The sequence below is a fragment of the Prinia subflava genome, chromosome 2 (assembly GCF_021018805.1).
Source record: "Prinia subflava isolate CZ2003 ecotype Zambia chromosome 2, Cam_Psub_1.2, whole genome shotgun sequence".
NCBI classification, from domain to species: Eukaryota; Metazoa; Chordata; class Aves; order Passeriformes; family Cisticolidae; genus Prinia; species Prinia subflava.
In genome coordinates, this window is record NC_086248.1 from 46,644,114 (window position 1) to 46,932,471 (window position 288,358).

The 288,358-nt window shown below is 39.9% G+C and overlaps 3 protein-coding genes and 2 long non-coding RNA genes across 6 annotated transcripts; 2 read left to right on the plus strand and 3 right to left on the minus strand.

The window, feature by feature from the left end:
• Window positions 1–9,080: 9,080 nt before the first annotated feature.
• Window positions 9,081–39,384, minus strand: TUBE1 (tubulin epsilon 1). 2 transcript variants are annotated; one of them, XM_063389833.1, is made up of 14 exons: window positions 39,250–39,384; window positions 34,680–35,457; window positions 34,533–34,606; window positions 32,699–32,751; window positions 30,486–30,543; window positions 29,805–29,920; window positions 28,664–28,785; window positions 27,175–27,362; window positions 26,198–26,373; window positions 25,311–25,451; window positions 23,648–23,788; window positions 22,599–22,773; window positions 21,369–21,483; window positions 9,081–10,174 (listed from the first exon to the last, which is right to left on the minus strand). In XM_063389833.1, exons 2-14 carry the CDS (start codon window positions 34,702–34,704, stop codon window positions 10,101–10,103), a joined length of 1,458 nt encoding a protein of 485 aa, XP_063245903.1. In that variant the 5' UTR covers window positions 34,705–35,457; window positions 39,250–39,384; the 3' UTR covers window positions 9,081–10,100. The 2 variants fall into 2 exon arrangements, with proteins under 2 accessions (XP_063245903.1, XP_063245902.1); XM_063389832.1 differs by lacking the exon at window positions 9,081–10,174 and adding an exon at window positions 12,434–13,297.
• CCN6 (cellular communication network factor 6) lies at window positions 14,309–21,317 on the plus strand. Its single transcript, XM_063391792.1, has 5 exons — window positions 14,309–14,381; window positions 15,429–15,746; window positions 16,099–16,341; window positions 18,792–18,985; window positions 19,390–21,317. The coding sequence occupies exons 1-5, from the start codon at window positions 14,309–14,311 to the stop codon at window positions 19,669–19,671; spliced, it is 1,110 nt and encodes a 369-aa protein (XP_063247862.1). The 3' UTR covers window positions 19,672–21,317.
• Window positions 38,130–137,463, minus strand: LAMA4 (laminin subunit alpha 4). Its single transcript, XM_063389831.1, has 38 exons — window positions 136,741–137,463; window positions 114,982–115,083; window positions 105,353–105,477; window positions 101,318–101,398; window positions 96,350–96,564; window positions 92,041–92,136; window positions 90,064–90,215; window positions 89,804–89,914; window positions 87,123–87,234; window positions 85,043–85,210; window positions 84,089–84,282; window positions 82,111–82,227; window positions 80,398–80,546; window positions 78,275–78,416; window positions 77,155–77,251; window positions 76,263–76,379; window positions 75,438–75,623; window positions 70,420–70,559; window positions 69,038–69,211; window positions 67,898–68,040; window positions 67,398–67,560; window positions 65,186–65,319; window positions 64,072–64,243; window positions 61,904–62,035; window positions 60,748–60,890; window positions 57,237–57,372; window positions 55,962–56,099; window positions 54,323–54,456; window positions 52,920–53,084; window positions 52,073–52,226; window positions 51,190–51,380; window positions 49,485–49,674; window positions 48,491–48,646; window positions 47,503–47,662; window positions 46,364–46,494; window positions 43,500–43,593; window positions 42,424–42,543; window positions 38,130–40,988 (listed from the first exon to the last, which is right to left on the minus strand). Exons 1-38 carry the CDS (start codon window positions 136,939–136,941, stop codon window positions 40,843–40,845), a joined length of 5,481 nt encoding a protein of 1,826 aa, XP_063245901.1. The 5' UTR covers window positions 136,942–137,463; the 3' UTR covers window positions 38,130–40,842.
• LOC134546752 (uncharacterized) lies at window positions 126,100–226,259 on the plus strand. The gene is made up of 3 exons (XR_010079254.1): window positions 126,100–126,256; window positions 143,793–143,892; window positions 218,055–226,259. It is a non-coding gene; the product is annotated as an uncharacterized LOC134546752 (long non-coding RNA).
• LOC134546750 (uncharacterized) lies at window positions 142,474–162,129 on the minus strand. The gene is made up of 3 exons (XR_010079253.1): window positions 160,050–162,129; window positions 148,420–159,157; window positions 142,474–143,175 (listed from the first exon to the last, which is right to left on the minus strand). It is a non-coding gene; the product is annotated as an uncharacterized LOC134546750 (long non-coding RNA).
• Window positions 226,260–288,358: the final 62,099 nt, after the last annotated feature.

The following is a 288,358-nucleotide window of genomic DNA, read 5'->3' on the forward strand; positions in this document are numbered from 1 at the left end:
AGAAATATAGGATCTGCTGGACTTGCTGCTGGATGTGGGGCAATTACTCTCTCCTATCCCCCACCAGATATCCTACTTTCTGCAGAAATAAGGATTTCTTCGTATTGACATATAAGACCTTGGCAGGACACAAGGCAGACTGTGAAACATTCAGTCTTTTCCCACTACAAAATTCAGCCCAAACTCCCCTCCTGCCTCTCTGTAAAGGAGAAAAAGGATTGGGAGACAGTGTGTGTTGCCACCCACACTTAGACAAAACACACAGCCTCAGGATCAAGGGTTTTTAGTCTCCTGCCAGCCTCACCAAGGGAGCTGTCTTCAAGAGCCTGGGCAAAACCAGGAGCGAGTACAACTGACAGTCAAATCAAAGCCCTGTTCTCCAAGGGGCCATGGCCAGTGGAGAGACACCCCTGAACAGCCTCCCTTGCATCTGCTGGGCATGCAGGTACTTATGTTGGGCTGGTTCATTGCTTCTCCTTCTTTTCTTTTATTAACCCTGCATTTCCTCCCTCAACTTCAAGAAAGACTGCCTTACCTAATCAACAGTAAGTCTGAAAAACCCCAACCCAAGAAGCAGTGACCAGCTCCTCTTTAAGCACTGTCTCTGGCCAAGGCCACCCTGTGCTGAGGGTGTCAGGGGTTGACAATGGGGACAGAGGCACTCAGGCCATCCCATGGGGTACTTCTGCTTTGGGCTGCTGGGTAGCAGCTAGTCTTGGCTGGAGGTGGCAGCTGAGTTTGTAGAAAACCTGTATAAGCTTTTGTCCTGTCATGGTTTTTCCAATATGTGTTGCTCTGTGACCCTGACTGTGAACAGGATCATTTCACTAGAGAGCTTCTAAATTACTGACAGTCCTAAGTAAAAGGAGGGGTAATAAAAACCAAGGCAAAGTAGAGATGACCCAGATATGTTTCTATTCCTCCTTCCTTCTCTCCCACCCTTTATAAGGAAAGAGATCGCTTCTTAGAGGAAAAAACACAGCACCTGGAAAAAAGCTGCAGCTTAGTTATCCCCTTACTTTGTTATGTTGCTGATGTGCATGGTTCATGCTGGGAACAAGGAGTCATTTATGAGAATTGGTGGCTGAAGGAGCCTGGACCAAAGGGAGCCCCTCACCCAGTGTTGTTCCCTGGAACTTGCACTAGCAGGAGCCCCATCAGAGACTGGGTGTGAGCCAGAGTACAAAAAGAAGATAAAAAGGCTGATGGAGAAAAGAAGAAGGCAAATATAGAAGAAGATACAACTAGTCCTGTAGCCTGCACAAGAGAAGATGAACGCGGTATTTCCTTACAGCCTACAAAAATGTTTGGGATACATTCAGAGAAGACTTAAAGTGTCATTATTTACAATGAGCAAGATAGTCAAGTGGTTGAACTTCAGATCCAGGCAGGCTGGGGATATGCACTAGACTTGTTTACACAGGAGAAGGGGTTCCTCAAATCCAGACTGGACAGTCTGCAGACAGAAATGTTATAGCTCAACAGGAAGCTTCTGCACTCAGTTTGGGAGTTCTCTGGCTCAAAAAAGAGCTCTGTGTTGGGTGAGATTGAATATAAAGATGTAGGGATCTCAGAGATTTTAAATTATGGGTCAAGTGACAGGAGATTCCCTTTGTTACCTCCCTGTGTTCATCATTGTACAGCTGGACACATAATGTCAGCAACTTGATGGAGCTGAAGATGTTTGTATGCCTCAGGCCTTTGTGGGACTCCGTTAGTCTGAGCACTGAAGAACTCCTGGATTTCTCTTTCAAAGGGTGAGAAGTTACCCACCCTAAATGGCTTTTGGCACTGCTGAATGCCTCAGCTTTGATTTCATCCAATCAAGACTGAATTGATCTGCTACTCCTCATAGTTTTCTCCAATTTTCTGTGCTCATCAGATCAGGCTCCAGCCCTATAAATACTTAGGCACAAACCTTTATGCACATCAAATAGTCCCTCTGTGTCACTGCACGGTCAGATGAAAGCACATCTGAAGTCTTTGAAGAACTGAGGCCTGGGGTCCTGGAGGGAAGGCACTCTCAGCTTGTAATACCAGTTAAATATTAGGCCCTCCTGTGGCATGATGAAAATACTAACAACTGGTATTCAGTATTATTTTATGCGTTTTGTGCAATTTTTCTAAACGTTTTATAGCAGCACTGATATCCAGGAGAACAGCAAAAGCTGTTTACTTTCTGAGTGCACTGATTTATCCTGTCAGAAGGAAGGCAAGGAAGGAGAATAAAGGCAGGTATTTTCAATAGCAGTAATCACTACGAGGACAGATCTGCAGAAAGCAAAGGGAGAACTGAGGCACTGCTGTGCTGAGGGCTGCTTCAGCTACCAACACATCTGTCTAGCAACACATCTGTCTTCTCATTACTGGGCACTTGCTCAGATTTCAGGGCAGGCTTACACGGGTTTCTCATCCTATCAGGCCTCTCATGACACTGGTCTCCCCCTTTTCTAAGGGGAGTACTGGTTTTAGGTCTCAGGTTGTTTTAAGAGAGAGGGACAAACCAGGTTTTCTTTAAAACCAGTGTGTTTAAAGAGGTATCCATTGAATGCTCTGAACATTTTTTCACCCTTGAAACGGCAAGCAAAGATATTCTGCTGGGCCAGATTTCCATGCTGCCATGGCAACTCTGTTTGCAGGACCCCAGCTAGACATTTTAAAGATGTACTTGGTGTTTTCAAGCGACCTACAAAGGGTTCACAGTCACATAGACACAGTCTCAGTGTGCAGTCAAAGACAAAAGTTGGCAACTGCCAGATGACTATAAAACTGATTGAATAAAGTGATTTTTAATGATAGTAATTTCCTGATTTAATGCATAATAGGCAACTGCACTCTGGATCCTGTTAGCAGAGGGTACATGTCAAAATGACCAGGTACATTATAGACCCAGGGGCTGTCTCTCCACTATAATAAAACAGAGCAGAGATCATTCCCGGCCCTGGGGGCTGCAGGCACAGCACTGCTCATATCTGTACTAGTAAATTCACTTCCCTCCACACTGGATCAGTGTCTCTGCCCTAACTACTGCACAAGGTGCCAGATCCATGCTGAGTCCTGACTGTGTCTGGGAGAGCATCAGCAGCTGGAGGCCCAGCATCACTGAGGAAAGGTTGAGCTTGGTTCACTGCTTTGAAGATGCCTGAAGAATATGTGGGCTGTGCCTGGAGCTGAGGTGTTACAATTCATCCATGAGCTGCTTAATTTAGCTGGTGTGACCACCCTGCCTGAACTGGTGTGTCTTTTTGTCCTCCCCTCCAGCCTCCTCTCCGTCTGGGTGAAGTTCAGGCTGCCCACACATGTGTATGAGCAACACGGATGCTAAGTGAGACTTTGCCGAGATTTCAGTTGACAGCTGAGCTTTCCCCTTCTGTACCACTGCAATTGCATCCTCTGGGCTGTGTCTGTGAGAGTGCATTTGCCCACGGCAAAGGTCTGGGTTCTGCAGTTCGCTCAGTGTCACCTTCTCGCTGCCGTCACAACGCAGCCTGGCTGTCGCTCATCCATGCGTGTGCACCCCGGGCTGCCTCCCAGCACACTGCGACCTTGCCTTCAATTGGATACATGACTCAGGGAAGCATTTTTGCCTCTGTTCTCCATTATGTTTGTCAGCTGGGGCAGGACCAAGTGCTCTGAAAGGTTTTGAGTAAGTCTGAGTCCATCGTGGGGAAGAACTTCTGGAGGGTGGGAAAACCTCACAGGTGCAGATGAGAGATGAGCTTTTTCCTGTTGTTTCTGTGTCAGTATAGAAACCCCACAGCATTATTTGCAGTCATTTCCTTTATCTGCCATTTTCAGAGAGGAAATTTGCCTGTGTTTTGACACAGCAGTAAGAGTTACTGTGTGAAACTGAACAAGACTATTGGAAGAACAATGCAAGCTCCCCACCACGAATACAGCAACTGCTGTAAATATCCTACTTCCAAACAGCATACTTCAGGGACCATCTGCCAACGTCCACAGTTGCAACAGCATCTCAAATAAGCAGTTTCTAAATACCACCTTTCATAGCTTCATAAGAAAAAAAATCCAGTTGCCAGTTTATCTAACCTTACCTGGATCTCTCAACAAAAAACACTTGGGGCTTCTTTTCTGTTGAATGTAGCTCAAGTATATGGAAACAGAAGCCAGATTGCTCATTTCTTCTGTTCAGAGAGAATGAATAATGTGAGCATATTCAACATCTTCAGAGGCTTGAATCAGAACTGTGATAATGAATGAATCCTCCATGCTCAGAGGTTCTCTAGTGAGTCTCTTTTAATTTTTTTGTTGAAGCCTTCTTCATATTGAAAGGAAGACACTGGTAGAGGATTCTGTGCTGGGCAGAGCTTCCATATCAGTCCTTGCAGTTGCCTGATTTCTCCTGTGACTCCACCTTGGGCACTGCAAAAGGGGCATCTCCTCTCTTTGTCCCTCATATGATGAAGGGAACCAAAAGCACTTTTCAAAGTCTTCTGGATCACAGGCTGGTCCTGAATGCCTATGCCATGTGTATGGCTCTGCTGTGGTGTCAGCCTCAGAAACTTAGAGGGAAGGCCAGAAAGGACTGTGGGGGTCATCTGAGCATGTCTTAGCATCAAGTTTTACACTGTACACTGTACCTGGTCACCTAAGCTTTGGGAACTATTATTTCATTCAAGTAGTTGTGCTAGAGAGATGCCTCGGCAGAAAACACACACTTGTCTCATCAGATGTCACCCCAAGATCCCAGCATGGTCACCAGAGGCAGAAAGGTACAGAGGTACTAAACAGATGCAATTCATTTCAGCCTGAAGATCAAGTGTCCATTTGAAGAAATTAACTGCACCATGAAAGTACCTGTGGTTCTCCAAACCAGAAAAGGTTCCTAGTTGATGTGTACCTGTCCCCATTGGTGAATGCCTGGGGGAATCTCACCTAAACCAAAGAGAACTGCCACATCTCTCCATATGTTGTGTTATAGTTCATACAAGAATTTGTCTGGTTTGATGTTCCCATTGTTGTGTCTTCCTATCCCTCGCTTTCTTTGATTAAAGGGTCTTTTGGCACCTTGGTAGTTTTCCCTTAGAGAGTCTCCATGAAGCATAGATAAACACACATGAGTTGTTAGTCTTATGAGAAAAAAACCCAAGCTTTTTCCCTTCAAATGAACCTTTTCCTTTTCATGCATGAAGATGACCACAGAAGCAGGATGTTGCCATCACGGGTTCACAGTTTTGGCGAGACAGGCTCTGAGGCAGGAGTCCAACCTTGGGATGTCTGGATGGGGTCCCGGATGAACCGGATTTACCAGGAAATGTCAGGGTTTCTGCTTGTTTCTGAACTCATTTAGGAGAGCAAATATGTATTTGACTGAAATAAAAATCCAAGCCACTGCTGCACTTTCTCCCCCGATATTAAACAAGCATTTAATTTAAAAAAAATCTGACAGATGGCAGGGCTGTACCTAATGCAAGACTGAGCATTTCTCCAGTGAATTTAAGGTGGTCTGAAAGAGATTTAAAAAGGCAAGGGGTGGAGGGATAGATGCATTATTGAGGACATAGAAAAGAAAACTCTAGTATCTTTCTTGCTTTAAATTATATTGGGAAGGTTTTTTCCTTTTTCCTAATTAGCTTTGCAGTGCAGAGCCATGCCTGGTTTATTCAGAAGACTCCTGGGTGTCCATCCAGGTACTCCAGGGTATCTTTCCTCTGGTAACTGGTCAGCAGGAAAGGCAGGGTGAGGTATTAGGCGCTGTGCCCGCACCCCTCAGACATAGCGGAGGTCTCCTAGGCAGGAGACCAGGGCAGTGATGAGGGGACACCAGCCTCATGAATGATCTGGCTCCAGCAGCACCAAACCTTCTGTTTCTCTCTCCTGTTTAGATTTCCCTGGTTTTGCTTTCTGCCACTGCATTGTCCCACTTGGAGTCAGCACCATGTCTCCCACCACATGGGGAGCCAGAATTTTAATGAGGCAAAAAACCATAAGGTGACATCTCTGAGGTGCAACTTCTGCAGAATAAATATGGAGAGTTTTTTAGCTATCAGTAGGTCATGACTCATTTATAGAAAATGCAAATGAAATAATCCTTTAGGCAAAGCAGCACTGAAAACCTTGTATCCCAGACACATTATTCATTTGTTTGAACTGTCGTGTGGGCTTTTCTGGATTGGGGATGCCTGATTCAGGTGCAGTCATTCACCAGTCATTCTGCCTTTAACCCTGCCTTCCCCTTCCACCCACATGGCAAATGAGATTTGCACAAGTCACCTGCTGATTCCTTCCTGCCATCACTTATATTTCATCCTGGTGGTTGGCATTATTTGGACCGAAACATTGGGATAAAATAAACAGACACATTTGTACAACAGAGGTGTTTTTTTGCATTTCCTCTGATGATCTACAAGGAATTCTGCAGTAGGCATGCAAAAGGAAGGATAACTGTACAACTGAATTGTTGAGGGGGTCAACTCAAAACAGCTTAGCTACATTTTCCTGCGAGCTGGCTAAGCTTGCAATCCCTCTGTAGATTTTGAGTTGATGTGGGGTTTTGATTGGATGTTTGTAGATTTTGATGCTTTTTCTCTAAAGGAAAATGAAAAGAAACCAAGTGTGCATGCTTAAACTGAGTTTCCCATAGGTTTTGCACTTTCATACAAATACGCTGAGGTGAAATTTTAAAGTAGAAAAATAAAGAAATTTCACACTATTCTCCATATTCTTGTCATAAAGAGGTATGTTTTTGTTTTCTTCTTGGATAGTTCATTGCTTTGTAGACTCTGAAAGACATAGTTTGAAGGCTGGGACATCATCATGTCCCCTCATCTCTTTCGCCCTTTCCAAAATCTTCCCATTCAAGCATCTGAACAAGGGCTGTTACCATCTTTGTGAACCCTGGACCTTGCTGTGCCCACTTAGCATTTGCTCTTTGGACTTTCCACCACTAGTTCCCCAGCTTCTGCTCATTTTAATGTACTCATCCAATGAAGGAATAAATCCTTCCAGCCCTGAAACTTGGAGCAGCTTCCTTGTACACAGGAGGAGGGATGTGGTGGTGACCTTCTTCATTCACAAGGAGAAAGAAGTGGAGATGATGCCACCAGGAGGAAGGAGAGGAGCAGTCATAGCCTTTCTTCCCCTCTCTAAGCTGTTTCACTTCCTGAACTCTTGGCATGAAAAATGGGTACCAAATCTGGCCAGTGCCCTACAATTACTGTGTGTCTCTGGGTCTGTAGAGAGCATCATATACTTTTCCTGTAGACCAAAGAGATGAGTTTGTCCTTCAGTGCCAAAACAAATCCAGAGATAGCAATGTGAATGCACCAATATTTCTGTGGGATCTTTTTTTGTTGTTGTTGTTAATAAAGTATGTACTAAGAATAAAATAAAATAAAATTAAAAAAATATTCCCAACTGGAGGCTTGGGAAGAAACACAACTCTTTTTTTGTGTCTCTCCCATGCCTTACCCTCAAGGAAGGTTTGGGCAGGACATTGGCCAGGACCTTATTTTCATTTCCATCAGGAATGTTTTTTAGCTGGCACATAAACTACATGTGTAAATAGTTCAGGAGTTTGGGAAGCTGCTTTACTATTTCCTCCTATAACTAACAATGGAAACCCTTTGAGAACTGTACAAGCCTCGGCAGATATTCACATGTCTCCTGCCATGCAGGGCTAGCTGCCCTGCTCAAATATTTATCCTGACAGCGCTTCTCCCTGAGGAGCAGCTGTCTGCCTGCTCTGCAAAGCAGCCCAGCTGCAGGGGAGAAAGGTATGGGAGGCTGGAGCTGCCAGCATTGGGGTGCCCACAGAGCTGGGCTGTGAGGAGAAAAGCTGATTTGCAAATACGGTTTGGGCTGATCTGAGTTTATTCTGTCACAGTGAATTCAGCATCAAACTGAACAAAGCAGAGCCACTGCAGTGTGTGCAGTGCAATTGGCAGAATCGGCCAATTCCAGCGTGTAATAGGTTAGCTTGGTGCAGTTGTGCTTCTCTGCCTTGCTTGGTGGGCCCCCAATTTGTCTTCATTTTTATTCCTGTCTCTACCTTCACTTTGGCCTGCTTTTTGCAGCCTGTGCCTTTCTGGATTGATTGCACAGAGCCTGCCTCACTGAGCCAGGCAGAGCACAGACTGATCCCGTTCAGTGTGTACAGATACTTTTAAGTGACCTGTTAACCAGAAACATGAAAACTCAGGCTGTCTTTGATGAAAAATATTCAACTTAAAAAATCCTGAGAATTTCTAGTTTCACATTGTTGATAGTCATAGAAAGATGGACCATTTCAGAGATGTGAGCTGTGGAATACAAGCACTTTATGGCATCTTTTCTGTGTTTAAGGCCTGTTAGAAGGAATCAGTTTTGAAAATGGGACCTAGTCTTAAACCTACATGTAAATATCTTCATGTATGAGGTTGCCTGTTATGGCTCAGAGGAGCTTTATGAATTAGTTTGGAAGCAGACCACAAGCTCAAACAGAAACAGTGGCATACTGTGGGGAACATGGTATAGCTGCCCTTGTACAAAACATTTCTACCCCTCCAACAGCGACCTTGGTGTTCCATGTGCTATTGCTGGAATGGGTATGCAGGACAAGATGAATTTCTGTCCCATTGGGAGTACCCCCATCACCTTGGGAGAAATTCCTTTGTCAGCTTGTTGATAATGTGCTGTTGTTGGTGGTGCTCCAGAAGGAGGTATGGAACATTTCTGAGTGCAACTTTTGTCTGAAACTCAATTTGAAGAGAAGCAAAAATAGCCCAAATTTACAAAAGCTGAGCAGCTGACCAGCAGAGAAGAAGGGAACCTCACAACAGTGCACCAGTGGTGGGCAGGTGATTCCTCTGCAATGACCACCACAGCTCCTGGCCTCAGGCCTCCAGCGGGGAACCTCACCATACATTTGAGCATGACTAATCCCAGGACCTGGTGCATGCCATGCTGCCTGGCAACAAACCCTGCCACTCCCAGCAGGGATATGTCTGTGCCTCGGGGTGCCCAAGTTGCCAGCAATAGCAAGCAGCGAAATCCTTGCGAAATCCATCAGTGTTTTTGGAGCACTGCTGTTTTGAAGAAGGCGGCTTCCTTCCAAAGCCCAAGTGAGGAAACAGCATGTGAGACAGGGTGAGCCAAGGGCAATATGTTGTCATATAATGTTCCTATTCCTTTTTACCCATCTGTTTTTTTATTTGGATGAAGAGACACAAACAGTAGGTTTGACCAAAACAGAGCAGTCTCTTTGTAACATCCATGCCCAAAGAATATCAAAACAGGACAACATGCAAAAACCTTCCAGCCAAAAGACGAGCCCCCAGCTCTGGTGCGTGTCTGGAACTAACACCCAATTATTAAGAATGACCAAACCCAACCCTGGCTTTGATGGATTTTATTGCAGTAACTCCACCAAGCCCAGTAGGGAATATTGAAAATCCTGGCCCACAACAAGTATCAATAAAAAATACCTCCGGCATTTGTCTAAGACCTTGAATGCAGTTAGAATGCATGGTTATATCAGTTTATGAGTTTATAACTCATACTTTTCCATATTTTAAGACAATGGATTTACATGGCATATTTCACAGACAGGAAGATTATTTTTTGCACCAAAGAGATGCATGCAGTATGTAGAGATCACTAAACACACAACTAAATTACATTTCCGTTCAGGGTGGTATTAGAAAGGCACCAGAGAGCAGAGCAGGTTTAGTTCAGGAAATGAATGATGCTTTATGTAATCAAATCTGCAAAGGAGATTTGGCAAGGAGGATACATACAGACAAACTATTGCTGAGTCTGGACATGGCATTAAAAACATTAGTTTTTAAGTTGTGGGGGATCACTGAAGACCTGCAGGAGAGGAAAAGGGCACAGATCACCTCAATTTATTTAAATCAGAGCCAATACTAGCAGAGACACAGACTCCAATACTCAGTAGTCAAAGCACTGGTGCACTGTTTATGCACAGGAGTCAGTGCTGCTGTGTTTGTGGTCTTATGGCTACTTATAGATGCAGGGATCAGTACTGCAGGTACTGCGAGGTCCAGACAGCCTCATTTAAGTGCATTTGTTAGGGAAAGGCAGTGAAGGCATGTTGTTATTTTGGAGAGCTGAGTCCTACTACAGAAGGAGTGGTGCTCCTAGCAGCAGGCTGTTCTCAGGCGGAAGAGGTATGCTGATTGACTTGCACACATGTGAACATTCATCCAGCCACCTAAAATGACATTTTAATGCGTTATATCACAAGAACGTTTTCCCTGGGGAGGAACGTTCCTCTCACTTCTTCCAAACCCAGCCTTTTCCATCAATCAGCTTAATTACACTCTAACCACAGTTTTGAAGTCTCACTCTCTAAATGATACCATGTTCACCAGGTGATTCCAGCAAAATACACCATATAAAAACCAATGGGTAATCCTACAGAAATGTCTCTCCTGTTTCCCAAGACTGGGCACTATTATTCTCATCAGACCAGTCTTTGCCAGCTCACATGGAGCACTCCCAGTCCTCCACTGGTCACATGCTTTATCTCTGCAATGCAAAGAGAAAAGACACATTTCGAATGCTGTGGGCTCCCCTTGCAGTACTAGAAGAAGAATGGATGTACTAGTCCTCTGGTCTTCCTCACTTCTTACAGGCTGGGGAGTGAAAGGGGTTGTCTTTGGGGCTCCAAGAGAAAACTGAACCTGGAATCTCCTCAGGCAGCCAGCATTGCTCATCATTATCCCTCTGAAAGGCTGCCAGGAGGGGTTTAGCAGCCTCCACCCTTGGAGGTTTTCCAGATCCTAATAGAGCCTTGAGTACCCCAGTCTGACCTCAGAATGAAACCTGCTTGGGCTGGGGTTGGACTAGAGACCCCCTGAGCCCTCTTCCAGCCTCAACTATCTTCTGGTTCCATGAAAGAAGCTATGTTTTTATAGTATGCAGAAGATACTTTTGAGAAATCTATGTGCTATGTTCATAAGCTTTCATGGGGAAACACAAGGATGGCCTGAGTGTGCACTGCCACGCACCAGAGTAACATCATGATCTGCTGCATCTACTTGTCACTCAGGTACTGCCTGGACTTTATCTTGAGTTAGGTGACAAAGTGATTGTGCCAAAGAAGAGCAGATTTTAATGTTTTACAGCCAAGTGCTCAAGAGTTCGGAGGGGCAGGTCAGGGTGAATTTGTAACCACAGAGGGCATGTAGTGTCCCAAGTCAAGATTGATTGGGCTGGATTTGGTTCCCTACTCCCACTACTGCCTCTGTCCACACATGGCTGCTGTGGGAGTGTGGTCTTTGGCGGCCTCCCCTAGTAACTCTAGGGCTTCAGGAGGTGCCTGAGCAATGACAAATGTGAAGGAGAAACATTTACCAGGACACCACCACCACCACTGCTGCAGATGGAGCTTTTATCTTATCCTGGAGACCCTCACTTGTAAGCCTAAAAATCAAACACATCACCTGGATAGCATTAAGGGGGAGGGAATTTGAAGATTTGAACAATCTGGTGCTTAAATGTGGTGACACAGCAAAAAGACAAGGTGCATACTTCAGGGAAAAGTACATTATAGTTTGGCTTCTCCATTAGGATTCCATGGAAAGAAACAGTGAAGAATACGTAGCAGCATTTTAACCCTTTGTAGCATCTCCTTCCCTCTTTAGAGAGCATGTGCTGACTGTGAACTTTTATGCAATGATTTGCTAGGCACATTACATTAGAAATTTTGAAGAACTCTGCTTTCTCCATCTCAAAAAATACGTGTTTGGGGCTCTGCCCTTCAGATTTCAGAAATTCCTGCAATATAGATTTAAAGACAAGTTAAAAATAACACTGCATTTCCAGCAGCAATATTTTAGGAATCAGATGTCACCCTACCTGACCTCAATTAAGTCTGGCTGAATCAGCTGGATGAGATCAAGCAGGGTGTGAAAAATCTGTATTCTAGCAGTGGGCAGAGAAAAGAAGACCAGTTGGAAATTTCAGTGTGAAGCTGGTTCAGTATGAAGAGGTGAATTTCAAGTGTGAATGCGTGTATGTGTTCGTGCATGTGCTGGGGAAAGTAGGGTTGGCAAGGGAGACAGAGGAGAGCTTTGTGTTCAGTGCTTCCTCTGACACAGCTCAGCCTGTTCCCTATCTCCCAGTTTCACTTCTGAATGTGCAGGAACATGCGGTGGCTCCTTGTTCCCACTATCTTCATCATCCCTTATACTCAACAGGTAAGTTCATTAAAAAGAAGAAAGAGATTTTCCCCTTCCTCACCTTGTCCCGGTTAAAAATTTTTATTTGCTTTATGATGAATAAATTTCAGAGAAGTGAATTCGTCATAAAGAGTAAGGAGTCATTCCCTACTCCTGAGTAAATTTCTTTTGCAGCTTATTTACTGCATCAGTCATGTTTTTGATAATTTTTTTTCTCTCTGTACATTAATATGATTTGGTGGGAAGAAAAAAGTGTTAGGGAAGTTTAAATTGTCACTGACCTTGCCTTTTCTTTTTTTTTTTTTTTTTTTTTCTTTTTTTTTTTTCTTTTTTTTTCTTTTTTTAAATTTTTATTTATTTTTTTTAAATATAAGCACAAATGGCTATCTGATGCAGTAAGAAAGTAAACATCTTATCCATGCTCATATTCCTTATATATATAGAAACATGTGTTTGCAAATATGTATATACACACTGCAGTCTGACTTAAGGCTAGTTTTACAAGTGAGAAAGGCACCAGGGCTATGTTATACTTTGTCTTTTATGAGACAATTTTAAGTGGTAGCTTTTTCTAAAGATATTTGTGTCAAAGGCCAATTACATTATTTATTCACCTTATTTTGAAAATCCACTTTATGTGTATACAGTGTATTTTTCCTTTACAATCAAAACAAATGTCAACAGAATTTTGAAATGGCTGTCTCCCTCTGCTTTCTGCATATTTAAAGCCAGAATAAGATAATCAAACAACAGTGAAAATATATTGCCTATTTTACTATTTGCTTATTTATGCCATGCTGATCTTGTTCAATCTTTAAAACATAGGAAAGCAAACAACACATGAAGGGTTCTTACACAATGGCCTCATTTTCTGATCTGCCGTAGGATCAGGAAAAGTATGCAAGGGGCTTGTGTGATGTGAATAGCTTTGGTATAGAAACTTGGGAAAGCACAAATTATAAAAATATTTGACCTGTAAACTGTACAAGCAAACTTTACATTTGCATTGTAACTTAGCAGATATGTGAAGATTTTTTTATGTAAACTGAAGTTCTCAGTAATTCCACAGTTAAAACTATCAGATGTTTGCTTGATGTTTTCCTTATTTCGTAAAAACTTCTTCGTCTCACACCTTTCACTGACATCTTTCCCTAAAAGAAGGAGAGAAAACTCCGCTAAGTAGAAGGCCTTAGGTTTAAAGCATGTTTCAATTTGTAATACAAATTAAACATATTGGTTGAAGCACATAAGATAATTTCCTGCTACACACATTCATTTTGAAACATGATATCTGATTCAAGCCACATAACCTCATATTGCTGGCATATGGCCAAATTCTTGATGATGATGATAATAATAATAATACTCTGCTTCTAAAGAGAGAAGAAGCAAGGAACTGTTTCCTAAAGCAGCCATGTTGTCTTAAACATTTCTAAATGTATAGGAACACCTGCTTGTCTTGTTTCCAGAACAATCCTTTAAGAACCTTTATATTTCAATGCACACATTCATCAAATTAACGTTATGGTTTATAGGAAAGGCTTTGCTGCCTTAAGAAGTATACTTGAGTGAGTTGTTTCTGTATTATTGCTGCATTTGGGTAAAAAGGATTAGAAGAGATCCTTTAACAAATGACACATTTATGAAACTATCTTCTTCATACTGCATAGAATACCACATGACACTGTTTAACATCCTCTTACTATATGAATTGCTTATGTAAATTAATATGTAGCTTAAAAATCATTCAGCCCAAAGAACTTGAAAGCTACTACTTTGGAGCTTCATTAGTAGCTGCAGATTAAGAAATCATAAGTATAGTTGTAAATGACCATGAAAAATGGAAATTAGGGGAAGAAAAAAGGGCTTTTAAGAGGTCATTTACTACCACACTCAATTAAGCCAGCTCAATCATGCTGCAAGAGCTTTCCTGGGCTATGACATAAGAAATGCTGAATTCTGCAGATACTTCTAGTTTGAAAACTGAGCAGCAAGGAATCTCAGCTGAATGTCCCCTTTCCCTCAGCATCTCTGCTGGAGGTGATTTCTACACCAGTAAATCTTGCAGTTTGGAGGAACAGACAGAAACTGATAGGCTGGGCTTTGCATGCCCAGAAAAATAAAATTAGGATATATATTTCAGATTTTTTTCTGCAAGCTTAATGGTGATCCTGGCAACTGATGAGAGGCTGGGTCTTCCTTCCCTTTTGCTCTTTGGGCAGTCAGAGCTGTGTGGTGAGAGTGGCTCCCAGGCCCTATGCTGTATAGTATAGCCAAGTGCTGTGCATGCCCCGCCTAACTACAGAACCAGTCATCCATGGAGAATAACTATACCATGATCTGCATTTCTGCTGAAATCAGCAGCATGAAAAAGATTTAATGTTAAGATCTAAACTGCTAAGTTTTAGTTATAGTTCTTAAAAAATGCAGATAGACTACAGCTATCTCAAATAGATCCTTTCGCACTCTGCTAACTTAGTCTGCCCCCATGCTTCAGAAAACTAAGCCCATCAAGAATTAATTTGGTCTTCCTTTACTTAAAAAAAAGAGAGAGAGAAAAAGAAAGAAAAACACATGAATTCTGAGACAGAATGTGTAAACCAGTAAATCCTGGCTAGATCTTGATTTCCTACTGCTGATACAAATCTCTTTAATGAGATGTGTCTTTGCTCTGTAAGCCCTGGATTCAATGGAGGCTTAGTCATGCAAATAAATGCACTCTTAGAAAGTGACCTATTAAACTCATTACAGCTACTAGCCTCCCTTATTAGGATTATTTTTTTGTGTCTAGCACAAGAGCATTTGTAAATATTATAATGCTCCTTCCCAAGCAAAATCTACTTCTCTACTCAAATTTTGGAGCAAAAGTAGCATTCAGAAGAGGTTCCCCAATTTAAAAGGGTCTTGCCATCAGAATTGGAACACAGGAGGACTGTGGCTGGCTATAAAACAATGTGAGGAATCAAAAGCAAATTAATTAGATAGAAGGTTTCTAGGAAGGAATACTTACAATAAAACCATCTATTTTAAAACACTGTTTTAAACTTCTGTTCAGTTTTGTTCTATAGAAGGTAAAGGAAACACCAGTGTTTTGTACAAGCAGTAGGCCAGGCTCACTGGTGGACCATCTCAGTGTATAACACTGACGAAAAAGGTCCTCTCCCTTCTACTTAATCCTCACAGCCTCTCTCACTTTTTGATCTTGTGAAATGAGAGATGTTGTGTATCTTCACGCAACTTGTCAGGTTTTTTCCATCCTGACTTAATTGTATGCTATCCCAGCTACCCATAATGCATTCAAGTGCTCAAAACAGCCCACTGTGTGTAAGTTTTTCCACAGCCCACCAGAGCAGCGTGGAGATAAACCTTCAGAAACTGAAGTCCAGCGCAAGGAGGTTTGCCGCTGGCCGTGCCGATGCCCGCCGGTGCCAGCCTGCAGCCCCGGGGTCAGCCTGGTGAAGGATGGCTGTGGCTGCTGTAAGGCCTGTGCCAAGCAGGCAGGAGAGCCCTGCAATGAAGCAGATGTCTGTGATCCCCACAAAGGGCTCTACTGCGACTACTCGGAAGATGAGCCTAGGTATGAAACAGGCGTGTGTGCATGTAAGTTGGTCTTTCATATCCCTTCTTGAAATCCAAGAGGGTGGGGACCATCAGGTGAATGGTTTTGGAGGAAAACTGCTTGCAGGTGCTGCTCAGCTCTGTACTAAAGAATTTACCCTAATTTAGTCCTCCAACTGCTCAGTCAGAGAATCTGAGAGTAGGGCTTGGACTGTATTTAAATTTACCTGCATTAGTGAAACCAGTTCACTGCACACAAGCCTGTTATTATCAGACATGTGGATGTCTGATTTACAAAGCTGTGGATATCATATAGACTAACAACATTTTAGCACTCTGTTTAGCAAGACCCATGTGCTCCTCCGTGTTAGTAACCTCTGTTCATCATTTTCAGATCTGGTAGCTGTAGGATGTGAGCTCAATGGAGTTTATTATGCCAACGGGCAGACCTTTCAGCCTAACCGGCTTTATAAGTGCCTGTGTGTCAGTGGTACAATCGGATGTACCCCTGTATTCACACCAAGATTAGCAGGCAGCCCCTGCGCCAGGGTCCCAGGCAGAAAGAAGCCAGGACAATCCATCTGTGGCCTGGAACAACACAAGCAACTTCAATCAAACAACTACAGACTGATGTCAGGTGAGCCTGGCTACACAGGTAAACTTCTCTGTACATGAGCCTTTCTGCATTTAGTGTCCCTGGCTCCAGCAGCCAGGCAGGCAGCACACTGGAACTTGCCCAGCTCTTGCTCAAGGCTTTTGCCAGGGTGACTGTTGTGTCCCACTTACCCCTCTTACTCTCAGGTCACAGACTCATTTCTCTAAACCAAATGAAAGTGAAAAGCAAAAAGGCTTTTGGCTTCTGTCACCAGGGAATTGGCCAAAGCATCTTTCTGCAGAGGTTTGTTACTCATCAGATCAGCCCAATTAGGGATGCTGCTGGACAGCCATTTTGCAGCCTGGGAACTGCCCCACTTTTTCCTGCTTTGTGGTGTTAGGCAGCCTTGCTTTTCACATACATACTTTAACAAGAATGCAGGTCTCTTCTTTCAATAGAAAGCAGAAAATTATAAAAACAGCCATAGTGGCTTTCCTGCATTCACAAATATTAGGTCACTGCAAGAACAATACTGGTCCCCAGTTTCTTTATTCAGTCTGATCAAAAGCATTCATAAGCTTGTCTATGCAACTCTGCCAGGGTCAGTGGATATACCCTTTAACTTCATCCTTGCTCTGCTGCTAACACTAGTTGTCCTTTTCACTCTAAGGAAGCACCATTGCCAGAAGCAGCTATGCCAGCCCTTCCCTGGCCACAACTGCTACACTTGTGCTGCTTCCCTGTGTATGTGTAACTTCTCATGGTGAAAGTCATCTTTGTTACAGCTAAGGCAGGCACCAGAAAGCAGAGTCATTTATTTGGTGGTAGACTGAATCATCATCGTGGATCAATAAAATAAAACTAAAAGGATTGCAATGCTTATCAGAAAAACTTTATCAGAGGCTGATGAGTAGCTGCACATCAATCAGTCTGCAGGTAAACAGACCTGTTTACACAATCTGAAGTCCAGTTTGGACAACTTCTCACATGTAAGCAGTGAGATGGTCATGCAAGTAAGCCAAATAAACAAAAGTTCATCTTTACTTCAAAATTATGATACAATACCTATATCTAGCATCAAAGCCTTTTAACAGAAATACACTTAAAACTGTTGTACAAACATGTACTTGGCAAAGCAACTGACTTCAAGTGAAGGGAGACTAAACTTCTAGGGCACAGTGCTAATCTGATTGAAGAGGGACCATAATGCATTGAAAACAATGGCAACCAAACCAAACCCTGTGAGTCTCTGAAATACATCTCAGCACAAACCAAATTAATGTATTTCAGATATCTGGGGAACAGCATTAAGCTATTTACCTTGTAGTCCTTCAGCAGATCCAAAAGCTGAAGTCCAGCCTTCAGTAACTCCTTCACTGCAACACGCCATCACTTACTCTGGAATTTGGATCAGCTGCACAGCACAGCCTCGAGAGCAGACACCAGCTGGCAAAGCACACTTTCTATTGGGTTCAGTTCAGGGATCCAACGCCCTGTCCCTGTGCTGGCTGTACATGCCATAGAATGCTGTTCTTTGGGAATCTTCTGAAAGAAACACCTTGACATTTTTTTCCAAGTAAAGTCTTCCCTCTCCCATTTCCCAGTCCAGCAGCAGTAACTAGTCAACTCGTCCATGAATTCCATGGATGGCTCAATGGGCGAATATGTATTTTGAAAAGTCTCTTTTCTGTTAGAGTGGATAGTAAGTCTAAGTTTCATTTTACTTCTCTTGCTTTGTTTTCTGGCTTTCCATTTCAAAGGAAATTTGATTTATCTAATTCAGCTACACAGAGATGTAACTAGGTCATACTTTAAAAAATGCACCAAGTATAAACAACCATTTAACTTCCTTTTATTTGTTGCAGATCTGTGACAGGCTTTTAAACTTGCTTCAATGAGATCTTTAAATTGCTGTCTACTTTCCAAATAGACAGCAGTTCTGGTAATTCCAGGTAATTCTGCCTGTACTCTTACATAAATGCACAGATTCCATATAGTTTTCTTGTAGAACTTTTCCACTTCCATTTTGTTTCTTTTTTTGTTTTAAGTATATGCCACCAAATCCAGCTCTCAAGCTTTTTTTTTTAATCTAAAAGTGATTTGATAAGTTTATTCCTCAATACAAAACCTAGTCTTATCAATATCTACAAAGACACAAATATTAATGTTCTCAGCAGCCTTTACAAACTACACTTGGCCTGAAACAAAACAAAAATCTGGACATTTCATAAAAATTCCACAATTAACTCTTTTCACACATTTCCATCACATGAAACTGGAAGGTCATGTAATACATGCAATTTCATAGTCCTTACTAGGATCTGTATCAGCAAAGTATAACTGCAGCTCAGCTGAATTCTGTATAAATGTTATTTATGTCTCATTTTTAGGTTTACCTACAGAAGTACCTTCATGAACAGAAATCAAATTTTTATTCTTGTATTTTCAATTCATCCTTTTGGGGCTGCCTCAATAAAATATTACTGTCTTAGTTTACAGAGGCTTACCACTAGTTTTGAAGAAAAAGTGCCTCATACAAGCAACTCCCTGGACACCCTGTTCCAGGACCTGTGGCATGGGCATATCCAGCAGAGTGACCAACGACAACAGAAAATGTGAAATGAAAAAAGAAAACAGATTATGTTTCATCCAGCCTTGTCTGACCAATATGCTGAAGAAAATAAAGGTATTTTCTAGCATAAAATTAATTCCTAATAGAGAATTAAAATATTGGAACTAATAGAAAAATAGATGTATTAGCAAGTACTAATAAAACATTTACTTCTTTCTTTTCTACGGGTTTTAAAATAACTCTTCTATGTTTTCCACCATCAATGTTCACGTTTCAATAGAAGACTACAGATGTGCTATTTCAAACAAAAGAATGTAATGTCCTGAAATATAAGCACTGCTAATGCTGTCCTGATGCGTAGTCACACCAAAAATATTTTCTATTTGCTGACTGACAAAGGAAAAATCAGGCAGCTTTCAGATTGAGTAACTTTCAAGATACTTCTAAGTATATGTTACCACTTTTTCTTATATGATCTGCTTTTAATGTTCAGGGTTTTCTTTGTTTTAATATTAAAGATTCCAAAGGGAAAAACATGTCAACCAACTTTCCAGCTTCCAACAGAAGAGAAGCTAGTTTTTTCCGGATGCTCAACTACTCAAAGATACAAACTAACTTTCTGTGGAGTGTGCTTGGACAAGAGGTGCTGCATTCCTAATAAGTCCAAAATGATCACTGTTCAGTTTGAGTGTCCCAATGAAGGCTCCTTCACGTGGAAGATGATGTGGATAACATCGTGTGTGTGTCAGAGGCTTTGCAGTGCTCCAGGAGATATATTTTCCCAACTCAAACTCCTATGACAAATTACACCATGGACTATAACACACAGACAGCACATTCACACCCTGCAGAGTCAGCATAACCTCCTGCCACAGCAGTGTTTATAATGAAATAGTACACACGTGAATATTTACTCATTTATTAAACAGCACCTGTAAAACGCCAGCAGGCATCTTTTTAAATGTAACTGCTTTTACATGGGGAGATACATTCTTGAGAAGGGTGTATCTAACACCAGCAGTGCTCAAACAAGAACTTTCAGTAACTAAGAAAGGCACAGCAAGAGAGCTTCATACCCTACTCTAACAAGTTTTTGCCCACAAAGACAAATAGATGCTCTAATGTATTAGGAAAAAAATTGCCCTGTAATACTTCATCTATCATTCTTCCTTCTTAAATTAACCTTTACTGCTATACATCTGCAATAGTAGAACACATCAATGCTGTTTTGAAACAGAAGTCGTCACCTTTAAACTCAGACTGCTTTTTGCAACAGATGGTCTTTCTCTAGTATTATGGATATAAACACTGGATGTGCAAAGGAACAAATAAGTGGATAACTGCAAATAATAGATGCAAGACTTCAGAAAATTGCTATTTTTAGAACATTTTCTTAAAAATGCTCTCAATAAATGTTATCACAATACTTTATTGAATACTTCTGGACTTATACATTCATAATTGTGCTTACTTACATATCCACTCCAACTGTGCTAGAAGGACTTCAAGTTTCAAGAAATCATTGTATCAATCCATTCTGATCTGTAACAGTTCACTGGCAAGCAACTGGAAACAGCTATACATTCTATTTTTTAAAAGTTCTTATTGTAATATAAAAAAGCTACTTACTCTGATAATTATAAATATTAAAACATCTATTTTATTTGCATTCTTTCACGGCTATATGTGTTTTTCTCCAAATGGTCATTATAACTTCATCATAAGTGCATGTTTTGCTCAGAGGTATTCTGTATTATCTCATTATCAAGTGCAACTCAGCATTCATAAATATGAATCATTAAAATATTATTTAATATTCCAAGTATAATACTTGAAACAAATTTTTTTTGTAATTTTCTGTTATTGCCAATTTTGGTATCAACTGAGAATGCTCTAATATTCTAAGTACAACACAGAAGCAGAAAAACTAAAATGAGAAACACAGCTTAAAGCATTCTGAAATGTCTACTGCAGAGTGTAAGAAAGCAGTTGCATTAGAGACTTGCTTTCATCTTTGAAAAGGGGCTTTACATGGGCTTTTCTTCTCTTCACAGTCACTTGCTAAAAACTAAATCTAGCAACAGTGATCCTTCTTTGAAGCAAGACCTACCTTTAGTTTACTGTAAGTTGAAAGTCTGAGAAGGGAGTTACATTTTTGGCTGCTACATAAAACCTTTCCTCCTTTTCTTCACAGCATATGGTCTGTCAATTTACCCCACAGTTAGGATTATCATCCTTACTGATACCAGCCACAATTAGGTGCCACCAAATCTTTCTTACAGGCATGGCTCACCACTTAAAGACAACTCTTGAGGTAAGGAATTTGTTGTGCTGGTCCCACTTTGGAATTACAATAGCCAGGCATGCTGCAAGTCATTCTGGTTAACTGAAGTGGCTGGATACTTAGGGAAAGCGCTTTTTTGTTGCTGTTTTTAAAATCAGACCTTCCTTCTTTAAACAGCTATCTTCAGTCTTGAAGGATCTATTCTAGGCCCACCTTTAGTAGCATCCAGTTCATTGTACTCTTCTATTAGGTCAGACAAAGAGGATATAGCTTCTGAAAAACAGCTTTGCTCCATCCCATCTATTTGCAAATAATGGTGAAGGTGAGCCTAAGAGAATAAAAAAAAAGTCAGTGTTATCCTTTTCTTGGTATTTGATTGCTTTGGCTCAGTAAATCCCATTTAGCCTGTACTGACGGAGGGAGTGCAAGCACTGTCGAAACGGCAGTTAAGAGGCTCATATCATGACATGCCTTGTTTAAACACTTGGCTACTTTGGTATCAATCCCCTAGAGAATCACAGTCGATATTATTGACTATTACAATACTGAATTATGTATGAATACTGTACATTATAATACTGAATATTATTCTTAAACACCCACTTTTCCTATCGTCTTCTTGGGTACACCTGAGCTGCTGCGGATTGGGTTTATGTGGCAGGGTTTGGGCAGCAGGGGGAGAGCAGGGCTGCAGGGGTGGCTTTTGTGAGAAGATAACAGGAGCTGCCCCCATGCTGAACAGAATCATCCCAGCCAGCTCCATATGGACCTGCTCCTGGCCATAGCTGAGCCCATCAGTGATGCTGGTAATGCCTCTGTGACAACGTATTTATCGAGGGGTAAAAATGCTGCACAACAGCTGGGAGAGAGAAGACTCAAGCAAATGTGAGAGAAACAGCACTGCAGACACTGAGATCAGCCAAGAAGGAACAGAAGTGGAATTCTGAGGCTGGGAAAAAGGTAGTGGAGTGCAAGTGAAGGTATTTTCAGTTTTGTTTTTATTTTTTGCCATCCTACTCTGCTACTATTGTCAATAAATTAAATTAATTTTCCGAACGTCAAGTCTGTTTAGCCCATGACAATAACTGGTGGGTGTTTTCCCTGTCTTTATCCTAACCCCCAAGTTTTTCACTGTACTTTTCTCCTGTCCTGCTGAGGAAACAAAGTGAGAGAAAGTTCAGTGGACTCCAAGGTTTAGATTAGATATTAGGAAGAAATTCTTCATGGTGCACTGGAACAGGTTGCCCAGGGAACCTGTGGATGCTCCATCCTTGGAACTGTTCTTGGCCAGGTTGAATGGGGCTTTGAGTCACCTGGTGACGCAAATAAAACCCTTGGGCTGTTAATTATAAACAGCCCCTTCACAACACTAAGATCTGCGTTTCAATAATGCAGGATGCTAATGATTAGTGACTATGGATGTTATAATGATGAGAGTTGCACCTTTTTCTTGTAGAGCTTCATAAATCTGTCTTTGAGTTCAATAAAAGTTGGTTTTACACAGGTGTTGTTTGCTAAAGCCAGAAGGGAATGGGAATGGCCCACAGGAGGTACTGAACACAAACCAGTTTTCCAGCCCTCTTGATTCCAGGAGACAAAGTGCAGAGATGGCTTCAACCTGTGGTATAAAAATTTAGTTACCCAAGGAATATAAAGAACATAAAGGCTAACTAGTAATAGTTTCAACTAACAGTCTGAAAAGGTTAACATTTAAGCACTCAGGATTAAGGAGGACAGTTATCACTGTGAATAAGACACTTTAGACTTCAGACTAAACCAGTGTGTTTCTACGTTAAATTTAAATTGCAAACATCACTTCTGTTTAGCTAATTTAATGCATGAGAATTTGAAAAGGGAAGTGACAAGTATCTGTTTCTATAAAAGGGACTGGAAGCACTCTGAGATTTAGTAAAGGAGCAGGTTAATACTGTGTGGGGGCAATCAGTCTACCTGTAGTTTTGAAGTAAGTAAAATACTTTAGATTCCCAGAAATTTTCCCCATGCATGTCTGCCTAAAAATTCCATTTTGCCTGCCTTTCCTGTTACATCTATGTAGCTCAATAGTGTCCAAGGTAGAAAATGGGTGCTAACAACACAGAGTTGTTAAAATAATGATGATTTCCTACCTACATGAAAGCAACCATGGAAAGAGAAGGGCCTTCTGTTCAGCAAAAGCAAACTTCTACTACAGACCTCATTACTACAACATCCTTTGCTGCTGGAAGACTCCTGGAAGGCTGAGCTTTGCTCTTTTTTGCAATTTGGAGAATGACAGGAGTAGCACCTCCTTTTATTTGGAAATCCAGGAATAATATGACTTATTTTCACTCATTACATAAGTCAATTACGTTTCCTTCCCTTCTAAAATTAAGAAAAGGAGGTTGGCGTAAACTGATTTGCTATTGAAACCATTCAAATGAAAAACTGGAATGCTGTGGACAAATACCAGTTTCTGTACAAATCCCATGACTGCTCTGTGTGGTATTACAAACCTTTCAATATTTCTGCGCAGGTCTGAAACCTGCACATTTCCTCGAACGAGAAGGGCACAGGCGAGGTACAGGCTGTGCTTTGGATCTGCTTGAATGAGCTGATGATCTCTGCTAAACGCATCTGAGAACATCTGATCCAACCTGCGTGAAAAGAAAGCAGTTATCTACTCATACTGAAGTAGGATACAAAAGTTCTTCAGAATGCTCACCTTCAGAGTTTAAAAGTTCCGAAAATTCTGGATAAAGGTACATTTACCAGGACCATAAATGATAGGAAAGATTCAAACCTTTGTATGTACATATGTTGGCATTAGAAGTTTTTAAAAACACACTAGATCTATTTTTAAGTCACCCTGAAGTTACAAGCCACTGTTGAGTCAGAGAAGTTGCCTTTAAAAAGGAAATTTGAGGCCAATGGTTAAAAAGTCTTAAAATTATGTGAAAGGATTTAACGACTTGGGGTTCTGGTTATGTGGCAATTTGAGTGGACTATCTCACTGGGAAGGAACTGATAAGGAATATCAAAGTGCTGCTGACCCTTACAGAACTGATTATCTGCCTATTACACTTCATTATTTAAAAGGATCAATGAGTCATAGAACTGTATTAATTTTGATTAATGATTTGGGAAAAGTCAGGCTATACATACTTGTCTAGTCTACTTATTCTAATTTTATCACACATGACTTCTTTAAAAGATGACACCGCAGATCATACAGTATTTCTCTCTTCACTTCCTTAACCAAGTTTGTGACTGTACTGTGAGATACCAAAGATGGTATTTTGTGGACCCGCAACATCTAAGCTACTCTTTCCATTTGTTCCAAATGTTGTATATTTATAATCTTTATTTGTTTTTTCTTATATCACCTCTGCCACAATCTGCCTATTACAAAAAAATAAAGAAGACAAAAATATTACTGTTCCCACTTCATTCTGAAACATTTTTGACTGACCATCTCCTCACAGTCTGCTACCTTCCCCTCAGCCCTCTACTGTCTCCTCAAGGTATGTTTTCAACAGATCTGACTGTCACAACTTGCTACTGCAAAATAAGTGTGGTCTGCCCTCTTCTCCACTTTGAATACCTCCATCACTTACCCTTAGCTGTCTCTATCACTATTTGGGCCTCTTGCTGACTGAACATAATCCACTAAACCCAGGAAAATCTATTTTAACTGGTAATTTTTCTGCTATGTCAGAGGGATAAATATCTCACAAAATTTGACATGTCAGCTTATCATTACAATAAGATATTAAATAGGCTCACTGCACTCACTGCATCTCCAGACTGAAGAAAGATGCTGTTATTTCCCTGAAGAGCCTAGTTAATCCTTTGTTTGTCTTTAAAGTATTTTGTCAGTCAAGTCCAAACTGTTATGCAGAAGAACTTGTGGTGTGGGTTCTAAGTAATACATTTTCCCTATAAAAACACTTCCAGCAGAGATTAAAAGGATGTCAAGTTTACTGGCTCAACCATTACAGAGAAAAGGGACAACAGATGTTCCATAAATCAGCAGGATGTATTTGAAAATGTGGCAGACATACAAGTTTTAGAACTTCCACCCTTAGTTTTGCTACAGAATGGAATTTTTAAATGAAAACTATGGAAAAATCAGAAATTAAGCTTTAAATGTGAAACTCCAATAATATTTTTTCTTACCTTCTAGAAGGAACATTAACATCTGCCAGTGTATACAGAGGAGTTAAGCTTGAAACCAAATAATGAAGTCGAGGAAATGGAACCAAGTTCATGCTGATTTCATTAAGATCCATGTTCAGGGAACCTTCAAATCTAGCAGAGCTGAAAAATTAACAGACTGTTATGAAACTGCTACAAACTAAGTAAATCACTTCTATAAGGTAAACTTCCATTAAATCTATTTTTCAGCTGTTCTGTAAAATAAAATTGTAAAACAACACAGCATTCAAGCAAGCGTTCAAGTATAATTAGAAAACTTTCATATCTGGCAGTAACAGTGCTGTCTTTTTTACTTCCTAATCAAGAACACTAAGTTACCAAGAATGATTCCTTTTTTCCCCAATTGTAGCCTTTAGCACTAATTTATTATCATTAATAATGCTTAATACCACTTAATACTTGATACCAGCTGGCATTATTACCACTTTTACTAAACATAATATTGAAACACGTGACTTTGCATTCCTGACAAGCTGTTGAAAAGAAAAACAGGCCAATACTCCAGAAATATATTTCTTGCAGCAATAGACAGTTTATGAGTAAAAATGATCTGACAATATTCGTAAAATAATGCAACTGGCCTAGAAGGGCAAGCCTGTGTGCTCCATTAGGCACTAGTGGAAGACAATATCCTTCTGCCTATAAACTTAATTCAGTTTTAAGACGATCATGGCTAAAGCAACACCCCTACAATCTGAATACTTCCAAATACTTTAGCATTTAGTAACCAATTCCTAAAAAGAGAATACTTATCAGTATTACTCAAGTTGATGCAGGCCTGCATATTTACAGCACACACCACCTCCAGCAATCCTACTTTATTCCAGAGGAATAACCTGTAACTTTACCTTGTCAGGTTCAGGAGCAAGTTGGCTACGATGTTATTCATGGCGTCAAATGGCTTCTCTTGTAGTGTTTTTGCACTGCCTGCACTGGATGTTACCAAGCTGTTTTGTTTCACAGTTGATCCTAACTTCCCAGAATTGATCATCTGATGAATTTTATTAACTATCTCAAATAGAGACTTTGAGAGAGAGGAAAAAAAGCACAGAAGTAGTTTTGAGTACAGAAATTCAGTACTGCACTTCTCCATTTCTAATGATCTTGAAAGCTCAGACATTGTACTGTTAGCTTAAAGATTATACCTTTGATACATCTAAGTCCAACTTTTGAGCAATTCCAGTTGACTGAAGTGTTTCTAAAAGTCTGTGCTTCACATATCACAAATATATGCACAGCTTGACTCAGAAGTTTGAATTTTATTCAACTATTCAACATCCTTATGAAAATTTAAAATGCTGTTTTAGAACATAACACCTGTGAAGCAAAAAATATAGTGTCTAACTAAATTTCAATTTCTCTTGCTTTTTTCATAAGCAAATAGCAAGACAGTCACTGAAGCTAGATTCAAATGAGTCTAGCACTGTGCAAGCTCAGGTGTATCTATGATTCCCATACCACTAATCAGCACAGTCAAGTTTGTTGGAATCTGGAGATGCAAGACCCCACTAACACTATGTACAAATTGATTGCTAAAAGAATAGACGACGCTCTACTCCTCAGTAAATAGAAGCTTTTCATTGTTTATCTTGAAATAGACATGAAAAAAATTCACTCTACTTTGAAGGAGCAGAGCAACTTTTTAGTGATACTCATGCTCATTTCAAAAGCCTGCAAGTGACCTAGAAATTCAATTATTACTTGAAAAAGTGGAATTATGCTTTTGGAGATTTGGTATGCAAATCAGTAGTGAAAAGGAAGAGACATTTCTTTTCGTCTCTCCCTAAAGACAAAAAAAATGCAGAAATAGAATGTTGTTTCTTACTTCATTCTCTATTGGTAGTACACAGTCTGCATGTTCATTGAGCTCCTTCATAGCCAGAACACTGTTATATGGAGAAGTAATAACATCATCTTCACCAGAGGGATAAACTGAAGTAACAAATCTATATACTTCTGGGAATTCCTCCTCAAGCAAATTTAGTACAAATGTTCCAAGACCAGATCCTGTCCCTAATTATGAATGAAGACAGAATGAGAGAAGACAGATTCCCACATTATCTTAGGCTCTAAGACTCATGTAGGAGACATACAACTTTTCAATTATATATGTTGATGAATATTTTCTGAAGCATTTGGCTGACAGTAGAGGCTACTCAAATGTAATTAAGGCAGGAAGGTTTTTCCCAGACAGGAAAATAATTAAGTAATAAAATTATTTCCCACAGTATGTCAGTCAGGTTGAAGTACACATTCTCAAAAATTTCTGCAAACCATAAAGTCCTATTACATAACATTTTTCTGGCCTAGTATTTCTACTTCTTATTTTCAATTCTTTAATTTGAATTATGTAACACAACATTCATGCTTAAAAGCATTGAAATGTCCCAAACAATGCTATTTTCCTTTTAGGGTTTCTTAATGAAATTTTCTCATTCTTCAGTAAAAGCAGAACTGCCCCTTCCCCCCAGCACACAGGCTTTTTTCCTCATTAACACTAAGCACACAGCCCTGAGCTCAAAACTGAGAACTGAACCGTGGTCTTTTTCTGAATATTCAGCTACATGCACAGTGGCAGACAATTTATCTTTGAACTAGACAACAGTTTTCACAATAACAGAAACAGTACCTGCAGGGCCTCTGCAATTAAGCAAATGGCCACTAAAAAGGCCTTTGACAAAATCCTTGCTTCATATTTAGAGCTATTTTCTGTGTCTTTTTCCACATCACAATCAGTTGTAATACATGCTTCTCTCAGGTTTCTGGGGTGGCAAGCCTTAATGGCAATGCAATAATGATAAAATTGTGACTGCAAAGGATTCTCCCTTTTGGCTTATTAACAAAGTAACTAGATCGGATTGAAGAGAATAATATGGAAGGAAAACAGAAAAACAAAGTTTTTCCAAAGTTAAGCAACATTAGAAGTCTCCTTCAAAGCCTTTTAGAAAACTCTTTCCCCACAATTAAAACCAGCTTGATTATGACAATGCTGTCAGTGTTCAGAGGTCACGACCCTTCTTCTGATCAGTAATACCTCAGTGTTTGTCTTTGGTATCTGTCTTGATTTATTCACTGCCTCATCTTTAGAATTTTAGCTGCATTTTTGTTCTGGGTAGCACATTAGATCTCCTCAGTGCTCCAACAAAATGAGTGATAAATAATTACAGGTCCACTTAATTGTACTATGTTAATTTTTTAAATCTGCATTCTGAACGATGTAGATTATTATATTGATTTTTCTTTTCAAGATTCACATATTTTCTTTTTTTCATCTGTGGCTACTGCAATCATACTCCCCATAAAAGCTTACTTACCACCTCCCATGGAATGAATTATAAAGAAACACTGTAGACAGTCACAATGTTCAGCAGTTTTTCTCAGCTTTTCCACTATGTTTTCCCGGTACTGACAGCCGTATATCTTATGACCTACAGCCCTGAGGATATGAAAAGTGCTTTAAAACCACCTCCAAAAATAAAACTTTAGATTTTTAATTTTAACCCCTTCTTATGTGACATTTTAGAGTTCAGAGTCCAAAGCAGGGTGCAACATCTCATCTATGAGAGTTTCTAAGCTGTGACTACATACAAGCATATGGGAGTCAGGACATGGTTTTATCTTGGAGAATGTAAACAGCCCTAAGTTCACAACTTTGGAGTATGCACTTACTATTCTGTACTGAAAAGGAAATAAACTCCCACACTGGATGATTCAATTGTAGTTAATCAAAGCTACAGTCCTTAACAATAAAGATATCCCTATGTAATAAGTGCACAGATCATCTTTTGAGTACTATGCAAGTCAGTTGCTACTAGTAACAAAAAAACCACAAACAGTTCATTTTCAACACACTTGTCTGCTAGACAGTGAAGTTGGTAGATGGTAAAGACTGCCTTATTCCCCATATTGCACTCTCTTTTCTACATTTGCTGGTGATTTGCTTTCCAGTCTGTAGTGCACTGAATATTATTAGAGCACCGTAAGGTCCCTGAAAATTTGGAATTCATTATGTTAATCAATCTTTTTCTGAATTTCTCTTTTGGTAATGTAGTTTATATGCACAAAGCCAGACTCTGTGGTGTTTAGAAATCAGAAGTGCATTTGTTCATATATCTCATTTCCACAGTAGCTGCACAGTCTCAAACTAGATTATGGCTTTGACTAAAGCAATGAAAGCAGCTGAATGCCAAAGAAACAAAAATAAAAAGCATGTTCTTTTGTAAAGAAAATAAAAAAAGAACGAGGAAAAAAAGAGACAAAATGATATATCAGCAGAATTATTCTTCTGTAAGAGCCTTTTCAAAGCCCTCCTCCAGGCAACAGTGACTCCAAGTTTGCTGGTAAAATGCTGCAGCTCTCCAGGTGCAGAACGATGCAGAAAGCTACGGTTATCATTTCCCCTTTCAAATGCCATCTAATTAGCTGCTAAGAAATGTGTTCTAAAGAGGTTCTCACCAGTTGTTTCCTGAACCAGAAACATCTGTGATAAGCTGCTTGCTGTCAAACACATCCCTCAATGGTCCCTGTAGAATTTCATTTACCACACCCTCCTCCATGTCAATCAACAGTGCCTTTGAGAATGGAAAGAATTTAAATTCAGTCAGTAAGCAAACCACCCTTGAAATAATCACACAAAGAAATATGAAACTATTTACAATACAAAAGGAATTCTGTTTCCACTCTGCTCCAGAGAAACCTTTCCCCCCCAGTTGTTAACTAGAAGACCAACTAGATTCACCTTAGCTGATTTGCTAGAAGTTCTTCAATAGCACTACATTTCAGATGATGAAATTTTGTTAATATTTCATAATGTTTTGCCCCACTACTTAGTAATAACAAAATTGAAATATTTTTATGTTTCAAGTTTCCTTGCTTCTAAATCATTTGAAGTGGCTTAAAGAAACCCAATCCTTAGTTAATAATATCTGCAATCATTTTATTAAAATCCCAATATAAATCACTCAACAAGAACAGCAGCAAACTGCATTACTGCTTTAATAAAAGTTAATATTAGAATTTTTACTATTCAAAGCAGTATTTAAACCTGCATGCAGTTTTAAGAACTTCATGAGAATTCCCACACAGTTGGACATAAATATTCAATGTAAAAAGAGTGACCTTTATAGACTGCCTTACTCGTGCTTTTAAAGAGCAGATTTTTCCTTTGTAAATATCAGGACCATTATCACCTCTTCTGAAAAAAAAAACCAAAAAACAAAACAGAACAGAAAAATCTAAGATCAGGTTCGTAGCATAAAATATATGTTACAATAAAATTTTATCCCTGATATTTTGTATCTGGAGGACTATGACAATGCAAACAAACAGAAACACCCTGAACATGATGCTAAGACCTCATAATTCCTGAAAGTAATACAATTACAGGACATGATCTCAATCAGAATTATCCCAAACATTACTTCAAGAAGCTGAAAGATAAGTATAAAAGTGTACACTTAGATACAGCCTCTGTAGCAGTTCTACAAGCACTGCCAAAACTGGAAAGGATTACCTTTTATCAGCACGTGACATGCGTATCCATATCAAACAATGGAAAAAAGCTCCCCATGAGCTTTTCAGTGGGGGTGTAGAACACTGTGCTTGTGCTCGAGGTGTGAAAGCTCTGTAACTGCACCAGCACAGTGCTGTGCTTGACTTATTCTGCTTATTACGAATTACCAGTTCAGAAATCCTGCTGGGCTGACTTAGCTAAATCTTTCTTCTTTCCCAGGACTGGTTGCATTGAGCCAACATAGCACACTACACATTATCTTACAATCACATCTTTTCCCACTCAAATGATGAGATACTATGGTCTGGCCAAACTATATTCAGCACAAGGGAAAAAAAAAAAGGCAGGGATACTGGAAGACTGATCTTATTTTCTCTTCCATTATTTACCTAATCTGGGAGCTGGCCAAGCCTAAATTTAAAGTATGTCTTAGACCATTCTACATTCAACCACCATTATATTCACAAAACATCAGCTAAAATTCACTACAGCACCAATGTTCTGAGCCTACCAAGTCCCATCAGGAACAAGGGGAAAAGAGTACAGGGCTGCATTGGATTACACAATAATTTTCCTACTTCTCACTCAAAGATGGTCTCTAGACACTTCTCATTAGGTGAGCAGCTCACAGCAGTCTCCAATACTCATGTGATTCCTCTAGCCTACACAATATCTGCAGGAATACACTACAGCATTAGGAAATCCACCAAGAGAATTTCTCTTCAGGGACTAACAAAATTCAAAGAGAAAATAAAACCAACTCCAAAACAACATTTCTTTTTCTGACTGCTGGCTTTGTGGTCTTTCATGCCAGATCATTCCTTCAATCGCTTCTATTGCTGAAAAAAAATCCCAACATTCCTATAACCATGGGATAGTTTGGGTTGGAAGGGACCTCGAAGATCATCCAGTTCCAACTCCCCTGCTGTGGGCAGGGACACCTTCTACTAGACCAGGTTGCTCTGAAAGAAAACAGATGTTTCTATTGCAGCCAACCTGTCAATTACAAATGTGGTGGTTTCATCTGGCACGTACAGAAACAGACATTTTTTATAATCAAATTTTCTTGATTTAAAAAAAAAAAGAAAAAGTATGCTCAGAAATACCCATATGGAATGACAATAATAAACTTCAATACATTTACAATGTTCTTTCAAAGGTAAAATTTGAGACAAGGCAATTTGGATTTCAGTGCTGTTCTAGTAAAAATCACATTGCTGTACTGCAAACTTTTCATATAATGGAAGGAAACAGACGTCGGTCATTTTTTTTTTTTTAATTAAAATGCAACAGGCTATCCCAAGTACACATTTTCTTCTTGCAAACTGCAAGGATCTTTATAACTGGATAGATAAGAGATGACTGAATGGTTTTAAGGTATGAATTGGTTAACTTATAAAAAACAATTACAGACACTACTCTAGGTAACAACATAGTCAGATAAATAAGACTTAAAAATTTTTGTGTTTTTTCTGAGTATCTTATATACAATTCCTCTTACAACTCTTCAAGAAATATGGCTCAGTTGGTATTCAGAGGGCACATAATCTGTCTGATTGTTATCTGCAGTGGCAAAAGCTGTCAGATCCTGACTGTCCACATTTGGTACAAAAGGAAAGGAAAACAAACCCACAAAGTTTCAACACATTTAACTACTGAAATATATATAGATAAAATGGAAATGCAAAGATAAGGTTTTGAGGAGAATACAAAAAAGTCAAATCTTTTTCTAGCACAAGCTAAATAAGACTTAAAGAAAACTATAACTTAGGTTAAAAGAAGATCATATGAGTGCTGATCTACCATGTAAACTCGTATCTGCTTGATAAAAACTTACCTTGTATCCACGTTCCTAAAGAAACTGCTTAAGGCTTCATCATAAATTCCCTTCTAAAAGGAAATAACACAAAATGATGTGTAATGTCAAAAATTCTCAGTGCTTTTTCACGGAATAATTTAAGTTGGAAGGGACCTCTAAAGGACACCTGTCAAACCCCACCACTTGAAACCAAGTGAGCATCTCTCTTGAATCCAGCTAGTTGTAGTCAGCTCTAAAAAGAACATTTCATTGAAACATCAGCTTGTTATTAAAAAATGAGAGGAGAATGTAACTAGGAAATTAATTTTTCAGCACAAGATTAAGCAACTGTAGTAGTTTACTGAAGATCCAAATGCAGTTAATAAATTGAAGAGCAGCTTTTCAGCTGACTCAGTTCATCAGTGATACAACTCTCAGTTCGTCATGGGTTCCATGCCTGTGATACCAATGCCCATGGAGTTCTGCAGAAAGGACAGCACAGTCACACTGATTCTTGAACTCCCTGCCACAGGATACCCCAACATAAAGCTGGAGAGATCTGACAAGTTTAAATACCCTAAGTGCTTAGAGTCACAGCAAGAAAAGTGTGTTTTTGTTCAGGGTACTCAGCACAATTCTATGCCCTCATGTTACTATTTTGGTCAGTAAAACTGTATAGCAAGTCATGGCACGAGCTAACATGGACAACAATGGTTTGTTTTGTCCTTTGGGGGTGTCCTCTTTTGCTTTACTGCCAGTGGCAAAGTGCCAGAACTAAACAGCCCTTACCGTGTTGTTAACTGCCTCAGACCTGCCTGGCTGCAGGGAGACACACTGAGCTTTTCAGAGTGGAAATGCTGGAGAAAGCTGACCAGAATTAGTGATCACAGAATATTCTGAGTTGGAGGGGACCCAGAAGGAACACAAGAGTCTAACTCTTAGCCCTTCAAAGGATACTCCAAGAGTCACACCATGTGCCTGAGAAGGTTGTCCAAATGCTTCTTGAGCTCTTACAGCTCAAGTAAGCTCTTGGTGCTGGGGTGTCTGCTCCAATGCCCAACCACTCTCTGGGTGAAGAACCTTTTTCTAATACATAACTTAAATGTTCCTTGACACAACTTCAGGCCATTTGTTCCGGTCCTGTCACTCGTCACGACAGACAGAGAAGACATCAGTGTCTGTCCCTCCTCTTCCCCTTATGAGAATGTTGCAGACTGCAAATGAGAACCTCAGCCTCTTCTGCAGGCTGAACAGACCAAGTGACCTCAGCTACTCCTCATATGGCTTCATCTCAAGACCCTTCACTATCCTCGTGGCTCTACTTTGGACTTTCTCTAACAGCTTAATGTGGTTTTTTTTACATTGTGGCACCCAAAACTGCCCCAGCATTAGAGGTGAGGTCGCCCCAGTGCAGAGCAGGACAATCCCTCCCTCGCCCGGCTGTGATGCTGTGCCTGGTGCACCCCAGGACACGCTTGGCCCTCCTGGCTGCCAGGGCACTGCTGCCTCATGTTCCATTTGCCACTGACCAGGACTCCCAGGTCCCTTTCTGCAGCGCTGCTTTCCAGCCTCTCATTCCCCAAGCTGTCTGTGCATCCAGAGTTGCCCCATCCCAGGTGCAGGATGCGCCAATCCCCGTTTAACTTCACACGGCTGGTGACTGTCCACCCTCCGATTTAACAAGGTCTCTTGACAGTTAACCTTAGTTTTGTTTTCATGATTAGTTAAACGCACAAGAACCCGGCGGTGGCTGTGCTGACAGTGAAGCGCCCTTACTTTAACCAAACAAACACAGCGCTCTGCAGTCGCAGCGCCGAACGCGGAAGGCAGCGAGGGCGGCTGGCCCGGGCCGGCGGGGCAGCGGCGCCCTTACCTTGTTGACGGCGGCGTGCTCCCGCAGCGCCAGGTCCCAGAAACGGCATCCCACCTGGTTCCCGCACTGTCCCACTGCCAAGGGAAGAGACACGGCTCAGGCACGGGGAGGGGGCGGCGGGAGGTCTGGGCGCCACGACCGCCTTACCCTGCACCACCACCGACTGGGTCATGGCACACCCGGCCGCGCAATCCTGTTTCGAAGCCGGCGCCCGGAAGCCGCGCCCCCTCAGTTCCTGCGGTGGAACGTCCCAACCGTTGCCTCAGCTGCGGGCGCTCGCCGGTGCCCGCCGCGAGTGGAAGGTGCCATTAGGGAGCGGGGGGGAGACGGCGGAGAGCACGGGGGAGTAGTGAGGATTTCAGAAACGCCGTGGGTCTTAAGGCAACCTGAAAGGGGCTGCGGCCCAGATACAGGAGGCCTGACAAAGACCTAAAATAAAGTCTCTGTACGGGGGAACAGAAGTATTTCCGTACACTACAGTTCATTATCCTTTATGCCTAAAAATGGTGCGATAAAGAGGCACTTTATTTTCCCCAAATACGTAATTCAGGGAGATGGTGTGAATCTTTCGAAACGGTATGGAAATACAAATTAAAAATTAAATGAAAACCGGCCATTTGGAAATGCTGTAAGGTACCCTCCCACCAGGCTTGCACATTAAGCTCAGTTCCATATTGTGGGTATAATTGTCCGCAGTGGTAAAATGAGGAGTGCAGAGATGCTGTTGTCTCAGCGTGGTGGGACTGCTCTGCCACACAGCTCAGCTGGAAAACCGCAGAATCGTTTGCGTTGGAAAAGACCTTCAAGACCATCAAGTCCAACTGATAATCCAGCACTGCCAGGTCCAGGACTAAAACAGAAAAGAATGTGGGACAGGCAAAGCTTGCAGAAAGCTGTCTTGTGACACAGATGACATTTCTGCTTCCTGTGGGAGGAAAAAAGCATTTCCATGCAACTCAGTCCATTAGGTTTTATGACTAAAACCTTCCAACAAAATACTCTTTTTCCAAATTGATTATTTGTGATGTTGGTGAAAAAAAAAAATTAAATAAAATTTTTAACCCTTTATTTGCTTTATTTGCTCCTAGACATGACCTGGTATCCTGAAGAGATTAATTGTAGGTCTACAGGAAAATAAAAGTAAATTAAAATGATTATTTAAAAAAAAACTTTTCTGGAAAAATTATGTAGGTATTACAGCAAATAAAATATTGTACAACACCATATAAGAATGCATTATAGAAAGCAATAGAATACTTTACAAGAAAGAGATACACAGCCTAATTTTGCAAAACTTAATTGAAATCATACTATTAAGAAAAAAGTACTGAGTGTCCCAAGCTTAGTCCAGTGTCATATATGAAATGTGTGAAAAGGACCAATGACTTTAGTGTTATAGCCATGTTTAGCACGAATAGAGTAATACTGCCTCAAGCACGTCTTTTCTGTAAACTGATCACCAGTGTAAAACTATGTGAATATTAGTGAGGAAAGTAGGTAGTAATTTCTCTCTGCACAGACTATAGATGTAACCTATAACTTAATTTTTTTCCCAGTGTTTTTTTGAAGTGGTCCAAACTTGCAGGCTGTGCTCTGTTCTTGCTATTAGATGTCAAACTGCTTCTATACTTCTTGCCTACTGTCATGTCCTTAAAGTCTTTTCTTCACGTCTTCTCAGCCTTAATTAAGGTTAAAAGCAATACAACATTGCTTATAAGCATTCTAATGCTTATTTTAAATTCTACAGAATCTCTTAATATTACTCTGTCTTTCTTTCTTCTTGTGTGAAGCTCCACTTTCTACTTGCTTTTTAAGTTAGTTAGTTTTTAAGTTAAGGTAGTTTTTGAGTTCTATGTCCCACGAAGATTCGGCTTAGTGAGATTCACTCTATTGAACATGGTGTTGCAACAAGACACTGAGCTTTGGCTTGCAGTGTTCTTTAAGTGTCTGTGAAGGCAAATGTAAAGTGATTATTCTCTCTGAGCTTGGGAACACTGTGAATTGGAGATGCAGCTGAGGTTCACACTCATATGGGGATATTTTTTACCTGCCAAAGGAGGTCCAAGGGCAGGAATTTGATGTGCAGTAGCCAGTTTGGCTTGATGAAAATGCTCAGACGTTTAATGAAACAGCTCAACTCTGTGAAAGACCTGATTATACTCTTGACTTTCTGTTTTGTTGTAGATGAAGCTCCAGATCATCTACATAGTATAGAATGCATGAATCATACAGGTCCCATTGGAGACACTTTTGTCTATGTTAATAATTTAATTGACAGACTTATGGTAATATGTGCTTTTTACCCTTAATTTCTCAGTAACATTTTGCTGATGTGTTATAAGGGAATGGTATTCCATAGTTTTGGAACACAAATTGAATAAGTTTATAAATAACCTATTATGTTATTTAGTGGAAATGAATTGCCATGGACCACAGTGAATCTGTGAATAACCCTTAAATCCCACACTGTAACAAGAGCCAGAAGTACATCACAAGTTAAATATGTGTGCTATGCTTTCAGCATCTTTTTAATAACAGTCATTTGACTATTTAGGCCATGTAGTGCTGTAGGGAGAATACCCTGGAATTTGAACTAATGTTATCCTTTGATTTATATCAGGTGTTAGTTCACATATGAAGGTTTGTTTGTTTCTAATTTTTTTTCTACTTTTTGTTTGTTCAAGGTTTTTTTTAATTTAGAATTGTTGTATTTTGGTAAATTACTGTCAGGCTTGTAACACTTCATCTTTCATTTTTCTGGTCAGGCTGTTGTCCATACTCTGGATTCTTGAGGAGAAGGGTGCTCTCTACACATCTCGAGATGTAAGAGATAGAGGGGGCAGAGATCCCATTTAAATCCTTTATTTTGAAGCAATTTCCTGGGCATTTGATCTTGAAATTGGTTTCTTTCTTACATAGTCATGCAAATGTCCAATTTCAGAATATTTTGAGATACAGTAACAGCGTAGTTGCAGCCCTGATTTAGATAATGGCTATAACAACACTTATTAAAACCTTGAAGGTGGCAGAGAAAAGTTATAGTCTCCTTGGGGTCAGTGCTCATTTTTTGTAGGCTTTCTGCAGAATTTAGATAGTTATATTCATGTTAAAAATGGAAATGGACAATCTGACAATGTCGCTCAGAACTTGAAAGCTTTTCCCATATCTTTGTAGATGAAGGGTTTTGTACTTTAAAGCTATAATTTTTAAGATAGATACAGAAGACAAATTGAATTCTGGGAAGATTTCTGCTTAGGCAGTTGCCTTCTCTTAAAACTCTTCAGCAGCCCTGAAATAAGTGCAGAGGTATGTGCAATAATACATCACATACTGGCTTTCTTTGGTGCATATGAAAAGGTAATTTTAAGGTCTACATGGATGTTGGGGGCAGGGAAATTTTCATTTTTTTCTGCTCTCTCCTGAGTCTGTAAGTATCCTATGGTTTATACTCTTTTTTCTTTGGAAACCTTGTTCTGCAGAGGGAAAACCCACGTCTCTGAAGCCTAGAAGGAAAAATTGAGGAAGACACCCTCCAAAATAGTGCTGTGTTTGATTAGCTGGTGATATAGTAAAGAGAAGTAAATTGAATAGTAGCAGTTTATGAATTTTAATAGTTTTTTATTCACATACTGTTTTAGTATATTTTTAGTTTTCCATATATAAAGTATGCAAAAGACTGATTAAATCAGAAAAGTCATTCTTAAATGTAAATCCACAGAACGAAACCAAATCACATTGCAGCAAATATGGCTAAGAGAAATAGTGTTTATTCACAGAGCTTGGATGTGGATATGAGAAAATATGCTTTGGTTTGAAGTAGGTGTGAGACAGAAAACATTTTGAGTATGTGTGTACCAGTTAACATACAATGTTCACTTAATACCAGCATTCACTAAACTCTGATGCTCTTAGGGGCACAAACATTTGCTATTCCTGGCTATCTCTGCTGAGCAGCTGCAGGCAACTCAAAAGGAATGTCAATAATCCTTGTAACCAACCTATCTAAGCAGGGAATCTGCTGTTCTTTTTTCTCCAGCAGTAGGGTCCTGGAAACCAGGGCCTGAGGAAGCTTAGCTCAGGTTGTGGTGTCATGAGCTTTTTTGAGCCCATCTAGTAACTCAGTGGCACTGGGAGGAAAGAGACTTCCTTTTTTACCCCTGCTGCCAGCTGCACTGCCCTGACACCATCCATGGCCTCTGTAACCACTGGAACCCAGCTCACTGATCTGAGGACATGAGCCCTCAACACCAACAAAAAAAAAAAAATCCCAAAGCAAAAGTCCTAGATTTTCTAAACCTAAAGTTCCATTTATGGTTATTAGTTGGGAGCAGGAAAAAGCTGAGCAAGCATACTGTTTTTGGTGGTTGAGACAAAGATGGCATTTGGAGGCAATTGGATTTAGGGATCCATGCCTGATCCAGAGAGACTGCAGGGGGATGCTCTTACTGCTTGGTTCTCAAGTATGAACAGTGGGCTTTGGAGTGATGAAAAGAAGGGTCTATATGCCACTCCTGTGTGAAAGGGGCATCTGTAAACTTAGAGTTGGAAAGGGAATCAGTCCTTGGAGCATATTGCCTGAGAGCTGCAGGGAAGAGAAAAGGGGACGTGTTCAGGAGAAGGCAAGCAGAATAGGAATAGGGTTGAAAGAATGAGCAGAGCTGACAGGGCTGGTGAAAGGAGAGGCAGTGGCTACTGGAGCCACTCTGTGTTAACTTACCACCCAACACTGGACTCTAGAGACAAGTGGAGAGTCCGTGATGGGGTCCCAGCTGCTGGAGAGTTCCTGTGCCTGTGTATCCAAAGGCTGAAATTCTTTATCCAGAGTAAGCCAAGTCTGCTGCAGTGTGTCAAAACCCTTTTTTCACTCTACTGAGAGTAGTAGGGAAGCTGCTTATTAGTTCTTACATATGTTTCTTATTCTGGTGGTTCTTCCATCTGTCCATGCTTTCAAGATCTTTGGATTCCGGTTTTCATTTGTGTGTTTTCCAGATGAATTCTTATTAATTTTTAGTCTCTAGGGTGTTGTCCTTTATTTTCACATTTCATAATTTCCTGCTTTGCAGCTGGTCATGTTTTGAGTTGGTTCCAACAATAATTTGCTCATCAACCATAAAACTTTCTATAACACTACTTTATTCTTTAAAGAAAAGAAAGCTAAATGGCTTTGATTCCTTGTAGATGATGACTGAAGGGACTAAGTTTTCCAAGTGACTTGTGTCTGTGTGGTGTGCATGCCTACTGTGAGTTGAATCCTACCATTAACTTCCATCTACCTTCTATGGTTATAACATAGCTCAGATTTGCAGCCCTTTGCCTTCTGTTTAACACACCTTCCCATTTCACTCTTGTCTCCTCTGTAGCACCATATCTTCCAAAGGAACATGTTCCTTGTTTGAGAATTACTGCTGTAAGCTTAAGTCCTGCAGGAGTGTCACTGGAAAGTGATGTTTTTGTATGATCAGGGAGTCACCTGAAACTGTGACTGTGATTCTGCTTTCTACAGTTAACGTTTACTTGTGTAACATTAGTGCAAATGAGATCACAATGAGATTGTGAATTTAGTGCTGTGTTTGTATGTAAGTGCATTTAAAAATACAGAGAAAAAACTTGAAATTTGGAATTGTCTCTAAGGCAAGCATTACTCTAAAATTACCTAGTTTAGGTAAATGAGCATATATATAAAGCATCTGTCTTAAAAGATACACATTCTCCCTTCTTATTGTGCTAGAACATGTCCATGAAGTCTAGCAGTGGAATAAAATTTTAAATTTTTCATTGTTGGTAAGCTTACATAATTAGTATACTCTCTTGCCCCTGTTGTATTTGAGGAATATATAAACGAGTTGAATGGAAAATTAAAAATATATAGTAACATATTTGAACAGTATTTGTAATGTAAATCTATTACTTAACTTTACTCTTTAATGTGCATTAGCAGACCTTTTTCTGTGAAACAAAGGGTGAGTAAGATATGGAATGAAATTGTGTAGAGGATCTATTTTGAAAGTAACATATTTAATATAATTTTCATTTCTTTCATAGTCTCATAGTTTTCATGTAACAGACTGGCCACACATACACTATAAGAAATGGTAAAGCTCACTCTTGTGGTATATTAAGAGAAGTGCAGAAGCAACAGCTTTTATTCGTCAGTGATTTTAGTTTGTGTGTAAATATTAGAAGTGACCCCTCCCCTTCCTGCTTTCTGTAGATGTAACTGTGATGTTTTCATTCTTCTTGTCTTGCTGTTTCTTTTGTTCTATTTTTTTCTGTGGTCTAAGGAACATTTCAGAATTGATGCAGTGCACTATCAGGCTGCTGGACAGGTATTAATGCTTACAGCACCACTAACCAAAGCTGCTTTACTAAAACTCACTGGTTTTTCATCAATCATGAAGTTACGAATGCAGCCAATGAAGGAATTGCGTGTAGTCAGGCTTGATGTTAGCAGAGACTCTGGAAGGAAATTCAAAAGAATACATAAATAAAAATTTAGAGCTCATGATGGGCAAAATAATCAGTTTGGTGGCAGAATCTTTTAACTTTACTACTAAGTGCAGCTCTTCTGAATCTTCTCTTAAAACATTTGGCCTACTGCCAGTGTCTAGAGGCCATTTAAGTATGGTTAATTATCTACAGTTATGTAAAACTCTTGATACTATATTATCAATAGGGACACAATTCTGCATTTTTGACAACTACATTTTCTTTTAAGTAACAAGAGTTGATGAGTCCCAGTGTCTTCTTTTGTAATTTAACATCACGTATTGTCGTCTGTGTCTGATTTGTTAGTTTGCATTCAGCTGGCTGTATCTGCATGGCATTATTTAGTATTGTATCTCATTTGTTGTTGTGAAGTTCTGTGTAAGTTTCCTGTGCCAGGCTGATAATAGCATTCTAGAGCCAATGTATGGCATTGCTTTAGTATTCTATAATTAATGTAGAAATAGAAGTCTCTGTTATGAGGCAGAACAGCATTTGCAATTACCCCGTTATATTACCTCTCTGGGAAGATTTCTGTCCTAATAAATTCCAGTTTGGATTTAAAGAGTGAGCAGGCATCTGTGCATAGATTTCATTATTCCCTTTTGGCTCATTTTACCTCTTGGTGGCGTGGGATGGATGTGAGCACCGCACACTCAAGCCACTAATCCAAGATAAGCATTGTAATGAATTTTGTAGTTAGAGCTGTTAGTGATTGACATGCAAGGCTCAGCAAAATAATGCTACTTGTTTTCAATGAGAAATATACTGGAGTTGAGTTAAAAATTGAATCACGTAGTGTTGATTACAGTTTGAATATGAACCCCAACAGAGTAGCTCTGTCTGTTGAATAAGGGAAGGAAATGTGGTAGTCTTGGCCCATGCTACACAGATGGCCTGTGAGTCAGAAATACAGAGGAGTAGAAATCTGTCTAACAGAAACCTCCAGTAAGTAAAAGAATCTCCATGTTTTATCTTGTGTTCAAAGATGCCATTGCTTGAAGAAGAGGAAAGAAACCTACTAGCAACTAAACCTTGAGACTCCATTTACAGTGACAGTGAGTTTCCAATCCCATAAATAAATAAATCACTTCTTGAAAAAACAGTAAGCCCACATGGGAAGGAAAAAAGAACAAGAAAGAAATTTTGTTTGTAGTTGGCTGACTTCTCTACTGAATCTATACTTTACCCTCCAGTAGCTGTGAATGTTTTAATTTCAGTGAAGCAGCACATCTTTTTCTTTGAGAACTTGAGACAGAACATTTACGGTCAGCTCTTGAGCCTTTGAATTTTACCAGGTTGTTCACATATTTTGTTTTTTTTGAGATGAAAACTTAGTCTTTATGCTTTCTCTGGAAACAGGGCTGAAATCTGAGAACCATGTACCACAAAGATATCATAAATGTACCTGGTACACCTCCAATAAACACTGGCTCCCTGTGGTCAATTGCCTTTGGATTTAGCGGCCCAACCACATGGTTGACTTCAGAGTCTACGTCCAGCTGCACCACATTTGCGTCTCTAATGACTGAAAGGAGAAGGAACAGGGATCAGCACAAGTTTTTATGACAGGAATTATCTGTTTGGTGTGAGTAGTTGATTTCATGTTTGCTAGAATGGGTGTGAACCGTCAGTGACAGTTTGTGAGCAGATTCTGGCCCTGCAATGGAAGATACAGTGGGAGCAAGGGTGCTTTTGAGTGGGGCTCTTGATCACTAGTGGCAGTGTTCAGGGTCCAGGTTATGAGCATACAATAGCTTGTGGCTTAGAAAAGCTGCCCTATCACTCCCAATTGGGGATGTATTAGAATACAGTGAGGCTTCTCCCTTTCTTGTTCCTGGATTTCCTTCAGAGGGAAACCAGGATGCTTGGGGAAAAACTCAGATGTCTTCTGCAGTGATAGTGGAAGACATCCTAAGTCAGCCTCTAGACAGTAAGATGAGGGGGTTCAAAGTACCCTGGGTTTAGAAGTACTTTTTGACTTTCAAAACCAGGAAAGAAGGATGACTGGCACAGAGGGAAAATCCCAGCTGTAGAGATCTCTCTGTTGTGAGCAAAAAGTTCTCCACATCTGTCTTGTTATTTGATTTTTATGGGCAGCATATACTTGTGACTACTTCATTCTATCAACTTAGTTAAACCTCTAAATGGGAAAGGAGGAATATAATCTGGTACATGAATTAGGAAAGGTAGCCAGCATTTCAGCTAGGCTGCTTTTGGTTCTTTGAACAAGGAGCTTCCATCTTTGTTTGTTCTTCCCGTCTTTGTCGGAACCTGTGCTTGTCCTCCCAGAAAGCTCTACAGTTCTGTGTCTCAGGGATGAATAAGACTCTGTCTTTCACACAAACTTGGATCTTGGCAGGTGAAAAAGTAGAACTGAAAATACTTCTGCACTGCCAGTGCTTTGTCCCATGGAGATGGATATTTAGGGAGCAAGAGATGGGCTCTGTTACCTTAACTAGGGGATGATCACCTTTTACTGACCTGCAATTCGATGCCACCTGCCATCGCAGAGACTCTGTTTCAGTGTGACTGAAGTTGAAAAATCCTTGATTCCATTATTCAGTTTCACAGTAACCTGAGGGAAAATAATGCAATTATCATTGTAAACCCCCTTCTTTTCTCTATTTACCTTCTGTTGTAATAATGTATTTTTTACTCAAAACATGTCAAGTATCCAAGAGAAAGGAGAACATGACTTCATTAAATTTTTCAAAATAAAATAAAATACCTTTTTAATCCAAATGTAGTTTTTTGGTTGTGTTTTTGTGGTGGTTTTGTTTGGGTTTTTTTCTCAGATTTAGTAGTTCTGACATTCCTAATTATCTCAAGGAAGTATTCAAAAATTTAAAAATAAGAGCTAATTTCACTAATTTACTAGTATCTCTACTCTATCATTTCCTGTGTGGTAAATTAGTGTTTAGAGGCATCAGATGATGTTTTTGGCATCTTGCTAGCCACTTAATAAGGAAAACAGTCATGAAAAATCGAAGTATAAAGAAGCAGAAAAGATATGAGAAAGAAATACATGGCAAATTTAAGAATGACTTTAAAGTTACTTGTTCAAGCTCACCAATATGTCTCTGGCAGAGCTAGAAAGTGAAACTAATTCTGAATTTTCCACCTCTGCTGTAGTTAATGGATTAATATCTTTTTATGAATATTAATTAATATCTTTTTGCATGGAAATGTTCCAGCATCAGCAAAACAGTGTTGTGCCCCTGTTGTGGGACATGAGACTCCTGGTAGTGATTGCCAGAGAACTCCACACTGAGTCCCACCACTCAGACTTTTCAAATGTTGAAGTAGTCCCTGATTATGCTGACACAATGTTGACTGGAAAACACAGAATCATAGAATGGTTTGGATTGGACCTTAAAAATCATCTTGTTCCAATCCCCCTGCTGTGGACAGGAACACTTTTCATGAGATCAGGTTGCTCAGAATCACATCCAACATGGCCTTCAACATTTAATGGATGGGGCATCCACAGTATTTCTGGGCAACCTGTTCCAGTGCCTCACCACCCTCACAGTAAAGAATTTCCTCCTAATAGCTAATCTAAGTCTACTCTCAGTTTGAAGCCAAGCCTCTTTGTCCTGTCACTACATGCCCTTGTAAATAGTCTCTCACAGGGAAACAACTTATATTTAATTCTAGAGAGTCTCTGTTTTGATACCGTTGTAACAAAGAGATTTTTTTTTTTCCAGAAGGGCACCAACCAACACAATTAAAATGATCCTCATGTTCTCTTTTATTCACCTTTGGACAAAATGTATAGATTAAAGCAAATAAAGAATCATGGGAGAAAGTGACTCCTTAATAAATCACCCAGACAAGCTGTACTGATAGAGAGGCGTACATTTAAAAAATGAATTAAAGTTGCTGATCTCATTTGTCCAGCAAAACGGTTTTCACGAAACAGGCCTTTTGCAATGCATTTTAAGAGAGCACATAGTTAATGCTAAAGAAACACAGGGAGAAGAAGGCACTGAACTGCTTCAGTGACAAGCAGGTAAGAGCTGGTTTTCCCGGGTAAATTTTGTTTATGAATTACATATGCATTATACAGGAAGTGAGGTGTGAAGCAGTAAGTGAAGCAGCACCTTTTGTTAGACCAGTTGGTACAACTGGGAAAGCCAGACAAATTACTGGACATGCACAAAGACCTTTGGGTATAACTTTACATAAGAAGTGCTATACTTGACTGGTTCTGTACAAACACAGCTTTTAAGTGTGGTGTGATACACATCAGTGCAATGTACTTAAGGATTTATCTGTTAGGTCACCAAGGACTAGATACAGGGATAAGAATGGGCTTCTTCTTACCTAATGAGCTGCCAAAAGTTAGGTGTCTAACTGAAGCACCTGTTTTCTCTATAGCAAATATAGAAAAAATAAGTTCTCTGAATAAAATAATTATTCTCTGAATAATTAATCACCTAATTAGACACCTGCTTTAGGATAGGATGAATCATGATGTTAAACTGTTTACTCAGTCACCCTGCTGTAGCTGCCTGCTCTTGCAGAAGAGGAGAGAGTGTTTCCTCAGGTATTGCATTTCTAACTGAGGTACAGCCAGCCTCACTTAAATACCTTTTCACTTTGATTGACAGGTGCATTGCACTGATTGAAGAATATCCACACTGCTAAGTCTCTTGACTGTGCCCTGAGATTCTCCTCTGCAGGAAAGACCAAAAAACTGCCATGATTTCCTATGTTCTACATCTTTCCTTGTGTTGTTCACTTAAGACTGAAATTTGTTACTGTATGTGTGCAGTGTATAGCATAAAGAAGTTCAGATTTTATCAATGAACACAGTAAAAAATATAACAGTAGCAAAAACTATATAGTGAGGTAATTTCAATCCTCTCTCCTTCATTTGACATCCAGAGCCTGTAGAAACCAGGCCAACAGACAATCAGAACTTTTCCTTTCCTTCACTCTTTCCATCACATATGTATTTGATAAAGAAGAGACTGAGTGTAACTCAGACTTATATTTAAGAAAAAAAAGTAAAAAATTATTGATAGTTATCTTACTTGTAACTGTGATACATTTTTAATGTGTGGGTGAAAAAGCAGTGCCAAAGAGTCAGTGCTTTTTTTTCTTTTCAGCTGATAACAAAATATTTATGGCTTGTATTAGTGAAGTGATCTGCTCTTGTCTCCAGTGTTATTTTTAGTATTTTAAAATAAATATTTGGTTTGGCTAAGCTGTTATATTTAGGGGAGAAGTAAGAATTCGTTAATGGCAAATTTGTAAGACAAAATCTGCCTGTAGCAAAGGCCAAGTAGGTGGAAGAGAAACCAGTCAAGGCAGTAGAGGAGCTGTGACCTTCTTTATACCTGTCCATTTCTCATGTGCATATTCAGGTACTCTCCATTCACGCTATGACCATGCAGTAGGATTCCTGAGCTGCTTCGGGGACGTATTTCAAAAACAACTTCAAATTTCAGGCCTAAACTGAAGGATTCATCTGTGAAGTAAAAAGAATAACATTCTTTTTGTACTGAGTTAGTGATGAAATTGGACATTTATTCAAAGTCAAAGTAGATCATCAAACTCAGGGTGGATTTTATTTGTCCTTAAAGCGGTTGAAATGTGAGATAGCATGGTGTGCTGTCAGTGACTCACTTCAACTTCTGTTTTGATTGTGTTTGCTTGGAGTACTAATAAAGGTTAGTTTACTTTTCTCATAATTTAAAAAATGTATTTTTTTTAGGAATATTTCTTAGCAATGAAATGGACAGGAGAAAGTAAATGATCTGTATTTTTTGGCAGTTTCTTACTGTGCAGTTTCCTAGACACTCAGCTGTCATTACTGGGTGAGTGTTGAGTGAGTGGGAGTTCACTGGGGCTTTGATGATTCAGTAGGAGAAACTCCCTTTTTCAAACTGGTGACAGGCCAGGGAGCAAATTAGAAACACTTTTTTGATTCTTCTCGGTGCTGCCAGTGAATAGGGTTGTGCAGTTTCCTTTCTTGTTCAGATCAGAGCCTATGTGACCGAAACACTCTCATAAAACTCTTCCTGGAACACAGCAGGCCTAAATGACAGAAAAGATGTGTTCTGTCATGCTGTTTTGTATCAAGACATGCTGAAAGCCTTTCTGCAGGATTTTTTAATTACACGTTGTTTTGTTAATTAAAAAAAAATAAGGGATGACCATTTGATGCTGTACTTGGTCTTGGCCACACTGACTTCCATGATATTTTTCAGCATATTATGGTCTGTCCCCTTATTAAAATTATTGTTATTATTTGAAATACCTACATACAGATGTGTTTATGTAACAACTTGTAAGTTTCACGGCGACATTGTGACCTGTCAATATTGTCTGCTTACCACTACGGTGATCTGTTTCTGATAATCCTTACAGCTCACAGCCTTGGAAATTACCACACCCTTTAGTAAAAAATGCCATTCTGAAGCACAGTGAATACTACAGTCCTATTCTGGGATACATTTGTTTAGGAGTATATTACCAAGGACGACATATCCTCCTTCTGATGAGAAGTATGTTCCTGCTTCTGATGGCCCTTCAAAGCAAGGTGTTACACTGAAAGTCTGCGAAGCTGAGGTAAGTGATCTTCCATTGAGCTGTAATTTGCTGAGACAACCACTAAAGCTGTAGACAGAGTTAATCTGAGGGGTAAAAAAACCTTGATTAGTAAATAAACTGCTTGTGGAAGGAAATAAATTCTTCTGTCCTTATTTTTACTTGTTTATAAGCTGTAAGGCTGTGATTGTCTGGTACATCAGTTTTGAACTAAAAAACAATTTCCAGAGAAGGGAAGCAGGAGAAATGATTCTCATAGCCTCTCATGTAATTTTGATGACTTCAGGGTAATTCCAGCTTGTGTTTTCTCTCAAATAAAATATGAGAAACAACTAGGGCAAGGCAGTGGTATACATATACCTCATAGCCTCAAGGCAAGACAGGGGTCTACTTTCTACTTTTTCAGAATAGTTTATCAATCTTGTTAAGACATAACACTAAAGATTACCTTGAAAGAGACTGTTATGTTCGTTTTTGGTTTAACACTCCTTTCTGTATACTTCACTGGCAAGCTGTAGAACAGAATCCTGACCTCTAGGTATTGTCCTTAAAACAGAGGTACTAGGAGAGCATCAAAATGTCTCCAAAACTCATTCTGTATCTCGGACCTCAGGGTGAAATCGATCTTGCCTAATGTTACTTGTCTCATCTAATTTTGGATGTCACTAGGATTTTTCTGTTCCTCATAGGCCATTGTTTTCCCAGCTGCTGCTGCAAGGCTATGAAAGCCTAACCCAGCTACCACCATCCCAGCCCTGTGGAAGCTTTATTCTACGCACAAACTGAGCTGTCTTCTCCTCAGCAGGATGAGGGTCAAGATCCTAATAAGCTTTTGTCTGATCTTATCCCTACAGTCAGCTTTTGTATTAACTTTACATAGAGGTATGGCATCTGTACATAGAGGTCTGCTTTACCTGGATGTTTTTTACAGCTTTTCCAGGAGCTACACCTCCAACATAGAGTGGTTCAGTGACTTGCCAAGTATTTGTGTTCCCATCAAAAGATTCTTCCAGTACTCGGAGGCCATCAATTATCAAGCGACCAACATTTTTGCCTCTAATAAATATCACCTAGGAAGGGAAGAAAAAAAAATGTGGATGATTACTTCCATCTGTTAAGGGATCACTGCTGTGCTGTGGAAGAAGATGAGGTATTTGAGAGAAAAAGTGTGTGAGTGATACTCTACAAACCTGTTTTGCTAACTGCCAGTATTCTTTGCTGGTCAACCCTCTTTTCTCACATTCATATGAAGGCTAGATAGCAAAACCTGCCTTTCTTATGTTTTGGTGTACAAGACAGAGGTAATTAAGGTGTCGTAAGGTCTACTGAGATCTACCTATCACTGTTAGCATTTTCGCAGTCTTCATTATTTTTATGGTATGGATTCATCCAACCTGCTTTAAACACTTAAATGCCCAAGGCAGTAGTTTAGTAACTGCAGACTTTCTCTGTAGTTAATGAGGGAAGAGAGATACCTACAGAGGGAAATTCACCTTGACTCCTAAAATTGTCTTTTTATATTCATAGACTACTGAGGTAGCCTAAGACAGCTGTACTCCCTTCTTAGGCACTTCAAAGACATTTGCTGAACAAAATTATTCTAGTCCTTTCTTTCATAGCTCATTTAACTCTTAATTGCCTTACTGTTCTGCTTGTTTCCTTCATTTCTGTTCAGCTGTTAGTGTTGGGAATTGCTGAATTTTTATAACTGACTCACTTTCCTGTCCCTGTTTAATGACTTAATAAAATTCTGCGTGGAAGACCTAAAAAACATTGATGGAAGTTTCTTAACATATAGGTGTGTTTATGAATACATGAACGAAATCTCCCTGAGCTGTCACATGAGCAGTGTCTTTACTGCAGCCTTGACACCATGTGCCATCATAGAGATTACTTTCTTTTACTTACATTGTGCCACAGACCATCATTGTATTTCTCTTGGCTCTTAATCCTTATCTTCTGGTGACCGGCATTAAACATAAAAATTAGTCGGCCATGAGCAACGAAAAGGGCCATGAAGTCAGTCTCTTTTTGATCCGAAACGTAGAAAATCATTCCATGAGATGAGTGAGTTTTCAGACTGATAGAGAACTGAGCTCTGGCATATAAAAACACAATATTAACATTAAAGCAGATACATTTGATTTAAATCAAACATCAGGCAGAGGAAGACTGAGATTTTCTTTTCATCCAAGGAAGTATTCATCTCCCTTATGGAAATGGTGTTTCTGAGAAACATTCTGTGATGTTTCCAGTTTTTTGAACAGAAGTCAAAGTTGGAGAAGAAGCTGCCTGTTGAGGAACTTATTTTCAAAAATTAAAATATCTAGAGTGAATAAATTCAATGCAAACCACCAAAGTCTGACACTACATTTCCTTTCATATTAAACAGCACCGTTGGGGGAATTTTTAAGTGCCATGGCATGGAGGCCTGATGTTTAGTATTACTCCAGATTTGATCAAAGTCTCTTTGTAGTTCCTTGTGAAGTCCAAGACAACATGGGAAGTTATACCATTGTTGGTTTGATATTGTCACAGTGAAAATTTAATGAGTGATTGCTATTATTACTTCCAGTCTAAAACATAGCAAAGCTGTATCGGTGTAGGACAGTGGCAGAACTGATTCCTCCTTGTTCTGATGTCAGGTCTAACCTAGTTTCCATTCTTCATATTGTCTCAAGGACCTATACATTCCCGATGGCATGTGTGTATATGTTCCACAGACAGTCCCTTGCCAGTATCAGTTGTTTTAAAATGACAAAATTCATTGTTTTTTAAAAATGAACATTAGAATAATGTTAATAACATTTGGCAAATAAATATGTGTTGTAGGAATGAAGATGGGATGAAGATATTAGAGTTTGAGTTTTCCTTCATATGGGTACCATCAGAACTGCCCTAAGTAAAACGCTATTCAGTTAAAATGAACATAATTATTTTTTAATTTAAATCAGGAAAGAATACTGTTTTTTCTGAGTTAGTGGTCGGGTATGCTTCCATGAAGTACTGTCTTGTTGAATTTATAGTCTTTAATGAAAAGTATTAAACAAAAATCCTTGTTAGATTTTGAATATTGCATGACATATTCTGTGGGAGCATGAATATTAAATGTCAACAGTATCTGGACTCCTTATTACTTAGATGTCCATTATGGCTTGAATTGGACAAGGTTTTCATAGCTTTATGTCCTACTGCACTGTGAAGATTCCCAACCATTAAACTACTGACAAGGTCCACTCAGCACATTACTGCTTCCTTTCTGCTTTAATGCCTTTTCTTCTTGTGTAAAGAGACTGATTATTGTGCATTGCTTGTATGGAACTAACATCCTCAAAAGCTTCACACTAATAGGCAAGGAGACACATTTTGTTAATATGCAATGCAGATGAAGATTACACAAGAGGGATGTAACTGGAAATACATTCTGTGTTTTGCTCTTACTCAACTGAAGCATCTTTTAATATAACTAACAACATGCTTTACACAAAGTTTAGCCTGAGATATAAAGGAAAAAAGCCAGAATAACAGCAGAAATGCATCCCTTTTAAAAAAATCTGAAATACATCTTTCTCCTCCCCAGCATATTTACCTTTTATTTCTAAAGGCACTTTACCTTTGACTGAAATCCTTTGGTATGTGATCAAATTCTTGCCGGCTGTTTGCTGTTCCTCCAAATTGATAGGCATGTTCAGTTGCCTTGGGATTCATGGGCAAATGGCACTGAGGCTCTCTTTGCAAATTCCCTTGATACAGTTTTTTGAGGCCGGATGAAGGCTGTGAAATCTTGTCTTTATCTCTTCCCACCTTCAAAGAAAAAGAACTGTTAACCAGAATTTTTGGCTAAGATTTGGCATGATAAAATAACAGTATCATTTATGTATGCACTAGTAATATATTGTTTCCCTACATAAATACCAGGGTTGTTTCCAAGTCAAATTTGCCTTGAACAGATCTACTATAAATGCTGATTTAGGACAGAACAAAGGATAAGGAAAATACTTGTGTAGCTAACATAATTATATATTTTTTTTGCAGTTTTCCTAATTAAATTTTTTTCTTTCTGCTTTTGGTGATATCAGCTATATTATAGGCATAAGAGGGTGTGCTTGGCCTAAAAATTCTGCATGCTGGGTGAAGGGTTTTTCCCCATTTATATTAATGTGTGCTAATTGTACCTAGTAGAGAGCCATACAGAAGTAGATGGGAACAGAAACAAGCTTTTTGCCTTTAGAATACAGAATAAATAAAAAAAGACTTGTTTCTGAAGTACTGTTTTGAAGAAGTCAGATATTTCATTTTAGAGTTCTAGAATGAAAAGAGAATGATGGAAGTGTAGGCCAGATAGATAATGTCAGGGCAATAATTTCTAGTGAATGGAATATATAAAGGAACAGGAACCTGCTCATATGTGTGACATTGTCTTTAAGCATTTTAGATTAATAATTTGGAGAATTTTGGAGGACTCTTGAGTGGTACTGGAGCAATTTGTAGCAGACCTTTTTATTACGGTTTCCTTTGGCTTTTGATGAGTTTTTTCCTTTCTTATGGAGAAGAGCAACTGGAGGAGATTCAACAGGGCATCCATACAAGGATGCCTGAACTTTCTCAGAGTACTTCTGGAAATCTTCCACTTCAACCTCTTGATCCAACCTGTGTTTCAAAGAGGAGATGACAAGAATAGTGCTTTTTCTCAAGTGTTAGAATTGTTTGCATAAAAATCTCATAATTGTACATTTCAAGTTTAAATTATATTTGAATGGGCTGTTTTTCATTCTTGGACCATGGATACAGACTGTTCGGTCAACGTATGGGTAACAAGGACAGCCTATACTACATCTGCCTGTTGTATACATGCTGCCATAAACAGACAGTGTCAATCTGCAGCATCAAATTCAACTTTAAAATCTATATAAAAGCATTTCATAAAGCAATTAAGATCAACACATTCTGACCATTTTTGCATGACCAAAATCCTAACTTCCTCAGCTTCTGTGAGATGCCTTAATATAATTTTGTCTCAAAGGCAGACCTGAAAGCTACATAATATAAATATAAATTGCAGCTATGCAAATTATTCATTGCACCAGCAGCATTAGCAGGTGCAGTACTGAAAGCTTATTTCATCAAGTTATTCCCACCTTAACAATATCTTAACCTAGCATATCTATGCCAACAGATTCCATGGCAAATAAGGTAAGAATTTTATTCACGCATTCTGTCTAGCCTGATAAAATGAGAGAGGAATTTTTATTGTGACAATAAAACACTTTTCATGAGCTACTATTCAAGCTGTCAGGCACGGCAGTGGCTGCCTGTTCATGTGTTTGGGAGGATGTTACTCACCTAGTGAAGTAGGCATTGCTTATGCAGCCAGTGAAGTTGGCTTGCTGTGTTCTGAGGGGAGAGCCACCAAAATAAAACTTCTTGATGCTGTCTGGGCTTTTCCCTGCTCTGTCCTTTGCTGGGTTCTTCCTGCTCTGTTTCTTGTCATCAACAGTCAGCTCGTACCTGCAAAGGCAAAGCGTCCATTTTGCAGGCTAGCTTTGGAAACATCAGTGCCAGTGGTCAGACAGAACATTACATGCACCCAAAGCTCTCCACTCAGTGCATTCATCACTCACTGGTAGTGCTCTAAGGCACGAGAGGACCTTTTTGCTTTCAGCTGTGCAACAAGTAGCAGCGCATTGGCAATGTTGTGTACTGAGGCCCATGGATTTAATATTACCCTGCAGTTAATTGTGAAGTCCAAAATTGTACAGTGAAGAAAAATAAACTAAGGGATTGCTGATGAAGGGATGGAGCCATCATTTGGGTAAAATAAGATCCAAGCACATGCTAATTGTTTATGCCCCTATCCCTTTTGCCTTCTCTTCCATCACAGTGCATTGGTGTGTGAGTTTATACAATGCTTGTTACCTAATCTGATTTTGCAACCCACTAATTGTTGCAGAAGTCAGGAGCGATTCTCTGGCTTTAATAAAAAACTGAGTATACTAAAGCATCTGCATCAATTTTATTTTGCAAACTCTGGGAAATGTGACAGTCCCCAAGTACCAAGGCACCTTTTCACATCTTTAGCTTTTCAAACTGTGATTCTTGGATGCCAGAAGTCATAGGTACAAACCTTCATTTTTGTTAGGAAAGTAAGAATGCTTGTATCTCATAGGCTAGATTCTTAAAGAAAGTTGCTTTGATTATGTGACCTTCAAAAAAAATTAAACTTATAAACAATAGTAAAACATACCAATAAACCAAAGCTGTCAAGTCTTTCAAGGAGCACAGAGAGAGACTTATTCCCTACTGCTCTATTTAGTCACATTTGTGGCTGCCAGTGCTAAAAAATATTTTTAACATGTTTCACTGTGTTTATCCCAGATGGATGCTTTATGTGAAGATGCCTCAATTACTTTAGGGTAAACTGGGAATTGTTTTAACAAATTAGAGGAATCAATCCTGTCAAAAAAATAATTCTCATGCTAGCCTTAAATGTTTTTAAACTCTTTTCTTACCTGAGAACAAAAGATGACTAAGCTTTCAGAAAAACTATTATTTTCATCTTAATAAAAATTCCCATCATCTTGAGCTCAGGCCCAAGCTGGCCAGTTTTCAATTTCATTTAAAAATCAGCTGCTTAAAAAAAGCCCCACTCAAGTGTCACTTTAAAAGTGAGTGTTAAATGATAATGTGCTTTACAGGAAATATTTATGTTCTAAAGGTAGGTGATAAAAGGTGCTGGACAGCTTTACCTTTCTGGGGTCACAGAAGTAATGATGAAATGGGTTTTCCCATCATTGTAGTTTTTGTCTGGTGACTGAATTTTGGTTCCACTTGCGTTTAAAACCACAGCACCTCTCTCCATAGAGATGGATAGTACATCTGACTGAAATACAGGCAAAAGCATCATCATAAGCAAGTATTACACAGAAAAATTAACTGTTCTGTGATTTTTCCTGTTGCATTTATTTTTCTTCTGGTTATTTTCCACATTTGTGTTTAACTTGGAAAAAGATATACTCAGGAGCAAAACAAGAGATGATATCATTAGAATTTATATTCTTTCCATTTTTAAAGCCTGAATTCTGCAAGTCCTGCTGCTGATTATGTCTCATGTACCTGTCACGTGAGCTCCTTCCATGTAGCACAAATGTATGATCTTTACATTTAATTTGTGTTTCTGGTACCCTGGTACTGTATTGAGCAACTTTTACTGCGAGATTCCTGCTGTCATAAGACCAAGCCTTTTTTTCTTTTTCTAATTCCCTCTGTTCAATCACTCAAAATTATCTCAGAGATAAGATGTGCTATCTGGGTCAGGCATACGGGATCACTGTGCCACTAGCAGGAATATTCCCAGTTCCAATAGAGCAAGCACTGCCGTGTGCACTGGTAGGCATCATTCTGTCTCATTCTGCCAAGTGCTAAATAGCTGAACTTCCCTTTGTTAAGTAGGACACTCACACCTCATAGGATTAGAGCTGTTGAGTTAAAAACCTGAAGTGCTGTGTGCGAGGCCTCATTTATGCAAACGATGCGGGGAACTGACACGGTTACTGATTTCAATTTAAGGTAATACTCCAGGCTGCAACACGTGAAAGTTTAGAAGTGGTTATCGGTGTCACGCAGCCTTCTCTGCTGCACTGCTGATCGCATTCTGCAAGCATAGCAGAACAGACATTTGGGGGTGGCTGCAAATGTTCTGTCATCTGAGCTCATGCTCGCTGCAGATGTCAGTCTGAGCCTGCAGGATCTTGGGATCGCTTTGTCTCACACAACATTTTGTGAGTGCAAGTCCATATTTCTGCCCGTGTCACACTTCTGAGGGGGTATTTAGAGCAATAGGTGCAAGGAGCCATTCTCAAGCAGCAGTTTTCCCAGTCACACATGGAGGTCTGAGTGCCATCTGGGATGTAGGCAGCTTTCTGGCTGATTTCTGTCAGCAATGCTCAAAATGCCGTGCCACTAATTCAAACAAACTTTGCTTGTACTTGATTGTCTGGATGGCAAATGTCAGGTCCTTAATATTATTTGTACTTTGGTAGCACCTGCAGGTCCAAATAGGGATTGCAGTGCTGCTGATCACAGCAAGATGCTCTGTGCATTTCTGCCCTAAGGACTTCAGCGAGCGCAAATGTATGCATGCTAATTCTAGGCATATGATCCAGTTCTCTTCTCAGCATCAAAACAAGGTCGAAGCATTCCTGGTTTTCATCTGTAGATCAAATGCAAACTGTAAAAATGAGGTCACCAGTGAATGCTTCTATATTGCACACTCCTTTCTCTATCATGAAACCACAAAGCGAGACATTGTGTTATTCCCCTAGTATTCTCCTGAGAAAAATTAAAAGGTAAAATAAAACAAACAGGAAAAAAGAAATAGACACTTACTCCTTCAGAATAGTAAAACAGCAGCCCACTGGGCTGCAATGTCCGGAAATTAAAGCCTCCTTCAAACTCAGTAAAGAGGGACACTTTTTGGCTTGATGCAATGAAGCTCTCACCATTGAAATATGCATTGCGGGACATCTGTATATTAAATAAAACAAAATTATAAGTACAGCTCAGGAAACATTCTAATAATACAAAGAATGAGGCTATTTTTTTAACAGTTGCAGCCCGGTCAGTTCTAAAAGACATTTTTTCCTGCACATCTTAAACCTAATTTATATAGGCTTTCCCTCACATCATGGGAAAATCTTGAGAAAGTGTAGCAATTCTAGACTAAGTCAAATTATTCCCGGCTTCCAGGGATCTTGGCCCCATTCTATGTCTGCTGATGTTTAAGAGCATGAAAAGTAGGAACAGAGGGGCTCATGCCCCTGTCTGCGCTGTGTGGCACTGAATCACAGTTCCAACACGTGATATATTACTTTATGTGCTGTGCTGGGTACTGGGGTAAGGTGAAGGGAGTTGATCATGGTGGTCTATAACCCTCTGAGTCTCATGAGCAGAACTAGGTCCAAGGCAGGACAATTTGCAGATAGCTTCTGTGTTGACAGAGAGCGAGGTTGTGTGGTGAGTTCTACAAGTGATCCTTCCTCTTCACAGGTTTGCAGCGTGGCTTTTGATAGACATGGCCACAAGATGAAGACCCCAAACACTCTGGATTTGCCAGCCTTGCATTGTAATGGACAAATGATGAATGACAGAAGGGACCAGAAGCTAAATGGCAATTTTCTCAGAGCTAATGCTGGTGCAGTTGGTGTGGGTGTCACAGAGGAGTAGCTGATCTAGCTTAAAGGGAGAACCCATTTGAAGGGTGAGTATTTTGCTGTCTTTTCCATTTCACACATCTGTATTAGAATGCGTGTAAAGATGTTTCTCCTCGGCTCTTTAGGAAAAAATTAATTACATTGGAATATTTCCATTCAGAATACAGTGCATCATTTATTTCAGATTGAGCTTTCGCACTGCAATTTCATATATGAGAAGAATTTTAAGTGAAATGCCTTGTGCTACAGTTCAGAGTGAAAACTGGGTATTATGTCAGCAGACTTAACAGACACACACAAACCCCCCACCACTGCCAGTCAATGAGTGCAAGGTGATTCTCTTGGTGGAAGACTGTCTTTCCATTGTTCGGAGTAAAACTCAAGCTCCCAGTCAAAACTCAATATCCATAGTCAAAATTTGCTGTTATGCCACAAATGATGTTATGCTTACCAGTGACTCCTCTGGGCACCCATAGCTGATTCCCAGGGTTCCTGGTTCTTCCAACAAGTTGAAATCCTTCTTTTGGAACTGGAAACCCTTCATGCAGCCTTTAAAGCCAATACTTCCCGCCAGATGTGAGCTAATGCTGTTGGACAACAATGCCAAACAAGCTGCAGTTAGATAGCCCTTGCCTTTCTGAACAAGAATTTGTTGCCAAGGTGTTCTAAAAGGCCTGGAAGAACTTCAGTAATTTGTGTCACTAGTGCCCAATTCTTGCATCTTTATATAAAACAACTAATGAGCCACAGTCTATGTTTTGAAAAGTCAAGATGCACCAGTTGTAGTAAATATTATGTATTTATAACTACTTACAGTAAAAATAAATGGATTTTTATCTCCATTTTTTTTAGCTTTGAAGAGAAGTTCTGATTTAGGTTTTCTGTCTTGCTTTTACTTGCAAACTCCATTATTGCCTTTGCAAGCAAATGGGTCTCTATTTCTTAAGAAAAATACTAACAGAGGTCTGGGAAGTACGAGTAAATTCTAATTGCTGATATGTGGGTTTACATAATTTTAAATGAGAACAGTGGATGTGCTTCCAGGATCCTTTTAATGTCAGATTTGAGGCAGACAGCACAGCAGTGTATCCCAACTGCTTGAACTCATCACTCTAGTTTTCAACTCCACACCTTACCAACATACCACAACATTACAGTACAGGGTGAATATAATTGAATTTATATATATATATGATTTATATATATGTATAATCGAATCCTCACGATTCTCAAAGTGCACGAAGTAGTAATTTGCGTAAAATCACAATGAGTCTGTGATTCAGGCAAGGAAATTAAGTGGAAACTGCGGCGTACCAGTCCAGGAGATAACTAGGGAACAAATACACTGAAGGAGTGGATGTGAAATCCAGTTTTGACCCGATGCCTGGAAAGAGTCTTTGTCCTTTAAGCGAGATATACCTTTGCAGTGGGACTCTCGTCGCCTCATGTGACATGACACTGTTGACATCTGCTACCTGCACTCATTGTCTATGAGTTACCTCATTGTAAGGCTGATATTGGGAGCATGGCAGAAGAACTAAATCTGGAAATGCTTATTTTTTTGCATTGGTAAAAACCAAACCATCAGGTGAAGTAGTGCAGATGTACATGTGTATGTCTGAAATATGGTGAGAGAAGGAGTGGTGTAGGGGCTTAATTTGTTTCTCAGTGAAGTCAGCAGGAGGGCAAAATCAACAGGAAGGCTTCTGTCGTCCTTACTGGGATTTGGACCAAAGTGTGGGGTATCAATTGATCACTATAATCTTTACTCTGATTGACCGTGAGGTTGGCTGGATGCAACAAATATGCCTTTCTGTTAAATGCTACAACATTTTCTAGAAACTGGCTATGGAAGGAAGGCTTTCACTTAAAGAAAGGCTTCTGAGTTAATTTCTTAACTCAAGAATTAAGTTCCCAGTGCTGCTACCTACCCTTAGCTTTCTGCATAATGCAGTGACTGAGGTGGGAGTAAAATAACATATAGCCATACTTCCAGATTCATTTGTTTGGAGAAAAAAGGCAATTGACAGAGAAAAGTGCATTTGAAGTGAGTGAAAATTACGCTGCTTTAGAAGAATATTAGATTACTCTAAGACTAGAGCTAGTTTCCCCATGCTGCTGCTCCTCTGCAAAATCAGTTAAATGTGTCTGTCTGCAAAGAGGAAGCATAAATAGTAGTGGATAGTAGTAGCAGTACAGAGAGAGTAGTACATCATCAGTAGGACACCAACTTATGCTCTTGATGAAAATAGAACGATGCCATCACATTTGGCCCATACTTTTTGCTGTCTCCTTTTGTCAAGAGAATGAAAGCTGAGTACAATATCAGACACAAAGTTGCAGCTCTGCTTAAATAATTTCTGTATATATTTTTAAACATTATAATTGATAATATTTTTACATCTTATGGTCTCTTTTTTTTCCTGATACAGCTTGTTAATTAAGATGTTATTTTCCTGCTTTGACAGTACCTTGCAGGTGTTTTTCAGAATAACCACAATCTGCTTGGAAAACTGCAGGCATAATTCATTTGATTCATCTTTTATAATGTATTTGTGAACAAGTTTCATCTGCCATTGAGCCGCTCAATTGCCTACATTTCTAGGTCCTTCTGGGCTTTTTCAGTGTTCTTTAGGCTTGATTAACGAAAGTAATTTTCACCCTCCCTCTGCACTTTCTTTCTAGATCATTAATGTATTTAATACCAACCCCGAGAGGGTTCCTTTGAGCATGTGCTGTAGACTTTTTATACAGTGAAAACTAAAAAGTTACTATGTCCTATTTTCTCTTCCCAGCTGCTTTCTAATCCACTGCAGCCTTTTCTCTCTCCACTCCACTAGCCCTCTTAATAGCCCCTTATGAAAGACCTTTCTAAAGAACTATTTGAAAGGACAGATAAGTTATACTCTGTTTCTCCCTTGTCCACCACTTTGCTTGCATGTTCAAATAATTACATGGGACTGACAGGCACAATTTTTCTTTACATGAAGTTTGTCACTATCTTAAAAGCTTAAAGATTCAGTATTTTGTATCTCAGATGTTGTTTTACAAGTCAACAGTTTCTTCTGACAACAAATAAAATTTCATGAGATTTACCACAAGTCCTAGAAACTGTTGCACAGCATGTGCTTTTTTTTGTTTTTTTGTTTTTGTTTTTGTTTTTGTTTTTTGGTGTGTTGTTTTTTTTTTTTTTTTGTTTTGTTTTGTTTTTTCCTTTGTTTTTTCCTTTGTTTTTTTTTTGACATGGAGGGTATTCCTGTTAGCAGTTGTGACACTTGAAACAGCAGCTGGAGCCGTTCTGAAATTTCTGGCCTTGCTGCCTGACCCTGGGAATGAATCCTGCCTATCAGAAGAGAATACTCTTCTTCAAGTAGCTGATCTGCTCTCAGGGCATGACCCTGGGGTCCAGCAGATTCCTATGACAGGAAATGAGAGTTACACAGTCTACTGCAATAAAACTGCGTTTCTGTCTAATGGTACAATGGGAAAATGAGACCTTTTCTTTTCTTCCCACGCCTACACAGAGCCAGCTGACTTAGATCCAAAGAGAACCCGAGACAAATCAGAACTGAAATGCTTAGTGGGAAAAAAGATCATCTTTATATTTGAAAATGCAATTGGTAGAAGGTCTTGGTCACTTTTTGCAGAGCAAGGAGCAATAGTGATTTTATATGTTAATATGTTATTTGAAAATGCCTTTTTGTTTCAGGAACACAGCTGTTTCTGTTATCCTTACTAAAACTGGGCCAGTTTCAGTAGAATTTAACTGTGTTGGATCACGCGAAGTCTTCAGTACTTAAGAGCTCTGAGAGACACTTAAAAGAGTGTCTGAAGGGTTGTTTTATATAAGGCTGAGGACAAAGAAATTGTTTTATTGTAACCCCCTAAGGACAGGCCATACAGCTTAACTTACATACTATGATTAATTGAAAATACTGATTGAATCCCATTTGTAAACCAACCTGGAGTGCAAAATCTCAGCAGGCGCTCCTCCAATGTAAATATCTGTGAACGGCATTGCTGTTCTTTCATTGTCCACACTTTTTATGTGTCTTCTGTCTACTACCAAGATCATCTTCTTGGAATTGTGATATATAATAGAAATCTGAAAAGAAAAGCATGTGCTTGAAAATGTCATCTTTTGTAAGCTGTTATGGTGATCTTACAAAATTGATTGCATCTTTATACCTTTTGTTTGAAAAGCTCCTCCCATTTAACAGAGAATTTGTTTGTAAATTGTGAGAGGCTGACAATGATTCCTAGTAGGAAGTTTGTTTTGATGTCACTATTTTTCTTATGACTGAATCCTCAGGATATTTCAATTAAGAATAAAGAAAATGAAAGTACTCATATCAAATTCTGCACCATGGCAAACAGATAAGCTCTGTAAACTTCAGAATACTTTCTTGATTTATCCAAAAGTTAGTGCATAAATCAAAGCATAAAAAGCTTAATTGTTCTCTGCTTAAATATGAACAGATCTATAGCTGTAGTTCTGGTCACCAACCAGACTTTGAATTGACATCAAGTAAAAGGCAGGAGAAGCAACTCACCATGGGGGGGATTTATTACTATCACAGTTACATAAGTTTACAGGAAATTCCCTGAAACTAAACACAGGTAGATATTTTACATCTGCCAAAGTACCTAAAATACTGTGCATATATAAAAGGTTGCTACCAAATCAACTCTCTTTTCAAATGAAATGGGAAATGCCATAGTTCTTGTAATGCAATGCACAACAGCTGAGATGGTCAGATTGATACAATGACATAGTCTTACTTGAGGGAATTTTAATGTTTGATATAGAGAATTGTCCTTGATATAATTTCATATGGAATTAATAAAACTTTCTCCCATGTGAATGGTCCTGTCCTTGGCTAGTAATACACACAACCTGTCTACAAGCATTGATTTATGAGGAGGCAGGGACAGCCTTCCCTTTCCTCTGCTCTGTACTGGTGGGACTTGTATGCACTCTATGCTTCCGCCTGTTCTGCCGTATCACCACCTACACCCTCATCCTTTTGTGCCTTTCATGGGCATTGGAGCAATTATTTCCGCTTGGAGATTCTGGGATAGTTGGTCAAATAGCTGTGATAGTAACCACATCTGTACCTCATGGAATTTAGCATCATTAATCCTAGCCTTCCTCATGGAGTCCTCGAGAAGCATGGGGCCGTTGCTGAAACCAAAGTCATAGCGGAGGTACAAGAAGCCATTGTGCATCTCTAGGCTGAAGAACATGCTCTGTGTAAAATAAAACAGCAGTCAGAAAAGGACTATGTGGCAGCAATTTCAAAAAAATAATAAACAGTGTTATGAGACTGACATTGGGAAAAGCATACTAGGAAATAAATTATTACTTGCAAAATTATAACACAGTTTCTATACTTTTATATTTATAATATATGTGTATATATGCATATGCACAAAATTATTTTATAAGTGGCGTTTTTTGGAAGACTTGGTGAACTGTTTCCTTATAGAAATAGTATTTGGTAGCACAGTGATGTCACTATTCTTTACCATCAAGGTATTCCTGATGCAAACATATCTATTCATGATTAAAATAATACCACATGTCCTAAATGAAAGATATTACACGGGTAAAAGCAATGTTTTGCTAAAATGTCTTTATCTGCATTAGCAGCCTCTGCTAATGTCTGTAATCACTCAGGATTTTGTCTTCACAGTCCTGATCAGCACTGATGTATTTACTAAAAGGTGAGCAATAGCCAGAGTATATTTACTGTGTATTTGGTTTCTAGAGTTCCTGACTGTTCCCACTTTATGATTTGGTTTCTGTTCTGTGGCTGGGTGACCTGAACTTCATAAACAGGAGCTGTACTTTAGAAATCTTTAGGGAGTGCTTTAAATGAAGATCTGCACCCTACAATTAGCCTTGTTCCAAAACTGAACAAAAAGAAACAGAAAGAACAGTTTACAGTAAATGTGCATCTGGGTTAATTCTTTCAATGCTAATGTGCTTTGTTCTCTCCTAGTGTTCATGCGTAATGGAAACATGGGAACAATTATTCTCAAAACACTACTGCAGGCCAAGAACTGCTATCTTTGACATAAATGAGCCCACCTTCAGAAGTCACTACTTAGAGAAGTAACAGTAGGTTTTAATCTAGCTCTTCTAAATGAAACTGCAGCTTGGATTTGTTCTGAACAACTTAAACTTGAAAATGAAACAAGGATTACATTCTGAATATTTATGAGCTGTCTTTGCAGAATTGAAAAATGGACCAGCTTACACAGACTTTCTAAAAGTGCTTGTGAGCAGGCATGGTCTCCCACAGCTGATATCCACCTTGATTGTAGTTTCCACTGACAAACACAAAGTGCATATGTCTCCAAGAAACCTCCAGGTGCTTTTTCTTGGAAGAAAAATAAGTACTCTGCAACAAAGGCTCTTAAACTTTTAACAGCAGCTGCTTAGTCAAAACCTCTTAAGAATGAAGGTTAGTAGTGGCATGCTATGCTGCAGAGAAAATTGCTTCTCATGCTCTAAAGGCTACACTTGAGAGTAGCTCTTCTATTAAGAGTGGATTTTTTTTCTTCTGAATGCTTAAAGCAGTGTTACATGTAGGTGTTCACACAAGGGTCTGTCTGTGGACTTAATCTGCATAGAAAAATGTTTTCTGTGGCTTTTCTAGATTGTAATCCACACAGAACTCGTGAGCTTGATGTGGAAATACCCAAAGACCAAAAAAAAATCCACATTTGTATTGAGAGGATATTCTCATGTCTTCAAACTCTTATAGAAATTGCACCACTATCACACTTCAGAAAAGCTCCTGACATTTGGATCAAGCCTTTTAATTTAGGCTGCATTCTATTTCCAGTAACTTAAATATTTAACTCTAGTACACCCTGAGGCACAGCTATAAACTGGCAGCTACCACAAAGTGGCTGCTTTTTGGGATTTACTTTACAAAAATTTCCTGTAGCTTTGATTGAGCATTCACATTTAAACAAAGGTACAACAACTGGGCTTAACTGGAGTCCGTCTCGAAGTATCATCAGAAGGATATGACCAGTTTGAAGTCCTGACTGTCTCTGGATAAAAGCAGAGTCCAACTCAGGATCTCGGCTTTCTGAGGCCTTGCAAAGGAAGTTCCAGCTCCCTCCAAATGTATACATGCACCAGACAAACACTTAGTATTTCCTCTTCCCAGAAGTTAAATATGAGTACATAAACATTTTGGATTTTCCGAGATATTCTAGGTTCAGGGGAACTTGTGGTGCTAAGGGTACAAGCAGGACATGGTACTCACCCCATTAATCATCAGTAGAATCAATCCATTGTCTGTAGGTGTTCGAACTTCAATGTCAAATCGAGTCACCTGGCTGAATTTTCCTCTTCTCTCAATGTTTCTGGCCAAGGCATAGCCAGAGCCATCAAAGAAATAGCTCACAGCCCGGCTCTGAGTGAAAGCCAACTTATCTCTATGGAAGAACCAGCAGGGAAGGATTAGTTGGAATTTATCCATTTTAATTTAGGGGATGCCTTTACATACTTTTTTGAAATAGTTGTTATGAACTTCTGCTTCTGCCTGGCAATGGTGAGACCGATGACTTCCTTTCAATTTTTTTTTTTGGTAAGTTTTTCCTGAGAAATAATGTATAGCTTTGAAAGTGCATCTGACTCCTTCATCATTGCATTGTGCTTTTATCTTGTGCTATATGTAGAGGACAGGAAAATTCTTTGCTCATCCTTGTAAAGTGATAGGCCCACAGCACTGACTTCCTCATTATAAGGATACATAGGTATTTCCACTAAGAGCTTTCCCAGTTTGTGCAGAAATCCATTTGAATTCTCCAAGAACTTTAGCTGAGCACAGACTCTGGTATGCTTCATTCTGGAGAGGAGCAGCTTGTGCTCCCTGTGGGAATGGTGAGGGAAGCTCATTTTCTCTATCCCAACAGTTCCTGCATTTCTTCCCAGTGCATGCTGCAAGTTACTCTCCTTTTCTTTTGAGAGAGAGGTTCCACTGTTGCTGCCTGTTGTGTGAGCAAAATGCCTGCTGTGTCTGTGGTACATGAATGCTGCAGTTCATGTTCACTTCTACTTTAGGAGCTGCGTTTCCCAGTTTGTGAAGGCTTATCTAAGGAATATCTTTTGTGGCTTTAAGTGTATGGCAGGTAGAAAGCTCTGTATAAACTTTTCTAGCTGGGGTTGGGACTACACTCAAGATTATCAGGCCCACTAGACCTGTCTGGCTGTGGCTGTATCACTTGGAGCAACATGATTTGAATCAGGAGCAATTCTGTCCTAGGCAAGGGATGGGGTAAGGAGGGAGCCCGGAACAAGCCCCAGCTAATGTGGCAGTTCCCTTTACGAAGGAATATGATTGTGAGATAGCTAGTGAGGATGGGACTGTCCCCTACCTGGCACAAGGTGGCGATGTGGTGGTGTCGATGTTATAGACATGCTTGAAATTGTACAGGCTGATCACATCATCGTTCAGGGTAGCCAGCTCCAGGCAGCCGATGAAGCCAGGTAGGTCTAGGCTAGGAGGCAGCTGTGCAGAGGACGAGGAAGGGTTAAAAGGAGAAAGGTGGCACTCTTTAGTTGGGTGTTGTGAGGGCATTTGTGCCTGGGATCAGTTTTGTCCCTGTGCAATTCCTATTTTCAAAAGAAAAGGTTGATAGTGCTGTGAATACTCTTCACAGTCCCTATTGTGATACGGCCTTTGGGCTGTAAGTAAAAAGGGAGCACATAAACGGTGTCATAGTGAGAGAATTAGTCCAGTTACAGCAACTGCAGACAAAAACTTTTGTAGTTTTGATGAGAGCATGCTTGGCAACAGGGAAAAAGGCTAAGATTTTACTAATAACAGAGCTTACTCAATGTATTTGAATAACTCAGTAGATATTTCATATCTAATGCATAGATATCCTTCACAGCCAGAAAAATAACTCCATAGCATAATTAAAGAGAGAGAAATGAGAGAGCTCTTTAAACCCAGGAACTTGGGATTCAAAATCTGTGCCAGTGGGTAATCCTCAGTAGGTGTTATTTTGAACAGATAACAGAATGTAGAGACTTCTTCTTTTAACAAAGGTCACTGCAAATGGAATTTAAACAGCCACAGTGGTGGGGGGAAAATACAAAAGAATAAATCTAACAGACCTAGGCCTTTCTTTTTATATTAAAATATTTTGTCTTGTGGAACAGGTGTGATAATAATAACTCCTCTTGTACTTCAGAGTTTGATCACTGTGAGTAGCTTTTCTTCATCTTCTCATTATTTCCATTCTTATGATACAATAGTAACGGTAATACAGTAATACAGAATATATGTAGCTGTAAAAGAAAATTACATTCTTATCTGCACACAGATACATTTGGTAAATGATCATGTTTTCTTTTTTTCCTTTGTTTCTTCTATTCTTTGAAATTATGTTGAGCATGGGAGTTCTAGTGATTGTGGTGCATTTCATATTTGCAAAGTATGCAAGATGGAAGCAAACCACTTTTAACAAATCAGACTATATGTTAGTAAATAAAAATGTGAGGTGTCCTTTTCTAAGGGGGAAGGGGCCTATCAAATAATACCAGGAATCCTTTTGTTCTTATTTTCCTTTCCACTTTCCTTTACTCTCCTCTTTTGTTTTTCCTCTGCTCTGGAACAGACCTGGAGGGCTCATTTGCTAGGTGACTTTTTGTATGTACATGCATGTATGAAACTGTTATTCAGTCTTCAGTCTTATTCACAGGAAGATTGCACCCAGGGCTCAGTGATCCAAAATTCCTGCCATGGCATATACCTGGTAGTCACAACAATGCCGAGCTCAGGAATCTGTAAGTATATTGACTTACTCTTTCTTTGGTTTTATGTTTTTAGGAGATCTGCTTGTGCATCAGCATTTGGATCTTTTTAGCACCTGCCACAATTAGCTTAAAGAATTTAGGATTCTCTAAAGTCTTTCTAGGTGTGTTTTTATTCAGCCATGCAATTTTCACAGCCAAGATCATTGATAGCAATTTTTAAATCCCAAAAGAGGAACTGGTATGCTCACAGCAGCAGATAAGTTAGATGCTAATTCACGCTGACTATTAGGAACTAGACTAATTCGTCTCACACACCTCTTCAGACATATTTTGCACTTGCAACTTTTCATGCTGTTAAAAGTCTGGATTTAAACCAGTGATAATTTAAATTCAAACCAATGGCTATATTGTTAGTTATCCACAAAATCCTAATATTAACAATACATTTCATTTTTGTGACGGCTGTAGAACAGAAACTCTAAGTACGAAGAACTCATTAGCATTGAAAAATACTGGTAGCCTGCAAGTTAAGTTGGACTAATAGGCCTTTGTTTATGCATGCTATTTAACAGCTAGCAAGACTTCCTTTTAGTACTTTTCAGGAAGCCTGAACAGGAGCTCACCTGAAGATCAGAAACCTGATCATCTTACTTGTATGACAAAATATGCAAGGATAAACTTCTTCACCATGGCTAAAAGATGGAGTCCTAAGATGATAAATGACTAAATAAAGGCTTTTTCTTTATCTACCATTTCCGTATTTAAATAGAAGCAAGATTAGTTTGCACTGTTTAATTTTGAATAGAGAACATTTATCTGACCAACCTTGAAGCCTGGAGGCACTCCACCAACATAGAAAACAGCATCATCAGGTTCCAAATTAAGAAGGGAGCCAGGACCAAGAACCTCTCCCTTTTTGATGAATTTTTCTTCAGCTGTGCTGCTAAGACTGGGCACAGTTAAAAACATTTTGCCATGTCTTCCAATCCTGCAGAAAAGATTGTAAGAGAAGAGAAATTCATGTTGGCCAGACTTACAAAAGAACAAACAAGCCTCCAGCTCCAAGAAGGGTTTTATTTCCTTGGAGAAGACTCCAAAGAAATAGTAATCAGGAGGTAAAAAAAGGGAGGGACCACAGACACTGTCTCTTGCTCCCTGTGGCCTCTTGGGCCTTGCCTCTTCAAAAGCTGGAAGAATTTCTATTTATTTCAGCAGGAGTAGAACCAGGCACTGAAAATTCCTGATGGGCAGTTCTGACACGGCCTTTTCTCACTGATTTTTCTATTAGCTGTTTGGTTTTGGGGAAGTACACATTATCACTTTACCTCTCAATTTTGATGATGCTGAAGTAAGAAGGCCAGGTGCTGACTGGCTTAGCATCCAGAGGTATCTCCACGTCTTGGCCCCCCAGATTATAAATGTACACAAGGTTGTCATTTTTAATTGCAAGACCAATGTAATGTTTTGCCTAAAACACCAATGGAGAGGAATGTTAGAGATATAACATAGAGAGAGATTAAATGCAGGACGTAAGTAAGGGGTAAGCTTTGATAAACTAAATGACACCTTTAAATATAACCAAAAGTGATTTAAATAGAAACAAATCTCTAATTGGTTGCTTTCACCACATAAAACTGCACAGAAAAAAGTCTCTGATATTTTACTTTATATCCATTTTGACTGAGGTAAATTCAAGTTCATGAGATCTCAGCTGACCATGAGTTAGTCATGTTCAGTGGGAAGCTGTTCATCACTATTTAGTGTGCAGCGCCATGTGCAGGAAATAGTCTAAAGCCTAAGTATTCTGCTGCAATTAAATATTCTGCGAAGAGGTGTTCCACTTGATTTGTATTCAGTAGACATTCTTTTTAGGAAAGCTTAAAAATGAAAGCCTGCCTCTTTGCCTTCCCAAGTAATAGATTGCCAGAATGATACCTGGCTTGTGAGTTGTGATTTTTCAGAACCACAGTTTAAAGAACACTTATTTCAAAGTCATGTACACAGAGTGTACAACAGCAGCACAAGCCGCAGATAAAGAAACCTGCTTATCTTGTGGGCCTGTGGCCTCAGAGATTTGGAACTGACACTGTCAGCAGTATAAAATGATTAAAGCATATCTCACAGAAGCCAGGCAGGTGACATTAACTGCTTCAGAGCACCTTGGTATTGGCAGAGGAGAGAGCAAGTGTGACTCTCAGCAGTGACAATCAAAGCAGTACACTGCCAGGCAGTCGAATTTGCTTTTTAGAGAGAATCCTTCATTGTTTGGGGTGACAAGTCTCAAGGACAGGGGTCTCAGGAACCCTTGCTCTTTGCTTGTCACAAAATCAATGATGGTAATAGAGTAGACACCTCTAATTTTGAAACATGAAGAAACAGGGAGAGGAAAAACTGAGGGCAAATAATTTCAGACTGATTTAATTTTTTTAATATATGCATAAAAATTAACTGGGTTGTTCTCTTACGTTTTTATTTCCGAGGTACAAAATGAATCTGTCTGGAGAGGCTGCCAGTTGTGGGTTGTCTTTGTGAAGCTTTATGTACAAGCTCATGGAAGTGAAAGATTTCAGCTCTTCCACGTTGATCTTTGGGTTGACTTCAACAGCTGATTGGCCTTCAAACATCATGGAAACTTGGACCTGCAGTCGCAAATGTGCAAAGTGAGACACGTTGTTGCCTGGGGTCATTCCTTAAGGTAAGTGTGTAACAATACTGAGCCAGCAGCCTTGCTTACTGCAAGAGTGGAGTTGGTGCTTATATGTTGGCATGCAAAATTGTATGTTTGTAACAATCTTTTCTGGAAGACATTTTAAAGAATATGGAGGGAGTTATTTTAAAATTAATTAAAGGTCCTAATGAACTCTGCTTAAGCATATTCATAAAGTAAATTACATTTCAGTGGGAGATAGATGTGTGCTTAGTTGAATCAGGGCTACATTACTATGTATGGCATATAATGAAATTCTTACACAGCTATAAAACTTTTGCCCATAATTTATTTCTTTGCTTTGAGAGTAGTATGAGCATTTTCTGTTCATTAATAATCCCGTTATATCATTGAATCTACGGTGATATTTATGACATGCTAATAAAATTATAAAACTGTTCATTTTAGTTCAAAATGCTTTCAACATAACTGAAGTAATATTTTCAAGTTTATACACAGTATAGCTGCATCACAAAATACATTTTAAAGAACAGTCAAGCACTACACACAAACTGATTTTTCTAAGTTATATTCCAGCACTGTGAATGTACAATAATGCATTGAATTTTTTATTTCTCTGAATGAATTCAAGTGTACTTGACCTTGGTTTTCTTGTTAGAAAAAAAACCCTCATTATTTATGTATGGTAATGAAAGTGGTTTTTTTTCTCTATTAAATAAGTGTGAGCCAAGGATTCTCTTACCCTGCAGAAAATTAATTCAAAAGAAAGGAAAAAAAAAAAAAAAGAAAAAAAAAAGAAAAAAAAGAAAAGCTGTAATCTCAGAAAAGCTTACATTAAATTGCTGTAATTATTACTCACGGTAATTAGCTTTGTAGATAATTTGCCTACAAATTGTAGGTAATTAGGTTTTGTTGTTCTGGCCATCTTGTACGTTGTGCCCAAATCTTCATTGTCAAGTTGCTACTGCAGTAACAATAATCTACCACAAACACTATGATAATGGAAAATGCTTGCAAATAGTAACTATAAAGATTTTAATGACCTCCAGTGTGCTTTGTTCATCCAGTTTTGGGGAAGTGACAATGTCCAGGTTTGGGCTTCTAGCACAGCCCAAGAAAATGGAGGTTATAGTAAGAGTTGATTATTAGCACTAGTAACCAAAAGTCCAAAAGTTTTACCTTGCTTGCTACACTCCTGGTTTGAGCAATTAACTCTCTAATCCGCTGGATGCTGGAAGAAATATTGTTTGCTGGTGCCTTCTGTTCTACTCTGCGCAGTTTGTCCAGGAGTTGAGGGAAAACTTCTGTAAGCTTCTTCACTGCAGTTAGGAGAGAAAAGACAGCTTTTAATTTTTTTTCCTCTTTGAAAGGCCGGTTTTGCATCAGCACCCTATCCTCTTAGGTTAGCTCACCCATCTTCTTCTGCTTTCTGACCAAGTCATAACGGTGATGTGTGAGATGCAGTGATTTCAGAAAGGGTAGTGATTTCCAAGAATCTAGTATTGCTAAAGTTTTTGGAAATAGGTTTGAACAAAGGACACTGTGTTTCCTTAGGACTCATAGGTAATACTGTGGTGTGTTACCTCTGTAATACTTTCCTCAAAGAACTCTGCAAACATTAATAGTTTTAACTTTTTAATCTTCCTTCAAGACAAATGGATGTTAAGCCTCATTTTACAGCTACGGCAAATGGAGCAGAAGGATTATTTGTTCAGCATCTCACTGGGTATCTGTGGCTGACCTGGGAGCTGCATCTGGGAGTTATGGTTCATGAGCTCTTCAAATTCACTGCAGGGGAGATGGATAGGCTGTTTTCCTCAGCTTTCAGCTGCGCATGTCTCCCAGAGGTCATCATCCAGATAGCAGCAGTGGCTGCACAGATGTTTGCTTATGGCTCACAGTCCACTCTCATGACAGAAACACTGCCAATTTCATGCTGTGGTGACAGGCCTGTGGTGTACAACAATATAAGGCCTTAGATGATGATGATGTGTATGCACCTAAACTGTGCTTAGTACCTGCCCCAGCCCTTGTGATTGGTAACCTTGTTAGTTTTCCTGCCTGCATCTGCTAGGGGTCATGAATTAGAGTCCTGGACTTTGGTCTTTTGCTGCCGTGTCTTCTGGTGATACATGTGCAAGTGTCATTGGGGAGATGTGGGGGCTCTTCATGTTCAAAGTGAGAGAAGTCCTTTCCCAGGAAGATAAGCAGAAAAATTATCAAGAAGGAAAAATAACTACTCTTAATTATAATCCAATTTCATCACATCAGATTCCAATGACATGCTGCCCTTTGAAGGATATTTACACATCACATCATTTTTCATCTTTAATTAAATGTAGGTAAAAGTAGCTGAGTATAATGAAATCTGATTTTAGCTGCAAGCTATGTGCATATAAGAAAGATCCAGCATTCAGAGTTAATTTTAATGACATGGATTCACTGTAAAGGTTAAGACCAGATTTGTAGGGTTTAAAGTTATATTTTAGGGGTTGTCAACTTACATCCACCTGCTCTTGTGTTCTTCCTGTCATACTTTTACCTTTGTCTGAGACTCATAGAAGGGCTTGTGTTGGAAGGGACCTTAAAGATCACCTAGTTCCAACCCCCCTGCTGTGGACAGGGGACACCTTGCACTGGACCACACTGCTGAGAGCCCCACCCAACCTGGCCTTGAACACTTCTGGATGAAGCCTGCAGAGAGGCAGGTAGAGGGGCTAATCATCACATACAGGAGACTGTACAAAAAACGGGGGAAGAGGAACAGACTCCAATAACTTTTCTGTCCCTCCAGTCTGCACTGAATAAGCCTCAGCCTCATTCATACCAACCCAGAGTATGAGAAGACTCCATGGAGTTCTACAAGTCTGCTTGTTTTTTGATAGAGTGAAATTCTGTGTTTGCAAGTCCTGTTCTGTCTCTGCTTTCATTTGTGTTTTACTTTCCAAGTTCAGTCTAGGAGTGGGCCATATAGAACTTCAGACCCTCCAGTATTTCCCATTTAGTCCTGAAGGGCATTATGTAGTGAAAACTAGTCTATATGAAGTTTTGTACATTAAAATATCATGATTTTAATGAATCCTCAAAGAATTACAGTAAATTTTGGGTAAAATGGTGATGCCAGAATGTGCTAAATTTTCTACTTAAAAAACCCCAACAACACCCAAATCAACTTATAAGAAGTTTTCTTTACCTTTACCCATTTTAAGGCAAAAATATTGCAATCTCAGAAAATGATTTAGCAAGTGGCAGCCTTTTTTTTTTTTTTTTAATAACCTACAACTGAATTGGAATTGTGTTTGATTCAATATCTTAAAACCTGGCTTTTCTGTTTTGAAATTTGATGTATTAAACCTGGAATGCTACCATAAATGAAAACACAAACCTAATATCTGTAACTACTAGAACTATTGTGAAATCTCAGTATAAATATTTTCCTCTTGGCCTTTGTAATGGCATTCTTCAACACAGAACAACATTGGTTTTGATTTTTGTCTTTGGGATGAAGGTGAGAGTGGAAAAGAAAATTAATCCTACCCAGTAATAAAATATAAAAAAGAATAGAAGGGAAATTGTCCAGGAGGAAATACCCTGACTATAACCTTCCAGACACTTTCCCCTTTTATGTTTTCCTTCCCAAACTGTCTGCCACCCTCTCTGCTGAAGCCTACCAGTTCCCTGCACAATGGCAACAGGGACTATTCTCAGACAAACTGCACAGCCAAGACGTGCTCTCCCCCTTCCAAACACCTAGTGCAAGATTTATTCAAGGGCAGTGCAGAAATGCCAGCTTAGAGGATTCAGCTGCTCTGGTAGTGTTATTGGCATGAAGATCAGGTGTTTTGGTGTTCCAGGCATCTGTCTGAACATTTGTTGTGACTTTCCTTTGGATTTTGATGGACATTCCTCTTGTCAGATCAGCCTCTCCTGGCAGAATACACAGCTGATCAGGGAACTCTCCATCATGCCCGGCATGTCTACATCTGTCTTCCTGGGCTGTGAATCACAATCACATCTGTCTGGAGCACTACCTGTGCCAGCCTCCTGTGTAGCACTGATCTCTCTTCTCAGCTATTTCCACCTGATCTTTCTGGCAAAAACACCTCATCATACCTTTAAACAAACAAATCAAATGCCTTCAGAACAAAAATGCCATGGCAAAGCTTCCTCCACAAATGTATGATTGCACACTTTGCTGTAGGATGCATATTAGCATCTCTCCAACTGTTAATCTGTGGTCAGCAGGCCCACAGAGCCTGTAGCAGAGCTGGGATATGAACAAGTATTTTCAAGGTGACTCCCTACCTGCAAACCCACCATCACAGAGACGACATTTTTTCCAGACACATCACATAGGACCTGTTCTTGTTCCTTTTTGGGAACATAACCAAGGGAGAGCTGGGCTGTTTTAACTCTGTTCACTCTTACAGAGCACCTCAAATGTTGCTGCAAATATTTCCTCCAGTACAAGAGCTAGTATGATCAGATTTTTTTAAATCCTGAATGTCTGCTGGCATTTTGAGCATGAAGAGCCAAATGCAGTCTGTGTTGCTGCTCTATCTACTAAGCTGGCATGGGAAAATGTTAAATGCAAATCAAGTGTAAAGGTGAATAAAACCAGAAACCTTCATGTGTAAGCTATAGCACACTGTTTCTCTTGGATGTTTGTCATCATACCATTCCTTCCTGGGGGGCCAGTCATATCCACATTTGCATTATTTTACATATTAATTAGAGCCCATAGCCTAAACTGTGCTCTTTGGTGATCAAAAACATTTTATATCAATGCAATCCAATCCAAGTGCTGTTATATTACCTACACTTTTATGGAGTTCTGTGCAGTGACTGGCAGTGAGCTTACCCATTCCCAGAGGGAAAGGTTCACTGTTCCCTTTTGATAAAAAGCTCAGAGAAATCTGAGTTTCCTCCAGTTCTGGAGCCAGAAATTTGGATATTGAATAGCACTGGATTTCTTCTTGTGAAGGGAACCACTTCTATGCCGGTTCTTGGGAGCACTCAACCAAAAATACTAGGGATAAGGGTCTTATTGATCATGGAATTCTGAAAATAAATTACTCTTGGGATTCCCCAGTTGAGAGGGAAGACTCTGACTTCGGAACACTAGAAGCAATGTTGGGTTGGGTTGGCTCATACCACCATTTGCAGTAAAATGACACTTGAGTTGCAAACTTCCTGACAAAAGGAGAAGGGATTTTGGGGCAGAAGATCTGGGATTCAGGCTTTCTGAGGACAGAGTCAATGATTTTCTCAGGGGCAAGACATCCCTGAACAGGACTGCAGGTGATGGTATCATCAAATATGTGAAGGAAATTAGTTGTTCTGGATTTCCAACCTCCCTAGACATAAATATCTTAGGATTAGTGAACCTCCTGAGCAGAGTCAAGAATACATGGAGCAATAAATAGTGGTGCTGTAATCAATTTTTTATTCCAAATATTTTAATTTCTAGATTGATTTTTTCTTCCCCAGTTGTTCTTTTGCTTCTTTCTACAGTCACTTCATTTCAGCTTCATATTCACATCCCTTTTTCTGCTCATGCCTATCATCTTCATTTCAGTTTTGTAGTCTGCTTAGCTTTTCTTTTATCTTTTTATTTGCCTTAAATTTTTCATAAAACGTTTTCCAGTGTTTCCAATAATAAAAGTGGAATTAATGTGATGTTTACAAGCTTCTCCAGAAATCACCCTGTTTAAATATTTAATTTCCTCTTTTATCCTGTTTGACCCCTTTGTTTAGACTACAAGCTCATCAAGTGAGGCACCATTTCTTCTCCATGTTTGCACTCCTGAGGACAAAAGGGTTCTGTTTTCAAATGCCTCTCAATGTTAGAAAACAAACAAACAAAAACTCCTAAATCACCAACCATAATAGCAAGAAGTGTTTAAACAAGCTGTTTACCATTCAGTGTGACCTTGCTATCCTGATAAAAATGAATTAGAGGTCAGTAAGTCTTCAGCACTTAAGTGTTTAAATAATTTTTGGAAGTCCCTGAGTATCCACCGTTTTTAAAATATAGTCAAGACCTAGACAACTGCTAATTTTTGAAAATTTTCATGGAGGTAAAATGTTAGATTATATGTGATGAATATGCAACCTAAACAATTCACACAACATGTTATTGCGATGATTCCCCAATTTTTTAACACTGAGGAATGGAAAACTTCAGATCACCGTACCTGCATCCCCAGCTGAATGCACAGCACTGTCATATGCCTCTGAACTGTGCTGGAAGTCTTGCAGGTTTTGGGACCACAGCCTCACATTCTCATCCATGGGGGTCGTAGCCTGTGTTACTGTCGTGGTAGCACTTACAGCCTCTGCAGTCTTCAGCTGAGCTTGCTCCAAACGCTCTCTGGCCTCTGCTACAGAACAAATAGGGAATGATAGGAAATGAGCTCTTTCAAATGTTCAAGTGTGTTGTGTGTCCTGTCCCTCCCCACTCTCTGTCTTCCCCCTCCTTTTTCTCTTCTTCCCTCCAGTTTATATACACTGAACATGATGTCCTGGGAATATTCTTTTGGTCAGTTGGGATCAGCTGTCCTGGCTGTGCTCCTTCTTAGCTTCCCATGCATCCCCAGTCTCCTTACCCGTGTGAAAAGCAGAAAGGCCTTGGCTCTGTGTAAGCCCTGCTCAGCAGTAACAGAAACATCTCTATATTATCATATTATCAATATATCATATATTATCTATATTATCAAGTCCGTGTTCAACACAAATCCAAAACACGGCCCTGTGCTAGCCATTGGGAAGAAAATAAACTCTACTGCAGCCAAGACCAGCACAAGGTTTAAGAAGAATGTTAATGATTTCAGCGAGAAAACATTTAAGAAAGAGTTAAAGCTGGATATTTGGTATCTAGATCTCATAGTTTCAGTCAAACTCTTTTAAGTGTCCACAGTGCTGAACTCTTAGTAGCAACTTCATATCCATATTCAAAGATAAGAATGTGCTCTCGAATGTATGAAGATAAAGCATCATAAAGGTGAATTTCCTCTTCCAACCTGTCTCTGCTGATTGCATTTTTGTGATGGCTCTCATCAGCTGGCTCCGCAGGGCATTCATTCTGGCAAAAGTGCCATTGACTTGCCAGCTGGTGTCTGCAATGGTGTAACTGCTGCCTGTGGGGAGAGAAGGGGAGGTACAGCTGAGGGGCATCAAAGTGGCATCTAAAAAGGCAAATTCAGTGCTGGGGAGGTATGTCGTTAGGCATTTAATATACCATAGACAGTATATCACAGCCTCTTTTAATTTAGGACGTACTTGCACTCTTGACTTTTCATGATCTAAAGGGAAAAATAGCCCTGCAGCACCCCTGCTTGCCACAGGGTGTCTTCCAGGAATCTGGAGAGCTGTGCTTCAGTCAGTACTCTTTCTCCTTGCTTGACCAGAAGTGCTGAGATTAGCAGCTGCAGCTGGTACACAGGAATAGTTTTAAGGAACTCAAAAGGTCCTGAAAATTTTGAAAGGTAATTCTGTAATTCTAGATCTTTCTTTCATTTACAGTGAAGAAAGGCCAAACTACTTTAGCATTTATTATTACACTGGTGAAATCCAGCTTTCTGAACATTTAAGCTGCTGTGATTTGATTTTCATTAAACTACTTAACTGAGTATATTTACCAGTGAACAATGGTTTGCAGGGTCACATACTAAAACGGTAGTTTTATCAGAAATGGGCTTTTCATGAATGAAATAAACTATCAGTGTCTCATAGGATGACAAAACACGAGCTACTCAAATTGTGCCCATGGCCATTTCAAGTACTTTTGTGGTAAATTCAACCAATAACCTGTTCTGTTACAGCAGTGGTTCTGCTTAGTGATGTGCTTCTGAAATTTACTTTAATGTGCATGGCTATAGGCAGATTGGGAAAGTAGAAAGGATGTATATTTACTGTCATGTGCTGTCCGTTGTAGCTGCATGGCCCGGATGAGAAGTTCTTCACTTTTACCTTTATGGTAAATGACCTGAGTATCAATTCCAACTGCAGCCTACAAGCATGTTCCAAAAAAGAAAGTCAGAATAATCCTTATCAAATATTCCACTTTATTGTGTTTAACTGTGGACAATATTTTACCTGCATGTAAATGCAACTGCAAAGTCACTGCAGTTTCATTTGCTTTGTTAATATTTAAGATTGGCAGTTGTAATGGAAAAAAGTCTGGAAAGCAAAATTTTCTGTTTTAAGAAAGTTTAGAGAAATGTATGGTTTTTCAAACAATACTACCAAGTAACAAAGATGGAGAAAATCTTAATTTATCAGCTCCAGTTTAGTCAACGTGACTAAATGCTGCGTGTTATTTATGCATTGTGATTGTTGATTTCTACTGTTGTCTCAGATGGGTGATCAATGCTTTCACCTCATGGGGAGCTGCCTTGCAGTCTGCAGCTGTATGATGGAAACAGAAGGCTGGTCTTGAAATCCCTCAGCCCTCTGGGGTTCAGACTCCTTTAATCTACCCAAATCCTCTTATTACCCCACTAATAAATTGCTGGTAAATAGCATGTATACAGACTGGTAACTATGGGCAAACAAAAAAATGCATGTATTTTTTAACAGTAAAGCCAGAGACAAAATTAGCATCCTACTCCTTACACTGAGTGTATGAGTGGGCTTTGTCCTGATTTTTTATGAGGCTCAGTGATGTCTTGACTGCATTTCCTCTCACACGGCACTGAGTGAAGTAGGAGGACTCAAGCACTAAATGACAGCTCAGGTTCTTACAGGAGTAGGGAGTTCTGTAATTTCACAGAAATATCTCAGTGTGAGTGGCAACACAGAGCAGCATCACCCTATGGGATAGGGACAGAAGAAGCTCTTGTGTCTTTTCAAATACCAGGAGAATTCAGTCTGGAAGAATAATTATCTACATGGGATTTAACTCAGGAAATAATAAAGGAAAAAATGTGTTCAATGCTGCCAGTTAAGCTAAATTTGTTTTTTCTTTACATTTAGGTGCCTGAAGTCCCTGAAGCATTGTAAATTAAAAGCTGATATTATGAAAATTACTTACATCCTTGACTCGGTTTGTTGTGTTCAGTGCCAACAATGCAATTTTATTGGCTTCTTCAATGTAACCAGCAATGTTCTCATACACATTTGAAGCATTGATTGCCCTTTGTACCAAACCATTTGAATCAACACCATACAAATTCCTGTTAAAAACAGAGTAAATGGTGAAAAAACCAAAACTGAATCAATGTCATTTCTGACTACATAATCACACACATAAATGTATTTGCTGTAACTCGTGTTCTCTTCATTGTGTTTGACCAATCTGAAGCAGGTGAAAACTGTGTGGATAGAAGAATCTTCCCTGCCATTTAACTCTTAGAATTTTGCCCTTAACATTTATGCAAGCAGCAACAAACACCTTCTCATCTTTTACCTTTTTTAAAAATCTAGATTAGATATTCCATAAATTAATAGAGTAACAGGTCTATAAGTAATCCTTCTTTAGGAATAATTCCTATCCATGAATGGAAAGAACTATGTGTGCCAGTGATAGCTATGGATAGCTATGTCACTGTCCTGTTTATATTTTCCAAAGGTAAGTGGGGAAAAAGGGGAGAATCAAATGTCGTGAAAATTTGCAGGAAGTTAGATTTCAAAACTGAAAGAAACCTTTGATGGCATGGTTTTGGTCTGTGTATTAGGTGATAACTTGTCTTCAGGGGAGATTCCAACCAGAAGATAGTTCAGAGCTCAACATTCATCTGTTAACAATTTTGAATAATTACTATTTTTTACTGTTCTGGTGATAAGGAGGTTTCAAAGTACATTTAGAAATATATTCTAAATATAGATGTATTTGCAGATGTGTTCATTCACTTCAAAGTGTTTGCACACCGAGGGATTATTAAATTTCCAGATTCAGCATTACTGCAAGAATTTTCTGCTAAATTCCCTTAAGGCAAAACAATAAACTCTATAAAATAAATCCTAACAGACTAATAAAGCTAACCTATAAAACCAAGTTGTTTTGAATACAGGCTAAGTGTTTTAAAGGATTAAAATTTCACTGCAGGACAATCTTCTCAACATATAATAGAGTCAGGATTGTTCCATCTGGGTATTTTGTAATTACTTTTGTTTGCTTTTTGTAAAATTCCTAATGTGTTGGACTTGGTAATAATTTTAAAATTATTTTGGTAAGGGAGGAAGGCTAGCCATATGGGGTATTTTCTTTCAAGTTAGTCTGCTGTCCCTAGTTAGCTGATCTCAGACTGAACATATTGTTTGGTTTTTATGTTTCTGTCATTTGTGTGTCATTACAGAACAGTTTCAGATGTCAGCTTTATACAATTGCATAAAAGAAATCCATCTGGTTTTTTGGGGTTTTTTTCCTCTATTTTAATCTCCTATCTAGGGCATGTGGATATTAAGAAACAACTGTTTTTTAGATAATACATTTGAAGAGTATTGTAAGCTTATCTTCTAAAAGCATATGCCCGTGATATTAGTTAAGGTAGAATTTGGTGACATATTTTATTTAAGAATTCATTTACAGCAGTGTTTTTTCAATGGATAGTCTCAATTGCAAACAAACTAATTAAATTTATCTAGAAGTTATTTTCTAGTAAATTGGTGCAATGTTGATGAATTTAGTGTCTTCCAGCAAAATAGAAAGACTTGCAATGAGTTTTTGATGTTATTGTGAGCCAGTTTCATTGGGACACAACCTACTGAGAATCAGAACTGCTCCATTTGTAAAACTGTTCTTGGAATAAAATTATGTCAAAGCTCATTTTGTGCCCTGTAATGCTAAACATTTTTTTTTAGTGTACATGAACTACTGATGTGAGCAGTTCCTGCAGACCCCCTTTAATCTTGCCTGTATTATTTTACTTTTCACTAATCCACCTTTCCTATTCTTGTGCAATAGGAAGAGGAGAACATGCTCAATTAGGCTAGAGAGAATGTCATGCAAGACATATATTTATTCTTCAAAAAGTTTCATAGATTTTGCCTAACTCAACTTCAGCTGTTCTCTGTGGAGTGTGACAAGTTCTTCTACACATGACTTAGCATTGATTTGTTTAGTGCCTATTTATTGTCACTGTGTTTCTGCTTGTCTTTTCAGCTGTTCAGTAAGTGGCACTTATATGAACAGAGTCTGCTGAAGTTAAATTTTACCCATCCAGCTCATCAGCAAGTCTTCTTAGGTCGTGTGCATGGTGCATAGCCTTTTCTACCAACTCATCATCAAAAAGCGACAGGTTGGCTATTTTTTCCTGCAGTTCCTTTTTTGCTCCATCTATTTCTGCGTAGAACCCTGATGCATTCTGAACAAAACAGAGAAGGAAGGAAAGAGGATGAAAATTGAAAAAAATCAAGTCTGTATTTTGGTTATTATGTTTTATTTCACCCTTTATGTTATTATAATGCTCCTTTATTTCTGTTACAGATGTTCTATTTTAATTTTTTAAGAGAAAAAGATGAAAGATCTAAGGGCAAATGCCAGTATGGAGACAAATTCAGGAAGATGAAAATCAACAAAAATTCCAGAAATCACGTAAAAAGGCATTACAGAGAGATGCATAAAATAAAAAAGAAAGATGGTCAAAGTCTTACTATATGTCTTGTATGTTTGCTCCAGAACTGTGGCAAATGACAAGTCTTTCAGAGTGAAGTCCCCTTTCTGCCTCCTTGTATAGAGAGATTCCTCATGCTAAGACATCCTGGATTTGTCTAATTTGTAAATCACTCCACCTAAATACTACCTATATATGTATAGGCAAGGAGAAGCAGTTTGCCTTAGCCACGTTTCTTCCTTATATGAAATACTTGTGGAAAGACCAAATGGCCTGCATTTCCCTTCTCTCAGTACACAAACTTGCCAATGTGTTTGAAGATTATAAATGTGTTTCAAAATACATGAAAAGGAATGAAACCAAGAGAGGGAAAAAGGGTGAATGAGTGAAATGTGAAAATACTTGTTGCTGATGAGGATGGACAATGTATGAAGGTTGCATAGTTCTTCTTTCCCTGTGTGAACATCCTCTGTGAGGAACCCAAAATGGTAAGCTGCAGCAATTTTTTTTTGCACAAAACACCAGAGAAAAACCCCAGCATACTGCTTGATCACAGGGATGGTTAGAAAGTAAGCTGTCATTCTGTTTTCTCTAATTACGCTTTCAAAGAAAAATGAAGGACTTTGATATTTGCTTTTGTGTAAAGAAGTGGGCAACTGTGACCAAAATGAATGCTCATGGAAAAATCTATTTTTGCTTAAATTATTTCAAAATTTTAAAATAACTCATGAAGAAAGAAAGCAGCTTTGCTAAATATGTTAGTTAGCAGATCCACAGTTTTATTTTCTTCATCTTTTCATAGAAAAGCCAAACCCCTAAAATTCCTAAAAATTTCCTTCAGCACCATGTCTGATTCAAAACATTGGACAGTAATCTACAGTTCCAGCGATGGATTTCTTTATGACTATCTGGTTATATATGTTTGACACAGTGCCTGGTTTTAATGCTGGTATCTGGGATCTTAAGTGTTCTTCCATGTTCACTCATAGGCACTAGGAAAGGAATTTACCATGAAATGCAACCTTTTATCAGAATATCTTTTGGCAGCTGCTTGTAATGAAATGATTAAGAACTCTACAGAAAAATCTTTCATTCAGCTTTCCCTACAGTAACATGTCCTTATACTAGAATTATTTTTTAGGCAGCAAATTATAACAACAGAGCTTTTCATCTAAGAAAACCGTCTACTTTTTCAGCGAATATTTGCCGCTGTTTCACTGAAGCGATATAATGGAGAGTTTTTCCATTAGTGATCTAAACATATGACTTTAAAAAATTAGGATGCATCATTTAAACAAGCCACCAAGGCACTTACCTTTATTACTTCACTTAACTCAGAGTTGACTTTTTGTGGTCCTTCCAAAATAGTTGTGGCACTGAGCAGAATGCTGTTCACTTCATCCATTTGCTCTTTTATCTCCTCATGTTGTTTCTAAAAAGAAAGCTCAAAACATAAATCACATCCAATACCATTTGTGCTTTGATAAAATACAGTGTTAACCATTTTTGCTAAATATGCTAGAATTACTTAAAAGATAGTGGTGAATGAAATAGATTTAGACATATGTGAAGTCTGATTTTACAAGATATGTCTAATTGCTACATATTATAATATGATTTTTTTTGTGAAAGAAATGTTAGATGATAAAAAAAATATTAATTTCATTTCATATTATAGCCTAAGAAGCTATTGGAATGAAGTGTCAGTCAATGCACAGCAGAGACAAATTAAACATGGATTTTTCCTTATCACCTGGAGACCATTTTTTCTAGAGTGTTTTTTAAATCTACAGTACAGAGATCTCTTTTCCTTGTCAGTAGTAAAGCCAACATGAACAATATTTTTTGTACAGCATCTGCCTCCATTGTGAGGAATGATGGAGATCCAAATGGTTAAAACCAGGGAACAAATGCAACCACACACTTCAGGCTTTGCTTCATAACAGTGAGACAAGCTGCAGCTTGGCACTGTAATTATGTAATTGTGAAACAATGGAAGAACAGAAGAGGCTTTGTACTTAAGGATCTCAAGCTCTCGTGAAATTATTCCCTAGAGGACCATGCCTGATTTCTCTATTGAATTCTTAGACCTTCCATATCAACATGAACTTCTAGCACTGCAAAATTCAAGAACTCAAAACTCAGCCACTGATGCTATGAAATCCCGAGGTTGGCCTGAATTTGTGGGATCATTCTTCAAATCACAAAATTGCTCGCTAATGCCCTCTCCCCGAGAATATACACAATTTCAGCCATTGAAAGGAAAACAGTTTCCTTTCAATGGCCCCAAATTGTTCTCTTTGTAGTCTTTTTCCTTGCTGAAAAAATAAATGAGAAATTTTAGGTGGGATATTCTGGTTTTGCACTCATTAAAAGAAACATATGAAAACAGGGAAAAGGTCACAGAACTGCTGTGAAGAAAAAAAAGTAGTTTCTTTGGTTTGGCTGATGGGTTCAGTACTTCTCTGGGTTATGAAACATGAAAATTCTGTTTTTTCATCAGCCATGTGGGATTTGAACCTAATGTCACCACTTACAGACAAAGGTGCCCCACTTCCAGGCTGCAGGGGACAGATCACCTCTGAGCTCTCCTCCACCGTGGTTACTTTGTTCAAAACCCTGCAAGCGTTCATTTGGACAGGACACGGGAAAGCAGTTGCAGCCTTACAGCTAAGCTAGTAAGTTCACCTAGCAAGGTGAGCAGTTAGTGGATTTATGCTTGAAGATTCAAGGACAACAGTCTACTCCTCCTGAAAAAGTGGGGATGTATTTTGTTTAGAGTGGTTCAGAGGAAGTTTGCATCAGACAGTATGAATGCACTCACCCCAGGGCATAAATGCAGTGCAGAGCCTTTATAAGTGTTTTCTCAGAATAGAATTAGTTTTGTGAACATAAGACCCTCCCACATTATAAGTCAGGACATAACTGGATGAAATAATCCCACCACAATATTTATATCAGCCATGCTACATGAAATTTCAAGCTTCTTGGGTTTTACTGTAACGTGCCTTTCTAGTCTAGGCACAAGTATCCATGTCTTCCTTGGTCTAATGAGGCATGACATGCCAAAACTTCCCATTTATTGTCACTTCACAAATAGATAACAGTACCTTGCACTTCCACAAGCTGTTTCTTAGAACTGAAGAGTCAAACTCATCCTGCTGAGTGGTCCAAGAAATTCTTTTTTGATGTGGTGATTCCTGAACCTTAATTGTGTGCAATCTACTGTTTTAAGCAGTGGCAGAGACAGAGTATTCACAGTCAATGCTTATGATAAATGTAGTGCACAGTACCTCCTGCCTTTGGAGCCTGGCTGTGTTTTCCCTATTTATATCCTCCGTCTGTACAACATAGTCAAGCGCCTTGTCTAATGCCTCCTCCAGGTCTGACAGCTTCACATCCTGCTCGCTGAGCTGCTCCAGCACATCAATTACCAGGGATCTGGTGTCATTGTACTTCTCGTGAAACGCTTCAATTTGCTGTAGCACTGCGAGAAAAATAAGAGGCCAATAAATCCAAAGCTCGGATTTCTGGCAAAACCAACCTATACAGCAATTTCTTTGCTGTTACTTGGACAACAGTAAAACACATTTTGTAAAGCTCCCTTGAGGGATCATATATCTAGATTTTCATTTTCCCTTCTCTTTTTAGAAGGCAAGATGCCTCTCATTTTATTATTTCATTTTAATCCTATTAATTCCCCCTCTGAAATATATTTTATTGAAAGAAACTAGGTCTGTCTTTCCCTGCCTTTCCTTTGTTTTTCATTGTTAAACCTAGGCAGCCTGTCATGGGGAAGACAGTCTTTATGCCTCATGTTCTGACCCATGGCTAAGCTGTTGGCTAAGCTGTGAGAATTAGGCTGCCACTCTTCCCCATGCCAGCAGTTTTTCTCTCTCTCCTGGCATTTGCTGTCCCCATAGCAGAGCTGGCAGGGGGGGAAGACATTCACATGAGCAATTCCAGCCCTGCCATGAACCTTCCTAAGCAGCTGTCGTTGAGGTGCTGCAGTGCACAGGCACACACAGACACACACTTTTTCTCCCCATTCTGCCCTGAGGAGCACCAAGCACCATCAAGGACTTGGGGCAGGAATTTGGGAGCAGCAGCATCTCTAACACACCAGCTGGTGTTTGCCAAGTGCCTGCTGGTCTTCCCCAGGAGCTCAGCAGTGCACCCAGAGCTGCCCAGCACCTGCCAGCTGAGCATCAGCACGTGGCTGAAAGGAGAACTGACTTAAAACTCACACTCCTCTGCTGCATTTTCCTCCTTGTTTGCAATTTGCCTCTGATTAGTGAAAGGCTTTCGACGTTTGATCTCCTTCAGCATCTCCTCAGCCACACTGCGCTTCTGGGCAATTTCTTCAGGGCTCAGCTCTTGTTGAATTGCATAGTATTTGGACTTGCTGCTGATTTCTAGGGGGAAAAGGGAACAGATGGTGGATTCAGTGTGACTACAGAGAAATAAATACCATGGACTACTTTTACTTTTGTGAGTTGTGACGATACTGGTGGCAAAAGAAAGATTTAATTATCTTCATCTCTATAGTAGATGATTATTATGTTTAATCCAGTCTTAAAATTAAACCTGTAAATAAATCACACTTTCTGTCCTATGTGGAGGTCTCATCAGAAGAGGATGGGATTAAGCAAATGTGGGTTGGGTGCATTATTTGGCTTGACATTCCTTTTAGGCTGGGAAAATCATTTTATTTTGGGTTCTGTGGCATGTATCATGCTGGGGGTTTCATCTATCATGGGATCATGGTTTTTAAGTGCTGCTGTTTATAAAATAATAACAGTGCTAAGGAGACTTAAGTAACCTCATTTTCCATCTGCAGAAGTTTGAGGCACCCTAAGGAGGTAACATATGGCTTCTGGCCTGATGCTGCCTAGCTAGTTTGGAGATAGATACTATTTCAAGGTTTTGGTCTCAGTTCAAAAATCATTGTTGTATCCTTGCAGCTGAAATTGAGTTGAGCTGAAATCCACAGTGTAATCATTACAAAGTTTACTCACTTCTCACTCCCTGGCCTTGAATACTAATCACCTCCTTTTTTATGCCTTGTGATGTGTGTGCCTGTGGCTTGCACTTGTTACTAGCTTTGTGGATAACCAAAGCTGGCAAAACGAGCACTATTTTTCTGGAAGATTTTTATAAAAAATAGGTATGTAATTGTGGCACCACTGGTTCTTTGGCAGAGTGTCTGTATGCCTGCTCTTGCTGGGCCCTGAGCTCATTAGTGGAGCTGTAAAGGCTCATACTGAGCAGTAACTGATGACAACCAGGGCTCCATGGATTTCTTTTTCCTTATGCTGGCACATGTGTGTGCACATGGGTGATGCCTCTGTAGAATAACAGTCCTGAGCATGGTGGATGTAATTTTCACCTACTTGTTTCCAATAGTTTTCATTTTATTCACAGCCATGGACATTGTTTCTTCTGTAACAGCTTAATGTGATTATACTATGTCTGTGCCAAATCAGGAGCATATCTGCCTTATGTGGTTCCTGTCCTGTTCCAAACCAATTAATGATACACAAGGATGATCCACAGACATCAATCATGTTTGTTAGTGATGTACAGTGAGGCTCATGCTGACACTGTCGCTCAATAATTGTAGAAATAAAATGTGATGGATGGCCAGACAGTCAGTGGTTTTTAGCATCAGAGATGTAATAAGACAGTACAAATATAACATAATGCATGGTCTTAGCTTACCTCTTTTGTGTGATGGGATATATCAACCATATTTCCTGAGAGAAAGTAAAGGAGCACCCATAGAGGTAAGGATAAGCGAGGATAAAAGTGGGTATGTAACCACATTTCAACTGGAAAAGGGCTGTTTAACCTCAACTACCAGTCAGCATTTCTATTCTGGTGCCATAGACAGCTTTTGCATACTGTTTGCTTTGCTGAAGAATGGGGGAAACCAGGGTGTTCTGCAGCAGGATGAAGGCTTTCATATTGCAGGTGTACAGGGGGCAGGGGTGTTTTTGAGTACACTGATTTGGGATTTCATTGCTTTCTGCAGGTACTGAAGAAGAGGCTGCAATTGGTTCAATCTCATTTTTATATTTCAGGATGATAGTGGTATGTCATAGATATTCCAGATGAAGATGATTATCTCTGACTAGGAAATCTTTTTTAAGTGCAGTTGTGCTTGACAGGGTGTTCATTGTTGCCATAAATTACATATTGTCCTATATATCAAAAGATTTTCCTTTGATATATAGGACAGTAAAAATTATTGATGATGCATTAATACATGGAGGTTTCATTACCACATTCCTGACACTGAGAAGAACCAGAAATGAATCTATTTACCTTCAATGTTATCTCTTATATTATTGAGCTGCTGCACAAGCTGAGAAGCACGGTTGTTGATCTCTGTGGTTTCCTTCTGTACCAGTCGGCCTTTGCTGGAAGCATCATTTCCCTATGAATAAACCATGAGAGGTAAACATTAGATTTCTTTTCAGATGTGAGGATGAGCAGTATAAACACACACTTTGCTTTCTCCTGGTGAGCACGTGGAAGGCCTTTTTATCATATAAAGTAGTATTTAAAGGTGTTCAAAGTGAAGATCTGTCTTGTCAATGTTTTTGGAATTGCAGAGTGACAGATTAAAACCTGTCCCATATTTATCCATGGTTTGCTGCAGTGAAATTTTCATAAATTATGTACAGTTGTAAAACTCTGTCTGCTGAGTCTCCCCCCTCTCAGTGGGGCTGGCTCATTTTGCTGGGTATGGCATTTCCTGAGTAAGCAAATAGAACGAAGAAAAAGGTGTCAAGCTCCCAACTGATTTTAGATCTGTGTCTCCCTCAAGTGAGGTCCCCAGCTCTGCAACTTGTTAAAAATAAGAAAAAGCCCAGAGATTGAAAATACTCTGAAGAGCACAGGTCCTGTACTACATTGTGTTGGGGGCTGCACTCTGCATTGCCTTCCCTTACTTAGGGTTTGTGGAGGCCCCAGGTGGATTTGAAGGCAGCGCCAAGGGGGGCAGCACCACTAAAAGGGATGGGCATAATGATAAATTGTAAGGGTTACAAGACTGATAAAACAAGTGTAAGGATCAGTACAAATGTTTCTGGTTCCCATCTTATTAATATTCAGGATCAAGCTATGTTTTGTTTTACTCAAAACCCATTCCATGCAGACTCTGGGAGTTACAGGTAGTTACAGGAGTTAGATTTAGCAGGTAGATTTGCCTACAGTTTTTCCATTCACCCTGCCTTTGTGGTGTAGATCAGAATCTGCAGGAACCCCTGAAATGTGGGGATGTGCACATAAAATTCTCTGAATAGAAAATGCTGCATGTCTCTGCAAAAGCTTCTCAAGGCCCTAGAACCCATTTCCCATAAATGTACCCTGAAATAGCAAAAAGCTCAATATATTCAGAGTTACTATTGTGGTCCTCCACTATCAGAGTCTGGAGTCATTATTTCCCTGCCTTACATGCAACTACAACTGTTGATGTAGAACTAGCATTAGCAGTAACCAGAGAGAAAAGACCAGAGGAAACGCTGAATTTATTTGTTTAGGGACAGCAAAATTGAGGAATGAGCAAAGAAATCCCCAGGTAGCACTGCAAATGAAATGTTATTATCCAAACTCACTAAATATTCATAGAAAACCTAATGCCTTAATCAGTCTGCCCACCAGCTAGAAGGACACAGAGGTGTGTGAGCTCTGACAGATATTCACAGGTACGGAGCTGTGAGGGTGAGCTGATTTAATCAAAACTCTCTTGAACACAGGCATAGTCTGTATAAATCTTACATGCCCTTTCTGCTAAGTAAGTGTTGATTAAAAACACACAAAACTAAATTTTATCTTCCACTTTCCTTTGTGTTGCCTTTTTTGCCCCCTACTTGCTCCTGTGTTTGAGTTTTAGTATAAGGTATAATTTTAATTTGTCTAGTGAAGGAATTGGTAAAGTGAATACAAGGCCTGGCACTTTGCAATAAGCATGAAATATAAGCTAGTCCTATGGCAGCTGTGGCTATCTTTGATAATAACATAGAGTGATGTATTGTACTAATATATGTTTATTGTAGCAACAGAAAGATGTTTAATATTATATTTTTAAAATAGAGTATAAGCAATTTTGAACCCTATTTCTTTTCTTAACATATATCATAGCAGTATTCTTCTAGGATGCAATGAAAGTATTATGGGAGATGAGACTTGAGAACCTTAATTTTAGAGCCTGGCAGCTGGATGTGGATGCAACATTTATGATTATAATTGTATTAAAAATATCTTGAGTGCTGATCAAGCTCCCATCTCAGCAGGCACATGAAAAACCTTTTAAACTGGCAGTTTTAAAATATATTTTGAAATGACTAATCAGGATTAATTTAATTTTAAGACAGCATACATGTAAAATAGATATAGTACAAATGCTCCCAATGTCAATCTGCATCAGTTCAGTGTTGGTTACTTTACTTAATCAGAAATCAAAATGTGAATGAGAAAGGCAATATGTCTATCCCAGATTAAACACGTTGTGTAGTGGGTAGGTGGGAACTCAGATCCTGAGGGGCAGAGTTTTGTGACTGGTGACAAACCCCCAACCACAATCAAGACACTTTTTACCTCCTTCCTTTTCTGTGAAGAAGACTTGATAATTTATGCTTTAATTCAGATTTAAAGTAGAAAGTTATAAGATAGAAATAGAAATAGAAGGTTCTTCCAGCTGTCAGGGCACACCACTCTAGATGTTAAGAAATGTTTTTTATGAAGAGGGGTCAAGCACTGGCACGGGTTTCCTACAGAGATGGTTGATGCTCCATGTCTGTCAGGATTTAAGAAACATTTGAACAATGCCCTTAATAACACACTTTAACTTTTGGTTAGGCCTGTATTGCTCAGACAGCTGGACCAGATGATCATTTTAGGTTCCTTCCAACTGGGACTATTCTATACTCACCTCTTATGCCCACAGGTGAATATGACAAAGTGCAAGCCCTCAGAGCTTTGGCAGAGGGCTGTAAACAAACCTGTTCGTCAAGTGTTTCTGCTTCTCTGAGGAGATCATTCATCTCATCTGCAACATCATCAACCTGGATGGTCCAAAGTACAGCATGATTCTTTTTTTTCGACATTGCCTCCTGTGCATGGGGAAAAAAAGTGTCAGTGTGTCTGAAAATAAACTCCTGGGGTTTATTGTGGAGGGCAGGGATTGAAATTTACAGGATTGGAGTGGAAAATCAAAGATTCAAACTACATGAAAAAAATGAAATATCATCAATGTTTGTACCTGGAGATGAGTGGTAGTGAGGTTCAGGTCATTCAAACGTCTTTGAGCAGCAACACCTGTAGAAATGCTCAGTAAAGTGGATTTGCTCTCATCGATAGTCAGAACTGACAATCGGATGTCATCTGTCAAGTCCCAAATACATTTATCACAGCCTGATGAGAAAATAAGACAGCATAATTTTTCTTTGGTGTTTGTGTCAGTTGACAGCAAATATCTTAAATTCATGTAATAGTGCTCTTGACCCATGGTGTTCACTCTCTTTGTCACTGATTCTTGCTGGTGGATATCCATTTTTCTTTCACTTTCATCCTCCCACTCCCAAGGTCCCACAGTACGGTTATGACATTTCCAGCTGAGCAGCACCAGATGGGACTGCTCAAAGAGCCTGCCACAGGGATTCTGTAATCAGTTGGGAGAGAGGGAGAGGTATTTCCTGGCTATTCCCTAGGCTCTACATGTTTGTGGCCTGAAGCACAACAGATGAGGGTCAAAAAAAACCAACTGCATTTTGTCAGAACCTCAAACTCCATATTTAAAATTTAATGGTATGAGAAATAAGGATGTCCAGCAAATGGGCTCTTGGCCACCTATTTGATTACAAGGGCAACTTCTGAAAACACAGTTATGTTGTGCTTGGAAAGTGCTTGTGCAGAACTATATCCTTGTTCCTGCTGAATGACTGAGATGCCACCTTGTTTATAGTGACACTGGTGCCAACACTAAATGCAAGAGGCTTAGGTGAATGTGAAACACAGATTCCTACAGACACTTTTGTTTCATATGTTTTCCTTCTGGTTGCTCTTCAGGCACATGACCCCTCTTCTTGGGAGTTGGTTCAGGAACTCATGCATGCTACATGCTGTGCATTATATACAGGTATAAATACACTAACATTTAAAAAATACCTGTGATTACCAATAGCTACAACATAGTACTCCTGGGAACTCCCTATGCTTCCTATCATTAGTGTTTGGGAGATAGTGAGAAAGGAACTGACTGATGGATATATGCCAAGCAGCATATTGATATATGTCAACAGCAGCAATCTATATTATATTTGACTGAGGTAATTTTCTGCACAGTTAGTTTCAGTGGCTAGTATGGGGCCATGTTTTGGATTTATGCTCAACACAGGGTTGATAATGTAGAGACGTTTTTTGTTGTTACTGAGCAGGTCTTACACAGACCCTTTCTGCTTTTTGTACTGCCGTGCTGGTGATGAGACTAGGGGTGTGCTGGAGGCTGGAAGGAGACACAGCCAGGAGAGGTGACCCCAGCTGACCAAAGGGATATTCCAGACCATGTGACATCATGCTCAGTAAATGCAATGGGGGGAAGAAAGGGGAAGGGGAGGACATTTGGAGTGATGGCATTTGTCTTCCCAAATAAATAGGTAGGGCCCTGCTCTCCTGAGATGGGTGAATGCCTGCCTGCCCATGGGAAGCAGTGAATGAATTAATTGTTTTGCTTTGTTTGCAAAAGCATGTGTGGCCTGTGTGTGCACAAATTTTCTGGTTTTTAGGCTTCTGATTCTCTCCCTGTTCCGGCTGGAGTGAATAAGTGGCTGTGTTGTTGTTGGGGCTAAACCACAACTAGAAAACCATAAACTATATGCAAATTGTCACAGGTAAAGTTGTGAGGACAGTTTTTAGGGCCAGAATATATTTTTCAGGCAGTGTGTCTCAAGGTTGATGGAAGTGGCTTTGGTGATACTTCCCTACTGCTCTGCAATTTGGACCTGAATGTGCAGTCTGTATCACAGAGTTGCAAATATGCCTGTACTCAGACAAGTGTGTGAGAACAAGCTGAAGTACTCAGTCAGCAGGATGTTGTGTATATTCACACACTTAAGTGTCCTGTGGGACCACCGTCAAAACCCTGAGCCCACTGGAGTACCCAGCTCTTAAGTTAGTATTTGTAAGCTTCTAAATATAAGAGCAATATTAGTTATTGCTATTTTCATGACAGAGTTCTTACTGATGGTCGGGCAGTCTGTGTCAGTGGAAACTTCAGGACTGTCTGCGAGGCATTCTCCAGTCTGGCTGTCACACATTCTCCCTCCACAGTTACATGCTGGGGGAAAAAGAAAGGACTTTTGAAAGAAGAATCTTCAAAATGTGCACCTCCCCCTCCCAAGACCAGTGAAATTATTATACTTAGGGTTGTGTGTGAGTACTCAAACCATTATCAAGAACTTCTTGGACTGATTTTCCTTTCAGTACTTGGAAAAAGTGTTTCTTGCAGTGGTCAAATTTGAATAAATGAAATATGAAGTGCAAAACAGAATGAGAACACCTCTGTTGAAATTACTTGTTCAAAGCTTGGTCACAAGTAGAGTCAGAGAGGCTAGAGTTGCCCAGAAGGGCTGTTGTACATCAGTGTCTAGAGAGGGTGACATTTATTAGACGTGTTAAGAAAAGCAGGAAACTGAAGTTAATTATTAGTTACAAATCTCTCCACAGCCCTGTGGAATTTATCAGCACTCTGTCAGGCTGTCACTAAAAAGGCTTTGCAGCTATCAGGGATTGATAGTGGACTCCAGCTACACCGTCAGCTTGAACATATCAAAAGGTAAATATCTCCTACCACTTACAATGAAGAACAAATGACGATTTACATTTTTATTGCCAGCATGAGTGGCTTTTTAAAAAGTCCAATTATTAATCTAACATCTCTAAACTTCTTTCAAGGTTTGATTGGCCTTTTAAAATATATTATTTTAAAGATTAAAATATTCTTGGAACACTTTGATACAATAACAAAAACTCAAGCAGAACATGAGAACAGCAGTAATCTATCTGGAATTTATTTTGGTCTTGTGATTCATGTTTTCAGCAGAAACTCATGCAACAAATTATTTCACTGCCTTTTTATTGCAGCCCACTAATTGTTATCTATAAATTGCCCTTGTATTTACATTTCCCATTGCACATTCAAGGATTTGTTGAGTGAAAATACATAATACAACTTCAAAGACAACACCATGCACTAACTTCAGAATAATTTTGTGTGAGTGGACCAGTGTTAGTAGAACTTATTGGTTTTTGTACTAATGTAAGAACAGAAATTGGTTATGAATTCCCTGATGCAGTCAGCATTTTGACCTTATCACAATCTGTGCCTCCCAGCTTTTGGTTCTACAATTACTTTTAATTTGTTACTTCTTTTTTTAAGAAGTGAAAGAAAATGATTAGTTGAGAGTAGAGCTTACTCTTTACCACGGGGACTAGGTTATCACCAGGTAGCAAGATTAAAGTCAAAAGGTTAAAATTCGGATGAGATTGGTTCTGAAGAAAATAAAATTGTGTCTTCTTATTTGAGTGAATACCTGTAAGTGTGCTACAGAAAATCTTAAAGCAGATTAATTCCAAAAGCAATCTGGACCATTTTTCAACTACTGGTTTAAAGAGTACCACATGTTTAGTAGGGAATGAAGACTTTCAATGATACCATAGTTTGCTGGTGGGGAAAGCTTTTAAACTTACCTTTATTTCTGAGGGCCATTTGTGGAGAGCTTTGAAGTATCGTTAAAGGATATGCGGTTTAAAAAAATTAATTTTTAAAGCGGCTGAAAACTAACGCTCACAGCTACCCAGGTTTTGTCTTCCACTCAAAAGAAAAAAAAACATGATTTTAGATTGACAGAGCTGTTTGTTCATTTGCTTCTCTTGCCTTTTTTTTGTTTTATATAGCCTTTGAGATGCTCTGTGGAAACCATGTATGCAGACTGTCTTGATTCTTACAAAAGTTTTGTTTCTCTATTTTTAAACGATTCTCTAGTTTAAAGAAGATATTTGACTTATTTCAGAATAGATTCTAAGCAATAGTTGCTAATTGTCCCACAAAGCCAATCAAAGGATGAGCTTTTCCTGTGAACTACACAAATAGTTTGAATAAGGGATGTATTGATGTACTGCAATCTGCACAGTACTGTCAAGTACATTGCAGTGCTCAGCAGAAATGAAGATGAAATGAGAAATGTGTAATTCTCTGAAACAATACTGCAAGATCAGGATTTGCTAGGGTGAACTTCAAGATTGAATTTACTTCTGAAAAGAGAAAAGCTGTCCTTCTCACAATGTATTCAAGCATCCAAGCATCTTTAATTTTTAGCAAAGATGAAACACTGCAAGGAAATCTGCTAATGAAGAGAATTACCACACTGATTTGATGGCTATGTGACCAGCCTGTGTAGGTCCTGTGTACCTCCTTGAGGGTGCAAACAAAAAAACTGTACTGAGGTGATGAAATTTTGGTTTGAGTTTTGAAACTGTACATTCAGAGATGCCTTCCAAAATTGCTTATTGCACAATATGCTCAGACACTTGGAATGCCCTGTAACTCTCAGACTTCCAGCAAAATTACTCTTAGGTCCTTGAAGCTTTAGGGCATGATTGCTGCAGTTTGCAGAGTTGAAGTGCTGGGTGTGTTCCTCCTGCCTCATAGAGTTCACAACCCACAGACTGGATCCCATCTTTCTTTCCTGGATAACTGCTGTTAAGACATCTCAGGTAAAGTGAATTAGGCAGTGAAGTTTATAAACAAGAGTTTCTTTTGCCACCTCAAAATCACAGACATGCTGAATTTCATGACCATCTTGGCTACATAAATCCAGGAAGGAGGTGAGTTTTGGGGCATGCTGTTCCCCACAGCTGGTGTCTTTTTAGCTGGTTGGGATACATGGCTTCGGCTTTTGAGATCACTGCATGAGCACCATCTCTTCCTGCTCAGCATGATTGGAATTCAACCATGTGACTTTGAGATGTGAGTTACATCCTGGAGATGGACACTTAAATCCTAGCTGTCACTGGAATATAAAACCAGAAAGGACCAGTAGTGGCATCATGGCATCATATGTGGTCCCCTACAAGTGAAGATAGAAGCACAAAGGGCATTTGATTGCACAGCATCCTCACATCATCCATCCTGTGTGTACCAAAACACTTTATAATAAGGAAGTAAACAACAAAGTCCAACTGCACAGTGAGTTGCAAGAAGGATCAAGACATTTCTGAGTCTCTGAGACCTGTAGCTCTGTACCTGGAGGCCCTGGAGCACTTCTGAGGTCCAAGTTGAGTGTGTGCTTCAGCTGTCTTACCTTTGAGTCAGACTGAGGTAGTAATAATCTGTCTCCCTCCTTTGTGTTCTAGTCCTTGAGGGACCCCTGCCAAAGGGTTTGGGAGGGAGCCCCAAGGTCCTTGCTCTGAGCACCTGCATTTTGCCTTTGGCAGTGGCTGTTCTGAAGTGCTGTGAAAGAGGATGTAAACTTCTCTTCCAGAGTCAAAGCAAGGATAAAACATATGAGCTTAAAGTCCTGTTTGGATTGAATTCTATGTAAATTAGAACAGTATTAGAGGAGACAAAAATCTGGGACCCCTCTGTGCAGGTGTGTTTTGCTGAGGTACTCTGACTAGCACTTTACCAGACCCTGAAAGTACAGTCCCCTCTTGTGTGAAAATACAGTAACCAGAAAGATTACACAGACTAGTAGAAAATGCGGAATATTTTACCAACGTGGAAAATTGCAGAAAGTGAGTAAGTATTGGGTCAGGACAGGAAAGATAGTCCTGTTCCCATAAAAATACTTTCAAGTCTTTAAGTACCATCAACCTCAGTGATCATGGTGTGACCAAGCCCAAAGGTGAGGACTTTGCCCAAAAAACTTTTAGAGAACCTTATTTAAAACAAAATTCAGGAGAACACAACAGTGCCTGCCCAGGCACTGGAGATGTTGGAGTCTGCAGTCTGAGACTTGCTCATGGGAGATGGAAAGAGATATTTCTCTGGTGCCTGGATGATTCAACTGAATAGGCATCCAAACTATCCCATCACCTGCTGCCCAGAGCCACAGGTATCTGACAACTGGTTGAGGCATCCCTGATTCTGGGAGCTCACTCACAGACCATGCAGTGCTGTGGCACCCTGGTTTTGAAGACTTTTCTAAGCCTTCTGTAATGTTCTTCATACTGGAGTCAGAAATTTTACTTTATCACACATTGTACTATAAACAATGGCCATGTTTTGCTAACTGTCTTTCATTGTTTACATATTTCTAGATGGGAGGATAAAGTTGATTGACAGTTGACTTGACCAATGTGTTTTGAGAGGTGGAATTCCATTCTCCAATCCACAGGCCCCATAGGAAATGTATAAAATTGAGTTTTGTAAATAAACTCTTCCCTTTTCCTGCTTCGCTCACCAGCGTGTCCTCGTGTGTTTTTTTTCGTGTCATCTGTGACAGTGCTGCCTGCTGCTCAGCTCTGCAGTACCAGGCTGCAGCCCCTACCTGTGCAGTTTTTGGCGAACCTGGCGTCCCCGTGGTAGCCCGGAGCGCAGCGCTCGCACTTGAACCCGCTGGTGTGGTGCAGGCAGTTGCGGCACTGGCCGGTCACTTCATCGCAGTCCTCAAAAATCAGATTTGGGTCTGAGTTGCCGTTGCAGTCACATTTTTTACAAGTGCTTCCAATTAGCAAAGGGTTCCCATAGTAACCAGGGGCGCACCTGAAAGGAAGAACAACGCCGGCAATGAGGAACTATAACATTCCTGTCTGCGACACCTTTTTTTCTCTGACCTTGTTTATGGTACCAGACATTGATCACTATCTGCACCTTCTAATGAACAGAGAGCTAATTAGGAGCTTTACTCCTACAGAGGCTATTTTGTGCTCTAATCTCAATGTGTACTCTTATATATTTCCCTCTTCTTGAACACCCCTGGTATCTCAAGCATAACAGTCTGCATTATTTTTAACAGTCTTAATTTATTTTTTTGTGCGTGTCTTTAGCAGTGAAATTATTTGCTCCCTATTGTTTTAGAATCTATGACAGAATTACTTTGGCAGCAAGGCAGCTCTACAATGTTTGTTTTGGTCTCTTTCAGCTCTGTCTCTCACAAACTATATTGTGTTATATAGGAAACTGGGGTAAGAGACTGCATTTCAGGATGCTGAAACTCAGAGGAAGTTCAGATCTTATTTCTATTATAAATGTACATAAAAAGTACTGACCAGGAAAGGTTTATAGAAATACTTTGATGGTGAGGAATTGGGGTGATTTCTGGTTTTTGCAAAACAGAATAGACAATGAACCAGACTCCATTTTTCAGATCTGTTTGATGTTATCCTGTTGGATGAGGGTAAAAGGCTGAGAGCAGTTACCAGGAAGGGAGGATTCCTCTCTGAGTTTGCAGAGTGAGAGAGGGAGGGGGTACCAGGCACCCTAGTGAAGGCCTGAAAAAGGTTCAAATTTCTTATCATGTCTTGTCACTTTTGGGAAGCATTTCAGTTGAGAAATTTCTGCATGTTAAAATGAGAGACGTGTTGATATTACGGTGTTTTTTCAGAGTATAGACACACTGGAAATGTGTAACACTCCTGGATGATCAGTGGCCCCAAGCACAGAGGTAGTAATAGATTTGGTTATTTGGAAAGAAAGTGTCTCAGTTAAAGATGTTTTTGCTGATATCAGGGAATGTGCTTAATCCTGCAAGAGAGCTTTTGCAAAACAACCATTGAAACAAGAACTAGTACTGGGATAGGCAGGGAGTGCTAATGAGAGTGAATCCTTGAGCAAGGGATTCTCTAGGGCAGCTGGCATGTGGGGAAGCATGGAGTGATGTCTGATGAACTGGAAGGATCATCTGGAAGGACAGAAGTAACCCCCACTGCTGTTGGTGTCACCACGTGGTGGCAGGAGGGTCCATGGTGCAGAAACCTGGAGCTCAGAGATCACAGACTCATACCCCAAAACTGGAAATGAAGAATTCCTGCCAGGAGGGGAATAACTGGCTGGTGTAACAATTGCTGGCTGAAGGAATTGGAGGATTGAATAGTTGCTGCAATGATTTAGGTAAGGAGTATTTATTGTAGTTCATTCTGTTTTATCACCATGTTGTCCTTGTCTCCCATCCAAAGTCCTGTTTAAGATGCAGTTTTTTCTGTCTGCTGTTGGTAAGCAGGGAGGGTGAGCACTTAAGGCAGTTAAGATTAATTTTCTCAGATTCTAGCTGGGTACCTAAACCAAGGCCTGTTGTCTTCTAAAATCTGAACACAGCCAAATTCAGTTTCTGTCATGTTGGAACCACGAAAATATGGGACATCTGATAAAAGCTTCAAGTTTTGATCTGTTCCTCTATTTTCTGTTGTTGTTGGTTTTGGTTTTTGTTCTTTTTTTTATAAAGAGAGTAAATTCCTCAACACTACTTTGTTCATGTTCCAGTCCTGAATCCTCACAGTAGAAACAAATAAAATTTTAAGCATCTTAACATAAACCACTTGGCTGCCTCAAATACTGTCAATGAAAAAGGCTCTTTCTGTCTCTTTGCAGCACTGCCAGAATATTTGGTGCAGATTTTATCATTTGAGTGACCCAGATGTAAAGAATTAAAGTATGGCCTAGAGTTCTGTGCACCCCCTGAAGAGCTGTGGATGCAGCACTGAGTGCAGAGCGTCATTTGTTATTATGATTTGGCTGAATCATTCCCCATTCCTGTGGGAGTTAGAGCAGGCAGTGCTTGGTAAAGCTACTAGTCAGTCATGCCAGAAGTCTTGTTATGATTTTCTAAGGTTTCAGGTGGTGATTTTTTTTCTGTAGTTAGGTATTTTCCAAATGATCATCTGTCTAATGCAGCCCTCAGGTTCACAGAGGCCACTGGCTAGGGCAGGGGTCAGACCAGCATTTTGCTCACTGCTGCCCACATCTACCAACAACAATGTTCTATCCCCTGCAGTGCCTGCCCTCTCATCAGGACAAGGCCATTTCCCCCCTCTTCTTTTCTGAAATAAATGTTCAGTTCACTTGCCAGGAATCTAGAGGACCTTTCCTCGCATCCCCACAGATAGATTTTACAAGTGCTGCTTTTTATGACCACCTGAGGCACCAGAACAGGTTTCCCAGGGAAGCTGTGAATGCCCCATCCCTGGCAGTGTTCAAGGCCAGGCTGGGTGGAGCTCTGAGCAACCTGATCTAGTGGAAGGTGTCCCCGCCCATGGTAGGGGGTTGGAACCAGGTGATTTTTAAGGTCCCTCCCGACCCGAACTCTTGTATGACTTTATGACTCACTTTTATTAGCCATAACTTCTCATCTGGAGCAGCAGTTTAAAGGAAAAAGAAACTTTCAGAGCTGAAAGTGTGTGTTACCTTCACTCTCCCCTTCCCTGTGCCACTCAGTACATCTCATAGTGCTGAGGCATTTAACCTCTTTTGAATTGTGGGTAGAATGTGAGAAGAGCAGAGGTCACTGACTGGAAATATGCTGCTCCATCTCTGCACTTTATGGCCTAAAAAGGCAAAGAGGCCTGCAGTAAATGTCTTTTCCTAGATTGTATCAATAAGTGATCCCTTTTTGCTAAAAAAGAATATTTCCTCTCCCATAATAAAACTGCGAAGTTGTCTTTGTTTCATTTTTCAGCCATAGTTGCTTCCTGTAATTATCAGTGAGTAAGAAATTAACTTCCTTTTCTCTGGCAATGCCAAAAGAACATTTTTCATCTATTTGCTTTGGACAGTAAAATGTAATTTGTTCAGTTGCTCTTTTTAATGTTTGTGCATTAACAAAACCTGCGTGTCATCAGTTACCACCTTAATGCCTTACTGCTGAAGTCCAGGAGAAAAATGATTAATTCCTAAATTTCAGTTTGGGAAGCTGGTTTTCTCAGTTCCCAGCAAGGGCCTCTGTGAATTCTGGCAGTGCCCAGCAGCATTGTTTGCAAAGCAGAGACTTGCTGTTTAGCAAATGGGCAGGGGTGAGCAGTGCATCATCCGGCTTTGAAACACTTTTCAGTGTTTCTGATACAAATGGGGGTATGACCAGGACCCTACCAGAAGACAAGTCTTGTTTGTCTCTGCTTGCACCTTACCCCAGCAGTTAGCCAAGGTCTTAATGTGGTGACCAGGACAGGGTGATTTCTCTCTGTAGCTTTTTCTATACAGCTTTGCCTTCCTTGAGACAGATGCACTGTGTCAGGCAGGGTAGTGGCCATTAGAAAACAAAGCTGATGCTGTTTTCTGCTGTTTCTATGCTACTGCTACCCATTTCATAGGATTTGTATTGCTTGTAGTCTGGGTTGACATTTTAATAACCATTTAGAAACCTCAATGACCTTTTAATTGTCTGCATTATCCTTTGTGTATAAACCTGACATTTTGAAAGAACAAAAGAATACAGCTGTGGGCCTGTAAACAAGGGTGGGCTTTTTATTTTTATGCCATCTGCTTTCACTGTTGCTGTCATCATCTTAGTGATGTGGAAGTAATAGACTGCTGTTTTTGCATCATCTGTGAGGAGAAAAGCGTTTACTCATTGTTCATCTTACCTTTTCCATTTTGATTTGTCCTTGCATCTTAAGCATCCCTTTTCTCCCTTCTCTGACAGTTACATTAAGCATCATTTGAATTCCAGGCTAGCTCATTATTGACAGTTGACTAAAGACTTAAATAATTCAGGGGCTTTAAGGGAAAACAAAAGGAGATGTTCAGGAAACCATTGTCTGAGCCATCCTGTATCCCTCAGTCTTTGTGTTAGAGCTGTTTTAATTTATTGGCTGCTCAAGGGCAATTTCTGAATTATAATCGGGCTCCTGACACTCATTGAAACATCATCCATGTGGGTTCATAACAAATGAGAGAGTCTCTCACAGCACATGAAGTTATATTTCTGCTGTATTGTCCAATTTATTTGTGTCCTTTGTTATTTAGGGAATATTTACTGGAAATTGTTTATGGGCATAAGGGAAAGTTGAAAAGCAACACTGGCCTATAACTGTTTGTTTGACTTTATTGAATTATGCCTGTGAAGTGCATTTAAAATGTAACTGAAAAAAGCTGCATCTGCTTTAAAATTTTGACTTGATAGTGGACATTCTCCTTTGCTTTTGCAAAAGTTATTTGGTAGAAACCTGCTACATATTTTAGAGGAGTGAATTGCAAGTGGCATCGATGTGGTGGATATTTTTCATTTCAGTTGCTGTTTCCCATTTGTATTTTGTATTTTTAAATTGCATTCCTTTTAGGAAGATCACCACATGAAGGTACACAAAGTGCAAGAACTAGATCAAAATATGTAAATGTCTGTCTTAGGCAGACACTTCACAGCAAATTTTAGTGCTTTTTGGTAGGAACTGAATGAGGTCATTTAACAAACACAATTCTACCTGGATGAAAACAAGTGCATAAGATTTTTCCCCAGTATAGGAAGATTCCCTGGAAAAATTCTGGACCTTTTGATAGAAGTCACCAGCAAGTCATCCTTTCTTACCTCTCACAGTTGGGTCCGGCATAGTTTTCCTTGCAGACACAACGCACGCTTCCACTTTTTCTGTAACAGGAGACTGCAAAGCTGGAATTTCATTAGGATGAATAGTTAGAACACCAGGCAATGACACTTGGGAATGTTCCTTTGTTACAGTATGGACATTTGTCAATGTGAACTCTGGCTCTTGGTTGTTCATTGCTGAATGGGTGTTAAGCTCTCTACATAATTTATATTATACTCTTATTTGCACTTCAAAGTACTTTAGGAAGCACTAATTAGTGCTAAAAGAAGTATGGAGCTATATAAATACGGATGTATATGTGTGAAAGTTGTTGTCTTGCAGTGTAAATCAGACACATCTTCAGGTTTTGATACACACTTTAGATAAGGGACTTAAGATAAATGTGTATGTCATGTGAACCTGTCTAATTGCTTCCTGTCTATCATCCCAAGGGCTAAAATACTGTTTGTGGAAGATACTGCAGTGAGCAGTTCAAAAATTGAGATTCTGGAATAGGTGCAGCAGTTTCCTGTGCAAATCCTACAGTTTTTCTCAAATTCCAGTCTGGAAGTTCCTAGTGGTGAAAACTGACTTCAGTAATGCTGTCCTCATTCAGAGTAACTCAGTTTACAGTAACTAAGGCTGCTTTACCATCTTTCCAAGTAAGATGGAAAGAATCTGTGTCCTCTTCTGAGACCAACGTGCTCAGTAGTGATGCTGACTGCAGTAATGGCTTGGGCTGTAATTTCTGCTGCCGCAGTTCTAAATTGTGGATTCCCTGGTTTTCTTATGTTTTCAGGATTTAACAAATGTTTAAGTAAATATGAGACCCAAGAAACAGCAGTAGCCAGATGTGCAAAGTGCAAATTTTATATGCATTTCAAACACGGTGATGGACATGGCTTAAATAAATTTACAGGAAAAAAAGAGAGATACAATCCTAAGATGTTTCTAGTTAGTTTGGAACATGTGTAAATAAATTTCTGCTAACTCTAGAATGCAACCAGAGTAGTGAATGGCAGCAGTTTCTAGCTGCAGGCCCATGGTTGCTAAAACACAGCTCCTCAGTCATATGGTGCTGAGCAGCTGTGGCTGGGTTGCATCCATTTCACACAGCACAAAAGACTCAAAGCAATGGGAAATGGATGATCCCTGCACTGCTTGTTCCAGGAAAAAACAGCACTGAAAGGTGACGAGAATTCCTGCATAATTTCAGCTCCTACCAGCATTTCTCAACTGGTTGGACAACCAGAGACAAAAAATCTGTCTGGATCTCTGCTGTTTCAAAACATTTGATATAACCAGAGAGAACATAAAATGAGATTCTTCTCACAGAATTTACAAATTAACTGCTGTGCGACTTTTACAAGAACATGTTGAGAAAGTCATAATAGTTTGGCAGGCTTCCTCTTTAACAAAGTCTAATTCCTTCACGTAGTTGTAAAAACCACATTGTGGATCTGAGTTATGAAGTAAGACTGAAATCTTCCTCAAGTTTTATACTCTTTGTGAACTTTTAGGGGGGAAAAAGGCTTTATAATTCCCTTGAGTTTGAAGAGAAGTAACATCTGCTGGACTGTGAAACAACCTCCATCCTCTTTTTTTTTTTGTTCCAAAGAGATGACATTACACTTCATGTGTAATGTCCAAAAGTTACTCCAAAAGTTCCCAGGATGAAGATAAGTCTGGTCAGAAAATCTGCTGAATTCCTGGAAAAAATATCTATCTGGTTAGTCTGTCAGTTTACAGATTCGGTATTCTATTTCCAAAGTAAAACAGAGTGCAAAAAAACATCCTTTGGGTGTTCTTTTTTTAAGCCATTTAATGCTTCTCTGCTTCTGGTAGAGTTATTATTTTGCCTTACTCTTTATATGTAGTAGGATTAATGAAAGAAAATTGAAAAAAACAACTAATAAAGAACACTTTTTCTTTGAATTTAGTTCAGCTTTAGTAAAGCTTAATGTTGCGCAATTATTTTTTGCCTGTTCCAGCTGAAGACCATTTCTGTGGTCAGGTCTCTCATGCAAGAAGCTAAACAGGCAATTTTTGCACATTATTTAAATAGGGGTAAGAAGCAATTTGGGATGGGATGTTGCTTTAATTACTACCTTCAGGACTTTTCTGAGGAGAAACCAAGGAAGTGAAGTGGATTTTTACTGACATGGTTTCAAAGGACATACAATGTTGTAGAACATAGAGTATTCTGAGACGAAGGGACCCTTGAGATTCATCAAGTCCAAGCCATGTATTGCTGCTAATATTGAGGCATCTGCATTCAGGTTTCTTGCAACATTTGTTCTCCTTTCCCAATCCCATGTTCCTGAGTTTTGTGTTTGGGGTTTCCTTCTCTTTAGTGGTTTGGAATACGAGAGGCATAATGTCCCTAGCTAAGGAGCATGCTGAAACAGGGAATGCTCCTTGGCCTCTGCTTCCCTCTCCCACAGCACTGGCAGAGAAAGGCTGCAGCCCTAGTCCCTGCTGGTCCCACTGCACTGAGCCCTGCTCTGTGGCTCTTGGGGAGAGCCTGCTGGAGAACCTCTGCAGAGCCTGGTGGGCTGCGGGGTGAAGCAGGCTCTGGGTGAATGCAGAGCCAGTCATGCATGTCAAATTGTCAAATTGAGCTGTAGGGAGCAGAGACCAGAGCTTGACTGACTGACCTTGCTTGGTAGAGCCTGAGGCTCCTGTGGTAGTGCCTCACGCATGTGCAGCCCAGGTTGTGGCCCAGCGAGCAGCTTCTTACCCTGAAGTGGCTACTCTGTGCCCAACAGGTTACAAAAAACACTTTGCCAAGGAAAAAGCACTGCTCCTGACTGTTGCATTTCTAATTTTTTCAGGCATTACAGCTGCTACTGAAACTGGAAGAAACAATCTGCTTCATCTGCAAGCTTGGCTCACTCTAAGCCTTTTTACATGTGAGCAAAGTCAGGTTCTTCCACTGTCTCTGAAGGATTTTCCCTGTAATCCAGGCAAAGCTGAAGTTTTTAAACAATAGCTGCTCTTCACCCCATGGCCCTTCTCACATGTCTGCAGTTCACTGCAAAAGCCAAAAAGGGATCTGTGGAAATTTGGCCAGAGTGATTTTGTTCCTTTGCCAGTTTGAGCCCTGAGAAGCTGAGCAAAACGCTGCTCATCCCACCTAAAGGTTGTGTGAGTAATCCTATAGCAACAGCAAACAAACACAGTAAGGACGAAATTCCCTTTGCTGTGAAGTCATGCTGAAAGCAGAATGGGAAACAACAGAAGAGGAATACCTAGCTCCCTGAAAAACAGTGTCAGCCTCTTGTCAACTAATTACTAGCATTTCCCTATGGTGGGATTTGCATAGATACTTCTCTCCCAGAACATGAATCTGAGCAAGAGGAAGTTGGTAATTTCTTTCAGCTGCATTATTGACATGCCACTAATTGTTTCTAAAGGCTGGTTGTGGCTTGTAGTTTTGTATTTTCTTTTATTTTCTTTTTTTTCTTTGACTTGGTCTTGGTTTTCTGTCAGGCTTCAGAGTCCTACCCAAAAGTAGCTGGGCATCAGCTGAAGGGGCACTGTACCTGTCACAGGGTGCTCCAGCACTGTTACTATGCTAACCAGATCCAGCTGCTGTAGATTCAGGGGACTGCAAAGTCATGCTTTTTTTGTGTTTGGTTTTACCCTTCAGGTGACAAGGACTGAACTTTCTGTCTTTTTTTTCTGTCTGTCTCAGCCACGTAAATCTCTGGTGCCACCTTTCCTGAGAATTGTTCTTTAAGAGATTTTTAAAAGCAATCAGGCAACTGAATAATCTCTTCTACATAAAAGGGTGAACTTGAACTTGCTCATTCTCCTCTCTCTTGGTATGAGCATTTAAAGATATTTTGCACCTTCTAAATGAAATGCTGTTTCCTGTGGTTATAAACATGAGCAGCTGGTAGTCCTCTTATTTTCCCCTGTGTTTGTCAAGGGCAGCAGCCTTTGTCTCCTGTATTCAGGAAGAGATGCTGACCCCACCTCGGAAAGGGCCAAAGCCAACCCAGATCAAAGAGGAGCAAAGGCTCTTCACATACTTGGCAAGGCCTGGCAGGGGGCAGGGGCAGGGCTGGCAGAAGGTGGGCACTCCGCTGACCGCGTCGCCAATGAAGCCGTCCGGACACTGCTCGCAGTGCGGTCCTGTTGTGTTCCTCTGGCAGTCCTGCAGAGACAGAGGGTGAAGGGTAAATGGCAGGTGCTGGAACAGAAGTGTCAGAGCTACTCAGGTGTAGCTGCCAGCCCAGTTTCGAACTGAATGTGCCAGAAGGGAAAAATCCCTCTTAATGGCTTCAAAACAAACAAACAAAAAGGTATCTGCTGGTAAATACTGGCAACAGACTTGAGCCAAGACTCAGGTTTCAGCAAGACTGCTTCTGGGAATTGATGACTGGGAAAGAGCACTGGGAACTGTCTCACCAAGCTACTTTAGAAGAGTAGGAAGGATGCAGAAAAAGTTTCCACTCTTGCAAGTATGCAAGGAATTTTGTAGTGTCCCTGAATCAGAACTCTTCTGTTAGAGGGCTTTGTGTGGACACAGTACAGATGTGAGCAGCTATGCCAAGCTTGAGACAGCAAGGAAGCAGATCCATGGCAGACAGGCGGAGAACTACTCTATCAGTGTGTATTTGCTGTAGGTTTGGCCTAGCTTCCTTGGTTCTTTCCTCTTCTGAGCTAATACCATGGATCATGGAAAGTGCAGACTGAAAGATGTGATTTCCATCCCTGGGAAGATGGCAATGTCTATAATAAAGAAAAAGACATCTGAATACATGAATAATCATTGACTGATTCAGGAACTCCTGCTTCACTATCTGCTGAATAATGGTGCAAATAAGGAAGAGTATGAAGGAGAATCAGAGGATGTAACCTCTCTGGATTCCCACAAAAAGCCAACCAAGTTGCCAGGTTACTTGAAAAAATTTATTTTGCAAACTGAAAGCTGTCAGGGTAGGAAATTAGGGTAGGATATAACAGTAAATTTTCAGTGTGGGAAGAGCCACTGTTCAGATCACCTAAGCCTTGGTGCTGCTATGAGTTTTGTTCGGTATCCACCGTGCCTTACAGAAAATGTAGGCCTGCTCAGCTGTGACAGAGAGGCAGAAGGATGTATTTGGGTTATGTATAATTCAAAAGTTTGTAAATAAGCTGAATGCAATACAAGAGTTCACTCAAAATCTCAAATATAGGACTGAGAGGCACTGACTTGGAAAGGTACCACCCTGCACAAAACATAGATTTCTGCTACTTGTTGCCAGGAGGGAAGAGTACTAGCAGGGACAAAAAGGGATTCCTTAGAAGAATTAATGGGCAAAAGATTTATAAATGGATATTCCAAGGACTCAGGAGGTATGTACCCTGTGACATACTCTAATAGAGCAGTTGTGGTTTATGGTGAAGCACAAAACAGAGACTTGAGAAACGGGCCAGTCTAGATTCTCTCCTAGGCTAGACCTCTCACTGCCTCTGCTGGAGATCACACACGGGCTGCAGAGACATTCAGTCTGGCCCTGCATGGGACCTCTTGTGCTACCTGGCCCAGGAGCTGGGAACTTACAGGAAAGCGGTGTGTGGGATTTCAGGAGTGCTCCAATTGGGAGTGAGCTCCCTAGCCTGGGGCAAGGGGCACCTTGGTGTCTCTGTGGCTGGAACTTCTTCAAGAGCGCTGGGGTGGGGTGGATGAGCTCAGCTAACCCACTGTTCACCTGCAGCAGCTCCTGCTGACTTGAAACTCACTTTCTTCTCCAAACATGGTGTGTTCTTTGAAGAAATGAGTATGAGAAGAGAGGAATGTGATTAGGGAGGACATTTAATGAATATAAATAGTCAAGCTTCACTTGCACAGGCATTCCTAAATTAGTTTTGTATCCATGTACTGTGACTTTGGTTTAGTGGCAGAATTTTGTCCTGGCAACACTGATGTTTTTGGTTTTGCTTGTGAAAACACATCTGATTCTTTTAGCCAATATTTCTTATTTGAATTCCATTAGGAATTCCCAACTAGGACTCATCATTTACAGGCTCAGATTCTTTTTGATTCTAGAAGACTTGTCCTGCTTGCTGCCTACTTTATAGTCATAGAGACCCTATTGTCCAGAAATTATTTTTGTACAAGGCTGTCATTTGGCCACAGAACTCTACAGCAAGTAGAATGTGACGAGTAAAAGGAAAAAAGTCAATTTTTCTTCCATGGATCTTTAAATATATTAACCATTAGTAGTTTTAGAGCTAAAGGTGATTTTACTTAGTCATATTTGCTTTTAGGAATAAAATATTTAGTGTATGGAAAACCCGAAGGTTATGTTAATTAAGAGCCTCTAAAATGAGAGAATACTAGGAGGAAGTTTGAATAGGAGGAAGGGGAGAAGAAGGGAAGAAGTGCACTAATCACAGGGCACATGGTGAGAGCCAGAAGGCTAACGGAAGGCTAATACAGTTTTAAAAATATTTTGCATGTGTCATTATCCAATAAAAAACAGTGTTAATATACCACCAGAGAGACAGGAGAGTGTGGGCACTGAGCACTTGAAGTGCTTGAGCCACTCTGTGTCTGGGCATTGGCAGAGGCCTTGGGTGTGTTTGGTTGTAGCCTACACTGTGTTTGATCAATTCACTTCACCTTGTTTGTCCTCAGCTCTCCAAACAACACATGGGCATTAACAGAGTAAATCTGTTACTGGTTTCCAAAGCTCAAATACAACTGCAGTGAAGAGAGCAAGACAGCAAATGTTGCTCTTTGAATCTGCAGTTTTTCACCTTCTAAACTAAAGGGAAGTGAAAAAGTGCTCTCTTATTCCAGATATCCCATTATCTGAATCTGTGGTTTTCCTCTGGTTGGCTATTATGTAAAGTGACTTTATCTTATTTAGCCAGACAGAACTTCTGTGGGTATTTAGAGCTATATTTTGACAGTGATAGAGAAGTTGTCCTTATATTTTATGTTCCATTATTTTGCAATTTTAGCTAAACTGCTGAGTGCATTAAGCCCCAGACATCTCTGAAGGCAGGGAGAACACCCTCCCTGCAGCTCACGGGTGATTCTCAGCACTGGGTGACACTGGTGTGGTAATTTGATAAAGTGTTCTGCTTCAGTGGATCATTTTGAGTGGATTATCAATAGCAGCCTGGCATCTAAAGGCTTCTGCCTTTAGTCTACGGCATGTAGTCATTCATCCATCAGTACACCAGCAGCTTGTCGGATGATGGAATGGCTGGATTGTGTTTGCCTGTGTAAGAAAATGTCTTCTCTGGTCCTACTACTCTGTTCTGGCACTCTGACTGAGTGCCAACAATCAGTGTGAGCATTTTTACCTGGCTCTTTCTGTAACTATTTGTGCACACATGAAAAGAACATGAAATGGTGTTTTGAGTGGGTGTGGGGGGTGTGCGGTGTTACTTGGAAATGATTGTCAGCACTCAGCTCCTAGACACATTTGATTGGAAAGTAAAGCTGGAACTACTGTTCTGAGAACAAAAACACTTCATGTGATGCAGTTCTTCTCAGTAAATACATTTGTACAAAAATAATAATGAAAAGTTTGTTGATTCTCCTCAGGCAATAGTACTAGGATAAGTTTCCCAGCACAAGACAAATATGCTTGTGTAAATTAATATAGTTGAAAAATCAAGGCATGAATCTGCTCCAACTTCATTTAGGAACCTGAACTTGCAAGAAAAGAGTTCATTCTGATGGTCTTCAAAGGCACCAGCTCCATTAAATCTGCCATTTATGCAGTTTTAGGGAAATTATTTGATCTGAGGAATAACAAAGTGCAATTTAGGCAGTCTGGACCTTCTCCATAGGAAATAGGTAGCAGATTGGTTTTCTGTGTACCCTCTAAAGTTAAAGAAAGACAAGACCTGCCACAGTGGTGCAGAGAACCTGTTAGACACCTAATGTTGGATGTAATGGAGACACTTCAGGGGCAATCAAAATTCAATAGTCAGCTCTGCCTCTGGTGAAGTTAGTACAACAACAAATGTCTGCTAAAAACACAAATACCACCCCCCCCCCCAAAAAAAAACCCCCCACAAACTCAGGGTCTTAAAAATTGTCTGTGAAATCTGAAAAGGTCCTCAAACCTTGACAATCTGATTACTTTGGAGAGGAAAACATACATCTTGCAATGTATGAGGAATTGCCAGTTTGTTTAGCTTTTTTTCTCGCTTATTACTTGTCCTTCTGGGAGACAGTCTTTTAACAACTGTTAATGCAGAAGACTGCACAAGGATAAATAAATTATATAGGTAAAGAGATGCAGGAGGCTTACATGGCTGTGCAGTCTGTATTTGGAGGTAGATTTAGACCTCCCCTCATATATGTTCTCATATCTGAGGTTAAGAACCGCTTAGCATTGTCCATGCCAGCACACCAGAATTTGTTGCTATCCCAAAATAATACTAAAAAGAAGAGTGCAGCATAGGGACTTGAAAGCCAAGAGTTGGACATGTTTTATCTTTTCCATCTATGAGGATGAGGGTTTCAAGCTTTCTCTCTCCAGCCATTGTGGGTGAGATGCAGTGTTTCCAGAATTTTATATGGAAGGAGATGAGGCACTTAAAGTAAACATAAAGTACTGTGCTAAATACTAATTTTTACTAAAGTAAAGACACCTGTCTAAGCAAAGAAAAACAAAAAAAAAAGAAGAAAGAAAATAGCTACAAAACTAATTTCCTTATGTGGTTTGGGTCAAAACACCCCCTCTATGTCAAAGTTTTGATTTGTAGACCTTGTCCGGTAGTGAAGTGGGAGATGATGCCCTCCCAAATGCACCTGGCCTTCTACTTTCTCAACCCATCACTTGTGGTAGCTAACTGTGACAAATGTGTCTGAGCAGGTGGGAGAGCAGCAGCAGCCTCTCCTTGCAGTCCTGGCCTGAGTTCCTTTGTGCCTCTTACACCAGCTCTGCAGGAGTGGAAACAAAGTGGTCACATGTTGGGGGCCACTGCTGCATGTTTTCAACAGTAAACTGGGTAGGACAGCAAATACCAAGTTTAAACATAGCTGAGAGGGAGGGAAATATCTATACCTGAGAAAATGTGTTGACCAACACTAATGTTTTTGACAATTACTGCATTCTCATACTGCATTCTGGTTAGATTGTCAAACATATGTCACCAATTCTGTACAGGTATCTGCAGCCTATCTTTACAGAAGGTGAGCTATAAGCAGCACAGCTCTTTAAGGAAGGCAGAAGTACCTAACGAGCTGGGGAGTTTTGCTAGCTCCCTACTGCTTTTTGCTCGTGCTTGATGGATGGTTGTAGACCCACTGGCAATTCTCCAGACCAGCCTTGGCAACTGTGTGGAACACATTATCCTCTTGGGCAGAACCGCCGAGTCTGTTCCAACTTTTCTGCTCAGCTGTAAGCCCGGGCGCTTAAACACAAATCACTCACACGACAATATGCTCTATTGTAAAAAATTCCATAAAAGGCTGGAAAAGATACCAGTGGATTTATCCTCTCCACTGTTAGGACCATTTGGTCTTTCTTGTTCCAGAATGGCAACATTTTACGTATTTATTTATTTATTTATTTCCTTGTGAGTATTTGGATGCCGTATGTAATGACCGATCAAATATATGGAACAGAAATGATAACAAAACACTTAGAGATTTTTAGGGAGACAACAAGAAATTTACCTTCATTTTCTGCTATAATGCTTTTTCCAGACTTACTTCCTCTGTTCTGTGTTTTCATGCACCAAGGAAGATCTAATCGCCATGAACAGGAGACACCTCGTGTAAGACACTGATAACTCAGTCCAACAAGAATTTTGCCTGGATAATCAGCTTGGTATTTTTAAAGAACTTTCAACCTTTCAATCTGTTTTGTTGTGTTCATTTGGAGTCATTGCCATAGTGTATTGCAGTCACCTCAAGTAACTTGTTTCCCTAGACTGTACAATCAAATTTTTAGATATGGTAAAGCCCTGTGAATTTTACCCCTTTGTACAATCCTATGCAAATATGACTGTTCATTGCTTTACAAAAGCTGTTTCACCTCCATATGCCACTCTTTTCAGAGGTGACCATCACAGCCCATCTGACAATCAGTCATTTGAACATCACTCCCACGTCTGAATTTTCAAGTGTTGAACCCTCAGTGGAGGTGCTCTAAAGCAATAGGTCAGCTGTAGATTGCTGGTGGGGTGCAGTCTGGGGGATGGTGAAGGAGGTAAAATGTTATCTTCCTATCTTACTAGCAGCAAAACATGATGGACTTTATGTAGGGGAAATGCACATCCCTGGGTCTGCAGACGGTCACTTGAAGCTCTTGCAGTTTCACCCACTAAACATCACATACATGCATGTTTCCAAAATCAAAAGCTAGAGCCTCAAAAGAGACCTAATTTTCTTCTCATAGTCAGGACTGAGAAAATTATGTTAAAAATCCAAAGTCCAACATCAGCACAAAGAAATGGTGTTTCTTCCCCTACTGGCATTACATGCATCACCAGGTAGTGTCTTTGGAATGAAGCATTATTTGACATCTGTCTTTTAATATATCATTAGTAGAGCTTACTCTGTGCTGGCTGTTCTTCTAACACTTGGGTGATTTTCTATCCTAACAAAATGGACTGTATGTCTCTTCAGTTTTAGTCACAGGATCACGTGACTGATTTCTGTACCAGTTTTAGGTGGACATCTATGCAAGAAAGACTCTGCAATAATTTCTTCCATCTGGTTACCTAAGGACATTGTTGATTTATTGATTGTGTCATTCAATAAGCTTTTAATGACTTGTAGATTTGATTTCCACTCTATGAGTAAGCTGAGAGAAGTTTTGAAACAGAACCTCAAGATATATATGTCAGCAGAAATTAAAGATATGAGCACTCTACCTTAAGGCATCATTAAAAAGGGTTTAATTTTATTTTATTTTGAATTGAGGGCACAGGCCAATGAAAATTTCATTAATTTGTATGCTGTGAGAACTACATTTGCCAAATTGATTTGAGAGATTTGCATAATATCATGGCCTCAGAGCATCATATGGGGCCTGACCCTTTTTTTTCATCCCTTTTGAAGTAGAGTACTTTTTCCTTTTCGTACTGTCTTGTCCATTTATTCAGGTCTTACAGCTTAGTTATTATTTAGACTATAAAAAAAACCTACCAGTCGAACACAGTGTTATTATTACTTTCATGTTATTATTGCTTCCAGCATTGTTAGCAGAGTTAACTTTAAAAAATGATGTATTTTTTTAATGTTTAAATCATTCTGTTATGTTGATAGACATGCAGATGTAGAAAACTTTAACTTTGGGGAAGATCAATTCTCCTAAAGATTCACTGATAAAGATGTTTTGTATCTCTGGCTGAAGGTTAAGGTAAGATGTGGTTATGGTGGAGAGTCCATAACTGATAAAATTTTAGAACACTGTTGCATCTTGGAAGCAGGGAGATAGCAAGTTCATAATCACAGAAATAGAGGATGACAACAATAATAATGTGGGATAAATACAGATTTAATCCGTAACAGCTCATTAAAAACTAGCTGAATGCAGAAAATCTTGTCTAACTACCAGACGTGGTAATTTCCACTGCAAGAATTATTGGAGTAAGTTGCCTTAAAATTTGACAAGAGAGAGAATGGTGAGCTTTCCATACCATATGGTCCTATCTCTTCACAGGAACTCCCAGCTATGGAGGTATTGACTAATTTCTGCCCCAGCAGGCTTTGGCCGGATCCTTACATGTCCTTCTCCATCTCTCAGGGAAAGCTGCTTTCTCCACTGATTCTAATACAAGTCACATTACCAACCATCAAGTCACCTTTTCCTAAATTGAATTAATTCATTCATCTAATGTGCCTCTTCCTGTTGTAATTCAAGTTACATCTTACTCTCACTAAGCTTTTCTGCCCCCAGGCTTTCTCAGTCACATTTTGCTGTTTACCAATTTCATTACTCTTACAAACTTCTCAGGAAATTTCCGAATCTTCAGGAAGGTCCTGTTACTGCAGTCCCCATGGGCATCTCTTGTTCGGTTTTATGCTTTCAAACCTTTAAACCTCCTTTTCATTCTGCACTTTTCCTCTACCTTTCACTTTTATTTCATTTAAGCCTTTTCATTGTTCCCTTTTATTCAGAAGTAAATGACCTGAGCTTAATGACTTTTAAAGCACTTCAGTTAAGCTTTCAAAGGGCAGTTTGAACTCAAACAGCAAACTAGGGTCTAGCTTTTAGTTTTATTCCTTACTACCTGGCTGGTTCCAAGAGAAGAAATAGGAATGCATATTTACTTTCAGATCATTTCTTCCTGATACTGTAAATTTTCTGCCTTTGTTTGTTTGTTTATTTTGAACCCTTGACTTCAGCCTTATTTTTGTAGAAGATAGGAAACAGGTCTTCTGTTGTGTTTGTAATCCGAGGATATAATCATTTCCTAACTCATATATTCAACTCCAGATGCTCTCTGGTGACTGAAGCAATCAGAAGCAGACGTTTGACTATCTTGTTCCCAAGTCTTCCATCAGAAGTTTCCCCTTGACATCACTGTCACTTGACATTAAGGGGACAATGATCCCATGAGCCAAAAGCCTTGTACATGTGAAAGAGAACAGCTCGGAATGCCTGGTGGTCTAAATCCACTTTTGAAAATTTAATATTAAAAACTAAACCAATATGTGTTCTGCAGAAATCAGCCAGTTCTAAGCACATTACAGTGGCCAAGCCATAGTAATTTTTCCTGTGCTGAACAGCTGCACTGTCTTCTTCCCAGAGAAATAAAAATGGTAGGAAATATGCCATGGAACTTGATTTGATGTATTTGTGTAACTGAAAACTTGATAGTGGTTGCAATGATGCAAACTATGTGAATATTATGAGTCCATTTTATGAAGAGATAAACTGAGGGCAAAGGTTTATGACTTGTCAAAAGTAACACATGGCAGAGCAAGGGGCTCTGGGTTCTACTCCTGCTTTACAAGCCTGCAAAGAATATACTAGTGCCTAGTTCTTGCTATGTGATTTAAATACAGTATTAACTTCCATAATTTTTTGTATTTGTGCCCTGATTGCCCGCTAATAGTTGGGATTAGTTTTACTGGGCTGATTTTTGCTCTGCAGCTACAAATGTTTGACTACTATTACTAACACACAGCTTTCTGTATGAGGTGATTTCGAGTCAGATTGAACATATGGGAAATTTGTAACAGTACCTTGGAATTCAACACACTCTTACCCTGGTGTATTGTTTCAGCCTTCTCATGTTGTTCTTTCACAGCAGGAGACTGCCATGCAGCTGAATTGCTTTGGGTAACACATGTATATACACTCACAGGGGTCACTCACCACTGTAAATTGTTTATATTATACACAGCACTGCATTCATAAAGGGGAGAAAGAAATGTGTTTGAATTTATAAATCCTTTTCTCTCCAGAGGTATACAAAACTCTTTCCATATTTCTGCTGGACTAAAAATTTTCCACGTGCTAACTCTCATGAATGCTGCATGAGGAAAGTGTTTTGAATCTGCAGAGGTAATTTAAGTGAGAATTAATTTTGGCCAGGATAATTCATTAATGTATTGATTTTGGCTGGCCCTACTTATGATCCTTCTTCAGCAAAAAGTTCCTGTGGTACAGACACTGCTTTTGCAGTACTTTGAAACTGAACATTGATGTTAAAAGTCAGGCAATCAGAGAACAGAGGAATTACTTACCACACAGATTCCAGATCCATCAAGGCATCTGTTTGCATTACCATTACAGTTGCAAGGAGAGCATTTTCCTGAGCTGGTACGATAAAATCCTTCTTGGCATCCCTGCAATGAGAAAAAAAAAAGTATTTCCTATGCATATGTAGCTGGAGAGTTAGGTTTGGTGAGAGGGGAGGAAAGCAAGACTACAACCATCAGGTCTCCCCAGAGCACACTGTGCAACCCCATCATAGCAGACCACACACACACTGCTGAACTTGATTCTGTTCTTTCACTCTCTGTCCTGGTGCTTGGTTTTTTGCCTTAAAGTGTTGAAGCTGTCAGCATTCCTGCCTTCATCCTGTCACTGACAAGCTATGGGTGTGGAGCTGGGCAATTCTTACTGCATGTTGTACTAGAGGATGACTTAACCAGAAATCAGAATACTTATTTGGTAAAGAAGGTGTATTTATAGGAAAGAAATAGCTTTTATTGAAAGAAAAGAAAAGAAAAGAAAAGAAAAGAAAAGAAAAGAAAAGAAAAGAAAAGAAAAGAAAAGAAAAGAAAAGAAAAGAAAAGAAAAGAAAAGAAAAGAAAAGAAAAGAAAAGAAAAGAAAAGAAAAGAAAAGAAAAGAAAAGAAAAGAAAAGAAAAGAAAAGAAAAGAAAAGAAAAGAAAAGAAAAAAGAAAATTTACTTTACATCAAAGCTTTGATGAGATTTGGATGAATAACCTATGGGAAACAGAAGCACACCTACAAAGATCAATGGCCTTCTGAATAAATGTATGGCTTTGCCTGTTGTATACAATATAGTAATTTTGGTAACTTACCAAAGCTTAACAAAATGAAAGAGAAATTGTAAATATCTGGATCACCTTCTTGTGAATAATAATTAAAGCAATAATATAAGGGATCAGAAACACAGAGCTGTTAAGGTGGCCTTCAAGGGCTAAAAAATAAAAAGAAAATTAAAGAGGATAATTTTTGTTGTTATGTATAAATTTTTGTTCTTCACTGAGGAACTTTTCCCTCATTATGCAAAGCTGGTGAGACGTAATTGGGCTGACCTAAGGAGCAACCTCTGTTAATTCAGGTACCCTGTGTCACCCTGCTCACCCTCCTGTGTGAGCTCACCCTCACCCTCCTGTCCACTCTCTCTGTGTCACGTGTATCTGAATTTTTGGATCCTAAATATCTCACCCTTGTCTAAGTCTTGCAATATTGTTGCAGAGCTGATATGAAGACAGTGGCATGTCATTTAGCACTCCAAAAATTATTTGCCACACCAGTAGCAGCAGATGTTTCTGCTGTCACTTACAAACAGCATTCCTGAGGTGGCTGTCAGAGCTTAAGGCACACCACTCTGCTGGAATATTTTTTGTGGCTCTCTGTACAGAACTTTTTGTATTCTGTGGCTCTTGAGATCACCTGCTCTTGAAAAAGTAGGAAAAGTGTAAAGCTCAAACAACTCAGAAGGGTGTGTGTCTTCCTGCATTTGTATGAACTGAGAGGCTTCTTACTGTATTGCACTGATAAAATCAGGATTAGGTTTCTTTTGCATCTTCTTATTCCTTATTTTCCTGGGTTGCCCTGAAATCAATGATGAGCAGAAAAATATCTCAGCCCTCACAGCTTCTCATGCCCAGTGTAAGCTACGGCTGGACACCAGGTATGCAGCACCAAATGCAGACCCACACAGTGATACCTCCCCTACCCGCTGGAACTGGCCTGTGAGCAGTGGTGCCAAAGCCCCTGCAGGTGGCTGGGGCTGGCCAGCCCTGGCACTGTGCCATGGCCATGCCACTCCTGGGACCTGCCCTCGCATGCCTGCCTCGTGCTGGAGTTACAGCTGTGCAGCACCGCGTGGCAAGAGCCAGCAATCCTGAGTTCATCCGCGTGTTGACTTCCATTCCCGAGTGTGGGTAGGTCCCTCTATCCAGCCAGACAAGCTGCTCGCTTAGAAAACAGTGTATCTTAGGAGGTGGCTAACAACAGGCTTTAAAAATGAAGTTTAGAAGTGAATCATTGGTCCAATCTTATGCCAGAGAGCTCTGAGAAGCTGATATGAACATAAATGGAAAACTCAGTTGCCTTTACCATTCTTGTGCACAGAATTTTATTTGGTTTGTTTTGGAAACAATTTCTTTGATAATAGCTCCTAGGAAGCAAAGCCTTCGGACAATAGACTCCTTGGGACAGCAAATTCTACTTGTACTGCTTGTTTCTTTCAGTTGTTTAGTCTTTACACAGTGGTAGGGCTGGCTCCCGCCAGACTAAGGATTGCAGCTGAATGATTACCACCACACACTGTGGAAGGGGGACAGTTAGTTTCTAAATTGAAAACAGTCCCAAAGTCTGCCTTTGCAATATTTCTTTCCACCCATACAGATCTAAAGCTTGTTATATTCTCTGATGCATCACAGCTGGTGGGTGGTCCTAGCTGTGTCTGCCCCAAAGCTTTCTTGGTTTTGCAGGCCTAAGCAGAATAACATTTTACCTGAGATAGTGAATATGGACAATGTAAATGTAGGAATTCTTGTAAAGGTGTCTATGAAAATCCTTTAGTCAGCCATAATGATAATTTCATTTATATTTCAAATTATGGTATGCCTGCACTGCAGCCATGAGCAAGCTTCCATCTAGTCCACACACCCAGCAGTACCAAGTTAGTGCAGGTCAGTGCTACATCATTGGTTTGAGGGTAAGGGCAAGGGCTGCACAGACTTTGCTAAGGTCTATTGGGAACCAGTTTACCTCCTATTATTAGCAGACACACTTTTCAGTTCCTCAAGACATCTGCCTCAAGTTTGGGTGCCTCTATTTTCATTGTCAGAGCCCCTCTTCAAAATGAGATATGGGACAGTCATCTGGGTAGTCTTCTTTTTTTTTTTTTTTTTTTTTTTTTTTTTTTTTTTTTTTTTTTTCATATTTTCTTTCCCCTCCCTGTTATTCAATTAATCACAAAAAAACTTGGAATATGTTGGTGCTCACTATTTTAAAACAGTACTTTAAACTGTGGGTTGCATCAATGTAAACCAGAAATGAGGTATTGACAATCAATGTTATGAGGGACAAGGGAAAGAAAGGAAAATGGGATCCAGATTGTTTCCTTTAGGCTCTGAAGTTTTCTCAGGCATTCTCAATTATTGATATATTTTTGTTGCTCCTTGCCCTAGTAGTGATAATGGAGTGATTGGTTGATTGTTCCAGAGCTTGAGCCAGCATTGTATTTATGAAAAAAAGTGTCAGAGTGTTGAGCTAACTGAGGGATTCAAATTGCTGAATGTTCTGGGAGCACAGAATTGTTGCACACAAAGCAGAAACAGGACTGGAACAAAATGGAAATATCCTCCCTACAAAACTGTTATGTAGGCAATTGAGTGAGGGACATTTCCATCCACTGTCTGTTTCTAAATGGTGAAGACAATTAGAAGGCAAAAATGTTAGGTCTGCAATAGCAATTATGTCTTCACAATTATTAGATATTTTTTTTCCCCAAGGGACAAAGTTCGTTCTAGTTCAAGTTGAAAAGTCCAGTCAAATGTTGGTCTTGCTGATCTCCTGAAAATCCCTGCACCCCTGGGGCATTTATTCCCCCCCTCCCACCCTGCATCTGGATTTAATGTTTACATTACTTAAAAACAAGAACCAGCTGCATGCTGAAAGTGCTGGGGAGCCTGTAGTAATTTTCTGCTTCTTCAGACCTTTCTGCTGGTCTGGGTGTAAGATGGGGCTGAAGATGGAAGACAATTCACACACACAGAGTATGAATTTACTCCCATATTATATTCAAGCAGTTCCACCAATTTCATTGTAGCTGTTCCTGATCTGCACCTGTAAATGGAGGGCAGAACCAGGTCCCTCATTCCTTCCCTGCTGCCAGCTCACAGGAGTGGTGCAGCTCTGCTGGGGTGGCTGTTTGCTGTGAACCTGGCTCTTCTGGTTTGTTTTCCCCAGAATAAGAGTGCTGTGCTGGTAACACAGAGTGTTCTCTGTGGACACATCTGCATTGGCCAGCTGAAGAAAGGCAAGGTGTGGTTTCACACTTGTGATTTGATAGACTTGATTTTCCTCCCAATGAGCAAGCCCAGCTCAGGGCATGACATCTGTTAGGATGTGCTCCCAAGAGGCAGTTTTCATAGGACTACCCCTCTGTGGGCAAACACGGGGGGTGATTCAGCACATGGACACAGGCTGCATTATCCTGTTTGACTGCTTTACTCTGTACTTCAGATGTAGCCACTGACTATCATCTAATGGTAAGAAAACATGGCACCTATCTTTAGTCAGTACTGGAACTTGTGTCCTGTGAATATATAAACATACAAAAGCTCTCTTCCATGATAAAAGGCTTGCTTGGATCCTCACCAGTGCTTGTTTCCAGAGTTTCCTCCCAAGTGCTGAGGTACACAAAAGCATGTATATTCAGGGTTAAATGGTCTACATTAGGACACTTCAGCCTTTGTTACATCTGTTATACTATTTTCAGTCCTGGACCAGGAATTTCATCACTTCTGGTCCAAAACAAACCCGGAAGAAAAAGATGATGCTATCCTCCAGGACCATTGTAAAAGAGGAAACAGCTGGTGCACCTGGGGAAGGGAATCTGAGGAACAGCACTCCAAGCAGTGGTCATGGCACATCAGCTGCCAAGTCACTGATAGGGTCAAGTGCTAGTACAGCCTCGTGTGTAGCTCCCAGCAGTGTTATGGTCTTTGCTGCTAGAGAGAGTCCAAAGGTGTGCTTCCTTCCAGGTCTGAGAAGGATCCTCAGGGAGCTACATCAATGTTCAGGCATCAGGGAAAGGTCAAGCTTTATGGTATTAGTAGATTCTCACTACTGAAGAGAAAGGTCTGTTCAGGACAGTAAAAGTGAATGCAACCTGGGCACAGCTGAGCCTGATAAACTCATGGGCTCATGATGAAATGAGAATTAACTTAATTAAGATAATATCCCAGATCTATCTGCAAAAATACAAAGAAGTTCCATCCTGTATTGCAAACACAGTATTCTGTGTAGATGGGTGATTTTTGATGGCAAGAGGAAAAAATGTGCATTTTCTTAGTTTCTGGCAGCCTACCCACGTTACTTCTTCATATGTCAGGAGGTTAGATAAATGACTCTAGCATCACTTGCTACTCAAGTCTTAGAAACTGTTCCTGATCATGTTCATTTAGCCTTCAGTGGAAGGGAATGTAATTAATTCTCATTACCTGTCATCTGGTCTTAGCCAAGTACACACATAGCTATCTCAGGTTAAGCTGACATACCGCAGTTTGTTTACCTGCTGTATCTTGATGCAATTTAATTTGCCATACAGTTTAATTTTGAAAATACATTTGTGCATTCCAGTTTTCATTTTTCTGCAGTCTGATCTCTTCTGTAAAAATGGTAGAAATATTGTCAAAAAAAAACAAACCTAAGGAATTCATAATTCAAGGGGTGTGGAATCTGGCCTGAGAGGCTATCTCTCAGTCAAAACGTTTATGGAGAACTGTGACACATATTGTGAACTATTTGGATAATAACATTTATCACTTGACATAGACTGATTAACAATTTTGGAACTGTAGGACCCTTAGAAGTCCCCATTGTCTCTTATGGAATGAAAGAAATTAAAAAAAAAGAAAAAACCCAAACTCCATTTGAGTGTTATGAAGCTTTGCTTCAGAACACAGGCAAAAGAAAATAGAAAAATGTTGCTCCTCTGATATAACAGGCATCATATCAGCCATAGGTACCTGTAAAACTAGGACACATAAATAATTTAAGTCCATGTTTTGAATGCATTGATGAAAACAATCAGACAAATTGAGTGGAGCAATGTCCCTTCTTGACAACTTCACATCAATATGTAATGTTTATCCATCTGGAAGGAACAGTTTAGACAAACAGAGGTTTGGGACTCAAAGTTATATCAAGTCTCTGAAACTCTACATCTTTTACCATTCAGAAATGAGTAAATACACGAAACCACCTCTATCCATTTTAAAGTCTTTGTCTCTAAAACAGAGACCAGTCTGCTGGAAGAGCATGGCATTACCATGGAAACATCAGCCTTCTGCTCCTTCAAACCCAACCCAAGTATGCTTGCTTTTGTTTATTTGTCTTTGTAAGCAGTATTTGAAATTGGAAGCTACAGTTCTGAGGCCTTTTTGAAGTTTGTTTGCTTAGGCCAACTTGAGATAAATAGCTCATTGCCCTTCCTAAAAATAAAAATGTTTTCCTGCTTGAATATCTCCCAGTACATTCATTTATGTAATTGTTTATTAGAAATAAGAACATTAGAGAAACAAGCCTGAGAAAGTAGTCTTCTAGTGTATATTTGATATTATTTCAGTGTCTCTGGCTTCCTCAGAACAGGTAGTACTCTTTTCCAAAGAGATTGCTGGTTTTGATCACCTATAATAGGGACTTCTCTTTCAATCCCCAGCCAAGAGCTGACAGAAATCCTGCCAAACACTCAGCACTCAGCAGGGGTCACCCAGGCAGTCTGCATGAGCCCTGCAGGCAGCCCCAGGCTGCAGCCCCAGTGCCGCGCTGAGCGGACACAGCTGTGGCCGTGCTGGTGTGAGCCAAGCCGGCCCTGGCAGCTGCCCGCCTGTGTAGGAACCCAAACCACAGCGAGTTCGAGTCATCCTCAGGGAGGCTTCCACACGGGATGCCACGTGGCCAGAAGCCAGCTGGACTCCCGCTGAATGGCTGGATTTCTTGTGTACGGGAATGCGGCTCAATGCGGTCAGCCGTGCCTGCTGCTCTCGCCCGGCTGCGTAGAGGATCGTGGAGGGCAGGTCATGTGTAGGTGCCAGCTCTGCATACAAAGTCCGTGAGATGAACCCTATTGCACGTGTCAGATGTGCTGTGCCTTGTTGAAGTGTCCAGGCTGCAACAGCTGTGCCCCAGATCTGGCCAAACTACTGGGCCCTGTATCCTTGGAGAAGTGCAAAGTCTCCTTAGAGTCTGTTCCACAAGTCAATATGTTTGGGTAGAGAAAGTGGATGGATATAAAAGAAATCTTCTTGTCTGACAGGCCCAACCAATTCTCTCCCTACGTGCTGGAAAGATCTAGCCTAGAAAGAAGAATGACCCCATTCTAAGGATACCTTCTGGTTCCTTCCAAAAGGCACACTAAAAATACTGCTTTGCCAAACAGGGATGTAAATAAACAAAGTATTTGAATCCGTGGACATCCTGTCTTAAAACCACTCTGAACAGGCACAAAATCCATGGCTTATAATGCTTGGAAACGATTAACTACAAAACTGTCTTCTTTACCTTGGACAAATATACAAATACACTTCTGGCATTTCATTCATCAAAAGGTACTGAGGACAGCAAGGTGACTTTTTCATCTGCTTTTCAGCTTGGGACATAATTGACTTCCAGTGCATTTAAACATGGATTTTTAAAAATCCAGTCTTCCAGTTGACTGACGGTCATTAGACCACTTCTTTTCTAATAGACATTTCAAATTGCTCAGGTCAAAGATGTGTTATTCATAAGCGTAGACACAAAGATTTAGTTCTTCTTCAGGCTGCTGGGAAACCTTATGCAAACAAAAAGAGCTGTGATAACACTGCATCCCACTCTCCCGACCCTCCTGCCTTTGGTGACTTGCAGGAGAAACCTCTCTCCATTTGTTGCCAAAATATAAAATCCAGCACATGGACAGAAAGCACTGTGTGCAACTCCAGCTTGGTGTCAGCCCCTCTACTGTTGTGCAGCACACTCAGGAGCCCTGGGGTCTCCTGGGCTCTTTGCCATCTTACGCTGCCAACACGCACTTTATTGATTACAGAAAAGGTGCTTAACTGCTGGAGGTTCAGTTTTGGGTTGAGAACTCAGAATGAGTAGTTTTTAAGAGTAAAAACTTTTCACTGCATGTGGTTTCAAAAGTGTGTGGGTACGAGGGGATGGACAAGGTTAAGTGAGGGAAAGGGACATACCGATATTTGTTCTGCAGGGCCCTGCTGCTGGCTGAAACATGCTGGGTTTTGCCCTGGTCCCAAAGGATTGGATGGGCTTGCATGTTCACTGGAAAACAAAGAAACTGCACTTGCAGCAGAGGGCCAGCAGAAAGGAAAGCCTGCACTCCTTTCTGGCATTTCTGAATGTGTAGGCAGCTGTGCTGAACCCATCAGGGATCAAGTTTACCAACAGATAAGGTTTTTATTAATTAATGTGCCCTGGTGCTCTTCACACCTAGACTTTTCCATATTTTTGGATGAGGATCTCTGTGATGCCAGCTCACCAAAATGCTTTGGGACAAAATATTGACTATAGCTGAGAAACACTGCTAAGAAAATTTTTGGATGCAGTTGAAGTTAGAATTATGCTGTTTTTATGTGTGCCCAGGAGACAGTATGTATTTTACAGGTACATGTACGATATCTGAGCAGTGTGCACCAGCAGGTAATCCATATTTCTAATTTGGCCTAGCTAGCCATGAAAGGCTGACTGTCCACATTTCTTAACTAGGAGAAAACAAATCACTGAACCCAGCACCAGATGCCTCTGTATGGTTTTCCAAAAGAACAGGCCTGCCAGAGATGACTGCATGAAAACAGTACTCATAATATTATTTTCTATTTTGAATATTATTTGTCATTGCTCTTCTTCCTCACAGTTTTTGCCCTCATCTGTTTGACACATGAACACCAGACTGTTCACAGGATCATCAGCAACGTGAAATCAAAAAATGCAAAACAAAGCTCTGCATTTTTTCACGTAATACCTTGTATGAAAGAAGCTTGAGATGGTGGTCTTTGCCTCTCAACAGCTGAAATGGTTGAGATAACAGATGATAACAAAGTGTATTGAAACGCTTTGATTTTATTGCTCCTCCAACAATGCCAGTCATGGCAGGGGTAATTTGGATTATATGATCTTTGAGGTCCCTTCTGACTCTTTACATTCCATGACTCTATGATCTATGGATCCTGACGTGTATGACTTGAGGTAGAATTTATCTAATTAAATTTTCTCTGCTTTGTTTTGTCCTGTTTTTTTGAGACACAAGGGAGAAAATATTTCTAGAAGGTGTCTTTGCCCTCTTTATGTACAAGTGCTTGATGACAGCTCTGATATTGTTCTGTTATTCATACTGCTGCCACATTTTTCCAATAGTAACCATGTAGTTGTGAATCATTTGTTTAATAATTTCTTCTAGACCTTGTGTTCTCAAAATTTGTATGGATTTGAATTCACCAAAGGAGAAGAATACTCCTATGGGCAGAGATTTGTACAATCACAATTTCTTCAAAAGCACAATGAGTACTTGTAGCATTGAGGGGTTTGCTGCAGAGTATGTTCCAATAAGTCTGTTTGTACGTCGTGAGGCATTGGTCAAATCCATGGCTTCTCAGTTGTATTTATAGCTCACCCTAGCTTTTATTTATAGGTTACCTTTTAGTCTTGTCTATATTATATGTCTCTCTTGTTGGCAACGAGGCTTGACTATCATTTAAACAGTCTTACAGTAAATGCCAACCAGATGAGAGGATTGTTCATTGGCCCTTCTTGGGGGAGGCCTCGGTGCTTCTCCTGGGCTGTATCTATTAATGGAGCAACTGAACATTACACTGAGGCCTTTGGATCTCCACCTGCCCCCATTGGCTCCCACAGCCCTTCTGTTGCTGCCTTGTCCTCTACTCCTGCTTGTGTCCTGCCTGTTCTGCTTTCCATTTGTCATCCTACTCCTCTCCTCCTATCCCTGCCTATCCCTGCACCTGATCCCAGCCACTCATCCACTTTATTGCATATGCTTCACCTCTAATCTACAAACACCTCCACAGCAACAGTTTCATTAAAATGTTTGAAATTAATACAACAAAAGATATTCCTTCTTGCTGAACATCAGTGAAACTCGTCACCCTGTTTCTGTGCAGGAGCTGCTCTCTCTCGAATCATGTGCATAAGGATACTGAGACCCAAGAAAATACTTTCTTCTGCTCATGCCTCGTGTGACAATGCACATTTTACTTTCCTTCAGTTCCTCAATCAATAAAATGGAATAATGACCACAGCCACGCAGAACCACAGAATAGCTGAGGCTGGAAGGGACCTCTGGAGGTTGGCTGGTCCAAACAGGGCTGCCTAGAGCCCATTATCTGTACCCAAATGTGCCCAGTGTAATCCATGGCAGAGCACACAATGTAATCCCAGTGTCCCAGCAGAGACACTCCTCAACAGCTTCACGTCTTGTAAGAGAACTAGCCAGAACCGCCTGGAGTACTGGATATCCCCACATGGGCAGACATTTCTGGTAGTTGTGTTTTGCTTGTTCCAGATGCCACAGGGAATATAAAGCTGTTTCTGGACCCAAGGCTTTTCTTAATGCAGTGCTGAAAGATTTTTTTTGTCTTTCAGCTAAAGAGCCATAGTTTGAAGACACTTTGATATTTGCACAGCACCGCTTGGCATTGTGCTGCCCTCCCCATTTTTCCCACCATTCTTTATTAGGGTTAGACCTCACTCTTGTATTTGAGGTAACTTTTATGAGTGACCTGCAATGATTTACTGCCAAAGCATACCAGATACTTGAAAAAGATTAGTCAAAGGGGATAGAGAGAAAGAATTACAGTTCAGAGATAAACTTCCCATGAAAGCTTGAAACTAACCTTGTAAGGGAACTTTTAAGATATTTAAGGAAAATTTGTGTTCTTCATACAAAGAAGAAAACATGAATATAGAAAAATCTATTTGATATGGAAGTTGTTCTTACAAAATATCATCTGTGGCATTTGTTTTTGTTAGATACAATGATGAAAGCATTTTTCTCTTCCCAAAAAAATAAATTAAGAGCAGGAGCTCTTACTCAAGGTATAAAGAACATTAATTTTGCTGGTAACTTCCTCTTTATCTGTCCTGTTATTTTCTCTTAATTTACTATATGCCTTATTTACTATCTTCCTTGACAGGTCTTGGCTAAAGAGGAGATTTCTGTGAGTTCTTCAAACCACTGAGGTAAACTATAACTAATTTTAAAAGTAAAATGCCCTGGTGGTGCCCTTTCACAGAGCTGTCATACTTCATTGTAAGTTATCATTTAAAGAAATAAATGGACTTTAAATTCCCAGACTGTGAGTAATAAATTCAAGATTGTCTTTGTACTTGAACATATAAATCCCTATGGAGTGACATTTCAGAAGGATCTTTGTCTTCCTCTGGAGAATGAGGCCCTCAGAATTTAATAACTGACCTATTGGCCAGACGTGCTCTACCATCAAAGTAATCACAGAGAGAGACTGACAGAAGTTCTGCTCTCCACCATGAGGTACTCCAAAGTGTGCAGGCAAAAGTGAGTACTCTGCAATTTTATTTATTCTCTGTTGATTTTTGCTAAATTTATCTGGGTTCTGAATCCTTGCAAACTAGAGAATTAAAAACAAACAAGCTTGTTCACCAGCTTCCCCTAGGCCTCCAAGCTCTATTTATAATTTCTATAAGCCTTCATTACCTCTGGTCTGCAGTATCAAATTCTTCTGGACAAGAAAGGTCACATTCTAACTATTATTACTGAGAAATGAATTCAGTGTGTGACATCATAGCTAGACAGTTAATTACCCCATTTAATAGGGCACTACAGCTGTTAGGGAACTGTCTACATGCAAAAAGCCACTCTACAGTATTTACCATTTCAAAGGCAGAAACTTCATGCAAATTAGCCATTTGCAATTTCAAATTCATTTTTAAACTGTAAACATTCCTGAGAGGAACACATTTTTTAGCTTAGTCTCCAAATCAATGTTCATGATGGTTTTATAAGCACCCTGGTGTAGTACATTAAGTTCCTGTATTGTTCTTTTAGATTTCTGACATTGTTAACTGTGAAATATTTATTATTCCCAATGTTCCACTGATGCTGTAAATTAGAAATTTACCAGAAAATGGTGAAGAGATTTGTGCACAATGCTGGTAATCTTTTTTTATTCACTTATCGTGACAGGTATCTCAGTTCTAATTGCATTTAATGAGACTGCAAACTAAAGTAATTATTGCACACTAACAAGGTTTCTGGTTTTTTATTTAAATTGCAAATGTAAAAGCAAATTCTTTCCTGCTTAAATTGTTATTCAGTAGATCCCTCCAACATTTTTGCATATTCTTATTTTTTAAACGAAATTCTAACATGAGATACGTTTGATAAAAAAACCTCAGTGAGTGCATTTGCCATAGATCTGAGCAAATTAATGTAATAATGGAGTGTTCTGGATAAGTGATATGAAATGCTCATTAAATCTTTAAATCTGCAGCAGTGTATTTTTGAGAATCTGAGTAATTTGAATCTTCAAACACCAAAATAACGATAAATAAAGAAGTGACACTGGTTGTGAACTTGAAATGTTTTTCAGTATATGAGCTGTTTAATAAGTGTTGAAACAAATGAAGCATGATTTTAAGTTACCAGTGTCCTTTCTGGCATCCCCACTGCATGGATCTCAGTATTGTTCTTTTTTGCCTGCATCCCCAGTGATGGTCCCACCTGAGAGCACAGGGCTGGTCTGGAGCCAGGCACACCACATCTGGCCAGTCTGCAGCTGCTTAAGAGTTTATCTGATGGTTGACTCTAGTCTGGTTTCCCAACTGCTGCTCTGTTAAGCAGCAACTAAACACTAGAAGTTCTCCATCATTTATATATACAGAGGGGTTGAGCTGTCCTCAGAATTTACTGGAAAAGTTGTAGTTGCTTAAGGGACACAGGACAAGACACTTACTTCATTACTTTTTAACTTGAAAACTTCACTTGCTGACTTATCCATGACAATTTGGATTATTTATGTATTACCTGACGAGTTATCAGCTCAGCAGCCTCCAAAAGAGAAGTTTATTTTTGATGATAATAAAGGACAGGTTATGAAGCTGGTGGAAACCTTCTTCCCAAAGATTTAGGTGCAAAGATCAGAGACTGCTAAAACTGAAACTAGCAAGACTGAAACTAGTTGCTACAATTCTAGATAACATACGGCTGGCAGGAAGACACAGAGAAAATGTTTCTTCTGTTTCTCCCTGTGGCACGGCAGAGCTAGCAGTCGGAGACACAGTGAATATGGCTAACCTCCAAACCAATCAGCAAAGCAGAGCATGACGTGCAGGAAAAAATGACAAGGAACCCTCTCCCCAGCCCACTGTCACCCTGTACTCTGATTCCTGGGGTTGGCTGTGTGTGTCTCCACTGCACCAGTGACAAACTCACACAAAAATGAGAAATAGCTGAAAGTCAGATAGGTTTATGCAGAACAACATTATCTTTTACCTTGACCAAGTAATTGTATTAAATTTTTAAAAAATTTCCTGTGTTGAAAAAGTTTCCAGACTGTTATCCCGTCCCCAGCTCAAGTGGAAAACAAACTGCCATTCAGCAACAGAGATGGGGTTGGATCCAACATAAACATATCTCAGCTAGGCATTCTCCATAGAACTGCACAGTCATTTTTTCCATATACAGTGGGAAAGACAAAGCCTCTGCTTAAAAGGCATTCTTCTCTAAAAGGGGGAAGGGCTAAAGTGTTTTAGCTGTCTGGAAGCTGGCTAAGAATCAGAGATTAATACCAGTCTCTAATTTACTTATTAGTGCTGAAAAACTTACTCTTACAGATGCTCACTGTTGGAAATAGAAAATCTGCAGTTGAAAGGGTAGCTGGTTGATTTTCCTCTTTCAAAAAATGCCAAGTTTATTCAATTTACAGGAAAAAGGATAAATCTACATTGTTTCCTCATTAACCACCCTCCACCCAGTCCCCACTTACATGAAATGTACATTCTGAGTCACTGAGGCTCTCAGATAAGTGAGACATAATCAGTTGACAAACTACAGTACTCCCTGAGAGATTTACAGATAGAGACAATGATTTTCAAGGGATGAAAGAGAAAGTGGGCTTTAAAGCAAGAACCAGTGTGCCTGTGGGACAGTGTTAATAATGAGAGGGTAAATCTCTAGCTTCATTTTCCCCCCTTCCAGATTTCTAGTATTTCCTGGTTTGATTTTGCAGCTCTTTAAAATGTTGGAATCACAGCAGAGAAAAAGTGATCTGCTTGACCAATAGCCATAGCATCACTTAAAAGCCTGTTAGAAAGAGACCCAAACCAATGTGAAAATCTTGAAAGATGAAGAGCTTTCATTCATCTCTGCCTCCCAAGGGTGTCCCATGGACAAGACAGATGCTGGGGATGGCTGATGGGAAGATTCCGTGTTTCTGGCAGTTTCCAGAAATATTGCTTTCCCCCTGGATTGTCCTTGCACTTTGCAAATGTGTGGGAAAGGAGTAAGACAGCTCAGCATGGTTAACTTTGTACTGCATGCCTCACATTCAGGATGAAGCTGGGCAGAGCTTGTGCTCTGGAAGGAGAGAGGAAAAGCCAGGGCTGGGGAGAAGGGGTAACCTGCCTCGATCTCTCAGTGCCTCTGGGCTTGTTTCATCACAGAAATAGTCTGAAAATGAAGAAATAAATTTTCTGTTGTCTCAAAGAGAGGGAGGAATCGATGTATCAAGAGAAAAACAATTTCTTTTCTCATCCCTCACAGAAATCCATCACCAAACACCCTGAATTAGCTGGTGCCTTAAAGACCCTGTTGAGCCTCTGCAGCCTATCCTTGTCATTGACTGGAAGTAGAGAGCCACAGCAAATCACAAACTTGCCAAAGGCTGAGCAGGGTACACAAATTTCCCCTGACCTTACACCATGTCTAGACCTCCAATACCTGTTCATCTTCCACTGGATGGATCTGTGCCAGGTACTGGTGCTCTGGAGACCTTGCCAACCCTCAATGGGCCAGGATGTTAGAGCATGAAGGACTCTAATAGCCAGGGTTATGTTATATTTTGTCCTGCCAGCTTTTTAAAAAATTTTTTTCTTTTTTGAGATACTGGATCTGGACAAATGCTTGCTTCCACAAAGTGCTTTTGAGGAAGGGTCCCTGGAGGCAGGAGTGGGGAGCACAGCATAAAGGAGTCATAAGGGCCATCTGTGGCTCTCCATGGGCTACCATCCGGGCTCAGAGGTGGAAAACCACAGTAGGAAACCCTGGGACATACTGGCCTTTCCTTAGCCTTGGCAGAAAAGTCTGCTAGTCTCTTACCACTTAGAATGTCTTTCATGAAAGAGTAAAAAGGTGCATTGTAGGGTGGTAACAGGGTTCTACAGAGCTCAGAAAGTGTCTGGTTTAGGTGCTGGTTTTATATAGCTATTTTTCCACTGGCAGCAATGGTCAAAGATTGAATGAGCTAATTTTTATTCATTTTTTTGAGCAGGGTCAACCAATGGTTCTAAGTCTTACAGTTTTAGTTAAAAAGTCTATTTTTACAGAACATATTTAAAGTTGTTCATCCAGGCAGAGTCTTTTTGTTCACTAATTATTAAATTATGTTTCAAATTAATTAAGGTGTGCTAGTTTCTCTCATACTCCCTGGCTTCCATATGTTGACCTAAACAATAATGTTTTAGTTGTTCTTACAGTCTTGTAAAGTTGAAATAGTAATTTCAAAAATATTTTTCAGTCCTCTCATTCTTTGATTCTTGAATGCTGTGGGTCTAGCACTGTTTCTTGCTGGTTTGTCACACGAGAAAAAAAAAAAAGGAGTTCTAGTATTTATGAAGTATTTATTTCAGGAAAATAACTATATAGAGAATTGCAAAATACAGCTAAAATGGAATGATAAAGCCAGATCATATTTACTGTATCTGTTTTCATTGTTAAATACACACGTTATATGTCCTGAGTGACAGTTAGGAAAATCTCTTTGATATTTTAATGACAAAGAATTAGATTTCAAAAACTTTGGAGCTCTAACAGCTTTGTGTATAATGCTATTCAGCAATTGTTGAATCTTGCATTAGGATGCATAACCCAAACATCCCCAGCTCATGGTGGTGTGTGAAAATGGACTGGGAGCAGATCCAAACATTCAAGAGGACCAATTAAAATATAAAACCCGAAGGGTCTATATTTTGGTATTTGAAATCTAAGTCCAGAAGCAAGCTGTAAATTATCAGTGGCTGCTTATATGTTACTCAGAAACTAGACCTCTTTCACACAGCTCTTGAACACTAGAAGCTCTAATTGTTATCAATTTAAATCAGGCCAAGTTTTCCTTCAGAAAGCAATTCTTTTATTTCTTCTCATGCCCCCTGGAAAAAACTAGACTTTTAATTCCTTCCCTGCTTCCCATGTTGTGAATAGGAGTGGGAATAAAATGCCTTTTATTGGTTTTCACAGCCCAGAATAAGCTTTGGAGCACTTTGCTTGTACTTGCCCAAAACTTTGTGGGAATACACAGCAGTGGAGTTTAAATTCTTTTTTCTGGTGGGTGTTTTATACATCTTGAAATGGAGAAAATTTTCAACGGTATATCTGCTCTGTCTTGTTCTTCCATTTGCTTCAGCTTCCTATGATTCAAAAATTTGGGGACTGGTGGCGCTACTCCAAGCAGCTGATCTTCATTAAAGTTTTGATGAGAAACTTAAGTTGGAATCACAAACATCTGCAGTAAAACTTCCTCCCCACTAATAGATGTTTCTCAGAACATAACCTTGCTGTATCAGAAAAAAACAGCAGCTAGAAATCCAAATTGCCCATTATAGGAGTTAACCTAACATAACCTCAAGGGTCTGAAGTGAATTAATTTAAAGATCTGCTTCTTAAAAGTAGATGCAGTTCACATTAGCTTAAAAGAATATAAAGGTTCCTGTGAAGCTAAAACTCTTTTTGGCTCACACCTCAGGATTAGGTCTTCTGCTGCTTCTTGTAGTACTAGTTTGTTTTGAACAGATTAATGCTACAAGTAAAGATCAAATTGTGGTTTCTCTCAACAGTTTGCAAGATTTTCTGTTCCAACGTTTTTGGGGAAAAGGAGTGAAGACTATTTGGAGATAGTTTGAGTCTTTGTTAAAAGTGGCTGGGACTTATGATTGCTGTCATTTTATATATTTAATGTGAGCCATTTTAGAGAGGTGAGTTTGTCACAAGTCCCATGCTAATCATTGCTTATTACTTTAGAGAGCCAGAGTGCAAACATCTCAAATACTTCTTGCATTTTATCAGCAGCTGCTGGTAAAAGTCAGGTAGGAAAAAATGGTTGTCAACACAATTTAACTTTAACACACAAACTCCATCAGGCAACTTCTGCCTCTTACTTTCTCTTATATTAAATGACTAATTTTGACTTGACTATGATAATTGTTTCCTTTAAAGGACTTTTGCCTCTCTGCCTTTTCCCTGAGCCAAAAACACTGATGCTGGAAACAGTTTTCCTCTTCCATCTGTCCAACAATATCATGCCTTCCTTCACTCTGGGAATTGGCTTCCTGCCCTGTCCCAACTTCATTTTTTTCCTTTACTCCTAAGATTCTTGATTATCTCATTCTTGCTCTAGATTTTTCCTCTCCTTTGTCTTCCTGCTTTAGTTTACTTCCTTTCCCACCATTTACTTCACTTCTTCTTTCCATGGAGGACATTTGAGATTATCCTTTCTTTGGCTTGGCAGATGTCTCCACAGAATGTTTGTCTTCCCTTTCTTCCCCTAATCCTTCCAGCACTCATCTCCTATACTGGTCTCTGGCCTCTTGTAGTCATTTACGTCAGAATGAAATTAATATTTTACTGGATGTTGCCTTACATTCATTTTACATTAAGAAGAGCGACAACAAAGTGTGGATCACAGAGAATCATTTGCTATTCTCTCAAGTGTTTGAAGCCTTGTACCATTTTTTATTCTCACCTAAGACTCTGTAAGGCACTTTCTTCCTTGGGGAAGAAATGAGGAACAAAATCTACACCTATATAATTAAAACCATTATATCACTGGAATTTACAAACACAAATGTCAACGGTGGCAGGCTTCAGACCCAAACAGTAATGTATGACCTGCCTCTTAGTTTAGAGGCATATGTTTGACATATAACTGTTCTCAGAACTTCTGGTTTTCAATTCTACCTCTGTGCCTCACCAAACCTGGAAGTGTCTCACAATTCCCCTTCCTTCTGCTGTGTCCAAACTAGTGAATTGAACACTAAAAAAAAAATCTTTGATGTTTGCCACTTGCTTGTCTGCTTTCATTTGATATCTACCTGTTTTAATTCCTTTGCTTTCACCTCTTATGAATCCTCCTTATAAAATATTTTAATCTATCCTTGTTTAGAAAACCTGATCTCTGACTTTGCGCCACCAGCTCCTGTTGGGTTGCACTGATGAGCTGGATCCAACGCTCTGCACTCACTCTCCTTCTCTCTGTCTCCCTATAGACATCAGGATTCAGCACTGTAACGTCTCCCCACCTCCACTTATTATGTTTGTGAGCCAAGAAGCTTAATTTTCTAAATAGCACACACATACTCTGAGTATTTAAGAGTGCTTTTCATATTGATCTGCCTCTTCATGGATAAACCAACACAAATGAAAAAATCTCCAGTGCTTAATCACTTTTGAAAATTGTAGTTTCAATATAGTCACCTTCAGTTTCCAACTGTTGCATATGCCAAGACCTTAATTTATTAGACTAAAAAACCTATTGTTAATTATTTTTGCCTGTGTATGTACTTACACAATAAGTTCAATTTTTTTTTCTTATCTCCCTCTGAGTTGGCAAATTGGACTGCAGACTCTCCCAGCTACCTTCAAATTTCTAACACTGTAATCCTTCTCATGATACTTTTATGAATCATTTTAATCAATTTATAAGCAATTTTTTTTGGAAGAAGAGACAGATATCTTATTCCATGGTGGTCACTAACAATGGTCCTTAGGTAGGAAATAAAACGTTTCATTGTGTGGAATCTAATCCCGTTAATTTAAACACCTGCTTTTACTGATTTGTAAAGCTGTCCTGAAGCAAGCATCCAACAAAGTCCTTAAGGAGGAAGAGAATCCTTTGAGAATTTCCAGGGAACACCGCTAGGAATTAGAGGCTTAAAAAATCTACTTTCCACTACTGTATAGGGAATTTGGGTTTGTATCTGAAGACAGTCCCTGATTCTGATTGAAACATTTAGGAACAATTTATGTGCCTGATTTAGGTGTTCTGGATCACATAATGATTAAGGATGAGGGCACCAAGGTAGCTGACGTTGCCTGAAGTCCAACTCAGACCCATGGTATTCTCCTCTCTGTGCATGGATACAGCATATCAGCATAGCATTAAGAATATAGTCAGTTCTCTCGTCTTAAGAGGTTTTTATTCAAATCCCAGGGGGAAAAAAAAAGAAGAAAAAAAAGAAGGCAAAGCTCCACATTAACTTTAATTCTGATTTTTTAAACTACTTTTCCAAGTTCCTCCCAGTTTGAGGTTGCCACACAAGGTAAAGGAAGAGGATTGGAAAGCTAAGAAATATTCACTAATATTTATTTACATTAGTCAAGATCTCCTGTTCTCCTATAGGCTCATAATACCAAACTCTTACTGGGACGTAGGATCATCCCACTGGTTAGATCTTGGAAACTCCCACCAGCATGTTTCATGTTGCCCCTGACTGTCACCACAGACCACAATGAAGCCCCATCTGTAGCTTTGTAACTCTGCCATATGAAACTGCCCCCTCTGTATAATTTGGCACTATTTGACATGACTAACAGCCTCTGTCTGCTCAGGAGAGCTGTAGGCCTGAGTCAATATTTGGACGAAGGGGCTGAATCAAACCGCGCTGTGTAAAGGAGTTTACTCTGCGGTTAGCTGTGAGCTGTGGGTTAAGCACTCGTGCTCCTAAAGAGGCTAATTCAATCCTGCTGGGATAACCCTGTTCCTGAGGCTGAGGAAGGGGACGTGAGCTGTGGGAGGGAGAAGCTTGTTGAGGACCAAAAGTAACGTTCCTTCCTTGGGTGACGGACTACCAAACCATCACTCTCCAGCCCCTACATCCACCTCCGGGCTTAAAGCCTGTTCCTCAAACCCTGTGACCAGCCACACACATGGATCAGTGAGTAAGCAGTTTCCCACTGTTACAGAGCCATCCATCCTGTCCCAAAAAAAGCATCCTACTGGGCCTCCTTGGGAATTGCCAAGGAGGTGGGGCCTGAAATATGCAGCTAGAAAGGGGTCCTGAAGTCCCTGCCTCTTCCTCATGAAACCATAACATTCTGCAGCCAAGGGCCTTGGCTTGATGATACCAGGCACTGTCAGCCACTTGTAACATGGGATGCAGAGTCTAAGTGCTGCCATTGCATAGGCTGAAGTAAACTACCAGAGAAAACACCAGTTATTGTGTCTATTATGCTGGCCTAAGGAAAAATTTAGGAAGGATGAAATTGTTGAAGAAACCTAAAGTATCATTCCCCTACAGTGTCCAATATATCTCATAGTGCTTTCCCAAGGTAAAATCTAATATATTTACATGAAGAAAGGTGAACTGTGTCTTTGGGAAAACCATAATATACTATCATATCAAGGAAGACTAATAATCACTTATGCTCATTATCCCATGAAAAACAGCTACAAAACCCATCCAGCTCTTAAGTCAGGCATTTCATTGAGGGATTTTCCATGTTGTAAGCAACAGGTGGCAATGCAGCTTCCTGGGGCTGATCCAAGGCCAGAGGAGAAAATCTGTACATCCCACATCATGAAGGCTGTCCAAAAACAGGGACGGCTCCTGAGAGTCCTTATGCCGAGCAAAGCGTGGTTTAACCTTCAGTTTTCTCACACAGGTCATGTTTCATGCGGACTCTCTGGCAGGGTGGGCAGGCATTTCCTGAGGCTGTCCAGCTGCTTGGAGCAGGGGAATGAGCTCTGCCCAGCCCTGCAGCAACCCTGGCTGTCTGAAGGCTTTATGCACTTATTTCCATGGCTGTTAGTTCTGGCAAGTGGAGGATAGGTGGAAAATCAGCTGTGTGATATTGGAGATTGAGACCTTGATATTGTCACAGTGACACAGCTGTGCTAATCTCACCTCATCTTTGGATGTTATGGTAGAAGAACTACTCTCTCCCTTCCCATGACCTTATGGAACTCAATTAGCCTCCTACTTTGCATCTACCACGCATGAGATATTACCATGTTATGTCCATCGTTCCACTTCCAACCTTACCACCTCCCCCCCCGTATGCTGGAGTAATTTATTATTTCCTCAAACTGTATTTTTGAGTAGCCCACTCCCGATTCAGTGTTACTAAAATGAAGAGTATAAATCAATCCCAAAATAACAGGGGCTGTGGGAAAATTTTCCATTGTCAAATTGCTTCTCAGATCTCTCTAATTTCATTTGTCACTAATCCCAACCACATAATTTTTGGAACTTAAAAACACTGCAGGTGTGTTCTCTGCAGGCAATTTCCTAGATGCATTTGATTTATCATTCCCTGCTTTCACAGTGAAAACAAACTTCTGATTTTGAAGGCAGATAGCATTCAGAGGCAAAAGCACAAACTTCTACTGGACGTAGTTTGCCATCAAAAGACAGACTCTTTTGGGAAATTTCAGTGAATTACAATTGCAGGAATTACAAGGCAAGCAGAGAAGTGTTGTGACAATTAACTCTTGTAAAATAGCTCTGTTTGGATAGGCCTGTTTAGTTATGTTGGCAGGAAAATCAGAGACATGCAAAGCCAGCTTCACTGCAAAGTACAGCAGCTGTCTGCTCACAGCAGGCAGGGCATGTGTACATTTTGAAGTCTGAACTGTACCTCTCCAGTCCCGAAATGCAACATCTCAGACCACCGCCCCCCCCACCCCCAAATCCTCCTGTATCACTTTAAGGCTCAAATGATTAAGGTAACGTTAACCAGATGGGAACTTTGACACAGACAGGTGAAAACAGAAAATTGCAGACACTAGAGAGAGAAGGGAATTACTGTACCTCAGCAAAAGGCACCCAACTTCCAGTAGCTACTGCCTGCTGCTGCCCTCTGATAACAGTGGCTTCTTGCGTGCTGACCGCTGAGCTACCTTCAATGTCAAACTGAAAAACACTTCCCTCACTCGAGGCTGTGCTGGAGGAGAAGCATCTCAAAAAGAATAATACAGGAGAAATGAGAGGCCAGGCGGAGATCAAAGCCATTTCCTCCCCTTACATCCAGCAGTGGTCTTCTAGCGTCTCAGTAATTGTTTACCCTCTTCTGCAATCAGCCCCCCTTGGCTTAGTGGTGCCTCAGTTATTTTAACTTTCTTTCAGCATTCAGATTCCAGATGTGGCACTTCAAGGCAGTCTAACCGGATCCCGATTTAAAAGAGGGGGAAAAAAAGAAAAAAAAAAAAAAGCAAAAGAAGGGAAGAAAAACGCTTTTGCTGCCTCCCTCGTTCTCTCTCCGTGCCTGTGGCTCCTCTTTTTCCCCAGAGGCTCCAGCACAATAACATACAGATGGGCAGTGCTTAAGCAGAGAGTGTCAAACAGAGATTGTATTCCAGGAAAGCACCGCTAGCTCTCCAGCCACCTTATCTCCCCCTGTCAGGATACAGACTGACGCTCCGTTCAGTGCTCTGGCTTCCTTCACATGTTCACATCATTCCCTTTTTTACCTTTCGTGCGGAGACCCTCCCACTCAAACTTTACTGTTCAGAAAGTGAGGTCACCCTTTCCTCCCTCTCCATGCCAACCCCCCACAACTCCATCCCACCGCTCCAAACAAGTCATTGACTCTCCTGACTGTTTATTTTTTAACATCTCCAGTTTATTCAGCTGAAGGCAGAAAGGTGCCAAAATTATTAAAAAAACCCTGCTAGACTAGCCATTCCTTATGTCATGGGGGAGGGGAGGCTGTGGGCGGGAGGAGGAGGAGGAAGAGGAGGAGGGAGACAGCCTGGCTGTGTCATGGGCTAATAGGGCTAAGTGGTTTCTCTAACATGCTTCATTCAGTTCCTTTCCCTGAAGCCCACCTCTCAGCTTCTTGTTGGCTCGTGAAAAAGAGTGTCGTTCACTGTGATTTTGGAAAATGACTTCATTGCTCAGACTCATGGACTTCTATTTACAAAGAGCATTTTGTATTCCTTTTTCAAGAGATGCTTTGTGAGGCCCTAGTAACAAGGCTTGCAGTGTGTATATGAAAGCAAGCTGAATATGTTGCCCACAGCTCACTTCATTTTGTGACTACGTTCTCAAAAAGACAAGACAGTAATCCTGGCTAGATTTTGGGATGAAGTCAGGCTATAATTACACTAATGTTCACTTCTCCAGCCAAGGGGTCAGTACACTGTCCCTCAGTGCAGGGAGTGGTAGCTCCACTGGCCTGTCAGACTTCATTCTTACTTCTTCACAGAAATTGGCTTACCAGGCTTCATCATGAGGGTGGATTCCTTCTTTTTCCCTCCCTTTGCCCTTTCCTTTCTGGTTGAAGGTATTCTGGACCAAGGAAGCAGCCAGTAAACATTTGAGGGTAAAATAAAGAGTTTTGGGGATCTGTTAACTTTCACACACCTGTAGGGACAGTTTGGGGCCCATAAATGCTGTACAGAAGGACATAATGAAGTTCACTGTGAAGAAGCTACCTGATTCAGAAATGGTGTAGCTGAGCAGGCAAGAGCACTCAAGCTTGTGGGACAAAATATTCCCCCAGCAGAGAAGAAAATCCTGTGTGACACAAGTCTATGATGTTCAGGAACAAGGTTAGGAGGAGGAAATAAAAGATACAAATGGTAGTTGAGGGTTATTCTGTCCTGAGAGGAATAGAGGCATCTCCCTGTTGGCTGAACCTGATATGGTGACAAGCACACAGTCGTCCCTGAGCTTGAGGGTGATAAGTCATGGCTGCCAGGACTTTTCTAATTCTTTTTGGTAATGGCAGTCCTGGAAATGGCCTGTAACAGGTCTGAAGCTCAGGAAGCAGAAGACCAGGAAGGCCAGGGAGGCCCCAGGCAGGCTCTCCATGAGCATCCCATTAGGCCTCCTGCTAAAGGGACAGCCTCGAGGTGTAAAGATAATATTAAAGCAGGGCCAGGAAAGAGAACAAAACATCTTGACATTAAGTGATAGAATCACAATTCCCATGGTGGCAGTGGAGATTTTTAACTACCTAATGGATTGTGCAGCAAATTACCATAATAAGTGTGAGAATTCTTTTTTTTTGGGCTGTTTTTGAAAAAACAGCCACCAATCAATCTTCTACACCTGCTCCCAAGCATTTGGCAGCAGGCTGTCCAGCTTGGTAAGTCAGGCTTTAAACTGAAAGACCTGGGGGATGGTGCCCAAAGTGGCAGTGCTCACAACATCACATCCAGGTGGGACAGCAGGCCAGCCCAGCAGAAGCAAATGTTCCTTAGCTGCCTCTTGAGCTGGGAACCAGGAGGCCAACCACCTGAAGGGTATGCATGCCTCTGGTACCCCTCCCGGGGAACTGGCATGCTCCATCACCCCTCTGAAATGCCTGTGCACCAAGGCACACAGAACGGGGTATAAAGATGAGGAATTAGAGGTGTATGAGTGTTCTCAAGGCCATGACTTCATTGCAGATCGAGCCATGGTGGGACAGCTTGCATGACTGGAGGGCTGTCATGGCTGTCCATGTATTTTAAAGAAAGACAGGCCAGCAAGGTGAGGTGGTGGAGTTGCTGTTTATGTGGGAGAACAAATTGAGTAGTTGGAGCTCTGCGTTGGAGTGGAGGAGGAATGAATCAAGAGCTTATGAGTAAGAATTTACTTGGGTGGCACTGTTGTGGGTGTTTACTTAGAGGCCACTTGATCAGGAAGAAGCATCATGGGCCTTGCTCAGTGCAGACCATCTGCACCCTGCACATTCCACTGAGGGGCTTCCTTCAAGTATTCATCTGCTTCACCACAGTAAGAAATACCATTAGAAATGTCATTAAGGATGCTAAGATAACAAGTTCTTCAAGTAAAGCCTGGGATTTTTTGCACATATGTGGCAGGCAACCAAATGAACTTCAGAGTATCATGAAGGTATCTTACCTATTAGGTTATTAATAGCACAAGATACCTGAAACACGTTTACAGAAAACAGAAACTATTATTCTTGAAATGGGCAGAAGTTGCCAAGTGAAAAAAAACATTGCTACCCATCATATTTCCTTATGTAAAATCAGAACAAAGATATTTGTATCACTGTAAAAGTGTTCACCGTGCTAATTTGCAGCAGTTTGAGAGAGGATATATTGTAATTATTGTCAAGATCAAAGTCCTAAAAGGAGGGAGATGTCTGGTTAGTATCTTTGTAAAATCCCATACTGGTCTAAGGCATTAAAAATCTGAGAAATTTCACTATGTGATTCTATATAGCAAAGAAAATACAGAAAACTTCAAATGGTAGAATTATTAAGTAAGGAATAATTTATTCTAAAGAAAGACAAAAAACCAGAACACAGCTCAGAAGATCTGTCTTCCTAAATATATTAGTCCCACACAAGAAAAAATAAGGCCAAAGTCTTTTAAGCAAAAAATATTATGTTTCCCTAAACATCACTATACAGTGGAATGGCTTGCTAAAAACCAATTGCTTACAAAAGCAGTTTTCTGCATTTAATTTTAATTATTTTAAAAGACTGTATTCCTTTTCAAAAAATGCAGATTTGTGTAAAAACTAAAAAACATTAAATGAAATATAAACCTTTAAATATAAATTTATGCTGTGACAGACTTCCAGTTTCTTTATCTTTGGCAGAGATTGTGCAGTTGTGTTACATAAGCAGCCTGAGATTTGGAACAGGACTTCTTCAATATGGCAGGGTGCAGAAACAGGAGTTTCTCCTCCTGTTTTCACTGTATCATCTTCTGTTCTTTTTACAAACTTTTTCTGTTCTTTCCCCAAACTTTAACATTTGGTTTTGATTCATTGTGATAGACAGTGGGACTGATGAAAGACAAAAGGAAGAATCCAGTGGAAGGCTTATTACAAATAACATATTCCAAATTAACCAATCTCAAGCTTTTGTGTGTGGACCACTGGTGGTTTGTCAGTTCCCAGTGGGACATCTGCAAGCAGCCTGTTGAGCTCTAGTTCCAAATGTTACCAGTTGAACATCTGATAATGTTGCATGGTGATCCAATGACAATGTTGACAGCCAACTGACATTTTCCATCCAAAATATTTTAGAACCAGTGTTCAAAGTAGCTTTGCAAAGGTTAGAAGACGTTGGCAGCATATCTATGTATCATCAAGTGAATTAATTATCTACAGTCAGAGACCTGTGGCAATTGAGGGGCATCAAGCAAGAATTTGTTTGTCACAATTTGTGCCGGAGAGAGATGCTAATAGAATTGTAGCTATGCAAAGAAAATCACTTTTTAAAACTTATGTAGTGTGTTTTGGATTATGTCCTACTAGGGGAACTCTCAGTTTGCAGGTAGAAGGTAGAATTTATGCTGTAGGGTTCAAAGATGTCATACTATCAGACTTCAGGTTGTATACATGGTGCAGGGAGACGTAAGGATGTTGTTTGTTTCTTTGCCATACTATTTAAGGTCATCAATTAGTTATTTTCCCACATGAAGACACTTTAAAGCTAACAGCTCTCATCCCTCATGTTATTAGTTACTGGCAACACTGGGATCTGGCTCGTTCCACATTGCTTGCAACCAATCTCATAGTGTTTCTGTGCCATAACACTTGTCACTGCCCAATTGCTCCACTGTAATACTCTTCAGTCATGCCAAAATCTTGCAAATCTGATGGAAATGTAGTACTAAATTCTGTAGTACTACAGTACTAAAGGCAACCTCGTTTACCAAGAAAGATGTCTGAAGGTTTCTACCGCCGGAGTGTAACAGGGAAAGAGTTGCCTCTCTCTCTTGCTAAAAGCCTTTTCCTTGAGAGCTGTATGGACCCTGCAAGATTAGAAATGAACCACAACATACTGGATAACTTGAAAAATCCAACCCACACTGGTTGCCAGAAATCAGTCAGACTCAGAATAGTGTTTCCCCAGTCCAGTGTCTTCTCCCCAGAGGTAACCAATGAGTAATAATAACATTTGCACAAAGTTTTTCAATATGAAAGTCTTTCAGTACTTCTGGTCATTTTTAACAGTCTTATCTGAACCTCCTGGTACTCTTGCTATATCATTATTTCTGTAGAATGGCCCAAACTATAGATGTGCTATACTACCATTAATGATAATATCTACTTAATTCCTTTTGAATTCCAATATTCTGTATTCTTCTGAGACAGCTTGTCTAGCAAATTGCTTAGAGGCTAACAGGTGTTTGCCTAATTGAAGAATGGTACAATTCTACAATTGAAGAATTGTATAAGGGTGCATGAGAAAAGAAACCACCATCATATGCAGGGTTGCACAAATAGCAAAGACTCATGTTAAAAAGTGAACTAGAAGAGGTGGGGTTGGTGAGATGAAGGTGGTGTTTTCAGGGATGGAAGCTGTGCTTCTTGTCTTTTGAGGATAAATTGTTGAATTTTTTCATTTCCTGTTACAATTCTCATGCCATCTTGCAGTGGCAAGAGAACCATTGTAATATTCCAATCATTCAGTTTCTTGTGACCCAGTGTTTTGCTCTGGCACTTTGGCTTGCACATCCAGAACCTAATATTTCCAGATGGTCTCTCGTATAAGTTCTGGGCATGTCTGCTTATTTGTTAAGATAAAATTAGCCAGTACACATCAAGTCAGTCTTTTATAGCCAGTAAAGTGATACCTTTGGTAGAACAAACCAAAATGTTATGAGTTTTTTTTTTTAAAGATACTTTTATAGTAGAATTGTCCCTAATTTTATCAAATATGCATGTAGATTTGTATGAGTCTGGAGGGGAACTTGATTAGGGGGAATAGGACAAGTATGTTTTGCTTGTAGATAATGACAATGCTTAGTATCAGTATCAGTATCAGTATCAGTATCGGTATCGGTATCGGTATCGGTATCGGTATCGGTATCGGTATCGGTATCGGTATCGGTATCGGTATCAGTATCAGTACACACACTGATGGAGAAAGAGATGGCATTTTAGCGTAGCTTGTAGTTTATTTGAGTTGTTGACAGATTTTATAGATAAAAGCAACACATCACATCATACAGAAGAGAATAGGTGGCCCTGGCTAACAATGATCCCACTAAGATTAATCCTTCTCTTAAAGTGAAGACCTGTCCCAAACTCAGATTTCCTTGTATTTCTTCCTTTTGCTCTTCTCCTTGTACATCTTCTCTAAATCTCCAGGAAGGTACTTCTTAACTTGTTAACTCTTCATGATGCCACTTGTGTCCTTACTGCCTCTGAAAATTTATTGGATCAAAACTACAGCAGATCCTTTGTGAGGCTGCTTTTAGTTGCATGGTTCTTCCTGTTGACTTGCCTCCTTCACTGAAACCTCGGACACAAGGGGCTAGCTGTTCTTCCTGGTCAAGACAGGAAGGGTTTACTCTAACAACAACAAGAGCAAAGAAGATTAAAGCAAAAAAAACCTTACTTACTTTACTTCTAAGCAGATATTCTCAAATTGTTTGTGGTACTTATACTCTGATTAACTGACATAGTGCACTCCTCCATAGTGCAGCATTTCCCCATGCATTATGCTTTGATCTAAACTGACCTCTTTCTTCTCAGTCTGGAGTCTTTAAACATTTCCCTTTCTCTTCCCAATTGTTTGTCTAGCTCAAGCTGCATATCATTTTTTTTTTTTAAATTCATTCTCCCTCCTGGGAAGTTTCCCCACCCTTCCTCATCAGTTGTTTGATCATAATAATGGAATATTGGCAAAAGAAAATGAGTTGCATAAAAATCCACACTGAACTTTACAACCTCTGTAGAAGTGCCCATAAAACAGCTTTCCAAAAGTGAAAAAAAGCCCCCACCCAAAAGCCCAGATCCTGGAAAACTGGCTAACAACTCTCCCAAAACCAACACAGAAGTACATATTCCAGCTCACTGCCAAAATACTTCCCATGGATCCTCCTGGGTCAGCACAAAGAAGAAACTGTCTCAGATCCCTTCAAGCTTATCCTCTGCCCTCTAGGGATGTGCTGGTGGCCAAAAAGGAGTATGTCGCCTGCAGCTGACAGCAAGAATGTGATCTAACAGAGAGCTGAAGCAGCAAAGGGCAGCAAAGCCTTGGTGTAAGTTGTTTTCTGGTGAGTTTGGTGGGTTTTGAAGCCTGCTTAAAATTCTGAACTTCCCCTGACATGTCCCTTTGTGTTAGATGCAGCAGAGAGATAGCAGACTTCCAAGAACATTCTTTTCCAACCCGGCACATCCCATAGGAGGGCATCCCAACTCCAGCCAGCTCTGTGTGCTCAGCCATTCCCTTTTTAAGCATTGTACCAGTCTTAAAATTGCTCTGAGCCAGCAGTGCTTGAAAACTAGCCTTAGTTGCCTTGCATAGCAAGCCTAAAATGCAGTCAAAAACTTTTCTACTGTGACGGGAAAAGGAAGGGTTTCCCTATAACACAAACAGTTCAGCTAGGCAGACCCAGACTTACATGTCTTAATTGTTGTATCACACCTACTACCTGTCAGTATGATCTGACAGGGATATTTTCAAATCCTTGGTTTCTCTAGTTCTGACTTTTTTTTTAAGTAGAGGGACCTGTGGAGGTGCTTTGTCTTAGATTATTGTTTTTGGATGCTAAAATGATTTCCCCTGAATGGCCCAGTAAGCAAGGAGGAGGAATAAATTTTGATTACACTCTGCCACCTGTACTCGTGACAGCTTAATTTGTTAATGTCAAGGCTGCAGGCAGTAAATGAATGCTCATGAAAGTCTTGACTATCTGATGAAGGGCACTGGCTAGTATGATGCAATTAGCTGAGCTCATCAATTATGATGGACAGCTGGAGCTCTCCGAGTTTTTCTGAAAGAGCTTAATCAAAGGCATCAGAACAATAGAAGCTCTCTACATGAGAAAGGCAATGAGCTAAGGTAGTTAATTAGATTTTTTCAAAAAATTGTTGTGTTTATTACACTTCCCATTTGGCCTTGACATTTAAGTCTCAACCACAAGTGAACATTACTGTACCGCTGATTTCACTGCAATCAAAACCAGTTTTAGTTTGCATAATAAGCTGAAAGTATTTGTTTGAAACTAAGACCTACAATAAAATCCCCTGAAAATCCTCACACAATTTTGCAGGAATTTCATATTTTCTCTTAAAAGCAAGGGTGGTGAAAGTTATTTTCATGTACAGTAAACACTGTTTTTCAGATTTTTTTCAGAAACTTTTTTGTATTTTGTTGTTATTTTCGCCCTGGCCAACTGACAGATTCAATAGAGTAACAAAACAATTCCCTTTGACAGGAGGCACAATCCCAGCTCACCCAACTTGTCTGTTAGCAGCAGAGCTGGCTGAGCAGCTGTCCCCTGTCCCGCTGCCAGGAAATGCTGACAGCAACAGCTACACCATTTCAGCTGCTAACTGGCTCCATAGCAAGTTTTGATGGCTAATGAATTGCGTAAGTGCTGCCCAGATCTGTCCAGATCTGAGGAAAAAGAACAGCAGCTTTGGGATGTCGGCTGTTTTGAGAGAGACCCAGCACCACAGAAAGTTTCTTTCAAATGCGTGGGTCACACTCTGTCCGCAGTGACTTTACTCGGTGCCACAAGTCAAATCAAACATGCTGTGTTTTCTGGTAAAGCAGAATGAAAAAGAGTTTAGGAGACACCAGCACCTTTCAGCTGGCACAGAGTGTTTTGCTATGACAGCAGCCAGCCACGATGGAGCCAACAGACAGAGCAGTGTGCATGCATGTTGAAAATTGGCTGATTTAGTTGCTTACCCACACGAACAAATGAATCCTGGTAGCTCCCTAATTGCCAAGCTATTAGCTATGCAGTCAGGCAGCTCCAAGATTAAGTAAGTCCCTTCAGCTTTAGACACTTGCTTTCATAGCTGTGAGGACATCCACGTTGCTTTGTCCACTCCTATTAAGCTGTGGGAGATCCGAATGTGTACGCATGTGTACAGGCATTGTGCAGATCCCTGAGCACAGCAGTGCTGAGAGGGAACTGCCCTTAGGTGCACAGCCTGTGTGCATGACCAGGGACAGCTGATTCTCCTCTGGTGTCTCAGGCAGACTTTATCTGTAACAGGAAAGGTCATTGGCCTTCCAGAAGAATCAGACACTTGGTGGCTTTTTCTAAGCAGCAGAAAGTTATTAACTTAAACCAGGGTGGTCACAAATGTGATGTGGTGTTTTAAAGGCAAATCTGCTACACACTGATGAAGGTACAAGCTCTTGTTTTTGGGGAAAACTGCCCTTTTGATGTCTCCTCAATTGTGCATTGGAAGTTTAGACCTGCTGGGAAGGTCTCACAGCTAGATACCTGACATTTTGAGAAACACTGGACTGTTTACATACCTTTGAAAACATTTTTTTTGATTTATCTAAGCTCTGAGCTCAGCTTATTCACCTGGGCTGGGCTGACAACACCTTTGGAAAAACTTCTCTTCATAATTAAGGTGAAGGATGTGACACGTCTCACTTCTGAACTGCAAGTGTTTAACAGTCCTAATAAAAGGGTCATCCTTGTCTGTACTGGGTCTGTACTGTAAACCAGTCTGTAACTGCAGGCTATCAGGCCAGCTGGAATCACAGCCTTTAACCTGTGATGAGTGTGGATGCATGCCACTTGCATTCCAGTCTCAGTGCTCCCCTTGTGCTCCCCACAGAGCTCTTTGCCATGTGCTGTGTGAGCGGAGCAATCTAGTCAAGCTACCATCTGTAGTGTGGAAGCAGGCAGGAGCAGAAGACACACACACACAGAATCAAGTGACTTCACCAGTGATTCAATTCTACACTGTAAGATATAGCCAGACTTTTCAGGTTCTGTATTTTACAAGCAACACCAGTAGGTATGTCCTAGTCCTCCTGGTTCAGAGTCTACTGGATCATTCCATCTGTGTCTCCATAACATCAGCCATTATCCTCATAATTGATGGGAAGTTCAAACGAGGCTTGTGTAGCCAGTATCAATCTGATAACTCCTGACAAAGCTAGAGAATACAAAACAATACCTATTTTTGCTTATGACTAATCTAATACACTTGTCAAAATTCCTGGTATGGAGACAATGGTAAACCCACTAGCACTTTGATGCCATTTCCATCGTGGTTTTCACAGAAAGCAACACTTTCTTTAGTGTCTATCATTAGTTTCCATAGCTGAAAAATTACTTCTAGCTGCCAAAAATTTTTCTTTCATTATAATTTTATTCTTACTTGCAGGTGCAAAAGGCTATCTTTAAGCTTCTATTTCCTACTTTCTGTTTTTTTAGTTGACAAGCAGAGGTAGAGCTTTAGACTGCTTTCTGTTTCTGTGACAATCTTTCATGATCTTTCTCTAGCTCCAGATCTTTTCAGGGTTTACAAGTGCTTGAACCAGACAATACAGTGGTTTCTTATATTTTACTGGTGTGACAGGAATATTCATGGCTGCTGCAGTGGCTGCACTTTTTTCATCCATAGCAGCAAACACCACACTTGAGTACTTTGGAAATGGACTCTGTTTTCATGCAAATCCTATGATTTGCATGAAAGACTGGATTGTTCATACAGGTCATCAAATTTAACAAAGGAAACTTCCCTTTTTGATTGCATTTGCAGAAAGGCAAAAATAGTTGCTGTGGGCCTCATACTGTGACTTCTCAGTTCTTGCTGGGGCAAAGCAGTTTTTCCTGTGGATCCAATTATGATATCTAGAAGTCTTTTGTTTTCCAGTTTCCATGAGACACTCCAGTCTGAGTCCTCTCTTGGAGCAGTTGATTTTAACATTGTTCATCATGCAAGATCCTTCCCTTTTTGATTCTTTTGCCTGCTTATTATATTCACACCCTCTCCTGGATCACTATGTGACTTCTTTGATCTGAGGATGTTATTCTGTGCTAAGATGCTCCCTCAGTAAGCTTTCTTTGATGCAGCAAAACCAGAGAGTTTAAATAAAGATTTTAAGAGCAGGAAGTTTTGACTGCTATCTGGCAGGAGATGTCCAAATTTTGGGGTTACATTTTGAGGCTTTAGGCTGGATTTCACAGTTTTTGGACTTGAGCATTTGCACTGAAAGTTCAGCTCTGGAATCTCTGTCTTGTTGCCCACCTGTAGCTGGTTAATGGTGAATTTTGGCTAACCTGGGTTTGCTTGTGGTAACCTAAAGTTATTGCTCTTGACAGCAGAGAAAAAAACCAAGCAAAATATGAGCAACTGGGTTTTAAACTTTCATTACAAATTTACCATGCAGTTTTAATAGTGCTATCAGGAACAGAAAATTGTGTCATGAAAGGAAAAGAAGAATCTTTCCATGGGTTTCCTTAGGGCCTCTTAAAAACAGATTTATAGAACTTTTCCTTTTTTATAGAATTATATGGGATAATTAAAGACCCCAAACCATTGAAAACAAAAGGAAAATGCTCTGGCAGGTCTTTTCATGAGTAGTTTCTGAACAAACTTGCTATGTATTTACATAGGTCTGCTGACAATTTCATGGTGGTTTAGTCCAATAGAACTGTTCAACACGATGAATGTGATAAGCAGAATACACTGAATGCAGTCATCAAATGTCAGTTTAGTCAGATTCTTACTGTGCTGCTCCCACTCTTTCACCTAACTTCCTTTAAGTCTTATTTTCAAAGCCCCTGAGAATTTATGCTGACCTAAGTCCATGCGCTGGTGCTCGCCTTTTTCTGATGCCGTAGTGAGCCCGTTCAGGGAGCTGAAGAGGAAAGAAGACCAACCCTGCAAAGCATAGCAAATTGTTTTCAGTTCATGTGGCTCCCTGAACTTGGTTGCTAAGAGATCAGCAAGCACTACTGCTAGTGCAAGTTTAATGAATAGTCTAGGAAAAAAAGCTATATTTCAGGAGCGGGGTATCCTAAATCTTACCTGATCCCTGGCTTCTAAATGAAGGGATCATTCAGAAACATTGTTCAGGATTCATCAATTTCTTTACTCAAATAACTTGCATGTCTTTTTCCCAAATGCAGAGTTTGTTGGGCTTCATTAACACACACTTTGGTGAAATAAAATGCAAACCAAATAGCTGAACTGACTTAATGGATAACTACATGTCAGTAAGAAAATGTAGGTAAAGTGTTTGAAAATATGACAAGACTGCGATCTTTTAACCAGGTCATGTGGGTCATTTAATAGTTATGCCAAATGAACAGAGAATGTGATGTCTTGACCCTTCTGGAATCCATAGGAATTTTTTTATTTACTTGAACCAGGATTTGACTGCAAAGATATTTTCTTACAACATAAAACAAAGACCAGAGTTCACTCTGTCTGAATTTAGAATGGCCAAATAGTTGAATATACAAATATATCTGTATAAAAAGGGCTCACAAATGAAAAAAAAAAAAAAGAAAAAAAAAAAGAAAAAAAGAAAAAAAAAAGAAAAAAAGTGGATTAAAAAAACTTTCTAAAATCTTCTAGAATCAAATCAGAATACATTAAATATCTACATGTTGATCATTGTTACATGTAGTCCAAGAAAATTATGTTCAGGAGGAAATCAATGTTTTGGGAAATACTCATTTAACCTTAATCTTAATTAATTCATTTTAATGAAAGTTACTCCTTACCTGCTAAAAAAATTGTCTGTATGAATGCAAGACTTTACCAGATGATTTGCTGGAATACGATACAATACAGATGATTAATTTCGGAATTAGCTTTTCTGTATTCTTACATTTACTTGAAAAAAAATCACTGAAAGATTCAAAAATGTGTAAGGAGATTACAAGGCAATGGACAATATCTACTGTCTGACAGAGACAGCTCAGATATTGTGGCTGATCCCTTTCTCTGATAGAACATTTTCAAGGTCAGGCTATTAGTCTGACATAGCATTGATTGTTTGGGCAGAGGAAAAACAACCTTTTCAACACAGCTATGTCAATTTGAATATGAGTAATGTTTCTCAGCACTTAATCTGGGAAAAATTCTCAAAGGTCAAAGCTCCAACGTGGAATAAAAGACAAAGATTCAGAGCAGTTTGGCAGTCAAGACTGAAAGCCAGAGCACAACAGTGCCCCACCAAATGTGATTGATTCTATTAAAAAGAAAAACAACAGAAAGAAAAGAAAAAGATGGTTTTAAACACTGGCTGTATTTAGTGGAGTGTATTGTTGGTGTTCACCCTGTATTAATCCACTGCAGAGACTGTGCCAATACACAACGCTGTTGTTTTTAAAAGCCTAGTGTTTGGCAGCTGTTTTTCTTGTACAAAATTGTAGGGAACTGGGATTACATCTTTTGCACACCCACCAAATGCATTCATTTCCTTTAAGCAGTATTGCAACTTAATTCTCTTATGAAAGGAAGAAGTGGAGGAGGAGGAGGAGGAAGAAGAAGAAGAAGAAGAAGAAGAAGAAAAGAAGAAGAAGAAGAAGAAGAAGAAGAAGAAGAAGAAGAAGAGGAAGAGGAAAAGGAAAATGTCAACACAGAAAAATGCTATGGGTTTAATTTGGTCTATAAAGAGACTTCACATGTCTGGAAGCACAATGGCTCTTTCAGGGCCAAAATTATCCTTGTATGATGACCTTTGAAACAATTGCCAAAAGTTTTAAGAGGGATCATGTCATGGCTTGGAATTGGAATGCGTTTTCAAGTGTAGTGACAGCTTCATTGTTAGCTTTTTCCTGCTACTTCTCTCTGGTTCCTGATGAATTCAGAGAAAGTAGGTATGACAAGAAACTGGAATTTTCCATCATTTAGTGAAGGTCTTCTCCTCAATGGCCATCATCAAATGTACATAGGATCCTGGGGTATGGGACTTCACTGCAGTCATTGGAGCTGGAGTACTTTTCAGCTGTAATGAGCAGCAATACCTGACTGGAAACACCTTTCCTACATCTCTCAAGCAAAAATAATTCCATCACACACCCTGAATCATGGGAAAGACATAGATTCATATAGATACCAGCACATTAAAATAATCTGTAAGTGATTGCATTGTAGGTAGTGTAAATATTTTTGACTTCCAAGAAGCTGCAATTCCAGATTGACTTTTAGGTACTGAATGTAGTTTGCCTCTTTCTTGTCTCTCCTTGTCAAGTGTCTCTTAATATCCTTTACAAGATCCTACTTTCAAATGGTGTGAAGTAAGAAGAGCAAAATGAGGAAAGTGTTCAAAACTATTTTCTTAATTATTTGCTTTGCATTCTGAGGGGGAGAAAAAACAATATAAACTTATAGTATTCTCTAATATGTTTGTTTATCTATACTAATAAAGGATAAAAAAGGGGGTTGTTTTGCCATGTAAGAAGCCAACTTTGGAATCTTTGGACCCAGATATACTGACTGTAGACATCTTTTGACTAAATGTTTGCTAGAATACTGTGTTTCATTCCAGAGGTAAACAGGCAGGGAAGGAAAGAAGCTCACACATACAAAGGTAGCATGGACTCACAAGTTTATTTTCTTGTGTAATGCAGATGTCATTGCTTTGTCTAATGCTGACAGTAAAAAGTGCTAACAGCATCTGGAGTTTGGTATAGGGTATTTTGTGTTTACTCTTAGAATAGAAGCCACATCCATTTTAGACTTTGTAGCCATGAGGAGGGCATCATGGCTACTGATTTGCTTTAGCAGGCAAGTTTTCCTGATTTTGTGCACTGAGTGTGCCCAAAACACAAAACCAGGTTGTATATATTTATATAAAAAAAAGAGTTCTATTTGGAGACAGAAGCAGCACAACATCACCTTCAGAAAAAACTCTTGTCACAAATGAAGTCTGTATAAAGTGCTCTCCCTTCAGTTTCCTTGGCTAAAGACTACTTCCTGCCTGTTCATGAAATACTTGGGGGCTGAATCACTTTCTTAACCAGCACACTGCTGCCTCTGTAACACTTTCTCAATTGGACAAATCCATGAGGATGAACCCTGAGCATCTGCACTTTCCCTTGCTCCCCCAAAGGTATTCTCACACTAAATGTATGTCTCCTTTTTTTAGATGAGCAGACTTTGTGTGGGCTCTTCCCTTCTCTTTCTATGTTGGTAGAAAGCTCCTTGCTCTTTTGGCAGGTATTCAGAACACAGAGATTACGTGCACAGAGACTTTATTAGCTTCACACAAGAGGGAGATCTCAGCACTGAGATGCCTTTCTGCTTCCAGAGGAGGGGCTGCCTGCCTCTGCAGGGCGTGGGGAAGAGCCATGGAGGGGATGGGCAGAGGTCAGACCCGGGCAGGCAAAGGGTACATTCCTTTTGTGGATGTGATGTGCTCCTCAAAGGGCAAATACTTTCCAATTTTAAAGCTTCCACTTTGTGGTATTGCTTGTGTTTTAACTATCAAGAAATATGTTACAGTGTTCAAAGTTTGTGCTGGTCTTGCAGGTGTGCTTGCAGGTAGTTGCTGGGAGGTGCCCAAGGTGCCTGTGCTCAGGTGAGGTGCTTGTGCTGCAAAGGTCCTTTGGTAGTGCAGTAGCCAGGGTGACTGACTGGCCAAGGATGATGCTGCTGCTGCTGCTGCTTGGGTCACAGCACTGTGCAGCAGCCTCAGAAACACCCTGCTCTGTCCCTGTGACAAACATACCCCTGAGAATGACCACCAGGATGCCCTCCCTTCATTACTGCCGGGTGTGTGAGACAAGCTGGCCCTGCCATCCCACCACACAGCCCGAGAGCACTTCAGCCACAGCACCCAGGGCTCAGTCCTGGCTGTGTGACAGCCAGAGGTTAGATAGACATCCTAATCTCTGACAACAAGGGGCGTGTATGCACAGATGTGGAACCAAAGAACTACGTTCTGTTCTTGAATGTCTCAGAAACTCTCTGTGTGGTACCTGAAAAGAAATGTAGTACATTGTTATTTAGCAATTTACTTATTACTTGGGAAACTCCCTGGGAAGTACAAGCTAAGCTTAAGTACAATGATACTACTGAGAAATAGCCTTTATTCTGTATATGAGCATTCTGAAGCAGTTGGAAGCAGTTGATTCTGAACTGGTGGCATTGTTGTTGTAATTGGTCAGCATTTCTGATCTACTGATCTGCAAGGGAAATTCAAGACTTAGAAAAGCTCTAAGAGATACTACAGCTGACTTGTTTATTCTTCAGACTTCCCCTCTTCATGATTTATTTTGTTATTAAGTCTAGAAAGGAGCTTTGGGGACTTTATGAATTAACATTCTGTTGAGGAAAGCAAGTGCTCAGTGGATCAGACAATATCAAAGCTGCACTGAAATGAATATTGTGAAGCATTTTTGTGCCTTTCAACTCTAAAATTTTCAAAGTCCCTGAGTCTAAAATTTATAGCAATTAGTTAGTGATGATAATTCAAGTTGCACAGAAGTCAAAAGCTGTAAAAAGACTGATTTTATACAGGAAAAGAGGAATTAAAATAGGATCTGCATGAAGCTGTGAACATTTCAAGTTGCAGTTTGAGTTCACCTTGTCCAGGTTTGGAGGCAGATATGAAAGGAGATTTTTAGTTTTATTATTTCTGGGGAGAAAGATCAAAGAATATTAGTGAGGAAAAAAAAATAACCCTGAAAAGGCATAATTTACTTGACTTTTCTATCAGCATATACAATCATTTTGCCTGAGAAACAAAAGTGATGAAACAGAGAAGAGGAAACTTGATGGAAGAGAAGTGAAAGGATTTGAGAGGAAAGATGGTAATGTTGTTAGTGAAACTGGCTCTGTTTTTGTCCTTCCTGGTTTTGTGTGTTTTCTGATGAGTTATATCAGTTGTGTCTTTTGTCCTTTTTAGTGCAGTAACATGTCTTTGAGGACTGCAAGTATTAGCAGATTGAAATTAATTATGCCTTAGGCTGGGAAACCTGTATGGCTCTTACCTTGGGGATAACAGGGTCCTTCCCTGGCAGAACTGATAACTCAGTAAAATCTTTCTCAGTTTTATTTCCCTCTTGTGTTTAGTGTGGCTAGTACACATGCAAGCAGCAAGTCCACCTACCACACACTGGATTTTCCTATCCCCAAGCTTGCACAGAAGGCCAGGTGACAACTTGAGCCCCCGAGGGAAGTATCAGGGTAAGCTATATGCCCTCTACAAGGTGATGACTTATTTCTATTTTCCAGTGTATTGCAAAAAAATATGCTCATCTTGCTGGTAGTATATTGATAATAACTTAGTCTGTTCTTGTTTTGTTTGATATTGCTCCCTTAAACCAGACAGTCACATGTGCACACCTGTGCTACAAAGCAGTCTATTGCCATCCTCAGCTTCTAAAAAGTGCTGGAGGTATTAGCACTGAAAAGTCTCAGCATTTTCATATGGACTTGGTCAGATTCCACTGCCAACACCTCTGGATTCTGGGGAGCAGGTCCCTCCTGCACGGATCTGATGACCTCTAAGCTCTTTCCTCAGCTAGGAGACCTTTTTACCAATTCTTCCCATGGACTTCCACCTTTTCCCGTAAACTAGTGTGATCTACAGAATAAGATTTTTTTTTCTGGCTTCTCCTGTGATGTTGTTTATGGTGCAGAGAGAAAGGAAACACCTTTCAGCTTGACCCTGCTCCTGAACTCTGTCACTCAAACCTCCTTCATCATCAAGCAATGCTGAGCTTCTCAGGGAGCTGCAAGGAGATGGAATTGGAGCTTACTTTCTGGAAAGCAGCCTAACAGTGGAAGACCTTGGGGTTTTGGATATAAAAAGTTGAGCATGAGTCAGTCTTTGCAGCAATGAAGGCTGTCTGAATTTTGGGTTACATTACCACAGATTTTAGATTGACTGGAATAAGTGCTATCCCTTCTCCATTGTTTGACCTGGTCTTTTTTTTAGGGACACGTATATATGATCATAAGTACAGTCCTAGTAGGGTAGTGGCACTAACAGGTGCAGAACAGCAAGAAGGAAATACATTTAAGTCAATATTTCCTTCCAGTGTTCCTCTTGAGGGAGGTGTCAGGGTGGCAGCTAGTCCTCCTCTCTTCTGAACAGCAAGGCCCTCTTCGTTCAGAGCATCACCCACTCAGGGTAAGTGCTTGTCCTCTGCTGCATTACATGCATTTATTTTGCAAAAAGCAGAAGTGCTTTTTTCTGTGGCTGCTTGGCCTAGAGAACCTACAACTGAGGCTGTTGGACAAAGAAAGAGAAAGGTATAGATGGGGAAACAGATGGCAGAAGGAAAATTAGTGAACAATAAAATAAATGTGTTTTTACATAACTGCCACCACTGTCATCTCAGATGTTTACATCCACACCTTTGTGGTGCAGAATGAACTTGATTTATTTTTGAAATGCAGTGTAAACATGTAAAAATAGGATTACATGAACCTTTCACAGGAAGACAAAATTTCATTTTCAAAATTTCATGGCATTACAGTGTGTTTCCACAAGCTTGACATAACTCAGAAATTAAGGAGAAGATTGTCAAAATAACTTCCAAAAATGTCAGGGAGGCAATTTGCTGAAGCTTTATAAAAAATGATGACATTTGTTCTTTCAGAATCAGACTGGTACTGGTAGCTACCTTAAATTGTACTTTCTTGTCAACCCTGAAAAAGCTTTTGCCTGGACTCAGCTTAATGACTATTGATTTCAATAACACTATTGTAAATAAAGAAGATAAGGATATATATTTAAGATCTGTGGGATCAAGGTCTTATTTTGCTGAATTTTTATTGCTCCAAGTGAGGTATATGAGCGATAGGGACACCATGAGACACGATTTGATTATATTTTTTAAGAGATTCATCATTTCAGTAAATTGTTAATTTGTAAAAGAAACAAGCATCATCTGCTCTTTGCTTCTTTATGCTGATGCTTTAGTGCAAAAATGAGAGTTACTCAAATAAAACGTTGCCCCTAAAAAAAAGTCCAAATGACTATTTTCTCTGCACAGTTCTATTTGCAATATTTTACAGCAGAAGACTATTCCACTGACATTATCTCTTCAATTAGGCAAGCCTGCTGTGCTGTTGGTAATTGCAAAGTGGATTATTGTACCAACACAAAGAAAGCTTTTCTCCAGCATGTGTATGAAAGCATTGAGGGTGGGGGAATTATGCCCTCAGTTTGGCTCTTCTGAGTTTATTAATGTTATATTTCAGAAGTAATGGGGTATTCAGTCTATGTTCAAGTGCCAGGATAAGCTGAGGAAGAATGACTACAGGATTCATAAGCAGATACTGCAACATACTCCATTTTAGGAATCCATTCTGGTTTCTAATGTGGGCAGAAAATTAAATGGTTGCCTGACAGTGTCTGGTCATAATGTACAGCACTGGGCTCTAGCAGCAATAAATATCCACTGTCCTAGACAGTAAAAGTGGCATTAAATTACTTATATTGGACCAGTAACCATTATAATAATATAATTATATTAATAATGCGAATGAATGATCCAGCTCCAGAGACTGGGTCCATGCCCAGTTTGCTTTACTGGTACAGATGAGTCCCTGGGGATCTGTGTGCTTGGACTCAGACTTGTCTTTGTGCCAGCTCTGTGTGCACTAATCCCACGCTGCCTGCTCTGGGAAGGAGCACTTGTCAAATCCCTTTGCATTCAGGCTCAACATGGCACAATCCAATGCAAATGTTGTGCCTGTGGGACATTTGAAATGAAGCCACTGTCTGTGTGTGCCCAGGCTCCCTGGTAAGAGAATTTATCTTTACAGCAGATCCAAGCTTATCTTTCCTATGCCTGATAGGATTCGTATCTGAAAGTCTCATTTTGTGGGAGAATGCCTCAATTATCAGATGGTGCAGAGAGTTTAGTGCCTTGTAGGGCAACTGTTGACCCCAAATCACACAGGTCAAGGTCTATATCTAGGGAAAAAAAAAAGAAAAAAGAAAAAAGAAAAAAGAAAAAAGAAAAAAAAAAGAAAATAAAAAAGAAAAAAAAAGAAAAAAGAAAAAAAGAAAAAAAGAAAAAGAGTTCTGGGCTGAGTCCTGTCTCTTAAGCAAAGTTGCGCAATAAAGAATTTGTTTCCATGGACTTATCTTTTCCTTTTAAATCAGAAGATTGCATAAAACCCAGTTGAAATAAGTCTGTATCTTGTGCTAATCTCCAAACTATGGCAAGAAGAGCTAAAATTGGCCCATGAACCATGATGACAATTTAAGAAAATGAATGATCATGCTACAGAGGCTGGGTCTGTACCCTGTGTGCTTTACTGGTAGAGGTGAATCCTTAGGGGATGGTGCTCCCAGCTGAAGAGACATGGCTTCTTGCCTTTGTCCCAAAGCCCCTTACATGGAACAGTTGCTGGCTGTAACATGAGGTGAGACTTCCTACTGGTGGAGGAAGGCATGTCTCAGTCCCTCAATCAGGTGGAAATCTGTGGAAGATACTGGGCTGGGTTATGCATTATTTCAAAATCTGACTTGGAAGGAGTGTGTGTACCCATGCATTAGAACTCCAGGCAAGAAGAAGTTTCTGTAGGTATAAACCTGCATGGAGCTGCCATGTCCTGCTGGACGCCAGGAGAGAAAGAGAAATTTGGCAGAAGGGGGATGCTTCTCTTGTCTTGCAGGACTCACTGTGGTTTCTGAACTTTTTAGAAGAAATCAGCTCTTCTGAAGGCCCTTTCCACAAAGCCTCTCTGCCTTACCCAGATCAACCCAAGGAAACAACATTTTTTTGATCAGGATACTCGTCTGGAACATCTAAATGCCAGGTTTAGGACCTTGTTCTAGTTTTCCCTTTGCGACAGGGAGCTAGGAGTTGCTAAGGATTCTCCAAGCTGGGACCAGCAAGCTGTAAAGTCTGTTTGCCTCCTCAGCTGCATGCTTATCTAATGATTTCTACAGTATGGAGCTGCTGTATGGAGAGGAAGATTCACAGGCAGTAGTCACATCCAAAGTATTACTCAGGATATAGGACCCTTCATGTTACCCCTTACTATCCTTTCCACACTCCCAGGAGAGTATTATTCTGAAATGGAGACTTCTCAGACCTAAATCCCATTCTGAGTCTTATAAACCTTTTCTGACTAACCTTTTTTCAAAGCAGATCCTTATATCAACTTGTTTTTGATGGTGATGTTTCTCAGCAATGAAAGAAGCAGCATTGACTCATTAGAAAGTCCCTTCAGGTCAGACTTTTATTGCATTGTACTTACAGATCTACACGGATTGGAGAACTAAGCTTAGAAAATTTTGCTGATGTTCTTGTTTTTCAAAGGCCCTAAGAAGGTATGGCAAAGAAAGGTAAAAAATATTTTTCCTAAGTAAATATGCTTTAGAGTGGAACAAGAGATAGAGCATCAAAATCATCTTTCCCTAAACACAAGGTGACACATTGACATTCCAAGGAAATGGCAGCAGATCCCTCTGCCAGTATATGGTGATGAATTCTCAGTTCTTTGTTTGATTCATGATGACAGTTAGATGTCAAATCTTTGCTGCATACCAGGGAAGAAATAAAACATAATAATAATAAAAAAATCTAGTGACTTCTGACAGGAAAAATCTGAGATAAACTTGGCCTACCTAAAAGAAGCTACATATGCTAACTCCATTAATTTATATTATTAGGAGCACTGAGAAGATGTGTCAGGTTGCATGAAAAGTGCGATGATTTAATGTATAGTTTTTCTTGTTTCACTTGTTTCTTGTCCAATTATGTGATCAAAAGCTACTACATTGTATGGGACTTTGTAGGAAGCCAAAGACCAGTATTTTTGAGAGCAGAGGTGTCACTAAGGAAACTGAGCTCTGAAAGCCAAGTCTGTTAATCACCTGCATCAATTAGGCCAAGACCTTATCAACCAGAAATTTGTGGTTGCCTCTTTGAATTCCAGTGATGTCTTAAAATACACCATCCAGCTTCTGCCAAACATATTGCTATTGAGTGTACTAAAAACATCCTAATAGTTGATAAAGCTCTATGGAGCCATGTGGAGTCTTAGGCCAAACTCAGAACTGTTGTTTAGCCACATTTTTTTTTTAACAGCAGAGATAGGAGTGGCTGTGCCAGATCAGGACCAATAATCCATCTCCCCCTGCATCCTGTCTCTGGCAGTGGCCAAGAGCAGGCTTGCTGGAAAGCATACAGGAACAAGAGTGTCACATAGTAATACTTCTCTCTGGTATTTTTCATGACTCCAAAAATTAGTGTTGAACAGTCTTCTGAGCCAGTGTTATCATCTTTATATCATATAATCCTCAATGGATATTTTTTTCCTTGTGTTTTTCTGGTCAAATTTTGAACTTGTCTCAATTGTTTGCTTCCCCAGTGCCCAGCACCAAAGGACTGCTGCCACCAGCCAGGGACATTTGTTGCCTCCTGGTTCTTAGGGTATTTCTTGTTTAAGAATTTATTTATGCAACTACTTTCCAATCACAAGTGTTGCAAAATCAGGGGGCACTTTTCCTGTGGATGCCTCTCTGTTTCAGGTTCCTGTTTGTAAAATACAGCCACGTTCTCATCACATGGAAGGATGTTGCTCATGAATCACTCAGATGCTGTGCCAAGCCTGTGGAAAAACCCATTGGGAAAACGAGCAACTGAACAGCATGCTGTACATGAATCTGAGGCCCAGATAGTGAATAATGAGAAGAAAACAAATTATCAGTGGGATGCTCATTAAATGAACACCATCCTCTAGTGTACTGGACGAGCACAGACAAGCTTGTTATCCATTTCTGTAATTAGAAGCAGTGTCCTAATTGATGTGCAGAATTGTGCCAAATTCAGGTGACTCACGTTTGACTTTGCTGTCTTAGAGGGTTGTTTCAGTGTAGCTTTGCATCTTTGTGTCCCATCTCTGAGATAATCCCTTTTACTTAAAGTGAGACAGCTATTCATTACTCATTACAAGTGAGCATCATATTTTTCTTTTTTTTAAGTTCTAAAGCACACAAGAGATTCAGTTTTGAGAGCAGCAGCTCAGTTGTTTTTTTCTGAGAATTTCAGTTCCCAAGCTACCTTTGCATTATGGGTAGGCCAGTGCAAATATTATTTCTGTAAATGAAAAAGACCACTGGTAACTACTGTGACCTGTAGAGATCATATGTTTAACTGGAGTGTTTATCAGCCCTATCTTGGTAATGAAAACCAGCTGCTTTTCAGTCACACCAAGTTGTTCATAGCAAGCAGATCCCATACACAACTAAATTGTGTTTTGTACAAGGAAATGTGTTTCCAAGATGTCCCAGGCTGGTAAATACTAAAGGAATGGATTTAGAAACATCTCTGAAAGCACCCTCCTCTGACTTTTATGTATATATTTGTAAATATTGAGGAAAGAATCAAATACTGATGCCAGCTGTCCAGCAGTCTTAGCAAAGAGCTAGAAGAGAACAGATCCAGGAGAGATCTAAGTAGATTTCTAAAGTAAACACTCCTTGTTCTGTCAGCTGTTTTACCTTGGGTTTGAAGCTGACATAAGCCTCCTGGTGATGTTTGAACAATTGCATTTTTCTTCCCCAAATCTTGCTTTCCTGTGGTTAAAGCAAGGCATTACTCTTCCTCTGTTCCAGAGAACCTGGCAAAAGAGTAGTGATGGGAGTTAAGGTAGAATCTAAATGCACAGGCAGGTGAAAATTTAATAATCCTGTGTCTTATAATTCATATCCTGTGGCAACTAGGAAATATTCCATCATGATCTGTTGTGATGCTGAAAAAGTTATGGAAAACAACCATTTTTTAATTTCAAATAAAAAAAGAAACCAACAACAAAAAAACAAGACAATGTAAAGAGTGAATGGGTAAAGCAAGCTTAAGTGAATATAAACTGTGATAAAATTAAATAGTTTCAAGTTTTCTGGATATAAAACTATTTGTGGGCATTACTTCCCAGCAGAAGCACGGAAAGAAGTGCCAGCCATACATCTGTAATGGCAGAACTGAAGAATAGGAGATATCACAGCCAAAGTAATTACAGTGGTTACTCTCAGGCCACAACCTGGAGCTGAAAATGTGGTATAGCTAATTTGTTAGTGACAGCAGCTGACCTTCTCTGTAGCAAGGGAACACATTGAGGAAAACCTGATATGAGCCAAAGCAAAGTCTCACAAGTTTGCTTTTTTAGCTGTTGATACAAATAGCCATTACCCTGCAGCCTCTCTCTTGCAGAAGCTGCAATCTGCTCATGTGAGAGAGGAAGAAGCGAAGTACAGCATAAGTGGCAAGGTCCTATATCCATGCTGTGGCACTTCTGAAGTGTGGCATTTTTGGTGTATGGCTTTCCAGAGCTGAGCTGTATGATCAGATGCTCTGTATGATTACACAGAAGGCAAGAGAGGATGCATAAAAGGAGAAGTCCCTGGCAGTGTATAACTTTGGGGGCCCAGTGGGAAAGGAAATCTGCTGTCTGGTTTTTATGTGGTCATATCTTCTCCTTCCCCTGGTCTGTGTTCACCTACAATGAGACAGTAGAATGCACACTACAGTCCTTGGGTAGGCATCCTCCCCAGACAGGCATGTGTAGGTGCTTGCCCTTCTGAGATGCCCAGTCCTGAGATGTGGCAGAAAATGGAGACTACATTCCCAATCCTAGTTATTACACACTTGAATGTTGGCACCAAAACACATAGACTGCTGCCTCCCTCAGCAGTTTCCACTGCTCGGCTTTGATGGCAGCAGTCTGTGAGGATTTGGTTTTGGCAGTGCTTTAGTACTCATTTTCCTGTGGGTATTTGGAGGTGGAGGAAGGCTGAGGGCTGATGGCAGCTGTGGAACTTGGAATCTCCAGTGGCTGTTGGTTTCTTCAAATGAGACTATAAACCCTCTGAGGCTGGCCTGGGGGTGTGCAGCCATGGCTTGTACCAATGGTCTGGCTTTCTGCAGCGTGTGAGAGCAAAGCCATGGAGCCAGCACGGGCTGCTGACCTGCAAATTCTGCAGGAACAGTCCATTCTCCTGCTCCCTTATGGGCAGCAAATGCCTCCTTTTTGATCTGCAGCCTACTTCTGATTGCAGTGGTGAGTGTTCTTGTAATGAGAGATCTTGCTTGACATTGAGACAGAAAATGTCAAAGATGGGTGATAACAACAATAGGAAAGGAAATCATGGAGGACCCTGTTGCTGTCCCAGCACAATACTATAGGAGTAGCTTTTGGTAGCTGAGCTTGGGGTTCCTAAGGGGCTCAGAAGGGACATTCCTAGGCACAAGGTCTGCACGTGGCACTGTGGGAGTGCCTGGCAGCATGGACACAGACCTGACTGAGAGGGGAATCAAACCTGTGGCAAACAGGCGCTGACTCACTACGGAGATTTGTTGTAGTTACCAAAGGTTTCATCTGCTCCTCAATCACCACAGCAATCCCATTTCACCACACCCTGTGCAGAAAGCTATTTGGTGCCTAGCAGCTCTTTTCATTTGTTTTTGGCTACTTGTTTATATTCAATGTTAGATTGTTGAGAAAATAACAAGAAGTGAAAAAAAGCTCTAGAGGTGCTTTACCACTGTATTGTCTGGCTTTACAACCCATCTGGGTATATGTGATTAACTTTTAGGTTTAAACAGCTTGAAAATAATTTAAAATTTCCCCCATCTTTCAGTTGTTTCTCCTGCTCTCCCTTCCCAAAATACTGAGTACTTCAAAGAGTGATCTACTTTAAAATGATAGTATATTTACCTGCTTTAAAAGGCCTATGTCTCTTCTCAACATCGAGGGAGAAACTGCTGTATGATAAAATTTTTAATTTCAGCATTCTTTTTATTCACATAGGAAAAAGAAAGGAAGAAATGTTATCTTCTTTATTTCCAGGAAACATAAAAATTCCTTATCCTACCCTGCAGTGCATTTTGTTTTATTTTGTTCATAGTCTGTATTCTGATTGCTACTTGGTAAAGATTAAAAGAGGATTCTTTAGTCATGGGAATGCAGAGATGTTTATTTCCACTTTGGGAGTATAACATAGTTTAAAAAAAATCATCTCTTTTCAGAGTTACTTGCTGAAGCACCTGGTATCCCACGCTCCACCCAAGATTATAAAAATATTTGAAACTGCAGGAAGGCAATACAGCTGTGCAAGTTTATATGGGATCTTGTTGATTTAATTAAGTTCAGAAAAAGCAGCCATACTAATAAATGCATAGTTGCTTGAAAGAGAGAGGTGCCATTTGATAAAATAAAGCTTCCCCCTTATTTATCTGGGGTTTAGTTAAACATTATAGTCTCCCATCATTCCTCTGGTGCAATTAAATTCTGTTCTTGTTGAACTCATGCATCAGATGATTATTTAAGGGTTAAAATGACACAGTGAGGAGAAATTCAGATCCTGCTCTTGCTATTGTTGTTTGTGGCAGTACAGCCTGGTTAAAAAGAAAAAACAAAACCAAAACAAGCCAAATTAAATTCTCAGCCTTTGTGTGGGATCCTCCTTGGCAACAAATATAGTCTCTGGAATGAAGAAGACCTTCATGCCTTGATTTGTGGGGCAGTTACATAGTTACAGGAGAGAGCCCTGGCTGGAGGATGCTGTACAAATGGAACAAAGAGCAGCGAACCTTTCGGAGGATTGATTTCAATTCCCGGAAGGGCGCAGGCATCGCCTCCGCTTGGTCCAGCTGCGGGAAAACTCCAGCAGTCACTCTGGAAACAGGAAAAGTGACACCACATTAAGTGAGGGAGGGAGGGGCTAGAGTGATGTTTAACATTCAGGAATAAATAAGGATACAGAAAATGGTATAGTGTAGAGATGTGTCTACCTCTGCTAGATAATATTGAAATCCAAAAGAAAAGCTATTTGTTGCAAATGAAATTTTTCTGCAAAACCTTAGTGTATGGGAAAAATTAGGAAGTTTTCAGCTTTCTCCAAACTCAAGAATCCCAAGCTACTTGGGAAAATAGACACTAATGTATATGGGAAGCTGTTTGTAATTTCCTTTGTAATTTCCTAACAAATGTGGCAAGTTTCCAAGATTTAAGTGTAGCAACCATAAATCTCTGCATGATTAGTTGGCAGAGCATGCATTGGTACAGGGTGGTAAGTCACTGCTAAAGGCACAGCATGTGGATCAAAGGTCATCACTTTGCTCACTGGTCTTTAGCTTCTCGCTGGAAAATCAGTGGATCGTTTGGTCATACAAAACACTGATAGACAGGAGATTGCTTTCAGGTATTTGCTCTGCATCCTGTTTGAAATGTTCCTGGCTAAACTCACTGGCAGTGCTCTCATGTGGTAGTTCTGCGTTTGCATATCGTCGGGGGAGGACTCTGAAACTTGAGAAATCTTCTAAAGGAGGTTTTAATATAAAAGCAGAGTGACAGAATTTTTGGAAACAGGAAATAAAAGTGACTGAAAAAAAAGATGGCAGTGCTTAGCATATGCAAACTGAGAGGAAAGATAGAGTATCATTACATATTTTTTTGCTTACTAGAGATGCAGTTATAGTGGAGATATGCTGAATCAAACCTCATTTGACTGGGTAATCAATGAGGCTGGTGCTTCAGAGAGACAGTTCATTTTAACTCCTATGCTGGAAAACACACACTGTGGATGGATGTAAACCACTCTGCAGACTTAGGTATGGTAAATGGGATTGTTGAGAATGTCACTGACACTTTTTCTAGAAGCTGTGTAATGTCACTCCAACTCTTAACATGCCTCTTCTCTGCCTATAGTGATATGAAACATAAATAAAACTAAACTGATTTGCAACTATTTCATATTCTGCTACACAAAAGCATCTTTGCTAAAGGTGGTTTCCTGAGCTTATTTGACCACTAAAAGCAGCTGCAAAGTTTGGTATTGCCTGTGTTTCAGAAGTGCCACATCATAATAACTGTGCCTGAAAACATTGGTGGGCAAATTCCTATGTGAAACTGCACTTTTCAGAACTAGGTCTGCATAATTTCCTAAGCTGACAAAAATTTGTCTGAATGGACTGAATGGGACAGCATTTTCTTACGGAATCAGGATTATGAGCAGTTTATAAATAGACATATGGGCACCTCTAGCTGGGAGAGGGGATCTCAACCACAGAACTCAACACAATGCAGCTCTGCACCTACTTAGCCCTTCAAGAGCACCACCGTAGTAGAAGTCACTGCACAAATCCTACACCATTGAAATGCATGCTGTAGATTAGTTGAGCATTTTATTTCTCCAGGGCTTTCTGTAACACTCATTAGTCAATAATTTGGTTTTTCAGTTTGTAACTGTGCTTTGTAACAACTTGGCCAGATGAACCAGCTCTGTAAATGTGGAACAGCTACAAAGGTTAAAACGAAAATGTCTGTGATTCTGAGTGTCTGGTCAGACACAGATAGCACCAATCTCTCTTTGCATCATGGGGTTAGGCATTTTCTTCTGCTCTGCGTAGACCCAGCAGGAGGACCAATGAAAACATACAGAAATCTGCCTCTCAGCTGAGGTTCCTGGACCCTCAGGAGTACCTCAATAGTGCAGTTTATGCCTCTTTGTGTGGTGTTCACATTCTTCAGCTGCAAAGGTGAAAGTGGCTTCTATTGGACATGCACAAACTGTACCTTTGAAGGGTCTGTAACTTGACTGAATTTGGTCAGATTTTCACTGGGTAGGAAAAAGAATTACTAACAGACAAGCTGTACTGTCACTGCCGTCTATGACGTGTGCTTTAAACTTCCAGATTTTGCAGAAAATGTTGCCAGAATTTACCCAAACTGAGTATTACTTGTTTCTCCTCTTGGGCTGGTAAAGGCTGAGAGGGATAAATCCTAAAGTGAGTAAAATTTGAACCTCGAATGGTGGTGGCTTGGGAATGCCATAAAGTGAAATGCAGGCTGCAGAACTTGAAGCTTAGACTGGTAGAAGTTGGGACTTCCAGCCTGCTGACATAGTTTTGTTTCACACTTCTACTAAGTTATTTTCTTGAATTTGCTGTACTTTGCTACTCTCAGATGCTTATATGCCAGGAATGTATTTATCTATATATAATTTTCCATGAAAAAGTGATCTATCTGCATATACATGCAATGCAGACAGATGGAATACAACCTAGTTTATGTCGTATCAACAAACCCATGCTCTTCTTTTTTGCCTTTACATTTGACTTAAATTACATTTTGAATGCCACCATCTGCACAGTAGTATGTCTCAGTGAGGCCTGCTGTTCCTAAAAGCTATTAATTGAAAAACTCTGCCTACTCTGAAACAAAACCACTCTACATACCCCTTCTCTCAAGTACTCAAGGGAAAAAAAAGAGAAACTAATAGGCGTTAGGGTGTCATTTAAGATAAACATGGTTGTGAAATCTAAAGATGCAACTTCTTTATACCCACCCTGTTAATTAAAACAATTGCTTAAATATAAGTTAATCACCCATGTGAATGTTTTTTTAATAGGTTCCAGGACGGGCTCATGTGTGTGTCTGGAGAGCAGTCCCTCCCCAGTGCTGCCAAGTTCCAGCTCAGTCTCACTGCAGGACCTCTACTGAGGGAATGTGTGAGCTGGGGACAGCTCTGCAGGGCCCACATTCTATTCAGTTCAAAGGAGATGGATTTAATCACAAGTGGCATAATTTAAAAAGATTTTGAAGTTCAGAAAAGCTGTTAAAAATCCTTGCTAACAAACTAAATAAATGATCCTTTATCACATCCCTTCATCTTTGTATGGCTGCAGGCTGTTTAACAAGGACCTCTGCTGTTCGTTTAATTTATTACACCCCCTTACACTTCACATTCTTCCAATTTTTTTTAATGAGTTCTCATTTTGTTGGTCTTTCACAACATTTTTTCATGTCCCTTGTGTGCTTGCACCCACCAACTCTATGTCACATAAAAAAATTAACAAATCCTTCAATACCAGCTGCTGTAGTTAATAAACTTGTAACTTTACTCTTGTTGAACTATGTCAAATCCCTGTAACATCTGGTATGTTTTAATTTCTATGCTATGGAGGGTTGAATTTTTATGTAAAAACTCCCAGATATGGACCTGTCAAGAATTTCTTTGCACTGTAGCTTTTTTAAGCCCTTAAACTGCTTTTGTAACTGTGAAGAATTTCAAATGAGATTTACCAATATTTATGGAATTTTTTTTTGTTTGTTTGTTTGTTTAAAAAATTATTTTCACTTTTGTTTTCTGATCTAGTGAGTAACCCAGCTAAGTGAGTAATGGAATACCATTTATTTCCTGCTGAGCTGATCTTTCTGTCTGAGTTACTGAATTTATACCTACAGATTCTTCTTGAAAGAGGAGACAGGCAGCTCTGGACAAGAGGAACATGCAAGTGATGATGGTTAGAAAAACAGCTCTGTCTCTCTTTCTGTGTCATGTGAAATTTTTGTAGCATGACTACTATATTTTTATTAACTCTCAATTTGTGCCTTTTTCTACTTCCTTATTACAACTGGGTTTCGGTAGTTCTTTCCCAGGTCAGATTTAATCCTCCAGAGTTTTTTTGCTTGTATCCCATTTAGTCCCACACCTGCTCTAACACCTGCTCTCTCACCCTTACATCTGCTTCCCTTTTTTTAAACAAAAATCTTGTAGAGAAAGGTTTACTGGAGAGTGTCAAAGGGTTAATGCGTTTCTCTCTCTCACTGCAATTTAATGACTCGTCTTGGATATTAGCTCACCTGAGACTATTCCAAATGATACATCATCTGTTCAGGCACTTTCAGGCAAACCATATCAGTAGCAATGCTTCCACAACATCATCTCAGTTGTGTGCAAAAGCAGTTTGAAAGACAGGTTAAAACATTTTATTGGTTTCACAAGGGGGATGAATGAGGGGAGAGACAAAACAGAACAATGTTCAGCTGAGGCCTCACTGTCACCACCTCTTCTCCTTGGCTCAAGGTTATGGGGCTGCACCAGCTCATGCATAAGGTCTGACATGTACCCTTCTCTTTTGGCTAGATAGAAATAACAGTACTAATATAAAAATAAATCACTTTATGTGGGGGACTTGGTGGAAAGCCTTTTCTAGAAATGGATATGACTTTATAAAGAGATAAATGGGTCCAACAACATGCTGGAAAAAGCCATTAGAGAGGAGGCTTTAGAGAAGTTGTTAGTCTGTGCAGACTGCAAAACCTGCTGAAAATAAGCTTTCTTATTTGAGTGCTTCTCTCATTCTAGTTCAGAGCAAAGGCTCTGTCTGCATTGCCCTGCATTCTGGGTTAGGTTATGTCCCCCTCCTCAAACTCTGAAGAAACGACACAGTGGTCTACAAAAATAGTTGCCTACTGAAATACCTATAAATCAGAAATTAACAACATGTTTAATTTATTTTCTATGGTCCAGTGAAGCATGGGTTTTTCCTTGACTGTCATGTCTATTGTCAGAGGTACCAGGATGCTCTGGGAAGGCAGGGGGCCTGGAGAGGATAATTTATAAAGCCAAACTCCCACTGCTGACATACAGACATGTTCCAGCTGTAGGAAGGACCAAGAAATAGGATTGTTGTGAAAAGGGATGGAAAGGGAATGAAACCACTCACAGTTTCTGTTGGAATTTGAATTTAGCAAAATAATCCTTTTCACCATGCTGAAGTACTAGCACTCCAGGGTAGATGATCATGTAGCTAATAGAGATAACCAGTAACAACTGTGCAAAACAATTGCCCTTCCACGTGGAAAACTTCAAGTGGGTTCTCTGACTGTTTTACATCAGTCACAAAACTAACATTATGTAATTCCTAATGCAAATGGTATAATTTCACGCTAATGCATTTATAATTAACTTATTAACACAAATTAAAACTGTGGAAGTCACTAATATGGTTCGGAATTTGCAGCTTGCCTTCTCCATGTTTTGTTTCTTGTCTGCACACAATGAAGTCTGAACTAGGAATAAAACAAACCTGCAAGCTTCATCCAGTGTTTGGTATCTTTATAACTCTCAGATCATGCATCTCTCTTAGAGACAATGAAGACTGATGATGACACTGTGCTTTCAGTTTCTCAGTAAAGCCAACTAAGGCTGACAAAGGCTCTGCTGTATGTATGTGACTTGAACAGGGTCAAGTTTTGTACGTGACTTGAAGAGGGTCAATCCCATTTCACTGAATAGTTTTCACTTTAGTTCAGAATTTTCTTTTATTTTTGATTGTGTTCCATTTCTTTATAATTCCTCTTTGCTGTGTTCATTTCACTTTGTTACATGATTTCGAGATTTCTTCTCCTTCCATGAATATTTATTTCATGAAAGAAAATAAAATCTTGTGATTTCAATTAATATCATTTCAGCAATATAATTTCAGTCCATTTCACTGCACTTCATGTCATCCCATTCCATTTAATGGTATTCATTTTTTGAATTATGAATTTTCTTTGTTTTCCTTTTTTTTTTTTTCAATAAAATTTCATTTCATCATAGGTCTTCTCCTGCCTGTTTGTTTCAATTCTTCCCCAGAGTTCAAAATTTCAATGGCGTGTTTTGGTCCTTTTCACTGCATCTCATGTGATCCCATTACAATTAACTGTATGCACTCCATTTTCAAATTTTCTTAATTTGTTTCAATTGCATTTCATTTCGGCATATGTCATATCCAGTCTGTTCATTTCACTTCATTCCCTCATTTTGAGATTTCATTTTATGATTTCATAATGGGAAATGAAATCTTGTGGTTTCAATGAGTAACATTACTACATTATTCACTGCTCTTCTTACACAAAGGTATCACAAGAATTAGATTCATTCCTTTTGCCAGTTTCATGTTGAGAATTCATATATTGTTATTTTTCACAGTTTGGTCTTGAAACAATTTATATCAGCTTGATGATTATTGTCTCAAATATCAGCTTGATGTCTTATTGTCTCAAAAGTCTTGTTTATATTTTCCAGTATTTATCCTGGCATGACAATCATTCTACAATATCTTTTTTTGTGCCCTTTCTTTGTTCTCAAATGTGGGTACTGTAATGGGCTTTTGGATGGCTCTGGTATTTCTTTTTCACCATGAATTTTGAAAGGTGTAAAGACTAGGTCATTCGTGTCCCTGAGTTTGTTAGAGATGGTGGAAGTGGGACTAAGTGTTTGTGTATCCTAGGTAGGTGATCTCTGGCTTGTCTTTGTTCTAGTCTGAACTGTTATCACTTTATCACTGATGTTAATTGTGTCAGCCACCTGAGCCCAGTTTACTTTCTTAATGAAGATAGAAGCAGAAAGATTGGAGAAAAAATAAGGTACTAAATGAATTGCCCTTGCAAATGCCAACTGCTACTAGCTATTTTTTTTTTCATTTAATGGAGGACCAGGCCATTCAGTTTGTTCTGATCTATCATATGTAATCCATTGTAACCCTTCCCTTCTCTGCTTCAAATATTTTCCAAATGTGCCATTTTTACAATATTGTTTACTCCATGTTGTGCTATCTTTTCCTCATTGTGAAGAGCTGCTCACATAATTCTAATTTCTGGATAAAATTCCTTTCTTTTCTTTTAGCACTGTTGAGTTTTTTTCTGTGAATTATGATTTATAGACATTTTCTCAGGTGAACTGCCCACAATAGTGCTTTGGGAGTGCAGTCAGATGTCACCCATGTGGTGCAAAATGGTCTCACATTATTTTAATCCGATATTAAATGTTCCTTCTTTATTTGTTTCTGATGAAATTCCCTCAAACCTTTATAGTTAAATTACTTCCTCAGTAATGGAAATTTTTAATGACCTTTTAAAAATGTCTGGATATACCAGCATCTCAATTTTCCTGTAAATCTTATGCAAATTCACAAACGTGATTGTTGCCCTTCAGAGAGATCTTCTTAGAATCTTCATAAAATTTGCTACAAAGTGCCCTCTTACTTAGAGTCAGCTCTGCCAACTCTGTACATGTCTCAGTGCTGCAGTTATCAGCAAATCTGGACAATCAATGTCAGTGCTAACCTACTGTGCAGGTGGCTGGCTGGCCATGAGACACCTGGTAGATAACTAGCTGTGTGAAAAATACCATGAAGAGACAGAGCTGCTAATCAAAATCCCTTCTGCAAAAGAGTCATTACAGCTTTACTTGAGATGTATCAGTACTGTGTCAACAGGAGTACTCAGGGGAAATGATGGCCCACTGTAGGAGAAGTCCTGGTGCAGAGAGGTCAGAGAGAGAGATGCAGGATTCCAGGCGACTCTGTTCCAAAATGCTGTTTTATTGCAGAGATGAGGTTACAGCAGTCCTGGGTCGTGGGTGATACAGAGCCCACCCTAAAAGCTGCCAGCTACAGCTTAAAGGCATACCTGAAGCGTGAAGCCTGAAGTTTGAAGTCTGAAGTCACTTTGGTTCTAGTTACAATGCATTATATAGTTTTATTTGCTGAACATCTTAATACATAGAAACCAATCAGCATTATCCACAATATCTTTACATTTACCTATAGCCTATTACGACTAATATCATTACCATATTATGGTTAGTACAAGCCAATCACCTCAAATTAGTATGTTACAATTTAAACCCAAAGTTGTTTTTCTGTTTTCTTGCAGTGGAAAATTCCTACACTTTTTCTCTACTTGGTAAAAACATGGGGTTTGTTTGGTTATAGTATATTTTGCTTTTCTAAGACCTATTTCTGCTTGGTAAGAGCATCTTATTTGTTTGTGGTCAACATATCCTTTGCTCTAGTCATAAAATCTCTTTCCAACTTGTCTTAACCTTTGTTCTCTCGGTTGTTCAGTAACAACTGATAGTTCAGCAATCCTTATTTTAAACGTCTTTTACTCTTCTAATCAAAAACTTGCTTCCATCTCTATTTCATTTACAGGTTTCACATGCAGAGAGCCTTCTGCTAGGCATTCATATCTGCAAAACTTTCCTGTTAAACTTTCACCTTCTCCAACTGTCCACAGCAGCTGCTGTGTGATATGGGCATGTCTGAAGTGGTTGCTCACAGTCTGGAAGTGCCCTGCAGGTTGGAGCCTGGGAAACAGAAGAGAGGTCACCAACACTGAAAATCTTCTGGGGCTCAAGTACAAACACAGCAGCACCAATGACAGCCAACCATGTACCCTCCATGGAAAAAGCTGAAGGAAAGGTGTTGAGTGGGGATTGTTTTGAGGAGGCAGTTTCAGTACCTTGATGGTTATGCAGCACCTAAGTGTAGCTATGCATTATTGGACATGGACAACTAAAACATCATTAGGATTGTAATCTGCCTTGTGCATCCTGTCTAAGGTCAGCAGAAATAAGGTGCACAGTTTACACAGAGCACAGGAATATAGATCTCCAAACATGGCAAATGCTCTTGTATTTCCACCAGTTCTGAAATATCTGTTACAAAGTTTGTTCTGTTCTTTTTCACGCAGCTCAGAATGACTTTAGCAAGGACTTAGTCCCTTTAAAAATGTCTGTAATGACTTAGCCTTTTTTCCTCAGGGAAAAAAAAAAGAAAGATAAATTAATAAAATAAATTTTATGAAATTTTGTTGATTCATTAGCTTCAGCAGGGTGCCAGATCGAACATGGAAACAGTCTTCCATGGCTCTGACCCCCATTGTAAATTGTCTGTAATTTAACAGTGAGTGAAGCTTAGGGAGAGCAATTGCTTCAAATGTTTGCTGCCATTAGCTAAAGGGAGAGGAAACGAGAGGAATCCAGGAGTTTTCATTTCCAAGTGAAGCATGTCAGACAGCACAGCACAAGACCTTTCTAAATTGCAATATGGCATCATATTAAACAGAACCCATCTGTGTTTCCTTTGGCTTTCCATCAGTTTACATTTTTTCTTAGATGTAGTAGTAGCAAATGTCAGAGCTTTTTCACCATTTCCCATAATGCAAAATTAATATGTGACTATCTGTAGGTCTATAACTCTCAGCTGACCCATTGCTGCAAACTCTGAGCCCTTCATCTCAGAAGTACCAGTGGTGAACTTCAGTGGAGACACGGTGTGAAGTGACTTCTGTCAAAGTGTTTTACTGCTGGTAATGAAATAACAGAATTGTAAATAATGTGAAATGCTGCCTGAAAATGAGTGGCAAGCACTAGCAGGTACTGATGGGCTAGATAGTGACACAGGCCACAGCACGTGGATGGACCTGACTTCCAGCAGGGTGTTTGGACTGAACCTCTGCAGTATCTCCAGCATAAGGCAGGAGGCTGGGACTGGGAGGCCTGAGCAGGGGTAGGGGGTGCCAGGGCCAAGCCTGGGGTGGGAGGCTGGGGCAGCAGGGCCTTGAGGTCTGATCCTACCTGTCTGGGGAAAAAGGAGGGGCAAGTGGTGCCTGCTGAGCTTGTGGCTGGGTAGGAGGCTTGAGGAAAATAATGGATATCGCTGGGGACAGCATTAAACATCAGATGAGAAATGGCCAGTGATTTTAATTGCTGATTCCCAGGGATAAGTGGTTTCTTACTCTTGGGAGAGAGGGTGTGAACATTAAGAGTAAAAGAGCAAGGGGTTTGTGACACTGGGGATAAGAGATTGATATGCTGCTTCAAGGGCACCCAGGCATGAGGCCATGCATGCCTGGAAGTGAGCTCCTCCTGTGCAGCCTGAGCCTGCAAGTGCTGCCACCCTTCACCTCTCCGAGGGCTGACAGCTTTTGGGGCTGCCAGGGAAACTGCACTGAGATGGGCTGTCAAAGCTGCCTGCAAGGAAGTCACCAGAATGGTGACTCTCCCTCTGAACTGCACCCTGTGGGGAGCTAGCACAGAGAGATGACCTCTGGAAATATGAGATTTTGATGAATCCTGCAACATAAAATGCTGCTTATTGAGTTTGCTGTGAGCCACCCTTTGTTTTGGAGGGCTTTGCTGCTAGGGAGAGGGGAGGTGGATGCTTTTGATAGCCAGGGATGGTATGGTTAGAGATGATTCCACTCCTGATATTGCTTTGTCAAGCTTAGATTCTGTCTGGCAGTGAGAGAAACAGGGGAAGGTGTTTGTGATGTGTTGAGGGTTGTTTGCATGTCAAACAGGGGTGTTCTGGCTGGGGTGGGATCCTCCACCAGCTCACAGGGTACCACCAGGGAACAAGTGCAAGTTTTCAGGTGTACAAAGTGGGGTTTATCTTGCTGAACTGCAGTGAGTCATCTCATCCTAAGGCCAGCACGAAAATTGGTTCAGGTGAGTTTCTCTCGGCAGGCACCCAGGTATTTTTCAGGTTGTGAGTCTTATTGATCATCTCTGTCACTGATGTTGGTGTGCTCTGTGTTCAGAGGGAGGGGAGCTGCCTCCCACCAGCCTGTGGAGATGACCTCTTGAGTCTGTCTGCATCCTGCTGCTGTAGCTATATCAGATATGCCAGTGAAATACATCACTCTGTTATTTGAGATTTCTCTCCTCTGTTGATTCCAACTGCATAGTTAATCAGGCACAGCCACCAAAGTGGTACTTCTCAGCATCTTAAAAAACAACATGGAAGTTATTGCAGTTTACCCAACCTGCTACTGCTCTATGTAGGCAAAGATAGAAAGACAGGATCACTGAGTTGTGGGGCACTTGCTTCAAGAGCAAAACAAAAGTGGTAATTCAGGAAAGATTCATCAGTGACTCTGACAAAGCCAAGCCAAAAGCATGCGGAGCACTTAATGTATTTCCAAAATTCAAAAATCCCTTAAAACAATACTAACCTGTAAGTCTTCATTTTGCTCTCATGGAAGCTGTGGAACATCAAAAGATGAAAGAGAAGCACAGATTTTCTTTTTTTTTTTTTAGCTTTTTGCTTTTCTTAGTTTATGTTCTGGGTCACATTCTGATCCTTGTGGTTTGTTATTACACATGCTTGTGACAATCATGGGAGCTTTGCAATGATTCCAGTAAGTGTGTCTAGTTAGGTCAGGCTTTTCTTAGGTATGAACGTACAAAAACTGAGATGGATCAGAAGCTAGTAGAAAAAATTCACTTAGTCTTTTAAATAAGAGTTTTAACTTAGCTATCTAATATAATGTCTGTCTTTTGAAGCAACTAAAATTGCTTGTGGGGACTCCTTTTTCCAAAAATGTTAACGCCCCCAAAAGCAAAGTAGAAGCATAAACTGAAAGTCCATTTTCTAAAGCTTGTTTTTGAAAGCTTTTCTATTTTCTTGCTCTGTTTCTATGTCTTGAGGTTTTCTGAAAGTGTAAAGTCCAGTGCAGCCTGAAGAGATGTAATGGGGGGTTAAGAAAAATGGCTGTGGTTCTTTCTAATATCTGCTCAGGAATGCAATGTAATGTAATGCAAGGCAGAGTAATGCCTCTCCTCCAGCTGGCAAACTCGTGTGGATTTCACTCACACACTTCCATGTTCATACACCTACTCATGCTTTTTCCCTTTTTGTGGCCTTAGAAAAACACCCCAAAACAAAACCCTCAAGAGTCTGCTTCTGCTCACAGAGCTAGCAAATCCTGACCTGCTCTGCTGAAACATGATTAATGAAGCATAAATGGGTAGTTTTCTTATCGAAGGGCTACTGACAGATTAAAGGCTGATTAAAGTTGACTGTTGTTTATGAAAGGAGGCAACTACTTGATTCCTGATGGGCAGCAGTCACTATGAAAGTTTGTTTGCTTTTGATGGAGATGAAGGATAGATGGAAGGATCCTGGAAGAGTGCAAATTTTTCTCTAGGATGGAGCAGTTGAAGGCTTCATGTGCAGTGTGTTCCAGTTTTTATATATTAAAAGGTATATTAATGCATTGAGAGTAAGGAGGGGTGAAGAACTCTTGTGGAAGCACTCAATAAATCCTGCATCAGGTAATAAACTTACCGATATCAAAGGGCTCATCTGCTCCTTAGAGATAAGCTCTTATGTAATTTGATACTTATCAAAGACTCATGAGTTTGCAAAATTTAGTTGGGAAATCTGAGCAAAGGCCGTGACAAGCCATTTGTGAAAACAGCATGATGTATTTCACAGCTGTCAAAGCACTAGAGCAGTCTTCCTTGCAGTATCTCAGAACAGTCAAATTTCTTGCTGAAGCACGAGAAACTAGGGAAAAGAACTAATGCTAGCTCAGATATATGCAAAATATCTTTTAGTTGAGAGTGTTTGGCCACCAGGAAGCCTGTGAGCTGTCTCACATGGTACTTCATCAATGCTAACAATACACAAGGCTCCACCCTAAAATCTACCCCTGTGTGCTACCACAGCAGAGGTTTCAGCAGTTACATCAGGTTTTCATGGAGTGCATCCTGCCTGGCAGCCACAGGGGACATGACCCAGCTTCATTCAAGACAAATCTTGTTTGCAGCTTCCCCCACCTTGCCTTGGAAGCTGTGTTTAAGCTGGTCCTTGCCTGAGCTGGGTTAAACCTGTGCCTGTACCTGGTCTTGCATGTTATTGGCCCCCACTCACAGGCTAATGCCTTGACCTGAGCAAGGGTGGTGCCTATCCATCTGCACCCTTTATCTGTGGCTTGCCTTTGTCTTCTTCCACTGCAGACCAACCACCAGATAACTGCTTCCCTCTGGTGATGAGCATGTACAAGGAAAATCAGTTGCAGGGTATTGCCCTTACTCTTAGAAACCACTCTCCAAAAAGAGGATCAGCCTCTCTTGGGGTATTTTGCTGTCACATTTAAGTTTCTATTCTAGGAACTACCTAATTTTGTTCTGATCTTATTGCTCATGATAAACATGTGCTGGCTGTTAATAACAACCATAATTTCAACCACAAAAAGTTTGAAAAGTTTTGAAAATCTATTTGCAAACATGTCAAGTAGATTTTTTGAACACATGCTTTGATATTTTCCTTTCATTTTCTCTGATGGTGTCTCCATAATTTCAGCTTCCCTGCAGTAAACATCACAGTATTTACAGCATACAGAGACATGAACGGTGTTGAAAAATAGTCTATTGAGGGTTTGTTTTATTTGTTCAACATCACCAAGTAAGTTTAGGTAAGTTGGAAGTAAATTTTTTACCCCAGAGAGTTAAACAGCCAGGGTGCTGTGTCAGTGCTGAGGATATTTGGAATTAGGCCAGTGGCAAAACTGCAAGCTGTAGTTCCTGCCTATTGTCAGAGCCCAGCACCACAACCTCACGCAACAGCCTGCCCTGCCATGGCAGGATGCAGGACAGCAGCTGGCCCTGCTCTGTGAGGAAAGGAGCAGCACTGCTGGAAACCACCCCGTGGGGTGTCATTCCTCACTAATGAACCAAAGTGGAACCAGGTGGAGCACAGAGACAACAACACGAGGAGAGATTTTGTAAAAGCCCTGTTGTCAGAGTGACTACATAGATAAATGGAGGTTTTCTTATTCAGATATAAAACAACTGGACAGCTGAAGATGGATGCTGACAACCCAGAGGGAAATTGCTTTCCACTTTGTTTTGGATCTATAGCAATGTCTGGCTGTATTTTTCATGGGTGTATGTAAGGTAGTTTTTTTATGTTAACCAAAATATACGTTTCTCATTTTCTCTGTCACAAATTTACACAGTTTTAAAGCCTTATTCTGCTTCCTTCAGGTTGCATTAAAACTGAGGTGAGAGCTCAGCTTTTGCAAGAGGCTGCATTAACCGAGGCATAAACCTCCAGCCTTTTTAAAGGCTGCTCCATGTGTTGTAAATAGACCTGTGGGCTGCATTTATTCTCACCACCTCTAGGCACTGAATTCAGCAGTTAGAGCAGGAGCTTAGTGTCTTTCTAAGATCTTTCTATACTTGACATAGGAAAATGCACATCATCCCAGTTGGAAAAAAAAAATCATGTTTTGTTGCCTTTCTCCTTCCAACCTGTACTGGTTTGAAAGCAAGACCAGCAAGACTCCAAGTCACAAATACAATTTAATAGAGAGAGAAGAAACAAACTGCAGAAAGGGTAAAAAGAAGATAAACGCAATAGTACAAAGGACTACTGACAGAGCCACAATGCAAACCTGACATTCTGTTGGTCAGGGTGTTGGAAGCAGCCCGAAATACGTCCTTCTGGAGTGACAGTTGTGGCTCCATTGGATAGAGATAATCCTCAAGAAAGGGTCCAGCCATCCTCTGGGAATCCAGTGGAAACAGGCTCCCTTGGTGTTTGGGATTGCTGGTTTTATGCCAGTGGAAAGGCTTTGGCTCCTCCCACTGGGTGGAGCATCTCACAATGGAATGAGGTAATGCTATCAGTCATGTGAGAGGCCTTAAATGGCCCATTCACAGGTGATATCCCTGGGAGGAGGATGGGTGGAGGAGGATGGGTGGAGGAGGAGACAAGGCACTGCCTTATCTGGTGTTATCCGGTGTCCCATTAACAGAAGGCATCCTCCTTCTTCACGCCCTACAGTTACAAGAGATAAAGAACAATATCTCCCAACCGGTTTCCGTAGATGAAAACAGAATACACATTTTTGGTTACATTTTTCAACCCAAGACACAACCCCTTTAAACAACTCATGGTGACTGTGCACTGTACCTGTCTCTGCTAAGAGAGATAAATCTAGGCACAAACAAGTGAGTGCCAGGATGGTACTTGATGTTGACTTGTTGAAGACAAGAGGGATCTTTATACAGAGGAATTTGCCCCCATGTTTGGGGGTTTTCTTATTTAACCAAATTCTGTTGTATTATTTGGTATGCTTATTGGTATTCCAGATGGATTTTTTTAACATACACAATACATGAAACCACTGAAAGGCAATCTCTGTGGAATCCCTTTGGTTTTCCTATAAATATTTAGCTTCTACTCCAGCTTTCTAGCTATCTTGTTGTTTCTGTCCTATTATAAGATCCTTTAATATAGCTCCCAGAGCTGTAGTATAGAACCTTACACCTTATAAAAAGGAATTTTGCAATGGATGTAAAGAAATTATATCAGAAATATCCCTGAAAACAGCTTGCCAGTGAGTTAGAGATAGTGTCAAGGCTGGCATTATGCCAGCACTGGGTGACCACTGCTCTTGAATATTTTTCTAAAGTTTAATTTTTTACATATGTTCATTCCTCAGTCCCCAAAGAAATAAAAAAAATCAATGTCAGCCACTGGGTCCTTACAAGAAATTTTTAACAAGGAATGTAGCACACACACAATAGAACTAAATACCATGACAATGAGAAACAGATTTCTTTAAAGATAAAGACTGTGATCAGCAGTAAACAAGACAAAATAGAGCTTTTACCTTGGGGGGAAACATGTGAAAGGAATGAAAAACCCAGTGTGGTGAATTTTCTAGGGCTATGTCCTACAGATGAGGGCAGAAGTTCCATTACTGCTAAGTTTGGTTACTAACAAGGTAGAAACAAGGGAGTATTTAATGTGCATTGCAGTCTGCACTTTCAGTGAAACGCCTCTCTGGGGGGTGTCTGCTGCTAGTATTTACACAGATTTCACTCTGTGCAATTTGGTATAAATCTCTATTGCAAATACCTCTGGATGGCAAGGGAGTTGTTCTTGCCAACAGAGACTTTTTTTTAGAAATCAAAATCCAAACAGAACCCTAGCCTGCAAAACCAAACAAAATCAAACATTCCCAACCCCAAAACTCTAAGATATGGAGCCCTTCCTCCCAATGCTATGGAATCATAGAATGGTTTGGGTTGGAAGGAACATAAGAGATGATCTAGTTCCAACCCTCTGCTATGAGATGGGACAAACTCCACTGGCCTCGGTTCCTCAGAGCGCCATCCAACCTGGCCTTGAACACTTCCAGGGATGGGGCACCCATGACTTCTCTGGGCAACTTGTTCCAGTGTTCAACATCCTAACAATAGGAGAATTTCTTCTGTATACCCAACCTGAATTTCCTCTATTTCAGTTTGAACTCATTTCTCCTTGTCTTATCACCACAGTTGCTGATCAAGTGTTCCTTTCTGGTTCTCTTTATAGGTCCCCTTAAAGTGTTGGAAGGTTGCTACAAGGTCTTACAACCTTCTCTTCTCCAGGCTCCTTACTTTCTCAGAATGTCTTCACAGGAGAAGTGCTCCAGTCCTACAGGATTTTTGAGTTGCTGGGACTGCAGGCTGAGTCACATGTCATTCAATCAGGTGCTGCAGATCCTCAAAGATGGCAATTTCATAGTTTTGCTGAGCACCTGTTGTAGTGTTCTCATGTTCCTTTGGACTCTTTTCTGCTATGGATGAACAGGTTGCTGCATATATCTTCTTTTCTTCTTCACAGATTCGGTTCCAGACCTCATTCAATCATCAGTCTTCTAGGGACTCCTGCCCAAAAGTTGGAATTTTTCTTTATGAGCAGCATGCAGTGCAATACCCCAGCTGAAATTTGGCCAGAGCTGTGTAGGATGAAGAGGATGAAGAGATGATCCTGCCAATGCTGCAGACTAATTTTCTATTTTTTCACCTCAGTGTGATGTTTCTCTCTCTCTCTTTTTTTTTTTTTTTTTTTTTTTTTTTTTTTTTTTTTTCCAGGAGCATGATGTTGTTGACTCATGTTCAGCTTGTGATCCAGAGTAACTGCCAGCTTCTTTTTTTCAGGACTGATTAGTCATCTGCCATCCAGCACCTGTGCATCTGACAGTCTAACTACAGTGAATTCTGCACATCTCCTTTGAATATTATATTTCTGTTGGACTGTGCCTCTGATTTATCATCATCATTTTGAGGTCTATTTCAGCCTTTCAATATGTTTCCATATCTGCAAATGTGATAATGCCAGAGCAATCATGACAATACTGTGTTGCAATGGAATCTTGGCATACTTTGTGGGGCTATACATGATGCATAGCTCCATCCTGATAAAAGTGCACATAACTCCCCTGGTGTGGATTGCCAGGCCATCATACATCCTTGGATTGCAGTTTCTTGTAGTTCATATGTATCCAGGTTAAGTGTGATAATGCCATGTACCACAAACTCGAAAAGGTATCACAACAGAGGAGCTGTTATTGTCCACACAGAGTCATTGGTGTTATACTGAGGAAACAAACCCACCTGTATAATGTAATACCCTGGTAAGAATGGCAAATAATTTTTGACTGTAGAAGATTTCAGGAATTGAGGTACCAAGACAGGATGAAGAAATATTAGAAAGAATAATGAAGATAAGATAGCTTAAAAATGATCACTCATTCTTAGTACATGCTGAATCAACTTTCATCACTTAACCTTCTCTGCCCTGATGCAAAAATAAGATTGAAGTCTGGTAGAACCAGGCAGAGTGGGTCCTGTAGGTAAGGAAATTTTGGTTTTTCAATAGGAATTCTTCCTGTTTTTTCTTTCCATATAATTACAATGTTCAGTTAGAGAAAAAATACCATGAGACAGATAAGAAACAGGTGGGACTACAAAATATGTGGGGTAGAGCCATGGTAGTATGTATGGAGAGGTTACAAGGCCTGGATGGAAAGCAGGAATAGGTTTTAAATGAGCAGATGTTATACCTTTCTTGGAGAAAGGAGAGATACAATGTGATGCACTAAGGTACCACTGGATTATACCTGTTTTACAGAGAGAAGAATGTGGTGCCATCATGTGTCCTACTGAAGCTGGCAGGAGTAGGGGTAGGGGTAGGGGTGCAAAAATTCCCAAGGCTTCCATGACAAAACTCCTTTTTCCTTCACCAAGTCCTGCACTGTGCTGAGTCCATGGCTTTTCTCACTCTGCAATTCCCCTGTAACACTTTGTGGTCTGCTCTTAGCACTTCAAAAGGCCAGCTGCTCCCTCAGATTATCAACTAGCTTTTTATCTATAAATAGAGTGTAGCTGCTGTCCTGGGGAGGTTCTGAGCTGGAATATATGCAAATAAATTTGACAGGTTTTCTGAGTCTCACTCTTGGGGGTTAACATAAATTTTCAGATAGGATAAAAGCAGCACATCCAAATATTCTTAAAGCATCTTATGGCACTGAAAATTGTTCTAGTTTATATGTGCTTTCACTCATTGATGTGCTAGCACACATCAAACCCTTATTTTCCAAAAGAAAGAATATGGACAGTCTCCTCTGCTGTGCAAAACTTGGGACCTTTAGAGGACGTCTATGCCTTTTGAATCCATTTGTGCATTGTATCTGTTGTCCATACCCTTATGCAATCCCTTCTTGAAACTCAGTGAGAACGACGTGCAGTGATAGCTTTGTCTCAAGCTCCATCTCTTCCAGGCTTGGGTTTCACGTGGTAGTGTGAGAGGAGACACAGCAGATGGCAGTGCATGACATCAATTATCTCTGCCGCACGCTCCTGTTCCAGCCGTAACTGTCCAGAGGGCACCCCCCGCTCCCTGGCTCCCTGTGGAGGAGAGGAGGACACTTCTGTGAACCAGGGCACTCCGAGACGTCACTTTTGCTCCGTGGAGCAAGAATCTTTTTTTGCTGAATCAGCGAAAAATCTGCCCCCGGGTTTAAGCATCTTTATCACTGGCAGGAGACTCCGAAGGCCTCCTACATACAGACAGATTGCAGCTTTCAGCAGAAGCCAGTCCCAGGGTAGTTCTCTTTTCACCCATGTTTTTATCTTCCACAACATGGTTCATGTTCTTAATTGCTTCTCTGCTTCAAAACCTAGGCAAATTATTTTTTTCCCATTTATCCTCAGAGTTCTGTTTTTGGGTGAAAGTTACAGGGCTTGTTCTTAGTGCTTTGTGACATTTGAACTAATATCTGGCACAGAAATAATGATGGCATTAAATCAAAATTTCTTTACCAAGTCATGATGTGTTTCATCACTTTGATCTGGTGCAAGGGACCATCTGAAATAGGAGAAAAAGGAAGATGGAGGGGAAAGGAAGAAAACAGGCTTTTTTTAAATGCCAACACAGAACTGCTTTGGTAACAATGACTGGGAAAACAAGGAAGAAAGTCTTCAAATTAGAGAGTTTTAACTGGAAAACATTGTTTTTAACCAAAATGTTTAATTGTAGAGCATTTAAGGAGAGCCCAGAGGAGTGTCAATCAGACAAACAAGTTGGATCACCTCTCCCATAAGAAGAGACTGAGAGAGCTGGAACTGTTCAGCCTGGAGAGGACTCATGGGAACATTTCCAATGTATATAAATACCGAAAGGAAGGGTACAAAGATGATGGAGCCAGGCTTTTTTCAGTGGTGCCCAGAGGCAATGGACACAATTTTAAAAACGGGACATTCCCTCAGAACATCAGGAAACAATTTTTCAGTGGGAGGGTGACTGAGCACTGGTGCAAATTAAGTCTCCACCCCCAGATATCTTCAAAAGCAGTCTGGACACAGTCCTTGGTAACCAGCTCTGGATGACCCTGCTGGAGCAGGGTGGTTGAAGAGGATGACGTCCAGAGGTCCCTTCTAACTCAACCATTTTGTGATGCTGTGTACCCAAAGAGATGCCAACTCCTGAACTGTGCTCCTGTACAGTTACTGTATTCTCCACTGTCTCATTGAAAACTGCCTGGAGCATTATTAGATGAAAACAATACCTGAAGTTGCAATTGGAACACTAGTGTTAGGCAATGCCCAGGCATGGTCTCAACATTCAAATTCCAGGGGATTTCCTCAATCTGCTTAGCTACTACCCCAGTGCTACTTTCCAAAGTACCTCAGCAAATATGCCATGTATAATATTTTTCAGAATGACATATTTGAAATGGATCATGAAGTGACAGAAATGCTGGGATAGTACGTAAGGTTGTCTCTTCTGTTTATTACCAATTTTGCACCTGAGCAAGTCGAAGGTAACATTATTCTTGCATCATCTGGAATTCAAATGAGGAATGCTCTTGTTATCTTTGTTTTGATTGAATAATCTCTCTCTTCAAATAAAACAGATATTTTGTTAATATGGCAGTTCTAATTACCAGAAAAAGGAAAATTGTAAAATATGGAAAAAATCTAATTACCAAATCTATGAAAAAAAATCTTTCTTTTCAATAAGCTAAGAAGCTGACAGAATTTATTTAAGAAAATAAAAAAATCTGCAAGTGTCTTATTAATCTTCTTGAAAGAATAATTTTTTTTTTCAAGCAAAGATATGATCAATACTAAAAACTTGTGTGTGGAACCATCCAGTAATAAGATTTTTTTTGTTGGTTTTCTTATTCAGCATGGACTGTTTTCCCTCTCTCCTGAGTAATTTTAGACAAGAAGGTGTAAAAAATATTTTGGTTCTTTCTATTACAAGACAAGAAGATTGCCTGTCTTTCAATTAAAGACAAGAAGATTCATGTAGGATCTGCTTCTTAAAGCATACTGTCTCTTTCAGGAATGACTAAATAGGAGAAAAGTCTGTTTCCAAATAGGTCTGTGCAGAGAGCAATGATTGGGAATTAGGTGAGGAATTGCTCCAGAAAGAGGTGCGTGCATCAAAGGCTTATCTTGTGCTCCTCCAGATGTTGTTGAGACACAAATGTCCATGTCATGACCATCCACTTAGAGAGAGGCTCTGACTTTCATCTCTGAAAGGCCAAAAGATTAATGAGAAAAAAGGCTACATTTTTTTTCTTTTTGCCTTTCCTCCAGAAGAGGCTTGAATGCTTGGAATTGTCAAAATCACTGTGGGGACACTTGCACATCTGTGAACTGGTGAATCAGCTCATCAGTCAGAGCAGCTGATTTGGGAAACAAGGATACTGCAGCTAATGCCTGTTTCAAATTCTCTTTATAGAGTTAGCTTAGGATTTTATAATATATAGCATTAGCACTTCAGAGACCTTCATCTATTTTTTTAGAAACTAAGGGCAAATTTTGACAGTAATCTTTCTACAGCTTGTCTCAGAAGAAAAGCAGCTATTAAAGAAAACATCTAACTTTCAGTAGTCTTCACATCACCAATAGTCACCACCCTTATGAATTTTCCAGAACAGATGATCACTAGTTCTCATGCTTAAGAAACAAAACAGTATCAGTAAGAGATCTCTGCAATGTCACAAGATTATCCCACTTAGAATTTCAAAGAGGGTGGACTTTGACAGTTTAATAACCCTGACAGGACATCTGCAAGCTTTGAAATGAGGGTATACTTCCTTTGCCAGTTGAACAGGCTGCCTTCTTAGGCTCCTTTGGAAACAGGGTAACCAGAAGAAAAGACCTGGACTGATAGTGCTGCAGAGCAGCAGCATATCAGGATATCTTATAGTGAGAGAAGCTGAACTCCTGAGAGCCTGAAACCTTGCATTACAGCTAACAAACAGTAGAAAATGTAAAATTTTCTTCCACTTAGCTGAGCTGCTCCATTTTCCTTCCTGCCCTGTTTCTCTTCTGATTTGCTTTGAGTGTGTTTCTCTGTGACCTCCATGCCAGATAAATTCTTTCAGAATCTCATTTTTCCATTGCAGCCCTCACAGAAAGCTGTGAATTTTCCTTCCAAAGTGAGCCAAAGAGTATGTGAAATTTCCCTGGTTTTCTTGGAACATGCTGCTATTGGTTGCTATTTGTCTACTAATGGTAGACATGAATGCTCCTAGACTCTGGGCACTGATTAATTGTTATAATGAATAGTCATTCTGGAGACAAGCAAATAAACAGGGAAAATAAAGCTCCCACCTCTGCGGGTTTACTGTTAAGCCAGAACAGTAGATTTGATAGCCTGCCTCTGTTACCTCTGCAAGAAAATCTTGCCTGGTCCTACTGCATAGAAAATGAAAAGGTTTAAAAATTAAAGGGGGGGGTGGTGGTAATTTTGCACCAAAAGGGACCTGAATTAGCAGGTTTGAACCCCCCATTCATTAAAATTCCTTCTTACACTGACCTATTTTCAAGCACTGTGTCTTTTTTCTTTTATGCTTTTACCCTGCTTTTGCCTTTGGCAGAGTCTTGGGGGTCTGCTCAGAGGAGAAGGGGAGTGTCAAATTCACCTGCTTATAGATCAGATTAGACTTTTTTTTTTTTTCTTTAGACTAAGCAATTGCAACTTAAATAACTGTTACAGTAGTGTGTGTTTGGAGTTCTTCAATCTTGACTATATTTTTCTTGAGCAAGGGCATCCAAAACTGAACAGATGTTTCTCCCACAATCAAATTCTCTCATAACAGGCATTCAGAGAGTATTGCTGAAATATTCATGAGTCTGAAGAAATAACAATGCATGAATACTAATGATAGTAAGTTGTATGGTGCTTTAAACAATGACACAATAAAGCAAGTCCAAACGAAACCGTCACACAATTAAACATTTTCTTAACTGCATAGTCTTAGGTGAAGATTTCACCTCTAACATTCACAATAAACAAAGAAAAAGGCACTGCAGAAAAGTGAATTTCAGCTTACAAAAGCACTTTGCAAATGTATTTAATTTGTCTTGAACTCAAGGAGTCTATGAGAGAATGTTTACTAGCCTCATCACTACAGCTATTCCTAAGTGGATACCTGTGGAATATATTTAAGGTTAATTATAAATTTTTCAGTTTATTTTTTTTCAATTGTAATTGAAGACAATAGAACAACTTATCCTGCATGCATCCAACCACTACCAGCTAGGACTGGAAACTGTGGTTTTGACTGGGGGGTTTCTATCATTAATTGTTGTTTCTATCATTAATTGTCTTGACATTTTTATCAAAACCAGAACTTTTTGATGACATTTCCCCACATACTAATTTGATGTCAAACAAACAGTGACTATTTTGACCATCTCAGCTGGCAAGTTGTTGAACATGAAAACAGACAACAAATACTTTCACAATTTGGAAAGAGTGGGCTTGTGATGAGCTCAAGTTTTACTGTTGAAACTGGCCATTGTGATGTAACTAGAATTGCTTCAGATTTGTAGTCGATCCTCACTGAACGCCTCCAGAAGTGGGGTGCAGTGAACCTCAGTTCACTGAGGAGGTGGAGGTGAGGGATTTGATGGCCCATCTCACTGGCCACCAACATGTGCTCTTTGGGGTCTCTGTGGACTTGTGGCTTTGCCCTGATGACAGGACAATTTGGCACCACTGCAACACAGAGCAGTGCCACCACTGAGGATGTTGCTGTCTTCTACTTTCAAGCCTTTCTGGTGCCATTTTGCTTTCAGTTGAGAATGGCTGCATTATGCAAATGCTGTTTTCAGTCCTGGGTGTTCCGCATTTTGCTGCGCTAACACAGGAGCTGCTTTAGTCCTGTGCACTGAGAGGAGAATATCCCCTCAAATACTCTACAACTTGTCCCATTTTACACAGTTTTTAAATGACAAATTATGTTATTCCACCTCCCTGCTGCCAGTGATTAAAGCCTCATTACCACAGAATTTCAGATGAAACAGAAACAATGATACCCAGAGACGTTTACCGACAACCTTGGCTACTTATGAGTTCCAGCGCCTATCAAGACAACCCCTTTCACAAACGTGATCAAATGTTGAAAACACTGGCATTTCATAAGCATGTGTCAGCAGGAGATGAGAAATTTTAAATTTTTAGGGAGGGCTCAGGTAGTCAAAATATCATAAATTATAAAATCTGTGATTTATAGCACGATGGCTAATAGAGAACAATGACTTGTCATGTTTTTATCAGGGAAATCACATAAGTTTGTGTGAGAAAAAATGTAGCACAAAAAGAAAATGGAAGATGATTATGACAGGAGAGGTTGTCTGTCATTCTGGTGATAGTGCCTGTTATCAATCTGTTTAATTGTCACATGAGATTGCTGGTGGGAGAGCACATGCACCTGACAAGAAGAGTGGTAGAGCTCCCACCAGGCTACTCCAGGCTCTTCTAGCTCCTGGAGTTTCTCTGTGCTTTACTGTCAGTCAGAGACAAGTCTTGCAGGGGTGGTACCCATGCAACCAGCCTCAGCTGCAACCTGGAGAGAGGAAATTGTGATGATGGAATTGTGAACACCAGCTCTACAAATACGATCTATTTGAGTTTAATTTTTGTCCTTTGTGGTAATGTCTTAGTATTTGGAAGAAATAACAAGTGTTTCCATTGATACCTATGTCTTCTGAAACATTGACTTCCGTCATCAGGTATTCATCATTCACTAGAGTACTAAAAAGGAAGACTTATTGTGAATGAATCAAAATAATAGCAATTACTTTCAAATTTTTTTTGCTGCCATATATTCAGCCAAAGGAATTCATAATGAGTTGTTTATTATCTTTACATCTATACCAGGGTTTCACGAAACACTTGTAAGATTGTATTTATAAGATTATGTATATATTGTTATAAGATTGTTATGCAAATAATTTTGTATATAGCTTAGAGAAACATACAATGATAGAAAATCATATTTACCAGGACAGCCTTCAAAAGCTTAACAGAAAAAGGTCTGGAGTTGTATGTTTTACAAATTAAACTGCAGTAAACCATAATATAAGCATTAGTAAGGTTTGAACTTTGTTCTTACCATGTATTTCCAAGATTTTTATGTCTCTTGATTTATGACAACTTCCACATTTCATTGCCTTTTCCTCAGTATTTCATGGCTTCACTTCTACATTTTAATAGAGGTGTCTTCTAGGAGTGAAATTTATTGAAAGAGCTTGATTTCAATTTTCCTGCAGCTCTGAAGTGTCTAGGTGTGTTTTTCATTTCTGTCACCTGTCCTGATGAAATGCATAATCTGCTTGAACCATATGTAGCTGTCTGGGATATCTCAGAAGGTGGAGAGGAAAGAAAAAAACAGATTAAAAAATTAAAACCTTCAAAATGTTATTTTATCTTTTAAAATCTGCAGGCTCTTTATCCTCAGGATGAACATTAGCCCTTAGAAGTGTGTTTTCATTTATAAATGTAGAACTAGGCAGGACATGATTTCTTTGCAGTGTGTGGTTCATAGATTTTCACTTAAAATGTTACTTGGAAACAAGAGCAAGAGCTGCCCATTCAGAAAAACACATGTTCCTGAGTTAAGCAGTTGAAGGGCTGGAAAATTTATCACATTCTCTTCAAAGCAGTCAAAACAGTTGCTTTGCTTTGCTGTTAGCGCTCACAAAAATGCAAGCTACTGCCCTCACTTACTTTGAGGACAGGACTGCTGGCTCCTTTATCTGAGATATTTGTAGTCCTTTTCTGGTGATTGAGAGGTGTCCAGGAGATTGCACCTAGACTGCAATCCAGGTTACAGCCTCCTCAGCTCACCCTGCTGTCCTGGTGCTGTGAACTGGAAGCATGGCTGGGATATGCCATAGCTTCTTTCCTAATCCAGGTGTCCAAGTTCCTGCTATGGTAGCAGTTTAGGGAGATAGCAAATGAGGGAAAAAAGAGTGACCTCTGCCTGGATCATTCCTGTTCCTGTGGTCTCATGTGGATAAGGTGTGCATCTCAGTCTGGATCCTCCTCCAGCCTGCAGATTTTGATACAGCATCAGAGGGAATGTCTTTCTAGACAACTGGCTGGGCTGCACTCCCCATCCTTGGATATATACCAGTTAACATCTGGTGTAGAACTGTTCACTTGTAGAACCCCATTTATTGGTCTGTCTTTGAATATCTACACATATATATTTTGAATTCTGCAGGCAGGATGGGAGCTGGTTAACAACCCCTGAAACGTGAGTAGGATAGGAGGGGCTCCGCAGCAAGTTCTCTGCCCCAGCAGCCTGGTTTTGGCAGAGTGAGAAGCTTTGGTTAGATGAGAGAACTCCAGGGTGGCCACACATAGTGATCTAACAGGGCTGATACAACTAGAACTGACAGAATATTATTATTTTTGCAAGATGTGTAGTGGTGTATTTAAAGATTATAAAATACCAACACATTGTCTTATTTCATTTCAGTTGCACTCATTTGGAGAGTAGCATGTAACCCCACCAGACAGCAAGTTAGAGAAATGCATAAATGCTGTGCTGCTTTACCCAGAATTAGGTTAACACTGTTTACATGCCCATGACCTGGCTGCTCCACTGGCCCTGTTAGGTAGGAGCTGGCAGCTGGGAGGGAGCGAAGAGCAGCCTGATTAAATGCAAGCTGCTGGAAGCTTTAGCAGCACAAAACAAGTGTCTCCATCCTGTGCAGGTCATCAGGGTCCTTTAGCTCAAGAGTGTTGCTCAATGGCCTAAAGAAACTGTTTGACATCCAGAGCTTGGATTTGCCCCCTCATGTCCTTACCCTTGCTTTTGACAACAGACAGAGCCCAAACCGTGGGCCATACAGTTACTGAGAACACCAAAGTTATGGAGGATTGACCAAACTCAGGTAATGCTGCAGCTGAGTGCTGTGGTGATTTCAGAGCAGAGCTGAGTGGGGGAATAGCTCAACTCTGCAGTGACCCATGAAGAGGATCCTACATCCTCTACAAATAAATAAATCCTCTACAAATACATGGGGAAGAGAGGGAGGGAAAAGTACCTTTTCTCTCATGCTAGCATTAGAGGAACAAACAGAAGAACTTGATGATATTAGGTTTTATGAAAACAGTGAAAAGATCTAATGATGTTGAAAACTAATGGACTTTCCCAGGCAATAGATACTCCTCAGGTAAACCCAGAAATGTTTCAAAATGATCATAATGAATGTCCATTTTAGGGAATAATGAATCATGTATCCTGTTATATGGGCAAAATGTTTATTCAGTATTGTTATACTGAATAACTCTGAATTTTATTACTTTCTTCTCTAGCTGAAAAGAACAGCTTTGTTGAGATAATTTGAACTATATACTTATTGCCTCTTAAATGCATAATCAAATTAAATATATCAGAAATAATTAGATTGTTCACTCTGTTAGCCTCGTTGCAGCCTTGAAATACGCTCCAGATGCTGAGCACACTGACTTAAAAATGGACATTTTTATACTTTTGTTGAATATCTTCTTAGTGAGTAGACTAAAATGAGGTATTTTCCTTTCCATCTAGTGAGCAGTTCAATTTTTTTTTTCAGATAAGGTACAAATGTTTCTTATGAGATTTTATAAATTATTACTTTTCACTGTCAATAAGATTTTAATAATTTTTTTTTTAATTATAGACAGTGCAAAACCGCCTTTTGGGCTAATGTCACAGTGTAAACTGCATTGGGTTGCTTATGGGGGAAGCAGGATCCTTATGGCAGGATGCAGAAGGAAAGCAACTAGTAGTTAGCAACTAGCAGTATCTGTGCATAGCCTCAGGCCAAAGCAGCTCACCTGTAAGTTACAGTTTCAGATAAAAACTGTAACAAAGACACAAATTCTCTATCACATTTTTCGAGTCTGAGAAGGGGTTCTTATGCCATTAAATGGTTTAAAATTCTAAAATTATATAAAAGCCAAAAATGTCTTTAAGTATTACTGATCTAAGTAAATGGAATACATTTTCACTTCTATTTTCAAAGAAGTAGTATACGTGGAACTCAGCTCCCAGAGAGGTTCTCTCCTGTTCATATTATTTCAGTCTTAAAAGAATTCATTAAACATTTACAAGTTTGTATATCGTTGACTAAATTTATTTTCTGATATCCATCTGAAAAATAATAAAGTTCTGTAAGGATGTCAAACAACTCTTGGATAGCTCCATGATTCTAATGCTCAAGATCCCACAGTGGGTTTGCTCAAAATATTTCTAAAATTTTGGGGACTAAAATGTTTGACTTTTTTCTTTTTAAAAGATGTCTGGAACTTGGTATAGCTGAATTAAAAATTCAGTGGAGACAATCTCTGCCTTCCCATAGTAAACATTTATATTAGCATTAATTAGATAGATTTATGCCTACATTGATAGGGAAAAAGCAAACACACCGTAGAGAAGTTAACAATGACATGAATGATTAATAACATTCAAGTAGAAATTTTATGCAAAGATGTGGGTGGGTAGATAATTTATCTACTGTGTTTCCCCTTGATTTCTGGCAAACTTAGTGCCTTTCTTTTCAGAGATTGCTCCTAGAAAGTTTATCTGATTAGTTGTTGGTAGCAAAAGAATTGTTAGTGTCTCCCTTCTCCTCCACCCTCCTCCTCCAAAACCTTGACAGGGAAACCCAACACAAATGCTATCAAAGAGAAAATCCTGTTCTCTTAACTGGCAAATAGTGAAGCTCATGGGTCCACAACAGAGGCTGGAGCCCCTGGCATTGCTGAAAGATGAGGGACGCTTTCCCTGGCACGCAGCAGTCATTTCTACATTTCCTGTTTTCACTTCAGAGCAGTAATTAAGCAATTAAGCAGTAATTAAGTAATTAAGGATGGATGACAGCAATAACAAGGAAAGTTTCACAGAGTTGTATTCAGTTACCACTCAAAAAAGAAGAAAATGAGCAAGGTTAGAGTCCGTCGTTCATATTGAATTTGTCCTAATTTTTGCTGTTTAACCAGAGTAATTTTAGAGTATTATGGGACCAGCTAAAAGCTGGGATTATTTTTCTGGGTATAGTAAACCCTCCCTTGTTCTTCTTGCAAAGAAAGATATATTGTTAAATGCAGAAATGTAGCAATGTACACTTAGTCAAATACCATGGAGGTTTTGCTCCATTTTATTGTAATTCCTGTCTGACCCACCTCAGCTGTGTGACTTGTCTTTCATAATTCAAAAATTTCATGTGTATGTTGAGTTATATGCCTTTAGCAGTGTCCAAGCAACATGCAGAGCAAACTTTTTATGTGTATGTTAAGTATACAAGGTTAAAAGCAGTTTAAAATAATAGAACCTTGATTTTTTTTTTTGGGGGGAGGAAGGTTGAAATAAAATATAAATCACTTTTCAAGGTAATTTAAATGTACAGTGGGAATGACCATTTTGACAATATTTTCATCTTCTTACTGTGTGTGGATGGGAGTGCCAGCAGAATCTACATTTTAATCTCACTCAAGAAAAAGAGTTGCACATCATAATTTTGTAACCTCCATCTAAAAGTATGAAATTACTCATTTTGCTTGCATGATATAAACTGCAGCTTCTGCTCAGAGACAAGGGCTGCAGTCAGGCTAGGATGTTGGATGGGTATGCCTTCACCACGCTGCTGTGCCTCACCCACCCAAGCCTTGGACCTGTGGCTCTGCTGTCTCCATCTTGAAAAACCTTTACAGAGTTTTTTTTGTGCTGTGATAGAACATGAGCCTTTGTGGGAGGACTGAAGATATCTGTCAAGCTTGAACAGGAAGACTGGCATGAGAGGAGTAACCTCAGCTGTTATGCTCTTCTGTTCCACCTCTACCTACTGGAAGAGCCCCTTCTCTCCTTTTGGAGTATCTTGGGGCTGCTCAGTGTCTGCATTAATATGGCCTTAAGAGAAAAGAAAGGGCTGGCTGTACACCTGCCTACTCACTTGGGCTATGGTGAGATGGGTGCCTTCCTCTTACTCCTTGAAGTCTGGGCTATGGTTACCCAGAATGAGGAACATGGTGCCAATCTTTTTTCACCCAAATGAAAGAGCTGCCAGTGGCCTCAAGAGTAGATTCCAGCAGCTCTCTGCAGCAGCATGTTGTTGGTTCAGGGGGTGTGATTTTCTCAATGCTCTTGGGCAGTGCTGCTGTTTCACTAGAAAAATCTCCCTGTAACAACTAAGTTCTTGGTACAAGTGCTTTTAACTTGTAGAAAATGTGGACATGTTTTCCTTTTGGCCTGGAATTACTACTTTTGTTATCCTGTATGTCCAGTAATGTGATTAAATGCATGCCTTGTTGTGCTGTCATAACTTTGAGCTACTGTCACAACTTATTGTTATGCTGTCATAGCTATTACAAAAGTGCCATCTGTATTTAACAGCTGTGAGTGGTGTGCCTTAGTGATTCTTATGCAGCAAACTGCTGTTGTTTTGATCAGATGTTAATTTTCTTCAAATACATCGAGTAAGTCCAGCATCTTAAAAAGACTTGAGGACACTGTGAGATTAGTAAAACTGATGACAACATCCTATTTCTCAAACATGTCTTACAAAATCCTTCTTTCATTTACATTATGATACTCTGCTGTAGCCAGTGCTATCCTACACGTGCAAAATGAGACAGGTGCTTCGGCTTCTTCATTAAAAACAACCTGGTCGCTTCAACCTTTCTGTCTCCCTGAGTCTTCCCCATAAGGGCCCACCAGGCACCACAGTCTGCAGTGTCAGGAGTGTTAAAACAAACTTGGACACATCAGCAGTTTCATTCTCTTAGGCATTTGAAATTCAGAAATTTATACAGGGTCCAGTTTACAGGGGTAGTTAGGTGCCTAGAAATGCAAAAAGGTCTGGGTAGGATTTGCTAAATCCTAAACGGATTATGTACTTAACTCCTATTGACCTCCTTTCAAATGGTTTTGGTTCTTTTGTCTGCAAAACAAGCTGAAATACCTGAAACAGTCTGCTTCTGAAAACTGAAAGGTTGCTGATTTTGGTCAATACAGAACTAACACATGAAAAACCCACTCATGAAATGCAAACACTTCACTGTATGTGATGTTACAGAAGCCAGGAGCTGCAAAAGGAAGTGAAGAGTGAAGAGACCTTTCATTACAGTTCTCCCTCCTGCTTTCCCCTCTTTCATCCATGTCATTACCAGTTACAAAGACAAGACATCAGCAGAGAAATGTTGAGTTTCTATCCACAGGCCTGTTCCTTGTCTCCACTGGGTGGGAAAGCCAGACAAGACCTTTCTCGTTATCCTCTTCAGCCACTGGCATGGAAATTGGTCTCAGACAGGCTGGGTCATAGAAAAATTGCTATTCAAAAATTTCAGTAAAGAAGACAAGGTATTGCACTATTCACTTATCTCTTCTTGTTCGCATTTATTTATTTTATAAATGAGGTAGTCAAGGCAAGGCAACAGAAGTCCAACTTGTGGGCTTGTGGGATGCCCTTCCCACTCCATCCTATTGACAGACAGTAGTGTCTACATTAAAAAATTCTGGAAAAATAAGGTCTAACTATTAAGCAGATGAAGGTGTGAATCAAAAAATGGCAGAGAATGGTGAAATGTACTTGCTGTGTTTCTATTCTTGAGACCTTCCTTGAGATGAAGGTGGTGTGTGAGGAAGAAAACAAATCTCCTGGGACAGCTGGAGCCTTTATCCAGTACCTTGCCTTAGCCTTTATCTGCTTACCTCCTGTGGTGCAGAGCTTGTTCTGGGCAGGAGAGAAACAAAGCGCACAGGAAAACAGGCAGGAAAGAAGGAATTTTAAAACGGTCTGGTGCACTCAATTCTTTCAGGCTGAGGGCAGCACAGGCTGGTGAGAAATGTGAATCACACTGAGAAAGTGCCAGAAGCCTGAGGTTTGCACCTACCTAATTGGCTTGTTAAGCTGTTAAAACTGAAAGCACCAAGTCCTCAGATATTTCTTGCCTGTGTTTGGGTGTTGTTTTTTTTTTTTTTTTTTTTTTTTTTTTTTTTTTTTTTTTTTTGCATTCACAGATGTGAAAAGAAGCATGCATGCCTAAGAGCTGGTACAAAACTGGCTTTGCTATGTTTCACCTACTGTGTGATAATGTCTTAATTCACCATACTCTGTGCTTGTGCAGCACTCAGTGCAGAGGGGTCTTGAGTTGTGCCTGGGGTTTCTGGTAATGAGCATCATCATCACCATCACACGTGAAACATCTAAAACACTGTGATGTGTGTCTGCTTAGCTTTTCTCTTTGGTAAAGTGATGTTGTTGTCATTACCACATCATTTCTGTGTCCTGTCTGCCAGCTATTACTTTTTAGACTTTGATGGTACTAACAATGATCCATGCACAATAGGTCTAAGCAATTTAAAGAGAGAATCCATTATTAGTAAGTACCCACAAATAATGTCTTTACCTTATTCTCTCTTTGCCTGTCACCTAAAACTGTGTAAAATCTTGGAACTGTAGAGCACCTTCCACCTACAAAAATGCCAGGTGAGCTTAGAAGCAAGACTTTATCAGAGTTATAACTACACCAAAGCTCCAAATCACTCTCCTCAGGTCTCCTGTGTACTTGTAGAAATGACAGTTTCTGAATTTTGAACAAAGTTGTATAATTTTGCTCTATTACTTTAGTTGACATTCATGACTCTTTATAGATCATGTGCTGTGGACACCATGTCTCTAATTGACCCAGTTCAGAGGATGAAACTGGTTAAGAGCAGCAAGATTTTATATGGAATCTAAAATGCAGTTGCTCATATTAAAGTGACTTTCTTTCTCTTTTCCAGGAATTTTGATAGGAGTATGCTTATTTTCCATACTTGAGTGTCTCACTGACTGAAAGCTTCCTTGTGAATCTCTTATAGTGTCTTGAATCAAAATAACTGTGTTTTCTGTGTAGTTCCACAATCTTGATTTTTTCATGGATTTTGTGCCTTTACACCATTTCCTCAAGGAAAGAAGAATGCCTAATTCTGAAATAAAAATGGGAACATCTGTGTTGTTGTGCACAGGATGGCGTCTCTGAGAATGTTCAGAGAGACAAAAAAATGAGAGAAAATATAGAGCTGGAAAATATTTTTGAGGTGTTATCTTTGTTTTTAAGTGTTTTTTTAAAGTTTATTTTTATTATTGTTATTTCAGAATCACTTACTTCTTATGGACTTGCCAAATGATTTATCATCCTCTTTCTGAAGCTGTCCCTGATGCTGTTCTTCAGCGTCTGATTTTTATGAGTCTTGTTGCTGGTTTCTAGGTCACTGAGCCCAGAGGCAGCTCGCAATTGGTTGTTGCCTCAGATGCACGCAGAGTGGGGGATATTTTCCTCTTTATCTATTAATGTGTAGTTAATGCAAACAAGTGATAAAGAAAATCTGCCACCTTCTTTTTTTTATATTTAATGTGTGAAGGCAGACATGAATACAGAACAGGAAGTAAGATCAAGCCAAGCCAGAGAGGAATCAATAAGTGAAACTCTTTTATAAGCAAAGTATTTGATTATTCCTTACAGTGATTTGCCAGAGAAGCAGAGTTTGTGCTTTCTCAGTAGGGATTGAATTGACAAGTACAACAGTAAATTTCTGACATACACATTTAGGAATTAGCAGTGTATCTCACAGTCAAAGATTTTATTGTTTCAACACCCAAACCAAGGTTCAGGAGCCTAAAGGTTTCCAGTTTAATGAATGAGAATTTTACTACAGCCTAATGTCTTGGACAGGCTGCTATCTCTATGGGGTCTAAGTAGTTAAAAAGGTCAGTAAAAGTAAGAGCTGCAAATTTTTGTTTAAGTTCATCAAGCTTGAGGTGACTCTGCAGTGTGTGCTTGCAGCCCAGAAAGCAAACCATGTCCTGGGCTGCATCAAGAGAAGTGTGGCCAGCAGGGCGAGGGACGTGATCTCTGCTCTGCCCTCATGACACCCCATCTGAGGTGCTGTGGCCAGCTCCGGGGTTCCCAAAATAGCAAGGACATGGACCTGCTGGAGGGAGTCTAGAGGAGGCCATGAAGATGGTCAGAGGGCTGGAGCACCTCTCCTGTGTAGACGGACTGAGAGAGCAGGAGCTGTTTAGCCTGGACAAGAGAGGGCTCTGGGAAAACCTTGCAGCACCTTTTGGTACCTATAGGAAGCCTGCAAGATAGCTGGAGAGGGACTTTTTGCAAGGGCATGGTGGTGATAGGAGGAGAGATGATTTCTTTAAACCTAAGCAGGTTAGGTTTATGCAGGATATCAGGAAGAAATTCTTTATTGTGAGACACTGGAGCAGGTTGCTACGAGGAGCTATGCATGGCCACCCCTGCCAGGTTGGATGGGGCTCTGAGCAACCTGGTCTAGTGGAAGGTGTCCCTGCCCCTGGCAAGGGGCATTGGAACGGGTGATCTTTAATGTTCCTTCCAACACAATCCATTCTATGATTACCATACGTGTTAATGTTCTCTTTCAGCTTTGCAAGACATGCAGAAGAATTTTGTGCTCACAAAAACTCTCATTTTACAGGTTCATGAAAGTATAATATACAAGGCATATTTATAGTCAAAAGGAAATTCAATTAAAATGTGTTCAATTCTAGTAATTTATATTCATTACTATCATGACAGTCGTAACGCAAAGCGTATCTGCCAATATATGTTTGCAAGTAAATGAGAGTTTGTAGGGCCTTTTTCTCCACTCATTTAGTATTTGCTGCGTTCAAGCATTTTGTGGCTGAATTTTATGAGCATGAATGATCATAGAAAGCAAGTTTTATGCTTCTATGATCATAGGGAAAATGTGACATGTGACTCGGGGAAAATGAGCTTACTCATTAAATGCAATGTTTTCAAAAAACCTAGAAATAAATACATTATCCTTTGAACTAGAGAGCACAGCAAGACAATGAAGCAGAGATGTCTCCTCTATAGTGTCAGGTATTGGGCCCAAAATAAACCATTCAAGGTAACAAATACAGTGGAGAAAATGAAGATCTGCATGGAAAAACTGTGAAAAGAGAAATAAAACTTGTCAGACATGATTCACTGTGGGTCTCACTGAGTTGTGATGCTGAATTTCTAAATGCTTTACCATTCTAGAATTTAAAGTGAACGATGATGCCTCATTAAGAGATTTTCCTTAATGCTTATTTGTCTAAGCCAGTTGTTTACACTGTCCTTACTCCTTGGGCATTTGCTGAACAGTTCACCTGAAGGTCTGAAATATGCAACTTCCCTAGGTGACTAGTGGCTCAGGGGTGTTTTGTCTTGAAAAATACAAAGGGAGACACTTTTCAGGTTACTCAAGTGCCTCTTGTGTATGCTCATGTCTGGAAACTGAGGTTATGCAGCTTCATCTTTAAGCCCACATTGGAAATGCGGATCCCTGCATACAATCCCAAGAACTCTGGCAGTGGCTGCCAGGACTACATCTGTCCTTTATAGTATCTGACTCAAGAAGTTTAGTTAATGTAAGAAAATACAAAACCAGTTCCTAAATCTTATACCACCACTTATTACTACAGTGAGCCTAGTTAGCTGCAGACAGGGCATTACTCTCTGAATTTACAGAACTATATTCAAAAAAACCTCTTTCACTCTTGCAGAAAAACCCAGCACTGTTAAAAGTCAGCCGCTGGGTAGTCTTTCTGTAAATCCCTTTAATTAACTGAGCTATGCTGGCTGTTGTCACCCCGCTGCTACAAAATATAACCAACCTTAGTGCCTGACAGGATACAAAAGCTCAAAGACACTGGACTTTTCCTGAGACCGAGGCTGGCTGCCTGCCTGTGAGAACTGCTACAGATTATTTATTCCCAGAGGAAAACTGGGCTGGCTTGACATGGAAGTCAGGAGTGACTACAGAGTTGTATTATTGGAGCATTAGGGCTTCCTCAGAACTGAAGGGACCCAAATGACCAGCTGTTGTCATGGCCATTGTCACATCACAAGCGTGGCTCCAGGTTTCTCCTGGCATGGGCGAGAGGCCGTGGGGAGGAGGAGGGACACTGCCCCCGCTGAGGCTCGGGGGTTTCTGCTTGTTTTGCACTGCTTTATTTCTTGTGGAGGAGCGCTGGCCAGGGACAAACCAAGCCAGCTCCCTGGGGCTCAGGCACTGGCAGGAATAAGCAGCTCTTATTCTGCTCTTTCGCTGCTCCCAGCAGTCTGTTCCATGCCCAAACCTGCCCCAGCCCTTAGAGGGCCATTTCCTCTGCTTGCAGGACTAAATCAACTCACTTCCAGCTTTGGTTTTAGCAAAATCACACCCTCACCAGGAAATTTGCACTTGAGATTCTCTTGCAGTGATAGTCTACTAAGCAGCATTTCTCTCAATATGCATGATCCTAGAGGCAGTCGTAGCTGTAACTTGTTAATGAGAATGAAGTAAATGAAAAGAAACAAAAAACATTCTGGTCAAACTTAAAATGTGTTATGCAGAAACTTTTGACCACAGTGAAAGTTTACATACTAGGCGAAACACTTTAACTGCACATGACTTTACATGGCAATGAAGCAGAAGTCCACATCTTGAAATGTCCATCAATCCTTTCTTCCCAGATCTCCCATTCTGTCTGGATTGGACTGGGGAACAATGGCGTCACACGGAAAGAAAACTTTCCAGGTTTTTGTTCTCAGTAGGCAGCTTCACACATTTGTTCACTGCCCATGAATGCGTGGGATGTACCCACTTGTTTCAGTACAGCAAAGCACAGGCCATAGCCTTTATCTCCTCAGCAAATTCATCCTAAGAATATATGTTCAGCTCACTGAAGTTAGGGCGGTGGTGTTTTTTTTTTTTTTTTTTTCCCTAAAGGCAGCTAGACTGCAAAGGGACAGGATATAAATTTATTCATGGAAGCGTTTCAAATCTTAGCACACACATTTGTGAGCTTGATTTACTAGCATGCGTCACGACAGTTATAAGTATATTTTAAATAAAGATACAATCTGTCTCTGAAATATATGCCTTGTCCATTGTGGCTGCAAACTCTATGTAATTTTAGAGTGCTTTCTTTTTTTTATATGTTGATATTGCAGTGATATCAGTGCTAACAAATTAGATAGATGTAGAATTCTCTGAAATATTAGCTAAGACCAAATATACAGTACTTTTTGAGTGATGCCTGTAAAAATCCCTGAATGTAATTTTAACTTTGTATTCCATTCAGGTACATGCACAATGATTAGTTGAAATATGTCAGAGCAAATGCAATCAAAGTAAAGTACACAGACAGAAAGAAGGTGGCTAAAAGGGTTTGGCATTTTTGAACTAGACTTAAATTTGTTATCTGCACATCAATATTCTGTACAGCTGTGGCTTGTAAAGAGCATGTGCTTGTTTATTTAATTAACAGTGCTTATGACACGGTATCTTAAATATGAGCAGGTTGGTCCTTTTGCAGTATCTCTGCTAACAGTGAGTGCATAAGCAAACTCCAGATGATTTAATTTTGTACAATGTGATACTCAATGGGCACAGAATAGCAAACCACTGCCCATCTCTGACCACACTGCAACTGTGTGTAGCTATGGTCACATAAAAATGTTCCTGCTATTCAGCATGTGTCAATCTCAGACACTAACTCAGCTTATTAAAACTCGTTCAAGTGAAAACAGTGCTACAGACTTGTAAGGATATGGTTTCTCCTGGACTAGGTTTCAGTTGAGAGCTGAAGACAATGTTGTCTATTTCTGGCCCCATCTATTGATAGAAATTCCTTGCAAGTAATTTTTGTCCTTTTTCAGAGAGACTGTGTTTGAATAATCAGTGGAAATTTTACTTCATTTTTTAAGTCTCTGAACCTTGTAAATTGGCCAATGATTCTGTAGCTCTCTGTTGCTACAGTGTTGGCTAGTACAGAGCATAACAATGAGACAGAATAAACCATAAATAACATTGCTGGAGCTTAGATGGGATTCAGATTTTCTGAATGAAATAGAAGTCTTTTTATTTTGTCACTGTTTTCCTCACAGAAGACGGGATACATGAACTGTGAGTTTTGGAGAGTGAGCAGTGGAAAGGAGCAGTGAGGCTGATAGAGCACCCAAACTTCCAGACATCATCCTCTCAGTTTCAAGTGGTTGGTGAGCTCTATATTGAAACTAAGACTTAAGTTCACGACCCTGAGCTGGTCCACAGACACCTTGACTCATTGTGAAATTGCACAGCATTTCCTGAACCCCACCAGTGTAATTTCTGACTCTGTAAAGGTTGAGAGGGTTTTTCTGAGAACCTTTGCCCTCCATTTGTAAGAAAGGTACAAATTTGAAAGGCTACCCAGCTGGGAAGATTGCATCATTATTTCAATGTGATAAGAATAGGAGAGAGAAGGGATGAAGTGGGAGGCAAGGTTCCTCGTTTGTCTGCACCTGCCTCAAGGGGCATGGGATTTGGGCAAAATCAATCTTTGCAAAGACAGAAATATTTGTTGGGTTAGAGTCAAATATTCATGTTATGTTCATGTTCATGAAAAAAAATTTTCATGTTAACCTATCATCCGATGAAATGCAACAAACTGGTTTTTTTGGAGGCCTTAAACATGGTTTAAATGCATGGGAAATAGACACCATCTTCTGAAGAAGAGCTTTAGTACTTCAGGATGGAAAAACAAAATATACAGGTGAGTAGAAAGGTCTGTGCAGTTGTGTGACCTCTCCCACTGATGGCTGTGAGAAGGTGAACAGCACTTGCAGAATATGGGGACTATCACCCCATTGCTCACCACAGCAATTATAGATGGAGTGTTGGGTGTGGCCATGGCTTGGTAATACAAGATGCTTTTGTTTTTATTAAAAAGATGTGGACTATCATCAAGTCTTTAAATCTACACAATGAAAGAGTTAATTTCTTGAAGTATCCAAGTTAGTTTCAGAAAATTTACTTCCTTTTTCTGAGGATACAGAAATTTTAAAATTCTTTTTCCATCACAAAAAGAAAAAAAAAAGGAAAATAAAAAAAAGCAGGGCTTGCTTCACTTTTTCTCTCTTTTTAACATATTTCCCACAGAGAATATGAGATATATTTTTTCTACTGTCTTACAATGGTTTTTAAACACTTCATTTTTAATGTCAAAATTTTTCCTTGACTTTGATGAAAAAAATCTGCTAAAATGAGAAAGCAATTTCTGTTTTAGACTGGAATGGCTGAAAAAGGTTTTGTAGAAACAGAGGTGTTATTGTAAGTACAAGCAAGATATTTCACACAGTCATGTCAGAAAGCAAAAAGAATTGTATGGAGGCAAATTACATGTTTGAAGCCTGTTGCACAGTGGAAAGGAAATGGTAGCTGATGGGAAAATGAGTAGGCAGAGAAAGAGCTTTCTGGTGGGTTATTGAAAATAAACTGTTGTGGTGAACTTGATATTTTCTAAGGACTGTAAAGACAGAAGATGTTTTCAGCATTATGACTGATACATCATGGAAGACCTAAAGAAAATAGTTCCACCTAAATATGAGGAAGAACTTCTTTACTGTGCCGGTGACTTTTGGAACAGGTTGCTCAGAGATGTTGTAGAGTCCTCCTCATTGGAGGTATTCAAGACTTGCCTGGACACAATCCTATGTTTTGTGCTCTGGGATGATGACCCTGCTGGAGCAGGGAGGTTGGACCAGATCATCTGCTGTGGTCCCCTCCATCCTGACCCATTCTGTGACCCAAATACAAAGATGAAGGAAATTAATAACCAAAGGTAGGTATCAGAGGGAATAAAGACATTTCCATAACGCAAGGTGTGTCACTCTCTTTATAGAAAATATTTGTCTTTTCAGACAGAGAACTTGAGAGAACTTGCGCCGGCATGGATTGATAGAGGGAAGGTGAGACTATAGTGGAAAGATGTATTGGTTAACCTCCGAACCAGCATGTTGTACCAATCTTTGGCTTCAAATCTAGTTAGATGATGGTCTTTTAGATCTTATTTTTTCTGCTGATTCACAGATTTTTTCTTTTCAATGCACTTGTATGAGTGAGAAAGTGAACCCTGGAAGCATGTCAGGGAAGGGGTTTGCTTTCACAACACATTTAAGGCTGGTATGTGCAACTGAGGTAAGAAACCCTCCTTTCCATGGCAGTATCACAGCACACAGCAATGACAAGCTCGGTAAGAAACAGTTCATTTGCAGTAGCACAGCTTTTTACACTGCATTATCAATATACCGAGGCAGATGGCTTCTGAAGACATTGTTTCTGACACTGTCTTGTTTTCAGGTACATTACCTGTTAGGAGATGCTACAAATGAGATCCTTAGCAAAATGTCCTGTGTCAGTGTGTGAGTAGTGAATCCAGCTGATTTTTATGTTCCGTGTGCCACTCCAAGTTTTCACAGTCTTCTCTGGCCTCAATTAGGCCTCTCCTTTCTTCATTTTTCACTAAAAATGCCTGAGCTTCCCATGTAATAACCTAGGTTTGCCTATTGCATTATGCTCTGGCCCCCGAAAATAACCCTTCAGATTAAGTTACTACACTAGTCCTTTTAAATCAAGTTGCTGTAGGATGGATAGCTGTTGGCCATAGTAATGTGTTTCCCTTCTGGATTTTGAAAATTGAGAATATCTTGTATGGAAATGCATGTGGAGCCAACACTCACTGCTGTTTGCACAGTGTGTGGTGGTTATTTAGATACCTGAGGGCAAGTAACCTTATGAAAAAACTGTGCTGACTGTCTACATGCCAGTCCCCCTGGACCTGCTGTGTCTTGATCTCATTAAAGTATCATTTAGCTTTCATTAAGGCATAAAGAAAATACAGGAGTGGCTGTCAATCTAAGTCTAGTGTGCAATTCCGGGGCCAAATCCTTTTCACCTCACTGGAACAAATTATTCCACTGAAACCGGTGAAATATTTCTGTTAAGATTTGCTCTTGATCAAAGTACAATGACCTGATACTGCTACTAATTGAGCTTGTCTCTACTGAACCTCAGCAAAGTTCAACAGACGTGAAGCTGTCTTCTTGCAGAGCAGTAAGTACACCCTCCTCACTGCAGAGCTGCTCAGGCCTCAGGTGGGTGAGTCTGAAATGATGGCTGGCCCTATTGATCTAGTTTGCTTTAAAAGGAACAATGGATGACTTCTGAAATCATACTTTGTGATCTCTTGCTCTCCCATATGTCCCCACAGGAATTCACTCTGCACACAGCCTGACACCAAAGCCTTGCTCGCAGACAGCTGAGGTATCGAGTGGAAATCATAAGTAATGGCAACTTATTTTACACTGAGGCTTAATGTTGCAGGGGAAAACAAATCTATTAAGTAGTCTTCTAGTGAAAAACGAGAGCTGGCAGTTGCAAGGTATTACAAGAGGAAGCAAGTAAAGCATTAAGCATTATCTGATCTAGAACTGTTACTTCCTTTTGCTTGTTGGTTCTGACAAAGTGGTTAATTATATCAAAGAGCAATTTTAACGGAGGAAAATTCTAGTGACATCAGACACGTAACTGAAAGACATTCCGGCCATTTGTGTAACAAGTTGGATACTATGCTGCAAAGAGTTTAATTTGTAGGGCATTTGGATAAAATGAAACTTAATGCATCATGCATTGTACATCCACACGCATTAGTGATTTGGACTGGAGAACTGCAATTATTCCCCAAAAATTAAAGATTCCCAGTAGGTATGTGTCATAAACTTGCTTTGATGAAGTCCCTGCTCTTTGAACACATTGTCCATGGCTACTGCCTATAGGATAGAGAGGTGCATAGTGAGGTGCATTATGTATTATGCTACTCATCTATTTGAACCATTTGAATCTATTTCTAAATGATTTCTTATGTGGTAACCAAGCCCTGATGAGGTCTGACAGCCTTAATGCTGAGTGCTGGTCAGGAACAAATAAAGGTTTCCTATTCTGGACTGCTTTCAAGTCAAAGACTCATCCTGTAAGTTCATCTGTTCCAGTGTCTCCAGCATTCAAGCAAGACTCTAAAGAAATTGCTGGCACACAACCCATTTTAGGTAAAAAGCAAAAAAAAAAAAAATACAGTGAGTGACATGAGAAGAGATCAATGATAAAAGCATGGACTGATGCATTGGAAATGAGAGAAATGTCATGGATGAAATTCTAATTCTGTTGAAGTTAATGAAAACATTGGCACTGATTTAATTAGGTCAGAATTTCATCAGTCTCCACAGTTCTTACTAAAGAATCTTGTTATTCCTGACTGGCAACTTCTTACAAGCATTAGTATAAGAGTGGACATTGATGGGGCCAGAGTACAGATCTTTCTGAAGAATGTGCTTTGACTATCAAGGGTAATCTAGAAAAATATAAGATATTTGTTAAAACAAATGGAAAAAAATGAGGAACTCAAGCTTCCCCAAACTTATCTTTCTTTGGCTAAAACTTGGTGATTAATTTGGCAAAAAAAGGTACTTGAAAAGATTGATTTTGAAATTTTTCCAACAGAACAGTTTAAATTAATAATACCATACTGAAATTTTCCTCCCATTTATTGTTTTTAAATATGATTTAATATGAGAAAAAAATGGTATATTTAGTTTTGCCAGCAACAAAATATATGTGTTTATGTGTGTGTGTACATATATATACACATATATGTACACACACACAATACATACAAATACAATTTTGAAAGATATATATTTTGTTTTATTACTATTATAATCACATCCTTATTGGCTTGAAGTGAGGGACTTAGGGCATTACAAGAGCTGCTCACATCATAATATCATTTCAGGACACTTGAAGGAGATAGAATACAGAGCCTGGCTCTGGCCTAGCTTTTCCTCTGACCTTAAAAGTTCTGTTGGGTAGGAAGGGTTTGCCTGCCCTCTGAACAGTGTTTCAAGTACTAAGCATTTAAAAAGGGTTTGGACTTCACTGTGAAAATCTCTTCTGATATAGAGCAGGGGGGTTTTGATAGAGTGAGCATGTTTTGACTGCTCTCGTGGCAAGAGAGGGTCACTTTCAGATCTTTTGACTCCCCCATATGGTCTTTTCTACAGCAGTGTCTGACCTTACTTGCAAGGTTCCTCATGGACATAAAGACCAGTTTACAATTCCCATGGATAAATTCACTGGCGCTAGTCCTAGTGCAGGTGACTACACCTTTGAGACAGCAACAGAAATTTGGATGTGTAAAGAATCTCCTTCCTGTTCTGCTTTTGTCAGCACAATGCTGCTCTGGGACACTGTACATTTCTTCAGAAAGGTTTGGCAATTATACGTAATACCTTATAGTGTGACTTCTTGACGACCCACTCCTATTAGGCTGTTGATGCAGTGCAACTTTTTAAATTAAATTTATTCAGAAGAGATTAATCTACCTTTGAATTATACAGCACACACATATGATAATAATAAAAGCTGCAGGATAATTTATTCACTAGTGATGCAAATGGGAAATGAACTTTGTCTTCCCTCCACTCTTCTGCCAAACAGGAAATACTGGTGGGTGGACTGAGCTGAAAGTTGTCTCTAGTTTGAATAAGTGGAATTTGGAGAGCTTGTGAAAAATTCTTCAGAACTGTGTTTGCTTCTTTTTCTTCTCTGATCCCTGAGAAGACAAATTTCTCAGCAGTATTTATGTGAGTATGTGATTTCTCATAGAAATCCTCCAAAATGTGATTTGCTTGAAGGACACCATTCTCTTCAGGCTCAAAAAGCCAGCATCTGCCTAGGCAGTGTGGCTGTGTCCCATGGGGCCAGATTTTTGAAATCCATTTTGAGATGTACCAGGAATTTGAGAAAACTCATGCTGTTGCTATGCATGTGACATCCCTCTGCCCAGACTGCCTGGGAGCTCAGTGTTGGTTTCCAGGGCTGTCAATCCAGCAGCTTTCACCAGAACTAAAGTGACCTGAAAGAATCAAAAGAAAAATACTTCTATTTTTTCAAGAAATTATTTGCAGAGTGAAAGCTAATTACTTCAAATTCAGACATTAATCCAAACCTGTAAGTTTTAGCAAGAGTACAATGTACTTGCTCTTTGTTGCCTAAATGAATGCACATATAATTTTTTTTCAGTTCAAACACAGATGAAGTTCAGATGTTTACTTGGAGCTAGTAATTTCAAATTTAACCATGAAAAGCAGAAATATAATCTTCTATTTCAGAGAGACTGACCTTTTTTTCCTTTAGTACTTGGAAAAACACTCTATAGCAAGCTGCTTTTAAGGTTTGGGTATTAGTTTTATAGGCTTCATCCCTCCCTTTAAGGACTGTTTGCTCAAACATCTATGAAGTTCACTGAATAGCTGATGAAAACTGATCATGCTTTGCATGGGTGCTGTGTAATGGGTGAGTTTCACAGTAATGGGGTGCGATTCAGTAACAGGCAGGTAATTCCTCCTTTAGCTTCCTCTCTCCTGGGTGAAAGCCCTGCACGTGTATGTCCTCAAAGCCTACCCTGGGCGTGGAGCAGGCTAAGCGTGTCTCACAGAGCAAAATGGCATGCCATGCAAGATAGTGTGGAAAATCTCATGGAGGATTCATTGGCACAGACATCTCAAATGGGACCAGTCTGCAGTTTGGGGCAGATGTGGGGAGGAGTGTATCTTACACCTAACCCTATCGATAAAGGCAAATCAGCTGCTGTCCACGGAGAGAGAGGTGGAGGCATTCCTTCCCAACTGAAAAACAATCAAAAAAGAAAACAAACAAAGGGAAAAAAGAGAGTAGGCAGTGTTTATCTGGCTGACCTCGAGCGCCCTGCTGCCCAGGGCCCCGGGGGGGAAGCACAGCCAGCCCTTGGAGGATGGCACCCAGAGCAGCAGCAGCGGCTGCAGACAGGCGAGGAGCGCCTGACTGACACATGCCCGTCAGGGTGATAAACCCGAGAGGGAGGTTAAATGTGTCCCCACGACCAGCTTCTCAGAAGATAAGAGCATGCCCGGGGGGACCATGACTAGATTTAGAAATTCTTGGAAGCGAAAGCTGAAGCAGATAAGGGGCTTAAAAGCAGAGCTTTGCTATCTGCGGGTTGATCTGGCAGGTGTACGGGGCACAGCACTGCTGCGGGGTGCCATTGTTGCACCGAGATAGGGCTGGGTGACACACGAGCAGCTCTGCTCTGTCCCACCGCCTTTCACCGGGCCCCTTAAACAGAGAATCTCCGACTCCTTTCCGAAGCCTCTCCTGCCTTCTGGTCTACATTCTCTCCTCTCCTCATCCTGCAGGAAGGCCCTTTCCTCCAGATTTGTCACTGCTGGCAAACGCTGTGGGAAAACCCCAAAGCAGTGCTTTTCCCAAGAAGGGCCATTAACCCTTTGTGCCCCTCCCCCCCCCCATTTCTTCCTTTTAACACTAGTCCGTTCTGGATGTTTAAAACATGATATAACCACCAATATTATTTTCTGGATGAAGCTGTAATTTTCTGCAGTCAAGGATGTGTAAGTGCTAAAAAAAGAAATGTTAAACCAGGTTGTATTTTTTACTCTTGCTTTTTAGAAACTGCTGAACTTTAAAGTGATTTTTTAAAATTTCTTTTCTGTTTCTTAAAAAATTTTATTAATGAATTATATACCATGTGGGTAATCCTGTAGAAAAGAAAAAAAAAAAAGACAAAACAAAACAACAAAACCTTATCCATTTTCTGAGCAGCCTGAAAAGTGAAAAGCAAATAAAAGCATATCCTGTTCCAGATTTCCTCAGGGAAAATCATATTCGGGAGAGGAAGTTAGAAACAAAAATATGAACAGATTTACTAAACATCTTTAAACTGCTTTATCTCTTTGGCAGATAAAAAACAAAACAAATTTTGCATTAATAGATGCAGATATGAGCTGAAAATATGAGCTGGAAATCTGAGAATGAGCTTTTGAGCCTTCTCCCCAAAGACTGATGGCTCTGTAAGTCATGCTGTCAGAGTTGGATCAGTCCCAATTGTCATGTATAGAAACTAGAAGTCACACAAAGTCCCATAAATAGTGTTGAGCAAGGTGTAATCTTGTAACACAGATTAAAGGTTTAAAAAAGAAAACGTTAAGTGATAATGTTAAGCAACTTCTTAAGTACTTTTCTTTAAAGATTATACTTGACTTTGCTATTCAAAATATGGAAAGTGTTCATTTAGGTCAGTGAATTTTCCAGGGATCTTTGCTGAGGTAAAAACAAATCCTCAATAAATAAATGAAACAGACAAATTTCATGCAAAGGTAATCTCGCAATGTTTTAAAGAAAAGAACTTTCAAGAATTAAGTGTTCTCCAAGTTAATTATTTTTCAGGGATTCAGAAAATTCCAGAGATGGGAGGAATTTGTAGAGGTTTTTTTTCTTCCATCACTAGTCCAGGTGTTATCAGTCCCACAGACATCTGTCTAGCTCATTTTATGGTCTTTCTTCATGGAGTCCCTCAGGCCACTTCAGTCACCAGAGCTTCATTTGCCTTGCAGTCCACAAGGTTTTCCTATCGTGCCCCTGGGCTCCTCCCTGCTCTTAGGCAATGGGACTACCTCTTGTCCTGCCTGCCACAAAAACAGACACAGGAATAATTTTTTACTCTGTTCCCTCTTTCAGGGGGGAAATTTTTGTTCAGCTAACCTGGATTGTGCTTATTAGTATTACCAAGTCCAGTTTCCCTGGTCTTGTCTCTCAGGTTGTTCACTTGACCAATCCCTAATCATTATTAGTGAGTTCTTCTCAATTTTGTCCGAGGGATTCATATTTTTGTCTTGTTTTGCTCCATCACTAATATCATCAGTAAGTGGATAGACCACTTCAGATGATTTTCAGGCAACATCTCTCTTTATACAATATTGGTATGGGTTTGTTTCTTTTGCACTAACAAGCCCTTTTTGACTTATGCTCAGATTCCAAATAACAACGACACAAATCCGTTTTTTTAGAACTGTACACATTTTAATAGTACTTCTGTGCACTGAGAGCAGTCTAATTGCCCATCAAAATGAAGGCACAGCACAACTGTAAAAGTTTGAGGAAAAATGATCAAAAAAAGTTTCTCTGTGAAAATCAACTAATCCTATTTGGAAACTTATGATAGTATGAGGGTATCTGAGAAGGGCGTACAGTTGAGGTCTGTCATATCACAAGTACCGTAGAAAAGGGGAAGATAGACTTCTTTTTCTCTTTTCCAGAGTAAGAACTTGTGAAAATCAAATTAAATAGCAAGAATCAGATTCAAAATCACTAGACATTGTTTGTAATGTGCTGTAAAGTAGAGTTCCTAGTATTTGTTGCCACAGTATGTTTTGGATAGCAGAAAAAATATGCTGGTTCAGAAAGGCAACCAAACAATCCACAAAGAAAAGTATAAGGAGATCACCCCCTGCTTAGACACTCCTTGAAACATAATATTTTTTTAACTATTCTTTCCTAGGGGTCTATCTTTGACCACTTTTATAGACAAAATACAGCTGGCTGCATTTTTTTGTTTTCAGTGCATGGAAGTACTGCCAGAATGTGGCTTTTCAGGTATAGTTCCCTAGTCTGATAAGGGAAATATTGTATAAAATAGTCAAAATCATATCTAATATCAGGATACATCTATTGTTTGTCCTTTTTTTGCCAGATCTGCTACCCTGTCAGAGAAAATACTGATATTGGTTTGATAGAATTTGCTCCTGAAAAATCCATATGTATTACTATTCATCACTTTGATTCCATTTATATGCTTGTAATAATTTATTCATTTAGCTGTTCCAGTACGTTTTTTGAAAATGAAATGGAGTAGATATGTCTGTGGTTCCCTATGCCTTTTCTTTTTTGTCTTCCTTGAAAGTAGTTGCCACATCTGCCCTCTTTAGACTTTTCACCTTTTTCCATATTTTTAAAATGTAACTACTAATGACTTGGTGATTCAACACAGCTGCTCTTTAAAAATATTCATGATGACAGTGTGTTAAGGCTTGTCAATTTGAAAAAAAATCTTTCTGATTTTAGACATGACTTTCATACTTTCTATGAGCAATATCTCAATACTTCTCATCTCAGTTGCCTTGTAGATCAATTTTTTCATTTCCTCTTTTCTATAAACATACTTATAAATTCAGCCATTAGTGGAACATTATCTATGTCCCTACCTGCTACTCTTGGCACAGAATATTGCACTTTTAAGCTTGTCCTTAACAATCTGATTCTATTTCCCCCACCTGTATACTTTGCTGGAGTGTTTAAGATACGTGGACACCTCATTTGGCAAAGGTAATTCCTTGCAACGCTTCATACCTTTCTTTCAGAGTGGTGTAATTTATGTTGGTGCCCTTTTCCAGGAGACCCCTACTTTTCAACCCTTTTTCTTCATTGCATATTCTTTCAAAAGCCATCACAAGACAGTTTGGTGAATTTTTTGTTGACTTTGGAGTTCGTCTGTATCATCATTCCACTGGACCACAAATGCTTCTGCATACTGAGTTGCTACAGTGGTTGGTCCTTTCTATTAATGGGAGCTGTGGCAGAGGGTTGGTAAAAAAATCTTCATTTTTTTCTGAGTAACAAGCAGAATAACAATTTTTAATTCAAGGAAATATGAGTGCTCTCTTTGAGTCAGGCCAAACTAGCTATGCACAGGGCTGGAAGGGGTAACTGCAGAAAGGCTGGGAAGCTCTCATCCCTGAGAATTACTCATGAGAGAAAAACTTAAAGCTGGAAAAAACAGATTCTCTTTACTTTTGATTTTCCACTTCTCTCTGTTTTTACAATTCCTTCTTTGCTCCAGTGTGCATTTTCTCACAACTTTTCTGCTGGGGTTGTACTTTTATGCCCATAATATATTCACTGTCTCAGTTACATCAGCATGTGCCAGGGCAACGTACCCAGAGAAGCTCATGACAACAGTTACAGGACCTCAGATAGTCTTTGGTGAGCTTTTGTTAAATATTTTTTTCAGATTATTAGAATTGTTTAAAACTATGTTAAGTTTCTTCAAAGCTGTCTACTTCAGAGGATGCACCAGCCTTTTCAGAGCTCTGAGCATTCCAGAGCCAGATGTCTCACAGCAAAATGTTTTCTCAGCTGGGTAGGAAATCAGTGAAACTGCAGAAAGCACTGGTGGGAATAAGCAGCCTCAATGATACACTTATATTCTGATTTCACATGGGAGAATGGCACAAAATTCTGAAGTATGTATCTCCATCTTGCTACTAATTTACCTTAATAAAATCCAGTTCCAAAAGAGCCAATGTCAGTTGACAAACTTGGACTACAGAGCGTTACAATATTTTATTCAGAAGTTATTACAGCTCATCCTGCTTCCAATCATACATTTGTACTACTTCAGGATAATAAATTAATTTTCACTCTGTATTTGAAATGATACTTACAAATGTCCAATTGTTGTTTCTACTGCAAGGAATTTATGAAACTGAGTTGTATCAGGCCTGAAGGATGACAAAGACATTTAAAGTAACAGTGATTGGTTGTGAAAAGGTATTGAAAAAGGAAAAAAAGTCCTTATTCACTTGTGGTGGCTTCTGAGCTGTGTCAGTGTTTATCCAATGCTGAATTCCCTGCTTCAAAAGATCATATGAGTTAATACCACTTATCAGTACATTTACAGAAAGTTGTGAGCTGGAGACTGAAATTCTCTAAAAAAACCCAAGGTAAATGTTGCACAGAAACTTTGGTGATCAATTAGCACAGGTTTCTTCTATAACTGGTGCCCTGGTCTCTCTTAGAGGTGAAGCTTCAGGACTGCAATTCGGGCAGTGGCAAGAGGGACAAAAGAAGCAGGACTTTCTACCAAGAAACACCTTGCATGTCTGCCTTTTTTGTCACTGTGTGTCACGTTTCCTGGAGCAGCATGACCTCCAATAGCAGCCTGGTGTTAAAGTGCATGGATGGAAGTGGGGCCAAGGTGAAGAAGCTGAACAGACTTCAGACAAAAGGACAAAGACTATTTTTGGGGTAATGAGAGAGTGTGGTCTGGCTTTTGCACTGGACTTGACTAACCTTTTTACACTGATCTTAAACATACCATGAAAACATCCCATACAGAGAGGAAAACAACTATTTTCCCAAATTTGAAAAGAAATAAAATGCAAATATTAATGGATTTGTAGACTTGATTCAACTTTTCCCATTCAAAATCCGTCACATTTAAGCTGACTTCATTTGTCAGGGTAAGACCTCAGAGATTAGCCTTGTCATGTGGCTTAAGTACGTGTCTAGGAGTAGAAATCAACATTTTCAGTTCCTCTGCCTCCCAGAAAACAAACAAAAAGCAAAGCTAGTCGTAGAATCAGTCATAGAATCACAGAAACATTTAGGCTGGAAGAGACCTTTAAGCTCATTGAGTCCAATTACAAATTTATTTCCACTATTTTTTCAAAGTTTTACTTCTAATGTTTCTGCTCAGTATTGGAAGCAGAAGCCTTGGCTATGAAACACAGATAATCTATCACAGAAAGTTGTAATGTTTCATAGGAAAGCACTCCGTGCCTTAGCCTTTCTTGCAACAGAAAAATTTGTCTGGTATATATGATCACTTTTGTCATGGCTACAGCCATTATGAGTAATGCTGCATTTATAGTTATGGCCTCTGGGTAGCTGGCTGAGATTAAAATTAAATTTTTGGTAGGGGGAATTACCTGATTTTACAAATACTTGTAGATATTGACCAAAGCCATACACTGCCATTGAAGAGAAGTCTTTTCCTAAAGATCATTTGAGAAAATATGTGCCCATGACTTCTGCTGGCTACAGAGACAGGAAAAACAGCATTTACCAAAAAATTTTTCCTGTGGATCAACACATCCTCTGCTCACTGCTGTGATGGTACCCTAAAGGAAAGGCTCATAAAAATAGCACCCTTTTTGATGTCAAGTCTCCAGGTCTAGCTTACTTCACCTGAGGGTCATTCTGTGACCAAGCCCAGGCTGACTTAACTTTTTAATTGTTACTGACCAATACTGACAAGGTATCTATACATATACAAGTCAATAAAAGGTAATACTGTCTGGTACTGAATCCTGGGCACTGTCTTTTCCTCTATGCACCTTCTTTACTTACTGTAGCAACATTTACACAGCTATTTCTAACCTGACTTTTTTTACTAATCTGAATTCCAGCTGTATGCTTGTCACTCTATAGAGCCAATGGTGTTCTATTCACTCTGTAGAGGTCTTGTGTAAGCTACTAATGTCTCCTGTCTTTGTAAGTAAGATTACAAAAGTCTCTGGGAGTACTGAGCATTTAGACATGATAGGTCCATTCAGCTTCCCATTTTAGTTTCCTGGCCTTTTGGCCTCCCAACATATATTTTTGTTCTTTCCATTAAATGCTTTCCTTGAGGTTTGACTCAGAATATCATTTTGTCATCTCCTTCCTCTTTGTGTCGGTACAAATCCCTTTCATTACTTCTTCCTTTGGCATCAGTTAAGGTTGCTCTTGGGCTGGAAAATCAGTTCCTGTGCATGCTGTAATCTTTTCCAAAGCCCTTGCCATCTCTCTCCTTCTACCTCCTGTCCTTCGGACACCAGTTCCTGAGCAAGGCTCCTGGGAGCACTGGCTCCTGGTTCATGGACAGCTGGCAGCAACCTTCCATCAGGCTTGCTTCATCATTTTCAGCTCCAAATTACCTTAAAAGAATTTAGCCTCCATATACCTTGCTCCTAATATTACTTTCCTTCACACTCATCTGTGCCATTGCCAAAGGGATGTCATGTGGCCCCCTTTGGAAAATACAGTGACCAGCACTTTTCCAATTGGAAATTAAATGGGAGGGAGGTAGAAGCAACTGAGTGGATGGGGAAGGGGTGGGGAGGAGATGGAGGAGAGGTGGGCCATTTCCTGATTGAGATGGGAAAACGCATTTTTGGTCCCTCTTCTTCTGCTAAGAGGTCTGCTTGGGATATTTGTCCTGTCCTGAAGTAGTTTGGATAGGGGAAAGAAACAAATGAGGTGATGTGAACCTTCAGTCCCAGTAAAGATGAGGGGCCAGTCCCTCAATATGGGAATCTGGGATGTTGCTCTGTGACTGTGAAGGCACAACTGCTTTAGCTGCCCTGCACAGCTGAGCCTGGACTGAAGCCAGGAGCAGCCAGGCAGGGTAAACCCTCATGGAGTGGGCTGTGTTTGCCCTTGTGTCTGCCAAGCTCTAGCTCTTGGTATTTCATCCCTGTTTAGATTTTAGTAGTGTGAGATAAGGAATACAAGGAAATGGTTTTGACAAAAAGTTGACACAGAAAAGGCAGATACAACTTCTCTTTATTTTCCATAACAAAATTTCTTCTTTCCAAGTTTATGTGGCTTTAAATATGATGTATGTACATAAAAGGTGTTTAATAGGAATTAAATCAATTTAAAATACATACTTTAACCACCTCTTACTTTTCATGTTTTGAAATGGATAAACTTTGTCCCTATTTTCCTCAGCTCTTGACAAGGCCCAGCCCAAGCACAGTTCAGCTGAAGTGGTGAGCTGAGGAAAATGACACTGGCCAAGCTTGGATACAAGCCATGGCCACCCATTTCCTATACTGATGCTATAGCTCTTTCCTTCCTGCAGGCCAAAGGTTTGCTGTTGTTGGTTTCACGTATGTGAACATCTACTACATGCAGATATTTTTACCTTTTACCACTGACATTGGAAAATATGTTTTTCTATCTGTGATCTATTCTTTTAGCCAGCATAGACTGCTGCAGAGTTTGGCAGCAAAGCAGCAACTGCATTAGCAAAATTTACAATGCATACAAGTGTAGATGTACAGCGCCCAGCTTTTCCCTTTTCCTGAGGGAAAACAGGCTGTCCTTCATCCACCCAGATCAGGAAGGGATCTCTGCTGAATAAGGGGAAGGATTTCTTCTTTGTGGGTCATGGAAGGGCAGCTGGGCTATTTCTGCCTCATTAGTCAGTTCCTCCTCTTTCCAAACTGATGCCAAGGGTGCTTTCTCTGCAGGGAAGAAAAAAGCTTCAGAGCACATCTTCCAGCTCACTAGCACAGAAAGCTTTCCATGGGGCCTCTGGCTGGGAGAGCAATGAACAGGTTTTGGTGGGAAAGAATAGTGCACGTGGAGAAAGGGCTATAAAGATGTCTTGTAATGTTGTGCTGTCTTGGTGCCTTCCTGCTCTGTCTCTCAAACTCCAGCTGTTAGTTCCTGCAGGTTTGTGAAATCAGAAATGATGAGTATTTCCAATCTCTTCCAGTCCTCACCACCAAACAGCCTATTTAAAAATAAAGCATTCAGGAAAAAAAAAAAAAAGCCTCTTCAAAGGAGATTGTTTGAATAACATGTCACATTCCTGTCCCTGAGCAGATGGTGGTGATCTGTTCAGTGAGTGTATGAGGTCTAGCTCATGGTAGTGAGGAGTCAGCAGGAACAGGAGCTGGATGCCAGTGTCCCTGTCACCCTGTGTGGTGGTGTCTGGGAAGAGAAGGATGCATTTCTTGCCCCTTTCTGCCACTGTGTGCAGACAAGGTAGAGGCTGTGGGTGGCTTCAGAGCTCTCCTCACCATTGTGTACTCTATCACGTGTATCCCCATCCCAGAGGAAAAAGATCTGCCTGCTGCCCCCTGCCACCCCCTCCTCCCACAGGCCACAGCACTGGCAGGAGATCCTGCTGGGTGGTTGGTCAGATGGGCCCTGTTGCCCAAATCTTGTAAGAAAATACAGGGAGGCAGAGCTGAAGCTGCCAGTGCCTTGGCATGCCTTTAGATAGCTCTGGAATAATAATGTGGTGTTAATGATGTTAAAAAACAAACAGAAAATTAAGAATTTAATATTTTTCTTTTATTTACATTTATTTTAAGATACTTTTTATCAGGGATGCTGACCAAATAGATTCCATTCAGAGCAAGCCTAGCTCTATTATTTGCTTTTCATGGACCTGTAATCTAACTGTTCTGAAGGCCATAAGAACAGCTCTTTGAAGACCACTGATGTCAAACCACGCCTATTCCTTAGACAATAAAAGGGCCAAGCTTGGTTGGTTTTCACCCTACACTCAACCAGTGAAATCTCCGTGGAGCAAAGAGAAAAATGTTAGTCATTCTTGAAGGAGGAAGCCCTTCCACAGAAGAATGGGGTAGCTGGGCAAAATACTTAATTTTAAGAAGCCAGTGAACAGTGGTGACTATACCACTGGTTTTATCTCAGCTGGCTCCTATTTTACTTGAGTGTCACTGCAAAGGGTTTTTGCTCCATTGAAAGGGCCAAGACCTGCTCCTAAAAGCAGGTCCTGAGGATGTGCCCTGAAGTACTTAACTCTTCTGCATTAGCCAACATTTCTGTATCTCCTTCAAAGCTGCACAGACTGTTATCTCTGCTGTTACCTGGGCACCAGATGAAAAGGTATCATGAAGCTTAGTATTCACTGAAGGTAATTTTGTCCATATAAGATTGCTATGAAATACTGGTATTTTATAACAAAATTATTATCACCTTATGCAATTTACAGTCCCAATAGCTGGACTATAATATGATACCATTTGTTTCGTTGGGCAAAATTTGACTTACTCCATCTCCTCTTTGAAAAGCCTCTTTGATGTTAAATTGTATCTTACTGGGATTCTTACAAGACCTTTAATGAAAATATCAGTGAATGCCTCTGCACTGTTGTTTTAACAAACCAGCTTTTCAGAAGCCAATAAACTATGGCAGGGTAGATAATTCCTTTTGCTAACAAGGCTAAATGGAGAAATGTCTCATCATGCTGATTTCTGTGTTTTAATTTTTTGATCATCCAGCTGGTCTGAAATATATCTTCCAATTCAGTGCTGTATTTTTCTTTGGTTCTTATGCTGACCTGCAAGAAAATTGATATTGATTTAATTCTGTTGCTTTGACATGCAGCTCAAACATTCAGCTGATGCTCACTGCTGTGTCTATCCCTCTTTATCTGAAAGTGCTTATGGGCTTTAACTGAAACAGAAACATTTCTAGAGTGCTCTCCAAATGCAGCATCAGTGACCTACTTGTTTCAGCAACATGAACAAGGAAATCTAGTGTCACTATACAGTAAAACACACAGAGCTCTAGTTGCAACGAGAGAGCTATGAAGAGATATTTTATTTCTGTAGCTGTTCCAATTGTAACTCTCATTTCCCCATCTGATTGCTGAAAAATGTTTAGGGATGTGGCTTGTGTGCCCTAATCTACCACTACATCACCTCAGGCTCTCATGTTGCAGCAAAGCTAATTATCATGTTTCCAGCAACACAGCATGGTCTCATATTTGTTTATTGGGGGAAATATAAATATGGCTTTTCAAACAAAAGCCTTACATATATATTATGTCATGAAAAGCCAGGGATTTGGGGGAAGGGATAAGGAAGAGAATGCGAAGTATTTCCTCTTTCCAAGGTTTATAGTTCCTTCAATTTTGTTAGAACCCTTCAGATAATTTTATGCTGTGCTTTGTGTGATATTTTACACCTAGTGAGAATGTGGCACTGATTGTGCAAAGCCAAAGTGAGTCCTCTGCTGTAAGAAAATTACCACAAAGGGATCTTTTTATGCTTGGTAGCTCTATGTGCTGTGTGAGTCTGACCAAATTAAATTTGTATAGGACAAGTGTTGCTGCCCTGACTAAACTGCCTTGATTTTTCTACTGCAAACACTCATGTTCATGTGCAGGCATACTGGTCCTCCCACAATTCACGGCATCCAGAAACCTTTATTTGATGTTCTAATTTTTATTTGTTTAATTTGTTAGCAGGAAGAGATCCAATCAAGATGGCAGCTTGGTTGTTTTTTCTAGTGTGTTCCTGAGCAGACAGAGCCTCGCAAATGCAGCTTGTCACGTACCTCCCCTGGAAGCTCCGTCATTCACATGGAACTTGTGTTTAATATATCCCACTTGAATTATATCAAACATGCTGTTCTCTGGGAGATAATGCACTTATTAAAAAGCATACCAGATTATAAATATCTACTGGCACACAGAGGCTTCTCAGACAATGACAGAACAATAACGACTCGGTCCCTGCAGCTCCCCCTGCATACAAAGCCGGACTTCTGTCAGCTCTCTGCAAGAAAGTCTTTTCAATGGCAAATCACAGATGATGGGATTGAAAGGATCAAGGTACTACTCAGATCCAGCCCCTTGCATTGAGCAGGGGAGGACTCTGTGGTGCTTGATTCATTGTGAGCATCTGATCTCTCCTTCGAGCCTGTGTCATAACTCTCCCATTATTCAAAATGTTCCACCAGATTTACAGGCAAAGTTTTCCCAGGATGTGAGTGAGATTTTTATCTATTTTTCATTACTAGGATGCAGTGTGTTACCTTTTTGGAATCCAGCATGAGAAATTATTTTTCTCCCTGTACAAATTTTCCTACCTCAGATGATTTGATGAGATCAGAGCAGGGTGAATGACAGATGCTCAAGTCCAGCAGCACTGAACCCTATAGGTGGTCCCCATTTGATCCACTGAAGCACAGTGGTTAAATTTATGAGTTTCTTTGCCATTCCTCTCTTCCATTACTACATCAGTTTTCCAGCTGAGGAACACAGAGCATTCCCCATGACCAAATAAGCACCACCACTCCTGCTGTGCTGCTGTCTGACAAACAACCACTTAAGCTACTCAGCAAACAGCCCTAGTGTAGGCTCCACGTGCCTCAGTTAGAAATAATCTCTGAATAATTAATGGACTGGGAAGAATCTCAATTCAGTGGCTTTTCAGTCCCCTCAGAGTGGGTATCACCCTTTCCTTTATTAATATTTTTAAGCTTTGCAATTTTAGCCTATCCTGTTACTAATTTATATTTCCTAAAATAAAGCTTACACACACTTTCAGTATTTCAGTAATATTTAATCTATCTAAAACATGGAGTGATTCATCTATCCAGTAGAAACACATGTGACATTACTTATATAAAATCAGTGCACCCTTTATAATCCTCATTCCCTCCCAACCACTCTTAAAATTACTGAGAAATGTTTCATCTTCAAGTTTGGAATGCAGGTTCAGAAATAGGGCTTCAGATGACAAAATGAAGAGAGAATACCATCTTGTAAAAGTACAAATTTGGGATTAAATGTTTTCAGAAAAAGGGTAATTTCTCTTTCTGTACTGCTTATTTTCACTGAAGATTTTTTTGGGAGTTGAAGAAAGAAATGTGTTAGATAAAATCTTGGTTCTCTATGCAACATGAAGATAAGAGCATGAAAATCAGTTGTGTTTGAAAAATTACACTGACATTTAAGTGTCTTTGTAAACAGCTTGGAGCAACTGTTCAGTTGTGAAGTAACCCTTAGTCTCCCCCATCATTTAGGGTACTGAATTTCATGTGCCATGGAAACCTGCCAAAAAAATGAAGGAGAGTTCTAATCTTTGGCACTAGTTTATCTGTTTGGTTATACTTTGTTGAAAATATCTGATTTTGAAAATTCAGGCTTGCTGCTTGCTATGTGATATAAACCCCTACTTTCCAGCCATGGACCATGCACAAGAGAGACTTCATCCAATTACCTAATGTGTTTACTGACTCTCTTAAATCAGGATCTGTGAATCAGGTTGTGAATTCCTATTTTTCATCAATGGCAATAAAGATTCATGGGGATAGAATCATAGGGAAAAACTCACAGGATCATGTAGACTGGTGCATTCAGCTCTATTGTTGGAAAATAAAAGTTCCTCACTGGTAATAACTGATATTTCATCTGTCACTATTCTCTCTCTTTTTCCTTGATAACAAGAGATATGAATAGTACTGTGCTTTGTTTTCCATCACTGAGCTTGATTAATCAGCAGAAGGAAGGTAATTCAAACTTGAGGTCACATAATTAAAGTATTTCTGAGTAGTACTCAAACCATTAAAGGAAACAAATGTGTCAAAAGAAGCATCAGTATTTCTTTTTAATTTTACAAATACATATAGACATAAAAAATGATATGTTTCCAGTTCATCTTAGTCATCAACACTACATTAAAAAAAATAACTAGTCTGTACTCTCTCAACCATAAAAAAAATATATCTAGAGAAACTAGAAGCCTGACACATTTGGCAATAAATACACAAAGACATTAATTCAAAACTCATTCAATCTTTCTCCCATTACTGCTATCAAAACGTAATTTATGTAGATTTAAACAGTACACTTTAAATATAATATGAACTTGAGAAATACCACTAACATTGAGAATCAGTATTGCTTGCAAGTTTATTTTCCTTTTTTTAATAGTGCTTCTTTTCTTCTTGCCTGAGCTGCCCATCAACTCTGTGTAACGCTCAAAGTGTTGTCAGACAAAGTAAACATGCATAAGTATCACCATCCTACTCACAATCATGAAGGTCTAGGGCAATTTGAATTTTCTTTCAGCCAAGATACTCGTGGGTTCCCTCTTCTCTGTGCAAGCCTCTTTGCACAGTATCGCAGTTTGATGTGCACAGATGAGTGAGAGAGAACTGCTGCATGTACATGGAGTCATAATCTTGGAACTCCAACATCTTGTAGGCTTTAGATACAATGTGTGGATAGGAGTTTGGGTTTTTTTCACAGTCTCTGTGAAATAATGTTGAGATAATGGTTTTGTACATATTCTTGGTGTGAGGAGTGACTGCATCACTGTCATATGTTAATTCGACTCTAACCTGTCTGTTGGAAGCTTAATTTTCTCAATATTTCCCAAAATTCACTAGAGCAAGGGTTCTTAGTCCTTGGAATATTGGTGGTCAAGTGTTTTTGTTTTATTTTAGCCTATGAGTTTAGAGACCAAAACAGTGCCTTTTTAACACCTATGCAAATGTGACTGTGTAATTCTTGTCAGTCAAAGCCAGTGCCAGGACCATGTGTGATGGTCTACAGGCTGGCACAGCCCTATTCCCACCAGGAAAGCATCTCTCCAATCTGCTGTGTTTCTCCCTGTTGTGATCTCCTGGGCAATTGTAACTCAGACATGCTTGTTCAATAACAGATAGAGACAAAGGTGAAGAGAAGGGTAAAGAGTCAAAAGAAGTTAAAAATATTTTAATCTGACACAGAAGGATTGTGCTGCTAAGATTAAGAGACAACACAATCTGAATAACAGAACCTGAGCAGCATCCCTGCCTGAAGGGGAATTCACTCTATCTCCTTCCCAGACATGTATCATGCATGTCGGGTGATATTTGAATTTGAATTTGTCATTTCCTCTCCCTTGTATTTCACTGACAGAGCAAGCAATAATTATGAATATTGTGCCACATAACTAACCATGTCAACTCTTTAATAGCTTTATATCTGCTAGATGCACGAATTCATGTAGGATGTTCTGTGGTATGTAGAGCTGAATTTAAAATTTGTGAGCCAAGGGCTTGGGCAACTCTGTAAGGTTTGATTATGCCCTAATACCATGACTTAAAATCTTTATATTACTATCTTAGCTATACCAAGTAGTAATATTAATAGGTCTTCCACAATTTCATGCTGCCATTTGTGTGGCAATCTTGCTGACGAAAATACAACATATGCTGTCTCTGACCTAACTCTCAAACAGAAAGATGTGCTTCAGTAGATCAGTATGTATCTACCATTCTTGGAATAACCATGATTATTTCAACGAGGCTGATGTAGTAAGAGAAGATAAGTTCACTTAGAAACTGTTCCCTTGACTATATGATGCTTAACTTTTTGAAAAGCTGTTCCAAAATTTGTGCAAGTGCTAGAAGCAGCTTTCAAAATCAATGGCTGTGTTTTCAAATCTTGTGGACAGACTGACAAGTTTATGAAACATGTAGTCCAGAAGCCACATAGATCTGCTCTGTGAGCCAAATAACCTCTTGAAGTCTTTCCCTAGTATTTTTAAAATTCTGGGTTCTCATTAATGGTTTCCATGTTATGCAAAGGGAGTCTGAGCCTTTGCTCTCTCATAATATGTTCATACAGGATGGTGCTGGGCTTGTTACAGCAGATACGTAGAGGGTTGAATCTGGAATTTTGAGTGATAGGAAGATTTAGATGCTTAAATGCCTTGGGAGGTGTATGCTGAATCCTTTGTGTCAAACTATAGACATTACTGTCACAATGCTGTCACATATAAACACAGGATCTAACTCCAAATGTCAACTTCTGATGTTGATTTTTCGAGACTTCACCCATTGATTATATTTATTTGCCACTGGCCCTGAATTTGCTCAGTCACAGTAACAAATCCAGTGCAGCCTGGAAAAGGGTTGAATGAGGAGAGAGAGTTATGTAGTTGTATGTATGCAGCTATCTTCACAGGACACAAAATAGAGTTTTTGTTCTCTTTTTCAGATTATGTGGATTTAACAGTTGCCATGATAGTTAATAACACTTTAACAATGTGCCTACAACATCAGATTTTTTGCACTCGTGTTACACAGGCATGCTTGTTCTTGGTGGTTTGGTGGGCCAGAAGCAGCATGTCCCCACTTTGCTTTACTCCTGCAACTTTTGGCAGCTGGCTAACACAGCAGTACCTTCAACCTGCCATCATGCACTGCTTCCTTATCCTCTCCTTTTTCTCTCCTCCCTCTTGTAATAAAATCAATCTGGTTCTCCTGCCATTAATTTTCATTTGGTTTTGCATAACTTGTATAACTGTTAAGAATTAAAGCACATGCTCAAGCACAGCGGGATGACTGAACCCTGAAATTGTTTCCTATGAGGTGTAAAAATTCTACTGTTCCCTTCTTCACAATTTCATTATTTTCATGTCTGTGTTCCTTGAAAAGAATGTATATATAGGGGTGCAGGATTTTATGGTGGCAATGCTTGGCCTCATGTCTTGATTTGTGGTGTTTTTCTCTAAGGAAACACTGTCTTTCAATGGGCAAATCTACATATTATAGAAAATGCAGGCCTCCACTTTAGAGTGAGGTGAGGCATCCTTTGATGGTGCCTGCTCCCCACTGGTTATAAAAGAAATCTGGGAAAGTAACCTCAATCTCAATGACTCTCTTTAGAACGACATACATTAGGCAAGGCCAAGGGAACTCAGGGTGTTCTCCAGCCCTGGTTGCACAGGCACAGAGCTCCAGTTGCTCCTGCTGGAAGCTCTGGGCTATGAGCCCACATTCAGGCCCCTTTCCCGGGGGACTGGCTTTAGACACAGCCCGCTGGCTTGCTGATTATAATACAGGTGCAGCAGCGGGTCCGCAGGCACACACAGCCCCTGATAAAGCTGCAGCAATTGTTTGTGTTAATAGGGTTTTAAATTGCATCAGGAGGCACAAAAGGTGTCTGAGAACTGGAGACAGAGAGATGAAAGGATAATGAAAATTTGGTACTGTAAAGATTGAATTTTACCTCTTCTCTCAGTGACCTTAACTCTTCGGATGAAGCAACAAAGAATGGGAGCCATCCTATATATTATATTAAGTCTGCAAGGGCTTTGTGAAGCTCTCACTTTAGCCCATGCCCCTAAATATGTTTTTGATTTACATTATGGAGAGCTGTAGAGAATGCCTTTCTCATTTTGATCATGATGGTTCAATCAGATTTTGTTGCTACACAGCGGATGCTTGTAGTGTTTATATTTTCCTGCACTGGCACATCTAATTTAAACAAAAGTAACTCCACATGGTGTAAGGGTATTTCTAAAGGGAGGCTGTCATGGAGAGAAAAGTATTTCTGCAATTTCCACAGAATATGGTGTTGGTGCTGGAGACATCTGGAAATGTATCTCACTCTACATCCAATTTATAGGATCAGAAAGAGATATGACCTACTGATTAATGGGAAATGAGACACTAATTCAATTTTTAAAGAATAGATGTTCAGAGATTTTTTAGATTGCATTACTATATTCATCTGTTTCATTTTGTGTCCTACAATAAAAAGCTTACCAGATACTTTGGTGTGATGTATTTTGTCTGGCACGTTATCTCATCTGATGTCTTGAAGCTGAAGTCATTTATTTAGACCCCGGGACTTAGAATGAAGCTAATCTCATTTCCTTAGACCACTGCCCACTGCTGCAATGTTATAGGGATCTAAAAGCTCTGCAGGTAATGTATATACAGCACTCATTAGTGACGCTGAACAAATTGATGTGAACTATAATTCTACATGTCAAACAGCACTCAACAAATAAGCACTTGCAATAAATATGTCAATTTCCATAATTCTCTAGTTTTAAAGAGTCATTCAAACATGTATCCCAGGACAGCACTTTCATGTTTTATCAAGTACGCTTGTTTGTGTTTGGAGCGCGATTTTTCATATTTTCCAGAAGAGTTTTTTTTTTTTTATTCTCAAGCAGAAATGACAGGGCTATAGATAAGGTAGAAAAACCTAATTAAGGACCGTGATAAAAGCCATATGATATTTAATAAGTGTTTCTGTTTTTCTGTCTATCCAAGATTCTATTTTCCATAAATTATGTGATAAAATATTTCTTCTGCTTGCCACAGAAAAGTATAATAAACCAAAATTTTTGAAAAAGCCTGCTTTAAGGCTTTCCAGGCAGTTAGCCTTGTCCCCATGTGCTACACTGACAAACAAAATGTGACAACTTTGCTTAAATTAAATTCTTCCCTGTGATATGGAAACATGAATCAATCAAAACTGAAGTGATGGGGATCACTATTATGCTGGATGTAATAAGGAAAAAAAAGAAAAGGCCCTATGTGAAAGAGAAAGGAATTTGTTCCACACTGACAAGATGAAAAGCAGGTTTGAAAGCTGAGCCTGTGATAAGGGAGAGCTTCCCCAAGCTTTTTTGCAGTTACCCAAGGACATGCAGAATAGTGACTGTTGAGTGTCTGAGCATTGTGTGTGACTGCAGGTGTCGTGGGTCTCACTCTTTCCTTCTATACTGTCATTCTTATAGCCAGCAGGAGAGTTGCACTGCATGTGTAGCTGCAGTGAAAGTCAATTTCTGTCCAAACTCTGTCACTCTGGTTTGACTGGTGGATGGAAAGGTGAACAAGGGCTGTTATCTGCATGGAATTTTCCTGGGAGGAAGGACAAAGAGATGGTTCCAGGCACAATTTTTATAAAATTTTAGGAAGCCTGACCCAAACCAGGCTTTGTGAAATTGTGGTAAAGTGTTCACTTTAACAACAACAACAAAAACAAAACAAAAACAAAACAAAACAAAACAAAACAAAATAAAAAATAAATCAAAAAAACCCAACAAAAAAAAATTTAAAAAAATCACAATTTCTATTCAAACATAGTATTTGTCAGCATAGTGAAAAAAACAGTCCTTCTAATACTATGGATATATTGATTTTTATGGGAAAAGTTATCCAGTGAAAAAAAGAATGTCTCTGTTAAGTCAAATGAAATTTAAATTCATATTAATTTTTTGGAGGACTGACTAGCTTCATTCTGCTTTCCTGTTTCTGCTAGGATTTCTGGAAGCTCTCTTTAAGGCACTAGCACAATTCTGGAGTCAGGATGTCTGACTGGGTGATGTGGAGAATGTAGAATAACTTGCTTTGCTGAGTTAGAAATGTCCTGCTTATTTTGTGTGTCTCTAGTCATGTCTGGGGATTTCTCTTGCCATATTTGTCCAGTCCCTTGAGCCCTTGAGCTCCTGTAAACTTTGAAAATCCTTTGGCAGAGTGATTCTTTGCTCTCCTGTTTCTTGGTTGCTCTCTTCACCAATCCTACTAACCTGGTTGGATGTTCCCTAGTTCTTGAATTGATTATTCTTGCTTTATTTTTGGTGTCATGTGTCCAAAACAGAGGATTACATTCCAGAGAGCTCCACACTGGCAGCAGGCCTTGCATCAGTGAGCTCATGGTTATCCCCATCCTGGGTGTACGTGGGGCCAAGAGGGCAGGGAGAGGTTGGGAATGTTCCAGACCTTTGCACTGGTGTGGAGTGAGTGTCCTTGGCCCCACACTGACACAGCCCTCTTGCCTCCCTCAGCCCTACAAACAACTCTGCAGGCATTACATCTGGAAGTTCAACAGTCTGTCCACTACCACCTCTGCTTTTGGAGATGATGCAACAGAAACTTATGGGTGTTACTTGAGTTCAGAAAAAAATGCCTAGATTCACTGCCAAGATGACAAAAAGTGATATAGAGCAATTTTCAATCTTTTTTTTCCCCATTTCTCCTTTCTGGAATATTTTGTTTGTTTTTAACTTGTCAGTCCCTCTTTTACATTTGCTTGATGATCTTGCCTGTTGCTTTAGCTTTTCACTCCTTTTGCCGTGGTCATTCTCCTCAGGTGTAGTGAATCATTCCATAAAGCACACTGTCTTCCCCACTTTTCTGCAGTGTTTTCTTTTATTTCTTCACTTCCAAAAAGGAATTATGATTAACCATTCAATTTACACTACATGATATGGAAGTCCACTTACGAATCAGATCCAAGAGTGCTTTTTGTTGCTGCAGATGTTGTCTTTGAAGGATAGGATCTGGAAGGGTAACAGAGTAATAATATCCTTTGTATTGTGTGCAGCCATTTAAAGGATCTGCTTGGTTAATGACTTTTGTGTCGCTCATTAAGTGCTACTAAAATGTAAAGCTCCTGTAGAAAAAACAACTGCAATGGTCAGAGCCTACACGAGGTGGCAGTACTGGTATCACATTGGTTTTCTTTTTTGGGGGCTTGCTGGTTTCCAGAAAATCTCCTTGTAAATGAATTGATTCATGTCAGAAGTGGGCAAGCTTGCAAACAAGTCCATCTGGTAAGCAGCTTACTACATTTCTATATAAATACAGAAGATCATCCAACTCTTTTAGGGTCACTCCGCCCCTCAGATCATGAGAAAGTCTGTTTTCAATGCAGAAAAATTCAGATACAATGCTCCAAATGCATAACTGAGCACATCCTGCCTGGTTAGATGATGATAGGCAACTGCAGTGCCTGACAGCTTGGGGCAGAGTGAATCAAGCCTTGTAGAAAACCGAGCACAGATTTACCAGGCAATCTTTTCAGCTTCATGGGCATGGGGGTGAAATGTACTTCTGTTAGAATAAGTCCCAGAGAATAGGGCCTTAGGATAGGAATCAACTAGGTTTTAAGCCATCTACCACCAAAAGAAGAAATATTTTCATCTCTATTTTCATGAAATGCTTTAACTTCATGGATAAAAATCTCTGCCTTAGAATCATATACTCTTATTGCAATCAATAAAGTCAATGACAAAAATGAAATAAGTGCTCTGGTGCATTTTCTCCTCCTTCTGTTTTCTGGGATTTTTATGCCAAGTTGCTTTTCTCAGATCAGGTTTTTTATTTCTACTTTTTGAACAAATGAACCAACCAGGGAGACTGAGGCCTGTGTTCCACCTAAAAATATCTAAACTGTGTTGCAAAAACCAGTGTGAAGTCCTGTGCATTTTCTATCCTTGTTTTACTCTGTTTCTGTGGAAAAAAATTATAAATCTGATTTCCAGGCAGATCACTTAAAGGCTTTTTTTCCTATACTCTCACTGTGCTGGCAGGATACGGTTTGGAAGACAGAAGGAGGTCTGGGCATATGAGAGTGGCAGTGGGTGGAATTGGAACGCATCACCCGATGGGGAGACCTGTGAGGTGGGCCATCCTTAGTGGCTCTGAAAATCAGTGACCCCCTGGCTCTGTGAGCCCCAGATTCAAAGTGCAGTGGGCCAGGGATCACATCCACGGTATTGATTGATCCAGAGGGAAGCCCCAGGATTGCGCTGTGTGTGAGGCACAGACCTACACACATGGCATGTGGAGTGGGACTCAGCCATCTGAGTTTTATACACCCACCCTGGGACTGAGCCTGTCTCATCTGCTTGGCTTCCTTGAGCAGCCCTCCTCCTGCTCCATCCTATCTGTTCTTCCCTGGGTACTCCAGGTTGGAGAAGGACATTGCTATAGGGGACAGATGATGTTTATGGACTATTCAACTCAGGTCATTGTTGACAGACTCTTGGCTACCCTGAGAACTAACAACAGGAAACCCCAGCAACTGGTAACTCACCAAAACCCCTTCCCAGGGCTGAGGTTCTGCAGCTGCAAACTAAGTCAGCCAGCAGGAGTATGGCTCCCAGAGGAGACACTTGGGAACAAGACTATAAGGAAGGATGTGCAGATGGGTCAGGGACAGTGCTGAGGCTCTGTGGCTTGAGGATATGGTGCATTCTCTTGGGCGCCTGTGCTTTCCATGTCTTGACAGTGCTCCAAGGATTTGTGCTGCTTTTCCTATTTCCAGAGAAGCTTTAGGTCAGAGGCAGATAAATATTAAGGGAGGGCAGAGAAAAAGCCCCAAGCCTTTGGAGTTATTTGGTATCTGATCTTCCAGTGAAGTCAGTGAGATATGATCCTTTAAAATCCTGTCATGAGAATCTTTACACAGAATTATTATGTTGCTAGAAGTAGAATCCAAACCTAAAAATTTAACTTTCTTTTTTTTTTTTTTTTTTAAGATTGAAAACAAAATAATAATTTAAAAATAATTAGGTGTGATCTTTGTATTTTAAGGCTTCTCAGTGCGTGCAGAGAAAAGAAATAAAGCAGTGAAAGAGAAGCAAGTTGGTGTTAAGAAGCAGCTCATCAGAGGGGAGTGAGAGCACTGGGCTTGGCAAGGATAGGTATCCATTCTTTCACTTCAACACCTGCCACCTTACTGAAGAAGTTCTTACAAGTCCTGTCAGACTATAAGGCAAGGACCAAATAAAGAGTGAGACCTTTTCCTATCCCTTTCCTGTATTTTTCTCCTAAAACAAGGCTCTTAAGCATAGAAACCTGAATGCTTTAAAATCTGTGTTCTGAATAATGACCTGAATTCACTGGCTCATGAAGCCATCCTTCATTATAAATGAAAAATGACCAGATAGCTGGACTGGCAGGAAGGGAGCAGACACTATTTTCATACATGAAGTATTTTTACAGGATCTGTGAGTGCAGCATATGTTGTGTTAGGTAGTTTGCAGTCCCAAAGCCCTTTGCTAACCTGGGTTTCAATCAGCCCTTGGCAGCAGCACTTGCACTGAGGCCCTGGCTGAGTGGTAAAACAAGATTATGTCACCCTCTTTCACATCTGCTGCTCTTGGAGAATATCTAAATTCAGCATGGTTCATTTGAAAAATTGTGGTTTTCTGAGGAACTGTGCACTTAGAAAAAAAATGCTGAAAGAACTGATTAAATGATTTTAAATCAGTTTCCCCTTGTGCTTTGGTGGTCACTTGCAAGGGGGAATGGCTTCAATTTGAAAGTGAGATGGTTTTGTTTAGACAGTAGAAAAAAAATTCTTTGCTCTTAGGGTTGCGAGGCACTGGAAAAGGTTGCCCAGAGCTGTGGATGCCCCATCCTTGAAGGTGTTCAAGGCCAGGTTGGATGGGACTCTGAGGAACTCACTTTAGCAAAAGATGTCCCTGCCCATGGCAGGGTGGTTGGAAACAGATGATGTTCAAGGTCCCCTTCCAACACAAATCCTTCTATGATTCGGTGATTCTCTAATCCTTTATCCAAGGAAAGAAGGGCAACAACTTGTTTGTTTTGATTTTTATTTTATATAAAAATGATAAAAAAGTTGAAATAGCAGCCAAGAAAGTGATAATGCATTATTCATGCACTTATTTAATCTTTTCTTTGTTGCTCACCCATTGAGGTGATCCAGTATTTCAAGCAAGCTATCTGTTTCCAGTCTGCTTTTACAGTGGGAGATTTCTTCGAGTTTGCAGTTACCAGAATACAAAGGAATTCAGCCTGCAGCTAGGAGAGTGGCTGGGAAACAAGAACTACTCTGAACTACATTCAGAGGGAATGATAACTGCATGTGTTATCATTCCCCCTGAAAGATCTTTCTCACCTTGGAGCAGGCACTTTGGATAGCTGGTGTGGGTAGATACTCTCCTCACCCAGATTCTCTCATCCCTAGTTCTCATCTCTGTGATGCCAAACTACAGAGCTGACAAACAGTAAATTAAAAGATCCTGCTTTGCTAAATTAATGGCTTGAGTATTGTTGCATGTATTGCTTATCCACAGGTGCCACTGACATCAGGAGTCCTGGTGGAAAATTTGGGCAGGCTTCCAGGTGTGACTCTGGTGCTGACATTAGCCTTGTAATGCTGTCAACAAGCACACAGCATTTCTCCTCAGAATGTTACCTTGCAAAATATAGCATGTTAGAGCTCCTTTTATTTCCCCTGAAAAATGATTAACTCTTAATTGTGTCTATGTCCTTAAAAATACATTTTCAAAGCATCAGCAAACACAAGACAGGATCAATATGAGAATTGACAAACCACTTTGTTCTTAGGGCAGTGCAAAAAGCATCTAACAGGTAAACCTGAGCCTGTGAAAATATTTGGCAAAGTCTACTAGCAAGTGAAAAATGTACTTTACTGAATCATGAAATCAGATTCATCTTAGTCACACGGAGAATTTGTGATTTTTGAAGTTTGTTTTTTGGATAAAGTAGTGATGGCAGCTCTTTTTACATGAATGTGGGAAAATGACTGTACACAGAAAATTCTTATTCCCTGAGCCTGACAGCGTGAGCTATTGCAGAGATACAACAGAGAGACTGTAGCAATAGGAATTCCTGCCTCCCAATAGAGGTGTGTTATGCAGGCACTGGGGTCAGCCCAGTCCTGGGTGCTTTGGGGGTTGCTTCCTTCTGGAACAGCTGCCAAAGTGGGCCCTGCATTTCCAGCTTGTGTAGGGACAGCACATCTCTGAACTATGTTAAAGCACCAAGCACAAAAAATCCTAAGTGGTAAATTTGATAAATAGTCTGAATGGACCAATTTCAGCTGGATTTTCCTTGTTCTTAAAGAGAGCTTTCTGAGGTTGAGAAGGAATTTAAATACAATAAAATATTCAATACAAAAATGTCAACAATGTTATAGACTGCCATAAAAAAGTGTTGAGAAAACACTTCATTTTCTCTCAGAAATGAAAATGGTTCTTTTCTCTGAGGCATTGTAGAAGTACTCAGGTGTGAAAGAAATAGTAATCCAGAACCAGGCAATAGCAGGATAAATTTAGCTGTGACAAGATGATTGCCTTTTGCTTGCATGTTGCAATAGGTAAACTTAAATCAGTCAGAGTATACAACTGGTCAATCACTGAAAAACATGTAAAAACACCTAAAATTGTTGTTCCACTTACAGCTGCAGCAGGCACAGCTTTTGCACTCCACTACACGCTTTTAATGCCATGAGCTGAGCAAACAACTACAGCCTTTTCCAAGTTAAATTTATGAGAGAATTCATACATCTACGTTAACAGCTGGGATTTCCGTTTGAGGTTAGGACTGCTGAACATTGCTGTTTTCATACAGGTGTCAATATGTGTGGTGGCTGCTCAACTTCCTCACCAGGCAATGGGAATTTAGTCAGGACAGTCAATGGAGGTTCGAGAGCTCTGCAGGTGAACCAGTGATGCTTGCTCTGGGTCAGCTGAGCAGCTTTGGAGAAGGCATTGGCTGGGAGCTGGTTTTAGTTGTCTAAACATATCCATGCAATACAATTTGAAACTTTTCAAAATCATCATCCATGACCTCCAGAAGGATCAATTCACAAAGCCGTGAATCTACCAGACCTGTGTCTCATCTGCCAGACCTGTGTGGCTCCCTTGGAAAGCAGAGGATATCTCAGATCATTGTGGACAGCTGTGTTCAGGCACCAGTCCTGACTCCAGTGACCCCAACAGGAACTTACAAGTGTACCTACATTTTATGCATGACTATACACACCCCCTCACACATGGGCATCTATGCATATAACATAAAGTGTAGATGTGTACATAGGCATGGATAGGTGTAATTGTAGAGATAGGTACAGGTGGAGGTGTACATGTATCTACAAAGGCTTTTCTCTGTATGTAATTTGATCATACACATTTATACAAACCTGTAGGTGCTTGTATGTGTATCTATGTGGGGCTATTTATAGGTGTACATATAGTGTACATACACTGGTTTGCCTGTAAATCATCTGCTTAAATTTTGCTTCTTGATCCAGAGCAGATGCTGAACCTAAAAAGCTGAAACCAGTGGTACACAGAAAAAACCCCATCTAATGCCCTCTAAAGCCCCCTTTTCTCACTTGGTAGAAATTGGGCTGATTAAAGAGCTAGAAGCTGTGGTTTAACAGTAAAAAGATTTTGAGATTGACTACTTTGAGGTCACTTCAGAAGCTGTGATATATGATTGTATCAATTCCCATTTTTGAAATTGGCAGCCCAGCTCCCTGCTGCTCAGTGCCTTATAGATCCATTTGACTTTTTTCCCACTCTTCACATTAGTATGTTAGATGTGTAGCATGAGTGGGCAGTCCAGTGGGACTGTTTATGTTTCTTTACAATATCAATTCATTTCTGCTGCCATGAAAGACCTCTCCTCTCCTCTCCTCTCCTCTCCTCTCCTCTCCTCTCCTCTCCTCTCCTCTCCTCTCCTCTCCTCTCCTCTCCTCTCCTCTCCTCTCCTCTCCTCTCCTCTCCTCTCCTCTCCTCTCCTCTCCTCTCCTCTCCTCTCCTCTCCTCTCCTCTCCTCTCCTCTCCTCTCCTCTCCTCTCCTCTCCTCTCCTCTCCTCTCCTCTCCTCTCCTCTCCTCTCCTCTCCTCTCCTCTCCTCTCCTCTCCTCTCCTCTCCTCTCCTCTCCTCTCCTCTCCTCTCCTCTCCTCTCCTCTCCTCTCCTCTCCTCTCCTCTCCTCTCCTCTCCTCTCCTCTCCTCTCCTCTCCTCTCCTCTCCTCTCCTCTCCTCTCCTCTCCTCTCCTCTCCTCTCCTCTCCTCCCCTCCCATTCCTCTTACATATGTATATATGTATTCCTTTTTAAAATTTTCACAATTTACATATATAAACATATTAACATCTCTTGTAACTATATCCTCATTAAAGCACTCCTCCCCATCAGCCCAGAGTTTATCCGTGTCCTAATGATTTCTTCTGGTTCTGGTGTGAATAAATGAGGAATGCTACTTACTCCTTCAGGAGCAGTAACTTTGGCAGTTGTGTTTACTTTCACTAATGAGCTTTAATTACTTTAGCAATTACAAGTATTTGACTGAATTTCCACTGGCTGCACACAACATCTGTAGTGGTGGCACTGTTCATGCTCTCTGACCTCTGCCCAGGGCTCCTGAACATGGAACAGCCGTGTTCCATCAGTCTCTATAGCAGTAAGCAAGCAGAAGCCCTCCAGATTTATGCTAGTAGATGTAAACTTGTACCTCTTGCCTTTCGTGTCAAGTAGAGATTGAAACATCCTGGATACTGCCTTGTTCCTCAAGCGAGATAATGGCTAAATCATTCAGTGTAAACAATCTGGCTTTGTAAGATTCTCTGTCAATGCTGCTTTCTTAGCAGAGGTCTCTGGGCTGATGTTTATTGATACTTTTGGGTGTAGTGTGTCAAATGGCCTTTCTACAAGTGTTTGCCCCATAAAGTGTGTGCTACAGACAGAACCTCATCAGAGATCTGCTTCCTCACCGAATTACGTATGGTTGTCGATACTTCAGGAATTAGAAAGTTAAAGCTTATTGGAAGATTCACTTATGTTGTCCTCTTAAAGATGCTGCTTAAAATTGTGACAGGAGATGTTTAAACACCTCTTCCCCTCACCATATTATTTGCAACCATTTTCTTCTGGTGTACGTGGACTAGATAAAAGGATGGTTATGTTTAAGAGGCGTGCACTCGAATGTTAGGGAATGCCAGAACTGAAGCTGCATGTTTAGTTTTGTGCTTCTGGAGATATTTTTCCTCCTCTCAGTTGCAAGGTCTGTAACTGTCCTCTATGATCACTCGTCTTCTACAGCCTGAACCACAGCTCTTGGATCATCTTCTTTACTGTGTTTGGGAAGCACTGAACCTGTGGGTGTGTCAGCAGGGACCCTGCCTGTGCTTGCATGCAGTGCTCCCAGAGAGTCCTTGAGAGACTAAGGAGGAAATGTAAAGCAGCCCTACCCAGTCATGAGCTGGGAATGCTGGAAATGACCTCTGCAGGAGTGTGGCTTGCTCTGCTAGGTTACCCTAACTCTGTGTAATCCTTGGTGTGGACAGACTCTTTTACCCGGGATTTGTGGGATAAAGTTCTAAGAATGCCAGGAGGAGACATGAATAGCTTTCAGGTCTTTGGGAACAGCACTGATCCCTGCAGCACATCCCAGTGTTTTCTGCTGTGGGTAGCTGAACAACCTCTGCCTGAACCAGTTTGGGTAATGAGAACAGTGTTTATGGAAAGTCAGATAAGCTGGTCCTTTTGCAGAGAAGTCTCCTTTCATAGGGAAAGGGTCAAGAAATGAGCCCTGGGAAGGCTAAAGGAAAGCAGACTTGTGTGGCATTCATTACAGAATCCAGAGAACTAATAACTCCTGGCTACCCTATCATCTCCAACAGATAAAAAATTACCAGATCACAAAAATCCGGTTGAGGTGATTAAAGATTCAATGGAAGAATAACCAGACTGGCTATAACTGTCTCTCTCCTCCCCTTTCCCACTCTCTGCACACAACCGTGCAGTTCTAGGTGAATGCCAGAAGGGCCAGGTGTCCTCCCTTTCCCTCCTGCCACTGCTGTGAAGTTTCAGGATGCCTTTCAGTGGTCTCCTGGAGCTTTTCAGCTGTGCATTATGGCTGGTGAAGGGAACTGGCTGCATAACACACTCTGGCTCCTCAAACAGTAATTACTTCAATGGAATTATTAGCACAAAGGAAGATTTCTCATGTGAATGAGGACGGCACAAGCATGCAGGTTATATTTCTACAGAGTATAAATAGGGGCCAATCATTCATGCAATGAGTCCTTCCAGTGTAGGTCTCTTCTCCCCTGCTTTCTGAAGAGGACTTATGGGGAGGGAGAATAGTTTCTACTCATAAATATATTTCAACAGAAAAATGAGCTGTGGAAACTGCTACAGAGATAGTCAAAGTGAGATTTTTCAGAGAAGGGCTCACAGGTATTTTTGGTACTAAAGATTTTATTTGATACAAAGATTTTTGGTGACTGAAGGAAAAAAAAAAAAGCAGGTGGGAAAATCATCTGCTAAGACTGACCAGAATGCCAGAATGTACATAATTTAGAAACAAAAAAAGAAATCCCAGCCCAAAATAGCTGAACATGCTTTATTTTCTATTATTACATATATGAAAGGAGTACGCTGGGTTCAATTCACCAAGGTACTGGAGGAAGAAATGTAGCGTGCTCCACACTTCTTGGAAATCTCATCCATGGTGAGAGAGAGCTGGGTCCCCAATGAGATCTTCTACCCTTTTGCCTGAGGCTGTGATTTGACATGACAGTGGGCATGACAGTGGGTTTGGTGACAATACTGTACATGTTCCCACCCCTTTGACTGCTCCAGCAGTTGATACATGTACAATCTGCACAGTCACACTGTGACTGGAATCAAGGATGCCTCTTGCAGAAAAATTACTTGGCAAAAAACAAACAAACAAACAAACAAAAAACCACCAAAAAACCAAACCAAACCAAACCAAAACCCCAACAAAACTATCTGATTGTTTTTTACCCTAATATACAAATGGGTTATTACAGTGGTTCATGGCACACATGGGTGAGAAGACAGTAAGAAAGACTAAACAGATTTAATTAATACTTTATTGCTTCAATTACTATCAAAAGTGCCTCTATGTGTATTGATTTATTATTTTCAACTCCAAGGGAAATTTATGTCAATGGAAGTCCTGCACTGTTTGTCAGGCAGAGCCTTATACTCACAGCAGGAGCAGTAATTGAAATAATGATTTCCTACTATCTTCATATTTACTTAGGGTTTCAGAAAAAATCTGCAGAAATGTGGGACACCATTACTGCTTAAAACTAAATATATTATAAAAGGACAAAGGAGTTGAAGTTTTTGAGAGATTTTTCCCAGAAAAGCAAAAACGTGTAAGTGTGGCTATAGGATTTAGCATGTCTTTACATCTACAGATGTCCAAACCAGCACAGAAGTGCTTCTGAAATGTGTATTTTTGTGTTTCCTCTCTTCTTTTCCAAATGGTCACAGATCACCACAAGTCTTGAAACCATTTCCAGTTAATCTCATGTCTCCCAATATTTAAATAACAGTTCATGACTTTCGCTGATTGATTTGACATGACTTGGGAGACCCACTTACATTAAACCAATGCCTAACATTTTTGCAATTGTAGTGGAACAGGAATCTGGAGAGACAGAACAAAACATGGGGCAGTTAGAACAAAAAATATTGTTTGTTTTCTAATAGATGGCCAAAGACGGACTTACCCTCTGGAATTTGATAACTAAGTGAAAAAATGAATAATAATCTATCTTGAAAAATAGCTCTGATATTAGATATTTTAATTTATAAGTTTCAGTTACATTTAAAAATTTTATTTTGTTCCAAGAAAATTACAAATGCACATCTGGAGGAATTCATGCTGCTTAGAGCTGTGATTTTTCCATGGAAGTAATGGAGAATTTTAACAAGAATTAGTCAGAATTAGCAAGTTACATGAAATTCTGTGAAATATTTTAACTCCTAAACTGTTATTTCATGTTTAGTTAGGGTTCAGTTGCATGGCTGGAAGTCAAAGAGAATATCTAGAGATAACTGACCTTCCATGTGCACCCTCTACAATAACAAGATCTGTGTACTGCGATACAGTAAAAGGAGTGCATTCCTTTGCCTTATGCAAAAGACATCCAAATAAAAGATAACTTTTTCTTTGTGTAACATCTTCTTCTACTTTTTTTTTTACAAAGTGGGTTTTTTCTTTTATTTTTCTCTTTTTTTTTAAACTGTATTCTCCGCATATGGTGATTTCTTTATCTTCACTGACTTTGAAAGAGTTGCATCTGAGTTGCATGGGTGTGATTTACTGGGAATGAAGCCCATTATGGATAATTAACTGTAATGCATTGTTACAATTCTTTTTATTTAAGAGAATTTTCCCTCCCTTTCCCCAGGGTGTGTTCCATCTGCTCCAGGATAGGAGGCAGAAAGGGAAGCTATTTATTTTTCATGTTTTAAAAGGCGCAGAGAGTGTAAAGAACTTTAGCTGGGTCTCACTGTTGTGAGACCTTTTTTTCCTATACATATCTTCCTGATACTGTCTGGATTGCTGAGGCTTAATTATGTGGCCAAAGACAAGGTCATCCTGGAGATCAATAAGCCATTAGAAGGAGGCTGAGAAAGCATGAGAACAGATTAGACATTTAACTGAGGCATGGGCATCATTTCCTCAAATCCCTTCTGGGACTTCTGCGGGCAACCTGAATCTGTGCAGAGCCTTTCTGCAGGCAGTGATCACGAGACACCAGCTCAGAGTCCAAAGCCCATCCCTCCCTTTCCTTGGTGTGACAGATGCTCCAAGGCAGCTCGTCATGCCACACAGCTGCAGTTTGCTTTGGGTTTTTCAGGGCAGACCAACACTCCTCAATGCGGAGCTCTGTACCTCAAGTATTTTCATGTTCACTCCCTTTGTTCATCTGCATTGTGCATTTGTTTAAGAAAACGTCTTGAAAAACATCTCAAAAGCTGGCTTGTATGCTTGGAGTCATGTCTGACCTTTGGGACGTGGGTGCACTGTGGAAAGTGAGTGTCTTAAAGCAGCTCTCTCTGGGAGGGTGCTGTTTGCTGACTTCAGGGGGCTTACAGAGAAAATTGCAAGGCTTCTGCCTTTGCCTTAATAACAAACATCAGCTTCTTTTAAAGTCTGTTGGTTTGAACAGAAACAAAGGCAAGGCTCTGGAAGACAAAGCCCTGAGAATTAATTTTGATACACTGTTCATACATTTGAAGCAGATATAAAGCGTTCCAAAATTTCTCCCGCATGTTGATTTCCTGTGGCTGATTTACAGGCTGTGACAGAAAATCCATTTCTGTTCCTGTAGATGCTAAATTCATTACCTTGCCACAGAATTCAGATTCTCCACTTCTCCTTGAACTTCAGCTTGTTACTATGGCAACCAGTGTCAGACAATATATTTTTTCTTTGCACTATTTTCCATTGACATGGTTGCATATTGCAGTAAAAACAGTATCTTTTTGCAATGTTAATAAAAAAATCACAAAAATAACTGGTTTTTATTAAAAAGTTTCCCCCATACTCTGATTTTAGGACATACATTATATATGCAGAATAAGTCTGATTAATCACAATAAAACAAAAAACTTTTTAAATTAACAGGGCATATATTCCTTACAGCTGCACTCAAAAGGCTTTTTTCCCCCTTTCTTCCTTCAAACCTTTCAACAGATGGACATTTTAGGTTACAGTAAAATGTTTTTTGAAAGGGATTGTATTTTTCTTCAATAAATAACTGGTCACTGTCCCCCGTTTCAGATGTTTGCCTCCTCTCTACAGTTGTCAGAACTATTGAGGGATTAGCTTGCCAGTAAAAGCCCATGGTGTTTTGAACTCATCTCTCTCTGAAGCCTTGTTTAAATTCCAAATTGGTTTCTGAGGGGGGAGTCTGTTCTTTGCTGCAAGAAGTCCAAGGAATGTCAGGAGGATGAAAATGAAATCAGTCAATCAATAGGTTGCCCTTGCCCACTAAATGAGAAGGAAGGATGATAAACTAAGGCAAGCATTAGATGATTAGACTGATTGGCAGTGCCCTGGCCAGAAACAGAGGAGTCTGTAAAAATATGTAGAAGGTATTCAAGAATTTGGGGTTTCAAGAATAACAAAGTCGGGGCTAATTTAGTAGGTTGACATACATTAACTGAAAATATGCTTATCTGCACATATAATGCTTTGTTCAGCCTTCTCTTAATGTATAATTTATTTAAACCAACAGATTCTTAGGAGATGGGTGTGCTGCACAAGCCTGAGTCTTGTACAGGGTGTAACACTGAAAAATACCTATGCAAGAGAAATGTTTAAGTGGCAAAAGCTCTCAGTAAACTGGGTTTTTTGCTCTTCATGCAGAGCATGGAATTGTGTTACTCAGCATCTACCTTTCCACATGTATTCCATGAGCTTTTAATCTTTGACTGGTCTTACTGCATCATTCTTGCTACAGTGCGTAAGGGGGAGACAACTGCTAATAAATGGATTTTCTTGGCAGCTCTCTGAGATGAAAGCATTCTGATATCCAGCCTTGTGGATATGTCGTCTAAGCGACTTCAAGCCTAAACTCTACAAGACAACTCATCCACTCTGAGAAGCCCATGAGAATTTACAGAGCTTTTAGATTTTTGTGTTGCATACCCAGGACACAGGCATTCGCTGGCTGCAGCTACTGCTGCAGATTAACCTTTTAACATAGCTTAATTAACAGCACAGCCCTGATGACTCACAGAACATGACACACCATGCACATTAACTCAGGTAGGAATCCTGAAGAAAAATTGTAAGATGATCACGAACTGAAAATTCATACTAAAATACCTTAAAAAAATACTTAATAGATGTCAGTGTATCCTGCTTAGTTCTGGGACTTCTTAATTTTTGATTATTTATATATGAAGCTGTAATATTACTTTAAGGCTTTGCTAATGGTTACCTCCTTTTTTTTTTTCCTTTTACCCCCAAAACACTGTATTTAATTGCTGGTGAAATCAGGATGAACAGTGATGGCATAGAACAGAGAAGATGAAATATTTCTCACCTACCTCTTGACATTCAAAGATCAGACCTCTAAAGCTGAAGCATGCATATCCCTTGGCAGTAGATGGGGAGAACTTCTATCCTTCAAGGTGGTACCTTACACCTGAGATCTGAAATAAGTTGAAACAAGAATAAGGTCTTTGCTTTACATTTATCCTTTTTAGTTTACTATTAATGTTGCTTTTTTTCCCCCATGAGGCAGAAGGATGTCATTCAGGGCAGAGTTAGTACCTCACATATTTGAGTCCAGATTCTTTCATCTTGACCCTCTCTTACTTTTTATTACTCTATACTGATACAAATATGTGACTGGGTCATTTTGCACAGTCATTTGTGGGAATGTTTGCATATGAAATGAAAATTATAAACTTTCCTGGAAAGAGACAGCTTCTAGGCCTTTCAAGTACTTACATTTCACTAGCAGTTATATTGCTCATTTTTGTTCAATAACTACCCTGAATGTGAATGTTCCAGGGTTTGACACTATACAAATAAATGCCACTGAGAGCAGTACATCTGGTTTCAATAACAACAGCAATAATTTCCAATATTTGTTTTCATAACAGAGGACCAGAGTCCAACAGCAGTACTGGTGAGAAGAACACTGAAAGTGAGAAGGGCATATAATTTATTACACATACAAAAACTATGTTAAAAGAACATTATTAAGGTTGTAAAGTCAAACACTTGAGACTTAGGAAATGCCAGAATTAAGGTGGTCTCTGCAACTTTAATTTGACCTCGTCAGTGTGTGCCTCCAGATAGTCTTTAGTTACACGAATGTATGTGATTTCTCTCCAAGACACCCACCTCAGTCAGTGCACAGAGAGTGTAAGTTGCCCATTTAAGGAACAGCTATGCAATACTTATTTTCCTTCTTGTGTCTGGCATGTGATACTTTTGCTCTGCACCATGCAAACCTTGCTCTGAAGGAAATATATTCCATTTCCTCCCATACAGTTTTCTCTTGCTCATTACTGCTGCAACTCCTTACTTTGCAGCATCATTTTTGTAGAAACTGTGTCTGTATTAGTGAGCATATGTGGCAGAGAGGGGGCTGATGAGCTAATGCTCACACTGTGGGGGATTTGCTATGTCTTTTCAGCACATTTTGAATACCTGTGAGCGGTTGGGGGACATTAGGTAGAAGCACCGGCACAGCAACCTTCCAGTTTAATCTCACCCAAAGAAAACTGACCTGAGTGCAGCAGAAGAGTTCAGGAATGCAAACCAAAGCATGGCAAGTGGGAATGACTGGGAGATCCTCTTCAAAATCACATGGCAGCCCAGACCTGAGGCCGTATTTGGCACATCCTGTGAGAGAACCATCTGCTTTACTGATGGAGGAACCGTACACACAGAGGTTAGAGCAAAAAGCATCAATTAATTTTGGGTGTGATTGAGATAACAGAAATTTAGTGCCTTCAGATCTACCCCTTAAGAGCAGTTCTTTCTCTGTCATTGCCTTGCTGCAGTCATAGACCCATGGACCTGATATTTTCCTGTCTTAGTATTTCATCCCTCTTTGGATTCAAACTGACCCCTCACTGCACACTAAAATCCATAAGTCACATAGCCCACTTCTATATTAGAAAACTATGCACAGCCAGGGCAGGGGTCACAGCACAGCTTGCTTCCACATGGCTTTATTTCCTCTCTGCTTCTCAGCAGTCCCAGAAAGCCTCATCCATATTTCTTGCTGGGTACAAACTCTTGCTCATGTTCTCCTCAAAGCTGTAACTGACCACCTAAACTTGTTGGGACTACTTCCTTGTCTTTGGCATGGATAATCATGAAGTTGCCATAGAAGAGAGACTATAACTGTTTTCTTCCCTTACCAACATCATATTTCCCATATGGGGACTGTGAGCTCATACTTTTTTCCATGTCCACAGAGCTTGAAATAAATCCAGCTGTATATAGCCAGGAAATTCCAGCACTTGGTATTTCCATTTCCTTAAAACATTCTATTTGTTTTATCTGCACTTAATTTCATCTGGAGGTTGGGGCTGACAAGTTGCTGATCTGTAAACTTTGCTTGGTTTCATCCCCAGAGCACCATGAACTTTCTCTATGAAGGACAGATGCATGCTCATTAATACCCATGCAGCTTGAACATTCTTCATCATACAGTGTGGGAACATGGATTTTCTTGCCCCTCTTGAACAGATCCCAGTTATGCCAGTGAAAGAAGAAGAAGAAAATTACTCCTTTATAATCTAATCAGTGCATTTGCTGCCATGTTGCCCCAGAACAGTAGCACATCTGATACTACTTTGAGCTTGGACTTGACATTGGACAATCAGTCACATTTTCCAAATGTCCAATATGAGGTATGCTGGTGTTTAACAGGGGGTAAGAATCACCTATCTTAAAATAAACAACAAGTAGCACATCTTATAATATTACATTACTTCAGCTCTATTGAGCTACATTTTAAAATCAAATATCATAATGCCAAAATAATGCCTAAAAGGAAATTGTTAGAAACACTTGTCCTGAACACAATGGAAAATGTTCCATTAAGTGAAAATCTTCCTGTCTACAAACCACAGCAGTAAACCACCACCACTATTTTTCATAGTGGATCATCATGCCGTATGGGTTTTTAATAAAATATATGACCTAGCCCAAACCTTGGCTATTGCTCTTATCTATCATTTGTTATAAAGACAGCAAACATATTTGATTTCTCTCATTAAACTGAACCCATTCTTGTCTTTAGGTTATTGCTCTTTCAGAATCACATCTACCACATTCCCAGTTGGTTTTAATTATCTTTCTTGCATTCTCTTTCTCAATATGCTTTTTTCCCAAATGTTTTAAATTGTTTTATGCTGATGGCAAAGCATCTTGCTGGGGCATATTTATTGAAACACGCTACTTAAGAAGCTAATTATAGGGTAGATTATATTTTTCTTTTAGCAAATGCACTTGACTATTTTAATTTCTTGGCAAAAAGAAATAATTAACAACTATCTTGAATGCCATACCGTGTATATGTGTGTGATCTTGGTGAATAGATGCTAAGGTTCATGACCCTGCTTTGGTATGCCTTAGATAAGGAAAGACCTTTAATCACTTTGGAAGGAAAGCTTGCATATGTGGTAACAGTAACAAGGAATTAGCAGATCATTCAGAACTATTTTGTGAGAAAGATATATAGGGAAGAGCCTGTATAAATTTTTAAAACTTGGGCTAGTTTCCAATCTGATGTAAAGCTGTGTGGTGTTGTAGAGCTAGTCAGAAATTACTAAGATTTACTCTGGGAAATGTGACCCAGATGGCTTTGTTTCCTCATGGTGGTCTCTCTTATTTGTCTGCTCATTTTACAGTTGGTTCTACCGGCAAGTCTTTCCAAAGAGGCAAACGTGGAAGCAACCAGAGAGGAAAAAGTGCAGAATGTTAACATCCCAAATGAGAGCAGTTGGAGTTATTCCACGGGTTAAGATGAAGATTTATGGCAAATTCAGACCACTAACAGAGGGATTGGAGATGACTTAACATCTTGTTTTCTGGTGGTTTTCTCTCAAGTCCTACTTTTTTACCTTTTTGATTATACATAGGACAGAAATCCCCCTTTTCCTGCCCAGACCACTTCATAAAGACGACCTTGCCTGGTGTTTAGCACATCTTCAGCAGCTGAAGGAGATCTCAGTGCCACATAAGCAAAGAGCAGGAAAACTCATGGTGAGAACTTTCCAGAGCTTTAAGTGACAGAGTGTTTTTACACAAAACAAGAGGTAGTTACCTCATACTGTGAGTTTTGTGCTTGCTATTTTCAGCTTTCTCCATTTTATTAAAATAAGTGTCCCTAGTATTTTTGGCCTGTCTGGTTTTAATTTTCTCATATATTCAGTTTCAAGAAACAAAGAAGGAAGGACAAAACTTGTTTTTTTTCATTAAGCGTTTGTCTTTTAGGGGTAGGTTCAGACAGCTTACTTTAGGTGCTCAGTTCAAATGTCTTGCAGCTTGAAAAGGAGTCATCCAGGCTTGATGGATGAATATTCAGGATTGATGTGTGTGCTCACCAGAGGCACAGAACATGGTAGCATCATGGTATCTGCACCTCTCTGGAGCTCATGCGATCGAATCAGAGCTGTGCATTGCGTGATTCCCTTCACACAGGGTGAGTTTCATGGAAGGGTGGGCATTTACCTGCTCTGATACGGTTCTGTTAAGTGGCCTCGCAAAAAGCACAAGGTCCTTTCATGCCACATCCTTCAGTCATGAGAGGGCTTTGCAGGAGTTAGGCAGCCTAGTGACTCAGACAAGGCTGCCTTCATGCACTTGCAGGTGTCTAGGTTGAGGTATGTGGGAGAATTGCACAGACCAGCCTCAAACCTGGTTTTACTCACATAACAAAATATTTGCTGTGCCTACTTAGCACTATCATACCAAAAACATGCCAAACGTGGAAGCAATGAAAAGCTGAATAGGAGAATAACACCCTTTAAAGCACATTAATAAAGTTTTCAAAAATAAAAGTAAGTGGAATTCATTAGTCTAAAATACAACCTCTAATCTTTTAAAGGCTGGCATAAGCCTATAATCATAGATTTTGGAGTACTTAAATGATCATATAATACAAAAATATTTATATGGGCAGGCATACAACTAAATTTTAGACCTGTTGTGCTTTTCAGTATGATCTAATGCCTGCTGCACAAAAGCTGTTGTTAGGACTCATAGCCTCCGTTTCTCTTTTCTGCCAAAATTTACAACTAATGAGATACTATTTTCTGCACTCCTTGGCTAGTGAACAATTTTATTTGTTAGGCGTTGTTTTTATGATTTAAGATTTACAATTTCTAATGATCATAGGCAAAGAAAACTTTATTCACTTCAGCACTATGGGAGATGACATGTAACAAAAGCACCATGTAATTTTCACTACAGAAACATTATTGCTTCAAAGCACTGTGATTTTTTTAGACTTACACAAAGAACCAAATCCTGACCCCTTGGCTTACTCTAGGCAAAAGCTTTGCAAGCATTCCTGTAAAGTGGATTTTAAGTTTCATGAATGATTTTCTAAGACTGTGGTGAAGCAGAAGTAGTCTGAAAGCTGATAAAAGTGGAATGAATATCATTTTCGGGGAATGAACATCTCATTTTTCAATGCCAGGAAGCAAAGTCATCTATTGTATTCAAGTGTATTGAATTCAGTCTGGTTTCTTGAAAATAGAATTAATATTCTAAGTAAAAGTATCTGAAAATTTCCCAGAGAAAACAACTTTTTTCATGATAAAACCATAACACCCTCATACTATGCCTGAATTAATATAATTTACAGTAACTCTAAAATCAGTTGTATTTCAAAAAGAAGGAAAAAAAGAGCTGTTTCTGAAGCTAGATGACAATTCTAATTCTAACTTCATTTCCTTTTCCATATTGACTCATTGTTTGGAAGTTTATGCAATGATTTCAGCTCACACCAATCAGATGTAATGCCTGTTACATTAGTATTTTGAAGAGCTTTGGCATAAGTGAATGGGCAATTTTTCGGTAAATTGCTCAGGCTGAAATTAAGAAATTGCGTTCATGTGATTTCTACACATTTTTTGGCTTGTGGCCTTAACTCCAGAGGAATGCATGCTTACATGTTTTGCATGTTTGTTTTTTTTAAGAGAACAACCATTAAGAACCACTAATAACCTAAGAAAGGACAAGAAAAGGTCTGAGAGATTGTTCTTGTGACACCAGATAGACAGTGCTGTAACACGTTCATATCCAAGATGATACAGTGTTGACACTGCCATCACTACACAACTAATATTTGAATGTGCTACACCATTGTAGGGACTTGAATATTCTTATTCCAAGGTTCGGCCCTCATAGACTTTTGTTGCAATAAGAGTACAGACTGACCTAAGTGCATCTAAAGCACTCATGGTTTTATGTTCTTATTAATTGCATATAGCAAGAAAGTAAGTTTTTGGATCTTCTACAATTTTTTTCATGTTGACTATCACACTCTCCTTTATAATGTAAATAACTCTAACAATGATGCAGCGAAGATTTTCCTTCACAGAGGTTTAAAAGACTAATTGGCTTCAACTGTAATATGGGCCCTTTTCAGTCAGCTGGTACAAGTAATGCCTGTGACCACATGCCATAAACCCAGTCTGTTGGTATGGGCTTTATAAAATCCACCTGGCCAATAATTTGCTTCCTGGGATACTATATACCCATAAACATGATTATTCAGTAGTTGAGGACAAGTTTTTAGATGGTGTTTGAATCTGACAAGAAACACCATCTAATATACTAAACCTGTGAATGTTTCAGTTCATTTAATCAAACTCACTTTTTTTTTTTTTAGGCAGTCACTACTGTCCTTACACCTGCATATGAGCTTATTCTACAGCTACTCTGATGAGAGGAGGAGCATCAGGCAGAGGGTGTGGGTGGCCAGCTTTGCTTCAGGCACAGGGGACAGTCAGGTGGACACGTATGGGGGCATCACAGTCATGTGTTAAATTTTTTGAAGGTATGGGATGAGCCTTTAAGACCACAAAGGGACCACAACAGATAATTTTGTGAATGTCTACAAGAGAGCAAAGACAAAAGTCTATGTCTAACAAATTGCAGCCAATGAAGAAACACAAATGACCATAGCGTTTTAAATACTGGGAACACTAAATATTCTGTTGGACATTCTTTAGAGAAATAAGGCAAACCTACACCCCCATAAAACCATAAACCCCCTATCCAAACATATATAAAACATGTCTTACCATCTAGTACTGCTGATTTTGTGTGTTTTTATGTTTTTAAAACCTAATTTGACATTTTCTTCTAACAAAGCCAAATGTTGCCTCACTGATTCTGAGAAGACAACTTTGATGAAAGTTTGTGCAACACTGAATGAAATTTAAAGTCATGGTTTATAAGGCTGATACAATCAAACAACCACCTACCCACCCACCCAAATATAACTAATTTAGACAGCTGTTTCCCCTTTATAATTTATGCACATGTTGAATGATATGCTCCATTAAAAACCTTTACTCATTGATTTAGGGTGTGTTTAATCAACAATCACAGAATTTGACGGAGCAATGTAGTGATTTCTGAACTAGCTTTAAGCTAGATGTGCCATGGATAAATCAGCCTCTACAATATGAACCCTGGATAAGAAATTGAGTAAGGATACATTGATTAAGGATACATTGTGTATGTGAATAAGGATAATTCATTACGGATACATTGTGTTTCTGGACTTCATACAGCTGTCACTTTGATTGTTATGGAATCCTTGTCTTAACTCTTTGGCCATCATTTATACTAAAATCATTCATATCAATACATCAGTACAAAAGCACAGTAGTGTTGCCTCTATGTTGCCAAGACCTGGCCTCTAAACTGGGAATTCCTGCTTAGGTTATCATGAAGAGATGAAACAAAACTGACAAGTGGGGTTGTTGGTAGGGACATACTATGAGTGGAATAAATTGGTACACTTGTACTACTGAATACCTTCAGCCACAAGTGAGACATCTCCCTCAGAGAGCTTGCTGAGTAGGAAAGCAGAGTTATTGCCATATTGCATAGCAAATTCAGGCAAGAGGACAAGCCACCATGCAGAACGAGGACAAGAGTTTTGGTGTAAAGATTCCTGGATCTCTGCACATGAAAACAGTCATATAGCAGCAGACAAAAGAGAAATTTGCTCAGTAGTGGAGGGAGGGGGTGGATGTGTGTTTGTGAATGCGGGATAAGATTCAGCAGCTAAGGTCTAAGTCATTGCAGGGTACAAGAAAAAGAGTGATTGGACTTTGACTGTCCAGTTCCAGATGGCAAGTGACTCATGTATTAAGATATACCCACATCCTAGAGAATGTAGCAGATGGAGTCAGGCCCACTAGGGCTTCTGGAAAGAGCTGGAGATTGTGTGAGAAAGTCAGGGGGCATATTTTAATCCTGTCAGTTCTCAAAAGAGGAAGAGTACTAGATGAGAGCAGGAATAAAATAAGCACATAGACAATCTTGAGTTCAACCCCTTTGGGCTACTGATTTTGTGACATTTCTGGATTATTCAGAGAATTACTAGAGCTTCATACTTTTAGATCACCAGCATTAGAAAAGCCAGCATATAAGGTCCTCACTGAGCACACTGAAAGACTCCACCCCATTTTGACTAGGTGTCACTGTATTTATAGGTTAATTGGTTTGAGAGTGGTTTTTTGTTTGTTTGTTTGTTTTGGTGTTCCCACATACTCAGCTCTGGCAATAACAATGATATTTGCTAGTTAGATGCCAGTATGGTGTGATTTTTCAAGGACAGATACAAATACAAGCTTTGAGAACTACAGATTCTCAGAGAACTGTACATTTCAGGGTAGTTCAGAGAATTGTACATTTCAGGGAAATATGAACGTGAGTTGAAATTAAGGAAAATTAATGACTAGCAAGGTGCTTTTGGCTAGCAGGGGAAGTTTAGGAAGCTGGGTGAAGAATGATCATTGTATGATTAAATTCCCATATATCTCTAATGTGAGCTGCAAAATCCTCATCAAGGGAGATGAAAAATACCTTCCTTAAAATGTACCTTCACTCTGAAACTGATGGTGGTGATGCCTGTGATTTTCAAAAGGGCCAGTGCAGCCAGTGTAATGGTTTTCCAAATGAGCTCAGAAGCTGGTGGTGTTACAGTTCCCCAATGCACAATTACCTTTCACAAACACCACTCTCCTACAGAACAGTGCCTTGCCTCTACCCAGTATCAGACTGGCTGGGCCCATGTTGGCAGCCTGTGTCTGAAATGCATTTTTTGTCATTATTCCAAGCGTGCTGGGGAGGTCCCTGGGCAAGGCCCTTGCTGGCTGTGTGCCCATGCCACACCCTGTACACTGCCAGAGAAGAGTTTCTGTTTCTGCATGCAGGGAAGAAGAGAGGATGGTAATGGCCCTGTGGCTGGTGCAGGAGGAAGCTGCTTTCTATTGCTGGCACCCCTTTGATGGGATGGTGTGGGAAGGGAGCAAAAGGAAGAAAAGGCTTATGTGTTACTTGCAGGCCTACAAGTGTTGGTCCCAGAAAATGCACTGCTGCTTTTGAATTTTAAAGACACAGGAATGGTATAGATCTTTCTTGCTTCCTTTCAGTAGCCATCTTTTCTAAGTGAAAACCCCCTCTTACCATACCACAGAAAATAACCTATCAAGCCTTGGAAATTTTGGTACCTTGAGTCATGCAGAAAAATCCATGAAAACAACACACATTTTTCCAAACCAGGCATTGCCGAAAATATTTTCCTTCATGGTTGCAAAAAAGGAAGCTTTCAAGTGTAGCTGAGAGTTCTCCCCCTTTCCCTGGCTTTATGGATGCAGGATTTCACTTCCAACAACAGCTCATCTTCTGCATGGGAGCCTCCGTCACATTTTCACTCTGTGCCCATCCATCCCCCATGGAGTGAGTTTACAGCAACCAGCAATAAGTGGAGAGGATTGAAACAGATGTAAATAAAAGGCTGGTGAGCATTCTTAGCTCAAAACAATGAGCAGTGATCACCTGTTTTATAAGCAGGCTGAAAGGCAGAGCTTGTATTTCTTCTTGGTCATCACTAATAAAATAAAATGTTATTAAAATTGTTTAATTGCCAAAAATAAATACCTGGACCCAAATAATTCTGGGTGCTTCTTGCTTCTCCTTATGAGTTGCTTCATATGCTGATTTTCTCAAGAACAATCAGTATGTCAGATATTTTAGAGATATTGTATTTTATAGTTTAATGTGCACAGATGTATTTAATATATCTGATATAGTGAAGCTGTCCATATGTGATGCATTATATATGATAATGCATGTATTAAAGAGTCTTTTATAGTCTCACATTATATTTCCATTGTTTAGGATGATGTATTATTTATTCACACACTGATTTCCACGTACATGTGTGCAGAAGCAAATTTGCATGTCGTCTGTCTGACATAATAGCAAGCACGCACAAAACACATGCTTAGAGTACAAATGGATAGATATTAAACATTTTCTAATATTCTCTTAGAAACAGTATTTGGTTATTGATCACATCACAAATGTGAAACACTTATTCAGCATAAAATGTCTCTGTGCTTTCTGCAGTGGCTGCCATCTTTTTTTTTTCCTTCTTTCTTCAAATCCTCTGGCCTCCCTTGGGAAGGCTTTTATGCACGTTCAGTATGCTCACACAACTATTTCTACTAGCACTGTTGCCATAGAAACCAAGTGATTTCTTTTTTTTCCAACCTCCTTCCTGTCAGGATTTGGACCCTGTGCCAGACCTTTCCACTGTTAGCAATAATATTTTTTCAATATTTGGACAGATCTTTTAAAGGAAAAAAAATCTGTTTATATTTTCAAGATGTGGTACTTTGTTTCAGGATACAAATTCTCAGGTACTAACATCAGCCAATTGATTCCTATACTTCAAGGAGCTAAACAGCTCTTTCTTTTACAACATTTAGACCATGACATTTTGTAAGGAAGATGCCAGAGTTGCTTATTAATTGTAGACTTCAACTCAGAATGTGAATGAAGGGAAGTACATAATAGGTCAGTGGACTGTGTCTTGTGTTTTCATTTTTTTTAGAGCTCATTTTCAACGTTTCTTTAGTATACACACAAATAGCTTCCTAACCACACAGAGACGTGTAATTAATTACAATATAATTTGCAAGTTATTGATTGGCATAATTTGCAGTCCTCACATTAGCAGCTTCCTCATATAAATTTTTAAGTATTTTAATTCTCTGACTACATAACATTGATTTATTTAATTAATCTATGCTCAGTTAGATGCACTACAGTATATATTAACTTGGGCTGAACACATTACTTCAGCTAACATGACATAGAGAACATATCTTTACACTGAATCAACTGACATATTTTAAGTGTCATTTGACTTAAATCACACATGCACATTAGGTCATATCTACAATTCAACACAGGTATATACATATGATAATTTTTAGTTTATATAAAATATTGTACTGAAAAGCAGAATCACAATCATACATTTTCCTGTCTGATTTCAACATCACCTTATCTTTTGGATGCAAATATCATGTTATACCAGCAAAATGCAGGAGAAAGAAGAGCTAAGATGATTCGAAGGTGCATTTCTCTCTTGTCATCAGCCAAGCACCGGAGTTGCAGACCCTGGTCCAAAGCAACCCAACCTCCTGTAACAAAATTGCCAAGTGCAAGGCCACCAGAGTGGTCTCTGGTCGTCTTCTTTCCCTGTAACACCTCTTTGGCGTAAGAGGTAATTAAAATCATGTAAACACGAAAAACAAATTGTAGCATGTGCATTTATCTTTCAGTGACAGAAGAGGGAGCAGTTCTTCCTCCGCACTGTCAGAGATCCCCTTGGCACCCATCCCCCCTGCCCATGCCCCTCTTGCCAAACGCAAACCTGCTCGATCATAATCCAGACACGGCTGAGTTCTGCTGTGGGGGCAAGCGCCAAGACATTTTGGGGTCGAGGGTGGAGGGGGGACAGACCACCCACTTCGTCTCTGGAGGAACAAAGCTGAAATTCTTTCTGGGTTGCCACTTTCCCTAAGGATATAGAGATCAAGGTTTTTCTGTCTTACTGTATATTTTTATTTGTAACAATGCTTTTTTTTTTTTTTCCCACTGTTTTTTTCTTTTTTTACCCGCCTCATCACGCTACAAAGAAGGCATGGTGGTGTGTAGTCAACTGGAGTGAATGTGTGCATTCTCCAGGTCTTGTTTTTGTGAGACTTTGTCCTGCTGTTGTTCCCACTCCGAGCTGAGCAGAAACCACGCATGTCTGAATAACGGGGCCCTTTCTGCCTGTTGTAATCCCGAATTGTTACAGTCTAGGGGCCAGCCATGCTGTCACCGTCACAAATTGATTTAACCATCAATTGCAGTGGTCATTAAAGCTGCTAGAAGTCCCAGCCAAGCTGATGAATTGCAGCTGAATGTGAAATGAGCCTCCAAGCCCGTTTCCCACCATCTCATATCAAAGCCTATTGTGTCCCTCTAAAGTAAAGGGTCGGAGGTTCAGCCCGGAGTTCAACAATGGGCTCAGTCAGAAGATAGAGCCCCCTTCGCCCTGGTATTCCCAATTACAGTTTGCTTTCCATACCTTATTGTGTAGTAGTTGCATGCAACTAATACGTGGAATTATTGACATACCCCAGTGTCAATGGAGCTTTTGAAAGGTTTATCCCCCAAAATATATGGAATCCCAAGCATCTGGTGGCTCCCCAGTAATGACAATGAAACGATTCCCTGGTTTTCCTCCTCCGGCAGTGTAGTCGACTGATCTGGGATGAATGGCTATCTTTACTCAGCAGAGATTAGCTGCTTCCAGGCCTCACACAAAAAAAGCCCCTGGGTCTGCTTCTGGAAGTCCCTTTCCTTCAGATGCATTGTTTCCAGGACCTGTCTTGTTACACATTTTTATATGGAACTTAAATCTGCTAGTCTTTTGCTTAGTGGCTGTAAGTAACAGGGGGGCAGGGAAAGAATAATGAAAAAAATCTTATGTACTCCTTTTTTTTTTTTTTTTTTTTTTTTTTTTTTTTTTTTTTTTTTTTTCCTGTTTTCTTCACCTGCTGTGTCTTGTGTTTTTGGTTTGTTATTGAGCTGCACACGGTAGGTGCTACCAGATGAAATGACATCTGATCTGTTTTGGGAGATGGTGTTTGCATGCTGGGCACACGAAACCTGGTTTTGCCTGGAGGCACTCTCCTGTCAAAGGGTGCTATCTCTGTGGGCAAGGGACTCTGGGGCACAGTAACAAGAGGAGCGTGAAGAGAGGTGCTGTGGCTATGCTTATGAACATGGAAAGTCCATAAGCCCTCCTGACATGCACACAGGCAGGAGAAAGTTGTGAGAGGGAGGGGGAAAGAGTCAGTAAAGAGGTCACAGGTCCAGACTATTCCAATGTATTAATAATGAGTCAGTAGACAGTCCTAGGCCTGTATTTCCCTAGGCTGTATTCATCATAGACTGGATGTCTCCAGTAAATCTGTGTGGAGATGCTGTTAGCAGAGGACTAACCCAGTACTGGCCTGTGCTCCTCAGTGGCTCCCAGGGAGATCATCAGATGCCTGGTCTTGGACACCTCACTGTCCAAAGACAGAATGAACCAATGGATAACTAAATACATACACTTCTTATTTAATAGATTCTTTAATTCTGATTGTGTCACAGAAGAGCAAAGTTTCTGTTGAACTCTTGGATCTTTCTTAATCCTGGACTTTTCCACTGCATGTAGCAGTAAATTTTCCTTCATGGAAAGTAATATGGATGATTTAATTTTTTTTCACATTATATGTTCCAAGGGAAGCATCTGAAAAGTCCATCAGTTTATACAAACACTAAATTGTCTTCACAGAAAGCTGGACTGAATGATTAAGATATTAAGAAACAGAGCGATATTCTGTTTGTCCAATTAATGACCCCAGGTAGTAATTTCTTGTCTCCATGAGCCATGAATCTGATAATCTGTGATTTCAAAAAAAAAAAATGCCCACTCTTCACAGTGACCAACTCAAGATTTTTTTTTCTCCTTTAAAAACCAGAAAATACAGACTATAAAAACCATCCCCAAACAGACAATAACATGGCAATAGGAGTTTCCTCTGAATTGGAGACACACAGGTTCAAAATCTCTCCATTTTTTTCACAGCACAGATAACTGTGCTACCCATTTGATCATGTGAAACTATTCAATAATAATTTCCATCTGAATAAATAGTTATTTGCTGGGCCAGAGGCACAAACTTGAGACTCTCACAAACCTGCCTTCTGCTCTAATCACTAAGCAAAAAACAAGGCACTATTTTGGTCAAATAAGTAAAGGCCTGCCTGTGCAGCTCGAGTGCCAATATTCAGGGAGAGGATGATAGAAAGTGAAAACTGCATCTGACATCTCGTTATCATGCTGTTCTCTATGCATATGGAAAGTGTTGAAACACTGTAGTTTGAAGCCTGAATAATAAATGGAACAGAATACATATTACTGTCCAAACTTCAGTAACATCGAAAGGTGCAAGGGAAACAGCTGACAAGTACAAGTATTTATTTACTTTTGAGACAAATTTGTAGTCCGGGACCTTCCTCGTTTCTCTGCTTAGATATTGCACACATCTTTCCATCTGATTCCTACTGAGCAGTAATCAGTGATTTCGGACGTGTGCTCACGCAACTTTCCCACTTTATACAAGCCCTGTAATGCAGTGGTCAGGGTTCAGATACACAACCTTAGTCCATTATTATTGTCCAGTTCCAAGGGAGTAAGGCTGCATTGAGATAAAACTTGAACAGGAAGAAAGTTCCCTTCAGCTCAACTGTCAAAATTGCCTCTGTGTGAACTCCTGCACAAATCAAAACTGAGAACAACACAAATTCCCAAGACTCAGAGCCTTCTTGCTTTCTCAGGACGTGGAAGGCTGTCTGCTGCATGATTACCTGAGGGATCCTGGCTCTGTAACATTTATTGTGATTCTTGGAAAAGGGATTGTTTCCTTGTGAGTTGTTGAGACACAAAGAAATCGAGACAACTTCCGCTCTGGTGAAGAATAAAGATGTTTATATTACAAATTTGCCTTCCACTGAAAAAATCAACCTTGTCCTAGCAGAATTTATATTCATAAATACATACCTATAGATTTTGGTAACATTGGTTCACTGATTGGTGAAGGTAGCTTTTGTCCTATGGGACTGTGCTCTCCAAGTCCACTGAGAACAAAGATTTTATTTGCAAGTTATCTACTGCAAGGAGCAGACTGAGCTGTGTACAGAAAGCATTTTTTTTTCCTAAGAGCATTAGACTGGAAGAAATTCTTTTTCTTACAGGTGAATGTCCTAGGGCCCCTAAGCCACTGCCTCATAGCATCAACCCACTTTTTCATGATGCCTGTGATGGTACTTCTACACATCTGGAGCCAGAGTGAGTGTGGGCAGCCACCTTTGCACACCCTGCTTGGCCATCTAATATGAACAGCTATCTTATGTTCAGCTGGTGCCAGCCCTCACCCACCTGAGCTGCCCTGTCTCCTGCCTAGTAACCTTCACAGTACTTCAAGAGCCCTGTAGACTTCTCCACTTCCATGTGTGATGGAGTTAAAAAGGGCACAAACTGAAATGCAGGAGGCCTTTCTGAGGATGAGGAATGGCTTTTTCACTGTAAAAGTGACAGAGCACTGGCACAGGCTTCTCAGAGAAGTGATGGAGTCTGCATCCTTAGAGATATTCAAAAGCCATCTGTACACAGACCTGGGAAAGCATCTCTGGGTGACCCTGCTTGAGCATGGGGACTTGGACCGTCTGGGCTCTCTGGAGACTGTTCTGGGATTTTCTTCAAGTTTCAAGAGTTATCAGCAGGACAGACTGATAGACATGCAATTCCTCTCAGCAACTCTATGCCTTGTTTTCATATGGGAAGCGGGGTAGAAACTTAGAAGTCTTTTGAAGAAGAGCTGTCAGGATGAAACAGGTAGTTTCATAAGTACCGAAATATAGAGATACTGAAATTATTTTTGCAAGGAAAGATATTTTCAATAGTGCTTTTTTTAGCTTTATGGCACCAAAGATAAGCTAATTTTTCCTCAGGATGGACAATTATTCTGCAAGTGCAACTGAAATTAATGCCTACATACATTATTAACTTGATATGAGTAGTAACTCTTGTAGTAAACCTTTTCTGAACTATATTCACTGTGCACTCTAGAGTTTATGGTTTATTTTACAAAGTAATATATTTGTCATTTGTGTTTTTTTGACCAAAAAATGTAAATAAGAGACTAATAACAGCAATAATGCCATACTAAAGAACTGGTATTTCACACCTGTTATATACAGTGTTGAGGGAATAAAAATATTTATTTCACTTTACAGAATTTTTTTTTAATTTCATTTTTTCACACACAGAACATTGAAGAGAAAAACCACTGTAAAGACATCTTTGAGCCAGCTGCATCTGGAATGTCACAAGAAATCTAGATCCTTAATATATTTTTTTATTTTAAAATCTTAAAATAAGAACTGAAAGCCTTTGGCATTAATTGTAGGTGAAACCAAACACTGAAGTATTTAAAATTCACTAAATCGTATAACATGCAATAAGTGACAATGGTAATGCAGATTTTCCGCGTCTTCTATGCCTTTCTGAGCATGACAAACCTTTGTGGTACCTGAAATATTTACATGACAATTTTTTGTTTGTTTTGTTTTATTTTGTTTTGTTTTGGTTTGATTTGGTTTCATTAGATCCTGAGATCAGCTTAGTTGGTCAGACCACAGTGCCAATACCACCAAGGTCATGGGTTGCTCCACACATGGGCCATTCACTTAAGAGTTGGACTTGAAGGTCCTTGTTGTGTCCCTTCAAACTAAGAAAATTCTGTCATTTTGTGTATTGTTAGGTTTTCTCCTGAAACCTGGAGACAGTTCATTAATTTTCAACAACTTCTCACAATGCAAACATGACAATTGCTGTTGCAAAGCTCTTGCAGAAAATGTTCATGCCTCACAAAACTGTGGCCTTTGGTTTGCTTGCTTACTTACAATATAGATGTGAACTACCTGAACCTAACTGATCTTTGTTGAATATGTCTAAAGAAGCCACTAAAGGGCTTTTTGTTCTCTTACTTGTTAAGTGTTTGTGGCTGTAGAAGTGCACAAGAACTTTGATAAACACAAGATGATCCCAAGCCTGGAAAATGTAAGCAATTTTGACAAAATATAAGCAACCCATGTGACTCTAAGTTTTTGAGCCCAGGCTAATGCATCACTTTTAAATGTTAAGCCATCATTATATTTCAGTGTCCATATTTTTTTATTTTATTTGTTTATGGTTCCCTTTTTTTTATATAGTTTTGCTACAGCAAAGTTGTTTGGTAACATATTTTTATGTGGAACACTGGGCCTTATGTGTTTTTAATTTCTTTTACTTTCTCTACTTGTAGCTGAACAAGCAGAATAAGAATTACTTCCCTCAGAAGAAGAAATTATTATTTCAGTTTGGAATCCAGGAATAAATGAAACAAAGCTGTTGTCAAACCACTATAAGCAGCACATAAATGAAAGTCAAGGTCAGTAGGGCTGTGGCTGTCCACCTGTTATTAAGAAAAAAGTATATTTCTGGGGCAAGACAGCAAGACCTGAAAAACTCTGCTTCTGTACATGCTCTAGGTAAAAGACTTAATAAGCTAGGGTTGTTTCCCAATAGAGATTGCAAAAAGGATTCATACTTGAGTTCACGAAAGGAAAAAATGCACTTATTCCTGTTACTTCCTTTCAAAATATCCAAATGATCCTATGCTCTTTCAATTGCACTTTGAGGATTTCTGTTCTGGCTACACAGTCAAATTCAGCATCCTGCTTTCTTTGAGGTGAATTCCTGACTTCCCAGGCCACCACAACGTAGAGGGCTGGCACCCAACCCCAATACTAAACATGCACTCAGAGACAGGTTTTGCTTTCCATTTCTGTTGTGTTTCATATGATTCCCAGGTAGTCATGGAGAGGTTTTTCCAAACATATGGTCCTGTTATGGGTGCAAGCCATAGTGTATGAAAAGCTGTGCAGACACTCCCACTGATACTCATGGTCCTGTTCCATCTGCTGCACCCAAGGAGCCATCCACGCTCACCAGTTCTGCATTTCCAGGAAATGCTGAAGTCATTTACCATTTATGTTAATTGCATCAAATGTAAGGGAAATGGTGTATCTAGGTTGCCAAAAATATATTATGTGATTGGTTGTAAAAGTAGGTGGCAGGCACAACAAAAGGGATTTCTGTACTCCAGTTTTGCCATGGTGCCACTTCCCCTCTCTCTTCAAGGAAAGTAGAATTAAGCTTTAATAAATTGATATGATCTATAATTAAAATATCAGACCCAATTGGCTCCTCAATATATTACTTGCCCAGGGATAAGTTCAGTGATATGGTGACTGACATAATTCTGCCTTTTGAATGTAGAGGGATTATTTTCTACTTCAGAAGCCTTATTTTCAGTAAGACTTCCACTCCTAAGTCACTTGGATATTTCTGGCAAAGGCATATCTCCTCTCTCTTTTGGAAAGGAAAACACTGGAGGAAACACTGTTTTCTAAGAACACAGCTAATTAAAAGGCATGGCAACGAAAACAAACAAAACTTAATACAGATTTAGACTAAATAGAAGTGTTGGGATTGAGTTTCTCCCTGGAAGAAAACCCTACTGGCATCAGTCAGCTTAGAGCAGGAGTGACTCTATCCCGCGGTTTCTGGTTAACTCACAAAAGCAGGAGACACTTGTGGAAACACACAAGGGAAACACTCAGAAAGGCCATTGTAGACTGCTAATGAGATAAATGTCTCTGTCATCTCCTGATAGCCCATGGGGAAAATAAGACTTCTCCAGAGGGTGATTCAGAATGAGTGCAGTAGAATCCAGTGCTCTCTCTGGAGAATCCTCTTTCTTCCCAGGGGCTGCAGGAATTACTCCACTAGCCCCGAGGTTGTTTTTGGAAATGCCCACTAAAAAGCGCAGACAAGGAACTGATAGAAAATCAATCAAAGCCAAGATTTTCAAAACATTAGTTCTGAAGAGAAATCAAACCACAGTACGCTTTGCTGAGCCGTGGTGCCATACCCAAGGCAGGCTCAGAGGGTAGGTGGAGCTCTATCTCCTGCTTAACTGCTCTCACTCAGAGGGTAGACATTTTCCTAGTGAATATCCCAGTGTTTTCCACTTGCTAAATCTCCAGTTTAAGTTTCCAAAAAAGTGGACTCTGCTGTAGTTAATTCTTACCACTGCTAGGCTTGCCGCAGTGAAGCTGGGCAGTCTTTAGTCCCACTGGGGCTGCTACTCTCACTTCTCTACAACCACCTTCACTTCTGAAAAGCTGTTGCCTCCCTTTGAGCATCTGCTCTGCATTTGTCTAACTCAGAAGATTCTTCTGTATTATTTTGGTCTTCAGTAGCAATTGGCCCTTTGGTGAAATGACTAGCAGAAATTATATAATCAGGGTTTCCTGGAAATTCGCAAGTCTCTATGGTTTGTCCCCTTCCATCTGTTTTCCAGAGTTCTACCAGGTTTAGAAAACAAGTCATGAGAATAAAATAGTGTTGCAACTACAACCAAGGGCCTCTGGCATCTTCTGCTCCATCTCAGCAACAGGTTAAATTACACAATTCTTTGCTATATTTTTCCATTTTACTCTATGACATCAGTATTCTTGCCATCATAAAAACAAATCAAAAGCAAGTTTTCCTCTTTTCTCCTTAAGAGATGAACTACATATTTAATATTGTCTCTTGAGAAAATTTTATGGACAAATATTACAGAATATACAGCAGATGTTTATGATCTCTAATTCCAAGCAAGCTTCAGCCTGGAAACTTAAATGAGGCACATTTACACTGGTCTCAGGGGAGCTTTGCCCAGATGAGTGTTGCCAACTCCAAATCATATTTGTTTCTGTACCTTTTACCATTTACATTAAGTACAGATGGACTCAAACAGAATCCAAATCTAAATTAAATCAAAGTTTTTGATTACCTGTCTCTAAATATTCAAGTTTTTCTTGCATCTAAAAAGGAAGTGGTAGCTCGTGAAGGGAATGTGTTTCGGAAATGCTCAGAGATTTCTTCAGTTTTACTAGATGTTGCTCAGGCTCATTGTTTTTTGTAAGGGTGACATTCTTATAATCCCTCTTGCCTAAATGGGGGTACACAGCAAAAGTTTCTCTCTTTGTTGCTGAGAAGGAGAAACCTAAACCCAGGAATTCCTACATATTGTTTATATATATGGTCACTAAAGAAGAGAAAGAACAGCCTATTTTGAAACTTCAGACACACTCAGTTAGAAGACTTCTCTAACAAATCTTGTTTGTTAAGGGGTAGATGATTAGAGTACAAAAGGATGTGGCTTAGATTTCTCTTACCTATATAAGCATTTTTCCATTTACACATTAAAATTTTATAGGTTCTGGCCTACTTGAAAATATAACAGCACATTCATTTAACAAAAAGGAGGGTTTTTTTGTACAAACTATACTGTGGAATGATCTTGGCATCAAAAGACATTACAGACTGGAATGAGACAGAAATAATGAAAACAGAAGCAACAGTTTGTTTGCTTTTTCCAGAAACCCTCCACTGGCAGTTCCAAATCAGAGCTTAAAAAAAAAAGTCTTATGTAAAAGCAATAACAAGGTCAAGATTTTGATTTCTGTAATTTGATCAATTTTACAGAATTATTTTCTTTTTCCTCATTAGAATGTAAATATTACTTCTGGAGATTTGTTTACACAAGCCTATTTTTGAATGTATTTTACAACTAGTGGTGTCAAATCTGTTCCCCGTTGGTAGGAGTTACAGAAGACTGTGATCTATGGATAGTTAATTCCATTTTTCAACCAGTTCTGTAGAAATGTGGCATTAATGAATGACCTACCTCCAGCTGCACAGACATCTGTAGATGTCCTTAAATGCAGAGAACAACACATTAGGTTTGGAATAAGAAAAAGGAAAATCCATGGATAGATACAGCTTACAGAGCGCAGTCAATTATATAGATGAAGAAACCTTCACAACTTCTGCTGCTTTTCTATATGCTCTATTTTTGCTAAACAGGTTATACAGCACTCTGAAATTCAATTTCTGTTGATAAGTTTGTAAAAAAGCCCATGCTAAAACCAGTAATTCTCTTTAAAATTTTTTAATGGTGAATATATTTATTAGCATGAGAAAAGCCATGCTGGGTCCCAGCTGAAGTTCATCAAGCTCATTACTCTGTGTTAGCAGTTGTCAATGAATTACTCAGGGAGCAAATGTAAAAAATGCAGAACTCATAAGCCAAGTAAGCAGTTGTTCCTGGAAGGAGAACTGTGGAGAAGGGAGTTCACGACAAAGGGAATGATGGTGAGGGGAAAAGAGATCCTGTAATTCAGGAGAGGACACCTTAGGGAGATTTCAGGAATAATGAAAGAGAGGGAAAGAGATGGAGGGACTACTTCACCCTGCATAGAGCCTTACATAACAGGACTGCATAGGCACCTATAATTGCTTGCAGTGTCCTAATCTCAGCTGACATCCCTCATGAAACACAACTCCTCAAACTTTCCTTCCATCTCAGTCTTTCTTCACATTCTGTAATGTCCCATCTCCAAAACTCACATTGTTTCTCCCATTCCTTCCTCTTCCTTCACCAATGTACCTTTGCAATTCACTCCTATGTCACCACAAAATTCAGCTTTTTGCCCCAGAGATGCAGATAAGTAAGTTTCTGTCCTTGTTTTTTCTCTTTCTTTTTTTTTTTTTTTTCCCCTTCCCCCCACCCCCAGCCTTCAGGACAAGAAAATGTAATGCATATGCTATAGTTAAACATGAACTGATTTCAAGAGCAAAGATGTTTGCAGCAAACCTTCCTCTGATTACCTTTCCCTGCTAATGTTTTTTTCAGTGGGGTCTCAGGTGCTTGTACTAGAAGGTGATGAAAGTGGAAGAGAAGTTGCCTTTTCCAATCAAACTTCTGCTGTAATTTCCATTCATTTTCTGAGCAAAAAGCTGAGATCATGACAGACACACAGTAGTATGTTGCAGCTATGGCTTGGTTTGTTTACATTGGTTGGAGTAGGATTTTAAACCATTTCAGATCAGTGTAGTAGAGAAGATTTGTTTCCATCCTTCTAGAATGTGCAATAAAATCTGGGAGAATTTCTGCAATAATACTGGATAAGAAGTGATTGAGGCATAAACCAGTAATTTTACTGATTTAATAGTCATAAAAATGATTTGATGCAATTTCATAAACTTGATGATATACTGAATGATAGAAGATGGCAAAGATGTTCCATATCCTAGCAATGAAAACTTGAGAGACCTTTTTTTCCATCAGTATTTCATCTCATAGGCCTGATTTTGAAGGAGAGGCTGAGTGCCCCTGATTCCAATGGCAATGGCCATTTCACTTTGCTGGACTGAAGCCTGAATTGGTAAACTCTTCAGGGAAAGGTGGCAATTTGATGTCCCAAAATAAGACAATTGTTGGTGGTGGGAAGGACCATCTGATTCAACCCACCCCTTCAAGCAAGGATGCCTAGTGACAGCAGGACCATGTTTAGATGGATTTTTAAGATCTTCAGCAATGTAGACTGCACCACATCTTGAGGCAAGCTACGCCATGTCTCACTCATCTTCACAGTAAAAAGTTCTTTCTGACATTCAGAGTGAACCTCCTGTGTTTCGATTTGTGCCCACTGTCTCTGGTCCTGTCACGGGGCACTCTGAAAAGAGCCTAACTCTGTGCTCTGTGCACCATCTTTTCAGGTATTTATATACATGATATGATCCCTCCTGAGTCTTCTCCTCCAGGATGAGCTGTTCCTCCTCTCTCACTCTTTCCTCCTAGGAAAGATGCTTCAGTCCCTTCATTGTCTTAGTGGTCTTTTGTTAAAGATTCTCTCTGGTGCACACTGAAGAGCCCAGAGCTGTACCCAGCACCCTGGATGTGGCCTCTCCACTACCTAGGAGAGGGGAAGGATCACCTCTCTCACTCTGCTGGCAAAGCTTTGCCTAAGGCAGCCCAGGATACCATTGTTGTGGCTTTCTCTACCATTGGGCGTGTTTATGGCTTATCTTAATTTGGTGTTCATCAGGACAGCCAGGCCTTTTTCTGCAGAAAATTGGGTGTCCCCTAGAAGATACTGGTGCATGGGGTTCTTCCTTTCCAGCTTAAGGACTTTTCAGTTCTTCATGTTGAACTTCAAGAAATTCCTGTCAGGCCACTTTCCCAGCCTGTTGGGGTCTGTATAGCAGCATTCCTCTGGTGTTGGTCACTCCTTGCAGTTGTGTACCACCAGAAAACCTTCAGAGTGTCCACCAAACTCCATAGCCCAGATCCAGTCCACATTAATTAAAGTATTTAACAGGACTGGACTGAATATTGACCCTTGGGTACACTGCTTGTTGCCAGCTTTCTTCTATTATTTGTGCCACTTCTCACCACATCATGTTCAGGTCACATAAGAAATAACCATATTAAAAAGAAACCCTTCACATGGTGGTTTGTACAATAACTAGGTTGTAGGCACCAGAGGAGAACTGGAGAAACCTAAGGGCATCTTCATTTGAATGTAAGTATTTGCAAAGCCTCAGACTTCTACTGGTCTGCAACATGGGTCATTCATGTTTTGGTGTTTTCTTTTTACATCTTAAACCTGTTGATTTTAATCTATGTGTTGGATAGTCTATCTGGAGAACTCTGCCAGATGATTAATTCTTTGGAAGGCTAACACTAATTCTTTTGAGAAATATGAGAGGAATCAGGACCGTGACAGAAAAGTAAGTCTAAATTTTATTAAAATGTTATGAACAGCTAAGTCATCAATAATTGTAGAGCTTTCTCTATACAGGAAAGAGTTAAGATATTACGTAGGTACGATGGTAAGCTATACAGTCCCTCCACCTCCTACATCTAGTAAAGTGTGGCTTTCCTTATGGAGAGAATTGAGCAACACTTGTCTTACTGATGTTTGTCTTAATGAAAAGTGCCAAATGCAATAGTTAACAGAGGCATTTTTGCCTTTCCTTTTCAGAGGTGCTGATCTCTCTTCCAGTTGCTAATGTTTGCAAATTATTTTGCACGAATAATTACTTGTGATATTTCTATCCATTTTAGAGTCACAGAATCATGGAATCTTGGAACATGCTGAGTTCGAAGGGACCCATTGGGACCATTGAGTCCAACTCCTGGCACTGCAGAACACCAGCCCAAGAATAACAGTGTGTGCCTGAGGGCTTTGTCCAAATGGTTCTTAAACTCTGCCAGACTTGGTGACCACATCCCTGGGGAGGCTGTTCCAGTGCCCAACCACCCTCTGGGTGAAGAACCTTTTCCTGATGTCCAACCCAAGCCCGCCCTGACACAGCTTCAGGCCATTCCCTCTCCTCATCCTGTCACTGGTCACAAGAAAGAAGAGATCAGTGCCTGCCCCTCCTCTTCCGCCCATGAGAAAGCTGCAGACTGCAGTGAGGTCTCCCCTCAGTCTCCTCTGCTCCAGGATGAACAGATCAAGTGACCTCAGACACTCCTCTTACAGCTTGCCCTCCAGACCTCTCACCATCCTCGTGGCCCTCCTTTGTCTGCTCTCCAACAGCTTAATGTCTTTTTTGTATTTTGGTGCCCAAACCAGCACACAAGACTCAAGATGGATTTAACTGAACTCAGTCAAAATTCTTCTTCAAAATTATTTGGTTTGTTTGTTCTAATTTCTTAGATCAAGGTTATATTAATTTAAATGCTTCAGGACAACAGAACCATTGTACAAATAGGACCTGAAGTTGTTATTAATCCCAGGCACATAACCCGACTATGCGCATGAATAAATCAGTAGATGCACGCTTGTGCACACACGCTCTCTTATTCTCTCTTTCTTTTTAGGATTCATTCTCTTCTACTCAATTGGGTTATGTTGTTTCAATATTTTAGTTGATTGCTATGGAGAAGGCTGTAAATATACACAACAGGCTTGCCAGGTACAAGAAATACATGCATGATTATTTTCTGAGGCGGTGTTTTCTATAAAGTTTCAGTAGACAAATTGCAAATGCCAGCAACACAAATGCAAAGTGATGTGCTTTTTGCTGCTGCCTTTTTTGAGGAAAGTGGGGGTCTTATTTATTTATTTCTCCATTTATTAATACAGTATCTGCAAAGCACCTGCAATGGCAGCCTCTTCGGCAGCCTGACTGGCACCCTTGTTTCTATGGCAACTGGAAAAAAGGGAACTCAGTGAAATGAAAGCGGTGAATGCCTCAGCTTTACTGGTAGCAGGGGGAAAAAAAAGGAGGCCTCATTTACATTCTGGTGCATAAATCAGCTAAGTGATGTTTCCTGAATAATTTCTGGTGGTTTGAATCTGCACATTCATGGGGAGTTTATCTTTTTTCATTAGGGAAAAATCTGAAATTCCCCACAGCAGTTTTGCAGTAAAAATCTGTGTGTGTGTGGGGGGGAAATACAGTTAAGCAACAGGAATATTGAGCTAATTGTTCTATCTGCTCTAAAAATAATAAAATGGATTATTAAATTATAATTACTAAAACAAGGGAGTTGGTTGGAAAGTTTTCTTCATCTGTGACACAAATATGTTGAGTCGAGGAAACATCTGCTATGCTAAGTGACCCACTTCTAAACAAACAGCTTAAGAGAAGGAAGAAATCTAAATGTAAACAAAGCTCCTTTTAGTATCTTAGACAATTTCTTGGACAATAATACATTCCAAGGGGATGTGCATATTCTCTGATTGTAAGACTTTTGCCCCTTGGTTTATTGCTTCTATCCATACAAACAGGGCCTTAATCCTGAGGCTTTGAAGTGTATTCACACTTACAAGAGTGGCAGCTAAGGAACATCGAAGTTCCTTAGAAATAATAAAAAACTGGTATTTTTGTGTAGTGTTAATGAATGTTTTTCTTCCTAAAATGTTATAAAGGACAATTGTCTTATTTTCAGAGAAGTACCTTAATTTTATAATTCATCTATCGACTTGTGAAAAATCACCTTAAAACAAAAATAGAAATTATCTAATATTTTCAAAACACCTTCCTCGCTTTAATTTTAGACTGCCCATTTAGCATATGCCCAAACCCAGTCAGAAATTCAAAAGTGCTTATTAGTCGACTACTGCCAACCTTTCAGGATGAGGCTTTGGTCTGGCAGGGTGAATCCAGGATTCTTGTAGAATCTGGGAGAACCAGACACAGATGAAGCTGGGGGTGCAGCAGGCCAAAGGGTACCTCAGCTATTTCCAAGCTGAAGGTGGCTGTTCTGAGGCTGCCAGGCTGCAGGCAGGAAAGAGAACAGGTCCATGTGGGCTGCAGAGTTCAGTGTCTTTATCTTTCCTCTGACTCATGACTACACCTTGCATTAGAAGCGACCTCCTTAGGAGCTCCTTTGCCAGGCCTTTTACAGCAAAAGAAATTAAATTCTGATTTTTTCTGTATGTTTTGAGATCATCAAGACCAATTCCAGTGATTCTACTGGAAAACATGCCAAGATTTTATAGCTTTAATGTTAAGCAAGATGATTTCATCTCAATTTTGTGACATTTGATGCTTTTATTTAAAGGTAGTTTACTGAAATCATAAGATTGCATGAACATGCCTGCTTTAAATGTTTTTAAAGAAACTTAAGTATCTTGGTTTGAAAACATGAAACCTAAAGACTTTGAAAACATGAGGTAAATAACAAGAACAAAAAAAATGAATAAATACATCTTGCCTTTGAAGATAAAAGCATGAATGTTTTTGAAAGCATTCTATTTTATCATGCATGGCTGCAGAGGATTATCTTATCAAGAAAGAGCTACCAGTCAGTTTGGGGATTTTTGAGAGAGTTTATAATTTTGTTTTTCTGTGTGAGTATATTTAAGATACAAAAATACTCAGGACATACTTGATTACTTTGCTATTGTACAGTAATATGAACCCTGTTGATTTATTTGCAAGGATACCTTTCATTTTGGGTATATAAACGCCCTGATAGATATCAGCAAAGAGCAGATGGCTTCACAAAAGACGTTTGAAAGCTGCCTCCCTCCTGCCAGAAGCTTTTCACACTCTCGTTTTGTCTGGCTTCAGTGGGATTCCTTGGTGGGAGAGAGCTCTCTCTCTGCTGCTGGTGGAAGAAGACATATAAGCAGTTGTGCAGTGATTAGCGCATTTGCTCAATTCCAGCAGCTACAGCCCTTCAGGAAGGCCACCTCCCAGCACCCACCTGTGGAAGGATGTATATTCAGAGCATCTGAACTGGATAGATAACCAGACTCAATGTTGGCAGTGTATAAGCTCCAGGGGCTGGCTCTCAGGACATAGCTGGAGCTCAGTGACTCCAGCGGGGCAGCCTCGAGTCACTGATGCGGCACTAGAGCAAGGCCAGAATGGCCACACAGGAGCAGCTGGAAGTTTTTTGGTGTGACTGCTGGTGAGAGTGGATTTTTAACAGGTTGACCCAGGTCCAGGCCAAATCCAGTCTGGTCCAGTCCAAATCCAATCTGGTCCTGTCCACACCAAATGAGCTGTGACAGATGGCGATCTCAGAATGCCTCTTCCAGTAGGAGGATCTTTCTGGGTCATGACACTAAGCAGAGTGGAGTCTAGAAAATATAAGTGTGCAAAAAAAATCCAAAGCCTAGAGGACTTTTTGGTCGTAATCACTGTGTGATAAAGCAAACTCTCAAAAACCAGCTTTACCCTTGTTGATTAGGTTGTTTTGGGGACAACAAAAAAATCTTTTCTGCCTACTTGTGTTGTAAACATGGATTTTTCAAAGGTTTTTCATTTTTATGTTGCAGTGCTCCAAATATTAACAGACATAATATCATCATTATTTTTCATGGTTGAGATAGCTTCTACTAAATTTTGCAATTGCAAAACTTTGATTTTAGCACATGAACATTACAGATCAACTGTCCCATTTGACAAATAACTGCAATGATGTTCAAGCAGTTCATTATTTGTCCAGCTCTTCTACTGCTGCAACAATAGGAAAACAGTATTATATTATAATTATAATTATAGGAAAACAGAATAATTGGATGGATTTTTTTTTTCAGAGAAAGAAGGATATTTTTTTTGTAAGATACTGCTAGCAGAAGGAACTCATTACTCACTTTCTTAAACATTGTAAAAGAAATATCTATCTACTTCTGCCTCACATATTTTTGGAAAAAAAATTAAGTGATAAGATTTGCCTCCTTGGTTATTTTTTTTCTTATTTTTTTCTAGTGTGACAGTACGAACTAGTTCTGCTAGAACTGCTAACATATCAAATCTCTGAATAGCTTCAAACAGCTACAAAGTATGCTCTAAAAAGAAAGAAAGAAAACCTCTTTCTCTTTCCTCTAAACAGGAAAGATTTTTCCTAAGACTATGGAAGTATCAAGGAGCTAGGGAATTCTTCATATTTTTTTAAAAATCAAATGTATAATGATACTGTGATCATCCATGTATTAAAGGGTGGGTCTTCTCAATAAATGCAGCCATAGGCAGTCTTTTTAAACAGCCTTACAAAATGTGTTTGGTTCCAAGTGGGATAGTGTTTCTAAACTGGAGGTTCCAGAGATTAAAGTCACAAAACTCCATTAATAACTTTTAGATTTCTTTAATTTTGTCTTTTCTTGGAGAAAATGGAGGCAGGCTATGGTGCTGGGACAGCCTGAATTTTCAAAGTGGGAAGAGTGAAAGCTGTGCCAATGCAACATAAGATGCAGCTATTGGCTGGGAGGGGGTGGGTGATGTGGTATGCACAAACACACAGTGCCTTGGAAAGGTGTTTCGCATGACCAGCCTCACTTTTGAGTAATGTGGCTCTGACAAACTCAATCTCATCATGTTCACCCAGTGTGAGTCATTCCACCTTTCTTTCTTAATGTTATTTCCTACTCTTTTATAAGCTACAGAATCTCCCTTTCTTGCTGCATCTACAACTCCATAATTGTGCACTGAATTCCTTCAGTGTTTTTATTCACCAAATAACAGTGTATTGTACTGACTTCCTCATATTTATTCAGTATCTTATTTTAAACCTTCTGCTGGGATAGTCTCAATATTCAGGTTACACCCTTTTCTATCTGCTTGTCTCAGCCCCCAAGGAAGGTGATTCCTCCTCCCATCAGTGTGGGGTAAAAAGAGAATCATTGTTTGTTTCTATTCTTTGGAGTGTATTTCACAAGGGATATTCTGTGACAGATTGATTTTGCCTCAGATCACAGTTCAGGCTCTGGAAAAACCTTTTGATTAAAAGGCAGGTTTTGACAGGTTGATGTATGAGTTGTAGGTACCAGTCTCATATTTGTGCTTCAAATTTTACAACTCAGTGAGTTAATGGGCAAAATAACAGAGCAACTGTCTTGCAACTCTTCTAACAGATGTACAGGAAGCTATTTACAAATGGGTCCCCTCAAAAAAATTAAACTATTTTTTTTCACACAGAGTTGATAAGTATGTTGGTTTCATGTCGTCTCCTGAATTTCATTCAGTGTTGTGGAACAACTGTTTAGTTTAAATAAATGGTTCCCTTGGGGCAAGAAGAGGAAAGGAAAAGTATTTAAATGTTTTTACACTCAAGGTAGTGTATGATTTGCATTATTTGGTTATCTTATTGAAACTGCTGACAAATTCCACTTGAGAAAGCAGGAATAATTTGTGGAAGTTGTAGCTGAAGGTAAAAAGCTGGCATAGTCTTAATTATAAGCAGAGCTATTTGTATGGCATTTTTAAAATACACAACCTCTTCTGCCGTTGCGTGCACGACCCTGTACTTCCTGCCCCTTAATGCTGAAAGAAATGCTTCTTTTTTTATCTCTGCCAAAAATAGTGTCCAATTTTTGTTCTTGGTGAATAATTTCCATTACTTCATGCTTATTCAAGAACCAAACTGATTCCTTTTATAGTTTATTTGATAAATCATGTATGTCATTTTTGTGCTTTTAAATGGCAAACAGATTACAAACTTGATAGCTCTAATATAGATATGCATTGGAAACCTGGAGCTGAGATTTCTCTAAGTCTGACCCATAGTCCACAAAACATGTTGCCCTTCAGCTTGTCAACAATATTAAAAAACCCTTGGCATTAGTCATGAACTTTCTATGTCATTAATACTTAGACAACTGACTAGTCGAAGAAAAAACTAGCAGGAGGCACCAGAATAAATCAATGTTTTGTTTCTTCTACTCAATTACACTTATTGCAAATGAAAGACCAGTTCATCTTCAAAAAATACTAAATCTTTTTTAAACAAAACTTGCTCTCCAGAATAGTAGCAAATGTACTTATTTTCTAAGACAACAAACTAGACTTGGTCTCATTTGCAATTACTCATAAGCCTTTGAACATGAGGCAGCCTTTGGCTGTCTTCTGGGTCATATGGCATGAGGCACCTCAGTTTCCACATGAAAGGCTCCACCTTCATTGCTCAGTCCCAGCAGACTGTGCCCAGCAGGCAGAGGCCAGAGATGAAGATTTCATCAATGGAGTTGCTTCGCTGCTTTGCAACTGGCAGAAAATCAGGAGCTTTCTTCTTTCTGCCTCCCTTTCTCTGCCTTTGTAAGCAAGTGGTAACATACACATCATTACTGGAAAGTCTATTTGTTTGACGTCTGTGGTGCTTCTATTGCCCCTTCTCCTCCCAAGAGAGGTGAGTGTCTCCTAGAACAAAAGTTGCCTTCTGTCATGTACATTTTCAGCTCATTTCTCTCTTCAATCAAGAATCAAATTTTAAAAGGTCTGTGAAGCATTCTGAGGAACTGCTGAGTTGTTGGGCTACATGTGTCCTATATTTCTTTCCTCTGCTTTTAGTAGAATTGGGAGGACTACCTTGTAATGTTATGGCTTGAATGTCTCTGTTACTCAGTAGCTGTACCCAACAAGAACAAAACCCATCAGTTTAACATGACCTTATATTGAATTTAATCTTTCTAGCAAAATACAACTCTGTCAAATAGCAGAGCACCTCAGATCTAGTGGATTTCCCAGGGTATTCAGCTCCTTCCTCCTGTTTCTACTGCATGACCAGTTGACAACAAGCAAAGTAGGTAGCTGCCTAGGGCATCAAGCTGAAGGGAATGAGATTTCTGCTCTTGACCTCAAGCTTGTGCTGCCTTTTGCAGATATCTGTAAATCCCCCAGTTTGCTGCGGGTGCTGCCTTTCAGGGAGTGTGTGGTGGATCCTGCATGAGTGACAGCAGAATATTTTAGCTTTGATTCTTGCTCTGGCCCCCACAGCATGCATTGACCAGAACTGAAGTTTATTATTCCTCAAAGTACTCTGACATCTCTGCTGTCTTTCCTGGCAAAAACCAGTATGATCTCCCGGGACTGCCTTCAAACTTCCCTGTGTTGTGTTCAGCAGGTCAGCACTTTGATTATTTTGAAGGCTTTGTCTTTCGTTTGTTCATTCATCATATTTCATTGTCTCCAAAACAGTGAAGAAAGATCCCTGTAGCAAAGGCCACAGTGCTTTTTGCAAATAAAGGAACTTGAGATAGAACCTTAGTTTGAAAAACTTCTGAATGAATGGTTGTGATTTTGACAATATTACAAAATTTGACAATATTACAATTGATAGGCTACTTATAATTCTGACATATATGTTACTGCAGTGGTTTTATATAAACATACATACCTGGACACATACATATATACAGGTATTTAGCCTGGATGGCTAATGGAGAGAGAGAATGCTCTCACAAGCAGTTTTAAGTGTGGTAATCTGATTCTTGAGGAATAAACCCCTTATAGATTCTTGCAAGACTACAGTCAGAGTGGAGCAAAATATCAGAGATTCCCCCCTTTCCTTTATGATGGCGTTTGTTATGTGAGATTACCACAATCAGGATCAGTTGTTAGCACTCTAGATTAGCAAGACTGTGCAATGAAGGTGAGGACCTGAGAAAATACAATCTTTGAAACGTAATAAGAAATACTCTTTCTGCAGTGTTTATCATCTGGATCAGAGCATCTCTACCCCAGCTTTCTGTTGTGTATGGCATTTTGGGACTGTTTTCCCCCTGGCTTACACTCTGCTATAAAAATAGGTAAATCTCAGTGTAAAGTTAATTTAAAAAATCCAATCTTCTTCATTCTTTTATGAGAAAAATCAAATAAAATAACATATCTCTATTCATACTTCTGGTGAAATTTCAGTATAATGATTTCTGCTGATGATGAGCTACCTTTAATTTCAGTTTCGTGGGCAGAGTTGTTAAGTTGCTCTGTTAAATCACCGCAATCCAACACTATGTGCAATTTCAAATACTTTCAGTACGAGATTGGACTTTTATATCTTGTTTTCCACAGCAGGTGACAGAAGAATTTTAAAAAAATGCATTTGGATGAGTTGCTAGTGAGCTTCTAAAACACACTGATTTCTTTGCTTCTGTTTTTGTTTTTTTTTGTAAAAGGACATGGTATGTTTACCAGTCACTTGGTTATAGCCCATCCTTATACTGCATCAGGCTGCAAACCTCTGCAGGGGCTGTGTGCTTGCTGGAAGTGCACTAAGCACAGCTAAGCAGAGAAACAATTTGGCTATTCATTTAATGGCAGATCTGACAGGAAATTTTAATGATGATTGTGGGTGCAATGTGGCAATTATGGCGCAGCCTCTACAAAAAGATTTTGTGCTGTTTTGGATGCACAACCTCTCTGTTGGATTAAATGAAGACTGTGTGCAACAGTAATAGGGCATCTTCCCCGTAATTCCATCTTGGAAGTGTTGCTAAAGACCACTAAAAGAGTGCAAAATGGCACAGACACTATCAGAAAAGGGCAGGCAACATTGCTATATTCATTGCTAACTTTTATCTGTTTTATCAACTCAGCCAACAAGGGGATCTTAAAGGTGGCAATCAGAGGTTTTTAAAATTGAGAGTTTCATATATTTTTGAAAGGATAGTTTTTACAGTTTAGGAAAAATGAATTATTCTTTTTGTTTGAGATAAATCTTTTCATCCATATTAGACGAGGCTCATTAAATTTTTTGAGTCTTTTTTGAGGCAAGATGGAAGAAATATTTTTCTACCTTAGAGCTGGCAAGGTTACTTGGGCTATAGATGTCCCTGATTTCGAATGGTATTTTCTACTGTGCAGACCTGCAGTCGCCCATCACATGAACTATTCTCATTTCAGAGTTCTCATTGTACTGCCTTTTACTTAATACTAAATCATATTTGAACTTCCCAGTACTGGAGGAAAATATTGACTGATAGCATTACACAGAGTCGTAAACAAACAAGTCTTTTAAAGCTACCACACTAGGAAGATATTTCCTTATCAATTCAGAGTACATGGATACAGTCTTTAAAAAAATGCAAACTCTGCAGTGCAGCATAAGGAAAACCTCCCAAAATGTGTTACAAAAAGATCATTTGGAAACATCATCTCTTTAACTATTTAAAATGTGTGAGCAGTGGGATTCCCCTGCTTCACTGCCAGTTCTCAAATTGTAAGCAATAAAGAAGGGTGGGGAAAATATTTTGCTAATAACAGTGTTCCCATTGAAATCGCTCATATCAACAGTGTCAGCGTGGTGCCAAGAGCTTGAGGTGTAACCTTCCCCCACGGCTGCCCGCACGCAGCAAGGACGCGTCCTTCTCCCCGGGTGTGTGCAGACGCTCATTGCAGCACGGTGATCTCCCAACAAGCGTCCATTGCAGCGTGGTGAGCACCACGACCCTCCTGCAGAGGAGGAGCACCAGAGAAGGGCATGGGAGGACTGTGAGCAGCCCTGAAAGCGTGGCTGCTTGTGCTGCAGGTGCTGGGAATGACACGGGATCTGCTCCACAGCTGTGTAATGGGGGTTATGCAATGCACTCTGCTAGCCTTCCAAGACATCAGTCTGGTTTTATAACATTTTTAAACACCCATATGGAATCATTTCTCTGTGGGGTTGTTCTGCTTGGTTCAGAAATAGGGAGCTAGGAGAAAAAAATGGGATTTAGAATGTAAAAATCAAATTTTGACCAGTTGTGAATTTATGTTTATTGCAGATGAGGAGGAATTTGGTTAACAATAAAAATATTGTTTCCAGTATACAACAGAGTCGTCTTGTCTACTGGATCTTCTGATCTGTAAGTTAGCCAGTCAAAGTACACTCTTTTTAAAGGAGCCATTTTTAGAGATCAGAAGTGATGGTCTGTTACCATCTAAAAATGCAACAGTTTCCATAATTTAAATGCCATCTGGGTTTTTCTCAAGCAATCCCAAAGCTAGTGTAGCTCAAATATATTTTCTGTATCTTCATGTAGGCTTTTCTAAGGTCGCCTACCTACTCTCTGCATAAATGCCTCTTCTGCATTGCCTTTGCAGATGACAAAGGAAGAACTTTATCAATATTTTTACTCATATTTTTGAAATAGGAATATGTGAGAATTTCTTTGTAGAAGTGTAAATATGGAGGGCGGCTTGCACATACACAGCTGGCTCCCTCTGATATGTATTGGTTCAAGTTATCCTTCAGGAACACTGGGAACAATAGAGTGGTCATTAATTTTTAATAATTGAATGTTTTTCTTTTCCACTCAAAGTATTCAAAACAAGAAAACATGTTGTGATCCACCAAAGTAGTGTGGGTTTGTTTCAGGAAAAGTTTCTCAGGTCCTGAGGTACCTGGTACAATCACAGGTCAGGATGTTGGAGGGAGAAGTCTCCCTAGGAAACTGTTTGGGTTTTTCATGGATTGCTGGTCCCAGATTGAGACAGTCCCTCCCCATAATGTCCATCCAGAGTAGTTCCTATTGGCTGAGGCCAGCCTCTCAGAGGGAAGAGCTGAGTAATGTCACAATGTGGATACCCTGGTTTTGGCTGGGTTGGAAAACCCTTTGGTTTTCCTCACGGTGGCAAAGAGTTTAGAGCTGTGTTTTGGTTGTTCTGAACAAAGGGGTTGATAACACAGAAATATTTCTGTTATTACTGAGCAGGGCTTGCACAACCCAAGGTGTTTCGTGCTCTTTGTGCTGCCATGCTGGTGAGGAGGCTGGGGATGCACAGGAGATTGGGAGGAGGCACAGGTGGGACAGGTGATCTCAACTGACCAAAGGGATAGTTCAGACCATATGACATTATGTTCAGTATGTTGACTGGGGGGAATTAGAAGAAAAGGGGAGACGTTTGGAGTGATGGCACTGTTTTTTTCCCAAGCAACTGTTATATGTTATGGACCCCTGCTCTCCTGGAGATTGCTGAACACCTGTCTACCCATGGGAAGCAGTAAATCAATTCCTTATTTTGCTTTGTAGGCACAGATTTTGCTTTCCCTGTTAAACTGTCTTTATCTCAACCCATGAGTTTTCTGGCTTTTACCCTTCTGATTCTCTCCCCGAGCCTACTGGTGGGAGAATGGGAGAGTGGCTGTGTGGGGTTGGCTGCCGCCTGGGGTGAAATCATGACAGTGCCCAAATGAGATCTGGAAACTCTGTTGGGTAAGTAGCCAGAAAAACAGAAGTATGAGACAAACTGGAGGCCCATGGAGAGCTAGGCCAAGTGACTTGCTTTACTTGGACTGTGGGATCTTTCAGTTTCAATGGAAAGGAGGCCTGGATGAGTGCCTGTATAAGCCAAAGTTGTGCAGAAAAGGGTATCCAAATTCAATCTTTCCACATTTGTTGTAGTTCAGAAAAGGAAATAGTAATCTTGGCTTATTTCGACCCAGACTGTGATATGTCCTTCAAAAAAGATGAATTGTACTTCAAAAAAGGATTGTCAGGAAGCCCACAGATCTCCCTAATCCTCACAAGCTGAAAGACAGATGCAAAAGACGTTTTAACAAACCAGTGAGCCCCACTGGTGCTAACCTGATCCTTATTGTTCAGGTACAGAAGTGTACAGCCATGACATTGCTTTGTCTTCTGAAGGTCTCCTCTCCTGTTGAGTAATAATTGTTGTTTGATTGGTGTATTGATTGGAGGCCTGTTATGTGATGGCCCATCATATACTTATCTGCCAAAATTATGCAAATAGAGTGATTTGGCCTCATCCAGTAATCAATAGCTCACTAATGCAGTAGCTGATCTTTTTTAAGCCCAGAGTGTTGAATGGAGCTGTGCTAATAAACTACACAACTCCAGTCAGTTTTCCAAGGCACTAATCTATAGTAGAAATACCACACATCAGAAGTCACACAGCATGAAATAGGATGTTCTAGTATATTGAATAATTTCTCAGTACAGCATCAATGACATTTAGAATAGTGAAAAGGTTTGTGTGAGTGTGGCAAAAAGAAATATTTTTATGCTTCTTTGGCCTGCACACATTGAGTTTGACAGTCTGTTTATATCCCTTTCTGCACTCTATTGAGTTCCTGAAAAAATAGCAGCATGTGAAGTATTGACAATGGACAAACAAGGAAAACCAGTTATTTGAGTATTCTGTTCAAAGATACTTGATTTTAAACTAGATCAAATTTGGTTTTATTTATCAGCACATTTGCGTTCATTTCTTCTACTAAAGATTTAAGCTGCTTTATTGGCAACATCTATGAAGAGCAGATTTCAAGAATTCATTTAAGGCAGGTGTCAAATTGTCTATTTACTATCATGTTGTAAATCAACAATCAGCATGTTATGCTGATTACTTAAGAAAGCCTGGGTCATAAAGGGTGCTGGTTTTCTGTGTGGTTGAGGAGGCTGGAGGATGTTGTGAGTACCATATTGTTGAGAATACGTCACATTAAGCACAACTGTGCATACATAAGTTCACTTCATGGTGCTATGGCCAAACTACAGGAACCCTGACTCCCTGCAAAATGTATGCCAAGTGTACTGGGTTGGGAGTCAGGTGAGAAGGGCTTTAGTATTGGTTTGATTTGAAAACTATCCTGCACTCTGTGGCCTCATGTGAGTCACTCCACCTTTCCTTTTGATGTATTATTTATTGCTTAATATCATATGGTCTTTACAGCCAAGACTTGTCTTGATTTCAGGAAAGGACTAGGATACCTGAAACACCATATAGCAGAGAAGAAACCCCAGTGGCATCCAGCCTGTCCTGGAGGAAATATTGGGTCATTCTGAGAAAAAACCTGGAGAGTCTCTGATGGTACTGCTGTGCTCCTGCTCTGCCCTCAAAGCCCATACACTTTGAATTATTTCTCCTGTATTAGCCCAGGAGTGGAGACAGACCTTGCTGGACAAGGTTCTGTGAGGTTCTTTTTATAGGTCTGTGTGAAGACCAGGTCAAGGAGATCCCAGTCTCAGCAGAGATCTTGTGGGAATATGGGAACATAGACATCAAGCAACAGTGGAGTGTTTGTCTGGTGCCTCGAGGGGTTTAGCAGGAGAGAAGTGCCTGACAGCTGCTGACCTGGGCCATTTTTAATAATTCAAGATGTAGGGACAATTTGGATCAAGAGGCAAGATATCTAATGACTGCAAAACCCTCTAAGGAGAGAAGGGGGAAAACATTTTTGGATGGGGCACTTTTATTTGGATCTATATTTTCCTCCTGGGGACCTAACTTCCAATTCTCCTTAGGTGCCTTTTAGATTAACTTTTTTCTTGACTCAAGAATAATTTAAATTCTCACTTGTCTTTTATTTTAGTTCTATGTTCTACTTTTGATTTAAAGACACTGGTTCATAGCTATAACAAAATCTTATGTGCTACAGTTCTCCTGCAGTGATTAAAAAACCTGTATGTTATGTCAGTAAAAGCAAGTGGTAGCTGCTGACCTAATTCTAAGAAAAAGCAAAGCAATCTACCAGAAAATATTTAATTGCTCTTTCTTTTTTTTTTAAAACTTATGAGCTCTCAAAATAAATATGTCATGGAATTGAGAAGCCTGGAAGTTGACTCCTTGCTGTAAGCCTAAGGAAACTTGATAAGCCTCCCATTACTCTCTGTCAGGATACACAAGGTTAGGAGAAGATCAATTGAGATTCCTCCACAGAGCTGTAATGGAGTTACTCTTTTGAAAGTCCTGGATATTGTAGTTTGATAAGTTGAGATCAGAGTCAGGTCTGAATTTCAGCTTTTCCAGTTAACCTAGGCAAGCCTGTTGGTTTTGTTTGTGATTTCTTGTTAACTTTCACCAGACAGAAAATTTTGGCAATTCATGTGATTTTCCATTTTCATGAATAGCTGTAAAATTACCTACAGAGACTTTTTGCCCACATCTCAGCACCAAAGGCTACCTTCTATTCGAATTCTCCTGCAGAGCTGACCCTTGTACAAAAAACAATTTAAATATCTGACTTGATGGGAGTAGAAAGTAAGATGCCAAAGTAATTTGTGCTGGAGAAAAGGGAAAGAAAGTGGAATTACAACAGAGGATGTAGATAGAAGAAATGAATAGATCTGCAAACGTGTAATATTTTACTCGACTCTGCCTTTAATTGCTTGTGACATCAGCACAGAGAACTGGATCTGAGGTTCCTTCAGGCAAAGCTGGTTCACCTGGCACATTTGTCATCATAGAGATTAGTCTCTCCAAATAAAAGAGATAAGGTGCTGTCCTTGCTTCCATATGTCGAGCACACCTCTGGAAAGCTCCAGATTTCAGGCTCCATAGAGAGCTGAGTGTGTTCTTGTCGAGTGGAAGTGGGGCTGCTAGGAGAGCCAGCCCTGCACTGTGCCAAGACTCACTACCCCGTGTATCCTCCAGCTGCCCCCAAGGCAGAGCTGAAGCTGTGCATCCCTGAGTGCTGCAGGAAGGAGCAGGGACTTGCACCATTTCATTTGGTCAGCAGCTGAGAGATGTCCAACACCATCAGGATGAATCTGTTACTCGGATAAGCTGCATGTGAATCTGCACTGATTTGTCTGATAGATTGTAATAGATTGCTCATGCCTTCATGCAAAAACAAATGTACAGGCAAGATTTTCTTTATTTTGTTTTTATATATCTCTTCATTCTCCACTACTTACTTTATATTTCCTTTTATTACTCTCTTGGCATAATATCTTTTTTTAATGTTTTCTATTTTACTAAATGATAAATAAATTTGTTTTCTAAATAAATCCTTGTGCTGCACCTACTCTATCCCACCCCAAATTCCAACTTTTGTCAGAAAACTCTCCTTTCAAGGTACTTGCAATACTAAAATTGTTGTATGACATAAAGAAATCTGAAAGAAAACAGAATCAATACAAGGGGAGAAAGGTAATCTTAGACAAACAAAATCTCACTTGATGAAATTACTTTCACTGGTCAGGAAGAATGAAGCTTGATTAGGATAGGAAAATACAAACAGGTTCCTATTTCTTCTTCTGTTTTTACCTTCACTGTCTTTGTGCTTCGTTTTATGGTTGCATTTCAAAGTGGACCACTTTGATCTGTATCAGTTTTCTTGCACAAGGCTCTTGCCTTTCCTCTTCTTGACCTCTTGATGCACATTTCTGCTGGGAAATCTGGAAGGAACCAGCAAAAATCAGCAGTGGCTACTGACTTCTTGCATGTGAAGAGTGGTTTTAATAAAATGATTGGTTGAAGAAATATTTTTCCAGCTTGCTGGAAAAGATGTCTGATGGGTTGGTGTCTGGCAAGGATTCCATCTTGAATGCCTCTCTACAAATTTGATAGGAATGCAGAAATCCAATGTTATGCCCATCACAGATCCTGGATGAGTTGTTACCTCCCTCCAGGGCAGAGAAGATTTTCAAGTCCCTGTCTCCACTCAGCTTCTTCCTCTCCATCTGAGGCCTGATTCCTGACATCAGCTGAAACCTCCCAGCTTTCACAAGCCCAGCTCCTAAATGTGCTTTTCTGAATGTGCATAGGATGCTCTGAGCTGGAAGGGACTCAGAGGAGGATCATGGAGTCCAGGTCCTGGCTCTGCACAGGACATGCATTAAACTAGGGGAGGAGAGGCTGCCTCTTACACTGCATTTGAAGAGAACACAGTGTGTAGTGGCCTGCTGGCACAAAAGAAGTGCAGTTCAACATTGCTGCAAAGGAAAGAGGCTTCCCAACCTGAAAATATAATTTTTAGTTGTTATGCTAACATCAAGGAATTATCTTAATAAGTGTACTGCTCTGAGTTTGTGATTTGAAATTCTGCATTTCTTGGTGCCCAAACATTTTCATTTCTGTGTGAAGTATTTTTACATTTGTTTTGCATGGATAATTGTCACAACTGCTGGAGTATAGATTTCCACCTTGTGTCCAAGATTTACAGTAGAGAAAAAAACTATTAGACACAGAACAATACAGTAATTAACTGGATGCTCTCCAGGGGCTGTCAGATCATTACACTGTCTTAGCACATGCCTGTGTGGAAATTAATTTCCTTACAAGAATCAAACATTATTTACTCTATCAAGTCATTTACACAGCCTTTTTACACCTGCATATAGACCAAGTTTTAGTTACTCTTTGCTTCAGTAGTTAGTCCTACCAGAACATATCTTTCAGTGGAAGAAGCTATTAGTTAATCATGCCTAACCAGCTTGTCTTACACTCTAGAAGTGACAATTTTTCAGTTGTCATTTTAAAGTGTTAAGAAAAGAATAAACATATTTGCTTTACTAAAACGTATTTATGAATTAAAGTCCCAATACAAACATCAATTACTCATATTGATGAATGAAAACTGTGAAGAATGTTTCTCAAATGAAAGGAACTGGACTCTATCTATGTCTGCCAGCGCTCCTTAATGACAATGACCATGCAAGGCATCTGCTTTACTTTATAGCATCTCCATAAAGAAAACTGAAAAGTTTTCACTTTTCATCAACACAGAAACATTAATAACACAGAAATTTGTGTAGGTCCAGTTATCCAATTTGCACTTATATCTGCAAGTAGCTCTGAAAATTTTCTCTGATAGGTAAGATGGTATATCTGTTACTACTTCTACTACTAAGCCTCAACAAACAGAAGAGGTCACGCTCTGCTTCTTTCATCTGCCTTTAGTCCCTATACCCTAATTTTTTTTTATATAATTTTCAAGCCAGAGGCTCAGACAACAGCTGATATGTCTTATCTACAATTATTTTTTCGTATTTCAGTATCTTGGAAAATGTGATTCAGTTCAATCAAGGGATCTCTCTTAATTGTGTTTTCCACAATGAATTAAATTTGCTCTTTCATGGCCTTTATCACGTATCAAGAGGTTTTTGGAATTAACTACCACCCTGTCCTCACCACCCCCTTCCCATATACAGTGTTTTACAGCTGGTGCCCATACCATGGTGAGGCCTAAGCTTAAGTGTTTGTGAGAGCATTTTGGTTAGCTTTAGCTCCTCTCAGTGCTTGATGCAGTATCTGCATTGATCATACTGAAGGCATTTGGTTTCCTGTACTAGTTTAGCCCTCTGTTAGACACCTCAGATCCAGAACTTTACTAATATGGATTCAGGCTACAATTATCATTTGAACAGAATGTACCAGCTGAATCCATAACTAAAATTTGGTTAAAAATGAGGATTAAATTATGAAACATCATGATCTCTTACGGTAAGAAAATGACAGTGAATTTACCTTAGTGTTTCCTACAAAATTAAAATATATTTACATGTAATTTCATATCAGTGCAGATTTCATGAGCGATAGATACAAGACCTTGTAGATGAAGATGTTGAAATTTTGTGCATCTGAAAAATTTCTAACTGCGTTTTGCAGGTAAGGGAGTACTAAATCTCTCACCATACCTGTGGTCAGCCTGTGCACTTGTGCCTTTACAAACAATAACGTTCAGGGCCTGAGTATCTGAGAAGCAAGCTACTAGCACACCATGAACATACTGCTTTTAAAAATATTTCAAATAAAAAAAGAAAACTACCTAGAAATGTAAAATGTATTTCTCCTCCTCTGGCCACCTTCTTCTCCTTGGGAAAACATCAAAGAAGTGGAAAATATGGCTTGTCAGCCTATATGGCCATGAGCCTTTTCTGTGTTGCTCAAAACTAATATTAATTATGATCACACAGTTCTCTCAAACTAAAACCAGAATGATCCTCTTCTTTCATCCACAGGGCCCTTTTATTTCTGCTGGCATTTGACTCAGACAGTACTTGTATGAAATTGTTGATGAGATTCTTAAGTTAAAGAAAGTTAAAGAAAACAATTTTTTTTTTTCATTTCAGCTGAATTGAGGGCTGAACAAAGGTATGAATATTTTTCCTCTGATGTACATGTATGGCTTACCTTGATTCGTTACCAGCCTTGCAGCATCATTCTTTCTTTCACAGAAACCAACAGGAAGTCCTCTGCACTGTTGGGATTGAGCAGTCAGGGTGTGAAGAGCTATGTCTAGAGACAGAGGAAGGGTTGAGCAAAAGACTCTTGTGGAGCTCATTGCCTAAAGGATACTGCAAATGCTGAAGTGTGCCTGAGTGACTAGTGAGCTCAAGAAAGACAAATCAGTTTAGTCAGGTAGCTGTGAAGTGGCCTTAAAGAGTCTGGTTTTAGACAGGCATTGGGAATCCTGGGGATGGTTTGGGTTGAACAGAACATTTCTGTTCTCCCAAGGCATTCATGTTCTTCAGCTATTATCAGCTGCTGAAGAGCTTGATGGAAAAAGGGAGTTTACCTGGGTTTACCATGGCACCACCACTGTAACTTTTTTTTGTTTTCTTTGAGAATCACCTCTGGAATCAGTGTCATTAAAAAGTGCTTAAATTACCTTTATAATCTCTTGTCTGGATCTGTGATGATTTTTCTCCAGCTGCAGCTCAGGGACTTGCGTTTAAAGTGTCCTACTATTTCTAGGGCACATTGCATGTAACCAGAGCTCATAACATTATTAATGCAGAACTTAAACATGTGTTTAAGTGCTTCTGTGGATGGTGGCCAGAACAGTCAGCAATTTACATGCATAATGACCAAGTCCTTAACAGTGCTCAGTCAGGGCTTCCTTCTACAATCTAAGAAAAGTAAACCAGAACAGAAAAAAAAATAAATCTCATACTTCAAAACCTGTTAGTTATTCCTATGAACCCAAAAGCTAAAGTTCTCAGGAGATAGAAACCTCCTTACTAGGAATTTTTGGATATGGATCACACTGAAACTGTTGGTCAGTTCATTGCCTTGGGTCTGGGTACAATGTGTCAGACTTCTCTTCCCAGTCTGTCTCTTTGTCTGAGGGTCTGAATTTTCTACATTGAATGCAATATTTGAAATAATTTACAATTATTTCTTTTATCCCCCAATTTATGTAGAAATCATTGAAATTATAGAGGATTTTTTAATACATGCATTTGAACATTAATGGAAAGTGTAGTAGAGCAGAAATAAGGGGATGTATGTACTGAATTCTTACTTGTCTTTGTTCCACCAAGGTCTGTCTGGATTTCCACAACTGCAATTGAAAATTCATCAAGTTTAAGGGCAGAATTGATGCCAGAACTTTCAGTCAAATTTTCAACATATTGCTAAGACTAAGTAATAAAATATTTAGTAACTTCCATTTATTTCTTCGATTGTGATATCATAAACCTTTATGCAGGGACTTTTTTGGGATTATTCTACATGAAAAGATGTATCATGGTGTAGAGATCCTCAGGCTGGTGTCCAGTGGCAGATTTGCTTCATGGTGGTGCTAAAATGACTAGCTGATGCCAAAGCTGGGACAGTATCTAGTACCTCCCTATGGCTCCGTGGTTTGACATGGGGCCCTACTAAGTTTTTGTGGAGATGACTGTGAACTCTCACTCTTCCATATCACTGTATGTTTGATGGATCCTTCCTTCCTTCCTTCCTTCCTTCCTTCCTTCCTTCCTTCCTTCCTTCCTTCCTTCCTTCCTTCCTTCCTTCCTTCCTTCCTTCCTTCCTTCCTTCCTTCCTTCCTTCCTTCCTTCCTTCCTTCCTTCCTTCCTTCCTTCCTTCCTTCCTTCCTTCCTTCCTTCCTTCCTTCCTTCCTCCCTTCCTCCCTTCCTCCCTTCCTCCCTTCCTCCCTTCCTCCCTCCCTTCCTCCCTCCCTCCCTTCCTCCCTTCCTCCCTCCCTTCCTCCCTTCCTCCCTCCCTTCCTCCCTTCCTCCCTTCCTCCCTTCCTCCCTTCCTCCCTTCCTCCTTCCCTCCCTCCCTAACAATAAATTTGTGCCTTTTTTGCACTGAGCTTTTCCCAACGTCTTTTTTCATCTGTTTCCTCACTAGCTAATTTCAATTGTTTTGAGATTCAAGTATCTAATACGTTTACAGTCTAGGGCATTGTGAGGTATAAGACATCTAAGCCTCATTAAGGAGCTGGTGGCGGTCTAGAGCATCCACTGCCATTTGAGATCTGGAGTGTCCTATCTGGCTCATAAATGCTACTTGTGAGTGTCACCCATGAGTACTGCTTCTTAAGATCTAACACCATGCAATCATTGTGGGTAACCCCTTGTGGGTGTTTCAGAAGCACACTGATATTTAGCTAGCAGGCATCTGCATCATCAATGCCTATGTTCAGGTGTCTGAATCTGGAGCTGGATCTGACCCTTGGAATCCCTTTTGCCTTCAGATACCTCAGCACTGTCATACTTGGGCATGTGGCTGAAGGAGGGATATATGCCAGAGGATTTCCTGAGCACCCCCAGCCACTGGCTTTGGCAGACCAAGCCTCATGCCTCTCTTGCGCCTCTTTCAAAGCTAAAGCAGCGTAGGAAATACATGCATGGCAGAATGTAAGCTTTCCAAAATAATTAAATAGTTTGAAAACAGAGATTAACTGTGTAAATAAAGACAGCACTCTTGAAAGGAAAAGACAAACACTGTGACCTACATTAGCTGCAAAATTGAAGCCAGTCAGGCTGACAATAGCAGTTTAAAAAGAATATAATACTCTTCATTTACACAGAAAACAAAACATCTTCATTACCACAATAATTTCTCTCTAAAAGCTTTTAAGGGGAATAGAGTCACACCTAGTAAGAAACAGTTCATAATCGCAGAGATCACTGATTGCTGTTGTTTGATGTTCTTTTCCCAAGTGTTGAACAGAGTAGCCATGTAGACTACAGCTAATTATCCATGTCAGAGTTTTTCTGTTCTAATAGATGGGTTGAAGCATCACTGCACATGGGTGATAGTTAAAACAACAAACCACCCTCAGAACTAATTTACAGTAGAATGGCATTTCTACACTGAAACTGTAAACAAGATGCCCAGCAAATTGGCACCTTCCATCTTCAGTCTGCCACTGAAGTGCAGCTGGAAAGGATGAGCTGCTGAAAAAACAGGATTAGGGGGATGGGGTGGATTGCTGTCACTCACTTTAAAAAAAAACAACAAATGAAGCACAAACTGAGTGGCACAGAAAATTGCTGCATATGCTTCAGAGAAGCTCAAAGGTCTGACTTTCTAGGGGAGTGCCTGCCTGGAGGCTACCTCACCCCTAACTGCTGTTTGCCTTAGCACAGCATCTCCTGCCTCCACCCTGGTGATGACTCTGTGAATCCTATGGGAGCTGCTGCATTTAAGGATAGCTCCAGACCACTGCTAGTCAAAGATGCTGAATTCCTCACAGAGTGGTCTTCAGCCTCTCTTAAGAATGCTCAAGAGAAAGGAGATCTAGAGATTTTAATTTCTATCCTCTTCTAGGCCATCAAGAACCCTGTATTCCCTCTGTGGTTGTCCAGCTTCATTTGGCACTAGTTTTACTGCTGTGCTCATTAACAGCTGGGGATCCTCCACTGCGGAAGAAAACAGCTATCAGGTGCTATTTCTTACCAACTCACCTGCTCTGATAGTCACTGGAGGTCAGTTCAAAGCTGTTTGAGATGCATGTCCTGAAGTCCATCTAACATGCAAACAGGGTGTGGGTCTCTAATTAATCATGTGCTATCCTTACAAGCTCCAAATGGATGTTTTGGATGCTCCATGGTGCCTCAGAAGTCCCCACCTGCAAATCTGTGTGCATCTGAGATGTTTATACAACCCCAGCTCTTGAGTTTTGTTTCCTCCAGGGAGATTGTGGCCAAAATTCCAGCTGGAATCTGAAAAATTAACTGAAAAAAGGAATGTTTAGTACAGGTTTGTAAAACCACCAACTTAGCATTTTGATACATCGCTCACTAATACATGGCTGAAGAACCAGTGAAAATACTTTAAATATTGACTTCACTCCTAACAAATACCTGGTTACATTTAGAGTCATTCGTGGATCCTAGAGTGAAATGCTCTGTAGATGGATGACGCAGCTGTACTCTGCATTTCTGAGCTCCCCAAAACATCCTTATGCCAACACCGTCTGTGGGCTCTGATGTAGCTGGGATAGGTGGAGGCCTCTTTCAGCCACCTCACTAACCTCATCTCTGTGAGAAACCACTCTTCTAGCTTTTATGGGCCTAAGCATACCTATCTTGGCACTGTGTCGAGTGACACAGCCTGCATGATGGTGAAACAGTTAATATCACAGTAACAAGTTCTTTGCCACCTAACTTGCATGTGTAATCACTTCCCCATTTCCTAGGGGCTCTCCTCATGAATGACAGTAGCTGTTGCATAGCTGATTCAAATCTCTCAGAATCCCATTATCTGCAGTCTCATTGTAACTGCAGAAGTTATTTCCACTAAAGTAATTCTTTTATTAATGAAATCTAGCATTACTGCACTATAAAATTTAAGCATATACCGTTATGTCTCATTCACTGCAATAGCAGTCATCATCTTTAAAAATTACATAGAAGAATGTGAGTTTCAATTATAAGGCATCTCAGTAAAAATAGAGCATGTAGCTAAATGCAGCTAGTTAAGTGATAGGAAATAGTGTGATTATAGGGAGAAAAGAGCATGCTCTTTGCCAGGTTTCTTTTTCCTTTGTCATTCAAATTGCACTCCTGATAGCATCTCAAGCAATATGAAGACAACTTTTGTCAATTCTCCTCACACTCTTACAATTACCATTGTGGATACTCAGCCTTTGCACATGACATGGTCTAATGGAGTATAAAGCCTGTTTTTCTCCTTGTTTTTGATGTGTTCCTCTAGACAATGTAAGGAAAAACCTGAGGCAAACCATGTGAAGTTAAAGTGCTTGTGTAATTGTATTAGTCTTCAGTGTTTATATTGGTTTTAACAAATCACTGGCATTTATTATGTAGCCAAATGTGTTACTGTTCCATCAGGGGCTCATAGTCTTATACAGCTAAAGCAAGGAAATGTATTGTTTTAGAGAGTGCTGGGTTTCTTTAGGGATTAAGAAATCCCAACATATTTCAACATTTTCTGGAGTGATAGATGCAAATGGATAACAACAATAGTAGCAGCAAACTTCCTTGAGAAGCACAAGGGTCCACACCCACTAAGGAAGTTTGGTGTCTCTTTCTGGGTCTGGAATTTCAGTCCTGATTTCAAACCTCTGGTGGGATGAAACAGAGCCATCACTGAGATGCAACTAGGCTCACCAAAGTTGGTAAGAGATCCACCTCTGTTTGAGGCAAAGTGGGGATTGGAGCCAGAAGCCATTCCCTGAGCACTAAAGCCATGCATATAGGTAGGTGTGATGGACTCACTGTTTTCATTGAAAATCGAGCAAGTGGCAATGGTGTTATGCTTTCCCTAACACATCATGGTTTGACCACATGTGCACTGAGAGGACAACCTGGTTTTCAGACACTCAAGGGGTCCATCAAAGTTTTGATTTTTTATGAAACACATAAAATAAATAGCCATGGAGGGAAGACTGACACTAACCTTAAACAAATTAATGTTACAGTTAATAGAAAACATCCCAGATTTTTTCCAGTCCCACATTAGGATAAAAACAGACACTTGAAGACAGGCCTCTGTGGCAAAATGAACCATTCCTAACTATTACTATTGTACTTTACAGAGTGCTGAGATTAAATGCATATGAGGACTGCCACAACCTAGGCTTCAAAGCCAAATAATCATATTGTCATACATGAACTCCTCTGGCAATTATACTTAATAGAAGACAGAAAATACACTGATGCCGTTACATGAAAACAAATCTAACAAGACTTAAATCAGTACAGACACCACCCTGCCTGAAACTGGATACTATGAATGCAACAGGACTGAGTTTCCTCCTGGAGAGCTCAGAGCAGGAACCCCAGCAGTGATCTCATGCTGCTCTGGGCAGGTTGGGTTGTCCGTGGGGTGCAGAGCAAGGATCTCTGGAGAGGTGAGGCTGGGCCAGGAGCAGCAGAGCAGGATTGGGTTGATGCTGTAGCTCAGCTAATGAGTCTCCTCTGCCCTGGCAGCACACCAAGCTCTGTGCCATGCTGTTTTGAACAGTGGAGACTAGATTTTGTTGGTGCTTTTGAAGCCAATGAGAAAAAGGACAGGTGAATTAGCTAAGTCGAGACTTTCTGGTCTCTACCAGAGGTAAAGCATTCAAGCAGTCGCAATGTAGCTGCAGTGTGAGCAGGCCAAATTAGGATATCATCAAGATCAGTCCATGCCACCTGCTGGGCCAACTTCTGCTCCTGGTTATGCCCCTTTGACCCCTGAAAGTGCAGGTAAATTTGACACACTCTTTACAAAATTAGTAAAATGACTTAGAACTCAGTCAGTTCTGACTAGGATGAATCTGTGCACATAAATAATCTTTATTTTACATATCTAATGGAGAAAAGATTAGTGAACTCTTTCTAAAGGCTTGGGCTTGTCTTGATTGCAGCAAAAATTATCTAAGTCTCATTCATCATCAAGTGTTTGACAGTTACCTAAACCTGGAATAACTATGTCTTTTGTCATATTATTTCTTACTTACTTCAAAGTAGCTGAGAACACAGATTTGATTCACATTATTCAAATGTTGGAATAAGGCTCTTTTTGCTATACACCCAGCTGCTTCCAATACTGGTATATCTATATCTATCTATATCTATCACCTATATCTATCTATCATCTATCTCTATCTATATCTATATAGTGAAAACTGTGTGCTGGGCAGCAAATAAAGGTGAATTTCATGCTGTAAAGGCTAACCTGCTGCCCTGCCAAAAATATTTGCAGTGATACTGCAAATGTTTATCTTTCTAGTCATGTGTGCTTTTTGCTTCATCCTTCAGCTTTTATAAAGTGAATTCTTTCCTCCAGTTCCTGAGGTTAATAGACTTTTGCTTTTGATTTTCATACCTATTGCAGCAAAACTATGCAAACTTCAAGCCTCAATATATCTGGCTGATTTGGTTTGGTTTCTTCCCAACTGCATTAAAATGGTTTTTTGTGTACCATTAGCA

Excerpts from the sequence above, each read along its gene's own strand:
- CCN6 (XM_063391792.1), top strand. The coding sequence starts at position 14,309 with ATGGTGATCCTGGCAACTGATGAGAGGCTGGGTCTTCCTTCCCTTTTG. Across the intron at positions 15,747-16,098 it reads TGAAACAGGCGTGTGTGCAT|ATCTGGTAGCTGTAGGATGT; the intron begins GTAAGTTGGTCT and ends CATCATTTTCAG. Across the intron at positions 18,986-19,389 it reads ATATGCTGAAGAAAATAAAG|ATTCCAAAGGGAAAAACATG; the intron begins GTATTTTCTAGC and ends TTAATATTAAAG.
- LAMA4 (XM_063389831.1), bottom strand. The coding sequence starts at position 136,941 with ATGGCTTTGATCTCCGCCTGGCCTCTCATTTCTCCTGTATTATTCTTT. Across the intron at positions 89,915-90,063 it reads TCACTACCACTCATCTCCAG|GAGGCAATGTCGAAAAAAAA; the intron begins GTACAAACATTG and ends CCCCATGCACAG. Across the intron at positions 46,495-47,502 it reads AGGAGGATATGTCGTCCTTG|ATGAATCCTTCAGTTTAGGC; the intron begins GTAATATACTCC and ends TTTACTTCACAG.
- TUBE1 (XM_063389832.1), bottom strand. The coding sequence starts at position 34,704 with ATGACCCAGTCGGTGGTGGTGCAGG. Across the intron at positions 26,374-27,174 it reads TACTACCAATAGAGAATGAA|TCTCTATTTGAGATAGTTAA; the intron begins GTAAGAAACAAC and ends TCTCTCTCAAAG. Across the intron at positions 13,298-21,368 it reads TGAACTGGATGCTACTAAAG|GGAAAGATGTCAGTGAAAGG; the intron begins GTGGGCCTAGAA and ends TCCTTCTTTTAG.